The 272385-nt window shown below is 40.9% G+C and overlaps 1 protein-coding gene across 3 annotated transcripts; it reads left to right on the plus strand.

The window, feature by feature from the left end:
* The first annotated feature begins 21413 nt into the window (after positions 1–21413).
* RB1CC1 (RB1 inducible coiled-coil 1) lies at positions 21414–200531 on the plus strand. 3 transcript variants are annotated; one of them, XM_045005840.1, is made up of 24 exons: positions 21414–21567; positions 42899–43020; positions 47987–48116; positions 54061–54187; positions 54540–54710; positions 81028–81230; positions 81562–81997; positions 92315–92485; positions 105680–105864; positions 106754–106940; positions 107031–107112; positions 108042–108103; positions 110105–110208; positions 112767–112893; positions 129020–130923; positions 149117–149276; positions 151878–151986; positions 152122–152362; positions 164486–164540; positions 166061–166108; positions 187964–188022; positions 193163–193299; positions 198800–198870; positions 199554–200531. In XM_045005840.1, exons 3-24 carry the CDS (start codon positions 48046–48048, stop codon positions 199629–199631), a joined length of 4788 nt encoding a protein of 1595 aa, XP_044861775.1. In that variant the 5' UTR covers positions 21414–21567; positions 42899–43020; positions 47987–48045; the 3' UTR covers positions 199632–200531. The 3 variants fall into 3 exon arrangements, with proteins under 3 accessions (XP_044861775.1, XP_044861776.1, XP_044861777.1); XM_045005841.1 differs by having other exon boundaries at positions 193163–193290; XM_045005842.1 differs by lacking the exons at positions 42899–43020; positions 47987–48116; positions 54061–54187; ... (1 more) ...; positions 81028–81230; positions 81562–81997.
* The last annotated feature ends 71854 nt before the right edge of the window (positions 200532–272385 follow it).

Below are 272385 nucleotides of genomic sequence, written 5' to 3' on the forward strand. Positions count from 1 at the left end.
TAGTCATGCATATAAATGTGCTATTCTTAACAATTTTTCATTCTGATGTTTTTATTTTGTATTACATCATATATTATAATTAGACCTTGTTGGAAACTTTCAGTAAAACAATGTTGCTGGAAAATGCTGACTTGCTGAATTCAAAATGTTTCACAGAAGCAGCTCTTGTTCAATGAACTTTCAGTTAATCAAAGCAAATCCATGGGAAACCTATCAGCTCACTGAGCTGCAGGGGAGCCTGGTCTACCAAGGTTTTCAGTTTTGGGACAGCCCTGCCATGCTGACTGCTAGACTCCAAGGGCAGCTGAGATCCCAGACTCACAGACCTTGGAAGTGCCAGCAGCTGCTGAGAGTGAAAGTGACATTTTTTTTGTCATTTTCACTCAACAGCTGCCAGGTTTCCAGGGAGCAGATTTGGTTTCTCTAATACACCTTTTTTTTTTCTGGATTTCTGGTTCATGGAAATTTTGAAAATTTTGGATATGTTCTGATTCAGAACAAAAACAAATTTTGAAAACATAAAATTTCCCATGAAGTGGAAATCCTGTGTTTTGGACAGCTTTAATTATAACTTTTTATTTTTAGTCAAAATGTACTGTTTCTACTTTGTCAAAATGTTATATAATGTTATTCACTTTTAATTTTCTTTCACAGAGAACTTTGAAATTTTTGGATTCCTTTGATTCAGAACTAAGCCAAATTTTGAAAACTCAGTCTTTTGTGAAACAACATTTCCATCCTCTGTCTAGTTCTAGTCAGAACTTAAATCTTATTGGCTTCCCAAATGTCAAGTTTTCCCAGACCTCTAAATTCACCCTCCCCACCTTTGGAAAATTATGTATATTCATTGAGAATAGTAGTGCTGCTCTTGGGTCTATTTGTGTGTGTGTATATATATTATATATGTGTATATATATGTATGTAAGAGAGAACAGACAACTTAGAGATCCTTGACTGTAAAGGTAATTTGAAATGCAAGACCCATGACAGAGGACAATGAGGACACTACTCCCTGCAGGGGTGTGTGGGCATCACTGTAATATAAATAAATGTAAGAAATGTATTTATAAAGAATGGCCTCACCTTACCAAAAATGTCAGTTCTACACAGTAATTCACAATGTTTTACAAAAATGCCAGTATGATAAACTCATCCTTTCTAACTCAAAAAATTAGGAAAACAAATAGTACGAATGGTCTAGAGAGGATAAGGAATGGTCTAGAGAGGTCTAGACTGAAGAAAAGGAGTGAAATAGACCCCTTAAATATCCTTAAATGAACATTGCACATTGTCTGCTTGAAGATTTTTTCATTTAGACTTCACCATATCTGATAATTCATTTCTTTTCATCCAGACAAACATGTAACCACAACAAATAAACAAAATACCCCAGAGTTTTTAGTTTACATGAAAGGATACTGCAGTTTTCCTGTATAGCCTCACAACAAATTGCTTGATGTAATCTTGAAAGGGATTTGAAGTTCAAAATTCAAGTTACAGGTTTATAATGACCTCTAGTGTTGACTTTAAGAACTGCAATATGCAACTGATAAACCACAAAGACCAGCTATAAAATAGCGAGGAAATATGTTATAGATTATATGGCATACTATAAAATATGACACAACTAAGAGACAGACGAATAGTTCAGGCATTTAACTATAGAAAAAACAGACAGACAAAAAGTATGTGATTTCCACTGTTAACTTTAGTATCTAGCAGAAATAAATAGTGCTAGCAAAGCTCTTTAACACAAAGTAGTTTGGATGGTGTAGCTCCTACTTTACACTACATGGGGTCAATTTTCTGTTCTTCTGTTCTTGTTCTTGAGACAGGAACAAGGATTGTGGAAGAGGGGTCAAGGTTTCTTTAAGCCACTTTGCCCTCTTCATATTCTTGGAGCAGCCAGGGGGCTGTCACTTTGCCAGTGCAGGCAAAAATCAACTGTAAATAAAATAAAAGATTCACAAGGCTATGTTTTAAACTTTCACTGAAAATAGTATCAACTTGATTGATTTTGTGTGAATTTACTATCAAGAGTTACAAACATACTTTGGGATAAAATTGGTTAATACTATCAAACTGTCTGGAGTGCCTCATGACCATAAGTGCCAACTTCAGAGCTGAATGTTAAGAACCAGGGCGCAAACCCCCAAATGGCTGTATGTTCTATACCAGGGGTAGGCAACGTATGGCACGCATGCCGAAGGTGGCACGTGACCTGATTTTCAGTGGCACTCACACTGCCCGGGTCCTGGCCACTGGTCCGGGGGGCTCTGCATTTTAATTTAATTTTAAATGAAGCTTCTTAAGCATTTTAAAAACCTTATTTACCTTACATACAACAATAGCTTAGTTATATATTATAGACTTATAGAAAGAGACCATCTAAAAACGTTAAAATGTATTACTGGCACGCGAAACCTTAAATTAGAGTGAATAAATGAAGACTCGGCACACCACTTCTGAAAGATTGCTGACCTCTGTTCTACACTTAAATTTCACCAACCAAGTATCAAGGGTGAACTCCTCAAGACCTACTACAGCCTTAACATGGAGTCACAACAGTTCGCTTGGGTACTCTAGTCCAGTGCTTCTCAAGCTATCTGATGTGGGGGACTGGCAATTTTTTTTTCCAATGTGCCAGGGACCGGTGGCCTAGTCGACGCTCTTATGAGGAAACTCGCCGCGGACCACCACTTTGAGAAACACTGCTCTAGTCTATCTTTCCACCTAGGCAAGACTTGCTTTGATAGATGGTCCCTTACACCGAAAATCACAGCAATATATAGGTTACTCCCAATCCCAAAGGACCAGTCACTTATGCCAGGTCAATTGCACCTTAGATCTCTCACCAAAGACAGTGCTTGTAGCCAGTCCTATAGTACATTAACTAAAGATTTATTAACAGAGAAAAAGAAATTAGTTATTTACAAGGTTAAAGCAGGTAAACATATACAAATGAGTTAGTCTTAAGTTCCAAGAGGTAACAGAAGCTGCTGTAATATGCAAGCTCTATATATCCATTAGGGATAACTCAAGCTAAGGAGCTTGGGGATCCCTTGCTTAAGCATAGAAACATTTCTCTCTCCAAATTCCAAGCGTCATAGGGATACAGTTCCTTCTGGTCAGGCATTTTTATTTCCTTCCCCCAGAGTTCAAACTGATGGCATATGTGTCAGTCTCCTCTCCATGGGTGGGGTTACCGGGCAATCAACAAAGTCTTTGTCCTTTGATGTTTCACAATGACTCATTTGGTTTCAATGGGCCTTCTTGTGTGCAGGACCAGCACTTTACATTAATTAACCCTTCTTTCCTGTTTGAGTCACACAATTAGAGATTTACAATGCAAACACTTATAACTTTGTACCATGGGCTACAGATGTTATAAATGAGATCAATACATGCAGCATCCTACAAGCATTTTGTCAAGTCTAAACACATTTTTATAAACTTAGCATCTATCTTAACAATGCTAACACGCAGGTGAGTGTTTGTCATTTGTCAGTGCTCATTGAGGCCTAGGGGCCTTGGCATGTGGCTTGCTAGAGTCACAAATACATCAATTGAAATTTTAATAACATTTGTAAGAGAAAGTATGCAGTCTTTCAAAAACTAGTCTATCTAAAAGGTACTGATGACATTTATGATTATTTCCAGAAGCTGTGACCTAAGAGAGCAATCATTTGTATAAGCATCTACCTGTCTGACTAAACAGAATGAGTTCTTTTTTAATGCTTTCACCTGTGAGTCATGGAAAATGTCTGTACTACTGATGTGTATAATCTGAGTACATACAAGTAATAGTAAAGGGGATTAAGCTCCAACAGTATAGCCTCATAGTAGAAACTATATTCTCTATTTTAATACAGGACAGAAGCTTTATTTGGAAAAACATAATCAGGCTTCTTATGAAGTATGTGCTTAAACTATGAAGGTCAGGGTTTTTTAGAACGTAATACTGTTTAAAAGTTTTACATGTTAGGTACATTCAACAAAGTAAGTTTACTTTTCATTAAACATGTAATGCTTTGCTAGCTCATATTTTTCATTATTAACCTGATATCGACTCACAGTTTCTTAAATAAAAAACAGAAATAGAACACTAAGAAATATAAACACACTTTTACTGTATTAATCTCAAGCCACAATGCAGAAATGCAGGCATGTTCTCTGTGTCAGTGAGACATAATTTTCCCACTGGAAACAGGGAATCCATTGTGTGCTTTCAGATTTGTTTACTCCATGAGTGGAAGACCGTTTGCCAGGCTGTGCTGTAGTCATGTGAGTAACAGATTGATTTAAGCAACCATGACCACATTGTATACAATTTGCATGCCACTGATTTTAATAGTTGTTTTTTGTCTTCCACAGCAATTATGTGGAATCATAGAATTGTAGAACCGGAAGGGACCTCGAGAGGTCATCTAGTCCAGTTCTCTGCACTCATGGCAGGACTAAGTATTACTGAGATCATTCCTGACAGGTGTTTGTCTAACCTTCTCTTAAAAATCTCTAGTGATGGAGATTCTGCAATTTCCGTAGGCAATTTTTTCCAAGGCTTAACCACCCTGACAGTTAGGAAGTTTTTCCTCATGTCCAACCTAAACCGCCCTTGCTGCAATTTAAGCCCATTGCTTCTCGTCCTATCCTCAGAGGTTAAGGAGAATTTTTTTCTCCCTCCTCCTTGTAACAATCTTTTATGTACTTGAAAACTATTATCATGTCCTTAGTCTTCTCTTCTCCAGATTAAACAAACTCAATTTTTTCAATCTTCCCTCATAGGTCATATTTTCTAGACCTTTAATCATTTTTGTTGCTATTCTCTGGACTTTCTCTAGTTTGTCCACATCTTTCCTGAAATGTGGCATCCAGAACTGAACACAATATTCCAGTTGAGGCCTAATCAGCACAGAATAGAGCAAAAGAATTACTTCTTATCTCTTGCTTACACCATTCCTGCTAATACATCCCAGAATGATGTTTGCTTTTTTTTGCAACAGTGTTACACTGTTGACTCATATTTAGCTTGTGATCCACTATGATCCTCAGATCCCTTTCTGCAGTGCTGCTTTCTAGGCAGTCATTTCCCATTTTGTATGTGTGTAACTGATTAGCAGGGGAATGGACTAGATGACCTCCTGAGGTCTCTTCCAACCCTAATATTCATGATTCTATGATTGTTCCCTTTCTTACTGGAGTACTTTGCATTTGCCCTTATTGAATTTCATTCTATTTTCTTCAGACCATTTCTCCAGTTTGTCCAGATCATTTTGAATGTTAATCCTATTCTCCAAAGCACTTGCAACCCCTCCCAGCTTGCTATTGTCTGCAGACTTTATGAGTATACTCTTTATACTGTTATCTAAATAACTGATGAAGATATTGACCAGAATGAGACCCAGAACTGATCCCTGCAGGACCCCACTCGATGTGCCCTTCCAATTTGACTGTGAACCACTATTAATTACTTTCTGGGAATGGTTTTCCAACTAGTTATGCACCCACCTTATAGGTACTCCCTCTAGGTTGTATTTCCCTAGTTTATTTGAGGTCATGCGAGACAGTATCAAAAGCCTTACTAAAGTCCAGATATACCACATCTACCACTTCCCCCTACCCACAAGGCTTGTTACCCTGTCAAAGAAAGCTACTAGGTTGGTTTGACATGATTTGTTTTTGAAAAATCCATGGTGACTGTTACTTATCACCTTATTATCTCCTAGGTATTTGCAAACTGATTGCTTAATATTTGCTCCATTATCTTTCCATGTACTGAAGTTAAGATGACGGGTCTGTAATTCCCTGGGATGTCCTTGTGACCCAGAGTGCGTAGGGCAGGGGTTCTCAGAACACATTTTTCGGTAGCCTCAGAGCACAGCCGCCACCTTTTCACTCTGACAATTTTTCCTAAAATACTTAATTAACTTTAGGAAGAACAAATGAATATACATATCCAAATCATCGTTTATTGATGTAGAGGTTTTTTTGCAGATGCAATAATAAAAATAATGTACAATTGTATGTATTTTGTACTTGTTCTAAACAGACTAGAAACAGAAATAAGGTGCTTTGCACATTCTTGTCTTTTTGTTTCTTTTGCTTTTTTGGTTGCTTTTTCAAAAAAGACTTGCTATTTAGTAAGTCTGCTGCTGTGAAAAGTAATATTTGTTAATATCACTTTTCACAGCAGACTTACTAGTTAGTTGGGAGGCTGTGAAAAGTTATATTAACAAACATACAAATATCAATTTTCACAAGAGACTTACACAACCCTGGCAAGTCAGAGGACAAATTAAGCCCTGGATGGGGAGGTGGGTAGGGAGACAGCGGAGGCCGGGGGTGATGCAGGGGTGGTAGTGAGCCAAGGGCCAGCACCCGCTGCCATGTGGCTGGGGTCCAGGACTAGAGTCCAAAGCCCCTTGACTGAAGCCTGCCGCCTGCCACCCCAGGGCTGAAGCCCAAAGCTGGAGCATCACTGCCCCTGGAAAGGTGGGAACTCACTGGCTGCCTGTTCCTCCCATGTTTGTGGCTCCACAAAGGGTCCAACCCCTGCTGGTGGCTCTGGGGGAAGGTCCACTGCTCCCCTGCAGAAGGCTATGGCCACAAGAAAAGCTCCCGGTAGCCACATGCGGCCACGGTGGCTGCATTTGAGAAATGCTGACCTAGGGTAGCCCTCACTGAAAATGCCAAGGTCAGGACAGGCTGCAAAAGGGCAAGCAGATTCTCCCCAAACTGGGGGTTAAAACTGAAGTTAGATTTACCAATCAGTCGCAAACTGTGCTTCTGATCCCCCCCATACTGGTTATAAAGAAGCTAAAAGAGAAATCACACAGCCCCCTGTATTGCATTCCAGTTCTCTGGCTCCCAATCAGCACATAGGTCCAGTACATTGAGAAGTTATTTAGAAACTCTGCTCACTATAAAAAATGTTCTGACCCCAAAGGGCCAGGCACATTACCAGATCAATATTAGTCTGGATCTTACCCCAAATACCATGCTGCCAGCCAATCCCTTAGCATCTAAAACTAAAGGTTTATTAAGAAAGAACAAGAAGAGAGTTGTTAAATGGTCAAGCAATCAGATACATAGATAAGACTACAAAGTCCATGTATCAGGTTCTTAACAGGGTTGGTGAATTTGCTGGCTTGAAAGTCCCTCTGGAACACATACACAGCTTGTTCAGTGCTTCAGTTTGTAGAGAAGTTACTCCAGAGGTCGGAAGCACGAATGAAGACAAAATGGAGATGATGCAGCTGTCTTTTTATATCCTTTGCCATGTGGCTTGTACTTCCTTTGTCCCAAACACAAACTCATAGCACATGGCATGGAAAAACCTTGGCGTCCCCTGTCCATAGGCATGCCCCTGTAAGTCCTGCTGACTCAGAAGGTATAGCTCCTGGCTTCTTTCAATGGGTTCTTTGTACAGCTGATGATCCTGGATGGGCCATGGAACAGACTAGATAGTGCTGATACCAATCTGTCTGGGGGTGTCACCCAGAAACACAGCAGAAGTTTGGAAATATAGATATACAATCTATGTCTAAAACTCACCATACAAAGATGATACAAACATTTAAACACAATTATCATACTTGGCAAATTATAACATTTTCACAAATACATTACACAGCGTATCTGGTCAGATTCATTGCAATTTTATATTGGTATCAATAATATCACAAAGAGTTCCACATATTCCATACAGCATCACAGTCCTTATTTCCCTTTTTATAGATGGGCACTATATTTGCCCCTTCCCAGTCCTCTGGAACATGTCTTACCACAGGAGAGACTGGTATTAGATACCCCCTGCCAGTGTCTGTATTTGGATGTGCCTAAATTGACTATGTTAGTAATATGCAAACTGAGGTCATGCTTCCCTGGGGGGAAGTATGAGGGTGCAGGAGGTTCTCTGGGTGTGTGTGAAGAAACCCAGATCCTGCGGATCTCTCTGGGCCACTGCCATAATAATAAGATAAAAATAGAGTGGGTATTGCTGGGTGGGATAGAAGCAGGATCAGGGACAGTGCTACGGGGGACTTGCGGGGGGCTATGGCCACCCCAAAATTTGTCTTAGGCCCCCGTAGCCACCCTTTCCAGCACAAAGGTCTACCATTATGCAGAAGTAAGGAATGCATGGTATGCCATTGCCACCCTTACGTCTGTATTGCTGGTAGCAGCATTGTCTTCAGACCTGGGTGCCTGGCCAGCAGTCACCACTCTCCAGCTGCCCAGTTCTGAAGGCAGAGAGGAGAGCGCAGTGGCTGCTGGCTGAGCACCCAGTTCTGAAGGCAGTGTTGCTGCCAGCAGCAGCAGAGAAGTAAGAGTGGTTATATTATTGGTTCTATGTAGTGTTTTAATGAATATTATCAAGTATAGTTTAAAGAAGTGGATATGGAATATTAAATATGTTAAATGCTCTTTTGTTAATTGTTAATGTTTTTTATATATAACATGACGCTGGTAAATATTGTTAATCTGGGACCTGGATGTGCTGGTGTGAACATTCTGGCTTTTGCAGAATTTTAGGAAGGAGGAATGTAAGGGGACTGTTGGCCCCTTGTCGAGCACAGGGAAGGGATGGGGGCATGGAAATAACAAACAGGGGAGGGAGCATGCAGGGAGAGAGATGGGGAGAAGTTTGTATAAGGGAGGGGGATCACAGATGGGGATGAGAGGGATCACAGACTGGGGAAGGGGACCATCAATGAGGAGAGGGATCACTAATGGGGAAGGAGGAACATTCACAGGGGAGGGGGATCACAGAGGAGGGAGAAGCTACTGTTACCAGGAGAAGGAAGCAGAAGAATGAACCAACATGGGCACTCTAAGAAGAATGGTGTGCTGAGTAGAGTACTGGCTCGAGTGAAGAGACAGTGACTCCCTGGGCCCCACTGGGCAGACTGAAAATGTTAAAGTGAGCAGAAAGCCATGTTCTGGGGCATGTCTTGGTTTAATTATGACAAGCAGTTCAGATTGAGGGTGGCAACACAAACTGGGATACAGTGGGACATACCAAACCATTATGCTGTGGTTGGAGTGGATGATGCTATGGAGACTGGGAGCCCAAATGGAGAGTGGCCTGTTCATTTCACAGCAAGACTGGGAAGGGGTTGAGTCACAAAATATTTAACTGGGCATTTAATGACTGCAGTTATTTTCACAGCATCTGTAAATTAAGGCAAAACATGTTCTGAAACCCGTTCAGCCCATTCTTGGCAGAGAGGCAGAGAAAGGTCACAGGGGGGGAAACAGGATTGGGGGAGGGTCAAGTGCCAGCCACAGTTTTGGGAGACAGAACATGAGCAGGGGAGGGGGGTGAGCTGAAAGCAGTGCAACGGGCAAGGGCACCAAGGCCAGTTAAAATGGAGGTGTTAGAGACACTCTTGGGAGATTACCCTAACAAAGCAGATGGGTCATACTTGTGGGAGAGGTTTACTGTGAGATTTCAGATCCCCTTTACGGGGACTAGGAGTCACGTGACATCAAAAAAATTAAAGTTAGTGGCAGGGATGGGCAATATTGTACAGAAAAAAAGATTACACAGTAGTTAAATGAAGGTAGGATAGCAGGGCCATTCAAGCAATTACCTATGGAGAACTTGTGGGTTTCCTGCCTGAGCTTGGTCCCCAAGAAGGCTCCAGGAGAATATCAATTAATTCATCACCTTTCATACTCATGAGGTAGCTCCATTAACCATGAAGACTGGTGGTTCTGTGTTCCATGTGTTCCTCATCCATTGATGAAGCTGTGCGTCTGGTTAGGTCATGTGGCTCGGGGCACTAATGGCTAAGTGTGATATCAAGTCTGCTTTTCAACCTTTTGGGTTTTTCTTTTGAGGGACAATTTTATTTTGACACAGCAATGCCCAAGGGCTGTGCAGTATCCTGTTTAATATTTTAAAAAATTAGTACAATGTTGCACTGGACAGTGATGCAGGGAGCTGGTGTAGGTCAAATAGTGCATTATTTAAACCATTTTTTGTTTGCAGGACAGGCAAGGTTGGAAGATTATGTTTACTTGTTGAACACATTTCAGGCCTTAGCTAAACAGTTGGTGGTACCCCTATAGCAGGAAAAAAACAGAGGGCCCTTCCATGAAATTGACTTACCTAGGGATTGAGTTAGACACAAGGGCAAGCATATTGTGGCTCCCTCAGGATAAGTTTCAGATAGCTATAGGAGTCAAGAAACTCACGCTCCAAGAGCTGCAGTCTATTATGCGGCACCTTAACTTTGCTTGAAAGGTTGTTGCCCCTGTGCTCAGCTGGTGGCAGCCCACAGCACACATACCAAGGCTACACCATTTTATATGAGTTACTAGAGAGATGAAGGAAGACTTGAAGGTGTGGGAACAGTTTTTGAGCCAATTTAATGGGGTGTCTTTATGGAGGGAGGAAGGGGCATTAGAGGCTGGTTTGAAAATCCATTTGGATGCTTTGAGGGTAGGGGCTTTGGGCTGTTTTACTAGGACAGATGGTGTGCCCAGAAATGGCCTGCTCTCTGGATGCAAAACGGAGTAGTGAGTGACATGATTTACCTGGATTTTTTTCCAGTGTTGGTTGCAGTGGTTATTTGGGAACCGGAACTGGCTAATAAAAAGGTGTGTTTCCAGTGTGACAATAGCCAAACTTTCAGATCACACAGGATTATGAGGTTAGTGAAGGCATTTGTGCTATAATGTTTACATCTTAACATACGGTTTTCTTCCAAGCACGGGCCTGTGGTTGATAAATGGCATAGCAGATGCCTTGTCTGGTTTTCAGTGTGAGAAATGTTGAAAGCTTTAGCACCAGGAGCCAGCGAGGAACCTGAGCAAATGCTGCTAGCGCTATGGAGTCTTGGTGTCTAATGTTGGTCGTGCAGAGATCAGTGGCTCTGGGCACATGGCTGAACTATGAGTGCGGTTTTAATTATTTCTTGTAATTTCAAGAGCTAGAAAGCTGGTCACCAATATGGCCCATTAAAGAAGAGTGTGTGCTGCAGTACATGGTGTCATTGGCAACTGGCATCCTGAACGATCTTGGCATTGCATACGACAATGGAGTTATTTTGGGTGGATGGGGTTCACCTGTGAGACTTGGGAAGCAGACACATTGTTGGCCAATATAAAAGGGGGACAGCAGGAGCTATCTGGGAACCAGACTGGGTTGGGATGTGGGAGGGGTGAAAGGCACCCAAGCTAATTGCTGGCTCCTCTGTGTGCCTGATGTCCCATGCAGGTACTTTGTAGAGAAGGAGAGGCTTGGTAAAGGACTTAAAAGGGAGGTATTGATTAAAGAAACAGAATGGGGGGGGTGAGTGGGAGTGATGGCGTTTGGGGCGCCTGTGAATGGTCCAGTAGGGAGCTAACACCCTTTGCTTATAGCCCCTCGTACTAGGGGAGGGCGTGGTTGGTAAAGGCCCAGCAATGGGTTGGCTGGGGGACCTGGATTGGAAAAGATGGGGGGGCTGGCAAAAGCCCCCTTGGTAGTTCTTGACTGAACATGGAGTTACCTGTATTGAACACTTATCTGCTGGGTAGTCCCAGACATCTAATAATAAAGTTGTGGCCTGATTAAAACCAAAGCAAGTGTCTTCTGTCCTTTTGGTATAGAAGGACAAATTAACAGTATTGGCTGACTCTGCCTTGGACAGCATAGCACGATTACTTGTGAGGAAGCTATCTCCTATTTCCCAAGACCATAATCAGCACCACCACCACCACATGAGGGGGAGAACATTGTGGAGCAGGAGTCAATACTTCTTGAATGGTGTTAACACCAATCTAAACTGCTATTCTGATTCTGTGGGTTTCTGAGAGGAGCATGTTGATGTGTCTGGCTGCTTCTTTGGCCTGCCACTTGCCAACTTGGAGTCATAACTTTACAGGATTGGAGCAGAGGTTTCAGGTGGGAGGAGGCAACATGCGGCAGATCCACTTACTCCTCATATTCACACCTTCTTGCACAGGTCTCTGTTCCCCTTCACTAACGTTGAGGGGCGGGGAGCATCTAGATTTAATCCAGTGGTTCTCGACTAGGGGTATGCATACCCCTGAGGTTACACACAGGCCTTCCAGGGGGTACATCAACTCATCTACGTATTTGCCTAGTTTTACAATAGGCTACATAAAAAGCACTAGTGAAGTCAGTACAAATTCAAGTTTCATACAGTGACTTGTTTATACACTGTGCCTATACACTGAAATGTAAGTACAATGTTTATATTCCAATTGACTTTATATGGTAAAATGAGAAAGTAAGCACTTTTTTCAGTAACAGTGTTCTGTGACACTTTTGTATTTTTATTAGGGCTGTCAAGTTATTACAATATTAATCAGTTAATCATGAGATAAAAATAATAATCACATAGCACTGTTGTACCTGGTGTTGCAAGGTATTGATGTGTCATATACGCTAAACATTTGTATAACCCTTCATGCTTCACTCACCATTCCAGAGGACATGCTTCCATGATGACTGGTTCTGCTTGATAATGATCCAAAACAGTGCAGATTGACGCATATTCATTTTCATCGTCTGAGTCGGATGCCACCAGCAGAAGGTTAATTTTCTTTTTTGGTGGTTCAGGTTCTATAATTTCTGCATCAGAGTGTTGCTCTTTTAAGACTTATAACAGCATGTTCCATATCTTGTTCCTCTCAGATTTTGGAAGGCACTTCAGATTCTTAAACCTATCTTTAGAAATCGCACATTGGTACCTTCTTTGCGTTTTGTCAAATCTGCAATGAAAGCATTCTTAAATTGAACAACATATCTTGGGTTATCATCTGAGACTGCCATAACATAAAATATATGGCAGAATACAGGTAAAACCACAGAGCAGGAGACATACAATTCTCCCCCAAGGAGTTCAGTCACAAATTTAATTACGTAATTTTTTTTCAAATGAGTGTCATTAGCATAGAATCACGTCCTCTGGAATGGTGGCTGAAGCATGAAGGGGCATACATGCCAGATATGCTAAATATTTGTAAGTGAAGTTGCAACACCGGCTACAACAGTGCCATGTGAATGCCTGTTTTTACTTTCAGGTGACACTGTAAATAAGAAGCGGGCAGCATTATCTCCTGTAAATGTAAACAAACTTGTTTGTCTTAGTGATTGGCTGAACAAGAAGGACTGAGTGGACGTGTAGACTCTAAAGTTTTAAGTTGTTTTACTTTTGAATGCAGTTATGTAACAAAAAATCAACATCTGAAAGCTGCACTTTCATGATAGAGATTGCACTACAGTACTTGTATGAGGTGGATTGAAAAATACAATTTGTTTTGTTTATCTTTTCAACTGTGCAAATATTTGTAATAAAAATAATATACAGTGAGCACTGTGCACTTTGTACTGTGTTGTAACTGAAATTAATATATTTTAAAATGTAGAAAAACATCCAAAATATTTATAAATTTAAATTGGTATTCTATTATTGTTTAACAATTTGATTAAAACTGTGATTAATTGCAATTAATTTTTTTAATCAAGTTTAATTTATTTCAAGTTAATTGCTTGCGCTAACTGCCATTAATCGACAGCCCTAATTTTTATGCCTGATTTTGTAAGCAAGCAGTTTTTAAGTGAGGTGTAACGGGGGTGTGTGTGTGTGTGTGTGTGGATGTTTAGGCAAGACAAATCAGACTACTGTACCCCTTCAGGAGTCTGGAAAGACTGGGAGCCACTGGTTTAATTAATGATAAATTTAATATTAATATAGCATTACAAACTCTTTCCATAGCTGTAGGTGTCCCATACCTCCAATCTGTTGCATCCTGTTTTACAAATATGCCAATATAAATTAGTATAAATACCAGTAAGCATTGCCTTTAATACAAGAAGTGTTACAAGTTTACAACAAACTTTTTCAGACAGGATCTTAAAAGAAAATTTCTAATTAGATGCTTCCATGCCAACCAGTCATAAGCCACCACACCCTGAGCAAGATGAAGAAATGACCCAGGAATAAACCAGATAAAACATTGACAGCAAAGCAGGTTAATCATGAACTTTTTACAGAAGTATATTCTTTTTTTTCAGAATCTCATGATGCTTTTATCACAAGTTCCCATATATACAGTACATGCTTGATTAAATATTCATCATACTGTCTACCACGTTACAGTTCTATTAATGCCTCTTTTTCCCATCTTGACACGTGACACTATGGGCAGGACAGGAAGTTTCTAATGAGATAGATTTAATTTGTGAGAACAAGACAGACATTAATGAAATCTTCACTTTCAGGTTTTGGAATTGTCAGCATTTCTCAATGTTCAAGCACCATACTGACATGAGAATGTGAGTGTTTGCTACCTACAAAGGGCCATATGCTACCCTGTTTTCCATGGTGTGGAGGAGGAGCGAACAGAGTAAATGTGAAAAAATTGGATGGGGAGGGAAGCAGTTACCACAGCATGTTTTCCCATGAGTGTTTATTAGTTAGTAGTTTTCCATTTGTGCTTTTGTGAGAGGAAAGGTCTGATATGCTTTATAAAACTAAAAAACAGATGTCTTAATCGGCACTGAATCCAGCCATTTCTTACAGAGGCACCATATATCCAGGGTATCAGAGTTTCCAAAATATACTCATATTTATGTAGGCAGTCAGCTTTACAAAATTAGAGAACTGGGTAGCATTTACAGAGTTCTTTGATTCAGGTTCACTGAGCACTGGCTAAAAATATTGAGGAAGATGTTATACATCTACAGTAGGTATCATATTACTGACTTACTGTCTGGCATGATGTGTGTTGATGTAATACAGCAAAGATTAGTACAATTACTGAAAAAAAGTGGTTAGTCTGAGTTCTGTTCCGTCTTGGAAGCCAGATATCTGGAACTACAGCAGGCCCCAATCTTGCAAGCGACTCTAGGCAGGTGGACTCCTGTGAGCAGCGGCCAATGTAAACACTCTCTTTCTGCCTGCCAATGGATTACCCTGACAGGCCGCAGGTTGCCCACCACTGATTTAAAGGCTAGTTATTTTCAAAAAGGCTCTTAAGCACAACACTACAGGTGACTGAGTTGCAGTTCTCTCAGGAGAATATTTAAAACCAAACACCAAGAAAATTCCACATTTTAAAGTTGAGAAAAAAACCTGAGGTATATCAGGGCCACTGAAGGCAGGAAAGAAAAATAAACAGTCACAGGAGCTCTGGGCAGCTCCTCTTCCTCTTGAAAGAAAGTTGGAGGATCAAATCTAGTTCTTAATCCAGTAAAAATTTCTATTGCCATCAGTGCCTCCACTCAAATATTAACATGTGCTTAATAACTATGCACTTCATACTTAACTATCTGAGCCATCTTATCCAGGGATACACACTGGCTCCAGAACTACATTTTCTGGCATATTCTGAACAGTGCTGAGCACACAGAGCGTGCCCAGTGAATAATACATATAAGTACAATAATGATCGATTTTATGGACACACTGTAGATGAAATTTCTGTTCTTTGTTCTGGAATTGGCCTGGATCAGGGTGGATTTGATTTGAATCACTAGTCAGGAAGACTCGATTTAATCATGGTTTTCTACATAAAAGTGCATTCTTGTTGGTTGTTATAACCTTAATACATATTCTTCACATCTCAGAGATAGATGTAGGTTTCATTTTTAGAAGGTATAGACTATACATTTTTAAACAGTGATTTATTTTGAAAACTTTTCAGATTAATTTTACAGCTATATCAGAAAATGAATAATTGTTTGGTTATTTCATTTACCAAAGGTAACAGAAGCAGATATTTATGGAGTCATTGGGAGGTGAACTATCTCCAATATAACAGGTTAATCATTAATATTTGGAGGATTTTCTTGCCATGCTGTATTAGGAGAACATCACCAGACAGACATTTAAATTGTTTTATTTAACTAAACCAACAACATTAAGTATTCTGGATTTTCTTCAACAGCAACATATATTTTAATAAAACAAGCATATATCCCTCACTTCTCACATTGATCTCCAGACTTCTTGTCCAGATCTATTCCACCCCCAAAAATCTTCTATTCATTGAACTTTTTGAAACTTTTCACTTTTAGAGAGAGATAAGGGATTGACTCTGTGTACACAAATTTGCAGAGGGACAATAGAGTTGAGGTCTGTTATTTCTCACCTCTATATACACCTCTACCCCGATATATCGTGACCCGATATAACACAAATTCGAATATAACGTGGTAAAGCAGTGCTCCGGGGAGGGGAGAGGGGCCGCGCACTCTGGCAGATCAAAGCAAGTTCGATTAACACGGTTTCACTTATAACGCGGTAAGATTTTTTGGCTCCCGAGGACAGCATTATATCAGGGGAGAGGAGTATTTATTTATTTAAAAACATTTTTGCTGTTAACAAGCATGTTACCTATGGAGACACAAATCCACAGTTTGAGAACTGCAAAACTAAACATCTCTGATGGTATCTTCTAGACTGAGCACTGAGTCCCATTGGGTAGATAGAAAGATTAACTTAAATAGTCTTTACAGAAGCCTATGGAACCCCATAAAATTGGGTTCCTAATCCATGTACTATTGTAACTCATTTACAAAACTTTTCTTAAACGTTACATGAATATATTGTCTCATGCTATAGAATTAGAATTTATAATCTCTATTCCATGATGATATCTTTGAGCTATAATGTATCTTATTTAAAACTATCTTTAGATTACTTTTTGAGGAAAAAAGTATTTTATCAAAAAAATCCAATTTAAATAAACAAAATCTGATTTATTTTTTTTTAAATTGATTTTTATCCACCCTGGCCTGGATACAGCTGAAACCCTAAAACTTTGAGGCATGAACACATCTAGTACTTTTATGACATTTTCTGATTCCTCCCTTTTCTCAAACTCAGAACAAAAATGACGACAAAATGGTTTTCAGTTAAAATGTAAAACTGCACAGCAGCCATTGGTCTACAACCCAGCATGAGGGCAGAACCTACCACCCTTTGGAAGTTAAGTGATCTCCTCTCATCTGACTCATTCGCCATCCTTCCTGACCTCTGTGCTGCTTTTCATGCTGTCAGTCATGATATCCATCCCAACCTCCTTGAACCATTTGCTGGAGTTTCAGAGAACTGGCCGCCTTGGTTTTGCTCCCATCTATCAGAAGCCTCTTTTTTTGCAGCATGCAGGAGAGAGAAAGGCTGGTCTGCTGGGTAGAGAGCTAGCCCTGAGACACCTGGGTTCTACTCCCCACGTGGACTTCCTGTATGACCTCAGGCCAGTACCTTAAGGACACAATTTCAAAACCTTTTAGGCACCCAAATATGTAGCTAGGCATCTAATGGCATTTACAAAGCACCTAACCTTCTAGACCAGGGGCGGGCAAACTTTTTGGCCTGAGGGCTGCATCGGGTATCGGAAATTGTATGGAGGGTCATTAGGGGAGAACTCCCATCCCTGACTGCCCCCCGCTGTCCCATCCAACCCCTCCTTTCCTTCTTGACTGCCCCCTCCCCGGGACCCCTGCCCCATCCAACCATCCCTTCTCCCTGTCCCCCGACTGCCCCCCACCACCCCATCCAACCCCCCCATCCTTCCTGACTGCCCCCCCAGGACTCCTGTCTCCATTCAACCTCTGTTCCCTGCCCCCTGACTGTCCCAACCCCTATACACATCCCTGCCCCCTGACCACCCCTCCAAACTCCCCTGCCCTCTATCCAACCCCCCTGCTCCCTACCCCCTTACCGCGCTGGTGGTGCTACAGCCGTGCCGTCCAGCTGGAGCCAGCTGCACCACTGTGCAGCTCATAGCACTGGGTCAGGCCAGGCTCTGCAGCTGCACTGCCTCAGGAGCTCACAGCCCGGCCACCCAGAGCATTGCACTGGTGGTGCAGTTAGCTGATGCTGCTGGGGAGGGGGAACAGTAGGCAGGGGCCGAGGGCTAGCCTCCCGGACCAGGAGCTCAGGGGCAGGGCAGGAGGGTCCTGGGGGCCGATGTGGCCCGAGGGCCGTAGTTTGCCCACCTCTGTTCTAGGTGCTTTTGAAAATCCCACTAGGTGTCTAAATATCTTTGAAAAACTGGCCCTTAGTCTGTGTGTGCCTCAATGCCCCATCCGTGCAATGGGGATATCAGCACTGTTCTACCTCACATACAGCCCTCAGCTAAAACCTCTCCAGCACATCAACGACGAACTACAACTTATCCTGGAAAACGATCCCTCAGTCTCAGACCTTGGGAGGCAGGCCAGACCTTGCTTACAGACAGCCCCCCCAACCTGAAGAAAATACTCACCAGCAACTATGCACCACACCACAGAAACACTAACCTAGGAACCAATCCCTGTAACAAACCTCGCTGCTTACTCTGTCCCCATATCTACTCTAGCGACACCATCAGAGGATCCAACCACAGCAGCCACACCATCAGGGACTCATTCACCTGCACATCTACTAATGTTATATATGCCATCATGTGCCAGCAATGCCCCTCTGCCATGTACATTGGCCAAACCGGACAGTCTCTACATAAAAGAATAAATGGTCACAAATTGGACATCAGGAATGGTAACATACAAGCGCCAAGTATCACAGGGGTAGCCGTGTTAGTCTGGATCTGTAAAAGCAGCAAAGAGTCCTGTTACATCTGTTAGTCTATAAGGTGCCACAGGACTCTTTGCTGCTTATACAAAAGCCAGTAGGAGAACTCTTCATTTTCCTGGACATTCTATAACAGATTTAAAAATAGCCATACTTGAACAAAAAAACTTCAGAAACAGACTTCAAAGAGAAACTGCAGAACTAAAATACATTTGCAAATTTAACACCATTAATTTGGGCTTGAATAGGACTGGGAGTGACTGGCTCACTACAAAAGCAGCTTTGCTTCTCCTGGAATTGACACCTCCTCATCAATTATTGGGAGTGGACTACCTCCACCCTGACTGAATTGGCCCTGTCAACACTGGTTCTCCACTTGTGAGGTAACTCCCTTCTCTTCATGTGTCAATATAATAAGGCCTGCATCTGTAATTTTCACTCCATGCATATGAAGAAGTGGGGTTTTTACCCATGAAAGCTTATGCCCAAATAAATCTGTTAGTCTTTAAGGCACCACCGTACTCCTTGTTCTTTTTGTGGATACAGACTAACACGGCTACCCAATACCTACCTCACTGAGGGGCTGTGAAGAGAAATAGTTTAGACTTTGTGAGGCGCTTAGATACTATAGTGATGGGGATACATAAGTACCACAGGTAGAGTGGGAACTTCTCTTTACCACTGCTATCCCTTTCCTTGGTTTTGGCCCCTTCTTTTCATCTATACCCCCAAATCTCCCCCTTGTCTGAATGTAACCATGGCTCAGAGGGCTTGGTTGTATTTTTTTGGAGTCCCCTGTGTTCTCTCAAAAATACCCCCCCTCAGGGATTCCTGTTTTACAGGCTAGACTTCCAGACACTTAATTTAATCACCAGCCCTTTCTTATCTTAATCACCCTGCTTCTGTTTGTAAACAAAATACTCAAAAAGAACAGGAGTACTTGTGGCACCTTAGAGACGAACAAATTTATTTGAGCATAAGCTTTTGTGGGCTACAGACTAACACGGCTGCTACTCAAACAAAATACTGACTCCCTGCCCCACGGGCATATCTCCCCTGCAAAACTTACATTTCACACTAAAACAATAAGGAATCTGGACTCCATGCATCTGAAGAAGTGAGGATTTTTTTACCCATGAAAGCTTATGCCCAAATAAATCTGTTAGTCTTTAAGGTGCCACTGGACTCCTTGCTTCTTTAGTAGATACAGATTAACACGGCTACCCCCAATACTTGACTACATTTCACACTAATGCTGTGCTGTAGTTAAGAGCTCCACCTGGGAGCTCCCACACCTCCTGTAAGAAACTGGGGGGGGGTCTCCCGCCCCACCCCTCAAATGGTGCCCCTGGCACAGCAGGGGTAGAAGGGCTAGTGCTGAGTGGCAGTTTGGGCTAGCTGCCCTTATGATATACCCACCGGCTTCAGGCAGGTTACTTGCCATGGATAGCCTGTGAGGCCACTAGCTGCTGCCTGTGCCAGCTATTATTTATGTCTACACAAGCTGGGAATCACGTGCTCTGCTCCAACTGCAGACATACCACTTAGTCCCAGTCACATACCATAGCTATGGAGGCCAGTAGAAAAGGGAACTGGTGTCACATAAGGTAATTCTAACTGAACATGCAAAATGGGGTAGGAGTGGCTGGCGCTTGGCCCTCAGTCACACACCCACTCTTGTCTCTCCCCCTCCGCGCTTCACTCACATCCCAGCAGCCCCCTCACGGGGCCTCAGTCCCACACCTCAGAGCCGTCCCGCCCCCCTCACGGGGCCTCAGTCCCACACCCCAGAGCCGCCCCCCCCCTCACCGGGCCTCAGTCCCACACCCCAGAGCCGGCCCCCCGTCACCGGGCCTCAGTCCCACACCCCAGAGCCGGCCCCCCTCTCCCGGGGCCTCAGTCCCACACCCCAGAGCCGGCCCCCCCCCTCCTCCCGGGGCCTCAGTCCCACACCCCAGAGCCGGCCCCCCTTCACCGGGCCTCAGTCCCACACCCCAGAGCCGCCCCGCCCCCTCACGGGGCCTCAGTCCCACACCCCAGAGCCGCACCCCCCACGGGGCCTCAGTCCCACACCTCAGAGCCGCCCCGCCCCCTCACCGGGCCTCAGTCCCACACCTCAGAGCCGCCCCGCCCACGGGGCCTCAGTCCCACACCCCAGAGCCGCCCCGCCCCCCCACCGGGCCTCAGTCCCACACCCCAGAGCCGCCCCGCCACCCCACGGGGCCTCAGTCCCACACCCCAGAGCCGCCCACCCCCCGGGGCCTCAGTCCCACACCCCAGAGCCGCCCACCCCCCGGGGCCTCAGTCCCACACCCCAGAGCCGCCCCCCGCCCCATCACGGGGCCTCAGTCCCACACCTCAGAGCCCCCCCCCCCACCGGGCCTCAGTCCCACACCCCAGAGCCCCCCCCTCCACCGGGCCTCAGTCCCACACCCCAGAGCCACCCCTCCACCGGGCCTCAGTCCCACACCCCAGAGCCACCCCTCCACCGGGCCTCAGTCCCACACCCCAGAGCCCCCCCTCCACCGGGCCTCAGTCCCACAACCAGCCTCTTGCCACCGCCCCCAGGCCTCGCTCACACACCCGGCTCTCCCCTCCGCGTGGCGCTTCGTTGCGCGCGCATGCGCTCTCTCCCCTCAGCGTCTCCGAGCCCAGCCAGTTGCTCTTCAGCATCCCGCGAGGGCCCCCTCCCGTCAGCCTTCTCCTTCCTTCCGGGTCCGCTCTGTCCCGCGCTCGCCTCCTCTCTATGGTGCCCCTCCCGCTCCCGGCTGTCCCTTACCCAGCGTGCACTGCGCCGGAAGAGAGTGACGACAATAACAAACAGCAGCAGCGGCTGCGCCAGGAGGACGGTGGTGGGGCTCAAGCGGCGCCCGGAGTCCCCTAACCGCCCCCCCCCGGGTCCGGCGCTTTCCCAAGCTCCCGAGGGAGCCCCCGACCGCGCTCTGCTGGCTGCGGCCGGAGCCAGCCGCAGTGAGGAGCCGCTGTTGCCGGTCACCGCAGGATGGTGCGCGGGGCCGCCTCGCCGGTGTGGGTGAGTGTCGCCCGGGGCGGGCGGGCGGGAGCGGGACCACGGAGCCCCCTCCTGGCTGCTGAGGGGAGGGGGAGCCCCGCCCCCGGGGTGGGGGCGCCCCCTCCCCGCAGGCTGGTGGGGCGCGGGGGTGAGCGGCTCACTGGGCTGCGTGGGCCTGTCCCCGGCAGCGCGCCCGGCTGACACCCGCTGGGCGCCGCAGAGAAAGAGCGAGTGGGGGTAGAGGTGGGACCCCTCCCATGCCTCGGGGAACGGGGTCCCTGTGACGATGGAGCGGGGGGCTGCCCGCAGAGTGACCCGGGAGGCAGCGTCTCATTGGGGAGGGCTGGGGCCGCCCCGCTCCTTGACAGAGGCTGTTTGTAAACAGCGCGAGGGAGCGGGGCTGGCCGGGCGGGGCTGTGCTCTCTGTTCCCTTCCCACCACTATCGGGAAGGGGATTCGCCCTGAAGTTACTACAGGGAATGACTCAGCCTGTCCATGCTTCTGTGCCCGCCTTTGACAACAGTCAAACCCTGTAAGAAGTATTAGGTCTGTGAACGTGCTGTATCTTTAGCTTCTGGTGTGTTCCAGTTTCTAGGAATCACATGTTATCTACTACGCTTTTACATTGGATTCTCCTTGTCATTACTTCTTAAAAATACTTTCACGCTACACAGTGTAGACTCAAGTTGAATTTTATTTTTACCTTGTTTAGGGTTCATTTGCTGTGCTTTCTTGTGACTGTTACTACAAATGATTGGGAACTGATTTTGCAGAGTAATGTATTATGTGGTTAGTGAGTAGTTGAGCACATTTAAAGTTGAAAAGGAATAATAAGTCAAATGTATTTTTTTATATTGACAATTATAGAAATTTACGATATACCAATCTCCTAGAACTGGAAGGGACCTCGAAAGGTCATCGAGTCCAGTCCCCTGCCTTCACTAGCAGGACCAATTTTTGCCCCAGATCCCTAAGTGGCCTCCTCAAGGATTGAACTCACAACCCTGGGTTTATTTCAGACTATGTTAAAGTATTATATTTTGTAAGACAAATCTTTACATTAGACTTTCTCATAGCACCCAGCTGTAAACCCCTTGCTAAAGTGTAGGATACAGCCATTGCTTATTGCCAGTCAAGGCCCTAATCCTGTGAACACTTGTGTACACACTGAACTTTACTAGTAAAGTTAAGCACATGCTTAAGTAATTGCAGTATCAGGACAGACTGAACAGATTACTTTTTACACCAGCAATCTGCTCTTCTTTAATGTAATACTGTTGTTTTTATATTGTATTTTCATAGACATACTGATGTCTGACCTGAAAGCACCTTCTCTCCCTGCACTAGGCACTTATCAAATCCAGTGTATTATAAATTTCACCTTTTCATATTAATTTAAACATTTTTTATTTTTAAGTAAATTTTGCCTAACAGTTAACAACTTTTGAGACTTTTTAATGGGAGATTTGAATGAACTATGCTGAGGTCTGAACCCAATGAAGTGAATGCAGTTACAACATAGATCATTGATATATGTTAAGACTTAAAAATCTGCTTGCCAGTGACAGGTTAGGAAGTTTTCCTTGAGGAGTGTGGGTGCCTAATTAAGCTATTTTATGCGGAATGTAAGCATTCATTTAAAAAACTGTTTACAATCCTTGCTGCTAACCTTCCAAATATGAATCAATTATAAACTGATTTAGTGTGACTTTTGTCAGTCTGTAGACAAACTGTGCCAGTGCATTTCCTGCTTTTCATGTGCCTGCTTGGGAGAAGTAGAGCAGAATCCGGCCATGGAGCTCTTAATAAAGGAGGAGGAGGATCTATAGTAGGTAGCTGAGACGAGCAGAGTAACAGAAACACTTCCCTACCACTACACTTAAATGCACACACAGCAGCCAGGAAACTTTAAGAGAAGGAAGGGAGCAGTAAGGAGGCTGGAGAAGGGATAAAAATCTACTTCTTCCTTTCATTAGCTAGAAGTGGGTGGTGGAGCATAATATTTATCTTACAGTTGTCAGCCAGAAGCTGATATGAAAGAAGAATAGCACCCTGGTAGAAATTCCACTGCCCTCTTCTTTCCCACCAGCACAGGCATAGCAGATGGGCTACGCTTCTCATCAGGTTATTACGCTAGATCTTGCTGGTTCAGCCCACCTGCATGTATCAGGTAACAAACCCTGAAGATCGATTAAGAATAATATTTAATAAATATAGCTCCTTTCTCCCCATCTCACTGTGCATACTGTGTCTTTCTGTGTACATCTTCTAGATTATAAGCTTTCCAGGGTAGCGGCTGCTCTTGACAAACATATTATCTGCTCTTAAAATGCATAGAAGAGTTAGAGCATAAATCTTCTTCCAGTTTTCACTACTGTTCTGGAGGAGCTGCCTCTAGAGAGGAGGCTGTTCTCCATGTCCATTCAGTGTTTAGCTTGTCTGCTACAATTGCCATTAAATGGGTAAATTGAGATGTGAACACTTAAAAGTTAAATGAGTGGGTAGTGTTTGCTCATGTAAGTCTCTCCAAACAGCCATCATACACTCTTGGTTCCTACCAAATGGTGTTCAGATCTGTGATCTAGACGTAAAACTGTATTAATAAAACTCATCTGTTCAAATGAATTTGAAAATGGACAGGTTGAACTCAGTCTTCTTGGAAATGTGTATGTTTTTGTTATACCATTTTGGTGTTCACCTTAGATGATCGGGTGAGGCATTTTTCATTTTAAAACTTTCTTTGGTACATGTTAGACATTTTTTTACACTGCTAGTGTATCAATAAACTGGAATTGAAAACAGATTGCATTTTCACTAGAAAACAGTATGGGATAGAAATGGAGATTCTTTCCAAAGTTGTTAGATACTGTTCTTATTTGATTAATTGGATAGTTGAGATGTCTTCCATTATCTTGGAAAAATCAAAGTAAAAACATTTTTCCCACTGTGAAGCTACTAAGTTTTGATGAAATATCAGATGCTTTGAGCACTTTGTGCAAGTCTCCACTGTTGGTGAAGGCTTGTCATGTATTTAAGTTAGTGGTAATTACATATGCTAAAAAAGAATATGCAGTAATGAAACAGGAAGGAAATGAGACATTTAAAAGGAGGACAATGCATAGTTTTTCATCCAGTCACCATATTTGGCATAAATGGAAGGGTGCACTTATACTTAGTGTTCTACGTGCTGTCTATAGATTTCAAAACAGTTTATTATCCTAATATCAGGGATGTTGAAGGAAGTTGTGGCACAGGGGAGTTAAGTGACTTGTCCAAGAGAACATAGGAAGCCACTGGTGAAGCCAGGGTTAGGATGCCTTATCTCCAACATTTTGAAGTACATTACACATGTAGATAAGTGCAGTATCACACCATGAGCATATTACACTAGTCTGTGATCTGCACTGACTACCTGTTGAGTTGTGTGGGGAGTATGGTTCAATACCAGCAACTTTAGAAAGTCTTAAATGCCTGCGACCTACTTACTGAACTGGACTTTTTTGGTATTTAAAAGAAAAAGAAAATAAAGGGTGTGTTCTTGGAAAACATCTGGAATGGCGACACAAGTTGCCACTGTGCTATAAGTTTTTTTTGTTTTATCTTGTTTTGTTTTTTTAATATTATGGTGATCAGATTATCTGTCTTCCTTTTATGTATGTCTAGGAAGTTGCCTTTCTTTTGGGTGCAGTTACTGCAGCTGTCATCCACGCCTTTGTTAACTGAAGGGTAGGTTACTACAATCTATTCTATATGAAATATATTGGGAAACTTAAATTGCTGCAAAATGCAGTAGCCTCATTGTTAGTGGAGTTTCCTGCCATAGGCATGGGGTCTGGCTTTGTGATCTTCACTGACTCTGGATTCTGTGTAGAATGCAAGGTTTCTCGTATTGACCTATAAAGCTGTCAATGATCTCAGACCTACTTACATACAGGGAGAGGTGGTCTTAGATAATATTTCTACAGTTGTGATAAGTAGAGATGCATGAGCTGGTATAAAAAAATAAAACAAAGTGTGGGAGGGAAGAAGATTGGTTGGAGTGTTTGCTGAGGGCCCTTTGACTTTGGAACTAGCTTTTCACTCTTGTGGGGGTAGGGGTACCCCATGTGGGGGTGATGGGGTACCTCTTGTGGAGGTGAGTCCACTCCATGAATAAGTCCGTTGGACTGTTCTTGGCCTCAGGGCTCTACGGCCTAGCGGCCAGAGTCAATAGAGTTGCCCTGGATCTTAGGGCTGTCAGGCCTAGTGGCCTGTCACCTAGGATGATTTGGGCCCTCCCTAGTCCACTGCGTTTCGGCCCAGGGCCCTAGCAGTGGCAGAGTGTTTTACCACTGAACTAGCAGGGCTCTGACCTAAACACACTGGCTTCCCACAGGACTATAACTAGTCCTCCCTGGGCCACTTCTTACCATGTCTCTGGGAGTCTTCGTTGAGGCATCATTGGGGTCTCCGCGCTTCTCGGTGGGTGCAGTCCCCAGTGCTCACAGTCCCTCTCAGGTGTCTGCGTGCACTTGGTTTCGGCACCTCTTGCTTCCACAATCAGGGGTTCCAGCTGTTCCCGGGCTGGAGACAGCAGGGATCATCCTTCCTCCTCGGCAGTCAGCCCAGACTGAGCTGGGCTGCTCTCTCTTATAGAAGTGCTTCACCTTGAGCATGCCCAGTAGAGATGTGGGGGAGTGGCTTGCTCAGCTCATAGCGAGGATTTAACCCTTCCCTGTCCAGTGCCGTGTGAGTTCACTCCATCACATGTAATAATGCAAATGTGGTGATTTTTATGGTTTTGCAAAGCCATATCTCTTCCTTGGTTTATTGAAGGACACAGGGAAAAGTTATGACAAGGGCTGGTGATGGACAAAGAGTATTGTTTCCATCTTTAAACTGCTTCTGCCTTTTTTTTTCTTTTGCTGGTGTGGTCAGATGAAATTCACATTGTTATGAGGTGGGAATTTTTGTCATTGTGTTTTTAAAGGATCTAAAGCGTTCTTAGTATGAAGCAATAGGTACTGTCTTTTATATAAATTGAAATAAATACACCTCTACCTCGATATAACGCTGTCCTCGGGAGCCAAAAAATCTGACTGCATTATAGGTGAAACCATGTTATATCGAACTTGCTTTGATCCACCAGAGTGCGCAGCCCCGTCCCCCCAGAGCACTGCTTTACTGCGTTATATCCAATTTTGTGTTATATCGGGTCGTGTTATATCGAGGTAGAGGTGTACATCAAATCAAACTGAAGAAATACGTTTTAAGTAGCAATCAGCGAAGTTTGAAGAAGCAAATGAAACGAACATTTGATTTCCCAGTCCTTGACTAAAGTAAAGGCTTTTATAGTACAGCTAAAATACAAACTTAGCTCAGAATTGACGATACTGTATTCCGATAGTTTATCTCCACAAGGGTTTGAGGCAGTTATTCTAGAGTTCAGCATTTGAAATTGTACCTCAGTTCTACCATTATTTGCATAAAACTAACACTTTGTATGCTTACATAATTGGTTTGTTCATGTTATCCAGCACCTGTATAAGGTTTAATTTTGTTTTTCATAAACTATGTATGCACTCTATAGGAGTTTTCATCCACATGGGATGACTTACTCTTGGTATTGATTGTGAAGCATGTGTCACCTGTCTGCCAGTGGCCCTAAATATTAGGAGGTGGTTCAAGACGAAGTTTCTCCATATTATTCTTTGTGAACATAGTGTTAGTTCTTTCTCAACTCTTGATGTATCTGTTAAATTACGTGGATGCAAACTTGTTGATTTTTAGTGTAATTTAGGGACAACCAGAAAAGTAGCTCCTTTGTATACTTTGGGTAAGTGTCAATCTCTCTTGTGGGGTGGAGGGGGGAAGGAGGTGACAGGAAATGTGGCATACTAATATTAGTATCACCTTCACTCTTCTCCCGCAATGAACCTGATTTTTAAGCAACCTTTTGACTTCCTTCCTGTCTTATTAGAAGCAACGCAGCTCTCGCAGCAATGATATGGCCATGTGAAATTGAGTAGAATTTTTTTGTCATCATTGTCAATTCACTCTACAGCCAAAACACTTCTGCTCAGCTATGAAACTGTGTGGTTCCTGCTACTGTCTCTGTTCTGTTATAGTGTGCAGTCCGATGAGATATATTGATCATGCCATGGATAAATACTTGAGGTGTAGAACACTATATACCATCTTAAATTGCCATCCCTATTTATTTTGGTGAAAGAAAAGTATTTAGACAGTTCTCCTTTTCTGTCATGGCAACTATTTGGGATTAATGGAATTATTCATCTTGATGTTGTAGTGTACATTTTAAAAATAGATTTACAGTTAATAAAATCTTGTTTAGGTCTTTAAACACATTATATTTGTATATGTGTGAACATGAAAAACTACAGTAATTTATTGCAGTGCCTGTCAGTTGTCCTAACATAGGTTGACTTAATTGTGTGGTGTAGACTAGTGCTTCTCAAAGCTGGTCTGCCGCTTGTGCGGGGAAAGTCTCTGGCGGTCCAGGCCAGTTTATTTACCTGCTGTGTCTGCAGGTTCGGCCGATCGCAGCTCCCACTGGCTGCGGTTCGCTGCTCCAAGCCAATGGGGGCTGCAGAAAGTGGCGTGGGCCGAGGGATGTGCTGGCTGCCCTTCCGGCAGCCCCCTTTGGCCTGGAGCGGCGAACCGCGGCCAGTGGGAGCCGCGATCAGCCGAACCTGCGGACGCAGCAGGTAAACAAATGGGCCCGGACCACCAGGGGCTTTCCCTGCACAAGTGACGGAACGGCTTTATAATGCTTTACAAAAAAGACGGGTGCAGGTGAACATATTCCCAAAAATATTGATGCCTTTAATGAATTGGAGTACAGATTGCTATTGTGTGCAGAAGTCACAATTTCAGTTTTGTTTTACTTAATCTGTATGCCTCCCTTATTTTGTTATGTTTCAGAGTAGCAGCCGTGTTAGTCTGTATCCGCAAAGAAAACAGGAGTACTTGTGGCACCTTAAAGACTAACAAATTTATTGTAGCATGATTTATTGTAGCTCATGCTACAATAAATTTGTTAGTCTTTAAGGTGCCACAAGTACTCCTGTTTTCTTATTTTGTTATGTTCATTTTTATTATGTCACAATCTAATTTGCAAACTTCTCTTACATTTGTTATGCTTAATTGTCAATCTAATCACTATTCTGCTCATAAACTCAGATTTGTTTGGTTACTGTAATAGTAAATAGGGAAGTAAATGGCAATTTTGGTCAAAACAGGGACACTGTCAGCTAAAAATTCACATTCCAGCTTGAATTTTTTCACCTACTGATGTTCAGTTAACACAAGGTATAGTCTTAAAGGGAAGCTATCGGATTTTTTGTCATATTATTTACTTTTTTACTGAATTTGTAGTGTCATATACCAGGACCCCATTGTTCTAGGTGGTTTACAAACACAGAACAAAAATGGTTTACTTTCGCATTTGACATCACTTTTTATTACCACGTTCACTGTTTCCCTTGTATAGTTAGTTGCTTCTGATTTTGTGAGTCTTTCACACAGCAACTGTGAAGGAACATAACATTTTCTAAAAAAGGACAATATGACTATAAAACCAAACCAAAACATTTCTTGTGAAGAATTAGGGACAAGTGTAGTATCTGCAGCTGAAATTGACTAGATTTTTAGTTGACAGTGTCCCTGTAATGGATGTCAGTAGCTCCTTAGCTATTTTTAAGCTACCTTAATCTAGATGTACTTTAAAATAATAATAAAAAAAACTCAACACTTGTAAACTTGTGTGTGTTTTGAGGTCCAGTGAGGTTGAAGAAAACTAAATTCCTTCCATTTTTAGGTGTCTCCATAGATTGCTGCTACCATGCAAGCCAATATGTGTGATTGACTCTAGTGTGATAAACTTGAGGTATATGGTATGGAATAATGTACTTCTGTAAAGAGCTATGGGTGATGCTTAGCTTGATGTATATACTAAAGGTTCATGAGTCTCCATGGGATTTATACATACTGATAGTATTTTTAAATCTTGTTCCTTTACTTTCTCTGCCATCTGCAGTGCTTCCATTCTTGGGTAATCAAGTGAAATTTATTAAATATCATTCTTTGAAGTTTTCTAGTGCTTCAGGGCAAGTCTTTTAGTAAATTGTGCCTGATTGTCAGAATGCAGAAATGTAGCAGAGGAAGAAAACAGTCTTAAAAGTAACACTCCAAGCGACCCTGAATTCAAACCACATTTTAAGCAGCCCTTAATTATCAGGGGATCTTAGACTGTGAATTAGGTAGACACTGGAGATTTTAAAGAAAATTAACGTAAAGACTCCGTGCTATGGAGTTAACTGTCTGCCATGGTTATTCACTAGGATTTAAATGGTGCCATCTTTTGTCCCCTTCTAGTAATTTTCACCCACTTTCCTAGCTAGTCAAGATGTCAAAAAAAAAAAAAAAAAAGGGAGTTCAAGTGCATGTTCCTTGAAGAACCATTTGCAAACTTTTGGACCAGATTCTACAAGTTGTAATTCTTTTCCAAAGAGTTTGTTTCCACATGCAGTACCTCTCCATCAGTGGGTAATGAGTTAATTATTTCAACTAAGCCATCTGAAGCAACACATACTTGAATATACCACTCTTTACAGCAAGAAGTTAGGAACCTCAGTTTGTCATTGGAAAAAAAAAATGGATAGCTCAGTGGTTTGAGCATTGGCCTGCTAAACCCAGGGTTGTGAGTTCAATCCTTGAGGGGGCCATTTAGGGTGGTTTTTTTGGGGGGGGGGGGCTGGAGCACATGACTTATGAGGAGAGGCTGAGGGAACTGGGATTGTTTAGCCTGCAGAAGAGAAGAATGAGGGGGGATTTGATAGCTGCTTTCAACTATCTGAAAGGGGGTTCCAAAGAGGATGGATCTAGACTGTTCTCAGTGGTAGAAGATGATAGAACAAGGAGTAATGGTCTCAAGTTGCAGAGGGGGAGGTTTAGGCTGGATATTAGGAAAAAAATTTTCACTAGTAGGGTGGTGAAGAACTGGAATGGGTTACCTAGGGAGGTAGTGGAATCTCCTTCCTTAGAGGTTTTTAAGGTCAGGCTTGACAAAGCCCTGGCTGGGATGATTTAGTTGGGTTTGGTCCTGCTTTGAGCAGGGGGTTGGACTAGATGACCTCCTGAGGTCCCTTCCAACCCTGAGATTCTATGAGAAAAGGGTGTATTTTGGCAATGCTTCTGAGGTGATAAAAAAAAAAAAGTGTGGTTAAAAAAACAAAATGCTCCATCAGCCAGCTGTGAATCAAAGATCATACCCACACAGGAGAGGAAACTGCTTATTTCTATGATTAAAAAGGGTAAAGTAATTGAAGGAAAAGAACATAATTGGAGCAGGGAGTGTTTCTCAGTGATTAAAACAAATCAGAAATCCAACCTGGGTTTACTTCCTGACTAATGTGGAGTCACCTTTTAGTAACCATTTACTTCTGTGCCTGTTTCCTCAGTTAAGCAGTTTATCAGACAAAAGATGTGTATTAGAATTATTTCAGTGTCTAATTCTAAAAGACTAGCATCCACAAGCTCGCAAATGGGGTTGGCTCACATTCTTTTACCAAAGATAGATAATCTGTCTGATTTTAGTTTTGTCATCATATTTCTATAAAACTATGAATATTAAAAATACTGTCCAAAATAAGCATATGAAATGTTAACTAGAATGGTGGAGCATAAAACTCCAGGGATCACTTCAAAGAGTAGCTATACAGTCAAAAATAGAATGGCTACAGAGTGAAGATACAAGTAGGATATTTAAACTCTAGAACAATCAAGCTGTTCATCATCATCATCATTATGGCAAATCCCAAAGGACATGGCCCCCTTGCAAATTGAGTGATTGATCGCTGATAAGGTGCTTAAAGGTAGTCTGGTTGTATATTTGGTTTATATCCATCAATGGCAATCTTGATGCCCCCGTGATAGCCAACCACATATCAACATTTCTTGGTACACAGGTTTGGGATTCACTGGTCTTCCATTCGAATGATATGTTCATCCCAAGAAAGCTGCTGAAACTGAATCAATGCTGAAGGAAGTGATTCCTATGTTCGACTTCAAATATCCTAATAGCTGATCTTGTCCTGCCACTTGATATGAAGCATTTGATGAAGACAGTGGGACTCAAAAACATCAGTCCAGTATTCTTCAGCTTTCCTCAGTGCCCACATTTCACTTTTATGCACTGGAGTTGGTATAACTGTTGATTTATAGTGCCTCAGCTTTGTAGCAAATGTCATGTAATGACATTACCACAAAGGCTGGTGAAGGGCCCAAAATGTGACAGCTGCTGCTGCAATATGCATGTTCAGATCTTTTGAGCATCCTCAAGCTCCAGTGTCCATGACACTGCTCAAATACTTGAGAGCTGCCACATGTTTGATGTCCTATCCAGACAGATGAATACTGTGCTGGTTGTGATATGGAGCTGGAGCAGGGGTAGGCAACCTATGGCACGAGTGCTGAAGGCGGCACGCGAGCTGATTTTCAGTGGCACTCACACTGCCTGGATCCTGGCCACCGGTCCAGGGGGCTCTGCATTTTAATTTAATTTTAAATGAAGCTTCTTAAACATTTTAAAAACCTTATTTACTTTACATACAACAATAGTTTAGTTATACATTATTGTAAGCTGTTGGTCGGGGCTCAACTCTCCGGCTGGCGGGAGGGGAGCCACACCGACTCGCTTCTTTTCTTCTGCTGGTCTTTTAGGAGTCACAGGGAACAACGTTAGACCGCCAGGCCCTCTGGTACAGGGGCTGGCCAACAGCAGTTCAAATAGGCCCAGGCCCTCTGGAGCAGGGGCTGGGCAACAGTAGCACAGATAAGCCCTGGCCCCCTGGAGCAGGGCAGGGCAACAGCAGGTCGAGTAAGCCCTGGCCCCCTGGAGCAGGGCAGGGCAACAGCAGGTCGAGTAAGCCCTGGCCCTCTGGAGCAGGGCGGGGCAACAGCAGTTCAAATAAGCCCTGGCCCTCGGGAGCAGGGCAGGGCAACAGCAATCAGTCCCAATAAACCCAGGCCCTCTGGAACAGGGGGCTTGGGCAACAGCAATCAGTCCCAATAAACCCAGGCCCTCTGGAACAGGGGGGCTGGGTAACAGCAATCAGTCCCAATAAACCCAGGCCCTCTGGAACAGGGGGCTTGGGTAACAGCAATCAGTCCCAATAAACCCAGGCCCTCTGGAACAGGGGGGCTGGGCAACAGCGATCAGTCTCCATTAGAAGGTTCACAGGTTCAGACCCTCAGGCAGGGGCTGAACACAAGGCACCCAGTCAGTTAGTGGAAGCCCAGGCCCACAGTCAGGGCGGGGCAACAACACACAGAGGGCTCAGACCCTTTTACAGGGCTGAGCAGCAGTTCAGTTTATAGGCCCAGGCCCTAGCTCAGGGCGGGGCAGCAACCCACAGAGGGCTCAGACCCTTAGGCAGGGCTGAGCATAGTTCAGTTTATAAGCCCAGGCCCTAGCTCAGGGCGGGGCAGCAACACACAGAGGGCTCAGACCCTTAGGCAGGGCTGAGCAGCGGTTCAGGTAAGCCTAAGCCTGAGCGCTGGGGTGAGGGGGAGACTGCCACCCGTGCGTGGGGTGGCAGGGGGGACACAGGCCCACCCACTCCACTGTGTCCCAGCCCGGGGCCCTATTAGCGGCTAGCACGGCCGCTGGTCAGTGGGGTCCTGACCGAAACACACCGACATGGGCACCTCGGTGCCTATAGCCTGACAGGGGTCGGCTATCCCCGGGCTACAGTCCATCTCCCCCTCCGTGGGTACCTGCTCCTCGGTCGCCGGGAGGTCGGGCCAGTCCATCTGCATGGGCTCCTCGGGACCAGGGCTTGGGGGCAGGTCCGGCAACTCCTGCGGGAAGTCCGGCCCGGCTGCCTCTGACGGCTCCTCCGGGTAACAGCAGGGCGGAAGCGGCGGCGGCGGCTCCTCCTCGTACCGGGCGGGAGGAAGTCCTGGCGGCTGCTCCGGGTTCCAATCCCGGGGAAGTTCCGCAGGTTCCTCTTCGTACCGGGCGCGGGGCAGTGGGGGCCAGTCCGGATCGCCACCTCGGGTCCTGGAGGGTTCCCAGTCCGGAGCTCCCGCCGGCACGTCTGCTCGCGGCGGTGGCTGGCTCCTGACTGAGGTCTGGCGTTCTCCTTTTCTACTTCCTGTCCCGCCCCTTGACTTCCGGGGGGCGGGGACAGGAAGTGGTGGCTCAGCCCAGCTGGGCTTCTGGGAGGGGGCGCCCTCTGCTGGGCAGGAGGGGAGCCACACCGACTCGCTACAATTATAGACTTATAGAAACAGACCTTCTAAAACTGTTAAAATGTATGACTGGCACACAGAACCTTTAAATTAGAGTGGATAAATGAAGACTCAGCACACCACTTCTGAAAGGTTGCCGACCCCTGAGCTGGAGACTGCTTCATGGTAATGACATGACATTTTGTTTTATCTGGCTTAATAACCAGTCTAAGGCATGATGCTTTTACTCAACCAGAATGGCCAAAAGCTGCAGAAATATACTGAATTGAGCCAACAAGACAATGTCATTGGGGTATCAAGATATTGAAACAGAATGATGTTCACTTGAATGCTTCTGACAGCTTCCTCAAGTTTATCCATCAACTAATCAGTCCTGATGTTGAACAGTGATGTTAACAGAAACAGCTTTTACACACCACTGTAATACAAATGATACTTCAAATAATACAGCATACCTCTAGACAAAAACAATATTCAGTCAAGTGAAAAATCAGCGGACAGATACAAAAGAATTGAAAGAAACTGAAGAGAATGTTGTCATAGACTTCAGTGAAATCAGTTTTAGCACTATGCTAAGCTCTAAAACCTGTCACAGCTGTTCAGTTTTTATTTTTTAAATAAGTGACACTTTAATTTCTTTGACACCAGTACTTTAACAGAAATGGCAAATTGGAATTTAGCCATTTGGGGGGAGAGGGTGCATGCATTCAGCAGGTGGGGAGGGAACTTATTTTGAAAAGGAGGGAAATAACTGGCTGAAGGACCTAAAGGCCCCATCAATTTAATAGCAAAAGGGAAAGAAAAAAATAAACGTTCTTCTATGAAAGAAAACTACTTACAGATAAGCCAAGTTTCCAGCAGGTTAAACATACAGCAGAAAAATTCTTATAGTATATTCAGGTACCGGAAGTAGAGAAAGCTAGTGCAGTTTTGACTTTTGGAAGAGTCAAATGGCTAACTTTGACTGTTCCAGTATAATAGGCTGCCCTTTAGGCTTCCTGCCTTGGAGCATAGTAAAGGGAATGCAGTGAATAAAAGCTAAGCCTCAGAACTAAAATGTGTTATATACATTTCGAGTTATACACATATACATAATTACAGTGTGAAGCGACGCACAAAATCCTATTTGAAATTACTTTTTTTGCTAGAATTTTTGGTGTAGGTTTTGCCTAAGATTGTGGAGATTCCATATTTTTCTGTGCCACCAACAACTTAGAAATTACCCTTCCATGCACAGTACTTTCTCTGCTGTTCAAGCATAGTCATTTTCAATTTACTGCTGCTATACTGTTGATGTGGCCCAGTTGCTGCATACTTACAGTCACTATACTTTGATGCTTCTGCAGAGGTGAGAAGAAAAGTATGTTTTCATCTAGTCCTGTATTGCACTTACATTTATATTTACAGTTCTGGAGCAGGAGTAAAGGATCACATCATTGTCACTTTCTGCAGGTCTCTCTCATTGAATTATGGGGTGAAGCTTTAGAAACTTAAAACAGTGATTGCACTGGGAGCTTCAGCCAGTGTTCTCACAAAATAGGGTTCCCCTCCAAGTAAAGTGAAGGAAGATATATAGATCTCAAAAATTCTCACCAAAGGAGAGCCTAAAACTATGTAGAAGACTATACTTTCATGCACTGCCAGTATTTCCTGTTTCCCAGAGAGAGGATTGTCTTGGAACATTACTCTATAAAGGTAAGGGGGTTGGGTTTGTTTAAAGTCTGAATGGTGTATCCTGTGCCATTAAGGTGGCTTTTGTTAAGTAACACACACTTTGGTATTTTATAAAACTGCATATACTTCCATATATTTAGGCTTGGAAGGATTAGATTTTTGTTGATAAATGTTGATTTCATCTTCTGCACACACTGATGAAAAATATTTCCATTTATGGTAATCAATGTGTATGAATAGGCAAATTAAGAAAAATGGTGCTTTAGAAGTATTAGAGTCTAAAGATCTATACTTCTCATATTTTGACATGGGATGCTGACCACTTGTGTTTTAATGGTTGTAAAGCGTTAATGTTTTGAATCTCAACATATGCTGTCATTAAATAATTGTTTGACACTCCCTCAACAGTCAAAATTTAAATAGATAAAAACTGAAAAATAAACATTGATATTATCCATCAGCTTTATAAGGAAATAAAAATAGAATTCTGCCAAGCCTATATGTATATTAATATTAGTATATTGCACTGACGACGAACAATGGGCATGTTAATAAAAAGCTATTGACATGAAACAGGGCAGAACGATTTACCCAGGGTTGTGAGTTCAGTCTTTGAGGGGGCCACTTAGGGATCTGGGTCAAAATCAGTACTTGGTCCTGCTAGTGAAGGCAGGGGGCTGGACTCGGTAACCCTTCGGGGTCCCTTCCAGTTCTAGGAGATAGGTATATCTCCATTATTTATTTATTTATATAAATCAGCACACAGGAAACATTGATTAAATAACTAATTTAATCTTGTTTTGCATTTGTACTTTTTAGTTACTTTCCTTGAGAGAGTGGTTATCACTGGTTGTTTTAAAAATATGTTGTTGATTGACAACTAAATAAAGCCACTACACTAAATTTGTTGCTTCTTTTTGGTAACCAAGAGGATTCCCTTTTTTTTAAGCACTTAGGTAGCTTAACATACATTTATTAAAATTTTTTATATTTTACATTTTTTTATTATGTTGAAAGTGAAGAATGCTGCATTTTTTATTTACTGATGATTGACTTCTGGTTTGTGTCAAACTCTCTAAGATAACCTCTCCAAGTCCTTGAGAGAGATTTGGAGACAAGGTTGAAGTACAAGTTGGAGGAAAATATAGGAGAGGAGTAACATGGCTTTAGGAAGGGAGGGAGTACTAAAAAGATGCGATATTTGCAAGGAGACAGAAGTTTGAAAGAATGATAAATGGAGGGCATAAGTAGCATTTATTGATCTTGAGAAAACAAGACTTGCTATCATGGGAGCTGGTTTTTGGAGTATTGAGATTGATGGGGGAGGGAGATTTCAAGTGGAGATAATAGAGGAGCTGTTCTGAGGGTCAGCAGCTATGGTGATAACAGTATATGGAATTTCAGAGAGTCTTGAGGTGGTTGTGGATTTGAGATATGGTAGTGTGCTGAGTCCATTTCTCTTCATCCTACTTTAGGAGTTAATTAGTAAGAGAATGAAGCTTGTGGGGGAGAGAGAAAACTGATGTTTGCTGATAATCTGACCCTTTTGATTGACAGCAAAGAGGAATTGGTAATTATCAGAGTGGACATCTGTATTTGAAGACCATAGTTTGAAGATAACACACAGAAAAGGGAAGTTATGAAACTAGTAAAAGTGAAAGAAGAGCTGTTGATTGGCGTTTCTGGAGAGATGCTGAATCTGAAAAAAGAATGTGTACTTAGGAGGTACACTTAGTGCCATTGCAGAGAGATCTGGGAATTGAAAAGAAGAACCAGGTGTGCGTCAGCAGCTGTGAAAAAGGTGTCAGGAGTACTGTGGTGGAACCAGCAATTAAAATAACATACTGAAAGGAGAAGCTTATATTGAAGGGGTAGCCAAATTATTGGCCCTCCGAAGCACATAAGATAATCTTCAGAAGTTCGAGAGCCGGAGTACACTGCTGAGGGGATCTGGGGCTCAGGGCTTCAGTCCCACTCCTGCCGAAGCCCCACGCCTCGGCAGGTGCGCCCCACAGGGCTGAAGCCCCGAGACCCTCCTCCCCACTGGACAGAAGCTCCTACCCCACCACCCCACTGCAAGGCAGAGGTCCCAAGCTCCCTCCACCCCAGTCTGATAGTTGGAGAATGGGCTTGCGAGCCACACTTTAATAGTAAAAGAGCCACATGTGTTTCGTGAGCCAGAGTTTGGCCACCCTGTTATATTACGTTTTTGTCCCTGCCTGCTATGTGGCTTGTAAACAGTGGGTCTTATGGAGATGGAAGAAAAGATGCAGGTAGTAAAATATATACTGAGGAGAATGGCAGTCAAGTGGAGGGTAGACAGATTGCATGGAAGACATTACAAGGAAGGTGACCTTGGGGTTCTATGTGATTGATAGGCTGAAGAGCACATGTTTGAGGTGGGCTGGATGTGTAATAAGAGTGGGAGAAGAATGACCAGCAAAGAAAGCGTGGGAGGAAGAGGGTAGTAAGAGAAGATGTGGAAGCCCAAGGGTACAAAGACTCCATGAAGAAAAGATTGAAGAGAAGAGGAATTATCCACAAAAACTCCAAGATCTTTCTTGAGTTGTAAAAGCTAAATTAGATCCTATCAATTTGTATGTACAGTTGGAATTGTTTTCCAATGTACATTACTTTGCATTTATCAGCATTGAATTTCATCTGCCATTTTGTTGCCCAGTCACCTAGTTTAGTGAGATCCTTTAATCTTCACAGTGAACTTAACTATCTTGAGTAATTTTATACCACCTGAACATTTTGCACTGTACTGTTTATCCCTTTTTCCAGATCATTGATGAATATGTTGACCAGCACTAGACCTAGTACAGATCCATGGGGGATACCACCACGTTTTACCTATCTCCGTTCTGAAAACTGACCATTTATTCCTACCCTTGCCAGAAGATGTTGTGAAGGCCAAGACTATAACAGGATTCAAAAAAGAACTAGATAAGTTCATGGAGTTATAGGTTCATCAATGGCTATTAAACAGGATGGGCAGGGATGTTGTCCCTAGCCTCTGTTTGCCAGAAGCTGGGAATGGGCGACAGGGGATGGATCACTTGTTGATTACCTGTTCTTTTAATTCCTTTTGGGGCACCTGGCATTGACCACTGTCGGAAGACATGATACTGGGCTAGATGGACCTTTGATCTGACCCAGTATGGCCGTTCTTATGTTCTTATGTATCGTTTGTTTCCCATCTCTTACCATTCCTCTTATCCCATGATTGCTTGATTTGCTTAAGAGCCTTTGATGGGAGGCCTTGTCAAAGATTTTCTAAAAGTATGCTATATCCACGGGATATCCAAGCACCCTTGTCCACATGTTTGTTTACCCTTTCAAAGAATTCTAGTAGATTGACAATGCATGATTTCGTTTTACAAAAGCCGTGTAGACTCTTTTCCCCTACAAATCATGTTCATATATATGTCTGCTAATTCTGTTCTTTACAATAGTTTCAACCAATTTGCCTGATACTGAATTTAGGCTTACCAGCCTATAATACCTAGGATCGCCTCTGGAACCTTTTTTAAAAATTGGTGTCATGTCAGCTATCCTCCAGTCATCTGCTACAGAAGCTGATTTTAAGCAGTAGGTTACATACCACAGTTAGTAGTTCTGCAGTTTCATATTTAAGTTCCTTCAGAACTCTTGGGTGAATACCGTCTGGTCCTGGGGACTTATTACTGCTTAATTTATGTATTTTGTTCCAAAAGCTGTTCTATTGACACCTCAGTCTGAGACAGTTCCTCAGATTTGTCACCTAAAAAGAATAGCTCACGTATGGGAATCTCCCTCACATCCTCTGCACTGAACACCAAGGCCAGGAATTCATTTAACTTCTCTACAATGGCAGTATCTTTCTTAAGTGCTCCTTTATCATCCTGGTCCTCTACTGGCCCCACTGATTGGCAGGCTTTCTGCTTCCGATATACTTAAAAAAAATTTTGCTGTTAATTTTTGACGTTTTGGCTTGTTCCTCTTCAAATTCTTTTTTTGGCTTGCCTAATTATACCTTTACACTTGATTTGCCACAGTTTATGCTTCTATCTATTTTCCTTAGTAGGATTTTACTTCCAAAATTTAAAGATGCATTTTTGCTTCTAACCACTTCTTTTTACTTTGTTTAGCCATAGTGGCACTTTTTTGAGCTCTTACTATGTTTTTCATTTGGGGTATACATTTAATTTGAACCTCTGTTATGGTGTTTCTAAAAAGTTTCCATGCAGTTTGCAGGCATTTCACTGTAATGACTGTTTTGTTTAATTTCTGTTTAACTAGCTTCCTCGTTTTTGTGTAATACCCCTTTCTGAAGTTCACTTCTACTGTGTTGGGCTTCCTTGGTGTCATTCCCCCCACCCCCCATAAGGCTATTCAATTAAATTATAGTATGGTTACTATTACCAACCGGTTCAGCTATATTCCACTTCTTGCACCAGATCGTGTGTTCCTTTTAAAACTTGGCTGCAAACATGTACTGTTTAATATTTTATTAAATTAATTTAAATTATTGTAATAGATTACAGTAAATTTAGACAATAACCTAGATTGTCATCATTTAATATTTTAAAAGAGGTTTATTTTAAAAAACCCTGTATTTAAATTTAAATAAAAAATAAAATCTGTTTTTAATCAATTTTTATCCACCCTGAAATGCATAAGTACAAAAGCAGAGTTAAAGTTGCTATGGCAACATCTAACTTTAAGTTTAATGACACTTGTAAATTAAAATCTCAGCCTTAAAGGAGCCCTGACAACTTGTTTTAGCTTAAATATATTTTTAAAAAGCTCCTAAACACCCTAAAACTAATAATAATCTAGTGTAAATAGTTGTATTTAAACACGCTTATTCCTTACAGAATTTGAAACTCAAAATTTTGATGTACCAAGAGCCTCTAGCTTAGATAACAGAGTAAACAAAGCATAAAGTGACACACTGCATATCTGAATTTTCACTTTGCGTAAACCAGGGGTCGGCAACCTTTCAGAAGTGGTGTGCCGAGTCTTCATTCATTCACTCTAATTTAAGGTTTCGCATTCCAGTAATACATTTTAATGTTTTTAGAAGGTCTCTTTCTATAAGTCTATAATATATAGCTAAACTATTATTGTTTGTAAAGTAAATAAGGTTTTTAAAATGTTTAAGAAGCTTCATTTAAAATTGAATTAAAATGCAGAGCCCCCTGGACCAGTGGCCAGGACCTGGGCACTGTGAGTGCCACTGAAAATCTGCTCGCGTGCTGCAGGTTGTCTACCCCTGCAATAAACTAAGGTCTTAGCAACATAAAATTGTTAACTTTACATTTAATTTTCATGTTTATAATGTCGTTTAAACTGATTATAGTAATTGTTCTTTACCATTATTACATTGGCAGAGGAAAGGGAAGGAAGGTGGACCTAAGTATAGAATGTTTTGTTTGTTTTTTGTCACGCTTTGGTCTGCCCATTCACCTTTCCTGTCTGCAAAGAACCCTTTTGCAAATCAACAGGGGATCAGAAACACGATTTTGTTTTTAAAAAGGAAATTTGTACGTGCTTTTTTTAAATGTTGGGCTATAAAAAAACTTGAATTATTTGAAATGTATCAACTAAAGAAAAATCAAGTTGGCAGTGCGCCTTTAAAGCTGAACTGTGGGACTTCGTATTTGTTTCTCTCTCCATTATCCAGAAGGGCAGTAATCCAGTTTCAGCTCATGAGCCTGGCAATCATTTGTAGTCTGAAAGGATGGTTCAGGCAAAATGGAACATGGAGATTCTGCACATATAGCACAAATGCACCAAGAAGTTACTTCAGTACCATTTACATGATAAATCAAGCTTGGACTGCTATGAAAGCCATAGTTCTATAGAGTTGTTACAGAAAAGTTGGTATTGTATGCCTGTAAGGAGGCTTTTATATCGGCCAGTTTTTATGGATGCAAAAGAGGGTTTTGTTTGTTAGGTGCAGTGCTTAAATTTTTCCAGGACTGAGCCCTGGCACCTCTAGGCTTGGCAGTTCATATCCCTGGCACCTCTGGGCTTGCTGCATCAGTTATGAATGTTAAAAAAAAAATTGCTTGAGCCCCAGCACCTTTTTCATTACAAATTAAGCACTGGTTAGTTGGGTGGTTTTTGTTTTTGTTTTCAATAAGCAATTTTGAGCTAAGTCAATTAACTTTCCAATGAAATTAATAAGCTTTAAAGAACTCTGTGACAGTACAGTTAACTGCATCTCATTAATCATCTCCAAAATTGCCTCAGCTTTTCAGAGTTCCACTAAATGAAAAAATAATCTGCATCTTGTAATATTTTGAGAAGCTAAACAGATTTAATAATTGGACTTCGACTGCAAATTCACCACACAAAATAGTGAAAATGTTTTGCAGGAGATCAAAATATAACTTGTTTGGTTAATTTGTGTTTGACTGTTTTTTTTTCTTTTAGATGCTGTGTTCTTTTACTTGTACTGGTTTGGGTAGCTTTTTTATTTTTTTTTAATCCTTTTTTTTTATTCATGTTTTTCTATCTTCTGTCTGCTATAGCAAGTATTGTGTTTAAATTGTAGCTTGGCCAATAAGCTGAATGGCATGATTTATAACTATTGTATTTTGTCTGGTAATACAAATTCCCATCTTGTATCTTAAAGATCTCATTTATAGAACTCTCCTGATCACAAGTTAGGTCATGACTGTGCTGTGCCTTCGGTATCTGGTCATAGCCCCTGTTCTGTTTTTGTCTTTCCACTTTGTGTTTGTCCCTTCCCTTCTTTCTTTTCTATCTCTCCCTTCTCTCTGTCACACCTGTGATATCTCTTCTGCTCATAGGAGTGCTACTATAAAGGAAAAAGGTAAGCAATCAGCACTAATAGTAAAGGTGAATTCGATTTTTAAAAACACTGATTTTATTTTGTGTAGTGATATATTTTTAAGCCTGAGAGTGCCTATTTAAGTATTTTAGGATAATGTAGTAAAGCAGTACTACTAGAAGAAACACTTGCATATTTTATATTTAAAATTTAACCACTGGTTCTCAGTTTCTTTAGACTATTTCCCATTTCCTTACTTGTTGAAGAATCTCCTGGATATTGAGTTGTCTGCTCCTTCTGTATCTAAGCTATAATTTGGTGGTGGTTTTTGTCTCAAGTTTAATTAAGTAAGTGTAGCATATGTAACTAAATTTTTGGTTTTACATCAATTGACTAATCCTAAGTTAGTCTAACTCTTTTTGTAGTTACTGAAAAAGTTTGTTGAAAGTGCAATATTTAAAACAAATATTAAGCAAAATGTCACAAAATTAGAGTAATTAAATGTTCTTTATAACATAGATGCATCAGTTTACTCCTGTGAGGTGCAGTGCTGGCAATAAAAACTTCTTCATTGTTCAGTTTTAACCAAACGTTCTATGAATATTCCTAATTACATTCTGTATCTTTTGTTTTCAGGTCTTTTACTCTCACTTTGAACAGTCATGCCATTCTGTTGCCAAAATCAACTGAAGCAAATGTGCACCTTATTTATCCTGCCGTGTTTTAAAGAAGGTGGTAGCTCTGTATAGCTCCTGAAGGTAATCCTTCTTTTCCCTTGAAGTTGGTAAAATTTTTAAGTTAAGTCTTCTACATGGTGATGTGTGACAGTTATCCTATAGATTGGCATATTTTTGGTTTGATCTTGGCAATGATTTTGTTTTTTTGTTGTAAATATAAAAAATGGCTATACTAGCTTTATCATTAAGAATTATGAAATAATTCTGAGGATGAAATTAACCCCTGTGTACAGGGGGCAGCACAAAGTTTTTGGCCCACTTACAAGTGAGTGCCACTTAAATCTGCAAAATAGGACTTTTCTTCCACATAAGTGTTGAAGAAGCCTTGTACTAGCCCTCTGCATAGGGATGAATTTCATCCTAAGAGACTAGATGATGTTTAGCACCATTAGCTTTCTCCATACTGAAACATCAGAGGATAACAAATCATACTTAATTCCCGCTGGGCTTTGTTTGACTGTTTTGTCTAGCAAGTTTGTGTTTGTGTGATTTATAGAAACTGTTTTATATTCTCCATCATTGAGATTCAAATATAGTCACGGTGAAAACAACTTATTGTGATAACTTGTTTATGGGCACTGATTTATAATTAAGTTGTATTTTTAAGATTTGGAATTATAGCAATGATTGCTAGTCCATTCTTCAGATTCCACCAGATCATTTCACAGTCTAACAGTTTTGTTGAGACTGTCCTTCTCTCTCACCGGTGTAAATTAGCACTAAATTCAGTGTTTTACCTGGGATTAAATTAGTGGAAGTGAGAGGAGAATTGGGTGCTCTGTATATAACGTTGTGTTGCTTTCTACCTAAAAACAATGTTTTAGTCTCTGAACCTCCGAGGTGAAAATAGAGGTCTTGACTAGTTATAGGAAATACACAAATGTATATTTGAAAAGGTGGGGAGAGAGCACAGCTCCAGAATTTTAGAAGGGAAGATTTTTTTCTGAACTTTCCCAGAGCTAGCCTTTTGAGTTGGTAGATATTTTATTTGTTCGTTTGTCTCCTCCACCCTCCATTTCAATTTCTGTTAAGTCTGGTGCCTTTCTAACGCTTCCATTTTTGTTTGGCTCCTTCTGCTCCTTATATTTTATTTTCAGTGTCCGTATACAAAGGGAAGTGCATTTTGCTTTGGAATAACCTGAAGTTTGAATGTAAATCAATAGTTATATTGCCATATCCCCTCTGTTTGGACACACTTATTCTAGTATACTAGTGGCTTTTTTAGGTTTATTGTCACTTGGAAAGAAATTTTAAGCTAAACTGAAAAAAACAATTACTATGCTGCAATAAGTGTGTCCAGATGGGATTATATACTCTTATAACTAGTAAAATTCTTCCAGGTAGACAAGACCTAACTTTCTAAAATTCCTCCAGCAGCAGAAGAGCTTTTTTCAATGTGTTTTTTCAAACTGTTTACTGTTTACTAATTTGGAAGTGGTTGCTCTCAAGCTTTCAGTTTTGTCAAATTCTGCTTTTTCCAGGGCCAAACACAAGCATGCAACAGAAGACAGGAGAAGGAAGAGGGAAAGAGTGCTCATTTTTGTTCAGATAGTGGGGCAGTAGTGATTGTTTTTGGCTCTGACAAAATTTGTGTCTCCTTTCTCAAGCAGGGAGGATCTCTGATTTCCTCTGAGTGTATTTATGATAGCAAAATTCATACCCTTAATTCCTCACTAGTGCAAGATTGGATAACATGGTAGTAAAAATGACTGAGCCTTTTGTATACTAATGCCTCCATTTGCCTTAGTGGAAAATTACGGGCCTGAATTTTGGTAGTGTATCAGTGGACAAGAGTGAGGTCAGAAAGATGACATCAGAACACGAGGACCCCTTCTCAGATGGCCTAGACTTCACCTCTTTCCTCCTGTCAGATGTAGTAGGTACAGCATCTGATAAGCAGACTAGTGCACAGATCTGGGGCTATTAACCTGTATTATCAGATTTGAAAAATGCCATGTGCCATAGTCCAGTAGAATGGTAACACCTGTTAGAACCTAATTCAGAATGAGGGGGGAGGGGGTAAGGAATAGATGATCTTGAACTCATGAAATTAAATAACCAAGGTTCCTCTTCAGAATATTCTTAGGTTTTTATAATTGTTGAGTCTATGGAAAGACCCAGGATTCAATAGCAGTCACCTCTAGTAGTAGCTTTAACTCAAACATTCTTAGTTTTGTAAATAGAACAACCTTGAGACAGTTTAGGAAGATAACAAATCCAGCTTTCAAAAACAAAAGTTCCCTGCATGTATTTGGTTCTTGTTAATATTACTTTGGTTGTGTGTTTAAGCCTTTTTTCCAGTGTTGAAGGGAAGGATTTAATTGTCCATAGGATTTAAACACGTGAATCTCTTTTCTATAGGTAGGTCAGATCATATTGGCCACACTGTACCAGCTAAGTGCACTATTGTGCCTCATAAAGAACAGGTGATACCTTTTGCTCTGCATAGGGTGACAGTTCAGATATTTGGGGCTTTTTCTTATATAGGCTCCTATTACGCCTGTCCTGATTTGTCTGTCTGGTCACCCTAGCTCTGCATAAGGTAGACATTAAAGGATGCAAGAAACTACTTATTAGAACAAAACAAACCTCCATAAACTGCAGCTTTTCTGATGCATAGGGCCAGTACATGAGATGCTATGTTGGATTATGTGCCTGACTTAGTTTATCTGCCATAAAAGGAGAGTGTGATTGCAGTGTGGATATGCACACCCACTGATTTAGTACTCGGAGATGATGCTGTAGATTGAAATGTTTCCCTTCAGCTGAGTGTTCCTCATCCTGAAGAGTTGAGAGGAGACATGTTCCCTCCTTGTACAAGGCAGAGAAAAAGAAACAGTACGGAGGTTCAAGTGGCATAAATCCCTTGTGTTCTGTATCCATATTGCAAATGTGGTCTTCTGGCGTCACATAAAGTGGTATGCAGCCGTTCAAAAGCAAATTGCCTTTTTTTATTATTATTTGTATTACCGTAGTGCCTAAAAGCCCTCGTTGTGGACCAGGATCCTGTTGTGCTGGTGATTGTACAGACATAGAACAAAAAGATAGTCCCTCCCTCAAAGAGCTTGCCTTCTCTTACTGCTCTGTCAGTGACCCTAATGTGGCAGGAGTGGTAATGTATATGAGATAGTAGGTTGCTGCCTCTCCAACTTTAAGCATCTCGTTTTTCAATGGCTGTGTTTGTTTGGGGAAGGTTGAGTCTATGGAAAGACCCAGAATTCAATTGAAGTGGACATATTCCCACTCTAATACTCCTGGGGGAATTCTGTGCCACTTTGCGTGTGCATATTTTTAATTTTTTTGTGCAGAAAAAGCTTTTGCCGGAAAGTTGCTGCAGTTCCGCCTTTTGTGGGGGTGCTTGGACACATGGGGACAGGGGCAGATGTGCCGGACTGAATGGGAGAAGCTAGGGGTCAGCCAGAGTCTGCATGGGGGAAGCTCCCTAACAATCCCTCCCCACCCCACCCCCCAAAAAAGCTGTTCCATACCTTTCCCACCCATATCCAGCAAACTCTCCAAGTTCACACCCAGACTTCTTCCCAGCAATTACTTCCCTCTCCTTCAGCTCCATTACCCCTGACTCCCCCAAGCCTTTGCACTGCTTCTGAGGGGTGCGGGAAATATGGTTCTGTATTGTAGTTTATTATCTGAGTTATGTATTAATATGCCTAATAAGGAATCTATTTGTCAAATAACATTTCCTGAATCTTTTTTGTTGTCTGTATTGTTACAGACATACTTGCTGATAGGTATTTTGAAATAAATGACCAAAAATAATTGAAACTGGTGTGATTATAGCATGTTATTTTGACAAATAACATATTCAGAATTTTGCAGACTCTTAAAATATTGTGTGCATTATTTTTAATATTTTGTTGCAGAAATTTTTAAATTTTAGCACAGAATTCCCCCAGGAGTAACTCTAAGTAGCATTTAGCCTTCTAGTGGTTAGAGGAGTGAGAAGGGGGACCTGGTAAAACTAAACAAAAACAAAGATGCAAAGGTAAAACTAAACAAAACAAGAACAGACAATAGACCAGGAAGGAGAGGGGTCATGATAAAGGACAAAAGGTGTCACTATAGGTATGTCCACACAGCAAAAATTGTGCCGGGTTTAACCTACCCTCATACTAGATTGAATCTTGCTAGTATGGGTAACAGTAATAGTGAAGGCAGTATAGTGTGTGCTTCAGTGTAGGCTAATGAGCTGAGTACGTACTCAGTGTGTGTGTCAGGCTTGTATTACTCATACTTCATTACTGTTGTTACTGCTGTTACAGCTGGGTTCAAGCTAGCTCAGATAGGTAAGCTTGTGCTGTGTAGACATACCCTGTATCAGGTCATATTGCTGGGGTACTGCGGAGGGAACTTGGGGACACCAGTCAGCAAATCCACTTTAAGATGAGCACCAACAAAAATAACAAAAGTCGTAACTACTGCCGTAACCTTTCTATCCATATATTTAAAATGGATTTTAGACCAAACAAATTCTGACTGACAAAAACTGGGGACAAAGATAAAGCCCTTCAAAATGTTGGTAGCTAGTCCAAATTTGTTGTTCAGGATTTTGTGCGGTGAAAGAGGATATGAGTAAAACATATTATAGATGATAAACTACAAATATACATTCTAGAGATGTAAGCAAATATTGGTTTGTGTGATGTACTTTTATGTTCATTATACAATAACTGTATAGTTTTATTTCATACTACTGAAACAAATAGCCACAAAATAGTCCGAAATAATAAATGGCGATATCTGACAGTGCCTCATCATCTACTGGGGATGATTTGGAAGCAATTACATCAGTTCTGCCACAATGCAGGTGTACTGACTGGAATAACCCACCATGGGCCCTTCCAGTATGTTGTCAGTTGAAAGATTTAAGATCTAATAAGTTGCTTTTGTGGTTTAGCTACCTTCCTAGTTTTTTCTTTTAAAAGTGAGTTAACTGTAAATGATATGATGTGCTTGGGTTTCTTTGCAGTTTCTAAATGATACTACCAAAGTGGAAGGTGTAAACTTCAGGAACACACAGAAATCATCATGAAGTTATATGTATTTGTGGTCAACACTGGAACTACCCTCACCTTTGACACAGAACTTGCGGTACAGAAGTAAGAAAATGAGTGAACTGCTGTGGGTTTTTTCTTTAAAATAAAGCCTGTGTGTGTGTGTACGCTAGACAGAATACTGAAATTATCCTCCATGTGTGTAAGCAACAACATTACAGTCTCTGCAACTGGATGTTTCAACATAATTAGTACTCATTTTAATTATCCTCCACTACCAGAAAAATATACCTATACCTATAAATGTGGAGCCATGCAATTTTTAATATGAATATGCAGCTGTAGCCAAAATGTGCTATCCAGTGTAGTCCGTAACTGATATACTTTGCATTACTTTTATGCATAAAATAATGTCATTCTGTTGATCTGAAGCAGCCAAGAATTCACTAGTATTTAAAATGATAAAACAAAACTAAAATAAAATTTCTAACTTGCTCTGAAGTATTTTCTTAATCATTGAGGAAATGTGCCCCAGAAAGGGAGAAGGGAAACAGTGGAAGAAAGATGCCTGATGTCGTGGTAAGCAATAATATAAGGATTGTGGGCATAGATTAGCATCAGGAAGAAAAAATAAAAGGCTGCTGGAATGGTACATAACAGGTAACAGTGTCTTACTGACATAAAGCTTTTGTGTCTGGCCACATTTGGAATGTTGTCTTCAGTATGGATTGTCTAATGTGGTGTCATCTTGACATGTTCCAATGTAACATCATGATTTGACCGGATATTTCCTGCTGATGTTAAAATGGAATTTTATAAAGTGTTCTAGCATTTACTGGATGTATAATGGACCAGTCAATACTAGCTGATAAAAATACAGAAAACATTTAAAAAAAATCCTGTAGTTGAGACCCTCCTTCCAGATGTCATGGTATCCTCTTACAATGAGGCTATCCCTCCGGGGGAGGGGACCCCAGTTACTAAGAACAGACAGGTGATAGTAATAGGGTATTTAATTATTAGAAATGTATTTAGTTGGGTTTGTGTTGACCAGGAGAACCACATGGTAAATTCCCTTCTGGGTACAAAGGTTGTGGATCTCTTGAGACATCTAGACAGACTTACATGCAGTTCTGGGGAGAAGCCAGAGGGCCTGGTGGTTGTGGTAGATGTAGGTACTAGTGACATAGAGCAAGATAGGTGAGGGAGGCCAAATTTAGGCTGCTAGGTAGGGGATTAGAAGTCCAGAACTCCATGGTAGCATTCTCTGAAATGGTTCCAGTTCCTTATGCAGGACCAGGTAGACAGGCAGAACTGTAGGGTCTCAATGCATGGATGGTATAGGAAGGACTGTTTTATGTTTGTTAGGAAAGAATGAGCCTATACAGTAACTCCTCACTTAATGTCGTCCCAGTTAACATTGTTTCCTTGTTACGTTGCTGATCAATTAGAGAACATGCTCGTTTAACGTTGCACAGTGCTCCCTTACAACTGTTTGGCAGCTGCCTGCTTTGTCTACTGCTTGCAGAAAGAGCAGCCCGTTGGAGCTAGCTGGTGGGGGCTTGGAACTGGGATGGGCCGGCAGTCCCTCATCAGCTCTCCTAAATTCCCTGTGCTGCAGTCGCCCAGCAGGCTATCAATTGCCGGCAGTTCAGCTGTCCCTCCCCCCCACTGCCTTATGGGGCTCCTGCCCTCTGCCTGGGAGCCTCCTGCTTGCTGTGCAGAAGGGGTGGGGAGAAGAGGTGTGCTAATGTCAGGGTGTCTCCCTCCCCCTGCTCCTGTACCCTATCTCCACAGAGTTGGTGGGGGACACGACAGAGCTCAAGACAGAGGGCGCTTGCTGGCAGCAGCTGCTGTCTCAACTTGCTGATCTACTTAAAAAGGCAATGTACTTAGAGTGGGGTCAGTGTACTTAAAGGGGCAATGCGTATCTCTCTCACATACCAGGTGTGTGTGTCTGTCTCTCTCTCTCTCGCGCGCACACACACACACACTCCTACCTTCTGCCTTGCTGTGTCTCCTCCCTCCATTCCTGCTGCCTTGTAGAGCGTGAGGCTACATTAACAACGTGTTAACCCTTGAGGGCTCAGCCGAGTGCTAGTTCATTATTTAGCAGTAAGGCATTCTATGGGAAATATCCCACCCTCTGACTCCACCACCTCAACCAAGCTTCACAATCATCATTGTGTGTACAGTATTAAATTTTGTTTAAAACTTACACTGAGTGTGTGTGTGTGTGTGTATATATGTGTGTGTGTGTATATATATGTATTGTCTGGTGTAAAAAATTTACCTGGAACCTATCCCTTCCGCCCCCCATTTACATTAATTCTTATGGGGGAATTTGATTCGCTTAACATTGTTTCGCTTAAAGTAGCATTTTTCAGGAACATAACTACAACGTTAAATGAGGAGTTACTGTACAAGAAGGATGAGTTGTACCTAAACCAAATCAGAACCAGATTGCTGGCATGTAAAATTTAAAAATGTTGTAGAGGAATTTTTAAACTAAGGTCTGGGGGAAGCCAGCAGTTGCGGAGGATCTCACAGTTGGGACAGACACATCCCTTGAGGGGGAATCTGTTAATGAGTATTCTCTATACCCTAGTAAAGAGGTGAGGATAGAAGTTGATAAAGTACAGGGAGGAGCTGAAGAGAAACAATCAAATGAAAAAGTCATATTCATTTATTCTGTGTTAAGTCCCAAAAGTATGTGTAATTATCTTATATGTCTATCTGAAACAGCAGAGAGCCAGTCACATGAAGGAAGACAAATAATATTGACAAATTTTATAAGTGCTTCTATATAAATCGACAAAGTCTAAATATTAAGATGGATGAACTTCCGTGCCTGGTATTAAATGAGGATATTAATATAATAACCGTCACAGAAACTTGGTGCAATTATGATAATCAGTAGGACATAATACCAGAATACAAAATCTATAGGAATGACAAAGTAGGTCATGCTGGTGAGAGAATGTCACTATATGTGAAAGAAAGCATAGAATCAAATCTAATATTAAATCAATCAAATTGTACCATAGAGTCTTTATTGATAGAAATTCCATGCTTGAAGAATAAGGGTCTAACAGTAGGAATATATTACTGACCATCTGACCACTATGGTAATGGTGATTATGAAATGTTCAGGGAAATTAGAGGGGATATAAAAATAAGAAAACTCGATAGTAATGGGAGATTTCAACTATCCCCATATAGTCTGGGTATATGTCACGTCAGAATGGGATGCAGAAGTAAAATTTCTAGATAGCATTAATGACTGCTTCTTTGAGCAGCTGGTCCTGGAAGCCACAAGAGGAGAGGCAATTCTTGATTTAGTCTCAAGTGGCACACAGGATCTGGTCAAGAGATGATCACAGCTAAACACTTGGTAACAGTGACCATAATGTAATTTAATTTAACATCCTTGTTGGAGGGAAGGTACCAAAGAATCCCAGGACAATAGCATTTAACTTCAAAAAGGGGAACTGCACAAAATAGAGTAAATGGAAATTAAAAGGAACAGTCACAAGAGTGAAATACCAGCAAGCTGCATGGAAACTTTTTTAAAATACCATAATAGAGGCTCAAACTATATGTATATCCCAAATTAAAAAAAAAAAGAAACCAACACTGAAAGGACCAAAAAATGCCACCATGGCTAAACAGAGTAAAAGAGGCAATTTGAGATAAAAAGAATCCTTTAAAATTGGAAATCAGATCCTACTGAGGAAGATAGAAACGAGCATAAATTCTGGCAAGTCAAGTGTAAAAGTAAAATTAGGCAAGCCAAAAAAGTATTTGAAGAGCAACTAGCAAGAGACACAAAAACTAAGAGAATTTATTTTTAAGTACATCAGAAGCAGGAAGCCTGCCAAATCACCAATGGGGCCACTGGACAATAGAGGTTCTAACGGAGCAGTAAAGGAAGATAAGGTCATTGCGGAGAAGCTCAATTAATTCTTGCATCCATCTTTACAGTAGATTCATTCCCACACCTGAGCTTTTGTTTCTGGGTGACAAATCTGAGGAACTGTCCTAAACTGAGGTGTCAGTAGAGAAGATTTTTGGAACAAATTGATAAATTAAACAGCAGTAAGTCCCCAGGACTAGATGGTATTCTCCCAAAGTTCTGAAGGAACTCAAATATGAAACTGCAGAACTATTAACTGTGGTAATGTAACCTATCACTTAAATCAGCCTCTGAATCAGATGGCTGAAGGATAGCTAATGTGATACCAATTTTTTTTAAAAAGGCTCCAGAGTTGATTATGGCAATTGCAGACCAGTAAGCCTAATTTCAGTAACAAGAAATTGGTTGAACCTGTAGTAAAGAACAGAATTATCAGACACGTAGAGGCACACGATTTGTTGGTCAAGTCAAAATGGCTTTTGTGAAGGGAAATCATGCCTCACCAATCTACTAGAATTCTTTGAAAGTGTCAACAAATGTGGGAAAGAGTGATCCAGTTGATTTAGTGTACATGGACTTTTTGACAAGGTCCCTCACCAAAGGCTATTCAGCAAAGTAAGCAGATGTGATAAGAAGGATGGTCCTCTTATGGACTGCTTAAAAGACAGAAAACGAAGGGTAGGAATAAATGGTGAGTTTTTAGAATGAAGAGAGGTAAATAGCAGGGTCCCTCAAGGATCTGTACTGGGTCCAGTGTTCAGTATGTTCATAAATGATCTGGAAAAGGGGGTAAACAGTGAGGTGGCAAAGTTTGCACACGATACAAAATTACTCAAGATAGTAAAGTCTAAAGCAGATTGCCAGTAGTTACAAAAGGATTTCACAAACTGGATGGGCAACAAAATGGCAGATGAAATTCAACATTGCTAAATGCAAGTAATGCATATTAGAAAACAAAATCTCAACTATACATACAAAATGATGTGGTGTAAATTAGTTACTGCCTCTCAAGGAAGAGATCCTGTTGTCATTGTGAATAGTTCTCTGAAAACATCTGCTCAATGCTTAACGGCAATGAAAAAAGCTAGGAAAGGGTTAGCTAATAAGACAGAAAATACCATAAGCCCATGGTACACCCATACCTTGAATACTGCATGTAGTTCTGGTCAGTTCAGCTCAAAAAAAAATACGTTAGAATTGGAAAAAGTACATAGAAGGGCAACAAAGTGATTAAGGATATGGAACAAACTTCCATATGAGGAGAGATTAAAAAGACTGGGACGTTTCATCTTGGAAAAGAGGCAACTGGGGTGTGTGGAAGGGGGATATTGTAGAGGTCTACAAAATCATGGATGGTGTGTAGAAAGTGAATAAGGAAGTATTATTTACCCCTTCAAATAACAAGAACCAGGGCATGTTGTGAAGGCCAAAACTGTAACAGGGTTTAAAAAAGAATTAGATAAGTTCAGAGAGGATAGCTCCATCAATGGCTATTAGCAAAGATGGTCAGGGATGCAATCCTATCCTCTTAGTGTCCCTAGTTTCTTACTGCCAAAAGCTGGCAGTGTATGACATGGGATGGATCTCTCCATAATTGCTTTGTTCTGTTCATTCCTTCTGAATCATCTGATATTGGCCGCTCTTGGAAGTCAGGATACTGGGCTAGGTGGACCATTAGTCTGACCTAGTATGACGGTTCTTATGTTCTTATAACTTCTCCTAACATAATATTAGACTGTGGAAGATGAGAGTTAAACTAAGCCAGTAGTTGGCTCATGTTCAGAGTTTAATATAACTTTGACAGTAATTGCCAGAAATGCATGTTAATCTTGGACTCCAGCATTACAGTTGCAGATGTGCTTCTTGTGTAAATAGCTGAAATGTATCATTTTGTAAACACATTTCTCTGAGGAGGGTCATTTTTTGCTCTTAGTCTACGAATTGGGTAGCCAGAATACAACGGATTGTAGTATTTACACAACCATGCATTTTGCCCTTATTCACAATTAGTTTTTTTTTCTACTGCTGTTAGAGTTAAAAATTACTTTGTATATTACAGAAATATTTTGCATGAGAGAAGATCAGTTGCTTAAATAAGATATTGATACTAAAGTTCCTGTTTTTCCCTTTTAGTGTGTCCGACCTTAAACATGCAATCCAAACCAAGTATAAGATTGCCATTCAGCACCAGGTGCTGGTTGTCAATGGAGGGGAGTGTATGGCAGCAGACAGAAGAGTCTGTAGTTACAGTGCTGGAACAGTAAGTGTATGCTATAGTATCTCTCTTTGTCCCCTTACAAAACAAAGTGTTGAGAAGAAGCGAGAGTTATAGCTTTCTAGTGATGTGTGGGGTTTTTGGAGGGGGCGGGGTGAGGGTTATGTATTTTTTTTTTCTGGAGACTTTTTTTTGTTTGTTCTTGGCTTTTCATATCAGGAAACGAGTGGTTTTACATATAATTCTCTTGGATGCAATACTCATATAAGTAATTTGCCATGAATAGTTATGTAAGTTATGCTGTTTTCAGAACATGCTAGTGCAATTAGTTGATTGGATTATGTGCATGTTTTATTTTCTCAAAGTTCTTTATGAAGATATTTTTATTTTAATATAGGACACAAACCCAATTTTCCTGTTTAACAAAGAGATGATCTTATGTGAACGCCCACCAGCTATTCCCAAAACCACATTTTCAGCAGAGAATGAGATGGAATTAAAAGTTGAAGAATCTCTCATGATGCCTGCGGTATTTCACACAGTAGCTTCGCGGACACAGCTTGCTGTGGTAAGTTATATTTGAATCCTTGAGAATTTAGTGGATTTAATACTAATCAGAATAATTCCATGTCACATCAATAATAACTCCAGGCTAGTCGTCAATTTGAGTTGATTCAAAAAGCGGTATATGCATCATATTGGTGTTGGCAGTTTTTCGGATGCCTCAGTTTCGTGTTTGGATGTACTGAAGTGTGCTAAGGTCTTCTGTATCTTGATGTTGCTTGAAGAAACTTCAGAGCATCTCAGCATAAATTGTAATTGTAATGGCATCCCCAGGGTGCAACCTGGAACTGGGGTTCTGCTATACCCCCTTAACTCTTCTGCCTGGGCTATCTCTCACAATGCTTTGCTAGTGACAAGCAGCAAACCTCTCCAGGAGCTGCTGTCACTCAGCACAACAGCATGTGGAGTCCCACACCCAGCTACATTGCATGTATGCTCCCAAAGCCACTCACGAATCACATAGAGAGAGGCACCAGCCAGTTCTTCCCAGCTTCCCAGCCTTGCACCCCTGGACTGACCGCCTTTGGTCAGAAGTCTGAACAGTGTAAGTTTATTACTCTGCCTGCCCCTCTCCCTCAATATGGAGAGAACATGCACCAGCCTTTGTACCTGAGCTGAGATTTCCCACGCACTCAGAATCATAGAATCATAGACTTAAGGTCAGAAGGAACCATTATGATCATCTAGTCTGGCCTTCTGCACAACGCAGGCCACAGAATCTCACCAACCCACTCCTGTAACAAACCCCTAACCTATGTCTGAGCTATTGAAGTCCTCAAACTGTGGTTTAAAGACTTCAAGGTGCACAGAATCCTCCAGCAAGTGACCCGTGCCCCACGCTGCAGAGGAAGGCGAAAAAACCCCAGGGCCTCTGCCAATCTGCCCCGGAGGAAAATTCCTTCCTGACCCCAAATATGGCAATCAGCTAAACCTGAGCATGTAGGCAAGACTCATCAGCCAGACACCCAGGAAAGAATTCTCTTTAGTAACTCAGATCCCATCCCATCACAGGCCATTGGGCATATTTACCGCTAATAGTCAAAAATCAATTAATTGCCAAAATTAGGCTATCCCATCATACCATCCCCTCCATAAACTTATCAAGCTTATCTTGAAGCCAGATATGTCTTTTGCCTTCACTGCTCCCCTTGGAAGGCTGTTCCAGAACTTCACTCCTCTGATGGTTAGAAATCTTTGTCTAATTTCAAGTCTAAACTTCCTGATGGCCAGTTTATATCCATTTGTTCTTGTGTCCACATTGGTACTGAGCTTAAATAATTCCTCTCCCTCCCTGGTATTTATCTCTCTGATATATTTATAGAGAGCAATCATATCTCCCCTCAGCCTTCTTTTGGTTAGGCTAAACAAGCTGAGCTCTTTGAGTCTCCTTTCATAAGACAGGTTTTCCATTCCTTGGATCATCCTAGTAGCCCTTCTCTGTACCTGTTCCAGTTTGAATTCATCCTTCTTAAACATGGGAGACCAGAACTGCACACAGTATTCCAGATGTGGTCTCACCAGTGCCTTGAATAACGGTACTAACACCTCCTTGCCTGATGCATCCCAAGACCACATTAGCGGCTCATAGTCATCCTGTGATCAACCAATACTCCAAGGTCCTTCTCCTCCTCTGTTACTTCCAACTGACACGTCCCCAGCTTATAACAAAAATTCTTATTACTCCTTAAATGCATGACCTTGTGCTTTTCACTATTAAATTTCAAACAAATCACACAGTTTTTTAGATAAAATATAAAAAAGATTTATTACGGAAAGAGAGATTTTAAATAAGAAGTGGTAGGCATCAGAGGTCAGAGATAGTTACCAAAGAAAATAAAAGATAATCGCACAATCTAAACTTTAAACCTTATGACACTAGGTAGTATTTAGCAAGCAATTTTCTCACCCCACTGCATGTTACAGTTCTTAATATATGGGTCTCTCTTGAGCCTGGACCAGTTTCCTCAGTTGAAGTTTTTGTCTTCTCAGCATTCTTGTTGCTTCAAGCATTGGGGGGGCGGGGGCGGAGAAAGGCCAAGGCAAGATGCCACTGTTTCTTAAACCCTCAGTCCATGTGTCTAGAAGACACTTGCCCAGACATGTCCTGGCGGGCTTTGCTGAATCAATAGGTTGAGCAATCCTCCTGGTGTGGACTTGTGCAACTGAGTCATAGGGCTTGGCTACACTTGAGAGTTACAGCGCTGGTGGTGGCTTTACAGTGCTGTAACTTACTCCCCGTCCACACTGGCAAGGCACTTACAGCGCTGTATCTCCCTGGCTACAGTGCTGCATGTACTCCATCTCGATGAGAGGAATAAAGAGAACAGCGCTGGGGTGCCAGTGTAAACAGTGATTAATCTTATTACGCTGTAACTGACCTCCGGAACCTTCCCATAATGCTTTTAAGTAAAGATAACACTCTTTGTTGTGATGCCTCTCTTTGTTTTGTTGTGAACTCGGGGCTCCCGGAGCTGCTTATCTAAAAAAACAAACACAGCTCCTGTTTGCAGTGAATGAGCAGAGGCAGGGGGATCCCTTTGGAATGTCCACAGCTAGTATTTGCTTGAGAAGAGAAGCAGCATGGCGGGCGGGAGGGGGTGTGTCCGTTTCGGAGCAGCTGCTTATCTGGTCTGTGAGGAAGAAAACAAAGAAGGCTATTTGCATTTAGTGAATGAGAGAGGGGTGGGGAAAGGGGTCAGAACTTGCAAGGCAGGGAGCTGACACAGTGTCAGCTCCAAAAATCCACTCTCTCTGTCTCCCCCATGCTCCCTGTCACACTCCACCCCACCCCCCTCTTTTGAAAAGCATGTTGCAGCCACTTGAACGCCAGGATAGCTGCCCATAATGCACCATTCCCAACACCGCTGCAAATGCGGCAAATGTGGCCACACTGCAGCGCTGGTAGCAGTCAGTGTGGCCACACTGCAGCACTTTCCCTGCACAGCTGTACGAAGACAGCTTTAACTCCCAGCATTGTACAGCTGCAAGTGTAGCCAAACCCATAGAGTTAAGCAGTCCCCATTGTGTGGTGTTTGGGCAACTGTCATTTAATTGTAAATCCCTTGATTGCAGCTCCTCTGCTAATTAATGGTCATTGAACACCCTTCTGGATGGGAGTCCTTTGTATGTCTCTAGCAAACTTGCAGCATATTTCAGTAACAACCATACAGCAAAATCTCGTAACTTCATACTCATTAATGATATACATATTTGCACAGAACAGTGGGTTCAACAGATCATGACCTTTCATATGATATCTTACATGGCATGTTTAGTATAAAATATCACAACGATATATGAGTGATTAATAGGGGGGTTACAGGATGCCATTTTGCGGTGCATGTGTCACAGTAATAGAGCTTTCAGGAAACATTTTTGTGGTTTCATGGTATTTGCTAAATGTATTGTATGCTGCTGGTATGGACACTAAAACTTTCATGTGTCCTTAGAGGACAAATCTTTGATCTAATGGGCCCAAACTTATCTCTAACATTTTGGGGATGGAGAAGAGAATAAAGTGTTCTTACCCCCACATGCACATTACTTTCTCACTCTAAGTTTGGAGAGGAGATTTCCCATCTCCCTGGGGGAGGAAGGTGGTTTAATGCAGTGGTATTCCAACCTTTATTAAGCTCAACACCCCCTTGTAAACCTTGATAGGTGGCTGCGACCCAGAGACCACCCCCCAGAGAGGCCCCCTGACCCAATTTCCCACAGCCCTCCAGTGGCCCCTTGGGGTGGGAAGGACTCAGAACTAAGATTATAGATGCTCTGAACAGAGATGAATAGCTACGGAATGCCCCACTTGCAACTGGCAGAGGTGAGCCGACACAGACCACCAAAAAAAACCCCACAGCACCCCCCACAGTCCATGGGGCCCTGAGTGTGAGGGGTGGGATTTGGGGGGGATTGTAATGCAGAAGGATTTGAGAGTTTGAAAGTTTTGGGGAAGGATTTGCAGGGCAGAAGGGTCCAATGAGGGGTGGCAAGCCAATAGTCTCCACCCCCACCCCCCGCCAAACACAGACCCCATTCATGGCCTATGTGGGGCAGGATATAGTTGGATTTGGGGGTCTGTGGGGAATATATTGGGGGGAGAAGGAGCTGGGGGGTGCAGTGAGGGAAGATTTTTGGGGCTTGGGAGGTGAGATGGGGGGAATTCATGTCTGTGGGCTACGGGTACATGGGGGTCTGAGCTGGTGGGTCAAGGTAGGGTATGGAAGATGGGGTCATCTGGCTGTTGGGCGTAAGGGTACACGGTGGGGGTTACTTACTGGAGAATATGACACCAGCTGCTCCCTCACATCTCATATCCTGTATGACTGGTTGGGATTGGCTCCCTGCTCTGACCATTGCAACCTCTGGGGTCTCAGCACTGCTCAGGTGTGGCCTAGCCTAAGCACCATGTACGCATATGTGGCCCGGGGAGCTGGCTGGGCCAAATATATGTGCATGGTGTTGCAACCTGGTGCATATGGTCACAGGGCTATTGTCATAAACAGTTAGTTAAGGGTTAAGGTCTCTTTTACCTGTAAAGGGTTAACAAGCAGTACCTGATGAACACCTGACCAGAGGACCAATCAGGGACAAGATAATTTCAAATCTCTGTGGAGGGAAGTTGTTTTTTTTCTGTGTTCATTGTTTTGAGGTGAGTCTCTCTTTGGAGCTAAGAGAGTCCAGACATCTTAATCAAGTCCTCCCAGGTTTCTGCAGTATTTTTCATCTATTCAGTCTAGTGAGTATTAGAAAGGCGTACTAGTATTATAAGTTTATTTCTACATTTGCAATTGTGTGTTTGCTGGATAAATTCTTTATTCCTGTTTGCTGTTACTTTGATTATTCTGAGGAGGAGGGAGGGGGGTATAAGTCAGACCCTGTGATATTTTTCCATCCTGGTATTACAGAGATAGTGTACTTTCTTTTGTTCCTTTAATAAACTCTTTTCTTTTTAGGACTTGATTGATTCTTCTCTTGTTTGCATTTTCAAGGGAAGGGGAGGGGGAGGTGAGTCCCTCTTTGTGTTGAGTCAAGGATTTGACTCGGTGTGTAATCTCTCCGGAGCAGGCTGGAGAGAGGGAAGGATGGGGGAGGGGAACTGGCTGTTTCTCTCTCTCTGGTGAGATTCAAAGGGTTTGAATCTGTGTTCCCCAGGGGAAGTTTTTGGGGGAACAGGCAGTGTGTTACCCACTTTAAACTTAACTGGTGGCAGCGAGAACCAGATCTAAACTAGGATTTTAGTTTAGAGGAGTCCATGCAGGTCCCCATCTTGGAACCCAAAAGCTCCAAGTGGGGGAGAAGACCTATGACAGCTATTCACCCAGATTTACCCGTCTGCTACCGTCTCCTCCCTCCGCACCCTCCCATCATGATGGAGGGTCAGCTGAGCCAAACCTCAATGGTACTGTGACCCTATGCATCAGGTCTCAATGCCCAGAGCAGGGAGATGACATCAGTCAGCCCCGCAACTCTTTGATTCATTCTAGTGACCCAGAAACTCTAGTTTACTGGATAGGTCTCTAGACTAGGACAATGGTGGTTCTTTGGAGCAACATGGAGGGATTTGGAAAAAAGTTTGGAGAAAAGTGGGGATGTGACTATTAAGATGTGTATCCCAGTATCCCTGTGGGGGGAGGGTTATGGAATGATTGCACCTATGCTCCAGTCTGGGGGTCAGCAGCCTTTCGGAAGTGGTGTGCTGAGTCTTCATTTATTCACTCTAATTTAAGGTTTTGCGTGCCAGTAATACATTTTAATATTTTTAGAAAGTCTTTTTCTATAAGTCTATAAAATATAACTAAACTATTGTTGTATGTAAAGTAAATGAGGGTTTTAAAATGTTTAAGAAGCTTCATTTAAAATTAAACTAAAATGCAGAACCCCTCTGACCGCTGGCCAGGACCCGGGCAGTGTGAGTGCCACTGAAAATCAGTTTTCGTGCCGCCTTTGGCACGCGTTCCATAGGTTGCCTACCCCTGCTCCACATCCTGGGAGTAATGAGGATTCCTGGGTCAGCCACAAATTTCCAGTGTGACCATGGGCAACTCACTTAATCTACCCTGTACCTCAATTCCCCCATCCATAAGAAAGTAGATAATACTTCTGTACCTCACAGGGTTGTTGTGAGGATAAAATTTATGAATTGTAAGGTGCTCAAGTAATATAAGGGCTATATAACATACTTGAATATTTATGGAGACAACCAGACTGACATCCATATAGCTTTCTCCCTGACTTTGACTGGCACTGTGTAAGGTGGGTAATAAGGTCAAGGACTGTAGTAATTACGATGTCTTCATGTCCTTGCCTTACACAGGAGGGAACTGGATCCAGGATATGGAGCAGCAAGTGGAGAGCTGAGTTCCCCATCCCTCTTCTTCCAAGTTTCCTCCCCTCTATAAGCAGTTCTTTGAGTTCTAGTCTGGAGCTGTGCTTTCTGTTTTTTTAACTTTGATAATGGACCACACTACATAGTTAGTGTGTGTTGCTTAAGGCTCTATTTCTTCTGGACAGAGCCTTACATTGTGAGAGTCTGCTGGGTTGAGTATAGAAAATGAATGTGATTATAATTTTAATAAAAATCAGTCATTATTTTTTCTTTAATCTGAAGGAGATACTAACATCCTATGACAGTGTGTGCAATTTCTTATTTACTGCACTCCCTTATTTTTATCCATAAACACATGTAGATCCTATTCAGGACTGTTAGTTACTGTTGGCAAGTATTCTAACTTGTAGGAAATCACATATCTCAGAATGCCTCTTTTGGGTCCTGATCACCTATTTTAAGGATCCCAGAAGGATGAGCATATGCTGTGTGTGGTATGCCTTTTCATGGCAGTCTTCTGCCAGTCAGCAATGAAGGGGTAAAACGGTGTGGTTACTTATCTGATGCCATGTTGCTGCTTTGCTTTGCAAAAGAAGCATATCCGTAAAATGCAAGGAATTCTTCAAATTATTCCAGATTGAAAAAAAGTTTAGAATTTAAAGAGAGCATTGTGCTGGGACTTAGAATATGGGTCTTGTATTTCCAGCTCTGTCACTAGCCTTGTGGGTGACCTAGGGCAAGTCATTTCACTGCCCAGTGCCTCAGTTTCCCCATCTGTAATATGAAGATAATACCTTCTTTGTAAACTGCTTTGAGATCTAGGGATGAAAAGCACTGTATGAGAGCTAGGTGGTAGTATTATTAAAGGGGAAATTAATAAACTGTCATATCCCTTCTCCACAGTTAATTTTGTCCTATAGTTTGTCTTTGGATATTATAGGCTTGTGTATTGGACAGCTCATGAAACACATCAGCAAGATCTGTCTCTTGGGAAAATCCTGTAATTCACTCTGTGATTGGAAGATCATAAGTATAATAAAACCATGGTGACTGCTGCATGATAGTACAGCCCTCAGAGAGATTGTGAAGGAGGATTCTCTAACTTTGTACTCTTCAGAGTACTTTTTCATGGTGTCTGTTTTGAAGCAACATAAAGAGGAATTCAAGAACAAATGGGGGTGGGGCGTGGGGAGAGTGGAAATGTTACTAGTCACTGTATCTCAGCATCTTCTGTCTTTACATAATTGTCTGACCCCACTCGAGTCTGATTTGAATAACTTCCTGAACATGTGAAAATGTAAACAGATAAAAATAGAAAAATGCTTAAAAGTAAACACTGATATTATCTGCCGAAGTTATATGTATTCTACCAAGCTTAAATAAAAGGAAATACGTTGCCAAAATTTAAAAAGGCCAGTGGGAAACTGCCAAACGCATACTTTAGGGGTAGACCAAGCCCCTCAGTACAATGGGAAGAATAACAGTATGAAAAGTGTTACAAAATATCAGTTCACTGTTCTCTCCCCATTAAGAGGCAGTTCTCTTCACCTAAGAGATGCAGTGCAGGTCCTGAGGTTCCAAATGGTGAGGCATCCTGATCTTTACCCAAGAAGAGCCTTCCTATTCATTTAAGAAGTGTTCAGTGACTTTGCTCTCTCGAGAGGGTTTCTTTAACTAGAAGTCCTTTATGGACAATAACCTGGGATTTGAAAGCGTAAAGGTCCAAAATCCTCAAATATAAGCAGCCTTAAGAAAGAGAGTCCCTTCCTGAAGATCAAAGATGCCAAGAAGAAATCACCTCCACACCATAAGACTTCCTGGACAACTGAAGGGTGAGATAAATCCCACTTCGCTCTAAACCATAGGAAGATTTAAAAGTCAGAATTTGTTAAGATTCCAGAGAATTTCTGTGCTTCGAGGAAAGCTAGAATTTGGCCTTCAAGATTCTAGAAAGGCAGTATTTTTGCTCTTCAACTCCCTTGTAGTTGAGATTCTTGTTCTGTAAATCCAGACCATTGTTCTTGATTCTTTGAAATTCCAAATTAATAAACTGAAGATATCCTGATTCAAACTAAATACCAAGAAAGATTATTCTAGAAGTAGGAAAGAAATAAAGCCTTTAGCAGCCTTAATATTTGAAATCTTTTCCTAAGAATCATAAGTGGATGGAGTTACATGGCTTAAACCTAATGTATTGTAGCTTAGTACTTGTGCCTAAATTCAGTCATTTGTTCTTCATCTACAGAACATTGTAATCAGGAGGAAATAATATTTGCATTTTGTGTCTTAAGGATGATCTAACAGTTACCAGTTTACTAAAGCTTTTTGCTGTTGCTTAAAAAGCTGGTCTTGAGATCATAACTATACATTTAAAAATCTGGAACTATACTGTAAGATCTCTGTGAAAATTCAGTATTTGATGGTTAAACTTTGTTATGTTGTCTTGTTCCTATTGTTATGTTGTCTTTGACTCAGTTCCTAACGTCAAAGGCTACTGAAAACTAGCAACTTCCTTAAATCACTGTTCTGCTCTGCAAGGGTGTATTAAAAATCAATGATTTAAAAAAAAATCAGATTTTTTTTGTTTAAATAGAATTTTTAAATTTTAAATTAAATCTATTTCAAATTTAATTTGAAATTGACAACTTATGTTAAGGCCTAACTTGTTATCTGTTAAAATAATTTAAATTAAATACCAGATAAACAACAACAGTACATATTTGTTTCTAATTTTTAAGGAAAATCAAACCACTGAACTGCTGGAAGTCATTGGCTAAGCATCTGGAGCCAGAGTTCAAACGCTAATTTTTTTTTTTATTTTTTTTTTATTTTTTTTACAGCAATCACCTCTTTTGCAAGTGCAGAGAGAATATTTTCTTAATTTCAGTTTATTTAACTAGTTCATTTCAATGACTAGGTCACGTAAAGTGCAGAAACCCATTGGGAACTGAAAAACCAAGAAAGTTTGTCATCCCTGCCCCCCCACCCCCTTTAGGAAAAAACAAAAATTTACAAACACAAAACACAGTTAAAATCAGTTACACCTCTACCCCGATATAACGCGACCCGATATAACACAAATTCAGATATAACGTGGTAAAGCAGTGCTCCGGAGGGGGGCGGGGGGCTGTGCACTCCAGCGGATCAAAGCAAGTTCAATATAACGCAGTTTCACCTATAACACGGTAAGATTTTTTTTGGGCTCCCGAGGACAGAGTTATATCGGGGTAGAGGTGTATTTAAATCAAGGTTTCCTGCTTGCTGATTTAAATCATGATTGAAATCGGTGATTTAAATTACTTTGATTTAAACACACTGTTTTCTTCTCTATATCCTACACATTTACACCCCCCCCACTGTGATGTCTTTGTATGTGTGAGAATTACTTTCTCATGAGAGAAGCATGCTCAGATCTCTTTGTCTTGTAACATTACACTGTGAGTGAGTAATTTCGAAATCTCCCTTCTGCCCTTATTTGAGTGTTATAAACTTAAGAATATTTTTACACTAATTTTAATTGTGTTGTGTGTTTCTAACTAGAGTTACGTAGTGTGTTAATACTTTGCATGCCAAACTAGCCTTATCTCTATACTTCTTGTAGTAACTTAACAAGTTCCTGTTTTACCTTTTGTCTGTTTCAAATACCTAAAGCAATATATTTCTTGATATTTCTGTTACAGGGTTTACCCATTGGTGGATGTCATTACCTTCAATAATCTCTCAGATTACATCTACACTGCAAAAATAAATAAATATCAAACAAATAAAAAAGCCTTATGGCAGCGAATCACAGAGCTCAGGTCAACTAACTTGGGCTTTCAAGGCTCATGCTATGGGGCTAAAAATAGCTGTGTAGACATTGCTGCTTGAGTTGGAGCCAGGCTCTGAAGGGTGATCAGTTGGGTCTCAGAGCCTGGGCTGCAGCCCAAGTGGAACATCTACACTGCTGTTTTTATCCCCATAGCATGTGCCTGGGTCAATTGACCTGACCGCTGAGACTTGCTACTGTGATGTGTTGTTTGATTTTTTTTTTTTTTTTTTTTACAGTGTAGATGTGCCCTCAGAGAGCTCTCTTTCTTTTGTTAATTAACTCAAACACCAGTATCTCCCTGCTATACAGTGTCTGCATATCGATTCTCTAAAGACTGTTCCCCTAAGCCTGATTGATTCAACTTCAGAAAGTAATTTGATTAACCAATATGATAAAACTGAACTCTCACGGTTGTAAAATTGTCTAACTCCACCAAACCCAAAGCTAGTTTATTCACCCTGTATTATTGTAACAGTCACAATGTATGTGGTTATTATATCTTTGCTTTCCATGTTGTCATAGGACACATTCTTAGCTGAAGTATACTACCTGAATACTGCTTATTTTGGAGCTGTAGTGGTCATATGACTGTGGATTTGCCCTAACAATCATGTTTAGCCCTCAGAATACTATTTCCTTAAGACAGAAGTAAGAGACGTAGTAATGGTTTTGCTAAATTTTAAGTTGATGTTACTTACAATTACATTGTCATATACAACCTATCTAGTTTCATCCTAATTCATTTGTTAGTTTAAAAGTTTTGATGTCAAGTTGAATTCTAGTTGTTGTAAATTAATTAAACTGATGTTATACTTGGTTGTGTGATACTGTTTCTTTAAGTTTAGCTGTTGAATTATGTTAATAATGCTTAGCTGCTCATTAATCTTAATTAGGGTAAACAACCTTTTGATGCTGTTAGTGTCCTAAGGAATTAAGTGAAATCATTGTGGTTGATGCACATAGCTTTTTGAATTTTACACTCAATTTTTTGGTATAGTCAAGTCAATATAGTTAATCAACCTTGCTTTGTATTTTAGAATTTCATGTTTAGTTAAGATGTTGCTTTAAAATATTGCTACATTACATCACTCATTTTATGTACCTTTCTTTTTATATACTTTACTCATTTGCATAGTTCCTCTTGTCATTTTTAGTTGCTTAAACATTTTGTTTATTTCCAAGTCAAATTCAGTTGTTTGTTTTATGGGCATACCTTAATGTATAGGAAAAAAGAGTACTTGGTAAATTTTATGAGTGCATTTTCTGAGTGCATTTTCATTGATAACCATAATCAGTAATTCAATATTTTGATTTGGTTCTCCTGAACTAGTTTTGTGAAAATCAATTAATACATCCATCTAATTAACTCTTGCTCCCAATTATAAATTTTAATAATTGTTTTTCTTTTGGTAATGTTACTTTGAAAATTACCTGGTGTCCAACCCCTTGCTATACCACAATGCCTACGAATTTGTATCTGAGATTTTTATATGGAGGATTCCTAGCATTTCCTTTCCTTTTTCCATCCAATTCTCATTCTGCTTCACTAAAACCTGTTTACTGAGCTATCTGAAATAATTGTTCAAAATCAGAATGAGATATAAACAGATTAACCAAATAAACAGGAAGACTTCACCTGCAGAGCAGTACTATGTGACTGCTAACAGAGTCTGTTCAAGTGTGGCTGCTTGATCACCAATTTAATATAGAACCTTCTTAGTCTGTGCCAGGAGGACAGAAACATCTGGAAGAGCAAGGGAATATGTTTCTGTAAGGAATATGATATTACCACTATCATAGGAACTGCCATACTGGATCAAACTAATGTCTGATTTGGTATCCTGTCACCAACAGTAGTTAGAACCAGATGCTACAGAGATAGGTGCAAGAAAACCCTTCAGTTAGTTTTGGGGAAACTAAGAGAAGTTTTATCCTAAATGCCAATAGAGATTGTCTGTTGTCCTGAATAATGAGAGTTTTATGTCTCTTCTAAAACTTGGCTAATTTTTAAGTATTTACTATTTATCCTTTATAAAGGTCAAAATTTTGAATCCTCTAAGCTTTTAGCCTCATTGATATTGTGGCAATAAATTCCATAATATAGTTGTATATTCAAGGAAAAAGTTTCGCTTTATCTGTTTTGCATTTTCTATATTTGTATTTCATTGAATGTCTCCTTGTTTTTTTGTATTATGAGATCAAGTGAATAGAAATTTCCAGTTTTCCTTCTTTGGTGTACCAGTCATCATTTTGTATATCTCCATCATGGCCCTTCTTGTTTCTCTCTTCTTTATGGTACATACTTACATTCTCTCTTGATATGAGTGTCTTTCCATGCTCCATATCTTTCATATTCCCCATCTCTGAACCTTCTCTCTTCTACTATATCCTTTTTGAGATGGCGTGACCAGAACGGAATACCCCATACTAGATGAGTGTATACCATAGATTTATGACATATTTTTTAATGTTTTCCAGTTCATTCCTTGTGTCCTAACATTGACTGCGTTTTGACTACTGCCATACATTGAGCAGAGGTCTTCATTGAGTTAACTACAGTGATGCCCAGGTCTCTTTCCTGTTTGTGCAGTTAAATTAAAATTCAGTAAGGTACATGAGTAGTTCAAAATATTCCCTTTAATGTGCATTACTTTGCATTTATCAACACTGAATTTTATCTGTAATTGTTGCTCATTCGGCTAAGTTGCAACATGGATTAAATTTTGAGTCATCTGCAAATTTTTCCACCTTCCAGATAATTGATAAATGCATTTGAAAGACCAGTGTGGCACCTCACTGTTAACCTTTGGCCATGATGAAAACTGACGATTTATTCTTTCTTGGTCAGTCTTGTAGCCAGGCTCTGATTCATGACAATACCTTGCATTTCACACCATGACTATTTAGTTTCTTTTGAAGCATTTTGTCAAAGGCTTTTAAAAAGTCTAAATACCTTATGTCAACCAGTCTTCCCATTTTTTTTAAATATAACCCTCCTATTTACATTTCAGTGTCACTGCACTAATTTTTGTTACCTTTCTTTCCTCAAGCATATTAAGCTTAATTATATGCGAGTCATTGTCACTTTGTGGCTCAAATGTAATTACTTGAACCAACTCCAGCATGTTACTTTCGTAAATATCCTTTTTTCTGAACTGGAGGCCAGTAGTATAAGCCTACTAGAATATTTGTATTCTTATAATTTGTATTAATATGGATTCAACTGTTTGATCTTTGCTGCTTAGAATTTCTGTTTCAGTAGATTCTGTGGAATCTTTTAGTCTAGGTCTAGTACTGCTTTTCTACCCCTTTAACCCAAGTCCTACATGTATAGTTTATAGCCACATGTTCAGCATCCCATTGTTTTTTGTGATTACACAATGTTCAGTAATGTCTGTTATGTCAAGGTACTGTTTCATTGCTGGGCTTTAGTTTTTTACACTTCTCTGATTTGTATATACACTTTTTTTTTTTTTTAAACAGTGGGTCTCATAGAATCATAGGGTTAGAAAGGACCGCAAAGGTCATCTAGTCTAACCCCTACCAAGATGCAGGATTTGTTGTATCTAAACTATCCAATCTTATTAAACTCCTTAGCGTAACAATTTGCAAGTTTAACAGAAATTGCTTCTGTGAGCTTAACATGTCTCTATACCAGTTAAACTGTAATTTCTATCATATCTCTTACTGAGTACAGAGATATTTTTGTATTACTGACATTTCTAGCAGATATCTTTGTCCTTGACTTCTATCAGCTCTCATCCAACTTTTAGTCTAAACAGTCTTTTAAAACCTTATTCAGTTTGTGACAAAAGTCAGGTTCCCCTTTAATTAAAGTTCTGAGATGGGCTTACTCTACGATGACCCTATTTGCCAACTCTATAAGTAATTCTCTCTGCTCCAATTCAGCAGCTCTGGCTTCAAGGTTCAGTATGTGGCCTCTGAGGGACATAAACTGTTTGCACCAGTTGCACAAGGCAAGCAGTCATACACTGTGCAGTGAATGAGATATTGCTGACCCAGACTAATCTGCAACCCCCATACTTTAACTGGGGGTTAGCGCTCTGATTAGTAGATTACGCTAGGCATAGTCTTTGTTTAAAGTAAAGCTTTTACTGATTTTATTTAATTTGTTTTCAAGGATCAAATTAGTTTACTAAAACTAATTAAGTGATCTACTTCCACTCAGCCTAAACTCACCTGTGCTGTTGCCTCTCACCATTCAGTTTGGGGCTATTCTTTGCTTTTGGAAATTGCAAATGCGTTTGTGGAGACTAGAGGTAAGGCAGGCCTCTGATTGGATTCAGCCTTCCCTATCTGGGTTGAACAGATATACCACAAGTCCCAAGCCATTACCCAGGTTGTTCTTTTTACTCCAGTGAAGAAAGAATAATAAAGTCTGAATGTGCGGATCTACTTTTGAAACAAGAACCATGAACCCTTTTCACTCTCATGCTGGTAATCCTCCTCAGATATTGGAAATGATGAGGTTTAATCTTTGACTGAAGGGCCACCAGAAGATTCATACTACTCTGGACTGCTCAGATTTGCCTTTTGTATGCAAGATATTGCCACTATATCCAAAACAAGCTATCAGTTTAGGGCAACTTCCCCTTCTGAGGAAGAGAAATCAGGTGTTTCATTTGTCCACATAATGTCTGGGCAACCGAACTCATACCTAAAACTCACTAATGTTAAGACAATACTCAGGCTTCTAAAGTCGACATAGTAATCTCTGCTCTAGGAAACCCTCCCTTTCCAGTCACTAGAAAGCCACTCTTATACACCCCCTTGAAAAGACTATTTAAAAAAAAAAGACATTCTTAAAATCTTATAAATATTTGGCCGGCCAAGTTGCCATTACCATTCATTCTGTCTGTGGCTGAATTACTGGTTGAATTGCTGGATGAGCTCTTAGCTCTGTCTAAGAAAGTTGTGTCCAGACACATCCATAAATTGATGTTTATGCTTTGTGACTAGATCTGGGGCCCAATCCATAGTATGATTATTTGGCTACATTCCTAGTTTGGTGGGACAAGAGGAAGAGAACTTGTTCATTCACTTCAATCTGATGCTCCTCCTTTGTAGCTGGAAATGTATTTTGTGGAACTATTAGACCAGCCGCTAAAAGGCTTCACTGAAATGGCTTTGTAGCTTTCTCTTATACGCCATTATAATTGTAAATTGACTAGTAGGTGTTTTCTTTTCATACGTAAATTTACATACACAATGTCCAGTGTCAGGAATTTTTCAGTTGATGACTTCCTGCTTGGCATTCCTTCCCCCTGACAGTCCATTAGAGCCGGAGGCTAGTGAAGTTAAGGACATGATGCAAGGATCATTTAATTTTGTTACTGTTGAGTTCTGTGTTTTGACAACTGTAAGCGTCAGCTGGCATGGTATGTGCTAGATAAACTTGTTCTTACATGATATATGAATAGAATTAGCAAGGTTCACTATTCATACTTCGCTGTTTTCCTCAGCTGTGTAGCCTAGAAGGCAGAACCAGACCTGTCAGTCACTGAGATAAGGCTTGGTTCTTTGCATTTTAGAAATCAGCCAGTGAATACTTCCAAGCCTGTAATTTGAGAATGAAATCAATAACTTTCAAGGTTATACTAATGGTCCTTTGCTGCATATAGAAAACATCATTCAGAACATAATCACCCAAAGTAATTAAGATTAGTTGAGAAAAATGAATGTAACTATTCAAAAGAAGAGAAATTGCGAGATAAATTGAAATTTCTCATAGTTGCTTGCTTTATTTATTGTCTGGTTTAGAAACAGCAGTGAAATCTAAAGTAGTGATTGACAGAGCTGTGTAACACTGCTGAAATTTTAGACTGAGTTATGTGAATTAGGGATGCTACTGTTTGTAGTCTACTGAAAGCAACGTCCGAGCAAGCAAGAGAAGCAAGACAGCCTCTGTCCAATTTACTGTAACATATGGACTGAAGATGAAGTAGCCACCTTACATGTGTATGACTTCAATCATAAGATGAAGACGGACCTGGTTTGGTGGACTGAGATGGATTTAGGATGTTGAAATCTTTGAAGTCCTTTAAACAGAATTTCAGCCACCTGGCAATAGAGGACTTTGATGACTTGTTTCCTTTTACCGCAGGATGGTAGAGGACGAAAAGAGCCCTGGCTTTCCTGAAAACTTTTGTTCTTTTGAGGTAAGTTTGAGGAGCTCTCTACGCAAACAATGTGTGATATACTTTTTTCCTTCAGGTGGGATTAGTAGGGGCAATAGAATGGAAGGCCAATCGATTGAAAACTATGGAAAACAGTTAGTTTTAGCCGTGAATTTCAGTTTTTGGTAACACAACACCTTATACTGTCATCAGCTCCATTGACAGCATGTGAGGCTCTGATTTATTGAACTGAGATGATCACAATTAGGAAAGTCAGAGTGAGATTTTAAATAGAGGTTCTGTTAAAGCATTCAGCACTAGCTTGTGTTTCTGGAGAGCTTCTCTGAATTTCTGGAGGAATTAAGTGATGTTGTCTTCAATAATTGCTCAGCATGCAGAACATTAACCTGGGTTTGTCCATCCTCCTGTGCTAGGAATAGCAAACGTATTTTTGTACATGGTGTTCTTTTAAGTACAGTGAGAGGATATCTTGTAGGAAGTTGGGAATTTAAGAAATATTGGCATATTCTGAGTTTAATGTGCTTAGTTCTGCATCATAAACTGAAACTTTCAAATAGTCTGATATAATTTAGCTTTACAGACTTATTTTTGCTTCCAAAGAGGGCACAAAACTACTCTTTTCCAGACACACAAATCACGACATAGTGGACCTTTCTTAATCTTGGTTGAATGGATCTTCTCTGTTCTGTCTTTACCGAATCCTTTAATCTCCACTGCAGTGCAAAATATCAGATTGGAAAAAGTACAGATACTCTAACAGCACCCCTTTGGCCTCATAAGTTGTAGTGCTAGGTTCTTATTATGACCTCTTTTGCTTCTTCCACTTAAATACCCCCAGAAATGGAAAATTGCTTACCCTCCTATTCAGTTTTTGTGAAAATACTAGACTTCAGGATTCTCACTTCTGATTCTGAATTCCCTAGCATATGAGAGAGGAATATTCCAAGCTCTTTAAGGTTTTGTGGTCCAAAAGGGCGGCAGAAGTAGTGGAAGCGTGAGCCACTTCTGCTATGGTGTGTCTTAACTGCCAGCATTGGAACCTCCCAGTCAGTTCCTGAGTTTATCAGGATGCAAAGGCTCCACAGTAACCAATCTTAAAATAAGGGGGGGGGGGGGGAATGCCTCAAATTGGAACAAAGGAACATCAAAAGTGGAAGATAAAATACCACAGCGAAAGAAGCCTCTCCAGCCTCTCAAGGGAGTTGATGGCTAAGAAAGAATGCAAAAGAAAGTTGCTCTGTCATGGATTGAAATCTGATATGCTCTTCTAGCTTCAAGCTATGATCAGCAGAATAGACACAATCTTTCTATTGACATCATTACTTAAGGAATTGGTGTCAAATTAAATACAAAGTTGAAGGGACCTTCTTATGTTTTAGTATTATTTAAGTTAAACTCCAAAGACCTTGGAACATTGAGTGTAAAGAGAAGAGCTTAGAAAAAATGGAACACAGGAGTAGGGGGGAAATATTCAGAGGACAATAGTTTCATTTGAGGTGGTATTGCATCATAGCATCTTGGACAGGAATTTGAAGAGTTGTGGCATCACCTTATTCTTGCATAACTTGGTATAAAATGGATTGGTTACTAGAACTTGAAGTTAACTAACTCTCTGAGCTGTAATCACTATATCTAGGAAAACAACCTTCCGTGTAAGCAATTTGATCTCAGAGTTACCAAGTTGCTCGAAAGGAACTTTCATTGCCTGTGATAGAATCACGCTTATGACCCATGATATGTAGGGATTTTATTGGAGATTTTTTAAATTGTCAAGTCCCACATGAACCTGACAAAAAGGCGCTGCAGTGATCTTGGTCTGCCTTTAGACAGCGTGATCTAGGCTAAAGTGAACCCACTTGGAGTTGGTCTTCAAGTTACAGCCAAAAGGTGAAGAAAGTAGTAAATATTTTTTGTACTGGAGTCCAGGTGGACTTGATTGCATTACAGTCATACCTTTCTCACTTAATCATAAATTCTTCTGGTAAATGGTTTGCAAACGGTGAAGAGGTCTTGAGTCACCTTGCTTGGAAACAACATTTCTACAGAACTTTACTCTGCAAGTAGCCAGACTGTTAAGAAAGTTCCTAGTTTGTGATGTTGCAAGTGGTCATTTTGGGCTAGACTCCCAGACAGATGACATCAGCGTTAGCGAACTGCAGTAGAAGAACTAAGAACAAACGTTAGCCAGGCCATTCAAATTGCCTAGACATCAGAATATCAGACTATCTCCTCAGTTTCACCATGCTCTTTTGCTACCGGAAGTACTAGTAGAAAGGGATTCCAGGATTCTTTCTTCATAGGAGAAGGAAGAAGTGGCTTTTGCTAGCATGGTCTCTCCTCAGTCCCTTATTCATCAGTGGTCACAAGAAGACAGCCTGATGTTCTCCACTGGAAGAAAATATGAATTACCATTATCTGACCTCTTGACCACTTATAGTAATAATCTACAGGTAAATTCAGGGCCGCCCAGGGGCGGAGGGGGGGCAAGTGGGGCAATTTGCCCCGGGCCCCGCGGGGCCCCCACGAGAGTTTTTCGGGGCCCCTGGAGCGGGAAAGCCCCCCCCCGTTGCCAAATTACCACTGAAGCGGGACCCACCGCCGAAGTGCCGGGTCTTCGGCGGTAATTCGGCGGCGAGGGGCCCCTGCTGCGGGTCTTTGGGGCACTTCGGTGACGGGTCCCGGAGCAGAAGGACCCCCCTGCTGCCTAATTACTGCCGAAGTGGGGGCCCCACCGCCGCTGAAGACCCCAGCCCCCCTGAATCCTCTGGGCGGCCCTGGGTAAATTTAGTCTATGTGCAGACATCTTGTCTTCCTGCTAAGCTTGTGTTGACCAAAAATGTCTAGTCTTCTCTTACCTATTTGTATTTTTCTGTATACAATACAAAGGTTGTATTTGGAGAAACTGATCTGACAAATGTCACATCTTTTCAAACCAGCTGAGAATTTACGTTGAAACACTAACATCTTCATGTAAGAAAGGGATTAAATAATGTTGGTTTTGTAACTTGCATTTTTTCTTGCACACTTAGTAAATAAAATTAAGGGTTCAGCCTGACTGTTGTAAAGAACCCTAAAGTATAGGGGTTGGTTCTGAGGTGCAAAAGTAACATCTAAAATCCGTAATCCATGACAGCCTCTTGTAATTTACCATTGATATGAAAGCTGAATTTCCAAATAGAGCTTTTTCTTCTGCATTACCTCTGTATGTGGCATTAGTGAGATCACTACTGGGATACAGTGTCCAGTTTTGGGGTTCACACTTTAAAAAGGATGTTGACAATGTGGAAAGGTTTCAGAAAAGAGCTACAAGAATGATTTGATACCTAGAAAAATATGCCTTACACAGAGTGACTAAAGAAGCACCATCTATTTACTTTATCTAAGAAAAGGTTAAGAGCTAATTTGATCATGGTTTACAAGTATATATGCGGGGCAGAGATCTGATAGTAGATTTTTTTTTTAACATTGCTGAAAAAGGAATAATAAGATCCAATTTTTGGAAGTTAAAGCAAGACAAATTTAGATTAGAAAGAAGGAACACTTTTAACAGTCTGATTAACCACTGGAAACAATGTACCTGGGAATGTGTTGGATTCTCAATCACTTTCAGTCATTAAGTCAAGACTGGATATCTTTGTAAAAGATATTCTGTAGCTCAAACAGAAGTTTAGGGGCTTCATGAAGAAATTATTGGATGCTGCTCTTTTGTCTCCATTATGCAAGAGGTCCAATTAGATGATCACATTCCCTTCTGGCTTTAAAATCTGTTCATTTTCCTCTGAGGTAAGGAAGGGGCCCAAGGCAATGCAGGATGCCTGTCAATTGCTTTACCTTTGTAAAGAAACCTCCCATGTTCCCTGAAGAGGTACAGGGTAAATAATAAAGATTCTTCTGTGCCTCCTGGTTTCGCTGGGAGCCCTACACCCTGCACATGTCTATCTTCAAGGCAAAAGTTCTTACTATCTTGTGGTGTCAAAGATCACCCATAATGCTGACCAGGGCTGTGCATTTGTGCACTAGAATTTTCCTGTTAACTGTAGAGAGAGGACTTTATTAACGGAGAAAGGTTGTTTCACAGCTCTTTTGGCCGTGAAGGCCTGTACTCAGCCTTGGTCCTAAATGGTTTGAAATGGCACAAGGTGTTTCTTGATCAGCTGGACTTTCTTGAGCTTTGATTCCTCAGTCACCAGAGGGAGAGTGCTTTTCTGGTAACCAACCTGGCTTTAGGAAAAGCAACAGAACCTCCTGTGTGATGGCTGAATGTGACTGTGGAGACATGATTTTTCTGAGATCTGAAGGGAGAGTTCTGGGGGGATATTGGAGCAAATATGTATGGTCCCCATCTTTAGTTTTGACTTTGAATAATTTTTGAGCCTTTTTATGTCTAAAATTGCTGTGATGCCACTAGAATATTTCAGTATCAAGTAGAGGGTAAACTAAGCTCCCTTTCGCTTCTCTTCCTTTGGGACTAGTTTTGCCCCAATTTGTAGAGGATTCTTAGTGTACTAAAATAAGCACTATAAAAAAAACCCTCAAGATAAATGTTGAATATCTTCTTTCATTGGGGAACACTTGTGTGTGTTGGATGAGATGGCAGAATTGATTGCAAGGTGGCATATAAACGCAAAAGAAGTTTAAACACCTCCCCCAAAAGGGGGAGGGGAGACAATTTTAAGGCGCAGAAAGGACTCAAGGCAGATATAGAAAAGGTAATTTCTATGGCAGATTAGGAGATCTGAGGGGAAACTGATATCTGCAGACAAATGAATAGGACTGAGGATCACCTGAATTCTCGGAGGAAGAAGAAAAAAATCACTGGGTTCCAATCAGTATCCTAGTTACTGATTGAAGGGTCTTGCCTCTAGGTCTGCACAATAGAGGGCAATCCATAAAAGGAATAGTGGTAATGAGAGAGGAAGTAGTAAGTATATAAAGGTTATGTCATGTTTCCTAGTCAGGCATAAGCTATCCTGTTCTTTCCTTACCAGCATACTAAGCATTTGCTATTCTTTATTTTACTAAGACCTGGCAAGAATCATTTTTACACAAATCCACTATTTTAAGTTTTCCTCTCATTTGAGATACTCTGGGATAACTTTAATCAGCAGATGGAGTTAGTACTACTGTCTTGTATATCGTTCCACATGTTTCAGAGGTTTGCTTACTCTCACTTGAGCAGTTTCTGTCTTCAGCAGATAGAGTGGCTTGCTCACAAATGAGAGATGTAGGAGGCTTTCTAACTGAATGTGAGGCAGCATAAGCATCATGATATATCTGGTGATCATGCTGGCAGACCAGCAGACAACCAGTTTTAGCAGAACTTTTCTCCCTGACTTGTAAGAGATGCTCAGACAGATCTCTGAAGGAAACACATGCTAGGGGAAGCGTACCACAATCTCAGGACCTTCACTACAAAAAATAGGATGACTGCTTCTGAGAGAAGCGATTTTTGACTAGCCCTCCCTTCTTTCAAGGCTCTGCCTCATGCGTTTCTCTAGCCAATCAGTTGGCTAAGTCTAGGCCAAGTCTAGAGCCCTTTGCAGGAACCCTACAAAAATGTATTGCTCATGACCTGTGTAGAGGATATTCATTCTCAGGCTTTCCTGGAGCTCTCACTAGTGATTAATGCACGGAGCTGGAGATTGGGAGTCAGAGATTCTGTTCCTGTGCTCTACCACTGAATCTGTGGATTTCGGTTAGATGCTTCTCAGAACCTGTTTTGTATCTAAAATTGGGAAATACATATTAACGTCTACATGTCTTCTATTAGATAATTTCAAAGTACTTTAGTGCAATGTATTGTCCTCTCAGGGAGACACAGTAATACAATGCATGCTCCTTGCCTTCTCAAAATCTGTTGAAGGGTATTTCCATTGTGTCATGGGACTGTTTCTGGATCTTTTCCCTTTGTTTTCCGACACCTATACTTGTATCAAGAATCTCAAATTTTGTAAATCCTGTATGGGAGTGTGAGGTCCCTCTAAAGAGTTTTTTGAATTTACTTAAATCATCTTGAGTCTGGAATAGTTGTCAACAGAAATATAGATGCAAGATGGTGGGGCAAGATTATTCATTGACCACCTTGCATTCATCTCACCATACAGACGTGTAAACCATGGTCCCTGCGCTGAATGTCTTGCAATTTCTATGAAACGGTATATAGATAAAAAAGGGGTGGGGATTGGTATAAGACTCTGAAGACATCATGTAAATTGAGTTGTATCGGGTAGTTTTCTTGTCAGTTCTGTATGTTGGGATTAAAATTTTTTATTTTTCTTTACTTATCTGTTCTACTTTTTGTATACTAAATTGCTTTATCTCTAATGTCGAGTATGGGAGGGCTTGTACGAAAGAATTGAGGAGAAGATGAGGACAAGAATTTTTAATAGAGGAAAGATGGGGAAACGAAGCAGAGTTGGATGGTGAGTCAGGTGCAAGGAGGCACAGTCAATAGGAAATTTCAGTTCTTGGAGCAAAATATATTGAATAGTGAGGTGGAGTTTTGGATCAATTAATTTTCTATTTTCAGAGCCTTTCAGATAGTAATCCACTCCCAGGAAAGAAAGGCTTTCATGGAGAGCGAAGACCGTAATGTTTCCAGTGCACGGGCTCTGGAGAAGGTTAGAGCCAGCTGGGGAACAAAATGTCAGAAACTAACTCAGGGCACAGCCCCAACACATGACATAAAAAGATATTAGGTGCAGTAGATAATCCCTTTTTGACAGTCCAACAGTGCTAGAATAGTCTTTGATCTCTAGTGGTGTCTCATGGGATAAAAGAACTATCCACTATTGTTATAAACAGAGGAATATCTGAAGTACTGGAATGTGGGAGGCATCCAATCTTTTTTCCTGAATAGGGAGAAATCTTCTTGCTCAGATGGTCATCAAGATGATAGGGGAAACCCAATCGCTTTGCAAATAATCTAACTGATTTTAGACTTCTCAGCATGTATCTTCAGTGTACCATGCCATGGTGTTCAGTTGAAGGAATTGCTCTGTAAATCTGTTTGTGGATGTCAAATTCTCATTTTGCAGATGTTTTGTTTAGGCACCCTTGAAATGTTATGGATCTTTGTACATGCTCTGACTTTTCTTTATTAAACATCTTGATGGTATTTTTTTTGTGGTGAAAAGAGGAATATAACTGGGTGGTATCAGAAGGTAAATGCTTTCTTTATACATGCTTACCCTACAGTGAGGCATTTTGCTATCTTGGTAGCTTGTTTTTAGTCCTGTTACATTCTCTCATATATAAATACTCCTTGGGGCATTCAGCACCAAAAAAATCAAACTTATGCAAATGTAATTAGTCAAAATAACACCACATAATCACTCTAGTTTAAATTAATTTGATAATTTAAAAAAAAAATGTCTGTCAGCAAATATGTCTGTAACAATACAGACACACACAAAAATTCCCCCAGGAGTAGAAATTTAAAGAAACCCCTATGACAACCCAATTTCTGTTTATCTGCCCCCCTTCCATATCCCTCCCAAGCCCAGTCAGGGGGGCCAGACACCTGCAATCCCTTCCCCCCAGAGTGCTCCTGCGGAGCCCCTCCCAGCCAATACATCTGCACCCCATTCCTTCCCAGAGCCCAGACATCTGTTCTCCCCGCTTTCCCCTCCTCCCCCCAGAGCCTAGGGATCCAGAGGTAGAAACAGTCTGATGCTTGGTCCCAGGCTTCCATGGTATTTCCTGTCCCTCTTCTTCCCCCAGGGCATGTTGGAAACTGCAGCTGCCAGGAATCCTCTAGCTCCTTCTCCCTCCCCCCCAGCAGTGTCTTGTATGTGCAAGCTCGACTCTGCAGAGTCCAGTGGCACCTAGTGATGCCTAGCAGCACTGCAGCTCATTTCTGTGGGGGAAAGGAAATTCTGCACACACAATGTTAATTTCTGCAAGATTCTGCATTTTGCAGTGGTACAGAATTCCCCTAGGAGTAATGTACAGTATGGGGTAAACTATCCCCTCTTCTAGTGGCTTAGAATGACAACAGAGTAGCAGCAATTCCATCCTTCTGCCAGTCTGTTGGACAACTCCTAGAGTTTCTGGTGTACAGAAACAAATTTAAGAATGTATCCCAAAAGTTGATTTTTTGTTTTGTTTTATTTTGTTTTTTTAATCCGGTGATGTGTTTTCTTTTAAGTGTTTGCGAGACTTTACTGTGAAATTTTAAGGTTTTCCTGAAGACTGTATAAATACACAGCTTTATAAACACAGATGCTACCCAAGAATTCATTTTGCCAATAGTCTGGAAGATAGCACTGTTCAAAAGGTTGTTAACTTGGATGTAGTGGAATATTGTCATGTTGCTAGAGACTTGAAGCGGGATCTGAAAAGTTGCATGATGTTTTAAAGTCAATTCTAACATTTTTTTTGAGAGGCCTACATGTTTAAAAATGTTCAGGTGTTGCTGACTGATTTAGGGCCCTGTCTCATTTTCAAAAGGAATTTAGGCAGTTAGGAGCCAAAGTCTGATTGACCATCACTGAGAGTCAGGCTCCCTTTTGAAAATTAGATTAGGCTTCTAAAGCAGGTGTTACAGCACTGAGCGCAGCAATGCCCGAGTAACTTAAAATTTGGGAGCTAGATTATCTTCGTAGAATAAATTGCCTAACATTTTGGCCCAGAATTTAATGTACTTTCATCATCACACACTCAGTAGCAAATGTATTCTGACGAATGCTTATGTGTTTGGGTTTTAATATTGATCTCACCATATATGAATAACTTAAAAAAGAAAATCAATCTTATTCTAGCTTCCACACACAAAGCTGTACATGTGTACAGTTAACCGTGGATGATGTGCAGTCACCGCTTAGTTAAGTGTGGAATCTACAATAAGTATCACTGTTTTCTTTCCTTTCTTTTTTCATAGGTAGAGAGGTTGATATTAAAACCAAACACATAAGTATAATCAGGAGGACATTGCTTAACAGAATATGCAACTTCAAAGGTATGTAAAGATTGGGGTGTAAACCAAAAGACTTCTCTTTAGTTATCTTTCCTCCTTTAATGTAATTATCTTCCTAAATTTAAGTACCTTGTTCTTTTTAAACTGTTAGCTGTAAATTAGTACATTTCCTGTTTGTCATTACAATAGGAAAATTTGCAGTTTTTAAACTTGAAAAGCAAAACAAAACTAGTTGTAAAGGGGCAGTACTTCAGTACATTGTTAATAGGATGCAGAGTTTTTAATGTCCGATTCAGCTGTATCTTGGGTTGATGATAACAAAACTCTTGACTCTTGATGGCTGTTAAATGACATGTGAAATAAATTCGTGGTGGTCACCAGTTGCATTGTGGGCACTTTTCATTGCTACTCACGTTGCACCTGGTTTAAGAATTAATTTAAACCTTCCTTTGATTAATTTCCTCACCTCCTACATGTCTCCCAACCTGCCCTCCTACCATCTTTTTCTTGTGCTGTTTTCCAAGCTGCCTCTTTACATTTAGATTTCCTACCCTTTGTTATAAGCTAGATAACCACTTCTTCATCACAATGTTTTTCCTCCTGAGTTTGCCTCTTCTGCAAACCCCATACTCCAAAAAAAAAAAAAAAAAAAAAAAAAATTGATGATGTACACTGCTTTGATATTTGATCTGATTTCTTGTTGGAACAGTATTGGCTAATTTATGTTGTAGGTTTCTGGGGCCAGGACTGTCTTACTTTCTTTTGGATTAATATGACATTCAGTAAAAGGTCTTGAGTAAATTGAGTTTCTGTCATCTAATACAATTTTTGTTAAAAAATAAAAAAAAAAGTAAAGAAAGGTTGTATTACTTTCAGTAAATGTTTTTAGGGATGTTTTTAGGGCCAAACAACTGTACATATTTAAACACTTCCTTTTACACTTTCAGTGTTTAATTTTCTGTTAGGCGTCAGTCCATAGTTTTTTTGAAGTATGATAAACATTTGAGTACTGCACTGAATGCATTACTGCATTGAGTACAGGTTTAGACTGATAATTTAATTCTGTTAATTTACTTTTTCTTTCTTTCTTTTTTTTTTTTTTTGGCATAGGAAATGTATGAGGTTGCAAAGAAGCTTTGTTCCTTTTGTGAAGGTCTGGTCCATGATGAACATCTTCAGCACCAAGGCTGGGCTGCCATAATGGCCAATTTGGAAGATTGCACATATTCTTATCAAAAGCTGCTTTTCAAGTTTGAAAATGCATATTCAAACTATCTGCAGTCCATAGATGATATTAAGCTGAAACTCACACAGTAGGTTTGCTGTTAGACTCTTCAATAAGAAAGTGCCCCACACAATCACTGCATTTAAAAATGTTTTCATGATTTTATATTTCCACAGTTCTTAGTAAACCAGTAGAAGTTCTGAATTCTGTACATTTGTACTACTTTTGTTGTATTTGGTATCATACAGTAGGTAACTTCATATGTTAGAATATTCATTCCCTATAGCTTTCTTAAAAGCTTACTCCTGGGGGAATTCTGCACCAAAAAATTAAAAATTCTGCAACAAAAAATTGCCTACCTTAAACTTTTTGTAAGATTAGTTTCTTGATAGATGTTTTGTTTGTCCTTTATTTTAAAGCTTGGGGACAGCTGTTTCTATAATGTCCAAGATCCCGCTGCTGGAGTGCCTAACCAGACATAGTTACAGAGAGTGTTTAGGAAGATTGGATTCTTCTGTTGGGCATGGAGGGGCAGAAAGTGAAGAAACCGAAGATGAGAAGTCTGCTGAACTGGTGCTTTCTTCTGATATACCTAGAGTGCACAATAAATCACTTTTAGGCTCATTTTGCAAGTCTGTGGAACATTCAGCCCTGGACAGCACAGATCCTGGAAATGTCAAAGAAGATAGGGAATCCAATCAAAACACTACTGTTGAGGACAGTAAAACTTCAGTGGAGCTTAACGAGACTGATCTGCCTTCCTTCAATGTCTCTCTGTTGGATTGGATAAATGTTCAAGACAGACCTAATGATGTGGAATCATTAGTCAGAAAATGTTTTGATTCTATGAGCAGAGTAAGTTCACACTTAAAAAAGATGTCTTAATGAAATAATAGGAATTTCCCATTTAATCTTTGTTTGGTTTCCAGATGCTGCTGCTGTTGAAGTAAATGTTGATCTGACTTCAATTGTTTTAACTTTGTTCCTCCTGCAACTTTCTGCAACAAAGGAGAAAATGGAGAAGAAAAAATCAAAGGGCTGCTTAGTTTGAAAATTTGGCCATCCTGAGATTGGTTACAATTTCATGAGATTAGTTGTCCAAAATGTGGTTGGTGGTGGTTTTGTTTTTTGTTTTTTAATTAAAACGGCATTTATTTTTGTTTCAGAGTAGCAGCCGTGTTAGTCTGTATCCGCAAAAAAAACAGGAGTACTTGTGGCACCTTAAAGACTAACAAATTTATTGTAGCATGAGCTTTCGTGAGCTAAAGCTCACTTCTTCGGATGCATAGAATGGAACACACAGACAGGAGATATTTATACATACAGAGAACATGAAAAGGTGGAAGTATGCATACCAACAGGCAGAGTCTAATCAATTGAGATGAGCTATCATTAGCAGGAGGAAAAAAAACTTTTTGAAGTGATAATTAAGATGGCCCATAGAAGGTGTGAGGAGAACTTAACATAGGGAAATAGATTCAATTGGTGTAATGACCCAACCATTCCCAGTCTTTATTTAGACCACAGTTAATGGTATCTAGTTTGCATATTAATTCAAGTTCAGCAGTCTCTCTTTGGAGTCTGTTTTTGAAGTTTTTTTGTTGCAAAATTGCCACCTTCAAGTCTGTCACTGAGTGGTTAGGAAGGTTGAAGTGTTCTCCCACTGGTTTTTGAATGTTATGATTCCTGATGTCAGATTTGTGTCCATTTATTCTTTTGCGTAGAGACTGTCCGGTTTGGCCAATGTACATGGCAGAGGGGCATTGCTGGCACATGATGGCATATATCACGTTGGTAGATGTGCAGGTGTACGAGCCCCTGATGGTCTGTCTGATGTGATTAGGTCCTGTGATGGTGTCACTTGAATGGATATGTGGACAGAGCTGGCATCGGGCTTTATTGCAAGGATAGGTTCCTGGGTTAGTGTTTATGTTGTATGGTGTGCGGTTGCTGGTGAGTATTTGCTTCAGGTTGGGAGGCTGTCTATAAGCAAGGACTGGCCTGTCTCCCAAGATCTGTGAGAGTGAGGGATCATCTTTAAGGATAGGTTGTAAATCTTTGATGATGCGCTGGAGAGGTTTTAGTTGGGGGCTGTAGGTGATGGCTAGTGGTGTTCTGTTATTTTCTTTTTTAGGCCTGTCCTGTAGTAGGTGGCTTCTGGGTACTCTTCTGGCTCTGTCAATCTGTTTTTTCACTTCAGCAGGTGGGTATTGTAGGTTTAAGAATGCTTGATAGAGATCTTGTAGGTGTTTATCTCTGTCCGAGGGATTGGATCAAATAGGTTGTATCTTAGAGCTTGGCTGTAGACAATGGATCGTGTGGTGTGTCCGGGATGGAAGCTGGAGGCATGTAAGTAAGTATAGCGGTCAGTGGGTTTCCGGTATAGGGTGGTATTTATGTGACCATCGTTTATTAGCACAGTAGTGTCTAGGAAATGGACCGCTTGTGTGGATTGGTCTAGGCTGAGGTTGATGGTGGGATGGAAATTGTTAAAATCTCGGTGGAATTCCTCGAGGGCTTCTTTTCCATGAGTCCAGATGATGAAGATGTCATCAATGTAGCGCAAGTAGAGTAGGGGTGTTAGGGAACGAGAGTTAAGGAAGCGTTGTTCTAAGTCAGCCATAAAGATGTTGGCATACGGTGACGGAAGCAATCTATGTAGAAGTCTAGTCTGTTGTTCCGACCCTCTGGACTACATACTAACCCACAGAATCCTTCCTACCACCGCTATAATAAAAAGGATTCTGCATGGACTCCTCCAGAGGGTCGGAACAACAGACTAGACTTCTACATAGATTGCTTCCGTCACCGTGCACGGGCTGAAATTGTGGAAAAGCAACATCACTTGCCCCATAACCTAAGCCGTGCTGAACACAATGCCATCAACAGCCTCAAGAACAACTCTGACATCATAATCAAACAGGCTGACAAAGGAGGTGCTGTCGTCATCATGAATAGGTCGGAATATGAACAAGAGGCTGCCAGACAACTCTCTAACTCCACATTCTACAAGCCATTACCCTCTGATCCCACTGATGATTACCAAAAGAAACTACACCATCTGCTCAAAAAACTCCCTGAGAAAGCACAGGAACAGATCTATACAGACACATGCCTGGAACCCCGACCAGGTGTATTCTATTTGCTACCCAAGATCCATAAACCTGGAAATCCTGGACGCCCCATCATCTCAAGCATTGGTACTTTAACAGCAGGATTGTCTGGTTATGTGGACTCTCTCCTCAGGCCCTATGCTACCAGCACTCCCAGCTATCTTCGAGACACCACTGACTTCCTTAGCAAACTACAATCCATCAATGATCTTCCAGAAAACACCATTCTGGCCACTATGGATGTGGAAGCCCTCTACACTAACATTCCACACGAAGATGGACTACAAGCCATCAGGAACAGTATCCCCGATAATATCACGGCTAACCTGGTGGCTGAACTTTGTGACTTTGTCCTCACCCACAACTATTTCACATTTGGGGACAATATATATCTTCAAGTCAGTGGCACTGCTATGGGTACCCGCATGGCCCCTCAGTATGCCAACATCTTTATGGCTGACTTAGAACAACGCTTCCTTAACTCTCGTTCCCTAACACCCCTACTCTACTTGCGCTACATTGATGACATCTTCATCATCTGGACTCATGGAAAAGAAGCCCTCGAGGAATTCCACCGAGATTTTAACAATTTCCATCCCACCATCAACCTCAGCCTAGACCAATCCACACAAGCGGTCCATTTCCTAGACACTACTGTGCTAATAAACGATGGTCACATAAATACCACCCTATACCGGAAACCCACTGACCGCTATACTTACTTACATGCCTCCAGCTTCCATCCCGGACACACCACACGATCCATTGTCTACAGCCAAGCTCTAAGATACAACCGTATTTGCTCCAATCCCTCGGACAGAGATAAACACCTACAAGATCTCTATCAAGCATTCTTAAACCTACAATACCCACCTGCTGAAGTGAAAAAACAGATTGACAGAGCCAGAAGAGTACCCAGAAGCCACCTACTACAGGACAGGCCTAAAAAAGAAAATAACAGAACACCACTAGCCATCACCTACAGCCCCCAACTAAAACCTCTCCAGCGCATCATCAAAGATTTACAACCTATCCTTAAAGATGATCCCTCACTCTCACAGATCTTGGGAGACAGGCCAGTCCTTGCTTATAGACAGCCTCCCAACCTGAAGCAAATACTCACCAGCAACCGCACACCATACAACATAAACACTAACCCAGGAACCTATCCTTGCAATAAAGCCCGATGCCAGCTCTGTCCACATATCCATTCAAGTGACACCATCACAGGACCTAATCACATCAGACAGACCATCAGGGGCTCGTACACCTGCACATCTACCAACGTGATATATGCCATCATGTGCCAGCAATGCCCCTCTGCCATGTACATTGGCCAAACCGGACAGTCTCTACGCAAAAGAATAAATGGACACAAATCTGACATCAGGAATCATAACATTCAAAAACCAGTGGGAGAACACTTCAACCTTCCTAACCACTCAGTGACAGACTTGAAGGTGGCAATTTTGCAACAAAAAAACTTCAAAAACAGACTCCAAAGAGAGACTGCTGAACTTGAATTAATATGCAAACTAGATACCATTAACTGTGGTCTAAATAAAGACTGGGAATGGTTGGGTCATTACACCAATTGAATCTATTTCCCTATGTTAAGTTCTCCTCACACCTTCTATGGGCCATCTTAATTATCACTTCAAAAAGTTTTTTTTCCTCCTGCTAATGATAGCTCATCTCAATTGATTAGACTCTGCCTGTTGGTATGCATACTTCCACCTTTTCATGTTCTCTGTATGTATAAATATCTCCTGTCTGTGTGTTCCATTCTATGCATCCGAAGAAGTGAGCTTTAGCTCACGAAAGCTCATGCTACAATAAATTTGTTAGTCTTTAAGGTGCCACAAGTACTCCTATTTATTTTTGTGGCTAGCATGGCAACACTTTTTTTTTTCTTCGCTAACTTTGTGATGTTACGTACCCAACAAAATATACCCAAACCTGTGTGAAATCAAGGATGTTCCTGATCCCACGGATGTATAACACAATTTCTGTTAAACAAAAAAGATTAAATCCTCTATCATGTTAAAAACACAGGAAAAAAAATTGAGCCCATTAAATGGATTTTGACATTTGTACCAGCAGATGGATATAGATATGCTCTTAGAGTAGCTTATATCTAGCTGGGTGTTCCATTTCTGTCTCCAGTAGAGAAGCACCATGCTCTGAGTAATTTTTAGATGGTTGCTTGTTAGTGACTTTATTATCTTTTTCTTGATTTTTAACTATTGACCTTTGTAGCCTATTAAAAACCTCTTCCTCATGAATCCTTTCTCATTTCTTACTAGTTGTAATATGTAATTCTTAGTTTAAAACAAGTTTTTAAAAATTTTATATTTTATTTTGTGATCTTAGTTTTGCATTCATTATAGTTGTGCAACTCCAGTAAAATGCTCCCTGTAAACCAACACAACAAAAGTCTCTGGTGTCATGAGGAGGAGCGAGGGATACTCTATGAGTAGGTGTTCCTTTTGTGAGTTTGTGCAATTGATACTTGAGCCAGCTTCAAGGAGTACAGGCTAAAGACTCTCTAAATACAAGCTTATGTCCCAGGTGACTAAAACTAGTTTCATATAGTCTGGTCACTGCAAAGGAACCAGCTTTCTCCTGACCTGTAATTGCAGAGACCAACCCAGCTGCTAAATTACCCAATTTCCCCTTGACAACAACAATGCAGTTATGGAAGTGATGGTATGTAAGTGAAGATTTGACATTTTTTAGATTTAATTAGAATTCCTAAATTTTATTTGCAAAGAACTTAAGTTGTTGCACCCCTTCCTGTTTGTTTGTGTGTGTGTTTGGCTTTTTTAGAAAATCTGATACTTTTCAGAATGATTCTAAGGCTTCCGTAATCAGTATTAGCTTTGTGATTTGATCACACTTAAAGAGAGAATATGTGGCGACATATTACAATATGCTATTTAAAAAAAAAAAAGGTAAATTCTGCTTGTCATATGAAAAAGTTTCTGAGCAAAAAGTGGGAGTCTGCAATCAGTTCAGACATTTTCAATCTGTCCACCTTGTCTGGTAAATACAATTGGAAACAGGTTCCATTTTTGGTTCTGCACATGAAAGAAACATTCTTAATGCTGAAATCTGAGTGTCTTCTGCCCAACTCCCATTGTCGATCACATTTACTTACCAGGTTCTGTATGGGGATACCTCAGGGCATATTCCACCAAATTTAAATAGAGGTAATTGGAAACAGAAATTAAATTTTCAAGTGCAAAATGTATTACCTTTAATGCCGTCAATATTATCAGCAGTGTGAATGCAGCACTTGGAATGCTGAGTGACACAGAGGCAATAGGAGGAGTTTAAAGACAGCTATTTTGTTATAAATATATCGATGTAAAAGCGGTAAACCTGGAAAAGAACAACGTATAGGTTATATAATTCTAACCATTTCATATAGGTAACATTTTGTAACATTTGTAACAGTGTACTTTGACCCAACTTCCCTTTATTCTGTGTTTGTGCCCTTTGCCTTCATCTAGCCAAGAGACCAGCCAGAAACATTTGTCATTCAACTACTGCAATTATGTCTGACCTTTTATTACTTAACTATAATTGCCTTCTGTAAATATTCAAAAAGGTGAAAACTGAGATGATTCCTGTTAAAATAAAGTTGCTCTACTTCCAGTTATGAAAATAATTTTATATGTTAATTTATTTTGAAAGCTTTCAACCAGATTTTTGCATCTCTTCAGAGAGTAATGCTGTCCATAAGCAGAACAAATGTAGGTGCTTGATCGGTTTTGACCTATTTTTTCCCAGAATAAAAACATCAAAGCAGCATGAGAGTATTTAGTTGTAATTAGAACATTTTAATTTATGTTGTTTCAACAAGAATACAGACAACAAACAGCTGAGTGTTTGAACACCGTTGATTTAAAATTAAACTTTGAAATTGGAACTGAAAAAAAATATTTAATAGGGCTGTCAATTAATCACAGTTAACGCAAGTGATTAACTAAAAAAAGTAATCGCGATTAAAAACATTGATCAGTTTTAATTGCACTGTTAAACAATAGAATACCAATTAAAATTTATTAAATATTTTGGATGTTTTTCTACATTTTCATATATATTCTGTCTTGTAATTGAAATTAGTGTAAATTTTTTTATTACAAATATTTGCACGGTAAAATTGATAAATAGTATTTTTCAATTTACCACATACAAGTACTGTAGTGCAATCTCTTTGTCATGAAAGTGCAATTACAAATTTAGATTTTTTTATTATATATCTGCACTCAAAACAATGTAAAACTTCAGAGCCTACAAGTTCACTCAGTCCTACTTGTTCATCCAATCGCTAAGACAAACAAGTTTGTTTACATTTACAGGAGATAATGCACAGTGTCACCAGAAAGTGAGAACAGACATTTGCATGGCACTTTTGTAGCCAGCATTGCAAGGTATTTACATGCCAGATATGCTAAACATTCAGATGCCTCTTCATGCTTCGGCCACCATTCCAGAGGACATGCTTCCATGCTGATGATGCTTGATTTTAAAAAAATAAAAAGAAATTGTGACTGAACTGTTTTGGGGCAGAATAGTATGTCCCCTGCTCTGTTTTACCTGTGTTCTGCCATATATTTCATGTTATAGCAGTCTCTGATGATCTAGCACAAGTTGTTCATTTTAAGAACACTTTCACTGCAGATTTCACAAAATGCAAAAAAGGTACCAATGTGAGATAGTTACAGCACTCGACCAAAGGTTTGAGAATCTGAAGTGCCTTCCAAAATCTGAGAGGGATGAGGTGTGGAGCATGCCTTCAGAAGCCTTAAAAGAGCAAGACTGATGTAACTACAGAACCCGAACCACCAAAAAAGAAAATCAACCTTCTGCTGGTGGCATCAGACTCAAATAATAAAAATGAACATGCATCACTCTTCACTGCTTTGGATTGTTATCGAGCAGAACCCATCATCAGCATGGATGTATTTTCCTCTGGAATGGTGGTTGAAGGGACATATGAATCTTTAGCATATCTGTCATGTAAATATTTTGTGACACTGGCTACAACAGTGCCATGAGAGCGCCTGTTCTAACTTTCAGGTGACATTGTAAACAAGAAGCAGGCAGCATTATCTCCTGCAAATATAAACAAACTTGTTTGTCTGAGCAATCGGCTAAATAAGAAGTAGGACTGAGTGGCCATGCAGGCTCTAAAATTTTACGTTGTTTTATTTTTTAATGCAGTGTTTTTAACATAATTCTACATTTGTGAGTTCAAGTTTCATGATAAAGAGATTGCACTAAAGTACTTGTTTTAGGTTAATTGAAAAATACTATTTCTTTTGTATTTTGGGTTTTTTACAGTGCAAATACTTGTAATAAAAAATAAATATGAAGGAGCACTCTACACTTTGTATTGTAATTGAAATCAATATATTTAAAAATGTAGAAAACATCCAACGTATTTTAATAAATGGTATTCTATTATTGTTTAACAGTGGGATTAATCATGATTAATTTTTTAATTGTTTGACAGGCCTAATATCTAAATATATATCCTGTGGCAGAATGTTTATTTGGTATTATATTTATCCTGAGATGACATTTTGACATGTAAAACTGGAATAGGCTAGCATTAATTTATTGATTTTTTTTTTTCATTGCTATTTAGAAATATGAACCATGCAACTGATTTATGATGGCATTTCTTGCTAATCTCCTTTATGGAATTCTTCCTGTTTGAATTCTTTGTAGAGCGGTGGTTTCCAAGCTCTGGTCTATGACCATTGGTGGTCCAGGGTGAACTAGTATGTTCTGCATGGTGCTGGCTTCTTGCTTCTAACTGCTTCTATAGACATCCAGACATAGCTTCTTGTAAAAGCAGTTGGCAACAAGGAGCTAATGTAGTTGCTTCTGTTAGGGCTGCTGCTATGTAATCAGGAGGGGGCGGGAAAGAAACTACCATAGACAGAAGCTGCTATCTACCAATGAAGGAGGAGTCAGATCCTGCAAATGGGACTAGAGTAAAACGCAACAGGAGAGAGTGGGCAGAGAGGAGATCAGACAGCAGGGTAGTATGTGCAGAAGAGTGAAATGAGAGAAACCGAGATCCTTTTTGTTCCAAAAGGTCAAAACCACAAACTGCATTAGTTAAAAATAATGTAATTACCTAATACACCTCTACCTGGATATAACGCGACCCTATATAACATGAATTTGGATATAACGTGGTAAAGCAGCGTTCCGGGGGGGGCGGTGCTGCGCACTCCGGCGGATCAAAGCAAGTTTGATATTACGTGGTTTCACCTGTAACACAGTAAGATTTTTTGGCTCCCAAGGACAGCGTTCTATCGCGGTAGAGGTGTATTACTTTTCCATGTAAACAACTGTTGTAGTTGCGACAAAGACGATATATAGTCATGAATGGGATTGTAATTGGGAGGAGGATCCAGTTGATGACTCTGTTAAGAGTTCATCCAGTATTTGAAACTTTTTGAGAACCTTTAGTACAAATAGTTCATTTCAGTTTTAATACTGCCTTCCATGACATCTCAAAAAGGCTTAAAAAAATCCTGAAGTATTGTATCATTTGAGATGTCCTGTGGCTATTTAACTTCAGCTGTTTTCTTCTGGAAATTAAGGCTAATTCTAATTGTTTTTTTTCTTCCAAGTTCAATCACTTTCCAACTTGCTTTCTTTTTCCTACTTTCCTTATTATTATTATTATTATTATTTATTTTGGAGTAAATGGGGTTCTCTTTAACTCTAGTACCTCTTTATGTTGTAGTATCCCTCCTTCAAAGTTTCATGTTGCTACATCCCACAACATTTGCAGCAATACTGGCATTTGCTACAATATCTTAGGTCCTAGATTATGTACTCCTGGCTTTTATGTAGGCATTTTCTTCATGTAGGCATTCACTTATGTATATGGTATCGTAGACTTCAGAGTGAGAGTTCTCATGTGACTAAATGTTAGAGTAGTTCCCTAAAGATAATGTTTACTGAACTCTCTTGCAACACCAGGTTTGCAGTAGCTGTTGTAGATAACTTGTTATGCCACACTATCGAAGGGTGACATGCTCTATGCTCTTAATTAGTTTGTTCAGAACTGTGTTCCATTGAAACAGATTGCAATCTTCCCATTCTCTTATAACTGAAGAATTTATATTCAAAGGCTCTACTTTTTTTCACTAATTTTGAAGTTGAATTGGAGGAATCACTCCAAAGCCCTGTAGATATTATTCTTACTCTTTTAACATCTGTTGGTGGGCTTGTAAGGGTGGATGAGTCAAACTTTTCATCCAGCAAAAAATTAGTGACTACTTTTAAATTTAGTAAAAGTTTTAAACGTAATCAGAGGTGGTACAGCTCTGTAACATCCTCAGTTATTGGTTTATAGTGAATAGATGTGCCTATCTTATGGTGAATAGATGTGCCTATCTTATGAAGAGCTGTCACTTTAGTTTTCCATTTTTTTTAAATTAATCACTGTTTCATTTTCAAGGACCTGGATTGCATAGTCTAATAGTTCCCAAACTATTTCTAATTTTATGCCACAAGTAAGAACAAAGACTAAATTGTAAAATAACAATAACAACACCAAAACAGAATATGTGGGATACAGAAGAAACTCCCAGTGAAAAACTAAATCAAAAGTTAAGGAACTGTGGGTACATCTGCACAGTAAACAGCAGCCTGCTATAGTGAGTCTGAGTCTGGGTCTACAGACTCAGGCTCCTACGATGGTGCTAAAAATAGCCGTGTAGCTGTTGAGGCTCCCGCTGGAGCTTGGGCTCTGAAGCCCACCTCCTCTCTAGGCTTCAGTGTAGACATACCCTAAGAGAGCAAAATAATTTGGATGAATTTTGATATTTTGTTTTCTCTAACATATTCATTTCATTTTTTTTATTTATTTTATTTTTTTGCTCCTGCACTAATCATTCAACGTCAGTGTTGACATCATCTTTTTATTAATGAGTTGCAATCTGTTGTACACAGTGTGAAGTATTTTTTTAAAAGCCTCTAAATATATGTATAATTACAGTCTCTCTCTTCTTCCATCTTTTAGCTTGATCCAAAGATCATTCAGCCCTTTTTGGTAGAATGTCGACAAACTATTGCCAAACTAGATAATCAGAACATGAAGGCGATTAAAGGGCTTGAGGACAGGCTTTATGCATTGGACCAGATGATAGCTAGCTGCAGCAGACTGGTAAATGAACAAAAAGACCTTGCTCAGGTAAAAAAAAAAATTTCTTGGGGTGGGGGAAATAGATTAATGTAGCACAATATTCTAATAAAACAATTAAGCATATCTCTTTATGTGAAACAATTTCCAACACATTTAACTTTATATACAAGAATATTACAAAAACATGGTAGCTGTGGTTTTTTTAGGGTAGAAGGTGCATTTTCCTTATAATTCTTATTTTTTGGTTACTTCTCACGTTCTAGAATTAACCTTTGGGATGAAATGTCTTCTCCTTATTTTCAGTACATAAGGGCAAATTTGGTAATTTCATTTGTTAGTTTTAAGTTATCACAGATGTAGACATAGTACTGGGTCATTCATTCAAAAAATGTAAGGATTTTTGTTGTTTTAAAACATTGGCTGTGGTAGTTGCCAGTACAAAATCTTAAATATTGTACTTAAATAAGTGGACTTTTGTACACATTAACCCACTTCCCCCCTATCACTCTACAGAGTAAAACAAATGAAACTGTAAACCCTAGATATAAAACAGTGGTCAAATAAATGCACAGAGAAAATCCAAAATTACAGTTCTCACTGTAACTGTAGCTCTGACAAACTGCATAGTTTGTCAGAGCTACATATGGCAAAGTGGTCGCGTTAAAATTGCTGTGGGAACCATAATTCTGAAAGTCCTCACGTTTTTGTATTTAAATTTTCAACTATTTTGATTATAATTTTTTGCATCATACAATCCCAAATCCTGAGTAAATTACAAATATATTTAATGAAGTAGAGAATATTGTTCCCTCTGTTTCCATCAAGATTATTTTCCCGTTTGTATGTCTGAGCATTTTGGCATGAGTTGGATATATAAGATGCTAAACACAAAATCAACTCTGAGCATGAAAAAGTTAGTGTAAATTATTGAAGGGAAGCAAAGAGACACAAGGAGAAGGTGGCTATGGCCAGCAGAGATAAGGAAAATAAGCAGGAGGGTGTTTTTAAAAAAATATATTAGGAACAAAATGAATCCTGACAATGGTATTGGTTCATTACTAGATGGAAATGGCAGAATTAGCAATAGTAATGCAGAAAAGGCAGAAATGTTCAATAAATATTCTTTATTGGAGGGGGAAAACTAAATTATGTAGTCTCATTATATGGTGACGATAACACTCTTTTTTCCCATTCCGCTAGTATCTCTGTAAGATGTCAGACAGAAGCTACTAATGTTTTAGATGTTTTTAAAGCAGCAGATCCAGATGACTTGCATGCAAGAGTTTTAAAGAATTAGCTGAGGAGCTCACTGGACCATTTAATGTTGATTTTTAATAAGTCTTACTCATAGTCTTTAAGGTCAGAAGGGACCATTATGATCATCTAGTCTGACCTCCTGCACAATGCAGGCCACACAATCTCACCCATCCACTTCTATAACAAACCCGTTGAAGCACTGGGCAAGTTCCAGAAGACTGGAAGAAAGTTAATTTGCCAATTCTTAAAAAGGTAGATGCGATGGCCCAGATAATTATAGACCTGTCAGCCTGACATGGATCCTAGGCTAGATAATAGCTGATACAGAACTTATTTAGGAATGAAAGGAGGGTAATGTAATTTAATATAAATGAAAATGGGTTATAGAAAATAGTTCATGTGAAACTAACTTAATATCTCTCTTTTATGAGACTACATGTTGGTTGATAAAAGGCAATAATGTTGATGTAATAGACTTCTGTAAAATGTTTGACTTGGTATGGCATGGCATGTTGATTAAAAAACTAGAACAATATAAAATTAACATTGCTCATACATTAAATTGATTAAAAACTGGATACTGGATAGGTCTCTGTGCAAACCCCTGCTTCCATTCCCCCGACAGCGAAGCGGGTAGAGGGAAAATACTTTGTCACCTCTAAGAGGTACGAGTACTTGTTTACTCACCCTCAGCCCTGCTCGTTGGTGGTGGCCGCGGTGAATGAGAGAAGCAGGGGCACCAGGAACCGACCCCAAAAGATTCCAAAAAGCTGGACTTCTTCAGCTGGAAGGTCTGCTCAACTGGGGGGGCTCCAGCTCAGGATTGCCAACCAACAGGAAATCCTGAGAAGGTACAATTTCAACTCATGGAACACCATGTTGAAATTCAAAGAACTGGTACCTACTGAATCCAGGGCAGAGTTTGGGGACATAGTGGATAAGGGCAAGGCAGTGGCACAGACCTCTTTACAGGTCTCACTGGATATGCGGACTTGGCCGCGCATACCTTGTCTTTGGGCATAGCAATGAGGAGGAACTCATGGCTCCGAGCATCCGGGCTTCCCAGGGAGGTACAAAAAACAACTCAGAAAACATTTTAAGCTTCAGCCCACGCAACGCTTCTAACCCCACTGCACAGGCAGGACATCTCAAGAAAGCGTGGCAGGAATGGCAGGCGTTAGCCTTCCCAGCCTCCACCCAGCCAGGGCCAGGGCTTGGCGTGACCATCATCAGGCCCTAAGCAGGCCTTTTGAAGGTGCGCCCGAGGATGGCGGACCAGTCTACGTACCGGATCCTCATTCCTGTTTCCTGAACTGTCTGTCCCATTATTACTGTGCTTTGTCCCAGATAATATTAGACCAACTGGGTCCTTCACACAGTAGAAGTGGGATATTCTGCTCTTCCACTTCCTCTCACCCCCTTCCTCATCTCTCTTCAGGGATTCTTCTCACGAGCATCTCCGCATACAGGAGGTCCCAACACTCCTCACCGCAGAAGCAGTGGAGGAGGTTCTTCAGGAGCTTTGGGGCAAGGGATTCTATTCTCATTATTTCCTAATCCCCAAAGCCAATGGGGTGGGGGTGGCAGGGTGTCTCAGACCCATCCTCAACCTGCGAGGCCTCAACAGCTTCATGAAAAAGTTGAGGTTCTGCATGGTTTCCCTAAATGCAATTATTCACTCTCTGGATCTGGGAGACCTCAAGGACGTGTACTTTCACATCGTGATGATTCCTGCCCACAGACGATTCCGCAGGTTCGTGATCAACCACAGCCATTACCAATTCACAGTCTTCCCCTTTGGCCTGTCAGCGGCCCCACAAGTGTTTTCCAAGTGCATGTCAGTCGTGGCTGCCTTCCTAGGCCGGAGGCAGGTGCAGGTGTATCCATACCTCGATGACTGGCTGCTCAGGGACATTGCGGGGACCAAGTGGCGAGACAGATCAGCATCATAAGGTCCACCTTCGACAGGTTGGGTCTCCTACTCAACAAGCACAAATCAACCCTATGCCCAACACAGAGGATAGAGTTTACTGGAGCAGTCTTGGACTTTGGCCAGGCCAGGGCATCCCTGCTGGAGGCTTGCTTTTGGTCAATGATGGACATCATACAAAGCCTCAGACGGTACCCTGCTACCACGGCATGGGGCTGCTTGAGGTTCCTCAGCCACATGCTAGTATGTACGTATGTTGTACAGCACATGAGGCTGAGGCTCAGGCCTCTCCAAGCTTGGCTGACGCTGGCCTACCATCTGGGACGCAACAGCCTGGACACAGTGGTTACCCTGCTGGTGCAGGTTCTCAGATCTCTACACTGGTGGCTCAACCCACAGGAGGTATGTGGGGGAGCCCCTTCAAGAAGCCCCAGCCCTCTCTGTCCATGGTGACAGATGCATCAGCATTGGGTTGGGGCGCTCACCTGGGCGAACTACAGACCCAAGGTTTCTGGTTACAGGATGAGCTGTCTCTCCACATCAACGTCAAGGAGTTGAGAGTAGTCCAACAGGCATGTCAAACCTTCCAAGCCTGATTGCAAGGCAAGTATGTGGGGGTCATGGCGGACAACACAACTGAGACATTCTACATAAACAAGCAGGGTGGGGCTCTTTCCTCTCCCCTATGTTGGGAGGCCCTCAAGCTGTTGGACTTCAGCGTAGCCCACTCTATTCACCTGGAAGCGTCTTACCTCCCAGGTTCTCAGAACAAGTTGGCAGACTATCTCAGCCGATCCTTCCACAATCATGAATGGTCTATCCACCCAGACATAGTATGCAACATTTTCCAGAGGTGGAGAGTTCCCCAAATTGACCTGTTTGCCACGAAGAGCAACAGAAAATGCTCTCATTTCTGTTCCTTCCAGAATCATAGTCTGGGCTCTCTCGCGGATGCGTTTCTCCTCCCTTGGACAGACTATGTTTTGTACGCGTTCCCACCATTTCCGCTCATCCTCAAAGTCTGCAGGGAAAAGGCAGTGGTCATTCTGGTAGCACCAGCCTGTCTTCGCCAGCATTGGAACACCACATTGTTGGTAGACACACCAATCTCACTGTCCCGATCCCAGACCTGATCACCTAAAATCACGGTCACCTCCATTATCCCAACCTTGAGTCTCTTCACCTCACTGCTTAGAAGCTTCATGGCTAAACCCACTGGAGCTCATGTACTCTGAGTCTGTTAGGGAGGTCCTACTTGATAGCAGGAAACCCTCCTCCAGAGCTACCTCCCTGGTCAAGTGGAAAAGGTTTGCAATCTGGTATTCTCAGGGTCTTGCTCCTCCGATTTGTCTGAATTAGCTGGGGGTTCGTTCAATCTTGGTATTGAGTGAGGAAAAGACAGGCAGGACCAGGGTAACACTGAAAAGCCAAGTGGCTGCGTTTATTTAGGGATTTCTTTACACCTTGGGCCGGGGGAGGAGGCAATTTCCAACTGGGACTCAGATAAACAATGCAAGCAAATTCAAACCAATAACAATGTACTGTATACTGCTCGCCACACCACCAAATAGACAGGCACACCAATCTCTCAAGGTAGGAATTGGGTTCGTCAGGGCGATGCCCGGTGCAACACAGAAAAGAGACCCACGGGCCACTGCCTCAGCCACCCTTGCGTTCACACAGAGGATAAATCCAGAGTGTGGTGCGGCTGCACCTGGGCAGATTCCACTCACTCAGACCGCGGGGACTGGACCCCCTTGGTCAGCTACTCTCTAAGTAGAGGCAGCTCCCAAATTTAAACACACACACACTGGACACAGACAGAGCAGTGATTCATTCACATAAACAGTTTGCAATTAACAATTCAATAACAACTAGAACTATTATACAAGCTAGCTAAACAATTGTTCAATTCTGAGCAAGTTAGGGAGGGGAAAAATAAGAGGCTAAATAAGATAACTGTCAGATATCAAAAAGCAAATACCACACTCCAGGCGCAGCTGACCAGCAGAACAGACACCAGAAGCATGACGAGCTGACAGGGATCGGGTCCAAACGACAACGAATACAAACGATACGACACGAGCGCGCTTTACCGGGAGGAGACCCTGGCCAAAAGAGTGATCAGGTCCTTCAGCTAACACGCGGATGCTCCACACAAATTTTGGGGGGAAATCTAGTTTTATAGAAAGGTCTCACTCCCTCGTGTCAGCATCTGATTGGCTCCCTGGTCCCTCCTTCCTTCAGGCTTCGAGCTGTTGCCACCCCACGTCGGAAGGATTTGCACACGGCACACTGGAGTTGACAAGTAAACAAACTTGACCCTTAGATGACTGGGTCCAAAAAGAGCGGGAAAGTGAGTCTGTGGGCAGAATTAACCTGACCTCCAGACGACCGACCCAAAAAAAACAGGTTGCCGGGCAGAATCAGGCCTTCACACACACAGAACTAGCCTGACCTTTAGATGGCCCAGCAGGAGAGAGAAAAAACAAAAACCCAGGAGAGCATACACAGCCAGTGTTGCTGGGCAGGATTGAGTCTCTGCCCTCTCCTATACAACAAGAACTTGGTCCAAGATGGAGGCTGCCTTGCCCTTTTAACAGGACAAGATGGCCGTGGACCGACAATTGGCCATACATAGCCATAACTGTGCAACGGATTGCGACACGATTCAGGTGCCCATACCACTTATCCTGGACTACCTACTGCACTTAAAACAGTAGGGTCTCTTGGTATCATTTCTCAAGGTACACCTGTCAGCCATCTCTGCCTTCTACCCGGGAGCGGCTGGCCATTCTGTCTTTGCCAACCTGATGATCAATCGTTTCCTGAAAGGTCTGGACAGGCTATACTCGCAGATTAAACAACCGGTCCCAGCATGGGATCTCAACCTGGTCCTTTTCAAGCTAATGGGACCCCCATTTGAACCCCTGGCAGCTTGTTCGCTACTGTACTTATCATGGAAAGTGGCCTTCCTAGTCATCATTACTTCAGCAAGGAGAGTGTCAGAGCTTAAAGCCCTAATCTATTGACCTCCGTACACTGTCTTTTATAAGGACAAGGTGCAACTTAGGCCTCACCCGGCCTTTCTCCCAAAGGTTGTATCCCAATTCCACTCCAACCAGGACATTTTTCTACTTGTCTTTTACCCTAAACCTCATGCGGATGGTCTATAACAAAGGCTACATTCTCTAAACGCTAGACGAGTGCTGGCCTTTTACATTGAATGCACCAAGCCGTTCCGTAAGTTGAACCAGCTGTTCTTGCCAATTCCAGACAGGATGAAAGGACTCCCAGTTCCGTGGTAGAGGATTTAATCATGGGTCACGTCCTGTATCTGGGCATGCTATGATTTGGCAAAAGGTCCCTGCACTAATGGCACATTCCACAAGAGCATTGGCCTCCTCGGCCGCATTCCTGGCCCAGGTCCCAATCCAGGAGATCTGCAGGGCCGCAATGTGGTCCTTGGTTCACACTTCTATGTCTCATTACATGATTACCCAGCATGCCAGAGATGATGCAGCATTCAGCAGAGTGGTGCTCCAGTCAGTGATTCCATGAACTCCAACCCCACCTTCTAGTTAGGATTTGGGAGTCACCTAATTGGAATCGATATGAGCAAGCACTCGAAGAAGAAAAAACAGTTATTCACCTTCTCCTAACTGTTGTTCTTCGAGATGATTTGCTCATGTCTATTCCAAACCCACCCACCTTCCCCTCTGTCGGAGTAGCTGGCAAGAAAGAACTGAAGAGGCGGAGACCTACAGCAGATACCTATATTCACCGCCATGAAGGTGCCACTCCAGGGGCCTCCACAGCCGACCCGACGGGTGCTGCTATGGGAAAAACTTTCGACGACTGTGGCCGCAGCGCGCACACACCTAATTGCAATGGACTGGAGCAACACATCTCGAAGAACAACAGTTCCGAGGAGATGAGTAACCGTTTTTTACCTCACTCACCTTGTATCTCTCATAACCAGGAAAAAATGCAAATATGTATGTAGATTTCTTTCATTCGAATTAGGAGTCCTTGGAAAGAAAAAAACAATGTTTGAGAGAACTGAGTTCATGGAAAGCAAGGTCTCCCTCATTACTCTAGCAAATACAGCTCCTATTTCACTCCAGTTCTGTTCCCAAACTAATAGTGTCCATTGTACAATATATGGTATTTGAAATCTAACAGTCTTTCATTTTAACCAAAGGCCCTTTTGATTTGAGATGCAGAAGTAAAACAATTTCTTAAACTAAAATTGAAAGGTGAGACCATAAACTTGTATGTTATCTTGCTTCAACACTCATCTATTAAATTTTAAAAAGGGTGAGATTTACCGTAGAATGACAGAGCCACCAAAGCCTCCTCTATATCACTTAAAACCTGCATTCGATCTGTGCATGCATATAGGGAGTGCAAGCAGTGTCTGCATAGAGAGATAGGACATTTCTTGTATAGCCTCTAACCAGTTTTGCCATTGCTTGACTAACCCAGATGACATGTAGAGTGTTGTGTTGATGAGACGGTGTCTAGTCCCACAAGGGTTAAAGTGTTTTTAAAAAAAACAAAAACAAAAAAAACACCCTTATTTATTGTTAAAACATTAAACAAGTATGGTCTCAAATTTTGTGTCGAGTTATAACTGGCCTCTTCCCATTTGAACAACCACCTTTACAGATTTTCTTAATGCTTTATTAAATGCACAGAAAAAAGGACAGTGAAAGCATTTGAAATGGAAAAAAATCAGTAAGGCTACATGTTAACAATTTTGCCTGTTCGCTTTCTCTTCAGGTATATATGGTGGTCTTAACAGTCCTTTATTACTAAAGATTGTATTTGTTGTCTTTTTTGGAGGAAAACAGAAAGTTTGTTTAGATTGTCTTGAGCTGCTATTGTTCAGTTCTTTTTCTTTTGGGATACCAAAACAGACCAACAAAAAAAACTTACACAGTGTGGGGAAAAGTGCAGCTTCTGTCTCTGACACTTTCTCATTTGCAACCTAGTTGCTGTGAAATTGTAGGAAAAGCACATGGTCTTTGAAACTTGGCATCCTTTCATCAGCAGTGGACTGTCAAAGGCATTGCTTTCAGCTTGATGTTTTGGTTATAGTCTTCAGTATTGCCAAGGATGGATTTGTTTTGGCCAGTTAAGTTAATAAAATTCTTATTACACAGAAGGCAAAAAGAGGAAAGTGAGAATGGAGTAATATCAGAAGGGTAACCGTGTTAGTCTGTATCCACAAAAACAACGAGGTGGCACCTTGAAAACTAACCGATTTTATTTGGGCATAAGCTTTCATAGGTTAAAAAAAAAAACCACTTCTTCAGATGCATGAGTGAAAATTAAACTGTTGAGCTACAATCATTTGCAAACTTAACACCATCAATTTGGGCTTGAATAAGGACCCGGGAGTGGCTGGCTCACTACAAAAGCAATTTTCCCTCTCTTGGTATTGACACCTCCTCATCAGTTATTGGGAGTGGACTACATCCCCACCCTGACTGAATTGGCCTTCAGCGTTGGTTCTCCACTTGTAAGGTAATTCCCTTCTCTTCATGTGCCAATATATATTTATGCCTGTATCTGTATTTTCACTCCCTGCATCTGAAGAAGTGGGGGTTTTACCCACGAAAGCTTATGCCCAAATAAATCTGTTAACAGAGAAATAGGTAAAGGAAGGAAAAAATGACTCATATGAGAGAGGCAGAGATGGCAAGTAACTCATGTTCACATGACTGGTGGTATTAAAGATTCAGCTGAAGATGGCACGGCCATTGATATCAACTGGTTCCCTCTGGCTTGATTTGGGCAGGGCATCTTACAGGATCAAAATAACAGACGTAATGGTACTGTGGTAGATCACTGTTCCCTCGAGCCATTGCGAGTACCAGTGGCTGTGATGATTAAGCTTGCTTTTTCTGGTCTACTTTTTAGTGACCAGCAAATAAATAATATCCAAAAAGGGAAGGCAACCTAATCCCATTAAAATCTAACAATCAAAACATTATTTTGCTTCTCTTTGACTTTAAACATTTCCTTTCATTTCTGTATTTTTTCAGACCATGCCAACATGTAACTGTACTAAGAGTCTTGAAATCCTCTTATCACAGGATTTTTTTTTTAAACTTAGAAATAGTGCTACAAACTGGATTGTATACCTCTAAATTTGACTTACTTTTACAAACAATTATAATGTAACTGATTCAGTTGCATAAAATAAGATACAGGCTTCTTCTGCACAGTGATATGGAGCCAGGGAAACTGCTTGAAGAATGAACAGCTCATATGAATAAGCCTGTACTGGTGACTGTAAATGAGTCTCTGCTCACAAAACATTAGTCTAAAATACCAGGAGGATCAGACCAACAAGTAGGCTGAGGTCTGGGTATTGGGGAACACGGAGTAACAGGAATAAGAGGATATGGGCAATTATTAGCAAGTCAGAACCAGTAATCACAACTCTCTACTTATCTAGCCATTAACAGCACTTTTCTGTGTGCATTACAGAATAGGTGAGTTTTGAAAAAAGACTTGAAGGAGGATTTTGATTGGGAGCTTTTCCCACAGGTAAGGACTGGCATGGGAGAAGGTGTTGAATGTGTTTGGTAGTTTCATGCTTTTTTGGGTTATAGTCACAGGAGTGGGCTATGTTAGTGCCTGGACAGTGTGCACTTGCCAGTCATCAAAATGACCAGTGCATTTTTCCTCTATTGTGGGAGGCAGGGCATACAGTTGCCAAGGCCTCTGTTGTAAAGAGGTAATAGTTGCCTTTGCATAAGACAGAACACAGTGAAAGATGTGCCACTCAGTTGTAGCCTTTACTGATTATGGTATTGAATAATACTGCTGACCTCTTTAAACTCTAATATTAGACAAAAGTCCAGTGGGACTGGAACAGTTTTTGGAGTGGGGGTGCTGAGCTGCACCCTCCCCTGTCCACATCCCTTAACACCCCTTAGAGCTAGGACCGGCGACCAGGACCCTGGGGTTGGCAGCAGAGCCCCCGGGGCCAGCGGCCGAGCAGGACCCCAGAACAGCAGTGGAGCCCCTGGGTGCGGGGCTGGCAGCTGAGCGGGACTGCAGGGGCGCGGGACCAGCGGCTGGGCTGCTAGATGCAAAACCTGGGGATGCTGTAGCACCACCTGCACCCCTACTTCCCACGCCTATGCAAAAGTCTGATCTCCATGGCTGGCTCCTGTTGAGGGAGAGGAAGAGATGACCTATAGCCATCAGCCTGACACCATTTACAATAAGTTACTCATACACCTACCAAAGCTTATTAATATACATTAGGGTTGAACTCCTGCCCATCTTTGCAGTGTTACCTTGATATTATCCAGCGGCTTTTCATCTGATAGGCCAATTGGCTAGTTCTTCTTTTAACTCATTAGCATTTACATCACCTTATCACCATAGTAACATGCAGTTAACTTAAGGAAGTCTTTAACATTTCTCCCCAGCTACTAACAGTCAACTTCTTTGGTGTCTACTGATCTGATGAGAAAATGTAGAATGTGTATATTAGAGCTAATTAATATCAAGAAGTAAAAGGACACAGTTCATTTATTAAGGATAATGTATTAAGCTTCAAAATATGAAACAATGCCTTTATTAATATATGAAGACACCTAACTGCTCTATGAAATACTGTTTTTAGAAATTACTCTAATTAGCTTTTATACCTAAAGGAAAAAAACCCTACCCTTTGCTTAAAACTTTTTACATTGCTAAAATTGACTTTTCCCCATTTGTGCCAGTTGTTTAGTTTTTCTCTTCACTATGTTCAGATTTTGAAACTAGACTAGTGAGTTTCATGCTCTTGCGCAATGTATTCATGTTTGGGTTGAAAATGCCATAAAGGGAATGATAAAATCTAAAAGATCTTTTATTGAAATTTCTGAAATCTATTAATATTAGGCCCTGGGAATGCATTTTTTCTCAAACGTTTACCAACCAATAATGGAAGAGGAAAAGAGCGTAGTGATGTTGCTGTTTACTACTGCACTCTTCCAAGAGCAGCGAATAACCATGGTAAAATACCAGGGCAATTGAACAAGTCTTTAACATTTTGCAAACTATCTATTTTTAGTACATTATGTCTTTTAGAAGTTACAAAATTGATGAAAGAGTACTAACTTGGCACAATTGTTATGACTTATAGGAAACTTCAGTAATAAGTTCACTGTTGTCACCTTCCGAGACAGTAACTTTTTAGCCATTTTGGTGGAGATTTTCAAAGAGCCAAATGTCAGGTAACTCCTACTGAAAGTCAGTATATCTCTGTCATTTGTGCCTTTGAAAATCTCCACCTTTGTTCTGTTCCTCCTGTAGTCCTTCCCGCTCCAACACACGGTTTTGGAAACGGTAGGGATAATGACACAAAAGGTGTTTCTGTGTATTATGCCTTTGAATTGTTTGAGTTGAGTTTAAATGATTGCCTGATTTGCAGTTGCCCGCCTGTTTCATGGTGTGAACCTCAGGAAGCATATTACACCAATTCTGCAGAGAATTAATGGGCTCTCTTTTTGGTTTGGGTGCAGTTCAATGTGTTAACTTAGATTACTGCAGCTGTGCCTGGTTTGTGTCCTGACTACCTGAGAAAATACCTCACTCCCTATGTGGCACCATGGCGATTAATCTTATCTGGTTTATTCAAACTAGTAGTATATAGATATAAATATAAAGACGCTGGTGGAAAAGTTGTAATACTGTTCAGTTCCCAAGACAGTGATGGGCACTCCTATGTATTTTTATATATAGTAGTATGTTTCACTACTATATATATATAGTAGTGAAACATAATGTAAATACTTTTTTCATGCAACATTAAGACTAACTTCTAGCTTTATTTATATATATGTGTGTGTGTGTGTGTGTGTGTGTGTGTGTGTATGTATATATATATATATATATATATATATATATATGTATGAAGTAAATGACATGCCAGGTGCCTTAGCAACAAATACAGGTAATACATGAAATGAAGCCAAAATGTTAGTTGAAGGTCAAAATGTTATTAGACAAGAACTTGTCTTGGTTGCACTTTGATTCAAAGGTGGAAAATATTTTAATTATTTTCCATGTAGGAATCACGTAATACAAGTATTCAAGCACAAGACAAAAGTAAACATTATTCCCTGGGTTAATATAAGTTTAAAGAACATTTTCGAGCTTTGAAAGCTGGGAATTATTATCTTTGCATGTATAGTTATGGTCAATAGGGGGCATTACATAATAAGAATATAAGAGTGTTTTTACAGAAACATCAAAGCTAACTCTGTTGTGCAGGATCATTGAAATAAATCCATCTATGCGTAGCTATTATTTTATTTCTCATTTATTGTTTTTGTCAAACTGAGCATTATTTTTTTTTACTATTTGAATTTTTAAAATGTGAATTATTGGCAGTATATTTTAAAAATATTTCCATTATGTCAAATAGGGATGGAGGTCCATGTTACTGAGAGTGAGAGGAGTGTTCCACAAGATGCTCAGTTATGATGCAGGCGGTAATAAGAAAAAGTTGCCTGATTAAGGCAACTAGATAACTGGAATGATTTTAGCCTATAAAAATAGTTTCGTTGCAAGACTTGACAAAACAGTTTAAAATTTGAAAAGTACTAAAGGGACAGTTCTCCTCTTGATGTGTGAGAATATTCCATCTGCACTTCATTATATGACTATAGTTCTAAGGAGAAAAACTGCCCTATATGCTGCTTTGCTTGCTGTGGGATGTTAAATTAGCCCATTTACAAAATAGCACCGGTCTTTGTTAATATTTAAATATACAGTGGTTCTTTTTTCTTTATTTGTTGATAGTAATTAATAGAATTTTATTTAAGGAATAAAACCCTGGAAAAACAATACCATCTTGTTCAGTGATCACATCATATCTCAGAGTGAGGCCAGGTAAGTATGTTAAAGCTGTTTCACATCCTTACAGATGGAATGTGCTATGTAAATAAGTAAACAATGACACTGATATAGAACCAACTAAGGGGCGAACGTTCTTCATTTTGTCACACAAATCCGCTTAACAAGCATTTCTCTTTTTATAGGGATTTTTGGCTAATCAGAAGAGAGCTGAGAACTTGAAAGATCCTTCTGTGCTACCTGATTTATGTTTGAGTCATGCAAATCAGCTGATGATTATGTTAACTAATCACAGGAAACTGTTGGATATTAAGCAGAAATGTACCACTGCCAAACAAGAGCTTGCAAATAATCTACAAGTCAGACTAAAGTAAGTGATGTCAGTTTTCTTTAAAGCTTTTTGCCATATGAATAAATCTTAAATACAGTATTTACTGGATTAATTTTTTTTCTGGATTAATACATATAGATTTTTGGGACAGGGGGAGGAAATGTGATGAAGGTTGAAATTACGCATATTATATGATGTCTGTGATGTAAGTCAGGCACAGTAATATGGCATAGTATGTGTTTTTTTGTACAATAGCTAAATCTGTTTTTCCTGTACTTAATACAATCCAAATTGGTGAAAATGTTTCAATGGACAAAATGTCTTATGTGACCTATGATAAGCAATTACGTAGATTTTTGGCACTTTAAAAGCGGAGTAATGCTTTCAGAATACATGTTTTAAACAGAATACTTTTCCGCAGTTTGTGATGAGATAGAATAAGTTAAACTAGTTAGTAATTTGTCATTTATTTACAGTATGTTAACATAAAGATTTCATGCAATGACAGCCTAGTAAAATGAAAGCATTGTCTAACATTTGCGGTATGAGACAGATGCTGTCCAGAACTAAATGGTGATTAGTGTAATCACATTCAGCCTTGCTCAATGGAAAATTAAGTGTCTTTCTCACTCTGCAGCTGTCCTGTATGCTTCAGGGCATTGTCAGTATGAAAAACATGAATAAAAACCGTGTTTGGGAAGGATTGTTAGTGTCTTTTTCAGGAAATAGATGTATTGTCCACAACATAAACAAAATAAATAGGTGACTGATCAACAGCTATCTTTTTAAAAGCAAAACGAGACTCTAAGGAAAAAATAATCCAGGGTGTGAACTTAATTTTGATAAATGTGCATCGGTATAACATCCTTGAAACCTTGATTTTAAAAATCTGATGATCTTGAAGCTACTGGTATATTTTACTCCATAGATGGTGTTGCTTTGTGATGCTTCATGCAGACCAAGATGGAGAGAAACTGCAAGCCTTGTTTCGCCTTGTAACAGAGCTGCTAGAAAGAGTCAAGATTGTAGAGGCTCTCAGTACCGTTCCTCAAATGTACTGTTTAGCTGTTGTTGAGGTTGTAAGGAGAAAAATGTTCATAAAACACTACAGGGAGGTAAGCAAGTTAAATAATTTCAATAATTACCTTTGTGTGATCATAGGAACTGACTTACCATGCTAACTGTATGTGTTTTCCCTTTTGTAGTGGGCTGGTGCTTTAATAAAAGATGGGAAACATCTATATGAAGCTGAAAAGGAAAAAAGGGAATCTTTTGGGAAATTGTTTAGTAAGTGTTTTCCTCTTCTGTAACTTAAATCACAACTACCATTTTAGTGCATTTCTGTAGTTTTCAAACAACGAACACTGCGTAGTTGAGCTGTCTTAACAGCATAGTTTGGAGCACCCAGAATAATGATATGTTGTATAAGTGATGTTCATGTGAATAGAAATAACTTTAAATTTGATATGTACAAAATATATACAAATACAAAATATATTAAAAATTGAGTTACTTTTCTAAAGTGTGCCAACAAATTAGTAAACCTTGCCATATATTTAATTCAAAATATTGTTAAAAATTCTCAGTTAATTTAAAATCTTTGTTAAAAAAATTATTTAACTTTTTTTATAATTTAATGCAATAACTACTTTAAACTGATGTATACAAACTTCTATATTCATCTTATTAAAGTAACTTTTTTGATGTTGCTGCTTAATATTTGTTCAGTGGCAGAACTTGTGCTCTGCTTTACAGAAACAACAAAAAATCCTTTCTTGAAGACCATTTGGGCAAACACTTGAAATAATAGGCAAAAGAAGTAGAGAAAGGCAGGACAAAGTTAAAAACAAAAAAAAATGTGATTAATCTTACTCTTTCCTATGAAGCTGGGCTGGCCTTACAGGTGGGCAGTGTGGGCGACCACCCAGGGTGCCATGGTCAGGGGCGGCTATGTAGTCAAGAGACAAGGAGTGGGGCATGCCTGGGGTGAAAAAAGAAAAAGGCTTGAATGGGGGACAGAATTCTGACATGCTTTTTGGTCTGAAATCCTGCGGAAATTTGACTTTATCATCTGTCGAAGAATGCAAATGTGTAGTGAGCTGCCAGACTTAGTGCAACACTTACATGTACAATAGATTGTTGTGTTCCATCTTTGTGGTGTGTTTGAATGTTGTGTGCATGACTGCTAAATAACCAAAGTTTGTTTCTTTGTACAGGGAAGTCTTTTTTAAGGAATCGTTTGTTTAGGGGACTTGACTCTTGGCCTCCATCCTTTTGTGTATGTATTCTGTGCTATATCTTCTACTACAGTCAGAAATTTGAGGCTTTTAAATGTATTTGTATAATCATAGTTTCTGTAGGAAAATCCAATATCTGAATATTCACACATTAGCGTAGGCAAAGTTACTTTGCAAGTCTAGCAGTTAATTGGCTGCCTGGATTGGAACACTCTTGCAAAGTTAAACCAAAAAGAATCAATTTTCAGATGTTTTAAACCAGGGGTGGGCAAACTTTTTGGCCTGAGGGCTACATCTGTGTGGGGAGATGCTTGCAGGGCCACGAATGTAGCACTGGGGCAGGGGGTTATGGTGCAGGAGAGAGTATGGAGTGTGGGAGGGGGTGCGGTGTGCAGGAAGGGGCTAATGGCAAGGGGTTGTGGCAAAGGAGGCGTGTGGGGTGTATGAGGGGTCTCAGGGAAGGGGTTGGGGTGCAGGCAGGGTGTGGCAGGGGGCTCAGGGCAAGGAGTTGAGGTGCAGGGTGCAGGAGGGGTTCAGGCTTTGGCCCGGTGCTGTTTACCTGGAGCGGTTCCGGGGTGGCAGTGGCGCACACCGGGGCCCCCGCGCCGCTCCGGGAAGCGGCTGGCACCACGTCCCTGCAGCCCCTGGGGAAGAGGGAGCAGAGTTGCCTGTTGGGACCTCCCCTGAAGCCCCAATGGGCCCAAATTTGAGGCTTTTAAATGTATTTGTATAATCATAGTATAATCCAATGGGAGCTTCAGGGGAGATACTGACAGGGAAGTGCAGCGTGCAGAGCTCTCTGCCCACCTTCCCCCAGAGGCTGCAGGGACGTGGCGCCGGCCGCTTCTGGGAGCGGCACGGGGCCCGCGGCGCCATGGGGGTGGCAATCCCACAGTCCAGATCCAGAGCCCTGAAGGGACGGATCTGGCCAGCAGACCATAGTTTGCCCACCCCTGTTTTAAACTAAGTAATACCAATCTCTCAAATTAGGGAGGTTGGTTGATAGTACTTCTGAATTTTTGTTGTTGAGTAGCACATTTTAAACCAGAGTTGCACTGAGCCATGAGTTCAGAATACCTGTACTGTCTCTCTTGCTATGAAGAGAGATGATAAATTAGGGATATAAGCTGCGTAATGACACTTCGATTCAGAAATGTTCATGGATGGCAATATGATACGGGGGGAAGTGTCAACTTGGTACTCTTCTTTTTAAAGCCAAGTTAAATTTTTGTGGGATTATCAATACAGATATTTTCAGTGAGCAAAAAAAAAAAAAAAGATTTAAGATTTTGAAGCCAGGAGAGATCAGTATGATCTACTCTGACCGGCATAATACTGCCATAGAATTTATTAGGTGATAAAAGCAAGCAGAAGGTTCCCATATTTTTCACACATTCATTGGATGGTGGAATGGGATATATTCACCATCCTAAATTGTCTGAAGTGGCTAGCAAATATAACATGATTGTGAGTTGGACAGGTTTCTGCTTTGATTTGATTCAACTTGGTTGACTCTAACGATGGCATGTCTCCATGTTTCTGATCATTATGAAATGTTGCTCCTGTCATTATATTTCTGACTTTCTGTCCCATAAAGTGCTTTTTCAATATTTTACTCCTTGGCATTTTATAATAGTACCATACATGGTCAAAAAGAATGCCCCCTGTTTTATTATTGTAACTCCTCATTTAAATTAATATTTAGCTGTTTGTTTAGCAGCAAACTAATTTTCAAGCCTCTGCTCTCCCTTCTCTTTCCCCCACATCACGTTTATGATTAAAAAATTTGATAAGAAGGAGGAATAACTGCTACTCACAACATCATAGAGAATGTTAATAAATATATGTGCACGTAGACTTTTTAAAAAAAAATGAGACTAGAGCCTTCTGTAAGAAGAATAAAAACTTTTGAGATACTACAGATTTTTAAAAAATCAGTTCTCTATTAATATGTTGTTCACTATTTTCCTTCTTAATCTTACCTTAGTCATCTTGACTATACTCATCATTTCATCATTGTGTAAATTTTCTCTTTTATACAGACACGAAAGCCTCGCAGGTTTGACAGTGAACTTCCAGATATCTCATTAACTGACTTGCAGTTTCTGCAGTCTTTTTGTCCTTCAGAAGTGCAACCATTACTCAGGTAAGTGGCTTAGTGCATGGAAATTACAGAACACAAAACCAAACACACACAAAGAAACGTCCATTTTGAAAAAGTAAAACAAAGATAAAAGTTTTTTAGTAGCATTGTCTGGCTATGCCAGAAGATGGACAGGAGATGCTGGATTTCATTTAAGTAGGGTGCAGCTTTATTCCTAAATCTGAGAGAGTACCTGACAGATAAAAGGGTACAGTGCAGTTCATCATTGTTTTCTGTATATAATGGTTGTGAAACGGTCTGTTTAAAGAGGTTTGTATTTATATTTTTTCTCCCCTTAATTCACATAATATTAACAGGACTTCTGTGTATGTTGTATCAAAGAAAGACTAGACCCTTTAATACGTAGACAGTGTACAAAATGTATAAAAACACTGGGCCAATAGCTTGAAATTGGGGTGATGGTGAGCTGCTTGACAAGGTTATCTTGATCAAAGGAAAAGGTCTTTTTTTTCTCTGCAATTAGCATTTGGCTTTTGTGGTTGAAAAGGACAAATCAGGCCTGTGGGGCCTCTCCTCTCACAACTCTAGCTCCCTTATGGAACAATCACAAGGATTGTTCAACAATGGATTACATGACTCCTTCACAAATCTTTTCTGCCTGACTGATTTTGGTCAGACAGGAATAAACAGCTCCCTCCCATGCAGGACAATAGGAAATGTGTTAAACATGATCATCGGATCCCCCAGCCACATTTTTCAGGGCCTGATTGTCATTGACGACAGTCAGTCTAAGGCCCCCCCACTTTACCAGTAATGGAAACTGTCCATTACCACCACCACCACAACCCATTATTGCACAGTTTGCTCAGCAGTGAAACTTTGGCAGAGCTGGAGGCAGAACTGTGGCTGGGGACAGAACAGAGCTGCAGCTTGAGGCAGAGCGGGGCTGGGTGGCACTCCCTCCATGCACTCCCCTCCCCCCCCCAGGGGGGGCTGGCCCAGGCCCTGCTGCACACCCCTGTCCCCTGAACATTCCTCCATGCCCCCACCATGGGGGCTCACCACACAGTTTGGGGGCCACTGGTCTAGGGGTTAAGTTTAGGTGGCCGGTTGAGGCTGAAATTGGCTCTACATGTTTGTATCCCAGGGCTCGTCTACACTTAAAATGCTACAATGAGCAGAGCTGCCATGCTGCAGCTGTGCTTCTCTAGTGCTTGAATGTAGACACTACCTATGTCAACAGGAGGGGTTCTGTTGGCATATGTAATCCACCTCCCTGAGAGGTGGTAGCTAGGATGAGAGAAAAAATCTTTTCAGTCTGCCTCTGTCTACCTCTGACTGAGGATGGCTTATACATGTTGCTCGGGAGTGTGGATTTTTTACACCCCTGAGCGGCATGGCTGTGTCAATCTCATTTTCTAGTATAGACCAGCCTTCAGTGGGAAGAGAGTACATCCTTAAAATTGGAAGCAGTGTTTTGATCAAGATTGAGTGAATAAATTAATTAGTTAGGACAGTTTCAGTGCATTCACTGTAGATGGTAGGTTAGACATTCTTAAAAGTTTCCATGATTTATAACAAGGCATCTGCTCACAGAATTCTCTTTAAAATATCTTTTCTAATAGGGTCCATCAAAATTTTTGTCAATATTTTTCCTTTGAGATCACCATTTGTTACTACAGTAAATTACTTATATAAGAATACCAGACAACGAGGTGTCGAATTGTTAAATTAAATAATGTTTTCACCTTACATTTATTGTAAATCTAAAATCAGTGAAAATGTTTAACATATGATATTTTGCACACACAAACCTTGTTTAATGCTTATCTATTTTTTTAATATAAACCGCATCCCTTTTTGTTATATTCATAGTTCAGCTTTAATCATATTAGTATTAATGTTGCTTTTCCTGTTCATATGTAATTTAAAGGGATTGAAGTTTTGAAGCAGGGAAGTATTGAGGCTTGGCACGAGACACTTGCATCATGATCACAACAAACTCATCATCCTGTTTTTTTATATACACAGCATTGAGAGTTCTGCTGTTAAGAATTAATATCTTTTCCCAAAGTCTTACTGTAATATTTTTGGGGGAAATGTTTATGGGTTAGCAATGTTGTGTTAAATTCTTTCAACTTTTATAGTGTATCTTAATATATAGTAAATCTTTCCAATTTGTTTCTTTTTAAAAACATCTGAGAAATCAGTTGCAATTTGATCTCCTTTAGTTATAGTGTTCATCACTTCTTAGAGTTATTGTAACTCTAGGTATTACTCATAAACATCTCCTCTGAGGGTGGGGGAGAGGCAGAACATAACCTGGAGTTAACCTAAAACTTCTTAGAAATGTTACTTCAAATCTAAATTTGTTTCTTTTGTCATTTGAAAGAACACTGTCACTGAAACTACTTAGAGTTGCTAATGTAAAGAACGTGCAACAAAGTTGTTGCCGTAGTTTATTCCCTGCAAAGTTGGTGAAATAAAAAAAAGAATAAACGAGGATTAGATTGTTTACTGTATCTATAAATTTTAAATTGAATTTGTGATATTGTAGTACTGAAGAAATGAAAATTTAAAAATAACTTCTGTTTTTAAAGGGTTCCCATACTTTGTGACTTTGAACCTCTTCACCAGCATGTACTTGCTCTACATAACCTGGTAAAAACAGTACAAAGTTTGGATGAAATGTCTCAGACCATTACAGACCTGCTGAATGAGCAAAAGGTATTTTGTTTTTCTTTGGTAAGGTTTTAAGAAAAAAATAGAATATTTTCATTTTTTTTTTTAGTAGGTTGCTCACTAAATAATCGTCTTTTCTCCAAAATCCAAAGATTAATGTTTTGGGCATATATGTTTTTTGCATAGGCCTAAAGAGAAATTCTCATCATGTGCTACCAAAGATTTTGGGAGTCTAAATTCTTCAGTGAGAGTAAAATGGTCTCATTTTGAAAAAATCCAGGAAGCATAACATCCCAAAGTTTATATTAGGATCATTCTGGTAATATTTCCTAATTTTTGGTCAAATTTGCTATGGGCTAATGTGCACATTTTTGCTTTTTGCCTTTATGTCCATATTTAGATAACTGAATTGTAAATTTAATTTAAAATTATTTTATTTTTTGTTTTAAATATCTTTATTTTCCTCTCTGTTATTTTTTTTATTGTTGCCTCTTCGAAGCTTTGATGAGTTGTTTCCATTAGGATAAATTGATTGCACAAGTATGGTGTTTCGTTCGTGCAATCCTGTTTATTCACAAAGAGTGTATGTACACAAAGTCTTGTTTCCCTTAATCACTAGAAACAAACAGCAGGTAATTTCCCTGCTTAATTTCCAAGACTGCCTTTCCAGTGAGTTCAAGGAGCTCTGTCCTTCTGCTCCCTCTCAAAGCACTATCATGACTACTCTCATTTTCTGCCTCTAATGCACTCTCTTTACCAAGGAATCCTTAGCTCCTGTGTTTGCAACTAATTTCAGAGAAACCTCTCAGACAACTTGGTTTAGCCCTGCTGAGGCTTTGCTCATCATCCCAATGCAGTTTAAAACATTGATGTCCCGAAAGACTTGTCCCAAATAGAAAGAAAAGAAATACTTTAAACAAATTTAAAAATACATATAAGTTTAAGTTTAACTATTTGCTTTTTGTATAGTATTTTTCCGTGAGAATATTTTTACATCACCAACCAAATCAATTTTACTTCTATTCAAATCTTCTTGGAGTTACCTTTTTCCTACCTGGTTTCCTTTTAGCCATCCAGGAAGGGGCTGCTTTCAGTGGGTTCCTGAAGACAGTCCATTGTTTCTGTGGATTCTGCTGGCTGAGATACTATACTTCTGTTCTAATGGGAATCTGTGATTGTTGCAACTCTTCCAGCCTTAGCTTCCACAGCTACATTCTCAGTTTCTCAGAGTAGTCAAGCTGAGATTCTGTCCCCTTGATAATGTCTCATATAGTCCTTTATGCATGACTTTGGATTTTGTTCTGGGACCCTATTGTATCCTGTTATACACAACTTCATTTATGTGTCTCAGTAAGCATAGTCCCTCCCGAGGTTCATCCATTTTAGGGCTCTTACCCTTCCAAACCAAACCAGGTCTCCCTTTTTAAAAGTTTCACCATTTAACTATGATGTAAAACTTATCATTTTATCAGAGGCTTTCCTGAGATTTTCCCTAAGAAGGGTGTGAGCTTTTTCAATATTAGATTTTAGAGTTTCTACATAGTTCAAATCTCTTTGTTCCTCTTCAGGAACACCATACGAGAAGACTGCTGGGTTCCTTAACTTATACCAAAACATGAGGCGTGCTAGCATACTTTGAGATTCTATAAACTATCAAAAGGAAAGGGCTATGCTGGTCCTAGTCCCTTTTGGTGCTGTTTTACAGAGGTCTAATGGAATCTTTTCTGCCATCCCATCACATTTGTTGTGATGGTGTAAGTTTTGTAGGCCCTGAGAGTCTGTCAGCAGGTGAGATTCAAGAGTTAGTTTCTCCCTTGATCTGTGTGCATCACCCAGACACCAATTCTGGCGAAGAATTATTTTACCAGAACCTCTGCAACCATCATGATCTCTTGTTTTCTTATTGAGTAAACCTCAGGCCACTCTGTAAAGTAGTCCAGGATTACCATCAAATATTGATTACCAGCCTCTGTCACAGGCAAAGGCCCAACCTCATCAACAGCAATGCACTCCATTGGTACCCCCATGAGATACTGCTGCACTTGGGCTCTCCCTGTCTTAGGGGGATCTTTCGCAGTGCAAACACCATGGTTCCTGCACCAAATTTCTACATTCTCCCTGAATTCCAGTAGAAATTCTCTTAGCTTGGTCAAGGCTTTTGTAAATCCAAAATATTCAGCAGTCTTAAAATCACACCATAATCTCAGTACCTCCTTTTTCAAGATATCTGGTATAATCAGTTGAAACCTGCCTCCATTATTTACTGTTTTTTTTCCCATCTCCAGTACAGTATTTAATCTTCAAATTCCAAGTTTTCTCATGGTGACCAGAGAGCTTTTACTTTGGTATTCTGAGGAGATAATAGATTCCAGGATGTCTGCATTTACCATTTGATTTTTTCCAGTTTCTCATTATTTTCATATTATGATCCTTTCTTTGGGAGGCCTTTAACTGCTCAGCAGTCTATTCTTGCAGCCCACTTCCATTGTTCCAGTGCATGTACCAGCAATTTAATCTGTCTTTATGAGCACAGTCATTTCCTTGAGCAACCAATTCCTTGCTCTCTTGTTTATGGTCTTCCCCTCCCAACAAGGCCATCTGGACAGGGCATCACGGTTACCATGCTTGTGCCTCCTCTTGTATATGACTGTGAAATAATAACACTGCCGTTTTTCCAATCACTGAACAAGCTGTTGCTCCTTATTCCTGAATAAAAAAATAAAAAAAAATGCAGGGATTTCTGATCTGTCCTGGCCCCAAACTTTTTTTTCCGTACAGATTCTATAGATTTAATCATTGCAAGCAGTTCCTTTTGACTTGTGTCTTAATTTCTCTTCAGAGAAATTTTTGAAGAGAAATTAAGACTTTTGCTGTAGTAAGCCAACACCCAGTCAAGCAATTTGTATGCTTACAGCAATATTGCCTTCAGTCCATTAACACTAACATCTGTTGAATATTAAAGAGGTTTGAAATACAAGTAGGCTAATACATGAAGCATTTTCAACTCTAAAAATGCTAAATTACAGTCTGTTGTCCACTTGATGGTTTTGCAATATTGGCAAATCCACACATAAGTCTTCTATAATAGGAGCAGAGCCCTACAAAACTATATGTATGGGAGTGTCTGGGGAGTTTGCAAGTTCTGCACAGCCTCAATTTTTTTGTTGGGAAATTCCAAGAGAAGTTACTTCTTTTTGGAACAACTGACATTTCTTACGGTTCAATTTCAGATTGGCAATCTTAAGGTCATCACAAACCACTTGTAAATGTATCTGTTTCTGTTTTAAAGGTTTTATTGTTCAGTAGGATATGGATGTACAGTACATGAGTTGAAAACCATCAATTTACTTTCAGAGCAGGACAATGACTGTGGCAATTTAGTCTTTTTCCTGTCTTCTGGACCCGCTACCACTTGCCAGTAACCACTTTTAAGATCCAGTGTAGAAAATCAGAATGAACCTCCTTCACATTGTATTTGATAAGAAAATCCAGTAAAATAACTTAATTTAATTTTCTGTAGTCCACACACAGAATTTAAAGCTGTCATCTTTTTCTATCTGGACCTGTAGCTGACGCCTATTAGGAAAGTTCAATTACACTTTCCTAATAGATTTCCTCAATGGCCTATAAAGCCTCTTGGCAACTGGTAGTGGTGAGGTCGCTGTTTAATGGGCTGATTTCCCCTGTATCAATCTTGTGCAGGACTATTGCAGCACAACCAATATCTCTTTTTGAATTGCGAGACGTCTTAGGCTGCTTGCGTCTCATTTAAATGTACAGCACTGTGCTGGAACAAGTCCAGTAGAAACTCTGTCAACTCACTTTCATTAATTTCTCCCTTACAGTTTTAATCTGTACCATAATTTATTGTATCCACTGGTTAACATTTTTGCTACTTGGTCCCTTCTTTATTATTGCTGTTTGTCAGAAACATTCAGCAAATGAACAGGAATCTGTTCCTGTTTCAGATCCATAAGACATTTGGTAACTAAAATTCCACCGAGACCCCGCATCTCAAAGTAGATCTTAACCATTCCTCATCTTTCCCCTGCTGGAAAACTACCAGAGTAGGTTTCTGCTTTTGGATGAAGGACAACTTCCTTACTGCAAACTAATTGTCTACAAATATTTTTTTTTCCATCTGGCCACACCTTTAAAGGAAATTTCCACAGACTATATTTATAACACACCTTTCCTGGCATTTATTACAGTTATTAACCATAATGAAACTCAGACCAGTTAACTCATCTGCCATATTGGCTATCTAGACTTGGTTGAATTCCAGAGGTCCAGCTTTGAAACCCAGTTTTCCCCATTTCAGGAATCATCACTTAGGTGATTCAGTTTTGGAACTCCTCTTTAACAATGTTAGAATGTCTGGTCTAATAACTTATGTATAAGTCAGTCCAGTACTTTTAGCAAGATTCTATTATATAGTCAATAATCAAACTCCCATTATTTTTGTTTAACTACCTAGAGCTAAACAAAAACTATGGGGCTAATTCTTGTACCTCCCAGTAGAGCCCCTTAAACTTGGTGTCCTCTTATTTCCCAAAGTGGGTAAGAGACTTTCAGCAGGCTCTTGTGATATTGTGTCCTGGTTTGCCTTAAATTAATCACTGGTCCTACTTCTTTGGCCAATTTATTCACAAAACCAGCATTTAACTGAACCTCTTCCCTTAATTTTTGCATTATTGCCATTATTTTTTCTATTTTACAAACTAAAGTGAACTCTTTATAATTATTCAAAAATGTCATGAGGTGTTATGAACCAGTGTAAAATTTCCATGCATATTAGATACATATTTATACTTAGAGAGCTCATGGTTAGCTGCTTCCTCATTATGGTCAGTTTCCTCTTCTGGGGGCTCCTGCAAAGATTCAAGTTCCATGGTAAATTCCATGGCCTCTGAAAGTGTCTTTGGCATTCTTTCTCTGATCTTAATCTGCAAGTCCTGCTGTGTGTCTGTAAACTAGTCCATTGCCAATTTATCCTGGAAGTCCTCAGTAGTATCTGGATATGTCAGGAACACAAGTCTCCTCAGGTCCTCTCCAGTTCAGGAAGTGTTGCTGTCTTTCCCTCTCCTTCTAGCATTTATCTGTTTCTTGGCCAGATGAGAGTAATTGCTGGCTCTGAACCACATATCAAGGGTTTGCTTTGGATCTAAATAACCTAATCTCATTTTGGGGGGTAAATTCTGCAGCAGCATCAGAGATGGACCTCTCAAGTTGACTTCTAGAAGCCCCCCCTCGATTAATCTCCCCAACCGTTCATTTGGGCTATGATGTTGCACTGAGCAAAATAAGCCTCCAAGGAAGTTTTTTCCTCCATTACAGTGGGCTTTTGTATTACTTGTGCTCTAACACTCCAGTCTCTTCCCTCTGGGCTTCTGTGGGTTCACATGCGGTAGGAAAATGTTGTAAATATCCCGTCTTACTCAAGTTTTCTGTCTGGGATGATTCCTCATCAAAGTGGATGACATCCACTGTGATTTGCTACCCTTTCAGTTCCTTTTCAAGATAATTATTTTTAGCTGCCCAAGTCCTTAATGCAGCTCTTATCTGTTTCAAGTTATCCAAAGATTTCCTGATCTTCCCTATTTCCTGGAAAACTTTTGGTTCATGACAGTGAGTGAGATTGCTGATCACCTCATCAATCTGTCTTGCCTTTCAAGACTGGGTGTTTTGTAGTTGTCCTTCTTCCAAATATGCCCAAACACTTTGTAGCTGCTGCCTCAACAAGGATTTAATTTTCACCACATCATGTCTCAGTTCTTTCTGGGAAACCTTCAGATATTGCTTTATTTCCTTTTGTGAAGTCTCCAGTTCAAGTGTCCTCTGCATATTCCCATTCTTGGGATGTGCTGATGAGGTGCAGCAGAACAGTGGAACCTTGTAGTAGCAGTGTCTATTAGAAGCACTTTGCCCTTTCTCCCCTCTCCTGCCCACAGCGTTTGAGCACACTCTGGTGGCGTGGCCATAAGAGGGGCTTTGGCTCCATTGCTGCTTCGGTTCTTTCCAACCGCCACAGTGTTAGGGTGTGAAAGATCTGTTCTTCTTTAATAGTGTCCCTGTGGATGCCCCACTTTAGATGCGCATGTGCCCCGTGCCTTTGATCGGAGATTTTTGGTGGCAGTGCCTGTTCAGCCCATGCATGCGGCCTACCTTCTCTGTGCCCTACACCCAGGGTATAGAGGGCCGTGCAGGCGAACCACCCGCAGTTCCTTCTCAACAGTCTTTGGCCAGAGACTGATCCTGGCATGTGCCTGCTTGTTGTGTGCCTGTTTCCTCTTGTATTAGTGTTTTAGCTTTTATAGTTCTCAGTAATACTAGTTTTAGTACCTTTATAGTTGTTGGAATGTTTGTTCCCCCTTCTTATTTTTTGCCTCTGTCTTCACGAACAAGGTCAGCTCCCAGATTTCTGCACTGGGCAGCAGAGTGTGGGGAGAAGGTGACCAGCCCTATGTGGAGAAAGAAGTGGTTTAGAAAAGCTGGATGAGCACCAATCCATGGGGACAGATACACTGCATCTAAGGGTGCTAAAAGAGTTGGCGGATGTGATTGCACAACCATTGGCCATTATCTTTGAAAACTCATGACGATCGGGGGAGGTCCCGGATGACTGGAAAAAGGCTAATGTAGTGCTCATCTTTATAAAAGGGAAGAAAGAGGATCCGGGGAACTACAGGCCAGTCACCCTCACCTCAATCCCTGAAAAAATCAACGAGCAGGTCCCCAAGGAATCAATTTTGAAGCACTTAGAGGGGAGGAAAGTGATCAGGAACAGTCAGCATGGATTCACCAAGGGCAAGTCATGCCTGACTAACCTAATTGCCTTCTATGATGAGATAACTGGCTCTGTGGATGAGGGGAAAGTAGTCGATGTGTTATTCCTTGACTTTAGCAAAGCTTTTGATAAGGTCTCCCACAGTATTCTTGCCAGCAAGTTAAAGAAGTATGGGCTGGATGAATGAACTATATGGTGGATAGAAAGCTGGCTAAATCATCGGGCTCAACGGGTAGTGATCAATGGCTCCATGTCTAGTTGGCAGCCGGTATCAAGCGGAGTGCCCCAAGGGTCAGTCCTGGGGCCGGTTTTGTTCAATATCTTCATTAATGATCTGGAGGATGGTGTGGATTGCACTCTCAGCAAGTTTGCAGATGACACTAAACTGGGAGGAGTGATAGATACGCTGGAAGATAGGGATAGGATACAGAGGGACCTAACCAAATTAGAGGATTGGGCCAAAAGAAACCTGATGAGGTTCAACAAGGATAAGTGCAGAGTCCTGCACTTAGAACTGAAGAATCCCATTCACTGTTACAGACTAGGGACCGAATGGCTAGGCAGCATTTCTGCAGAAAAGGACCTAGGGGTTACAGTGCACGAGAAGCTGGATATGAGTCAACAGTGTGCCCTTGTTGCCAAGAAGGCTAACGGCATTTTGGGCTGTATAAGTTACCAGCAGATTGAGGGATGTGATCACTCCCTTCTATTCGACATTGGTGAGGTCTCATCTGGAGTACTGTGTCCAGTTTTGGGCCCCACACTACAAGAAGGGTGTGGAAAAATTGGAAAGAGTCCAGCGGAGGTCAACAAAAATGATTAGGGGGCTGGAGCACATGACTTATGAGGAGAGGCTGAGGGAACTGGGATTGTTTACTATATTTTTTTTGTTGGGAAGAAGAGAAGAATGAGGGGGGATTTGATAGCTGCTTTCAACTACCTGAAAGGGGGTTCCGAAGAGGATGGATCTAGACTGTTCTCAGTGGTAGCAGATGACAGAACAAGGAGTAATGGTCTCAAGTTGCAGCGGGAGAGGTTTAGGTTGGATATTAGGAAAAACGTTTTCACTAGGAGGGTGATGAAGCACTGGAATGGGTTACCTAGGGAGGTGGTGGAATCTCCTTCTTTAGAGTTTTTTAAGGTCCGGCTTGAGAAAACCCTGGCTGGGATGATTTAATTGGGGATTGGTCCTGCTTTGAGCAGGGGGTTGGATTAGATGACATCCTGAGGTCCCTTCCAACCCTGATATTCTATGATTCACTCTGCAGTGAAGCAATACATCTTTGGAACTGGTGCATAGTCACATAATCATCTTGGCTTCTTACTTCCTGAGTATACAAAACACCAGAACATACGATCTCCGCACACACTTCTCCCTAAATGATGAACGGGAGTTGGACTCTCAAGTCCTCAACAAAATATTCCTACCAGAAGTCCACCTCTTTGCCACAGCAGCGAACTCAGAGGGCAGGAAATTCTCTTCCTGTGAGGGACTTGATCCCCAATCTTTAGAACACACTTACCTCATTATATGGACAAAAGGTCTTTTTTATGCATATCTTACAACTCCAGTGCTCTTAAAGGTCCTTATCAAGATCGGACAGGACCAAGCCAAAGTCATTTTGTTTGCACCAACTTGGCTAGGACAAGTTTGGTTTCCTTACATGATCAAACTCACCTCTCTCCTTCTGTGACAGCTCCCAATCACACATTGATTGTTGTCTCAGGATTCAGGTCAGGCACTTCAACCCATATGAACTATCTCCAATTGCAAGTTCGGGCCCTCAGTGGTTCTCAGGACTAGAGGCTGCCTGTTCATCGGAAATACCAAATATACCTTTAAATAGCAGAAAGGAATCTACGAGACATACTTAATTTCAGAAATAGAGAAGATATAATCTTTGGTGTAACCAGTGGCAATTTTCTCCTATCCAGTCACCTCTTCCTTCAATTTTGTATTACCTGTTGGAATTGAAAAAAATCAAGCTTTTCTATCAAGATTCATTTAGCATCAATTACAGCTTTCCATGTGCCAGTAGAAGTTTTCTCTGTATTTGCTCATCCAACCACAGCGAGAGTTCTAAAACATGTCAATCTTTTTCTGCAGATTAGAGCCCCCACACCACTTTGGGATCTCAATCTGCTGCTTTAAACCACTAGCTGCATACTCACTGGTATGTCTGTCTATGAAGACATATCTTTTTGGCGGCCATCACTTTTGCTAAAGAATTGGGGAGATGGGTCTGCTGTTAGATCCCCATCCTTTTATTTTCCTCTCTAAGGAGAAAGTATCTTTATGACACAATCCAAAGTTTTTATCTAAGGTGTCTTCTGAATTTCACATCAACCAAACTGTTAACCTTCCTTCCCCCTCGCCCCCCAAGCCACATCAGCCTACACAGGAGTCTGCCTTTCGTACACTAGATTTTAAGAGGGCATTAGTCTTTGACTTGGACAGAAATAGGTCATTCAGGAAGACCCCTAGACTCTTTGTTTCTATTGCAGATAGGCGAAGGGGAGTGCCTGTCTCCGATCAGAGGCTTTCTGAATGGATTATTGCCTTTTATGGTTTCACTAAGATTACACATCCTCTAAGAGTATCTGTACGCTCTACTAGATTACAGTCTACGTGTGTAGTCCTACTCGAGGACGTACAGGTTCCTGAAATTTGCAGGGCTGTAATACAGTCCTCAGTGCACACGTGTTCTGATGACTGTGCCTTAGTTCACACTGCAAGATCAAATGCCACAGTAGGCAACACCATTCTTTCTTCAGTGATGGACTCTGTTTTGAAATTCCCACTTCCTTAAAGGGTTACTGCTAGGGAGTCACCTAAAGTCGAGCACCCACGGGGACACTACTTGAAGAAGATATTACTCACCAGTGCAGAAACTGGAGTTCTTAGAGTGGGTGTTCTGCTATCCTCCCTCCTCCCCTCTGCTTCAAAGTTGCCTCTATGGGCTTTGGAATAAAGGAGGACTCGATGTCCGTTTACTCATTTAGCCCCATATAGCCTTGATACAGGGCACGAGCGTGCGTGGGGCACATGTGCAGTGTGAATGGGCATTGCTACCAAAAATCTCCAATCAAAGGCGCAGGAGAGCATGTGCACCTAAAATGGAGCACTGACAGAGGGACACACATCTCAAAAAACCTCCAGTTACTGCACAAGGTGAGTAACCTCTCCGTCTGTAAGAACTGTAGTAGTAAAGTGCCTATCCCCGAAGAGTACACCGGGAATCTGACATTACCTTGAGCATGAACACTTTGCTTGGGAAAAGGCTGTCTCATTGGCATAATCATGGTTTGCTGCTCTTGAACTGAGAGGCATATTTCCATATCCCTATAAGGATATCTCAGCATAAAGACCACGGCTGTATTATCTTTCAATCTCTCCACTACTCCCAAGGTTTTTACCTTGTGATTCTTGTGATTCATTGCGTGTGGGGACAGCAGTCCATCTACACTCAATGAATTGTAGGATCAAAGCCAAAATTGTCAGGACAAATTGTAGAAAAAAGGAAAGGGCCCATTTATACCCAAACTGCATAAATAACTTCAAATACTGTTCCAAATGCAGTGGATAAATGTCCTGATCGGACTTCTGTTTTATTCTTTTAACACATTTTTAACAATATATTATTGGCATGATGTACAAGTTTAAATAATCCTGGAAACTTCTACAGTAGCATAGGTTGTGCTATTTACTTAAGGATACTGGTGTTCTTCAAACTTGTTTGAAGATGTTGATCATTTTCTGAAGATCCTCAGAGCCCATTATTTCACCTTTTAAACTCTTAATTTCCTGACAATATTAAGTAATATCCATTTTTTTACATACTTTTTCCTTCATTGTAGGGTGTGTCCTGTTTTTCATGCTGCATTGAAGTATTAACGAACACTGACGTTTTGTCACACTCTATTTTTATTTTGTGAACTTCTTCTTTGGAACTTCCCTCCAACACTTTCTTGTTAGTCTAAATTATTTTGTGTGCTTATCACAAAATGATTGTCATGCCTTCTCAACTCACTGTATAAACAAAGATAAGCCTGGTTACTATTTGAGTGAGAGATGTCCAAAGAGAACTTAGGGAGTGATTTTGATCATGAAGTGACATTATTCTCTCTGAATAATCACTCTGCCAGTGTGATGTTAAAAATTACTGTACAGTAGAACCTCAAAGTTAGGAACACCTTGGGAATGGAGGTTGTTTGTAACTGAAATGTTTGTAACACTGAACAAAGCCTTATAGTTCTTTCAAAAGTTTACAATTGAATATTGACTAAATACAGCTTTGAAACTTTACTATGCAAAGAAAAATGTTGCTTTTACCAATGTTAATTTAAATGAAACAAGCCCAGAAACAGTTTCCTTACTTTGTTAAATCTTTTTTTTTTATTTTTAAATGTTCCCTTCATTTTCCCTTTTTAATCTCTTCTGCTGCATGATTGCATACTTCTGGTTCCAAATGAGATGTGTTCACTGGTCAGTTTGTAACTCTGGTGTTCGTAACTCTGAGGTTCTTCTGTATTGTAAGCAGGCTTGCTCTCAGATGGGATGGATATGTGTAATGCTTTGATACCTTTTAAGTAAAGAGCCTTTTTTGTGTTATTTTTGTGAGAATAGAGGTGTTACCCTTGTGTCCTGGTCAGCTTCAAACCACACTATTCCATAATCTTCAAACAAATTTCTTTTGCAGTGAAATAAAACTTTTAAAAAAATAGCATGACTAACATGAAGCACACTATTATTCAAGCAACCTTGTAAACTTATTGTGTATTCTTTTCTCCCTCCCGCATTCTCTCCTGCTTTTCCTCCTCTCCTGCTGTTTCCCCTAGTTCCCCTCTGTTCTTTTGATCAATTTGGAAAAGGGGCCATGCATCTATTCATTGTACAATGTCGTGTATGTCTGGAATGTGCCATATGAATTTTTAATAATAATCATTCGCCTTTGAATTGAGCTAATCTTTAAGGGATGATTTCAGTCTTTCCTGAAATATGGTGTTAAGACTGCTGCATTCTTTAAATTTTGAATTTCTGAAATCCCCGGGACCTCCGAACCTTACATTGTCTTTGAAGTGATATTTACTATGCTCACCCTGACATCAGTACTGGCTCATGTTCATCAAAACATGTTTCTAGTTTGGCCAATATTAAACATATTTAAGTGTTGCTGATATATATATTTTTAAAGCATCTGTTGTGAATCCAGATGCTTGTCACTACAGCAGGGGTCCTGCAACTTTTTTTTACAGGTTTTACTGAAAAAAATTACGTACATTGAAATTTAACCCCAAAGGAAAAAAATGTTTGATAGTAGTAGCAAACATGGGACAATCCCTTTAAGAAAAATAGTGTCTCTTCTTGGAGACTTTTTCCCCTTTTTTAATATTTAAATCACCTCATTTTTTCAGAGCTAAAAAGGCCATATTGATTACGAACACAGGAAATGCCTGCTGACACAGACAAGTGCATCATCAGTTTTTTAGACAGTGGCTAGTTGTAGAAGAGAAGCATGAAAACTCTTTAATATACCTAATTGCATTAATGTTTCTAATTTCCACTTGGAATTGTACCATGCTCCCTGAAGCTCTGAGGCTTGACAACCTGGTAATTTTATGTTTGGTGCTAGTGAATTTACAAATGATATTGCTGTTATCCATATAAGTCAAGGCTGTCATATGCCCAGCCTATGTTTGACAATTAAGAGCGCTCATATCATTATACCATTCTGCAGAGCGCAGGATTATCATTAGTTTCTAGCATTTATAGTTGAAGGTAATTTTTTGAAAGTGAACCAGTGGAGGGCAGAAAATAGCAATAGAGGAATTTTAACTGCCCTGCTTCATTTTTCTACTGAACAATTCTGCAGGCAGTGGTAACTTTACTAAGGCCCTAATCCTTATCCGCAGAGATATCTGTGTAGGCATAAGTATCCCTCTTCATGAAACTCTTTGCAGAATTGAGGCCTAAAAAATTAGTGACAACATAAGAGCAACAGTCTCTGAAATATTTCTACTTTGTCATGGGATGCCTGTTGTACATTAAAGGTACAGTATCCAGCATGTTGGGGGAATAGGGGGTGCCAGTGAGTCAAAAATTCCAGTTAACTAAGAAGGAGGGAGTATGGGTGCAGGAGGGGCTTGGGGCAGAGGCTTGGGGCATGAGAGGGGGTGCCGGATCCGGGTGGCGCTCACCTTGGGCAGCTCCCCAGAAGCGGCAACATGTCCCTACTGCTCCTAGATGGAGATGCGGCTAGGCAGCTCTGCGCACTGCCTCTGCTCACAGGCGCTGCCCCCGCAGCTCCCATTGGCCACAGTGGAACCAGTGCTCGGGGTGGGGCGGGGACAGCACACAGATTTCCCAGTTGGCCTTCAGCAATGACACTAAATATTGTAAATATGCCTTTAATTAAATTCATTTTGGTTTCTACATGTGTATTTCCCTGGGATATACACATTTCAGTTATACTTCTGCTCTTTAGCAAATCTGGAGGATCGGTGTGAATATGAATAACTTACTCAGGTTTGTCTTTTTAATGGCTGTGTATCAACTCACTGGGATTACAGCAGAATATCCAGCAGAATTTGAAGTGCTTTGCAATTCTGCACTAACGAAGAAGATTCTTTGTGATGAGATTCCTATATTAACTATAAGATACACATCGTAAAGTAGGGTTTTAACCTCTGTTCCAGAATGTTGAGGTAGAAATAAAACCATATATTAACCATAATATAAATTCAGACTCAATATAGAGTAAAATCATCTATATTTTTGTCTTGATTTTATGCTTGTTTAAATGAACATTTTAAGTTTTATTTGTGTTCTGAGGTTCAAACTTTGCCTGCTTGAAAATTGTACCACTCTTTCTGTTGGTAATGTTTCGGAAATAAAAGGTGTATTCCAGAAAATTATTTTGGAATATACATAGACTGATAAGTAACATAGCCCTTGGAGTAACAGCACTGGAAAACCTCTAAATAATCAAGTAAATCACATGTGTGAATTTAGTATTTGACAGTTACTAGTCCTGGAGAATAAAGTACTCTAGGTATCCACAAAAGAAAAAACCTACTCTCTACGATTGTGGCTCAGCCTTGACCTCAGGGGAGCTAACTTAGTCTCTGTTCATTCAGTCCTTGCCTGCTTTGCTGAGACAAAAAAAGCTTACCAGTTATAGCTAATTGTTATTATTTCAGCTGGGCAAAATGACTCAGATGAATAGCTTCTCTGAAAAATTTAATTTTTGGTTGACCCAAACCTGTTCACAAATTAGACATGAATCTGCCAAATAAAAACATACTCTTTTGGCCTTGAGTAGCAGGAGGAGGTGGAGGAAGCCTTCCTTATAACTTTAAGCCCAGTGATTAGAACACTCACCTGGCATGTGAGAGACCCAGTTTTGATTTCCCCTTCTGCTTTATGTGGAGAAAGGATTTGAACTTGGGTCATCCACATTACAACAGTTGACCCTAGTCACTGGGCTTTGGGATATTATGATGTGAGTCTCTCTCAGGCTGTTCCATTGTGGATACTTAGTCATTGGACCAGGAACTTGAACTTGGTCTCCCACATCCTAGGAGAATACCAGGCTGTAGTGTCATTTTCACACTCACTCTCTGGCCCAATGAAAGCAACAAAGAGTCCTGTGGCACCTTATAGACTAACAGACGTACTGGAGCATGAGCTTTCGTGGGTGAATACCCACTTGGTCAGATGCATGAATGAAATGGGTATTCACCCACGAAAGCTCATGCTCCAGTACGTCTGTTAGTCTATAAGGTGCCACAGGACTCTTGGCTGCTTTTACAGATCCAGACTAACACAGCTACCCCTCTGATACTTGGCCCAATGACTTCATTTTCATTCACATTAACAGTTCATAGTCGTTCTCCACATCAGGCAGAGGGAGGAACTGAACTCTGGTCTCCCACATCACAGGTAGTAGGGGAAATAAAACACAGATTTTTTGAATTCACTGAATTTTTATTGGATTTTTTTTATTTGGTTCAACCTGACCCAGTTTTTCAGAATTGCTAGTGAACAAAAAATTCAGTTATTCATTCAGCTCTAGTAGTGATGGGGATTTTGTGATTCAGATGCTTAAAACTGCACTGAGACATACAAATTTATTTACATTAGTATCAGAAATTACTTTATATTACATAACCTAGATAATCCTAGCCCATGAACCCTTGCTTTATTAGAGAAAGAGATTCAAGACTTGGTGGCTTATCCTACCCCACTGGGATAAGATTCACTTTTTCATTCAAGAAACTGTCCGGTGCTTGAGACTTAAAATGAGACTGCCCTTGGATTCTCTGGAGTAAATAAAAATTTGCCAAGACCCCTTGGTTCAGTTCACTTCACTTCACAAGGGAAAGTTCCAGGAAGTTGGGTGAGCCAGCTTTGTCTGCTTTGTACTATTCTGGCAGCAGAAAATGAATCTAATGGGCTGGTTAATCTGGCCCTCAGTGTTTTAATGAAGGGGTATGGCCAAGTTCTGGCACTCCATAGCCAAGTCTGAACTTTCTCCAGTATTTGTAGGAAGAGAGGTCCAAATGGGGGAAGGTTAGTTTGAGAAAGAAAATCATCAGGTAGGCTATATTTCGTTCTTCTTTGCCCTTCTCTGTACTATCTATTGAAGGCCCCTGTTGCATCTTTCTGCGTCTCTGAAAAAGAGGAGAAACCCGATTTGCTTTTGATGTCTGTATTACTATGGATGAGTCTTACTGCATCAAGAATTTTTTATAAATATGTTGTGAATCTTATATTTTTGTTGAAATACTAAAAATGTATTTGATTATAAAAGTTTTAACAGTTGATTAAAAAGAAGGGGAGTTGTGTGCAGAGAGAAGCCTTCATTAGATATATTTTTGTCTTCATCTAGATCTTAATTTTGCATCCTATTATTCATATTGTTATAGTGTAAATCATGTCAACTTTTTTCATTAAATAATACTTTTTCAAAAAAGTAAGTTGACAGTATTAGAAAACAAAGCACAATAGCAAAGATAATTAATTTTCATATCAAATATGTGATGGTTTTCTTTAATTTCCTGGCTCCTAGCATTTTTTGGCAACTGCTATCACTTCCACAGGTTTGTACAATTTTAATATACATATAGTTAATATTGCACACACAGCACACTTGCTAACTAAAGATTTCAAGGAAGATGCTGAAATTGTCAAAACCATTTGAGTTTACATTTCCTTAACTTTTTAATGTCCGTTTTTGAAAAGTTATATGTGTAATGATTCTGACACTTTCTAGTGCTCGGGTTACTTTATTTGCTATAATATTGCCAATTTTAGCTAAATCTTAAAATTAATATATTTATCATTCAGTTTGTAAAGCTTTGGTTTAAATTTTATATTTGCAGGTCTCCAATAGTCAAGCATCACCACAATCTGCTACTACACCAAGGATGGAAAGTGCTAAAGGAATCACAATTGCTACCTCTTCTAGAACTCCTCCATCACTCAGTCTTCAGGGTCCCTTGTGTCCTCCTGTGTGTCCCCCAGCTCCATTAGATGAACTGTCTCCAGACAGCATTGATGCTCATACATTTGATTTTGAAACAATCGCTCATCCAAACTTAGAGCAAGCCCTTAAGCCAGGGTCTTTAGACTTGGATTCACTAGCAGAAAGTCCAGAGTTGGACTTTATGTCGGCAGTGAATGAGTTTGTAATAGAGGAAAATCCATCATCTCCTAATATAGTAAGTGATCCGCAAAGTCCAGAAATGATGGTGGAGTCCCTCTATTCTTCAGTTATCAATGCAATAGACAATAGACGTATGCAAGACACAAATGTTTGTGTAAAGGAGGATTCTCTAAATGCTCGCATGGAGAAGTGTAGAGTTGTTGCCCAGGAATCACAGTTTAATTTAAGAAACATAAAAGAAGATCTTTGTCACTTTAGAACATTTGTACAAAAAGAACAGTGTGACTTTTCAAATTCTTTAAAATGTACATCAGTAGAAATAAGGAATATTATACAAACAGTAAAACTTTCACTTGAAAAAGCACTGAAAGATAAACATCAAAAAGAATTGCAATCTTTGAAAAGTGAGTATGAAACTAGAATTGATACATTACTAAAAGATGCTGAAGAAAACAAAAAAAAGATTAAAAAGTTAACAGGAGACTTAATAGGTCTTGAAGAAGTTTTGCAAAATAAAGATAATGAATTTGCGATAGTGAAGAATGAAAAAGAAGCTGTTGTTTGTCTGCAGAATGAGAAAGATCGGAAATTACTTACATTGGAAGGCCAAATGAAAGATCAGAATTGGGAAATTAAAGAACTGAGACAGTCACGTGAGATGGTATTGGAAGATTTGAAAAAGCTTCATATTGAAAATGATGAAAAAATTCAGCTTTTGAGGGCAGAGCTTCAGAGTTTGGAACAAAGTCATCTTAAAGAATTGGAAAACAATCTACAAATCAGGCATACGCAGGAATTTGAGAAACTAATAGCTGAGCACAAGGATTGTTTAGATAAGTTAAAAAAAGAAAACCAGCAGAGAGTCGAACAAATGCAGGAATCTCATGCAGCAGTTGTCCAAGAGAAGGAGCAACAGATAGAGAAGTTAAAACTCAAAGTTTCTGATCTGTTTGACGTGAGGTGCAAATTAGAAGTTGAACTTGCACTGAAGGAAGGAGAAACTGATGAAATGAAGATTTTGTTGGAAGAAAGCAGAACTCAGCAACAGGAGATCCTAAAGTCCCTTCTTGATAAGGAAACTGAAAATTTAAGAAAGGAGTTAGATAACTTAAACCATAAGATACAAGTTAATAATGATGAATATCAAGTGGGCCTAGTAGAGCTAAGAAATTTAATCACAATTGAGAAAGATCTGTGCATTTCAGAATTAGTGGATAGACATGAAGAAGAAACAAATGTTCTTAAAATTGAATTAAACAAAGTAACCTCTTTACATCAAAAAGCTTTTGAAGTAGAAAAAAGTCTCAAAGAACAAATAATAGAACTACAGAGTAAGTTAGAAGTGGAAGCAAATGCCCTAGAAAAGCAAAAAAAAGAGGAAAAATTGGCTGTGTGTGAACAGAAGGACAAATTTGAAGCTGTTATCCATAATCTTGAGGAGGAAAAAGAACTGTTAATAACTAACCAAGAACAGGAAAGAAAACTACTTGTTCAAAGGCTCAATAGTGAAAAAGAGGATGCAATACGAATAACCCTTAAGGAGTTTGAATTACAGAGGGAAGCTATTGAAAAAGAACTCTTGGAAAAAATACAACTACTTGAGATGCAAGTAAATCAGAGGTACTGTAAGAATTAAGTTGTACTTTGTTAGTGATCTAAAAATAAGATAATTCAACAATTTATGGTGTACTGCATTTACAAGGTAGTCTACAATACACCACCTCAGTTCCTAGACATTTATGATGCAGTTTAACTATTTTGACTTAGATTTTCAAACTGTTAAGACTCATAGATAACATTTTTTTGCATCAGTGGACTCTTAACTCAAGATATTTTGTAGAGCTAAGTTAAATTACTGTTCCTTAACATTCTGGAAAGAACTTCAAAATGAGTAGTGGATTTAAAACCATATTTAATCCAAGCTTTTAAAAAAAAAAGTCAGCATCTGTAATTATATTTAAGGTTTGAAACATTTTAAAATGTTTTCAAAAAAATAGGGCTTTTGAATTTCAACTTCATAAACTACTGAAAACTGTCACACAGATCCTAAGCACAAGCAGAGTTTGATAGATTCATTATTTTAACATCACAACTTTTTATCCTTGCATTTGGAGTGTGCAATATTATCTTCTCGCCATCTTGTCCAAAAAAAGGACAGCTATTTAAAAAAAATTGGAGTAACTCAGGGTTGGTTCTATGCAAATTGTACATCATCCACATTAGTTCACACAATCAGCAAAGATCTAGTTATGGTGCTGGTCCACGGTGCAATGGAAATTTTAGAAACAAGTATATTGTTATCTGGTACCTGAAAACTCCTTTAAGAAACAATATTCCCTTTTTGGCAACCAACCACTCATTTGCTGGCAGCAGATAAACCTGCCACTTGCTAGCTGTTCCATGATAACTTACCTGAAATATATCATCTTATGCCTCTGAAAGGAAGTGTGAGTGTGGCAACCAGAAATTCATTAGGTTTACAGAAAAAAGAGATCAAATGTTGTTTTTGTTTATGTGCTGTGCAAACTTCATTTACTTTCATAGTCACATAAATATAACAGAGGGCAGTATTTTGTTATTTATATTGTTAGCACTTAGTAACCCCAATAAAAAAATCTCATTGTGCTGGGTATAGTACAGATGAGTAAGAGAAGCAGTCTCTGAGTTTTCAGTCTAGATTTGATGATGTGGTAGGTAGACAAAACAGACAAATGGGCTTGGAGAGTAAGTTGAGAATATGAAATACCAATGAAATAGAGCTCAGCAGAAAAGCAAAGTGGCCCAAGATTTGGATACATATTTAAATTAGATCTTCCTTTTCTTTTTAAATGTCAGTGAGTGTGACAGAGTTCTAAAATTACTGCTTCTCTAAATGTAGAATTCAAAAATATTATATATTTGCATATGATTTGTTTGCAGTACAAAATTTTAAAAAGGTGAAATTTGATTTAAATACTAGTCTTATCCACATCAGTTTGATTTTGACACTGTCATTTGTATAGTGAAATCTCTAACTATTGTCAGTACTACATATAACAAATTTACAATAAAGGTTAAGTTTAGAAAGACAAGTACTCCTTAATTCAATGCAGCTTTAATTCAGCCCGTTTATACACTGTGGTAGTCTTTAATTACATGATCACATACTATTTTTTCCATAGCTCCCCTGCCTCATTCAGTGCTCAGGATAGGTGATGTTTACTGAAGGGGTAACAATCCTTTACTACAGTGGTTCTCACACAGGGGTATGCGTAACTCTGAGGGTACACAGAAGTCTTCCAGAGGATACATGAGTTTATCTAGATATTTGCCTAGTTTTACAACAAGCTGCATAAAAAGCACTAGCGAAGTCAGTACAAATTAAAATTTCATACAATGACTTGACTGTTCTACTCTATAGTCTATACACTAAAATATAAGTGAAATATTTATATTCCAATTGATTGATTTTATAGTTATATGGTAAAATGAGAAAGTAAGCAATTTTTTTTCAGTAATAGTGTGCTGTGACACTTCCGTATTTTTATGTCTGATTTTGTAAGCAAGTAGTTTTTAAGTGAGGTATAACTTTGGAGTACGCAAGACAAATCAGACTCCCAAAAGGGGTACTGTAGTCAGGAAAGGTTGAGAGCCACTGCTCTACTGAGTATTAAGTGACCAGCAGTTTTTCAGAGGCTTATAACATTGCCAAATTTGGGTGCATTTTCATGAGGGTGGCAAAAGAAACATCCTTCATATTAGTGTGACACCCTGCCAAATATCATATTCTTGCTCCCAAGGCCAGGAGGTGGTAGAGCTTCTCAATGAAATAGTTGTAGGAATTAATATAAGCAAAAGAGTGTCATCCCTAATTTCACTTGGGCATGGCTGAACTAGGAGAACTGCAACTTTCCAAAAAAATATTCAACCTGAGGCAGACACTCAGCATAGAAAAATTCAGGCCAGACAGTTAGTTGGGCGAAGATATAATTAATTAAAAACAGGATCTTTATAATAGAAATTATTTGGCAAACTTTACTGTAAGCTATCTATATTAGACAAGTTTCCTTGAAAAAGCTATTAACCAGTGACTAATAGGAAGCTTTCCATGGCAGTTGTGGGGGATGTGTACACCTGCTCATATCACCAATAAAATTGCTATGATGGGAGATTTCCCAGAAGTGTTAGGGCTTGTCTACATGGATAAATTAGTGAGCAGCAAGATAAGATATAAATTTACAGTGCACTAGCTATTTCACACTAACTCCCCATGTGGACATTCTTACTGTGCACTAAAAGTGCCTTTGTGTGCTTTAGCTGAATACTCTTTAAAGTGTACTAAGCTAAACCGCCCAAGGCACTTTTAGTGCACAGTGTGCCCACATAGGAACTTAATGTAGACTAGCAAGTGTATAGTAAATTCTACCTTAATTTGCTGTTCACTAACTTCTTGTGTAGACACGCCCTTAATGTAGTCAGAAACACAGATGCGAGCTCTTTTACTGGATTCGTCTGTGTGACGGGATGACTCAGGAGATTAATAGGATATGGAGAATTTCATTAGAAGATCACTAGTTCATTTCTGGACTATGGGGTAATGACAAATAGAAGCAACTAATGTCTGGACAGAAGCCCATATGTACAATGATTCTGTCCCATTCCAGTTCTTATTGGATAGGGTTTTTTCTCCACACAAGAAAAATTGCCCTCCAAAATTTAACTGTAATTTGCACCCTTGTTGGCCATCTTAGAAAGGTGAAAGATAATTCAGTCTTCATACCAAGACTAACTTCAAATGTCTATTGGTAGTCTCTGTAGAACATCATTGAAGCACATTAACAGGCAGTATGGTAAAGCTTTCCCTTTCTGTGTTTTCTTAGTCCATGAATAAACAAGCAACACATAGTGTAGAGAATGCTACAGAAATGTCCAGGATGGGGAAAGTTTTGCAAATAGAGCAGTTCTCCCACCCATTATGAATCATGTAATGGAATCTTTTGTGTTCATGTAAAACAGAAAGGTCCTTATTTGTAAGGTCTCATCCCAAATATGCCCACGCTGTATACTGCACTTTAATAAATAAATTCCCTTCACAAATGAAGAGTTGAGTTGATTGCATGATTTAAACTTGTTCAAGGAAGTCTAGATATTTCAAATCAGGTTCCTAGCTCATTAATCCATCCATTCTGCATAGGTGTGCAAGGGGAGGAAAACGGGAAAGCAACACTTATCCAAACTTCTGCATGTACAGAAAGCAGTGTGTGCAATATTTGCTATGATATTATACATTCATTGTTTTGTTTGTGTACAGCCTAAGGTGCTGTGTTTTTTTAATAATCTAGCTCTGCAAATAGTGCATAGTTAAATGTTGTTGATCTGAGCACCATATATTCAAAGAATGATGTACAATTTTTAAAGATATATTACTTTTTTAGATTAAAGGAGTTATGTGCTTTCACATGTCTTAAGTATGTTCAACTTTAGGCCCAGTTCCGCTCCCATTAAAATCAATGGCAAAACTGCAATAAGTAATGGTGGCTTGCTTCATCTTTCAGACACAGAAATGTACTCAGTGGGTAAACAGTTTTATACTTTTTTTTTTTGTTTTGAAGCCTTTTAGTGGAAAGTTCTTTTAGCATGAGTAAAGTACAAGAACAAAAGTAAAGAGTGAACAAATTTACAAGTTAGTATTCTGTAAAGTCTGAAACTTTGAATCTCTGTTGGTAAATTATGGGGAGTGCGTAAAGAAGTTTCGGTTATTTGCATTGGCACTCCCACCCCACTTAGCATACCGCAAAGCAGCATGGGATGATTATTTTCACAGCTGTGGGACCCCCAATTTCGTTGTTATTGGGGCAGGAGCAATGAAATGGTGTCACCCTGATTGGGTAAATGGGGAACTACAAAATTGTCTTGTGATGGGGGGTTTCATTGTCAGCAGGATAGCGCTTGCTAGACGGGGGACATGGGTTCCAAAACCCATTGGGGAGAGAGGCTGGGGACAGGTATCTGTACTTGGTGGTGCAGGCTCCTTGTGTGAGCCAGAAGCACCAGTTCCACCTATGCTTCTCTCCACTGTGGAATGTCAGAGTTAATTTTTGATTCCTTTAAGAATCTAGATGCAGGTTACTGAGCTGAACTCACTGGTACTGGGGCTCCCCTACTATGAGCTGGAATCACTGAAGAGCTGGACTTGCTGAGCTGAGAGCACTGTGCTAATGAGTGGAGCTGAAATCACTGAAGAGCTGGACTTGCTGAGCTGAGAGCACTGTGCTGATGAGTGGGGGAGCCTGAAGCAATACTGGCAGAGCGGAGTGGAGCAGTTTGTGCAGCCACTGGGTGAGTGGAGCTGAGCAGCTCGTGAGGACGGCTGGAGCGGATCACAGGACAGCTGGTGGACCAGAGCAGCTGGCAGAGTGGAGCAGCCCACAGAGTAAGCGGAGCTGAGCTGTTTGCGGGGACGACTAGTGGAAGCAGAGCCCCACGAAGAGGCAGGGCAGTTGGCCCCGAACCACGTAAGGTGCCCCTTTCTACCCAGGCTGGGGAGGGGGACCTCTGCAAAGAGACTCTTGAACTCTGGGCTGCCTGACCCGGGACAGAGACTTTTGAATTGTGGGACTTTTGGGACTGTGGGTGATTTGGGGGGTTGCTGGACTCAAGGGCCCAGAGACAAGGACACGGCCCAAGTTGCTGGGGTGGGTCTTTGCTCACGGTTTGACCTATGAACTCCAGTTGAGGTATTTTCCAAATTTCATGCTTGTTGTTGTTTATCTTATGTAATTAAACCTTTTCTGCTACACCAAGAGTCTGTGCTTGCGAGAGGGGAAGTATTGCCTCCTCGAGGCGCCCAGGGGTGTGTGTAAGATTTTCCCAGGTCACTGGGTGGGGGCTCGAGCTGGTTTGCATTACGTTGTGGGGAAGGGACCCCTAGGTATTGAACCTGGCCCTTGCTGCTATCGTTTCAGCCTGGCAGAGGGGTTACATTTTTGGGGGCTCGTCCGGGATCCTGGGTCAGTACCCCTCGCAAGCACATCTTGAGTGATCCATTGAATTGGGAAAACTGCAAATTACCTTGTTGTTTTGACCTGTTGTATTTGGAACAGATTAGAGTTTGTATAATGGCCCTACTCTTGTTAGAGGACTGGTGCAAGGGGATGAATATTGACCCCAGGAACAGTCTTCTGGTAACGGGGGTGCTGGAGGCAGTTGATGAGGGCTCAATAGAACCTACCTTAAGGTCATCCACTGAGTACCTGCGTAAGTGCAAAATGCGTGGGCGCATGTTTGTGAGGGAGGAGGGGGCTTTTGCTGTACTGTGTGAGCTGCCCTCGGCTGTGGACCCTCTACAGGTTCCAGGCTCGATAGCAGTGGAAGATGGTGAGTGGAAGGTAATAACCACTGGGAGCCAGCCCTCACCAGCCCCTACCCCTGATGTAGAGTTTTTAAAGAAAATGTCGGCCTTTTTGGGGAAAGAGGGAAAAACTTTGGCTGATATGGCGGGTCTGTTGGGCCTTAAGCCGGAAGCCCCACAACAGGAGCCTGCTCCTTCACCTGATGAGTGGGTGAAGGCTTTGGGGCGAGCATTAGAGAAAGTTATGCCACCCCACCCTTGAGTCCAGCAACCCCCCAAATCACCCACAGTCCCAAAAGTCCCACAATTCAAAAGTCTCTGTCCCGGGTCAGGCAGCCCAGAGTTCAAGAGTCTCTTTGCAGAGGTCCCCCTCCCCAGCCTAGGTAGAAAGGGGCACCTTACGTGGTTCGGGGCCAACTGCCCTGCCTCTTCGTGGGGCTCTGCTTCCACTAGTCGTCCCCGCAAACAGCTCAGCTCCGCTTACTCTGTGGGCTGCTCCACTCTGCCAGCTGCTCTGGTCCACCAGCTGTCCTGTGATCCGCTCCAGCCGTCCTCACGAGCTGCTCAGCTCCACTCACCCAGTGGCTGCACAAACTGCTCCACTCCGCTCTGCCAGTATTGCTTCAGGCTCCCCCACTCATCAGCACAGTGCTCTCAGCTCAGCAAGTCCAGCTCTTCAGTGATTTCAGCTCCACTCATTAGCACAGTGCTCTCAGCTCAGCAAGTCCAGCTCTTCAGTGATTCCAGCTCATAGTAGGGGAGCCCCAGTACCAGTGAGTTCAGCTCAGTAACCTGCATCTAGATTCTTAAAGGAATCAAAAATTAACTCTGACATTCCACAGTGGAGAGAAGCATAGGTGGAACTGGTGCTTCTGGCTCACACAAGGAGCCTGCACCACCAAGTACAGATACCTGTCCCCAGCCTCTCTCCCCAATGGGTTTTGGAACCCATGTCCCCCGTCTAGCAAGCGCTATCCTGCTGACAATGAAACCCCCCATCACAAGACAATTTTGTAGTTCCCCATTTACCCAATCAGGGTGACACCATTTCATTGCTCCTGCCCCAATAACAACGAAATTGGGGGTCCCACAGCTGTGAAAATAATCATCCCATGCTGCTTTGCGGTATGCTAAGTGGGGTGGGAGTGCCAATGCAAATAACCGAAACTTCTTTACGCACTCCCCATAATTTACCACCAGATGTCAGGGTGGGGCTCATCCTGACTCTGCTTACATCTGTACAAAAGTTGCAATGATTTTTAAAAGTGCATATTGTCTGTTTTATATAAAGGGATGGGAATTTTGATGATTTAAATAAAGGTAATCAAATCTAGGTTTTTCTTTTTTCTCTCAAGCTGCATTAGTTTTAGACTTGTTACACTTAGAGTCTCAGATTTATTTGAAATACCATTATAGTTGATAATGAATGAGGTCACATAGGTCTGTAAGGAAAGGAGGAGGAAAGGGGGAAATGAATTCAGTGGTTCCTTTTATCAGTTGCTTAAATATAGGTTATAAATCTAAAAGAGCTCTCTTGGTGATTCCAGCATTAGTAACTGAGAAATGCAGCTAATCAGTTTCTTCTGCTCATAGGCAGCTATTGCTTTGGTTGCAAAGAAAATAACACAAGTGCAGTTTGAGAATGAGAAATATGCATTAAAAATATGCTAGGCACAGAGATGGGAGTGGAAGAAATGCTTGGGAGAGATGCACAGAAACTGAGCATCATGACTAGCATGGCAGGGTATGTAATAGGAGACAAGTTTCAGTAATTATTTTACCTTGATGCAGGAAGATTTTGAAAGGTCTAGAGGTGTGAGGAGAATGACTCCAGATTGTGAACTTTGGCAATGGAGGGTAGAATTGCCAGCAGTAATAGAGAATTGAGGAGGGGAAGAGTGTTTAGGAAGAAAGATGACTAAACCCAAATTCTTTATTGATATTAAGGCTAGAGCTGATGACGTACCTTCCATTGATATGTTTCAGACACGATGATATGTAGGGCTGGACAGAAAGAGGGAGGCCAAGAGTAAAGCACATTTGGAAGTGGTCAGCACAGAGATAATAGTTAAATCTGTGTCTGTGCACTGTAAATAGGAATAAGATGCACAAAGAACAGGTATCAACTTACGACAGAGGCTTGTTGGACCCCATCAGGAAGGGGCAAAGGGAATATGAGGGACTGCTAGGGGAGATGCTTAGCGGTAGTCAGATAAGTAGGAGAACAAGAACAGTGCCATGAAAGCCAAACTACTAAATTATGAAGATACTTAAGAATATGGAGGGGGAGGAAGAGGAGGAGAATGAACCATAAGCCCCATGACTTAACCAAAGAGAAATTGCGGATAATACATACTTAAAATAAAACCCAGTCACTTTACAAAACACAACAGTCTGAAATATCAATATCAGAAGCACTCATCATCATCAATAAAATGTAACAATATTTGAAAATAGCTTTTTAATTACGATGCATGCTTCTGCCAGTGCTAGCAGGAATAGACATGTCTCTGAAGAGTGGATGTCAGAATTTATGACATTACAGATGATAGAATTGAAGTCTCTGAGATAGAACTGTGGAAGCCTACAGTAATATCCCTGAGAAGCCCTTTTTCTGAAGGAAACTTTTTTTAATGACTGGCACACATCATCTTAGTTCATTGATGTGTTACCAGAGCTGATGGCTGTACTTCACATTTAAATTTTTGAGAGATTTGGGACTTAATTATTAGGAATCAGTGTTATATATAGTTATGGATGGAGCAGAACTCCTCAGATTTTATTAATCAAAAGTATAAATCTACTTTTCTATCCTGTCCACATTCAGCAGTCTTCATACTGGATTTTCATCTACTTCCAGAGGTGGAGACAGAGACCAGACATTTTTCATCAGTTATATTCCCAGGTTTAGGACTGTCCACTAGGAAAGCTTGCCAAAATTCTTTGCTTTCACATGCTGATACAAGGAAGCCTGGAATCTGCCTGGAACAGTCTTTAATATGTAGAACATTTTAATTCCATTAAGACTTTTTAAAGAAGTAAATAAGCTTCTTTTTGGCAATTTTAAAATTTTAGTGCAAATCAATTATAGATTATACTCGGGGCAATTCTGTGCCAAAAAAATTAAAAATTCTGCACATAAGTGTTTTAAAATTCTGCATATCTTATTTGTCAAAATAACAGAGTATAATCTTACCAATTTCAATTATTTTGATAATGTATTTCAAAATAAATGTCAGCAAGCGTGTCTGTAACAATACAGAAAATAATTTAAACTACAGTACAGAATCTTATTTACCACACCCCTCAGAAGCAGTGCAAAGGTTTGAGGGAGTCAGGGATAATGGAGAAGCTGAGGGACAGGGAAGTAATTGCTGAGGAGTAGTCTGGGATTGAACCTGGAGGGATGTTGGGTGTGTGGAGGGAAGTATGGAACAGGGTTGTTTGTTTTGGTTTGGTTTTTTTTTGGGGGGGGGGTGTTAGGGATTGGGGAGCCTCCTCCATGCCAGACCCTGGCTGACCCCAGCCTCTCCCAGTCAGTCAGGCCCATCTGCCTCTTTCCATGTGTCCCTGGACCCCCACTTAGCCACCCCTTCTTACCCTGTCCTCATGTGTCCCTGCAGCTGCACTCAGGCACCACTCCCATTCAGCTTCACTGCAATCCGTCCCCCGCACTAGCCCTTCTGAACTCCAGTCCATGTGACCCTAGCAGCCCTGTGTTCCCCACGCTGTCTCTCTCCCCGCCATATCCCGTCCTCCTCATCTGGCCCTGCAGGCAGGGCACAGTGAGGAATGCAGCTTTGCTCCCTATCCATGGCGGGCTGCTCCAGCCGGTGAGCCAGCTACCCTCTGTTCAGGTGCCACAGCAGCCCGTGGTAGGCGAAAGGCATAGTTGCAGTCCTCTCCAGCAGAGTCTTTTCTGCAGAGGAAGAAAAACGTCTGCAGGGAACATGAATTCTTCTTGGAGTGCTTGCTCATGTCAATTCCATTCTAGATATGTGTGCGCCCATATGCACAGTCGTCAGAAATTTTTGCCTTAGCAGTATCTGTAGGGTTGACTGTAGCACCTCTTGAGTACTGCCCTCATGCGTTGGTATATTAGGCGCTGCCGACCCTGTGCCCTCTCATTTCCTTCTTACCGCCTGTGATGGTCGGAGTACCTTGTCTTGCATTGCAAGAGCATTAGCAGTTCTTCACAGCCGATTGTCTGTCTTCTTTGTATATAGTTTGTAGGTACTTGGTTAGCCATTAAGTTAAGTGATAGGTTAGTTTGGTAGTTAGAGCCCCAGCTGGACTTCACCCTGGAGCGGGGCATGCTGTGCTCTCCTGGCTTCAAACCATGCTCATCATGCAACAGGCTGATGCCTGAGTGTTCCCACAACAGTTGTTTGAAGTGCTTGGAGGAGTCCCATTATAAAGGACAAGTGCAGAATCTATAAGAATTTTAACCCTAGAACCCAGAAAGAGCAGGATATCTGCTTGAGGGCCCTCCTCATGGAGGCTGCACTTCACTCCCACTTGGATCCCACCCTGAGCACCTCGGAATCGGTGCAGAGCACACTGCCAGCACCAGGCTCTGCCCGGCACCATTCTCCCTCACCCATGCCGAAAAGAAGAAGATGCCCCCCGGCACCAGAAGTGATGGGGGCCTTGGGGCAAATTATGTATGTCAGGTCATGTGCCCGACTCGGGGCTTCCCCAGTGGCCAAGAACAAGCAGGCCGACTGACACTACAGACACTGCGCCAGGCACCAGACACTGCTAAGGCCCCAACACCTAAGTGCAAGCCGATCATGGGACCGCCCCATAGGGCAGTAGAGCACCCTCAGTCCCCAGACCGCAGACGTACATCCCTATCTCTGTGGCCTAGGACTCCGGTATCTCATCTCCGGTCAGAAAACCCAGGTCCCTGATGCCCCACTCTCCCCCTACAAGACATGGGACACTGGAATCGAGGCACTGGTCCCCTGTGCCACCGGTACCGGTGAGTGTGACTCCCATATGGCTTTATGGAAATATGCATATGAATGTATGTATATAACATAACTAGAATGTGTTTTATACTACATATGCCATGTAACATATCTCTGTAAAGGTTATGAGCTATTGAATCTATTAATCCTATTTGTATGCATATATCATTTTTTTATTTAAATTTATGAATATTGGCTGCATACTTGTTTGAGTCTAAGTAGGCTGTAGTGAAGCAGTTGGTCAGCTCCCTGAGAAGACTATTCTCAGTAAGTGCCCAATCCCAAAACACTTAAGCCAACAATGAACTTGGAGACACCAATACACATCTGGGCTTTCCCAGGAATGTGGCTGGGCTGGTGAGAAACTCAGTCATGCATGGACATGTGACTTGCCCAGGTGGCTCCAAAACTCCCTTTTGGAGCTGGACTTTGCATAGGAGAGGGGAGGGGGTCTCCACCCACAAAAAGAGAGTCTATTTAAGCCCATGGGAGACCCCTCCATTTCTTCTTCAGCTGGCTAAAGAGAGAGCCTCTGCACCCCCCAGGATACTTGAAAGAATCTGGAACAAAGGACAGTGTGCAAGACCCATTTTGGACCTGCATCGTCTCAAGAAGTCTCTCAAAAAGTTGAAGTTTCGCATGGTCTCCCTGGCCTCGATCATCCCCTCCCTGATTCCAGGAGACTGGTACCCCACCCTCGACTTGAAGGTCACGTATTTCCATTTTATCAGGGCACAGGTGCTTCCTTATTTTACACTGGGCCAGCACCATTTCCAGTTCACGGCATTGCCATTCAGTCTCTCGTCAGCCCCCAAGAGCATTAACAAAGTGCATAGCACCAGTGTTGTTCAAATTTACCCGTTCCTCAACGACTGGCTATTAAAGGGTTGATCCCAGGATCAGGTGCAGCAGCATCTTGATCTAGTTTGTTCCACCTGTTGCGACCTGGGGCTGTTAATAAATGAGAAAAAGTTGACCTTAATCCCAGTACAATTCATAGAGTTCATTGGAGCGGTCCTCAACTCTGCTCAGGCCAGAGTCTTCCTCCCCAAGGCTCAGTTCCAAGCCATGGTAGACCTCATCTTGTGCATGCAAACCCACCCTCTTCCCACCACTCACATGTGCCTGCACTTGTTGGGCCACATGGCAGTCTGCACTTATGTGGTCCAGCATGCACGGCTCCACCACAGGAGATGCAGGCATGGCTGGCATCGGTCTACATCTCCCAACAAACACAGTATAGACTGTGTGGTCAGGGTCCTGGATCATGTACTGTCATCACTCACCTGATGGCAGAGTCCTGCATTGATGTAGGAGGGAGGCCAAGAGTAAAGTCCTCCACCCCCGTGTCTCCGATGCCTTGGACCTAGGGTACGGAGCCCATCTGGGCAATCTCAGCATGGAAGGTTGTTGGTCGAGTTATGATTGCTCCCTACGCATCGTCAGAGCTCAGAGCAGTTCGCCTGGCCTGACAAGCCTTCCTTAAAAACAGGGTGGTCCAGGTCCTGCCGGACAATACAGTGGCTATGTTCTATATCAACAAGCAGGGCAAAGCCAGATCATCTGCCCTTTGCCAGGAAACCCTCAGGCTCTGGAACTACTGTATACATACCACATGGCACCCATCTCGTAGCGCTCCCCCCCCCCCAGGGCCTGGAATGCTTTGGCAGATAACCTCAGCAGGATCTTCTCATCTCGCCATGAGTGGTCCCTCCACCTGGAAGTGATCAGCTTCATCTCCAGAGGTGGGGAATCCCCAGGTGCATCTGTTCGCGTCCAGGCAGAACAGGAAATTACATGTTTTCTGCTCGATTCAGGGGATCGACAGACTCCCTGTTGGATGCTTTTCTACTCCCGTGGTTGGGGGCTTTGTTGTACACCTTCCCTTCAGTACCGCTGATTAGAGTCCTCATAAAAGTCAAGCAGGACAGGGCAAAGGTGATTCTCATAGCGCTAGCTTGGCCGTGCCAGCATTGGTTAGGCATGTTGCAGTCCTCTGCATCTGAAAATGGCGGCACTGCACCTGATGGTTTGGCTGCTGCATGGTTAAATGTGGAGGAGCAAGAATGGTCGGCTGCTGTTCAGCAGGTCCTGTTGGGCAGCAGAAAGCCTTCCACCAAAGCAAGCTACCTGGCCAAATGGAAGTGGTTCACTTGTTGGACCTCAGATAAAGGTATTCGGCCCAAGCAGACTTCGCTGCAGTTGATCCTGGACTAGCTTCTGCATCTCAAGCTCCAAGGCCTATCTCTTTCATCTATCACGGTCCACTCGGCCCCTATCTTGGCCTTCCATCCACCGCTTGACGGTAGGTTGGGTTTCGCCCAGGACATGACTGCCAGGCTCCTAAAGGGCCTCAAGCACCTCTACCCGCACATCAGGGATCCTGTTCTGTCATAGAACCTGAATCTTGTGCTGTCATGGCTCACAGGAGCCCCCCCTTCGAGCCTTTGGCTTCCTGCTCTCTCCTTCTCCTGTCCTGGAAGTTTGCATTTCTAGTTGCGATAACATCCACCAACCGGGTCTCTGAGATTAGGGCGCTTACCTTGGAACCCCTCTATACAGTCTTCTACAAGGTCCAGCTATGACTGCACCCGGCTTTCCTGCCCAAGGTGGTCTCACAGTTTCATACAGGCCAAGACATTTACTTATCTGACTTTTTTTTTTTCAAAGCCACATAAATAGGAGGAGGAGGAGCATAGATTGCATTTCCTAGACATCAGGACGGCACTTCTGCATTGAAAGGACCAAGCCATTCTGCAAGTCGGCGCAATTGTTCGTTGTGTCGGCTCAAATAATTTCTTCTTGGATCACTTCCTGCATTGGCTGCTGCTACGATCAGGCAAAGATGCTACCTCCAGCAATCGTAACCACCCATTCAACCAGACCGCAAGCTTCCTCGGCAGTTTTCCTAGCCCAGCTGCCTATCCAGAACATCAGTAGGGCTGCCACCTGATCGTCCGTCCACACGTTCACGTCCCATTACACAATCGCTCAGCAGGCCCGGGATGATGCTGGTTTGGTAGAGCAGTACTGCAAGCCGCTAGACTGTTGATCATAGGGCATGTATTTGCTACCTGATTGTTCTTTCGTATTTCAGAATTATTGGACAGGTGCTTTGGCTTTTGGTTCCCTAAAAGTCCCAGCTTGGGTGTTTAATCGCAGTACATGAGTTGTAATTTTCTGTATCACCCTCTGTTTATTGCTCACTAGCAATTTGTTTATGATGGTGTAAAACAAACTATGCACAGCATGTGTCCATCTGCTGGCCAGCTAAATGTTTTTCTCAACATGAAAAATAATCAGTGTTATGGAGACATTAGTAGTGACTCAATAGTGAAATTTTGAGTTGAATTTTGCAATGGAAGCAGGGATTCAACCTCTTGGTGACATATGAAACACAAAAATATTCTCTCCAAAATTACAACACTTAGAAAATGAATTTTCTGATAATTTATGAAAATAACTTACTTTAGGATCAATGGTCACCTTTTCCTGTTCTTCATAACTGAAAGTTTTCTCCTTCAGTGGAAACCATAATTGTCCTGTAGTGGCACAATACAAAGCTTTCACTAATTTTTCCCCTATAGTTACTTGCATCTTCTTGTCAACTGTTTTAAATGGGCCATTCTGATTATCACTACAATTTTTTTCCTCCTGCTGATAATAGCCCACCTTAATTGATTAGTTTCGTTAGAATTGGTATGGCAACCCCCATTTTTTTCATTGTGTGAGTGTATATAATATACATATATATATATATACACACACACATACACATCTTCCTACTGTATCTTCCACTGCATTTGATGAAGTGGGTTTTAGCCCACAAAAGCTTATGCCCAAATAAATATGATAGTCTCTAAGGTGCCACAAGTATTGCTTGTTTTTTTTTACTTTTGATGAAGGCATTTTAGTGTTTGTGGACTCATACTGATTAAACTGATATTTAAAGACTCATTAGATTACATGTTATTACTTGTATTCAGGTTTAAAAAGTTGATGACCACTTTCATTATGGAATGTAGCAAAATCTTTTTTCTTAATTTCCAGCCTTTCTTCCCCAGAAAATACACTATTTCGCAATCTTCCAAGAGTGGAAATTTAGAGAGAGCCCTGAATCCAGAAGAGGGGAAAGTTTAAATAGCATCTTAAAATTTTTCGAGAGAAGTGTAATTTTTTTTGCTTACTATTTATAGAAGGAGAACCTAGAATAAGTAAGGCCAGGTCTACACTACAGATTTATATCGGTATAACGACGTAGCTCAGGTGTGACAAATCCACTCCCCTGAGCGACATAGTGATACTGACCTAAACCCCTGTGTAGACAGTGCTATGTCAACAGGAAAACATCTTGCATAGAGAATCTACTAGTTTCTGCAAATGCTCACTTTTCTGAAATTCAGTGGAGTTTCTTTGAGGAAAGTCCAAAAGGAGTAGATTATCAAGCTACCTATTAGAGGCAGGTAAATATACTCTTACCATTTAACACTGATTTACAGTTTTAACTTTCCTCTCCCATAATGATATTAGAAATAGTACAGGGAAGTAAAAAAAAAAAAGTTTTATAAATGTGTATATTTTAGTACGTCAGAGTAAATAAGAAATCAGTGTTACAGTTTCATGATAACTATACTTGTGGTTCCCCCTCTGTTGTCTCCCGAGGGCACCCATTTAAGGGTTTCTAATTCCCAGCCATTGCCTCTCTTGGGCAGAGACCTGTATCTTTCTCACTCCTGACTGGGGTTTTAAGGCTGCACAGCTCCCTGATTTTACACTGAGATATCCCCAGCAAGCCAGACTGCCTAAACAGGCAAGTTCCTACATTTTGCTCTCTCTCCGAAGGCTATATGACCAGTCTATTGCCCGCAGCTATAAATTACCACACAGCTTCTTTATTCTTAAGATAAAAGCATTACAGAGAAAACATAAAAGCTGTAAAAGAACCTACACATATTTTAAAAGCTTACCAGAGGTCACCCATCAATTTTATGGGGCCCCAGTGGGTCAAGTCACTCCAACACTCAAGGATTTTCTCTCTTCCCTCCCACCCCTCTTGGACAGAAGGTCCTGTCCATTTGCTGGATCAGAGAGAAAGCTCTGAGTCAGTTTAAACATAGGCTATTTATTTATTTTTGTCGGTCTCTGGAGAATCCAAGTTGAACTATTTTATGCATGCCCCCACAGGAGGTGGTAACTCTGTCAGGCTTATAAGCTTGCTTATTTGCCGTAATCACCACTAACTGTTTTAATTCCTGGAGAAGCTTCCCCACAAAGTAGAATACAATCACATATAAGCCACTCTTTTAAAACAAAGGGCCCCCCAAAAGTTGCTCTGTCTGTCACAATTAAGTTGTATTTGTATATATAAATTCTAAACTTGTCTGAACATTGACAAGTTTAGAATTTATATATAAGGCCCTACTTAATTTGTGATATTGCAAATCCCGCAATATTAGACTTCCATCGCAGTTTTGATTTTAATTAGCTTACTTCGCACAGTCCACAATTTAGCATATATTTTGAGGTATGCAACACACACTTTTTCCCCATTATTAAAGTAGAACCCCATTTATCTGAGCTGACAGTGGCTGAGGCTTGGGCTGTCAGCCCTGCGAATTAATGACTGGAATATAGTTGCAGCAAAATGTCTCGTTATTTAAAAAAAAAATAGCAGGCATAATATTTGAGTGCTTATATTGTTCGAGCAATTTTTTCTTAAACAAATAGGTCTTCCCTGGCTTTTCCAAATTACTGCAATTAATAAAGGTCCATTATTACTTTTCTGCAATTTTCCATGTCTTGTCCACAACTCAGCTACAATTATTTGACAATCATCCCGTGATTCAAATAGGGCTTTAATTGTATAACAGTGAGGAAGAATATTCAGTTGTGTCGCACAGGGAAAACCAAATAACTTTCAGTGTGATACAGTGGGTCAAAAACAATGAGTTAAACAGTCTGTCTGCCTAGGAACCTAAATCAGTAAGATTAAGAAAAATCAGCCAGATTGTAAAACATTTATAATTTAATGTAGGTTAATTCCTCCATGAGTAGCATCTCCCATGCTTTGCATGAATAATTGCTAAAAGTGGGACTAGAGAGGCTCCACTAGCATGCTGTAACAACCACTTTTATAGTAGTCATGATTGACAGATCAACCTTTCGCAGTAGCTGGATGGTATTCATACCAATTTCCATACATTTAAAAGTGCCAGTTGTTAAGTTACAATGCCAAATGACATTTATATTAATGTTCTTTGTTTTAAGAAGTCTTTAAAAAGAATAAATTCTGCAAAACTTATCCCTATAGTGTGAGTTCTTCTGTTCAGGCTTAAATTACTATTACCTCATCCCAATCATAATTGTTACTATTCTATTTTTTTTGCTCCTACAGTTACGTGGTTGGCTTGAAATCTAAAAATAGAGTTTAATAAATGAACCCTTTATTTAGGAGTGGCAGGAAATTTTGAATTGCATCCCTGGCTTGTACCATTTGAGGGAAAGTTTAACTTAGATGTTTTAACATGTTTGTGTACATTTCTAACAGCATTGTTAAGCAACACAAACACTGAAAAAGTATGTAAAAATATTCTGTGAAACTTGTGCAAGAGACCATCACCCTGACTAGAAAACCTGTTGTAAGAGATTGCCTCAATCTCCCCATTTTGAATAAATTTCGACTCCTTTTTATGTTAGAAGACTGTCTTCATTGAGAAATCAGTTTTTGTTGGTTCTTTCAAATGGCTTTTTAAGACAGGTGTCACTGTATAATGGAAGTTAGATTTTAAAAAAGGTACATTCTATGATTGCAGCGGGAAAGGCATGTATCTCTAAAGATATAGTCCACCAGGATTCTCATTCCTGAATTTCAGTTTCTCAGGACTTCCCTAGCTTCTGGAGTTTTTTCACCCCTAAGGACAACAGTAATCATACGGAATGTAAACCAGACTGCTTACTGGCAGTTACCCACAATCCTCAAAGCTGAATTTCTGCCCTTGGAACCTTTTAGTCAGTTCCTTTTGAGCACCATCAAATGAAACATGCTCAGGAGCTGTCTCTTTTATGTCCCAGTCTTCTAGCCAGTCTGTTATTAATAAATAAGAGCTCACTTCAGCACTTTAATGACTTTCAGTGACTATCCTTAGTCTCTTGAGACTTATTTCTCAATGCTTTGCTGCTTGTTTTGACACCTAATTCCTATACTTCAAAGCTTGCTTTGCAATTTAGTGTTACTTTTCAGCAATATAATGCCTATTTTTAGCACTTTCATGCTTACAGACCTAAACACTTAGCTTTGATGCCCATGTTTCAGTGCTGTTGCTTCATATTTCATGGCTTCAGGCCATGTCCATGTAGCCGAACAATGACTGTAATGGACAAGCATATCCACTGCTCTATCTTCCGAGTAAGGAAGGAGCAGGGACTCATCAGGTTTTTCTTTGCTTGTGTTTCTGTTCTTGAACTGTATTTCTGTAATGCATATTTAAATTCTAAAAATTTTCTTTTAAAGTCCTTCCACTGAATTATCTGCTGCATCAAGCTTGGTTATTGAGCTTCAAGAAAAACTTGAGGAAGAGAAAATAAAATTTTTGGAGCAACTTGAAGAGCAAGAGAAAAGAAAGAATGAAGAAATGCAAAACTTTAGAATGTCTCTGACTGCAGAACAGCAGGTAAAGGAGTCATCAAATTTGATATGTTCTTTCTGGGATTTTAGAGATTTTTTATTTTTGCCATCTCTAGTTTGCCATCTGGTACTTCCTAAATTCACATTGTCATCTGACAACATATTATATAAAATTATATTAAATTTCATGGTTCAGAAATGTATTGGACTTTTAAAAGCATGTTCTCTGGGACTTGGGTGAAAGGAGCCCAGTTTAGGGGAAGTGTTACTATGTCATTGTTTTTTCTATAAGTTTGTGTTACCATAACTCTTCTCCAGCCAAGAGGGCAAAATTTGAGCTCCAAGGTAAACTCCATTAAACATAACTTTGGATTAACTGCAAAGTATCTCTGAGCAATATTAAACTCACTCTTTCCAACACCAAGCAGTTCATTGTCACATGACTGTTCCCAAACAGCCAGCTCAGGTAGAAACTGAGTTTTAGAATCAGTTTGAACCTCCAACTTTGTATTTCACTGTAGATTTATAAAAATCTCTCTAGGCACCAATCCTATGCTAATGAGTGTCTAGTCAATAAATTAAAATACAAAACCACCAAAATAAGATTGGTCTCATAAAAAATATCCTCCAACTCATACCATCCCCAAAAGTATTTTAAAACCATTGATTTTGCAGCATGGTTAGAAATTGAACAAATGTGGGCTCTGGTGGACCAAGGGTGAAAGCGAGGGTTACAAAGTCAAGAACTCTTTGTGGAGCATGCCCTGTCTTGCAGCTTCATCTCGTTAATAGATTGAAAAGGGAGCTCCACTTGAGCACCTCTTCCGGCTTCAGCAACATCAGTATGGGACAAGGACTGAGGCACAGCACTATTTCTAGTCATTTGAGCCATCCAACTTTTTGGATTATAGCCATCAATTGCTAGGGGCAGAGATAGGAGAAGTGGGTAGAATCTTCATGGACAAATGAAAATTTTCTAAAAATGTGGGTCTGCAAATATACTGAAACCAGAGCAGATCTTACACAGTAAATAATCTGAGCAATAACGGATATAGAAGTGTTTGACATCTACATTCATTTTCAGTATTGTAGGCTGTGAATGGAGTGCAGAATGCCGCTGCCCATCCTTATGTCCTTTTTTAGAGGATTTTAATTAAGATTTCATGGTCACAGAACAGATGACAATTAATAATGTTCTGTACAATAAGTTGACTTTTTAATAAGATTTCTCTCACCTTAATGTGTCAATACATAACATGCCATTTTCCCCATCAGCAGCAGAGCATTTGAGGAAAGATTTCCCTTATGGCATTCTGTTAAAATCTCCACTCTTCTTTTTTTCAGGGCAGTTTGTTTTCACATGCTGCAAATCCCACAAAATGTAGCATCATTCCACTTGTTTAAAATGTATCATAGCAGTAAAAAATGCAGGAAGTGTATCTGATTGGCATAGCAATCACTGAACCTTTTAGGCAGTTTTCATTCATCCGTGTTCAGTATCTTAGAAAATTACTTGTTGGTTTAGTTTTTAGTGAACTATATAAAGTTTGCTTTATTATATCTATAGTAGACCCAAAATGTGCTATATACTGTACAGATAAAGGGAAGACAAATTCCTTGCCCCAAAGAGCTTACAGCTTTAAGGTATGCAGATAGATGATGACTAGTGAGAGAAAGGGATACAGCTTACTAAACAAGTCAAGGTGATGACTGGCACACATCTGTCTAGTTTAATTTCTTAATTTTTTTAATTATGTAATTATTACCTCCAGTTGCCCCTCTACTAGGTTATTAGTTGGTGATGTTCTTTTGTGTATTGCAGCAGAAGTAGATCTTAAAAAGGGATTTGAATGGGAAGCTGTAAGGTGAAGACAAGAGGTTTGAACTTGATACAGTGCAGAAAGGGAAAGCCAATGAAGTGATTTATGGAGGAGGGTGACGTGGGCAAATAATTGCATGAGACTGACTAGCAGTTGTTTTGTTAAAAGTTGTTAGTTTGTGCTAATGAGCCAGGACTCTTACTAATTTGTGCTAATTAGTCTGAACACCTGCTTGGCATTGGGAAATACTGCCTTCCAAAACTTCATGCAGTGCCCTGAAATCTATTTCAAGTTCATTCAAAGTATTAATATTTTAATGTGGTAATATGAATACCACTTTATGCTTATCTCTAATTGCAAATAACTTGGTTTAGTACAAGATCCTACAACATCCACTCTAGTCTTAAAGAATAACTGGTTCTGAGAACAGTGTGTTACTGGGTTTGTAAAGAACCAGAAATGTACAGATTCAGTGTTTTAATTTAATTGTATTTGTGTATACAAAGGGCCTTATTCACACCTGATATATTTCTTGTGATTATTTTATTAGGGCTACAAATGTACACCACACCTCACAAAACAAAATTAGAACCAGTCCTAACCCAGAAGTCCTCGTAATTGAACTCGAATTAAAACAAGAAGGGAAACATTTCCAGTATATGTATCGCTTTATCAAAAATGTACTTAAGCTGATTTCCTTGCCTTTCAGCTTAGTTTGGGAAACTGCAAATGGCAATACCGTGGGTTCTTCCTTGTTTTCTGTCTTGCATGTGTTGTTTTCATTTACAGTGTACTACTTCTGCCTAATGCTATTTCTGATTTTTCAGACCAATTTTAACACCGTGCTGACAAGAGAAAAAATGAAGAAAGAAAACATAATAAATGATCTTAGTGACAAATTAAAAACAATAACCCAACAGCAAGAAAGGGATAAGGGTAAGTAAATATTCTGTCAACACTGATAGATTTTGAAATAGTCTGTATTCAGTTTCAGTCCAAATAATTGTTATAATATTCTGAGCTGCTTTTTTTTTAAAATAAAATTTTTTACATGTTTCTATTGTCATCTAGATTTGATTGAAACACTTTCTGAAGATCGTGCTCGATTACTGGAAGAGAAGAAAAAACTTGAAGAAGAAGTGAATAAGATGAGAAGCAGTAATTTTATTCCATCAGCATATTTACCTACAGCTTCAGAATCTTGTGGAGCCTGTGCACCTGATCTCCCAGCTGAAACAGAAAGAGTGGCTTCAGAGATTACAGATGAAGGAAGGCTGGATTCAGCAATGGAAACTAGCATGATGGCTGTACAGTAAGCATATAAGAGGCATTATATTAAAATATGTAGACTATATTTAGATCAATACACCAGTGTATAGTTGAATATTTCAGTGTACCAATGAGCTGTTCAATGAACTTCTTTTTACTCATCTGATATTCTTGCTCAAAATGCCTTTTTTGAGATGCATGTATAAAATGTTAAAATGTCACCAGCTATCAGAAATGCATGTTTTTTAGTGATTTAGCAGAGAGAGAAGTTAGAGCAGTGGTTCTCAACCCATGGCCCAATCAGCACACAGCTGCGGTCCACGTGACATCCTCAGGGCTGTAACTAGGGTGCGGTGGGAGGGGCATTTGCCCCAGGCACAGAACCAGCTGGGAGTGGGGTGGAGTACAAATGGGGTACACAGGATCGGACTCAGCATCAGCTCCCCAGCAGGATCAGGCCCAGCGATATCAGCCATGTCCCCAAGCCCCCACCGCTGGGTAGGATCAGGCCCAGTCACACAACCAGCAGCAGTGTGGAAGTGAGGGTGGCAGTACACCATGCCATGCCACTCTTACAGTAAATGATGAATTTTTGACTTATTTTACTAATTTAAAATTCTCTTGGTATATATTTGCCAGTGTTGAAATGAAAGGTGCTGTATCGATTTGAATTGTATTGCTGTCATATAACAAATACTAATTTTTTTTTATAGTTGTATGGGTAGTATATATATTGTGTGGATGCAGCTCACGTAACACATAGAAAGCTGCATATATGGCCCACAATGGTAAATAGGAAGAGAACCACTGAGTTAAAGGCTAAAAAATGGTAAAGTGAAGACAAAATAGGCTTCAGTGAGTAGATGAATGTTTTAAAACTGAGCAGTAGAAAAGCAGTAATATACACTTTGTCCCACACACTCAGAAAGAAGGCAGACCAGATGCAAGGGATGTGATTGAATTAGGCTGCAACTCTTGCTATCTTCAATTCATCTGGGAACTATTTGGCAGTAACTCTTACGGGCAGGTCATCACTCCTTTCTTAATTATTTCCACCTGGTTGGAGGGCTGTTGTCATCCCCCACTCCTCCACACTTAGTAGCATGGTTTTAATTGGTTTTTGCAAGGTAGTGGAGGTGTGTCTCCTCTAGCTGGAAATTACACCTCCAGCTCCAGTATAGACCTAGTCCAGTGTAGACATAGTCTTAAGTCCACTTATAATTCTGGTTTATAAGGGAACTGGACCCCTTATGGAGCAAGTATCTGCACTGGACACCTGCCACCTGTTAAGTTGCAATATCTTGATTTTTACATTCTGACTTAACCTGTTGGATCCCTGAACTGCTCTGAGAAAGGGAAAAAAACATGCCCTGTACCAATAACTCTAACAGTGAAGGAAAAATTCCTTCCTGATCCCAAATAAAACAATGTGCATAGCAAACTGAAAAACATGGTCCTACCTTAATCCCAGGAGTGGGATCTACTAAACTGGATGCAAGAGGGGGCTCCAACCAGAGTAACAGGGCTCATATACCCTTCACCAGACGCACAGGAGCCAATGTCTTACCTGAGCCCCATCATTTAGGTGTTTCTCCCCCATCTCTTAGCCCTGAATGGGGGGCAAGATCATGAAAGGAGCCATTACCCCTTTTTCCTGCCAGTCCAGACAAAAATCCCAGCAGATGCATTCTGGTGCTCTATGGAGGACTGGCTGAGTATATGGTGCTGGCTCCTTGTTTGCAACTGCTAAATAACATTAAAAGAATGTAAAACACAAATATGTTGCTCATATTACTTTTCCATGGTCTGGTCTACACTACGGGGGGCGGGGGTCAAACTAAGGTACGCGACGCTGAAGTCGAACTACCTTAGTTCGAATTTCCTACCTGTCCAGACGCCGCGGGATCGAACTCCGCGGCTCCCCCGTCGACTCCGCCACCGCCGTTCGCGGTGGTGGAGTTCCAGAGTCGATGGGAGCGCGTTCGGAGTTCGAACTGTCGCGTCTAGATTAGACGCGATAGTTCGAACTCCGAGAAGTCGAACTCTCCGAGTCGACCCGGTGGGTAAGTATGGACCTACCCCATGTAAACAATTGCTGTAGTTGTCATAGGAAAGCTATTGAATCACCATTGCTAGGTGAGATGGTCATGCATGTTGGGTGTTGAGGAGAGATGATGAAGCCAGGCAATAGCAAATGGGTGAAGGAGCCTGGTCAAGACACTTCTTCTTAAGATTTATGCCCATTATTGCAAAAAAAAAATAAAAAAAAAAATTCAGGAACCTGGAATTGTAGCAGTTTTCCCTTTTTTAATCCTTTCAATCCGGTCATTTTTCTATTTATAGTAGTCTTACAAAAGATACTCAAAATTTGATAGTTCTTAACCATTTATAGCAAATGTTCATTATGCAGAAGCCACATAAAATGGAGACCACAACCTTTCTGAAATAGTATCTGCAAACTTTAAAATTTATTGTTTTACATTGTTATGAGTTGCTATGGCCTCCCCTGTTAAAATGTGCTTTGAAAGAAAAATCTCTTAAGTGCAGCTTATTTCACAGTTAACTGAAGAAATGCTAAATATAGAGGCGTTAGTCTATATCAGTAAATGACTAAAATTCTCAGCTCTCATTCATTTCCATGACTAATTATTCTTTTTTAATTTTTATTTTCTTTATTAAAAATTGCAGTTGTAGTGGTTTCCTCTGAGGCCCTAGCATCAGTGGGGTGATTCTTTCAGCACAGAGTCAATTAGGGTTACTGTTTCAGCCTTGAATCTGGATCCTGCATCTTCCTCATTTTGACAAGAAATACTGTTTGTTCTGAATTTTATAATTATTTCTAATATTCTTTCCTGAACACTTTCTATATAGTTAATCAGTTTCCTATATACGTCATTAAAATCAAAGTAATCTATTTTTATATACAATACTGGAAAAAGGACTAGTTTGTTTTTGTTAGTAATTAAAATAAGTTGCTTTTACTGGTGGGGAAAAAAATGTGTTCATCACTAACTAGTTTTCCTCTGAATTATCTAAACATTACAATTTAGCATTAAGAGAGTAGTAATTTAAAAAAAGTTCAAAACACCACAGTTTTTATTATGTAGATCTTTGACACTGTCAACATATGATTTCCTTTAATTATCTTTTACTGACCGAGGCTACAGTTGACAAATTATTATTGGAGAGCATATTCTCATGTTAGATATGAAATGAAATATAGTGTCCAAAATTTGGGTCCAAATTTGGTGAAAAATGTACTATTATTTCTCCAAAAAAGCACTAATTTTAAGCAGTCAGTAGTTTTGTTTTTTGTTTAAAGTCTAATGCAAAGTTTGGGGGGAGTGCATACAGGGAGGGAAACTACTATGAAGTTGAAAAGGGAGGTAATTGTGTTTCTACCCATATTTCTTCTTTTCTCCCTCTCCCGCCTCTGCTAAAATAATCTTTCTTAACCATTCTTCCAACTGTCACCCTCTACTTTTTAAATGCTTTCTGTGATTCTCCCTTTTCCATCATGTCTAATTCTTGTTCTCACCTATTAAGGCGCTTCACACCTCTACCTCTACCTGCTTATCTTTGCTTGTATTTTATCAAGTTGCCTATTCCTCCTCACTTCACCAGTGATATCAGACTTGGCCACCTACTTGTTCACTCCTCCCATAAGCATCTTTGTACATTCTTCATCTTCTAATAGATGGAATGCTTTCCTCAAGCTAATTTATAAAGTCACTAGACTCGCCTATTCCTTTTCAGTATCCTTTTTACCACCAGGTTTACAGGAAATTGGAATCTAAACTCCAAGAAAATTTGTGGCGACCTTGGGAATGATTTTGAGTCTTACTTTCTCGTAGTTTTAGTAGTGTTTTTTCCTTATTTTTCTCTTAAAACAAATTCTCTTTTGCAAGATAAATGAACAAAGTACTTTATCGTTGCTTTTGTGTTTAGTGACTGTGTTAAGTAGTGTGCAGAATTCAGTCATTTCCAGTGGAATTCCCAGTATTTATTGCAAAATATTGAAACTGTACTCTCATATGCAATATATGAATTAATCTATATTATTGTCCAATGTGCAATGGATAAAATTTGCAATTTGACTCCATCATGATTACATTTTTTCTTTGCACTGCTAAAGCGAATGTGACCTTTACTCTGAAACTGCCCTGTGTTCATAAGCAGGCATTCTCAACCTTTTTCTTTCAGAGGACCGCATCACCAACATACTATAAAACTTCATGGCCCAGTGGGAAGAGCATCCAGGCTTCAGCCATGGGGAGGGCTTCTGCCCCATAGGTATAGGGGGGACACCTCTGGAGCCCCGTGGGGTTGTTGGGGTTTGGGGCTTCTGCCCTGTGGTGTGGGGGCTCGGGGCTTCTGCCCCGTGAGAAGGGGAGAACGGGGTGGCTGCAGTGGGGCTCAGAGCTTTTGCTGTGGCTCAGGACTCCAAGCTTCAGTCTCCAGGCTGACCAGCCCTGCCTCCTTTTTGGGAACAGAAAGAACATAGACCACCCGGAGCCATACATTTACAAAGCAGAGATCTCCGCTGGCCCATTCACAGAATAAATCGCTCAAACACATACACACCACAGAAATGAGGATCTCTCAAAGTATCCTGGGTCTCATTTTTTTTCCCTCCTCACCCCCACCAGTCCCTTAGTGGCTTCTAGCCCCTCATATTAATCTCATGAGGGTTATTTTGGTGTTTTCGGGTGAGTAAAAACAATTCCTGTAGGGCTTCATGGCCCAAATGTTAAATTGGAGAGAGAGAATCCCCATGGCCCAAGCAAATTTCTAGGACAGCAGAAGACACAAGAGGTTCTCTTTTTGCTGTGCCAATAATTCAGTCAAGAATCTGAGACCAACAGGCTGAAAAGGAAAAGAGAATATAAGTCAACATTGATCCTCTTTTCCCTGATTCCAATCTAGCCATGAATGGTCATCAAAGGAAATTAGGAAACATTTTTTTTCTTGACAATTTGCGACAGTATTTTACAATGTGATAGTCACAACTGACAGAGTTAAAAAAGGAGGAAACAACAAAAGTACCCTACTGCTTAAATAATTCCTTTCAAAATGTAAATGAGACAGGGCCTTTCATTCAAGGACGTTATTCAAGAGGAGTGGAATAACCCCCCTAACAATGGGAAACCCTTAGCAAAAGGACCATAACATTTTACAAGTTAGAGAACTCAACACTTTTACCCAAGGTTGGAGTGATGGTAGCTGCCTTTGCAGGAGAGATGGTGATCCCGATCAAGCTGGGCTTGCTTTCAAAAGACTCCATCAACACAAAATTAGTCAGTGTCCACAAGACATCCCACCCTCGGTGAAGCTCTATATAAGAGACCTACAGATATTTTATTGAGCATTTGGAACCACTCACCAGGCATGGCATGATGTCAAGATTCATCCCTCAAGTAATCCTCCATTAGAATGATGGGCAGGGATGTAGAATGTATTGACAGACTCCTCATTTCGGCAATGGAATCCTCGAGTACTGTGCTGGTACAAGTTTCTGAATTGAAGGCATGCCCACATCATCTTACAGTCTAAAGTAGTAAGACTTTTTTCAAAACAGCAAGATTGGTTTTCCAAAGATGGGATTAGCCTCTTGTTTTACACGCTGTCACAACAGCACCTTTTGAAGCATAATCTCTGTCTATAAGTACCTGTTAATTAGTCTCTATCATCTTTTATAGTCTTAGGCCTTGTCTACACTACAAGACTATTTCGAATCTACTTAAGTCGAATTTGTGGATTCGACCTTATGAAGTCGAATTTGTGTATCCACACTAAATACACTAATTCGAACTTCTGAGTCCACATTAACGGGGCCGGCGTCGACTTTCGAAGCGGTGCACTGTGGGAAGCTATCCCACAGTTCCCGCAGTCCCCGCTGCCCATTGGAATGCTGGGTAGAGCTCGCAATGCCTGCTGGGGGAAAAAATGTGTTGAGGGCGGTTTTGGGATACTGTCGTCATTGAACCGTCAATCACGCCCTCCCTCCCTGAAAGCGCCGGCGGGAAATCTGATCGCGCCCTTCTCTGGTCGGTTACAGCGCGGACGCCACAGCACTGCGAGCATGGAGCCCGCTGCAATCATCGCTGCACTTATGGCCGTTGTCAACTCCTCGCACCATATCGTCCACCTCTTCCACAGTCAGCTGCTGAGAAATCGGGCGAGGAGGCTCCGGCAGCGCGGTGAGGAGAGTGGCGCAGGCCTCTCACAAAGCAGGGTACGCCGCGCCGTGGAGATCATGGTGGCAATGGGTCACATTCATGGTGTGGAACGGCGATTCTGGGCCCGGGAAACAAGCACGGACTGGTGGGACTGCATAGTGCTGCAGGTCTGGGATGAAACAGAGTGGCTGCGAAACTTCAGGATGCGTAAGGGCACTTTCCTTGAACTGTGTGACTTGCTGTCCCCTGCCCTGAAGCGCCAGGACACACGGATGCGAGCAGCCCTGAGTGTGCAGAAGCGAGTGGCCATAGCCCTCTGGAAACTTGCCACGCCAGACAGCTACCGGTCAGTAGCGAACCACTTTGGCGTGGGCAAATCTACCATGGGGGTTGCTGTGATTCAAGTAGCCCACGCAATTGTTGAGCAACTGCTCTCAAAGGTAGTGACTCTCGGAAACGTCCAGGTAGTCATAGATGGCTTCGCCGCGATGGGATTCCCAAACTGCGGTGGGGCTATAGATGGGACTCACATCCCTATCCTGGCACCAGCCCACCAGGCCAGCGAGTACATTAACCGAAAGGGCTACTTTTCAATGGTGCTGCAGGCACTGGTGGACCATAGGGGACGTTTTACCAACATCTTCGTCGGGTGGGCGGGCAAGGTTCATGACGCGCGTGTGTTCAGGAACTCTGGTCTCTTCAAACGCCTCCAGGCAGGTACTTTCTTCCCGGACCACAAAATAACGGTTGGGGATGTGCAGATGCCTACAGTGATCCTCGGGGACCCGGCCTACCCGCTAATGCCCTGGCTCATGAAGCCCTATACAGGCGCCTTGGACAGTGAGAAGGAACTCTTCAACTACCGGCTGAGCAAGTGCAGAATGGTCGTGGAGTGTGCTTTCGGACGTCTCAAGGGGAGATGGCGGAGCTTACTGACTCGCTCGGACATCAGCGAAAAGAATATCCCCGTAGTTATTGCTGCTTGCTGTGTGCTCCACAATCTCTGTGAGAGCAAGGGCGAGACCTTTTTTGCCGGATGGGAGGTTGAGGCAAATCGCCTGGCTGCTGTTTACGATCAGCCAGACACCCGTGCCGAGAGAATATCCCAGCGGGAAGCGCTGTGCATCCGGGAGGCTTTGAAAGCTAGTTTCCTCGCAGAGCAGGGTAACCTGTTTCTGTCCACTTGATTTTAAGAGAGCCTGATCATGGGCCTGTGTCTGTATGTGTCCAGTTAGATCTGAGCTCACAAACCCAGTTCTCCAAGTTTCCCCCACTTCCAAAGCACGTTTTAAAACTAATGAAATGTAACAGTAATTAATAATAAATCTTTCGTTGACTTTGCATTTCTGTTCCTGGGTTGAAACATGGAAGCATACTGTGCTGGGTTCGGTGTGCACTGATGTACAGACCGCTTGTCCAATACAGGACGGACAGCCTCCTGCTCCTACATAGGTCTGTGGGGTGGGGGACGGTTTACAGTGGTTGTGCATGTAGGGGTGGGTTTGCAGGAATGGGTGGGTTTGCAGGAAGGGGCGAGGGGTGCCGTCTTTGGATAGGGGTTTGCATGACGGCTGTGGGCTGTGGGTTTGGGCGTTGGAAGGGGTGAGGGGTGTGGGGGAAGGGTGAGTATCTGTCCCTGGATGAGGGCTCTTTTTGGGGCTCAGGGCAGCGGAGAGGCTCGTGGCTACGGTCGAAGTGCATCGTAAGGGAAGCCTGCCTTTACATTCGGGGATGGCAGGCGCCAGGACCCTGGACAAGCATACACATCAACGAATCACCCGGGGCAGCATACACCACACAGACTGACCCTGGTGACTAGTGACTGCAGTCTGTGTGTGCCCTGCAGTTGACCCTGCCCCCAAGTCTGTACCCTGGTAATGTGGGCTATGCACTGCAATTAAAAATCCCCCCCCCTACACACAAAGTCTTCTGACACGAGAAACGTGACGGAAACAGTGAGTAACAGCAAACCGCTTTTAATAATGTTATACACAGTGGGGGGTTGAAACTTGGATTTGGGACTGGGTGATCCTGTAAGGGAAGAACTTCTACAAATTTAGAGCGCGAGAGGTGTCTTGTACATTAGCGCTCTGCTGCGGTGCAGTGACAGTTCTCACGGCCCCTACCGCCCCTCCTTCTTGTAACTTTGGGTGAGGGGGGGACAGGACTTCTTGGCGTTGGAGGGCGGTTGCAGATGCAGTGCAGGGGGGCTCTCTCCTCCTGCCTGCGGTCCTGCAGAACATCTACAAGGCGCCGGAGCGTGTCCGTTTGCTCCCTCATTAGACCAAGCAGCGTTTGAGTCGCCTGCTGGTCTTCCTGCCGCCACCTATCCTCCCGTTCGATGTGTGTGCGATGCTGCTGACACAGGGTCTCCCTCCACTGTCTCTGCTCTGCCGCCTCTGCTCTGGAGCAGGCCATCAGTTCCTGGAACATCTCGTCCCTAGTCTTTTTCTTTCGCCGTCTAATCTGAGCCAGCCTCTGCGAGGGGGATGCCGGGGCAGTCCGGGAAAGAGCCGAAGCTGTGTGATGCAAAAAAGTAAGTGATTTCCTTGAACAAATACAGGTTTGCGGACAGTGAACACAGTCAAGTCAGTTTAAGAGAGCAAGACTATACAGGGCACCAAGTCTCGCGAGATCTCAGAACTAGTTCGAGATTTCGGAGTACGCTCTCATTGGCGGCGCCATTGCACAGGAGAGCGGACAAGCGGGGAGAGACAGCTGAATCCGTCTTGCAGACAGTCCTGGTAAGCCTTACAGTAGATAATGCTTATCAGTTAGTGGATAGCTGTGCTCTCCTGCTAAAGGCAATGTGGAAAGCATAAAAGATGAGCCTTTTGCAGCCCCTCCCGCCAGTGCACGGGAAAGATCAATGTATGCTTGTTCTCTGTGGCCTTTAGCACGTGGCTGTTAGGCGAGGGTCATTGTTATGCAACCTAATTTTAAACCATTAACAATAGTAACAATACACTAATTGCCCTACTTAGATGCAGTATTTCCAGAACGAGATCACCCTGAGGTGGGTCACCCGTGCCCAGAAAGAGAGAATGCTAAGGGAAGCGCTGCACCGACCAGGACCATATGCAGCAATGCTCGTGGAGGCGATGATCCCTCTGTATATTCGGATGTCCTGGCAAGGAAGAGTTTGCTTCAACGGAGCGCCCAACAAGGCACCTCTCCCAAGAAACCTCCTGCGGAGGCTTTTCGAGGAACTGTATGACACCTTCGTTGAATTGTCGCTAGAGGATTTTTCTTCAATCCCTCTTTGTGTGGACCTACTTTTCATATAGTTTAATATTTACAATTTTTTATATAGTGTTTCTATTTTTTATATACATATTTTATAAAAAATAAATGTTTACACGTCTATAGCACTTACCGCCTGATCCTTCCCCTGATTCTGAGTCCGGGTTAACGGCAGGGGAGGGTTGGTAGGGGATCTCTGTGAGGGTGATGAAGAGATCCTGGCTGTCAGGGAAAGCGGGAGTGGGTTCGCTGTCGCCTGCGCCGTCCTCCAAAGACCATTTCTCATCTTCCCCATTGGCGAACATCGAGGAGGAACTGTCCCGGTACACTATTCCGTCCTCGGAGTCCACCGTCACTGGTGGGGCAGTGGTGGCAGACCCACCTAGAATGGCATGCAGTGCCTCGTAGAAGCGGCATGTCTGGGGCTTGGCTCCGGAGCGTCCGTTTGCCGCTCTGACTTTTTGATACCCTTGTCTTAGGTCCTTGACTTTCACGCGGCACTGCATCGCATCCCGGCTGTATCCTTTGTCTTTCATGGCTTTCGAGACCTTCTTGAAGGTCTTTGCATTCCGCTTGCTGGAGCGCAGCTCCGAGAGCACAGACTCCTCGCCCCACACAGCGATCAGATCCATGACTTCCCTGTCAGTCCATGCTGGGGACCTCTTTCTATTCTGGGATTGCCCGGACTCCTGCTGGAGAGCTCTGCATCGTTGCAGGTGCTGCGGAGCTCGCCCCGATGTCCAACCAGGACGTCAGATTCAAAGTGCCCAGACAGGAAAATGAATTCAAATTTTCGCGGGTCATTTCCTGTGTGGCTGGCCAGAGAATCCAAGCTCGGACTGCTGTCCAGAGCGTCAACAGAGTGGTGCAGTGTGGGATAGCTCCCGGAGCTACTAAGTTCGATTAGCATCCACACCAAGCCTAATTCGAGCTAGCCATGTCGAATTTAGCGCTACTCCACCTGCCGGGGTGGAGTACCAAATTCGAACTAAAGAGCCCTCTAGTTCGAATTAAATGGCTTCCTGGTGTGGACGGTTGAGCGGTTAGTTCGAAATAACGCTGCTAAATTCGACTTAAAGTCCAAGTGTAGACCAGGCCTTAGTCTCAAACTGGTGATTCTCTGAATTCTGGGATGCTGTTGTGTTTGCTTGATGGAAAAATGATGATCAGGATGCCAGAATAATTCCTAACACCGTTGGACTCTACTTTCCATATTTCTCAGGAAATTCTTTTCCTCCACCTACTCAAACACTCAACATTCCACAGAATACAGGCTTTAACATAAATTTAGATGTGTTGGCAGCATTCCGAAGTATATTCCAAGAACATGCAATCAATCTTAAAGTCAACATCTATAGTCTTTTTGCCAGATGCACCCAGCCCTCTGAGCATCTAAAGCTACTCTGGACAGGTAGAAAAAAAATTATATAGTTGAATCATGTAAACCATCTGACATGCTAGTTGCTGAGGGATTAGAGTTCATTCCACATCTTCTATATCATCTTGGGGAGAAAAATGTCTTTGCAGGTCTTTATTAAGATCTTTATCAAAGACTTCAAAATGGACTACTTGGTACCTTTTGGTAGGAAGATGCTGCCAGAACCAGTTCCCAATGCATTTATAGATCAAGGTACTTCTAATCTGTATTAACTCTTTTTTTCTCTCTCTCTTCTTGCTGCTGTGTTTTATTGCTCATTACTTTCCCCACCTTGGGTTGTTACGATTCAGAATCTTAAAATTTAGTGTCTGATAATTCCAGAAAGAAAGTTAACACCTCACACAATCTGACCTGCCCATATTGTCTTCATATTGGGAGCCAGGAAGTGATTTTATTTAGCAAGCCTCTCTCCTTATGGGTGAAAATGTTAGTTTTAATTATAATTGGTTTTATTTCTTACTAATTTGTATTAAGTATTTCTACAGCTCTGGAAGAGTTCTAGCACATAGAAATTAGGTGCTTTGCTTTGTGCTGGACTTCTCTAGAATCCCTTAGGCTACGTTTACACTTACCGCGCGGGTCGACACGGTGAGTTCGACTTTTCGGAGTTCGAACTATCGCGTCTGATCTAGACGCGATAGTTCGAACTCCGGAAGCGCCGCGGTCGACTCCGGTACTCCACCTCGGCAGAAGGAGTTGGCGGAGTCGACCTTGGAGCCGCGGAGTTCGGTTCCGCCGCGTCTGGACGGGTGAGTTTTTCGAATTAGGGTAGTTCGAATTCAGCTACGCTATTCACGTAGCTGAATTTGCGTACCCTAATTCGACCCCCGCCCGTAGTGTAGACCTGGCCTTAGAAGCCTTTGAGATCCACATAGACCAAGACACAACACTACCCATTAGTGACTGACAGATGTTAAACCCAGAAAGGAAATTCCTGGGTACTAAATTTTCCATTTAACTTGAACACACCATAATAAAGGAAAACTAAGAAATGGTAATGCTGGTGCATATACCAAGAAAAAACAGCAAGGTAGCCATATTGATTCTTGCATCATAAGAAGGACAGCAGCATGTGCTATTTGCCATCAAAATTGACAATTTTGCATTCAAATACTGTATATTTTAATATTTCAAACAATAACCTCAAATTTTATATTATTATTCTATATTTCTTTTAAATAGCACAAATACAACAGGAGATACAGCCATAAAACAGTAACTTTCAATAGATAAACATTTTGGAAAAGGGAAAACTGCATTATTTCTTATTTTCTTAACCTCTCAAATGTTTTTCTTTTTTCCTTAGTGAAAACATCCATATGTTGTCTGAAGAAAAACAGAGGATAATGTTGTTAGAAAGAGTAAGTAGATTCTCTTCTATTATATTAATTCAGCAACTTAATTGTGTGTAAAGTGATTTGAAAATGACTAGTACATGCGTAAAGTTATGATGCAATAAATTATTTTTAAATTCTGGTGCACATGAGTATTTGCAAAGGAAAGTGCCTTTTCCAAGGAATAATAGGATTGATTTTCATTTACATTAAGACTAATTCACACCATTCTCTTAGTGTACAGGATCTGAGAGTGAGTATATAATTTACTCCATCTTTAAGGGCCACTTACACTTTATGATGTGTAAAGCAGGCTTTGTATGAATGAGAATCGGAGCTAGTATTTTCATTTTAAGTAGTTGTAACACATTCTTGATTTGTTCACTGTATTGTTTGATATTTTTATAGCAGAAAATTAATCAAGGAGTTAACCAGTGCAAACATCTGGGTTTCCTAGAGAATAATGGATATTTACAGTAATATTAAAGGAAATAATTCCACAAAGTGATCAGAGATTAAATAAATTCCATGCAAGTGGTTGCAGACCAATTTTTCTTTTCACATATTAATCTAAGACGTGTTTACTCTTTTCAAAACAAGACAATTAAAACACTGAGACAGAAAGTATGAGAAATGCTTGAAACTAATTTCAGAAGGATTTCATCCACTTCTCTGGCACTGTGTTAATTTATATCATCTTAATTAAAAATCTAATGTACTATAACCGTGGATGGACAATTCTTTAAAAAAAAACAAAAAAACCCTGACATTAGAACAGTAATGCAGTCCAATTATGTTGTGTGTGTGTGTGTGGTTTTTTTTTTTTTTTTAGATGCAATGTTTTAGTCTAAAATTTCAGTTCACAAATCAGGAAATTAGATTATTTCCCCTTTGTAAGTCATTCTTCTGTGTGTTGTATTTTGTATTCGAGTACTGCTTTGGATAGAGTTTCTGACTGATTGGACCGTGTCGGTGAAGTCACAGCTGTATAGCTACTCCCACTTGTGCAACGACTGGGAATATCATCAAAAATATCTGCTGTTTTTAATTGATTAGACTTTTTTTCTTTGAAGTACAAGACTGAAAGATTTAACAACCCACTTCTCATTTCCTTTTTTATCTCCAATCCCATTCCTGCCTTCCTTTCTCTTCTTCAGAGTTAGGCTTAGTTTTACTTCACTTAAAATTCTATTTTGAGCTTCACACCAGCTCCTAGTTCAGTATAATCAATCAGATTATCTCTGTTTCATGGTTAAGCTGTAGTAAGAGCAGGGAGATGACACTTCCCCCAGTGGCTTGACAGCAGGCTCAGCGGCACCATGGTGGTTGCCAGGTTTTCTCTAACTTTAAATGTCTGTACCTTTTTGCTGGTGAGGAAATTATAAACGTTTTCCTAAAATTCTGAAAGCTACAACAAAAAGCAGTTTGTGCATGGACAGTGCAGTGTTCATCTGTTCAAAACTATTTGGTATTTATTACAGGTTTATGCTATATAATGAACATAAATATTAAACTGGTTATTCATTTTAGATTGCTGTCTCTTACAGACATTACAACTTAAAGAAGAGGAAAATAAGCGATTAAATCAAAGATTGGTAAGTACATTAAACATTTGTGCACTTGTCTGTTCATAAAATACTTTTTTCAAAGATAATAATTTTAAAAATGTAAATTCTAATAATTCTCTGCACACCTTAGAGGTTAATATGCGAAGTAGAACAAAGTAAGGAAAAGAAAAAAATGGCAATGAGGAGTAATCTAATTCCATATAAGATGTTTTTTCATTGTTGGGGCTAGAGGAGTTTTCCATAGAAGAAAACTTGGCGGCAGCAGGGTGGGGTGGAAGCAAAGGAAGACTTTTACTCTCACAAAGCATATAAACCAAACCAGTCTTTTGAAAAGATAGGCAAAAGCATTAACTCCAAGGGTCACATTTTTAATAAGGTAAACTTGCAAAAATGCATGCACATGTGCACATCAGGCATTTGTGCAACTAATGGCCATTTTGTAGCTACCTTTCGGAAAAAATGATTCAGATGGTTTATGGACTATATTAGCTTTTTTAAAAAAAAAAAAATTACTCAAAAGGGAGATTAGACCCATGTGAGGGGATGGAAATGAGACAGGAGACATAACAGCTTGCCATATAATTAAGATGTGGGTAAGTCAGACTGCAACCCACATGAATTTTATGGGGGTTAAGGTGACCAGATAGCAAGGGTGAAAAATCGGGACTGTGGGTGAGGGGGTAATAGGCACCTATATAAAACAAAGCCCCAAATGTCAGGATTGTCCCAATTTTACAGGGACATCTGGTCACCCTAATGGGGGCATGCAATTCAAACTACTGCTCAGATTTCAGTTTAGGAGAATAGGTGAAAAAAAGTGCTGAAGTTGGGGTAAGTATTGCAAGAAGATGGGAGGCTGGTCTTGGGTGCTTGAAAAGGTTTGAGAATATTGGCCTAAAGAAGCAAGATGGATTGTAAGTATGTGACTTCTCGTGGAGGAAGGTTGTCTCTTTCTGAATTTCCTGGATACTATCTGGCAACAAAATAAAGTGCAAATTAAGACACATCTTCTTAATTTTGGAGATTGCAGAATATATATTTAAATCTGCTTCATATCAAGCATTCAGAGTCCATTGTGTGATTTCCCCTTCCCAAGCAGAATGAGGATCTGCCTGTACTTACATCTTTCATTTCCTGGCTACTAGAAAGGGAAAGACAGCCCCCAGGGGGCCATGCTCAGATATCCATAGCAAAGCTGAAGCTTAAATTGAGGTTTCTTAAATTATTTTATTTTAGTTGTAGGGGGGAGAGAGGAGAATTTGGTCGGATAACTTGAATTCTTTAATTCTGGTGAGCTTACTCAAGTTCACGAGTTCTTCAACAACAACAAAAAAGTCCCAGTCTGTACTTGATGATGTATTTGTTTCTATATGAATTAAATTTCTCTTGTATAATGATATGTAAACTTTTTTGTTGCAAGCTATTGCATAATACACCTCGTTCTTTTCCTTGTAAGTGCAATTGATATTAATTATAGCATATGGCAAGAACTAGAAACAAAGTATAGGAAAAAAATCTACATTAAAAAGGCAGCTGTGTTACAGCTGGTTAATAAAATAATGGATATCTTCAATTTCTTTCTAATTTACTTTGTCCAGTTATTTACTTTTTCTTTCCTTAAGGCCAAAGAGATTAATGTATAATTTATTTTGAAGTCTGGATAAATGTGTATCATTGGAGCTAGATTACAGCTGGTCCTGCATAGGTGCATCAGATAGGGGACAGGTAGAACTGTGACTGAATAGTGGCGCCATTGCTCTTTGCTAATGCCATCAGTGGAACTAGCTTTCTTAGTGAGACAAAGAGGTGCAGAGTAAGGACACAGCTGGCTGGGCTAGAAAGGAGTACATGCTGCACTTCTTTGAAAAGATAGTGATGCTGTTGCTCCATTGTAAAACAGCCTCTCCACCTCCTGCCAGTGCAGGACTGTCGTTTAAAGACACAATCCAGCCATCAAGATTGGGAATATTTTCCACAGATTATGTATGAACTGAAATACATTACTCTGGGGTTTGTGAAGTACTATGCACCTTTGTGGTCTGATGTAACCAATTGTTGGTATGGTATACTTTGCAGATCAAATTCCTCATATGTTGTAGACAGTATTTTTATTTTCTAATTTTTGCCCCCTTTTTAAAAAAAAATCTTGATTACATGTCCTAATGTGTATGGCCTGTTGTGTTACTGAAACACTAAAATTGACTTGTTGGGATAGCAATGATGGTTCTTCAGGGGTCTCTGTACATTCTTGCTGTATACTAATGGGATTAGGCACGTCTGGAGCTGACTGCAGAACTGTATAGAAAAGCAATGCCTACTGGAAGGGTGCAGGAGCAATCTACTCTGTTACTATCTGTTACTAGCCTCTCTTTAAAGGAAACAGTGGGTTTTCCACAGGCTCAAGCATCCAGGGAGCATATCCTAATGAGCCCTCTTCCTGCTTCCGCAGGCTTGTGGGCTTCTGTCTCTTTTTATAGTTTTGTTTGCCCCTCATGACCAAACAGGAGACGGAAGTACAGGACCCTAAATCTGTGCTGGCAACTTAGTTATTGCATCATGCGGACACATTGGGAGATCAAAGTTCATATGCTCGAGCTCCCAGAACACTGTCATTTGTTGTCTTCAGTACTTTGAGAACTGAACCTTCTTAACACTTTTTTGTAACAGTCTGGTAAAGGCTGGATTTAAAAGTTATGCCTACTTATGTGACAATTAAATTACCATTTCCATCTGAATAGTTTGTTTTAATTAATGCTAGGAACACTCTGGTAAACAAAATCTCAAATAGTCTTCTCATCTGCTAATGTTCATTTTGGCATAAAATAAATAGCAGATGTAAGACTCTTTCACAAGTGCAGAGAACCTCAGGTAAGAAATAGAAAGCTTACTGTGAAATAGACAGTTAATAAAACTTTGGTATGACTTTAGGTATGTCTACACTACGAGATTATTCCGATTTTACAGAAACTGGTATTTGGAAACAGATTGTATAAAGTCGAGTGCACACGGCCACACTAAGCACATTAATTCGGCAGAGTGCGTCCATGTACCGAGGCTAGCGTCGATTTCCGGAGCATTGCACTGTGGGTAGCTATCCCATAGCCATCCCATAGTTCCTGCAGTCTCCCCTGCCCATTGGAATTCTGGGTTGAGATCACAATGCATGATAGGGCAAAAACAGTGTCATGGGTGATTCTGGGTAAATGTTGTCAGTCAATCCTCCCTCCGTGAAAGCAACAGCAGACAATCATTTTGTGCCCTTTTCCCTGGATTGCCCTGGCAGACGCCATAACACGGCAACCATGGACCCCATTCAGCCTTTTTTCACTATCACCATATGTCTGCTGGATGCTGCTGACAGACGCGATACTGCAGTGCTACACAGCAGTATCCCCTTGCCTTTGCGAGTTAGCAGAGACGGTTACCAGTTCTCTTGTACCGTCTACTGCTTTGCAAGTTGGCAATGACGGTTACCAGTCATATTGTACTGTCTGCTGCTGTCATGGGTGCTCCTGGCTGGCCTTGGTGAGGTCGGCCGGGGGCACATGGACAAAAATGGGAATGACTCCCCAGGTCATTCCCTTCTTTATGTTTTGTCTAAAGGTAGAGTCAGTCCTGCCTAGAATATCAGGCAAGTCTACTAAAGAACCAGAGATGCAAACAGCCGCTCCGGGTCAGAGCTCCAGACATCCCGCAGAAATGACGAGCTGCATGCCATTCTAGGGAATGCCCCTGCAACAACACCACCTGTTGCTTCCCTCCTCCCCACCCCTCTTGGGCTACCGTGGTAGTTATCCTCCCATTTGTGTGATGAAGTAATAAAGAATGCATGAATAAGAAACAACGCTGACTTTATTGAGATAAAACTGGGGGGAGGCAGCCTCCAGCTGCTATGATATTCCAGGCAGGACTGAATTGCCATTAGACAAAGCTTAAAGAAGGGAATGATCGGGAGTCATTCCCATTTTTGCCCAGGTGCCCCCGGCCGACCTCACCGAGGCGAACCAGGAGCACTCATGGGATGATGATGACGGATACCAGTCCTATTGTACCGTCTGCCATCCGCAAGGCAAGGCAAGGGGACGCTGCCGTGTAGCGCTGCAGCACCGCGTTTGCCAGCAGCATCCAGTAGACATATGGTGACATTGAAAAAAGCCGAGAAACGATTTTTTCCCTTTTCTTTCATGGGGGGGAATTGACGACATATACCCTGAACCACCCACAACAATGTTTTTGACCCTTCAGGCATTGGGAGCTCAGCCAACAATGCAAATGGTTTTCGGAGACTGCAGGAACTGTGGGATAGCTAGAGTCCTTAGTCCCCCCTCCCTCCCTCCGTGAGCGTCCATTTGATTCTTTGGCTTTCCGTTACGCTTGTCATGCAGCACTGTGTTGAGTCCCTGCTGTGGCCTCTGTCTATCATAGCCTTGGAGATTTTTTCAAATGCTTTGGCATTTTGTCTTTTGGAACGGAGCTCTGATAGAACAGATTTGTCTCCCCATACAGCTATCAGATCCAGTATCTCCCATACGGTCCATGCTGGAGCTCTTTTTTGATTCTGGGACTGCATGGTCACCTTTGCTGATTGGCGCTCCATGCTGGGCAAACAGGAAATGAAATTCAAAAGTTTGCGGGGATTTTCCTGTCTACCTGGCCAGTGCATCCGAGTTCAGATTGCTGTCCAGAGCGGTCACAATGGTGCACTGTGGGATAGCTCCCAGAGGCCAATACCGTCAAATTGTGGCCACACTAACCCTAATCCGAAATAGCAATACCGATTTCAGCACTACTCCCCTCATCAGGGAGGGGTACAGATATCAGTATTAAGAGCCCTTTATATCAATATAAAGGGCTTCGTTGTGTGGACGGGTGCAGGGTTAATTCGGTTTAACGCTGCTAAATTTGATATAAACTCGTAGTGTAGACCAGGCCTTAGCTAATGTAGAACACCTGTGTGTGCATGTGTGTGTGTGCGTTTGAGTGTTGGGGGCAGGAAGGAAAGATAAAAAACAATGTACTTCTATATTGACTGTTTTGTACAGGTGAATCTCTTCAATTTATTAGTTGTTCCCATAATTTCTTTTAAAAAATCCATAATTAGATAATGAAATCTGTTTTCTTCAGAGGAAATTCTCATTTGTCAGTCATTCTAAGGATCCCCTCCCCCCCCCAAAAAAAACACTCTTCATAAGTGGTTACTGACTAATGACTGATAGGATCACTGATTAGGCAAAACTTAGTCATGCCAGTGTCACATCAAGAAGTGGTAGTTCATTAATTCTTGTTAGGGCTGTACATAAGTTAAAGCCTTGGTTCCTGACCCCATTGCTTCTCGGCTTACTTCTCTAAAAATTCTCCTTAGCAGCGTGCTTCAACACTGAGCTGGAGAGAATTCCTCTGAACATGAGAAGGGATAATTTTCTTCATGACCTATTCATTTCTTGGCCTTACTGTTGAGATTGCCAATCTTAGTGCCAATTTAGAAGCTTTTTATGTGGACAGTTGTTTTCTAGGAATTAATGAGACTACAGTAGAACCTCAGAGTAGAATGGAGGTAGTTTGTAACTCTGAACAAAACATTATGGTTGTTTTTTCAAAAGTTTACAACTGAACATTGGCTTAATACAGCTTTAAAACTTCACTATGCAGAAAAATATTTTGCTTTTAACCATCTTAATTTAAATGAAACAAGCAGAGAAACAGTTTCCTTACCTTGTCAAAAAAAATTCTTTCCCTTTGTTTTTTTAGTAGTTTACATTTAACACAGTTGTGACGGCATGGCTAGAAAGGGTTAAACATCCTGCAAAATAAGTAACCCTCAAAAGACATGTGGGGAGATAATGTTTGTGTTTTTGTGTATTTACATACCTATGAGTAGGGTGGACAATGTAATCAACAGTCCCTGTATATGCTGTATTCTGATAATTCAGACATCAAAAGAACATCCTATCATTTAAATGAATTGTAAACACGGGATATCTCTGTATTCATCTCTTTGAAATTTATAGCAAATAATCTGTGAATGGTGGAGGAACAAACAAATTGCCTTATGTTAATTCTGTAGCTAAGGTACTGGTGATGGACCTCCTTCATAGTCATGGTCATTACCTTTTCAATTCCCTACTTGTCAAAAGACATGAAATTGTATAAAGATCCTTGGGTCCTGATTCTGTCATCTTGGATCTGCTTTAGCTTCATCTGGGGAAGTTTGAGTCGCAAGACTGAGGTCCCAGATACGCTGGTACATCTTGAATATGATATTTGGACATTGGACTGTAACCTGTGAACTATTTCTGAAAGAACTCTTTGCAACTACAAAGCCCACCATCTCTGCTATGACTCTGCATCTCAATGAATTAAACTCATGTCTGTATGTATATTGATCTTTTAACCATACTTTCTTTTGTTTTTTAATACATTTTAGTTTAATAAGAATTGGCTGTAAGCGTGTATTTGGGTAAGATCTGGAATATTTAGTAACCTGGGAGGTAATGTGTCCAATCCTTTGGGATTGGTAGAACCTTTTCTTTTATATGATCAAATAAGATTTTCAGAAGTCATCATATTTGACTTAGGTACCTGGATGGAAACCTGAGGCTGGATTACTTTAAGGGAACTGTGTTGTTTGGACTTCTGAGTAACCAATAAGGTAATAAATAAGCTATTTTATGCTGGTTTGGTAAATCTAGGTATTGGAATATCCACCAGTTTTTTGGGGATTGTCTGCCCCATTCTTTGCAGTTCACCCTAATTGAGTGACCACAGTTGGCTCCCCACTAGGACCCTGGTCACAGTGGCGTAGTCGGCAGGATACACATTACCACAAGTTAATTGGTTTTTTGGATCAGAACCCCACGCTAGTCAAAAAATTACTTTTGATACTGGAGAGTTTAAGGGTTAAAAATCAGTTACAGTGAGTGGCCCATGATCAAGATCCTGACAGAAAAAGCCTGGAAGAATTGTGCTCACAGAGGGGGTTGTCTTTTAAGAAAAAAGCCCCAGAGCAGGAACTGAAAAATCTATTAATTGTCGGTGATAAGGAAGCAGACCCAGCGAAAATGCTTGCAGTGAAAAACCAGCAGTTTGAATACAAACAAAAAACAGCTGATGTGGAAAGAGAAGCTGCTGAAAAAGAACGCCTGTGTTTTGAACATATTCGATTGCAGGAACTAGAAGCTAAGGCAAAAGTGGACAGACTTAAGCTCCAGCTCAAAAGAATGAAGGAACCACAGGAATTGTATCATCCTGGAAAGCCAGCTCCTCTCAACAACAAAGGTGGAGATGGAATCTGTCCAGTTTATAACAATGTTGGTATGTTGTATTTAGGGATTGTCAATTAATCACGATTAACTGAAAAAAATTAATCGTGATTTTAAAAAAAATCGTGATTAGTCACAGTTTTAATCACACTGTTAAACAATAGAACACCAACTAAAATTTATTAAATATTTTGGATGTTTTCCTACAATTTCGTATATATTGTATTCTGATACACTTTGATTCCAATTACAGATATTGTATATTATTTTTCATTACAAATATTTGCACTGTAAAAATGATAAAAGAAATAGTATTTTTCAGTTCACCCCATACAAGTACTATAGTGCAATCTCTTTGTTGTGAAAGTGCAACTTACAAATGTAGATTTTTTTTTGTTACATAACTGCACTCAAAAACAAAACAATGTAAAACTTTAGAGCCTACAAGTCCACTCAGTCCTACTTCTTGTTCAGCCAATCACTAAGAGAAAAAAGTTTGTTTACATTTGTAAGAGATAATGCTGCCCTCTTCTTATTTACAATGTCACCAGAAAGTGAGAACAGGCATTTGCATGGCACTTTTGTAGCTGGCATTGCAAGGTGTTTACATGCCAGATATGCTAAATATTCGTAAGCCCTTTCATGCTTTGGCTACCATTCCGGAGGACATGCTTCCATGCTGATGACATTCATTTAAAAAAATAATGCATTAATTAAATTTGTGACTGAACTCCTTGGGGGAGAATTGTATGTCCCCTGCTCTGTTTTACCTGCATTCTGCCATGTATTTCATGTTATAGCAGTCTCTGATGATGACCCAGCACATGGTGTTCATTTTAATAACATTTTCGCTACAAATTTGACAAAACTCAAAGAAGGTACCACTTTGAGATTTCTAAAGATAGCTATGGCACTCGACCCAAGATTTAAGAATCTGAAGTGTCTTCCAAAATCTGAGAGGGATGAGGTGTGGAGCATGCTTTCAGAAGTCTTAAAAGAACAACTCTCCAATGTATAAACTACAGAACCCGAACCACCAAAAAAGAAAAAAATCAGCCTTCTGCTGTTGGCATCTGACTCAGATAATGAAAATGAACATGCATCAGTCCACACTGCTTTGGATTGCCATCAGCATGGACTCATGTCCCCTGGAATGGTGGTTGAAGCAGGAATATCCACCAGCTTTTTGGGGTTTGACTGCCCCATTCTTTGCAGTTCACCCTAATTGAGTGACCATAGGTGGCTCCTCACCAGGACCCCGGTCACAACAGTACTATACTGGGTTGGGGTTTTTTGGGGGGTGGGAGGATCTCTGCTGCTGCCTGATTGCATACTTCTAGTTCCAAATGAGGTATGTCGTTGACTGGTCAGTTCATAACTTTGGTGTTTGTAACTCTGAGGTTCTACTGTATTAGTTATATTTCACACGGGTCACTGAACAGCCATCAGAGTGTAATAATTTTTGGTAACCTCTAAGTTGAACCAGATTTGGAACCTACAGCCTCGTGAAAGGCCTCATATCCTATTACAAATCCCTTAAGACAATCCATACCCCATTGAATTTATTCCTGTTACTTGTGGGTTAGAACTCTAGAGCTAGTTGACAAGATGACTTTCAGTCCTATATCCAGATTTGAGCACCATTTCAATGAAAAATTATTACACAAGGGCCTGAATCAGCACTGCATAAATCTAATTTTACACCAGTGCATCAATAAAGTTAAAAATATCTGTCTGGGATAGGGAAAGGTGACCAAACACTTGGAGCTAGCAGAGTTTTATTGGAAAAAAAATCCACTTGGCTTAAGGAACCGGTAGCAGTAAAACAGAAGAGTGCTGGAAGAGACTAAGCACTAATATCTGTTAGGTACAAAAATAGGAATATTTTGTTGCATTTAGCTACTTTTCCAGATAAATAAAACTTGCATATTTACCTGGCCTTTCTAGCTAGAGTGTTGTAAGGATGAAGTATGCTTGTGAGGTCGAAAAGTCCAGAAGTTACTTGGTGATTTAGGTATATCTGTGGATATAAATAAATTCAGATGAATAAAAGTTTATTGTAGGAGAACGTGTCATAAATATTGACCCACAGTTTGCTGAGAAATCATCTCATTTATGGAAGTCTAAATTTCACTTTATAACCTGTCCGCGATAGCCCTGCAACTGGTAAGGCTGAGATAAAAGGCTGGGCAAGCTATGAAGTATGTTTTGTAACAAGGATTCATTTATAGCTTTACTCAATTATTGAGTAAATCCTATGAGGTTCAATTCAGCCTTGTTGATGAAACAGCTGAAGAGACAGTTTCCTTTTCTAGGGAACAAACTAGTGGTCCAATCTAACAAATATGAAATAGGCTGACCAAAAAAAGCAAAATATAAATATATAATTCTCTTTTACTAATTGTATGCTGCAAGGGGCTTGCCTGAACTAAATCAGGAGTGATTAAAAATAGATTGACAAATACTTGCTATTGTACAAGACGTCTACAAACCTCCTATTCTCACTGCCAAAGCCAGGGCTGGTTCATCCATGGAACAGTTGCAACTCATTTCACACCCAAGAGAAGTCATTTAATGGTTTACCATTTCACACTTAATACAATCTGGAGGAATTGTAAGATTTGGAAGGTTTGGGTGAGATTCTCACACCTGTTTCTGCCGCTGTATGCCAGGCAAAAAAGCCCACAGGGCATTAGTTCCAGCCCCAAAGGAGAATTCCCCCAGTACAGGAACTGAAGCTATGTCTACACTATGGCATCATAACTACAGTGCTGCAGCTGTGCCTCAGGAGCACTGTAGCTGTAGATGTTTCCTGCATCGATGAAAGGAGCTTTTCCATTGATGTAGTTAATCCACTTCTCTGAGAAATGGTAACTAGGTCAACGGAAGATTTCAGTTGCTGTAGCCACATCTACACCAGAGGTTAGGTCAACCTAACTATTGCGCTCAGGGCACAACATTTTTCACAGCCAAAAGCAACATAACTAGGTTAATCTAATTTTTAAGGGTAGACCAGGCTTGAGTAATACAGCCAAAGAGTGTTCTCTGAAGGCCTCCTTGCAAATCCTGGTATAGGGAGACTTGCTGAGGTGGGTTTCTGGGAGTGGAAGGGCATGTCAGGACAGGGCTATAGCATATAGAACTGCAGAGATTGTGGGCAGTGCTGCTGTTCATAGTAAATGATGTCACAGGCCACTCTGGCCCCTGGAGCAGCCCAGAATCAGAAAAGGGGACAGAGATGTCTTATAGAAGCCCAGCACAGAATTTCAGCCATGACTTGCAGTGCAGACATGTTTTTTAACCTGAGAGTATCATCAATAGCCAACAATTACTCTGATCAAAACTTCTGTAGGGCAAAGGAGCCAGAAATCTAGCATTATGGTGAAATGGTCGCTTTTTCATGTTAGGTTTGCAACAGGGGCATATAAGCAGGTCAGGGGAGGGGGAGCTCCTGCTGTGGCTGGGGCAGGGGAAAGAGCGAGCTTCTTTCAGGGCTGGGGCGGTGGGGAGCAGTGAACTCTTCCTGAGGCTGGGTGCAGTGAGCTCTTCCTGAGGCCAAGTGCAGAGGGGGGAGAGCAAGCTCCTGGAGTGGGGGACGACAGAATATGTCCCTCCAAAAGGGGTCAGATTTTAATGTCTGCACACACCACTGGTTTGCAACCACCTTTCCATTATAAAACCCTGGTTTATCTCACTATAACCTTGTCTTGGAAAATTGGTTCGATTTGAAAATAGTAAGATTCATTCTGAGGACAAAGGAGAGTTACAAATGTTCTGTACTTTGCAAACTTGTTTTATTACAGAATAATTTTTTAAGTTAACTTCAGATCAGACTAATTTTTTTACTTTGTCTTGCATTTTATCTTCCTCTGCAGCACTACCCATGCATACTTGATGTACTGTTAAATGTCCTTTAACTTGTTTGCTCAACCACATTTGGAAAAAAAGAGATGGTGATTAAGAAAAGCTAATGACTATTTTTATTTATTTATTCATTTGTAATGCGGTAGTAGCTAGACGCTCCGTGGCAGAGAGCCTGGAACCTCTGGCATGGCGGGGTTGTCCCAGAGCCATGAACCCTGGAAGGGTAGGGACCCCGGCCGCAGAGTGCTCTGCAGCAGAGGAGTCTCTGGGAAGTCAGAGCACCTGGGGCTTCATCAGCCTTCTGGAAAGCTTCTGTCAATTTTACTTTGCAGAAAGTGAAATTGACAAAAGCCTTCCAGGCAGGCAACTGTTACTTCGATTTTCCTGATGGAAAATCAACATTTTTCAGCAAAGCTGAAATTTTTTCACAGAAGATTTTAATTTTATGAAGGACATTTTTGTCAGAAAATCATTCAGACGGAATTTTTTTCAACTAGTTGTATTACTGGTACACCACTTCAGAAATTTCTCTGTAGAAACTCTACAGCTCCCTAACCTTTATGCCAGCTGTCAAAAACATGAGCTCTGCATATTAATGGTAACTTAGTAGTAAACCTGGGTTAATGCATGTAAGCACAAGTATCAATTTATAGACAAAAATTATCCTACTGGGATAACCTGAAAAAAATATAAAGATATTGAAAAAGGATATGTTGATTTATTTAAGAGTTGAGTTATTTTAGGAAATCATGCTGGCTGTTATGTTGTTACTTGTCTTCATAATAGTACAGAAACTGGGGAGCCTATATAATGCTATGCCAGAGTTGATAGTTTGAAATGTAAGCATGTTGCCACCAAGTTTCTTACAAAATAATTACTTCAGTGTTCGCCTTCCATTATTCTTCTCTGCCTGAATTGCAACAGGCACAAACCTGGAAAGTATATTTTTTTCTTATGTGTTTGTAAAACCTGAGTTTGCATTCATGTTTTAATGCTACTCTTTGCTTGGATGCTATCATATTAAGATAGAGAATTCATATATTTAAGGTATTACGTGTAATAGACAATGTACACACTAAATTGGTCACTTTAGATAAAAGTTAATGTGTGGGTCTCCCCTAGCAGCAGCAAAATAAATACCTGAAGGTTCTCCTTTTAAGAAATTGTACTACTGTATTTTTAATTATTTTGCACATTAACAATAAAGGCAAAAGAGAATAGTCGGGTTATTTTTGGAAACACTGGGCAATAGGAAACTTCTATTTTTTTCTATGGAAAGGTTGTCAGACTGTCTAGATTTGTGAGATTCACAAGGATATATTAGAAGTGCTATTGTAACCCATGCCTGCTGGGTGTGATACTCTGTCCCTCTCTAGTGGCACCTAGACCACTTAGGCTGTAGCAGACTCATTAATCTCTAAGATAAACATGGAATATAAACTCATGCACTAAGCTTCAGAGGTCCCAGATTCAATCCCACCTGCCGATGACCAGGGTCTGTCAGCATTACACTATGTTAAGGAGTTTTAAAACAAAAATTAAGTAATTATCTAAACAGGGTTAAAATTGTCTGTCTGAAAACTGTTAAAATGTGAAAATAAAATGTTAAAACTGAAACAGGAACAAAATGTTACTTATATAAAAGACCAAAAAATGTAAGGCTTTGGCTTTACAAATCAGAAGATAACTAGATAACTTTCTCAAGTATTGCAAATTCTGCAAGATATTTCAAGTTTGGCAAACTGGGAAGAACAATTTAAACTGCTTTTACACATTTGATAGGTTCCAAATTTAGATGTGAACTTTCAGGGGGAAAAAAAGACTTATTTGTACTTTGAGGATGATTCAAAGGTGACATTGTCTCCCATGTATAGCAGTACTCAAAATTAATCTGATTTTAGACTGAATAAGAGAATGATACCGGAAATGTCATTATTAAAAGTTCAGTGCTTCCTTGCGTATTTTGCACTGCTTTCAGCTTTGGTCTCTTCATCTTAAAGTAAGAGCAGAAATAGAAAGTTTGGAAAAGAGTGATTAATGCGAAATTAGTCATGAAGGGACTTCCATACTTGCAAAGAGTACTGATACTATTTTTTGTTTTGTTTTTGGTTTTGTTTTTTTGAAGAGGAGGATGTCGCTAGGATACATCATACTTGTATACTGACTAATGAGTTAGGTTTTTATCATGCGAATACTTACACAACATCTGAGTAGTACTGTTAAACACAGTGGGACTGCTTGAATGTGTAAGTGTTTGCAGGATAGAGGCCATTAAAGATCCTCTACACCAGTGGTGGGCAACCTGCGGCCCATCAGGGTAATCTGCTGGTGGGCCGCCAGACAATTTGTTTACATTTGCACAGCCACCTGCAGCTCCCATTGGTGAACCACGGCCACTGGGAGCTGCAGGCGGCCATGTAAATGTAAACAAACGGTCTGTCGGCCCACCAGTGGATTACCCTGATGGGCCGCAGGTTGCCACCACTGCTCTAGATATTATTTTGTACCTTTAACAAGGTCGCCTGGTCAAATTAAGACACATTTTAAATTTTAATAATAATATGTTAATAATAAAATAAATAAAAAATTTACACAACAATATAAGCAAGACCATGTTTTACTCTGTGGCAAGCTGGACTCTAATTTTGCTGGAAGGTGTCTAATTGTAGTTACTGCAGTAAACTGGGGATTCTGTGACTACATTGAATACATTAAAAAGGCAGTCGAAAGGTAATTAATTATGCAACTATCTAATGTAATAAGTGTTTTTAATTTATTTTACCTTATTGTATTCTGTCACCAAATTTTCAACATGCCATATATATTTGAATTAGAATGCATAACTGCATTGTAAAAGTGGTTTTCGCAAATAAGGAGACACTAGTTGTTTTAACACCTACGCAGGCATAGGGAGCAATTCTGGGTGCCATCCAGAAGGTGGTTGAGCCCTAGGGGAAGGAGTTAGTTATTTAGGACAACCTTACCAGAACACAGCTATTTAAAATTTTTTAAAAAGGAAGTCTTTTGTTATGGTTCCCCAGTGTATATGGCACAGACCTCTAGTACCATTGCAATTAAAGAAATAACTGGTAGCAGTAATAGATGATGTCACAAACTTTGCGAGTGGTTTGAACAACTTTCCGAAGCGGCATTGTACTGTTGGGTTTCGATATTCCAAAATTCTATTTCTGGCTCAGTAAAGGAAGTGTTCAGTAGTGGTTAAAGTGTTACTTTTAAGGCAAGAAGGGAACACAAACCATAGGATTTCTCTGAATTAATTCCTATTTGAATTAGAGCATATATTTTAGAAAAACATCCAATCTTAATTGAAAAGTTTCTAGTGAAGGAGAAGTCATCGCAGCTATTGATAAAGCCTTCCAGTGGTTAATTACCTTCACAGTTAAAAATGTGCATCTTGTTTCTAGCCTGAATTTGTCTAGCTTCAATCTCCAATCGTTGGATCTTGTTATGCCTTTGTCTGCTAGACTGAAGAGCCCATTATCAGATAACTGCACACCATATAGATACTTCCAGACTATGATGAAGTTACTCCTTTACTCTTCTCTTTGTTAAACAAAACAGATTGAGTGCCTTGGGTCTTTCACTATGTAAGGAGTATTTTAATCATTCTCTTAGCTCTTCTCTGAACCCTGTCCAATTTATCAACAACCTCTTGAATTGTGGACATCAGAACTGGACACAGTATTCCAGTAGTAGTCAGACCAGTGACAAAAACAGAAGTAAAGTAACCTCCCTACTTCCATTTGAGATTTCCTGGTTTATAAGAATTGCATTAGCTCTTTTGACCACAGCCTCACATTGGGAGCTCATGTTCAACTGATTATCTACCATATTTCCCTCCCCCAAGTCTTTTTCAGAGTCACTGCTTCCCATCTTGTGGCCTGCATTCTTTGTCCCTAGATGTAGAAAGTTAAATTTGGCTGTATTAAAAGGCATATTGTTCTCTTGCACCCCACTTACCAAGTGTTTCAGATCTCTCTCTTATCAGTGACCTGTCCTCTTCATTATCTATTACTCATCTGTAAACTTCATCAGTGATGATTTTAAGTAATACAAATATAACACAAAGGCAGTTTGGCTAAGTTGATTTGACTTGGGCATGCCCTATGAAAGATCTGGGTCCTATTCCCACCTCTGCCAGAAAAGACGTAAGACTTTGTTACCTCATATGCAAAATGCAGACACTAATACTAGGTTGTGGCCTAGCATAGATATAAGGCTTTGTTCAGGAAGTGTTAAGAAGGATACAGAAATACCAATTGGTGGAAGAAGTTCACTACCAGCCAAAGCAGCAAAGAATCCTGTGGCACCTTACAGACTAACAGACGTTTTGGAGCATGAGCTTTCGTGGGTGAATACCCACTTCGTCGGATGCAAGACTTGCATCCGATGAAGTGGGTATTCACCCATGAAATCTCATGCTCCAAAACGTCTGTTAGTCTATAAGGTGCCACAGGATTCTTTGCTGCTTTTACAGATCCAGGCTAACACGGCTACCCCTCTAATACTTGACTACCAGCCAAGTTTACTTCCTAGGCCAAAAGGCTGTTCTGAGGTGAGGGACTGGTAGTGTGACTGGAAAATTTAGAGACAAGTGTAAAAGAGGTTCTTTTGCATATGTGCAAATGGCAATTTTCTGTAACTTTTAGAACTTGGCCAAATCTGGATGACTTTTTTGAGAGGAACAAGAAAATACATCTCTTTGACCCTAGGAATTTCAGATTTTAGGTTCCTTCTCCAAACTACAGAGCTTCTACAGTTCTAAAATAGTTGGAGAAAAACTTTAACATTGGTAAAAGTACTTATTTTTCCCATACCTGCTTCCTTGAGATTGGTTGAAATGTTTTTGCTGTGAATGTTTTCACAGGGGGGTACTAATAAAATAATTGGGAGTTCCCTGGCCAATCAGTGTTTAAGAGCTATGATCCAAAGCATTAAGAATTTGGGGCATTTTTTGGCAATTTGGCAAACTGACTTATCTGTCATTTGACAAATGGCTTGGCCTCTCCTTCCACATTCACCCCAGGCTGTCTGAAGAAAGTTTCTTCTGAGAAGGAAATTTCAGAAACTTACTGTGAATTGGTTTCGTTTTGGTAAACTTTGAGTCAAAATCAGGCATATAATGGAAAATTATTCACGTAGCTTTAACTGTGAAGCGGTTATCACCTTTCTTCAGTAATGGGAACAAGTTAAATAATTTTATTTTTCTGGCCATATGTAGCACTATGAACTACAAACATTGTATTATATTTAGTGCAGCTATTATAACATATATCTTGACATATGAAAAACATAAAGTAGAGAGAAGGAACCTGTACTGCTTCGAAGGTCAATAAAACGTGGGTTCTGCAATCTAGAGAGAAGCTGAAAAGTGCTTCGTAGAGCTGATAGTTATGGTATTTTTCTTAGTGTGAAATAATAAAAATGTTTAAATATTTAGTATTTCAGTCTGTTTTCTTGTTGGAAATGAAAAGACGTGTCTTGAAGCAAGTGAAAATCCAGTGTCCTAAGAGCTTTGTCATGGGATGTTTGTGGACTGTCCTGTGAAGAATAAGTTTGAGGCTTCCTTAAAAATCCTACCTGTGTTTTGTGCAGCTGGAGATCTTGTATGCAGCATTTACAACCAAGCAGGCTTTGTGAAGCACCTGCCAGTTGCAGAGAAATAACTCCCTTTTGTCATTGGCAGGTGTGTGGGTAAAGCTTGTTGGGTTAGCTAACCAATTGGAAGTGGAAAATATAAATAGTATTTGTGTTGAACCAGGTCAATGTAATTTGAGGTGGTTTTATCACTGAGGAGAGTGAATGTGGGGAAAAAATAGAGATAGAAGTCCTTAACTGCAGACTGATCTCAGTGAGAGAAGCTTCCCCTGAGGGACCTGTGTGATTCCCCCATGAAAACGTCTGTAGAGTAAAAAGCCAGTTCCTCTCTTCGTTTGTTTTTTATTCAAGAGTCTTTTTCTGTGAGTCTTTCCCTTATCTTTCCCTTTGGATTCTCATCTCTGTTTTTGTCATTTCTGAGTTTCCGAAAGAGATTGAAATCATCAGTGAAGAAGGGGGACTCCTTGGGTGCATGAAGAGATAGTATTATTAAAAATAGTCTTAAGTCATCCGTTGCTTGTATGCTTCAGTAGAATCTGTAGAGGGTAATAATTTCCACCAGAGGCAGGAAGATCACTCCATTCCTCATATATGCAGACAGACATTATTTACAATTTACTAAATGTCATTCAACTTTACATTAAATATTTTTAATATAACTTACATTGACTTTTTTCTTCCTCCCTATTCTTTTCCCTTCAATCACTTTCTTTTCATTTTAAGTATTTTGGTGCATCTCTTTCTATTTCCTATATTCCCCCCCATCATGTTCTCGCAACTTCCCCCCATCATGTTCTTCACTCATTCATTTGGTTATATTTCACATTCCCAAAGATGTATGCTTCTTCCCCATCCCTCAAATCACCTTTTTGTGGTCAATACTACTAAGTCTTTCTAGTCACCTATCACACAAGCATTCATCAATAAACCATGAAGGTAGGAGAACATTATGGGGTTGATTGCTTGGTACCAGTACTCTTGATTGCAAAGGGAGCATACCTATGGGAGTCTTCTCATACTAGCAGATTCTACTATCCTCAGGGGTTCTTGGCACCCTTTTCTTTACCCTCTCAGCTTAAAGTATTGGTGCACAGGAAAGCCTTAAAGCGTTGATTGCCACCATCCTGCCCCACATAGGTTCTAGGGGTGGAAATTTCCATGGTTCAAGTTCAAGGCTACGGGAAGAGCCCCTTCTTGAAGTTTCTCCTTCCCGCTCCCCATGGATGCAGTTGCGTAGGGGATGGTGAGAAAATGTCTCATCAGTTGACTCTAAAGGTGGAGTGAGAGAAAATTAGAAATGCTATTCTAGCAGAGGAAATGGGGAATATCTACTGTCTTCAAGAATGCAGACGATTATGATCGTTACAAAAATAGACTTTTTATGGATCATGTTTTTTATGAAATATATTTTCTTTTAGACCAAAATGAGTCTAGATAAAAGTGTAAACTTGCTATTTGAGTTCTATGTGCATCCTATAATAGACTTTTTCATCTCCTATTTATTATGAAATATCATTCAAAGTTACTTAGTGGAAAAGAAAAACAACCTAACATTAGCCTGTTACTGTCTTATTAAGGTATTGCAGTATCTTATGTAATGATACTATCAGACAGATTCTACAATATATACTTACATGTTTTCTTCATTCTCAAATATCTGAGAATCTGTAGGGTATTTCCATTTGCTTTCATGTTAAATGTAAAATACACAAAGCAAGAGAAATATATTAAAGCAACTCCGCCATAATCAGTGCTTACTTTGGGTTGACTCTGAAAGGAACTATTATTAACCTAAGCAATATGGAACTTAAAGTATTGATTAAAATATTTCATTTCTCATAGTATTGAGTGTGGCTCAGTATTCAGAAGTCTGTTCTTCTTTAGTTTTCTAAAATAAGCCTACAACCAGTTACTTAGCTGTACAAGACAGTTTGTGTATTAAATAGTATAGAAAAGCACAAGTAAGAATTAACTACTGTGGTTCTCAGGTAAACTGCAGTAATGATTTTCCAATTACATTTCACCTTAATTAAGTTTTAGAACATCTCCGTGTCATAGGGAACTATTACATCTGGTCAAGGCTGCCCAGAGGATTCAGGGGGCCTGGGGTCGCCGCCGCCGAAGACCTGGCACTTCGGCGGCGAGTCCCAGAGTGGAAGGACCTCCCGCCACCGAATTGCCGCCGAAGACCCGCAGCGAAAGAAGCTCCGGGGGCCTGGGCCCCGCGAGAGTTTTCTGGGGCCCCCGGAGCGAGTGAAGGACCCAGCTCCAGGGGCCCCGAACTGCAGGGCCTGAGGCAAATTGCCTCACTTGCCCTCCCCCCCTCTCTGGGCAGCCCTGCATCCGGTCTCAGTTCTCTGTGTCTAGCCATTTGACAACACTCCCCAAGGTATTGAATTTAGCTGTCATTTGAGGCTGGACAAATGGGAGGGACACAAGGGAGTTAGGCAGCCAGCTCCCATTGAATATTAGTGGGAACTGAGAGCCTTAAACCTTTAGGCACCTTTGAAAATTGTATCTTAAATGTAGTGTGCAAGTGCCTGCATCAACAAGGCAGTTACACAACTTTCTAAGACAAATTGTTTTTAAAGTACATAGATCGGTGCTTTTCATTATGTACATTTGAAGATGGTTTCTTCTAAGGCGTTCTTTTTGTTTTGATTGTTTCTCTCTGAAATTTACTTCTTTGGCAGAAAGGCTTTTCTTTATTTTCAGGGTGGGAGTGAGGAAAGAAAGAATAAGCAGCTGGGAAGGAAGTCATTCACAATGCAACATTATTTAAATCATCTGATTGTGCATTAAAAAAACCCTTAGGTTACTATGATCTGAAAATGTTTCACTGAACTGTCCTAGAAGTTTTCCAAAATATAGGATGAGAAAAGAGGAAGCAACCTCTTTGTTTGGCACTTGTGCTAATGAACCAAGACACAAGTCTGCAGCACAGAAGTAATCTCTCAGAGAATAAATACACTAATAAAAACCTGTTAATTTTTGAGGAGATTAATCCCTTTTCCCCTCAATGGGGTATGTAGCTACTAAGGATTCCTTCTCACCAAAGTAACCTAGTCCTAGGATTGTTGTCAAAAGTAGGTGATTATTGGATTTGACTTAAAATGTATATGCCTGTTGCATAAAATTATAGATAGCCATGTTTAAATCTGGCCTTCAGTATCTGTCAAATTTCTTTCCTTTTTAAGTATTTTCATATCTTCAATGTTTTAGTTAATCAGTTTGAAAATGTATGTAGCTCTATCTTCAGGGCCGGTGCAACCATTTAGGCGACCTAGGCGGTCGCCTAGGCCGCTGGCATTTGGGGGGCGCCATTTTCTTCGGCAGCAACCGCCAGCATTTAGGCGGAGGGAGCTGGGGCAGGGGAGCGCAGGGAGGACCACCTGCAGCAAGTAAAGGGGGGGGCCGCATGCAGAGGAACTCCCCGCCCCAGCTCACCCCTGCCCCGCCTCCTCCCTGAGCACGCCGTGGCTTCTTCACTTCTCCCGCCTCCTAGGCTTGCGGCACCTAAGCTGATTGGCGCCGCAAGCCTGGGAGGCGAGAGAAGTGAAGCAGCCACGGCGTGCTCGGGGAGGAGGCGGGGCAGGGGTGCGCTGCTTCACTTCTCCCGCCTCCTAGGCTTGCGGCGCCTAAGCTGATTGGCGCCACAAGCTTGGGAGGCGGGAGAAGTGAAGCGGCCACGGGTCGGGGAGGAGGCAGGGCAGGGGTGAGCTGCTTCACGTCGGCATGCTTGTGCTCGTGTGCGGAGCAGGGGTGAGCTGGGGCGGGGGGATGCCTCAGGCCGGAGGGAGGGAGCTGCCGCGGGGTGGGGGGGGCGCACCTCAGGGCTGGGTTGTGGGGGGGGGGGCACAAGGTGGGAGTTTCGCCTAGGGCGCGAAACATCCTTGCACTGGCCCGGTCTATCTTATTGAAAAATGTTTTTATGCACTTGAATACTTTCAACACATGGCATTTAAAAGTACATCATCTACTGCACAGTTAAACAGTGGAGCAACAATACATGAGGTGTGGCCATTCAGGTAAAAAAAATGCATTTTCAAAAGAGGAGCTAAAATTCATTGAAGATGAAGGATTTATATATATTTTAAAAAATATTGAAAAGCACTGCAATGAATTGCCCTTAATTTCTTGTAGGTAAAATTGTGATACTATGAGGTACTTTTTGGTATACTCCTTTGGGCAAGAGGAGTTATCCTGAAAAACAAAACCTCATATAATTTCTCAAATGAGGTATCTGCCTCCACTGTCCACAGGACTGAGTATAAATTCTTGAACCTGAACTTTTTCATCTCCTTTGTTTGCTAATATGCCTTCCACCTCCTCTGCAACATTGCTGCATCACTTCCACCTCTGCTGAAACTTTCATCCTTGTCTTCAACTCCTTTCAGCCTGCTCTCCACAAGTCTTATCCTACCTGCACCAGCATGTGTTAAATGCTTCCGCCCACTTTCTCACACATACAGGTAGTTTGATTTATATTGTGCCCAATCATTAAACACTTCATTTGCTCACTAATTATTGCAGGTTCTACTCCAAAATTGTCCTGATTGTTTTTAAAACCATCCATAAACTTTATCCTCTTCCTCGCTCCTTTCTCTTGTCCAGCTTTGTCAAGTTCTCTGACCCTTCACACAGTCCCACCACGGTTAGTGTAAAAGTAAATGTCTGTTCAACTGCCTACCATCTGCAGCAGTTTTCTTATGCCTTAGTGATGCTCTGCTTATTTTTATCTCATCTAAAAAATCTTCTTTTTCTACCTCTTAAGTTTTCTTTCACTCTAATATTAACTCTTTAAAGTGTTTTGGGCTATAGTTTGAGGCCATACAAAATAAAATTTCATTTATTGTAATTATTATTCTTTCCATAATTTTTATATTATGGAAGTACCTGAAATGTGCTGTGTTTCAATCCCTGTCCTAAAAAGCTTACGTTTTAAAATGACGAAAGCAAAATACAAGAGAAGGGAAAGTATATACACAAGCAAAATGGTCAAGATGGTAATAAGAACACGTGTTAGTTTTCATATTTTTGTCATGGTTCATATATAAATCCAAACAATCTTAATTGCCCCCTATCTACAATGTATACTGCCAGTATTTTATAGTTGTTTGCTTTTTCATTATTTTTCTAGATGTCCCAAAGCATGTCTTCAGTGTCTTCAAGACATTCTGAAAAAATAGCTATCAGAGAGTAAGTATATTTTTATTCTCACATTTTGTTCTTGATATGGCTCAATAAATTTTATGTCTTCGGTAACAAATGTACAGGTAAAGTATGTGGAAGTAATGTGTAGTAATTCTTTTCAGCATCATAATCTCAAATTCATGTCTGAGACTACAGTGAATTTCCTTAGTAATAAATCTTTATTAAATTTGATTCTTTATATTCTATTACAATCAAGCTTTCAATACACGGTCCATGAGGCTACAAATGTATTTTTAAATGATTTGTATACCTTCATCACCATAATTTGGATTCATTCTCATTTTATGGCTTTTCTATAATGACAAATCTAGTTGGGGATTTCAGCTATGATTTTATGCCCAAGAAATAATTACTCCATTCAGAATAACTGTGCAGTGCTAAAAATGTGACCATATGAAATCCCAAGATTACTTCTGAAGATGCCTTTTTTTCAGAGATGTCTATCATGATAACTGGCTAGGTGCTATTAAAAATTGCTAGGGGCAAATCCAGGACGCACAGATATCAGTGGGCTTTTTGCTATTAACTTCAGATTTCACTGTTGGTGTTTACAGCAAGGTCATCCTTTTCTTTCAGGTATCTTATTTTATGCGTTAGTAGCCACTTCTGATCATCTGAGTTCGTATTGTTACTTAAAATAATGTGAGGTAGAAAGGGGTGTTTCAAGCTGAGTGCCAAGTAATTTTATCATGATTAAGAACAAGCAAGATAATTGCAATTAACTATATTATTATTTATTATTATTATTAAGCAAAGGAAGGTCTGAGAGATGTTGGATCTGAACTGGGAAGTTGTTTTGTGATGTAGCTCTGTGGCTGTCTTAGAGACATTGAGCAGAGATGAGAGGCTACATTGAGAGTGTTGCATGGAGTTGAAAGATGGGAGTGCTGCTAGTTTGCTTCCTCAATTCATAGAAGCTTTATCCCGCTCTTTCCTCTGATCCCTTGGAAGGAGGAAAACACTTCTTTCAGGCTTGGCTGGATTCAGATCTGCCGTTGTCCTTTCACTGGCTCATGGGTTGGTCTTAGTAATATCTTCAGTTCATGACATGTAGTCTGTTAATTCATATGCAGTGTACATTTAATTGTCCTGTGACAGGAAATTTTTAGCATCTTTAGAGTTTTAACTTTCTTTTTTTATTTAGTCCATTTTCTTAAATATCATTTGAGTTCCATCAGAGCTTAATAGGAGTTGAAATTTTGTTTCAGATGGGCATCAGAGATAAAAGTTTCCCAGTTCTTAAAATAGTCTTTTAAAACTTAGCCATCCAAAAAGGCATTGGCTGCTCTTCTTAATAGTCCATGCAAAGTCATTTTCTTTCTGAGTTTGGAAAGGAAATTGCTTAACTAAATAACTTAATTCACCAATTAATATAAATATTCTGTATTCATTGCTGTGCAGTTATAGTAATGTCATTGAGTTCCGTAGTGGTATATAAAACATCTTGCCTTTAACATAGCAACGACATTAGGAAGTTTTTATATTAGAAGATGCTTGCATTTGGATGTAAAACATTTGCAAATGCACATCTCAGAAGAAGTCCATACAGTCTTTTAGCATCTAAGGAAAAGCATTACACAGAGTTTTCACTTTTAAGCAGGAACATGAATTTAAAAGTGCCTGGTATTAAATGAGTATATTGATATAACAGGCGTCACAGAAACTTGGTAGGAAGATGCTAATCAAAGGGACACAGTAATACCAGGGTACGAAATACATAGGAATGATAGAGTAGGTCGTGCTGATGGAGGAATGGCATTATATGTGAAACAAAGCATAGAGTCAAATATAGTGAAAATCTTAAATGACTCAAACAGTACCATTGAATCTCTATGGATAGAAATTCCATGCTTCAAGAATAAAAGTATAGCAATAGGAATATACTACTGACCACCTGACTAGGATCATGATGGTGATTGTGAAATGTTCAGGGAGATTAGAAAGACTGTAAAAATAAAAAACCCAATAATAATGGGTGATGTGATATCTGCCTCCAGATTTATTGGGTACATGTCATCTCAGGACCAAATGCAGAGATAAAATTTCTAGACACCATTAATGACTGCTTCTTGAAAAAGCTTAGTCCTAGATCCCACAAAGGCGGGGAGGCAATTCTTTATTTAATCCTCAGGTGTGCTCAGTATTTGGTCCAAGAGGTGAATATAGCTGAACCATTCGGTAATAGCAACCATAATGTAATGAAATTTAACATTCTCGTAGGGGGAAAGATATCAGAGAAACCTACCACAGTAGCATTTAAATTTCGAAAAGGGGGACTTCACAAAAATGAGTAGATTAGTTAAATGGAAATTAAAAGCAAGATGCATTGAAACTTTTTAAAAACACCATAATAGAGGCTCATAATATTAGTTGTGCTATAAGCACAAAAGGGGGGAATGTGGAAGCAGAATTAAAGCAGGGTACATGTTTTAGTCAGGTTTAAGGATAGAGTGAAATGTAACCCTAACAACACAAAAATTGTAAGAGATGCTGCTTCACGCCTCACTTTTCTGCATGCTTTAGTTGATAAGAATGGAATGCTGATTTAAGCAGAAACCTTGAGGTAAGGTAGTGCCTGGAGGGAGTTTGTATAAACAAAGGATAACCAATAGCCGTTGGTGCATGTAATGGGAAGGTATAAATACTTGTCTTATGCTGCTTGTAGGGGGAAGGTCTGCCTAAAGTCAGGGGCCCTTCCTATCTGACCGCAGTCTTCCCTTGCAATTGCTCGTAATAAAAGTGCCTCTGACTTGTTGCTAACAAACGTAGAGTGAGGACTTGTTTTCTTCCACAGCCCCAATTTAAAAAAAAAATAGTGAAAGGACAAGGGTGATGGAGTGGATATAGTGTACTTGGACTTACAGAAAACTTTGACAAGGTCCCTCACCAAAGGCTCTTAAGCAAAAGGAGTCATGAGATAGGAGGGAGGGTCCTCTCATGGATCAGTATCTCATTAAAAGATAGATAAAAAAGAATTGGAATAAGTGGTCAGTTTTCACAGTGGAAAGAAGTTAATATTGGGGTCCCCCAAGGATCTGTACTGGGACCCGTGCTGCTCAACATATACATAAATCATCTGGAAATGGGAGTAAACAGTGAAGTGGCAAAGCTTACAGATGATACAAAATTGCTCAAGATAGTTAAGTCCAAAGCAGACTGCAAAGAGTTACGAACGGATCTTTTAATAAAAAAAAAAAAAAAAAAAGTGTCTGGGCAACAAAATGGCAGTTGAAATTCAGTGTTGATAAATGCAAAGTAATGCACATTGGAAAATATAATCCCAACTACACATACAAAACTATGAGGTCTAAATTAGCTTTAGGGGGGAGGGATAGCTCAGTGGTTTGAGCATTGGCCTGCTAAACCCAGGGTTGTGAGTTCAATCCTTGAGGAGGCCACTTAGGGATCTGGGGCAAAAATTGGTCCTGCTGGTGAAGGCAGGGGGCTGGACTCAATGACCTTTCAAGGTCCCTTCCAGTTCTAGGAGATTGGTATATCTCCAATTATTACCTTTATTACCTTAGCTGTTACCACTCAGAGATATTTTCCCCACACACCTTCCTATGTATTGGTGTGACCCAAGACCTCTTGATGCCAACTGGCAGAGGGCACGGGGCTACATAGGGGTACAAGTGTCCCCTCGGTTCACCAAAAGAATGTCATGTAAGGTTTCTAATCAACACCTGTGTTACACTAGGCATCATAATCATTGTATGGAAAATATGTGAGGAATTATGTGTATATGCTGAAAATTATGTTATCTAAATCTTGTAGTTAAAGGCAGGCCACTCATATGTAGTGCTCCTTGAGCCGAACTTCTCCAGACAAGAGGTAGGAGATACTTATCTCCCTGGTGGACCATTGTATACTGTGTGTCCTACAGCCGAAGTTTATTAACATACTGAGGCCTGATCAATACTAGGAAATTAGGTTGGTATTGCTACATCACATAGGAATGTGAAAAATCCACACTTCTGAGCGACATAATTAAACTGACCCCCATGGTAGAATTCTCCTGTTGGCCTAGCTACCGTTTCTCAGGGAGGTGGAATACCTATACCGACAGGAGAACCTCTCCCATCAGTTTAGTTAGTGTCTTCATTAAAGCACTACAGTGGTGCAGCTTCATTTTAGGTGTGAAAAAGCACTGAATCAGCTGCTAATGAAGCGCTTTTGGAGATTTCAGAAGTAATTCACAGGAAGAGGTAAACAGCAGGAAGGTGGAACACCCTGGTTTCAGGTGAATATCAAAGGTCTGCTCTGATATATCTGAAGGGGGATATCAGTCATCCTGGTTGAAAAAACTGGGAAAAGGGCTTGAGATAAACTATCCTGTAGGTCTTGTGAGTTAAGTTTAAGCTCTAGAAAGCGTGCTAAATTTTTGTTTATATGTAATCATTTTTCCAATGTTCTTTCTTACTGTCATTTGAGAATAAGCTTATTCTTGCCTTCACTATAATATATCTAAATGCTGTGTGTTAAGCAAAGTAGTGATCCTGAGTTGAATTGTGTAAGCTGGTTTGTGTTATTCCTTTGTGAGTAGAGGATGACCTGAGAGTTCAGTGCATGGTCAGTGGAACAGGGGCTGATCTCTCCAGAGGGATGGTCAAAGGTTGGTTTGTGCCTATTGCTAACCTATAGAGAAAGAATGAGGCCTGCAGAGGCCTGGAAACTAGTGCTTGGGTTGCCAGAGAGTGGTGGAGTTGAGGAGCTGATCCACAGCAGGCACAGATAAGACTCCCTCATGCTTCTAGCAGGTGGTGACAAGGTGCCTCACAACCCTGGGTAGCCCCTGGCACATCCCAGTTGCTTATGTGTAACTTCTTGCAGAAAAATTTGTTTGAAGCACATTGTGAGGAGAAAAAAAAAAATATATATATATATATATATATATGTGTGTGTGTGTGTATATTTAATGGTGAAGAATTGACACTGTCCTCATAGGAAACCTAATACTCAATTAACTGGCATTACAAAATGTACAGATATGCATAAATTCTAAAATGTGTTTCAAATAGTGATAAGTAGGTCTGTGTAATGCTTTTAAAAAGTGCTTTAGTAATCTGTGTAAATATTCAATACTATATTTTTATATTTTGCTGTTAAGTATTCTTATTTTATCCAGTTTTCAGGTTGGCGATTTGGTTCTCATTATCTTGGACGAACGCCATGACAACTATGTATTATTCACTGTCAGTCCAACATTGTATTTCTTACATTCAGAGTCTCTTGCTGCGCTGGATCTGAAGCCAGGTGAGTGTGGTAAGTGTCAGATAACTCTGTGGCATCATGTTAAGTGCCTCAGAACATTATCTTATACCCTTATTCTTCTAACAGCTGTTTAATAATTATGTAAATAGGTGTATGTTTTAGCTAGATACATAATGTATATGTGTAGCAAAAGTTGTAGTTAATCTGACATTGAGATTTTCGTTATAGCCTCATTCAGTAATTTTCTGAAAGGTTTTTTTTAGGCAGAACTTTTCCATATTACATATTGTCCCAGAAGTGAATACTTCGGACAGTTAGAGCAAAATGCATTCATCCTTTTTTGATGTATGCTGCAAAACACATTTAAGACTATATTTCTGCATACATACATGCACATTTGATATGTGTACCATAAGAAATTACCATTAGGCTTAGTCATATTACTATTTATGGTACTAAAATAACTACAACGTTTTGATGATGGCTGTGTAGGTCTGTTTTTGTGCTGCTATTTACAAAATTTGGGTCTGAGTCAATTGCAGAGGCTTGAACGTCCACCTGTGCTGTAGAAGGAATTGACTTTTTTTTAAAAAGAAAACAAGGACTCAGTTTTATTTAAAGGTATTTTCCCTTCAGGCAAAGAAATCCCCTGGAGCATGGATGGAATTTTATGGATCTGTATGTTCAGTGTGAGAGAATTAAGAGAGAACCATAACTTTTTGTTTCCCGATTTTTAAATGCCTACATTTGCTGCTGTTTCTCAACCCTACATAAATGAAGTTCAGCAGTGCTCAAATTCTTTCAGGAAGATGTGTGCTTTAGATCAAGGGTTCCCAAACTTTTTTTGCCAGCATGACCCCTTTTCGTGAATTATTTCCTTGTGGGCCCCAGACAGCATGGAAGCCATCATTTTGAAGAGCACAGCATGCCTTGTACATATGGTACATGAGGTCACGCTGTGCGGAGAATGCCATTTTGTAGAGCAAAATGGTGTTCTCCATATATTATGACCTCACACACACCATACATGTGAAGTCATACTGTGCAGAACAAAATGACATATTCTGCACACTGGGAATCTCCTCAACCCCATGTGGGGACGCAGTCCGCAGCCAGGGAACTGCTGCTTTAGATATTGTTAATCCTTTGTGCTCAAGTTTATCAAAGCAGCGTTTTTCTGTGGTTTTTCTGTGTTTCAAGGTTTTTGTGGGGTACTTATTTCAGTTGTCCCTCAAGTAAGCTTAGGAAACTGCAACTTCCTTTCTGTTTGCTATTTATGTTTATTCACTTCAGTGTTCTTAGTGTTTTGTTTGCTATTATGATATGCAGTGTATGAAATAAGTGTTTAAAAGTAAACTTTTAAAGTAGCTAGTTCATTGAAAATCTTCTCTGCAACACAAAGGCCATGGCCTCTCAAAATCTGTTCCCTGTGCCCCCAGTTTTGGATGCAATGAACATTATTGAGGGCATGTATCAAAAGATAGTTTTATGTTCCTCTCTTAATCTGTTCATGAAGGCTTCCACAGGTATCAGAAGGAAAACTGCCACCATAGAACATTTTCTCCATTAGCAAACCATGGCATAGTGTTATGATGAATAACACTAGTAACTTTTTGTTAGTTAGCAAAGTAATTACATAGTTTCCAATAGTCCACCAAACTCTTACAGAATACAGAGACTGCGCTGAAAATTTGGGACTGATACACTGCATTTCCTATAAAACAGGTTGAACTCCCACATTAAATACAAAACAGAATGCATCCTTAACAATGGCATCACAGTGGCACAGCTATAACTATGAAATATAAAATAAGGCTAATAGAACCTAGGTATCCAAACCAACATGTTTTTCTCTCCCAATTCATTTTGCTAGCCATTGGTTTACAGGTATGAGGTTACATGAACATCCTCAGCAAAGAGAACGTTAAGGAGTATATAATTATAAGCACAGACTTAGGGTTTATTTTTTCAAAATCAAAGATACTTTATTTGTGTAATTATAGGGTATGTACAAGTTCCCCATTCTCAATAATGTTACTTGTTTAAATTGTGGAGAGACAGTACTCCCCCTTCATGATTAAGGTTGCTAGACACTTTCCAAAAAAACTACCCTATTGAGCCAATCAGACTTCTGCCATGCTTTTATAAACCAGGAATTTAGTGTTTCCCAGCACTGGAAGTGGTTCCCCTTGGGGCATATGTGAGTAGCCCAGTACGACTAGGGCAGGAGAGAGGAGCAGTGAGGCAAGGCAAGCTGTGTCACCCACACAACAAACACAGCCAATGTAAAGTGGTATGCAGCTCCTTCAGTCCTGCCCATCTTCCCCACGTTTTCCCTCAGCAGTCTTCAGTGCGTCTGGGCAAAGTAGTATCTTATGTATACGGGACAATGAAATCAAGCAGCCCACCAACCCTGACTTCACTAAAAGAGTTTTTTTTTTTTTCAGAAGAGCAAGCAAAAAAAAAGTTGTTGAAAAGGAGGAGGAAACAGAAAAGGGAGGTGTGGGAGAGAATGGTTGGAAAAAAGGAAAGGAGGGTAAACAGGCTATACTTGGGCTTGGTGCAAGAGACACAGTGATGGCGAAAGGCGTGTCCATCCCCAGCTAAACGCAAGGAGGGCTCCAACAAAAAAATAAATTTGATGCATACACAAATGTCCTTTAACTTTCCACATATAGCTTCTCAATTTGAAATTTGTTACGGGTTTTCTCAGGCTAGAGATAATTTTTAAGGTCTGGATGAAACACATGACGTACAGGATATTGAGACTTTATTAAAAGTAGTTTTGGGAAATTGATCTCTCTGTGTGAATCTGGCAAATAAAGATGGCAAGCTAAAAGTACTGTGACTTAAAAAGTGGAGAGGAGGATGTGCATAGAACCACTTTTTTAGAGTTTAGTTTTAAGTTATTAGTCATAAATTTAATAACTGCTGGGAATGCTGTGAAGATTGGTGACAGGCACAGTAATAGACATAAAGCATCTCACAAAGAAAATAAATGGAGTATGGTTCTTGTAGATATTACTGATCTAGAGAGGCACACTGCAACTGCTTCACACTTACAGTAATCTCTTAAAATCATTGCTGTGTTCCTTGCACACATTTTAACATCAGCCAGTGAGGTCACCCCTTGTAATTTACATTCCCATTTCATTGCCCCCTTTCTACCTCCAACGCAACTTAGTTTTCAGCACCTCTTACAGATCTTGCTACTTGGGCACCTGCAAAGCCTGTGTTTTGGGGCCCCAAAATTTGGAAGAACTAGAAATATAAAGTAGAATTTCAGCTTTCCTTTTCCTAAATGTTTCCAACCCATTTCCTTACAAAAGACATCTTTGGTAATGTAAACTGAGTGCTACCATTGTGTCCTTGAGTTGAAAGAAATATAAACTTGAATGCTAGGGTTGAAAGAAACAAGCACTTGGGCTCCCCTTGTGCAGCAGAAGGCAGGGGAAAGGAGAGATCACTCATTCACCTCCTCATGAAACAAGTGAAGTTTGGGATAAATTCCAAAGAACCATATCACTATTCTTCTCCCATGTTCTCAGATCAGCCATGAGCACAGTGGTATGGCTGTGGTGGACACTAGTCATGATGTACCCAAGTACAGGAAGTTACCATTTTAGTACTCCCCAAAACGGGGTGTCTGGATCTGCCCTTTGACACCCAGGCATGCACATCTACTTCTCACAGTAATATTAATCCCTCACGCACCACCTATTACGCCGAACATTATTTATTCAATCTTGCATTAATCTGCCTCTGCTTGTTTTGAGAGATGGGATTAGGTAAACTCTGAAACTGGTTGCAGAGTTGCCAATTTCTGCAATATTATTACAAATCTCAGTTTTTAGATGTTGTAAGCTGTTCGTGTCAGGGAATGCTAGGGCTTTCTCACTATTTTTGTCTTTACTAATAAAGACCATTTCCAGTTTTTTTCCCAATGGAACCAAAACCTGGCTGCCCTCAGCAAAGATGGTACACCACTATTCATGTTTGGGCCAGATAAGTGACAATGAGGGGTCATGGGAACACGGAGGGGAGTAAGGAATGTGTGCCTTGATGAGGGCTTTGGATTATGGGCAGCAGGCAGCATGAAGAGATGAAAGTGTTGCTAAAAAACACTTGTCAGGTGGTCCAAAAAATTTGTAATGGAAGTTAAGGTTTTGCAAACCTGTAATATTAAGTACCAAGTGTGTTTTATTTTTATTTGAAATATCAATGAAATATTCCTCTATAAAGTGCACAGCCCAGACATGGATGCACTGAGCTAGTTCTTGAAAACTCAGTTTAGTTAATTAAAATAGACTCACTCACTTCTGAGAGAAACGCAAAAAATAAAACAGCATAAATGCTGAAAAATAAATGTGATTTTTTTTAAACTCTTCCAGTTGTATTAGTCTCAGGTGGTGGTAATAATATACAGTAAATTCCTGAGCAATGATTTAGTATCTGTATCTCATTGCACTACTTAGTTTCTTTGTTTTATATGTAAAGGAAAACTATAATTTATACATGTAACTACTGCATGTATAAAAATAAATGCTGCTTCTAGTTTTAAGAGCTATAATATACTATCTAAGGTATTATTTAATATGATTACTAAAGACGTACAGATTCACAGTCTTCCTTGTACGCTGTGGTTTTGCTGATGGTTCTGGAGTCCTGCATTCTAGTCCTAACCCAAGAGGGCAAAACCAAAGCCAGGGATTGACACAGTGTAGAGCTATCCCATCTATATACCCCTTACAGTAGTAGCATGGAGGAGTAGGGGGGTAAGAGATTCTACACACCATAGAGTGAGTCTCATGGTGACTGTTTCAGGGCTGTATATGCTCTCAGTACAGCCAGAATTAGCCAGCGGCATGGCTCAAAGCACATGCAATGGAGTACCTGGCCAAATGAATTTAAATGACTTCCCCGAGGCTGCATAATGAATCATTTGCAGACATTACATTAAAAATCAGTGATTCCTGGCTTCTAGTCTAATGTTTCAAACACGCTGTTTCTCATTAATATGCCAGTTTGAAAATTTATCATATGCATAGTGTGTATATTACATGATCCTTTGCTTTCACACCTGTTTTAAGATTTTCCTTCACACTGATGACTGACAATTTGAAAAGAGTAAAATAAATAACACTTAGCATTTTTGTAATGAGATTGCAACATAAGCATGTGTTCCCTAGCTGCTGTGGTAATATAGATGTACCAGTACCTAAATTGTCTTCATGAAGAGTTTTGTTACTAATTTGTCCCAGTACAGTTGTTCTAATTTCTAGTTATCCTGTTGTTTCTAAAGCTGTTTTAGTTTTCATTTTAATATTTGTATATGTTCATCATTGCAGCTAACTATTACTAGTTATGAAATTTAAGGTACTTCAGTGTAAAAGATTATAGCCAAAATTTTCAGACATGTAAGTGCATGGTCCCTGTGAAAATCAAGCCAGCTTGATGTAGGAGGTTAGTTTGCAGCACCCATGTTTGAAAATGCTGGCCTATCTCTTTGAGGACAGTAATATATCATGTGTAATGCTTTGATTCTGTTTAGCTTCAGGTGCATCTAGAAGACCTTGGGTGCTAGGAAAAGTAATGGAAAAGGAATATTGCCAGGCAAAAAAGGTACGGGAATACTACTGATAAATATGTAATTATTAAAATCAGTATACAAGGAAAATGGGTCCAGATTCTGCTACTCTTAACCATGTTCATTACCACCTTCTCCTTAAGTAGCACCACTGAAATGTATGAGACTGCTTGTGGAGTAAATATGGCAGAATCTACCCAGTAGTTATTACTGGTGATTGGAAATATTCACTCTGCTAGATTCTTAGTTGAGGGTGTTTTATGCTTGCCTTGATGAATTAGTTGGAAATGGCCTGTGCACATCAGAAGATGAATTTGGGGAAGTAGTTTATCTGTAATTTTGCCATCCTACCTGGCATTTGTATGAGCTATTTTGGAGAGACTGCGTAAATCAGGAGGAAAATACTAATTTTTAAAAGGCTTTAACCTCTGAGCTATCGCTGCATCACAGGGCCAGAGGACTAACCCCTGGAGCAACATAGAGCAGTCAATAGTGCTACTAGCCAATTGGCACATCTCCCTGTTAATGGTAAGCTATCACTGGCTGGTCTCAGCTGTCAGTTCAGACAAATAGGGTTTTCTAGACAGTCTAGTCAGTTTTTAAAGTGCTGGGGGTGCAAATAACTTCCTGCTCTGAAAAATCTTAGTGAAAGCAGAATAAAATAGAACAACATTTTTGGTATGTAATTTGAAATAATGTTGTTTGTTTTTTTCCTTAGGCACAAAACAGATTTAAAGTTCCTTTAGGTACAAAATTCTACAGAGTGAAAGCAGTGCCGTGGAACAAAAAAGTATAACACAGTGGAAACCCTGTTTATTCTGTCTCATTCTTTTCTGGATTGTCCTTCAGTGCTCATTCATCGCTCCAAGTAGCAGGCCATCTTTTTATACTGAGGTCATGTGACAATATGCTTCACAGATATACTACTTTTAATTTTTAATGGGTTACATTTTAGAAACCAGAATTTCATTCAAATCCCTGGCCCTATAACTGTTCCAGTTTTTTTACCCCGATAACTTTAGGAGTGTGGACCAAAGGAGTTCATTTTCGCAAAGGGCAAACCTTGTGCATCATGGCTTATTATTAGCCATGTTAATTGCCTGTTAAATATACATTAGCTTGTATTTAGATGTTAAATGTTAGTTACCATTATTACCAGCATATGTCCTTTTGTGAAATCATTTAAGTACTTGCACTCTTTAACAGATTCTTTATAATATGTATAAATTCATCAACTATTTAAAGAGGAGTGTTCATTGCATGCCAATAATCATAATTTTTCTTCAACATGAGTTTGCCTCAGTAGATGAATAAAGATAACTATTGCATCTTCTTTCATTACATTAAAATGCCCTTTAATGTTTAAAAAACCAACCTTGTAATTTGATGGGCTGATCTGAAAATCAGTCCCAGGTAAATCTACAATCTTCAAAAGCACTTTTGACAGATTGATCACATAGATTCTGAAGGGAAGAATCCCTGTGCTGTTAGATTTAAAGTGAAGCACTTGAACCTTCCCAACAACACAGAAGTCTTGTATTAATCTATTTAGAAAAATCATATTGATGAAAATTGTATTTCATGGTTGAGTTTCAGGAAAAAACTCATTGTACATTAACCATACAAGAGTCATTTAAGTAACAAATTATTGTAATTGTAAAAGACATGTAGACTTTTAAAACAATAAAGATTTGAACCTGAAAATGTCTGAATAGTGTGTGCCTTTTTAAATATCCGCTTCATATAATACCATTCTGTAATTTTCAGTGTATAGATGGGGCTCCTCTTGTAACAACAAATAGGATTTAATTAAATGGCAATCCATATTTTGTCAGCAGATCCGATGAGCAGACATATTATTCAAATGAATTACTGTGGTCAAGGAAGGTAATTTGTATACTGTTCTAACTAAATCGTAATGAACAAATGACACTGTGTTCTGAAGGTAATTCCTTCTTAACGTTTTGTGGTTCCAAAACATTCACTTTTGTGAACACTGGGAAGTTTGAGGTCTGGATTTAGCAAGTAAGTGGGGTTTGCCCCTTAGAGTTCAGCCTGGGGTTTCTACACAGAGGTGGGCTGTAGGTAAGAAAAGAAACACACACAAAGGTAAGAGACTCTATCAACGTAATCGCAAAGACATTTTTCAATCCAGCTGATCCACGTTGCTTTTAATAAGCTCCTGGACATGTTTTTTTATTTATCTAAAATGTTCTGATATCAAACACCAATTGAGTATTAGAAGTAGGTTTTTAAATCACAGCCTGGAAGACTTTTGAAGGGCCTGCATCTAGTTTGCTTCTCATCTTCCATCTGCCAAACTGCAATAAATACCATTGAGTACGGTAAATTAAAACTGTGACAGCTTCAAGGCACACTTTTTGCTGGATGTCAAATTTGTGTTACTTATGTATATACTGATCCAGCTGATGAGTCATATGACTTCTGAGTGGAAGCATAGTTTCTTCTTCAGCAAAAATATTTCAGTAGTTTTGAATACTTGCAAAAGTGAGATAGGTGTTGATTGCTAGTTAAATGGGTGGTCTTTCTTTTTGAGTTTCTAAAATGGTACTTTTCTATAGCCCAATGACTCTTTTGCCTACAAATTAGTAGGATTCCAGGTCTGAAAGATTTACCCAATAGCATTTTTTAGTCAGCTTAGTTAGTTCGGTCACACATAGTGTTGGCACATACCTGGATACCACAATTCTTCCTTTTAGCATAGAGAGCGTTAAAAAGGCCTGGCACCTACTAGTCTTTTTTCTAAACTTATGCCATGATTTAATAGCTTAACCATTACTTCTGCATGCCTGTTTATACAGTTGTCACTTGAAGTGAAATTAAGGGTTTTGGTTTTTTTTAACTAATGAATTATTCTCATTTAATTTCTTGGCACATAGCAGGAAGTCATCTGACAAACCCTGAAAAGTCGCTAAATATAGTTGTTTAAGCATTCAAAAGGAGTCAAAAATTTCACCAAACAAAATTTCCAGAGAATTCAACAGAGAAATACACACGCGTGCGCGCGCACACACACACACACACGTATCGTCACAAAATCATTTTTAAGCAGCTCAATAGTGTTAATAAAACCCATTCCATGCTCTTCTTACTACATTCTGTTGCACCTGAGAAGCAACTACAACAGTACTCTGTCATCATCAGAAGGGTGCCCTCTGCTCATTGGGAAGGAAACTGCAGCCCTCTGCTCATTGGGAAGGGTGCTTTGTACACCGCAGCCCAGGTTGGCTGGGGTTGGTTAATTTCAGCTGAGCATCCCTTTCTTTCCAGCCTGGATTTGAGCTGACAGGTTAGTGAAAGGGCAAGCCCAGAGCCAGGGGGAAGAGGGCATTCAGCTGACCTGAGGTCAGCGCTGCAGGGAGCCCAGTAGATTTAAAAACAAAAATCTTCTAGCCAGACCCCTTCCCCACATTTCTAGGGTTTCATTTCTGAAAACAGCTGGGCAGCTATCCCCAGGCCAAGTCAGGGGAACTGAAATCAAGCTAGCTCCACCTTTGATCCTGTAATAAGGGCTTCATTCCTGGAGGCACGGTGCCCCCTGTCCATTAGGGCACAGAGCCCAGTCTCATCCCATCCCACCTTCCATCTGTGAAGCTCTCCTCATTGGCTAACCTGCCTCCCCCGCCCAGCCTGCTTCATTAGCCATCATTCCCTGGATCACAGGGTGCACTACGTACTACAGAGCAGTGAGAAAACACATTTGGGTAAAAACAAGCCCTGAGTAATGTGCTGTTCTCTCCAAAGTGTGCCTGGCTTTAGCAAAGTATTTAATTAGCCTTCACCAACTTCTTTTCCTCTTATAGTGACCTCAGCCCAAGAAGCCCTGAAATGTCATTCCTTCCGAGGACATGCTCAATTGAGACAATGACAATGACTTGGTGTGCAACAGAATGCAGTAAGAAGAGCATGGAATGAATTTTATTAACACTATTGAGATGCTTGTGAATGATTTTGTGACTACATATTGGTGACTTTTTTTTCTCTGAATGTCACTGTAATTGGCAGCGAAAGTTGCTAGATTTGTCACTGGTCACTTTGACACTTATTTTCTCGCTAAGGACACCAAAAAGTCACTAAATCGAGTAATAAAGTATCTAAGTTGCCAACACCCTTATCCGCAAGCTCACTGGGCATGGAACCTGAGCAAGGTTCAATACCCACAGAGTTTTTGCATTTCTGGGAGGGAAAGGGCCCCCAACAGCAGCAAGCCTGGAGCTGCTCTACTAGTCTCTTCCAAATGTGGAATCAGATTCCTCCACCTCCATTGCTTTATAACCCCGGTGGAATGCAGACAAGTAAAAGTTCCCCCAGTGGTTCCTCTGGAAGGGGAAGGAACTCTGACTGGAGAGCTCTTTCAGGGAAAGGACAGGACACCCGAGTGACTCCCAGCCTCTGAGACACAGAGGAACACTAACAGTTCTGAAACAAAGCTCTCATTGACTCAAAAACACCTGCTTTCCAGGCTAATGGGTGGTGGAGGGGGTAGCATGGCCCATAGGGTGACAGGACAGTCCCAATATTTGGGGCTTTTTCTTATCTAGCCTCCTATTACCCCCTACCTTCTGTCTCGATTTTTCACACTTGCTACGTGGTCACCCTAACGGCCCATGAGACCACCTCCTTATCCTATCTTGACCAAGCAACTTATCTTGGTGTTCTAAACTCCTTGAATACCTGGCCCTTCTATCACTTCCACACAGGTTACTTCATGAGGGTTACTGCAGCCTTAACACTTCTCCCATTTGGGGGCTCACAAAACTCAGCCACTGAGTGGCTGCTCAGATACCTAAAACCAGATTCCATGCCAGATTCAGGATTAGTCTCAGGATTAGCACTCCCCTGTGTAGGAAGAAGTCTGTTCCTTTTAATCTTCTGTTATTAACTAAGCAGCTAGTCTCTTAACTGTAAATATTCCCACAGGTCATTGACTCAATAGTTTGATAAAATCTGCTAAAGCCAGGTCATCTTACATGTGGAAAGTGAGGGAGAAACCGAGAACATATGATATTGTCAAAGTTGCCTTTTGATTTCTTTGAGTTAGCGTCTATTAATATTTAGAGATATAAATCATGTCTCTTCTTCCCACTCAAGGCACATGGTAATAGTTGAACAGTATAAGAGTAATAGCTATCACACCTGTGATAATTCTTCAAGCTTGGGACCAGAAATCATTCAGAGTGTGAAAAGTAAATATATACATCACCTAAAGAAATAAAGCACTGGAATTATTAATCATAAATGCAGACTGTGAAAAGGAAAAGTCCTTCTTTGCTTATATTCACCATTAAAAAGAATGTCAGGATATGGACAATTATTGTTTCATGAAGTCATACTTCTAGACTATAAACAACCAGCAATAGCTTGAATATTTTAGGAATATTTGTCATGTGTTTCATTTTATAATATGTATGTATATTTAAAATGGAAATTCTGTCAAACAAAACCCTAGCATGTTTGGTAATGACTCTGAACAGTCATTTAAAAATATTTAGTTTACATACTTTTTAGATGGTGCAGCCTTACTAATTCCTGGAACTATGAATGATATGTACCACCTTTATGTTTCATCTTGCCCCACAATAATAAAACCTGGTCTATATCTTTCTATATGTAGAGGAGGGACTAGATTTTCTTATAGGTACTTTCCATTGCTGATTTCTGTGATTCTGTATACATGTGCATCATTGCAAGTCACTGGGGATTTTTTTGTTTTTGTTTTTTTTTAAGACAAATTATCATGCTGCTGCTTGAACAAATTTTAATCAGCCAGTCTGGCCTTTGAATTAGTGGTGGATCTGTTTTGAAATGAGTGGCAAACTAAAAAGGAATGAAGAGCCTTGAGTTACAAAACACGAAAATGATAGAAAGTTTTAATTCTATGTACTTTATCACAAATGGGGGCTATTTCTGTGTTCTTGAAAAGGCTACATCCAGAAGAAGACTTGTATGCTATTAAACAAGGAACAGGTATTTTATCTCTTTCAGCTTAACCAAGACTAAAAGTTAAGCAAAATAAAGGATTTGGGGGTTAGTAGCACTTTGTTTTAAGCCACTTTTATGCCCTTCCCCCAATCAAAGGAGGTGATAGGAACCATTTGAAGGAGTTTTACAGTGGTTTTAATGCTTGCCCTCTTGAGCCATTATGTCAAAGGCGAAACTCCTTACACCAAGTAGGCCAGACTAAGGTGATCACAAGAGCCATCCGTCTACTTTATGCCAATAAAGGATTTTTCCATGCTGGGGGAATACTCAACTGCCCATTTAGAGCAGGTTTAAGGTTCTTTGCACCACTTTGGTTCAACCAGTGTAGCAGAAGGCAGGATATGGCAGTATTTACGATTCAGTTATGGCTCCTATGGTTGTAAGATGGCATGGGGGTGGAACCACCTGAGCAGAAGTGTGTTTACTTATGAAAAGTGTAGTGCAGGGGTCGGCAACCTTTCAGAAGTGTTGTGCCGAGTCTTCATTTATTCACTCTAATTTAAGATTTCGCGTGCCAGTAATACATTTTAACGTTTTTAGAGGGTCTCTTTCTATAAGTCTATAATATATAACTAAACTATTGTTGTATGTAAAGTAAATAAGGTTTTTAAAATGTTTAAGAAGCTTCATTTAAAATTAAATTAAAATGCAGAGCCCCCTGGACCGGTGGCCAGGACCTGGGCAGTGAGTGCCACTGAAAATCAGCTTGTGTGCCACCTTCGGGACGCATGCCATAGGTTGCCTACCCTGGTGTAGTGATTTCTGAGGGCAGAGTATGGGAGACTTCATATGTGCAGCCAGTGTAGTTAGCTTTCCCTCAAACACAGCCATCCTTGTGCACATGGGTAGGAAGCAGGACCAAGGGTCTTTGTTTCACCCAGCAATACCCCTTCGGTGGCTGCTAGCTGTGTTGGTAACTGACTGCACCTTGTCCCCTAATCTTCTTCAGAATGTGTCTGTTCCTTCCAGGGTGGTAAGTGCTCCAGGTGTCCCTCTTCCCATGCAGGTGGAGACATTGTTGGGAAAGAGTGGTTAAATATTGGAGTATTAGTTACAATAGAATAATCATTCTGAGCCCTCATGTTCTGTGTAGTGCTCATCCATTTAAAATTAAGTGCTAAAAAGAGGCATTTTTAATTATTCCCAGCTCTTACACTGAAATGTTTAATTTTGGTAACAAGGGAGTTTATCACATTAAGTTTGGATATTAAACTTCAATGACATTTCTATATGCCATATTAGCATTCATTGAAGCTCTTATATGCTTTTCCAAGCAGTCTGCAAATACCAGTGTAATAACGATAAATTACAGTAAGTGGCAAATGATTATGAATACTTTTAGCATCCATTGTAATAAAATTATTAATGTATTTTAATAGAGCTGGTCAGGATTTTTTTGACAACATTTTTTTTAATCAGAAAATGCCAATTCATCCAAACCGAAACTTTTCATGCAAATGTATTGGTTTTGACTAAACTTTGACAGGAAAGGTTTCTCAGGTCCTGGAAGGAATTTCTGGTCAGAGAGACAGAAACCCACCCCAATATAGCCAAAAGACCAGTGGCTAGAGCACACACTTGGAGTGTGGGAGACCCAGACTCAAGTCCCTGCTCTGAATCAGGCAGATCAGGTATTCAAACCTTGGTTTCCCACATCCCAGGTGAGTGCCCCAACTGCCAGGCTATTGACTAGTGTTGAGTCAGAGTTTATTTTTTTTTTCCACAGAAAATTTGGAAAGGTCTTGGTTTCATTCTCTTGAGAAACAGAATTCTTGTTTTCCAGCCATATTAATAAACATCTATATGGAACCACCTATGAACTCTTGTAATTTAGCATAAATGAATGTTCATTCCGAGTATTTTAATTCAGGTTGAACCTGCTTAATAGTTAAACTTGCTAACATACTAGCATTGTTGAACAGTATCATATTTGGGTATTGTAAAATTTAAGTAATTCTGTTGCAAATTTTGAATTTTGGAGCAGCAGGTTAAAAGTGGTGGGTACAGAAAATGTTTACATTGTATAATTTTTCCCAAAACCACATCATTGCATTTGATTAATGTTAGGTGTTAGCATGTTTTCATCATCAAATTGGTTTTGAACTTCAAACACAATGAATCATTATGATTAGCTGCCGGAGGAGATGTCATTACCATATTTATTCCCAGAAAAAAACTGAGTTCATTTTCATTATTTGCACACACTGACAAATTCCATTTCATAGTAGCACCAGAACCCTCTGGCATTGCATTTATGGAAGATTATTATGCTACTTTGTGGTTGGTCAACAATTTTTGTCTTGTGCTTTATGACAATAACCAAGGCAGCCTGGCTGTAATTCCCCAGCAGCTGCTTGTCTCGTTGCTTAAGTTGCCTTTTACCTATTTATCTCAAAATGCTTTTCTCAGTAGATGTCACTCCCTGTGATTCAAGTTTAATCTGGATTTGTCCCAAAATTCTTGCATAAGAAAGCCAAAATACATCTTCTCTTGTTAAATTCTGCAAAAGTCTCAGCTGCGTGTGCGGATGCATGCACACAGTAATTGGTAGCTCCACACGCAAAGGATTGCAAGGCTTTTCATCTCCAGATCTTGTCTCCAAAGCAGACTGCCTTTCTTGTCACTTAATCCTCTGATTCTCACCCTATCTTTAAGGGTGAGGATTTACTCCCCTTTATACTGTGTTCTGATAGCTGTGAATGCAAAGTGTTCTGTATGTTTGGAGCAGGGACTGTCATCACTGTGCAGTATCTAGCACAAAAGGGGCAGTAACTACTCTAGACACTACTGAAATACAAAAGTTAATAAGTATTATATTTTCTTGATACGATTCTTTTAAACATTTGCTTATTTTTTTAATTGATGAGCCCCTTTTGAGGAATTGCAGAGGTAAGGTTCATGCTGATTTTATAAACCCTTTCATTGCCTTTGAGGTTGTTGACTAATCTGTGGGATCTGGTGGGGGCACCTTGGATCAATGTATAGTCTGTTCGTTTGTTTTGGGGAAAACCCTTGTGTCAGCTGTTCCTCCACACGGAATGTTCAGATTCAGGTTGTTTAATCTGCCTTGTTGACTTGGGTCAGTAGTTGGATGGACATCTGTCAGTGAGGACAGAGTGGGAATATTCTGTTTTGTAGATATTGGTTAAAATTTTATATTCATTGGTTTGATTTTTCATATATACTCCAAAATAGTGTCACGATAAAAGTTATATAAATTAAATTAAAATAGGAAATTCACACTGCCTATAGTAATCAGTGCTCTGTTTGAAACCCATAGATCAGCCGCTTCCTGCAGCTCCCATTGGCCAGGAACGGCGAACCACCGCCACTGGGAGCTGCGGGTGGTCATGCCTGCAGATGGTCAATGTAAACACTGTCTCGTGGCCCGCCAGCGGATTATCCTGATGGGTAACAGGTTGCCCAACACTGCCATAGATAACAAAGCCACTGTAGGCAATTTCTTTTGTGCAAATGATTTATTCATCAAAAAAAAATACAGATTCAGGTTGACTAAAACAATTCATGCATTCACGTTGACGTCAGTGAATTGTTTTGGTAGGGGGGGAAAAGTTCTTAAATGTCTAGGTGGTTTGTTTTGGTATTTTTGAAATGAAATGTTTTGACTTTTCATTTTGGAAAGAGGTTTCATTTTGGAATTTACCTCAGTTTTATAAAGGGCGGGGTGGATGTTTAGTTTCCAAGGCTTAAAAAAACCTAAGTATTTAGTTTGACTCAAAATGATTTTTTTTTTCATTTAGCCAAATAAAAAAAATACTTTTGGTTTGACTGGTTTGACACTATTCAAAGTCCTTAGCAGGCAAAGGACTTTGAACTGTTTAAAATAACAGCGCTGACCTGGCAGGAGAGAGTGACCATCCAAGAACTGAGAGGTGTGATACTGTGACCAACATAAACAGACCCTGAGGACAGAGTTGAAGTATTTTAGACTTATCACAGTCTCTGTGTGAAAGGAACTACCACTTGAAAATCCAAGCTCATTATCAGAAGCAAGCTCCCCACAGACCAGGACACACCAGCACAATGCGGCACCAGACCCTGCCAGAACAACAGATGCAAAACCCGCAGATATAGCTCCACTGCTACAATGATCAACCCCTCCAGAACATACTTTTCAAGATCCATGGATCCTACACATGCCTATCACAACATGTGATGTATCTTATCAAATACACTAAATGCCCCAACAACAACAATGTGGATGAAACCAGGCATCCACTACACTCTGAAATGAATTCACACAGGAAAATGATAAAAGACAAAAACATCCTATCACCTGTGGACCTGTGAACATTTTTCACAAAGCAATCACTCTGTCTGACCTATCAGTCCTCATCCTGAAAGGAAACTGGCACAATACTTTCAAAAGATGAGCCTAGGAGGAGCTAGGGCAAGAATATTAAGAAAATAAAGTCATTTCCCTGAACTGGAAATCACCTATTGAACCACTATCCACATACTAAAGTAACCAAAGGATTTCTGTACGCAGCAAAATTTTATTGAGCTCTCCAATGCAATATCCACTGCATCAAAGACCTCAAACAAGTAAGAAATAATTTTTTTAAAAAGTGTTTAGAAAGTCTTTTTATTTATAAGTATGTAACATTTACATTTCTCATAAAAACTAAAGATGAGAGTTTCCTAACTATAAAGGACAGTTAGCATTAAATGGACGTGAATAATCTAAGGCTGAATATCTGTTTCTCATGGTACTTCTACCCCAAAATTAATTAGAAAAATTGAATGTGTTCTGTGGCTATTATTAGAAGGATTTAATATATTCAGAAGTGTGGCTGAACAGAATATAAGAATTTAATTTCACAAAAATATCTGAGGTTTTGGAATTTGTTTCCATTCCACATTGGAAGGAGATCACCTGGATCTTTTTGTGAAAAAGAGAGAGACCCTAGAATAGCCAGTAATCCAGTGGTTGGGACACTCATATGGTAAACCCAGGTTTCAAGTCCCTAGACTATCGAATTCAAAGTAGGGACTTAAACCTGGGTCTCCCTCATCCAATGTGAGTTTTCTAGTCCCTGAGCTATTCTGGACTCTGATTTTGACCAGAAATTCCATCCTAGATTAGAGACCTTCCTGACAAATTGGCATTTTCTGCTTTAAAAACATTTTGTCAAAAAAATCCTGTTGAAACCGCAATCAGAAAATAGTGTTTAGTATGCAGATTACTGTGACATTCTTTAGGAATACCACATCTCTTGCACATGGATGGAATTCATGTTCAGAACATAAGTGGAATGTGTTTCCATTATAAGCTTGTTTTCTATCAAATTGCACAAGAAAAACTTTCTGATACTGTTTTAGAAAATGTTATCACAGTTTTTTTCAAAAATTCAAGAGGGATTATCTTCTGTAGACAATCTATGCATTCTACTCAAAACTCAAAAGACAATTAAATATTAGTGTAAATCAGAACAAATTTCACTGAAATACAGAATCAGTTCTATCTACTTTAATGAGATTCCAGGTTGACAGTCTATCCGTCAGAGCATACATCAGTCCTTTATATTTTGGATTCGGTTTAGTTAATTAGTTTTTGTCAAACGTTCTTTATACAGAGTGAATTAGAGTTTGTGAATGAGAACAGTATGCAGCTGTAAAGGCAATCAATCAACATAATGCTTAAGCACTAAAATACTTTTGTTTAATGTCAGTTCTTTAAATTTTCATTGTATTACTAATTCTTACGTTTATTGTTATCTCTGAGTAACCTCTTGTACTCAGACTTGAAGATTTACGAGAAATATGATGCATACATTGAATACTTTCCACTGAGCTTTGACAAATAATAGCCAGGAAGCTTTTAAAGCTTTCCAAATTAAGTAAAATGTATATTGAACATTTAAATAGTGACGTTAATGTAGAAGAACTCCCAGGCCCTTTACAAACTAGAAACAGTAGGTCAGTGGGCATATGTTACATTCCAATTATGTTAAAATATTCAAATTAAAATGATATATTAATCGTATTTAATATTGCAGCATTTCTAGTATTTTTATATATAATTAAAGACATAGCCTGAGTCTTGCAAGCATAATGAAATTGTCTTTGCTACTCTTTTAAAAGAGGCTTGGAACAGAGGTTGGTCATCCAGAAACTGAGGGGCAGCCTCTAGGTAGCAAGCTGTCCGTGAATGCTGGGTCCCCCACATAGCTGGCGAATATGCTGGGAAACTGTTCAAACGCAATATGTAACTTGAATTAGAAAAGCAATTTTATCTAATATAGAAGTATAATGGCTGAAGTTGTGTATTTATGTTTCTTTTCTATGTAACTTGCATTAGTTTGCTCTCCCTTGCTATTTCATCTTTGGATCTGTGGTTTTTCTATTAAATAATTTTTCAGATTACTGTAGATACTTGTTCATTAGCCCGTTCGTTTATAAGCCGACCCCCCCACCCCCCCAAGATGGTTAGGTAAAAATAGCAAGAACTGTATGACCCTTTCATAAGCCGACCCTATATTTCAGGGGTTGGGAAATTTTGGCTCCTGGCCCGTTAGGGTAAGCCGCTAGTGGGCCTGAACGTTTTGTTTACCTGGAGCGTTCACAGGCACGGAGCCCCTCAGCTCGCAGTGTCTGCGGTTTGCTGTTCTCAGCCAATGAGAGCTGCGGGAAGTGGCGCACCACTTCCCACAGCTCCCATTGGCTGGGAACGGCAAACCGCGAATAGTGGGAGTTGAGGGGCTTCATGCCTGCAGATGCTCCAGGTAAACAAAATGACAATGTATTAGATATTCAATCATTTCATAGAGTTTAAAATCATCAAATTTTGGTGTAGACTCGTTTATAAGCTGACCGCTGCTCTTTGATGTGTCACTTTTTTACCAAAAATATGTGGCTTATGAACAAGTATATATGGTATTTTTATCCCAAGCAGGTGTCTGTTGGGCAAACTGTGTGGAGCATGTGTGCCAAAGTAAGCTGGTGTCTCGGTTCACACCTTCAGGGGGTGATGAACCAGAAGGGATTGGCCCGAGTGTCAGCTAGTTAAGAACTCGGGAAGGATGGATTTGGGAAGGCCCAGGGCTGGAAATATGTTGGTGTCACCCTGCAAGGAGTAAGTAGGCTGGTGAGAGCCAGGGTGAGACTTTATGCTTGTGGGCAGGCTACCCATGTCGGTCTGAACCACAGCTGCACAGCACCCGGACATCCAAGGTTACAGGGTAGGCAGTGACAGAGTCCCTTTCTGGTCTGGGTGGTCCCCAAAATGTCACAGTCACTTAATCATGGTCTTTAAGTAACTACATGGGGAGAAGATTTCTAATAAATCTCTGGTCTGGCAGACAGGATAAGAGTCAATGGCTGGAAGTTGAAGCTTGACAAATTCAAACTGGAAATAAGATTCAAATGTTTAACAGTGAGGATACTGATGTGTTCAGTAGTTTGAAACTTTTCTCCATTTACTCATTTTGTGTTTTTTCATCTGGCGAAAACTCTTTTTACATAGAGCTGAAACTAGCATGGCTGTTACTGTTAAACAACAAACGTACATAACATTTTATCCTGGAGACACATCTTGGAGTGACCTCATCTAATGTCAGCATATTACAGTGAAACCCCGCTATAACGCGATGTTTGGGGTCCAAAAAATTCCGTCGCGGTAAATGGGGGGTCATGGTATAGCGGGGTTTCAAACCGGTCAGTTTAAGTCAATGGTCCCCAACGCAGTGCATTGATGTGTGCCGCCTAGTGCCCAGGAGGGGAGAGAAGCTGCGGCCCCGTGCCTGCCGGGGACAGAGAACTCCAGGGCTGTGGGCGCTGGTGCTCTCTGTCCCCGGCAGGCGCGGGGCTGCGGCTTCTCTCCGGCTGCAGGCGCTGGTGCTCTCTGTCGCTGGCAGGCCCCGCGCCTGCTGTGGGGACACTGGCGCCTGCAGCCCTCGAGTTCTCTGTCCCCAGCAGCTTCTCTCCCCTGCTAGGCACTAGGCAGAGGCACATCAATGTCCTGGCGGGCCCATGGTGTTGGGGACCATTGGTATTAGGCCTTAAAGGGGAGCCAACTTATGATCGCGTTATGGCGGGGTGGATTATTGTGAGGTTTGACTGTAATTATTAATTTAATTAATGGAGATATCCTATCTCCTAGAACTAGAAGGGATCTTGAAAGGTCATTGAGTCCAGCCCTCTGCCTTCACTAGCAGGAGCAAGTACTGATTTTGCCCCAGATCCCTAAGTGGCCCCCTCAAAGATTGAACTCACAACCCTGGGTTTAGCAGGCCAATGCTCAAATCACTGAGCTATCCCTCCCCTCCCATTGAGTTATCCCTCCCCTCTAGAAGATGCTGCTTGTCACTTCACTGCTGCTGCATAGCTAAATAGGCAGAGGGTGGGGGGAGCAGAAAATGCAGTTTTTATAATTGTGCATGTGTGTAGGACATTTCCTATTAAATCACCTTTTTAGAGCCCATTCTAGCAAATCTCTGAGTGCTCTCAACTCCTTTTGATGGTACAGGAGGTTAAAATTTAGATCTAAAATCTACAGACCCTTTCCTACAGCCTTGCACTTTCAATTAAACAATATGTATCTGGATAATGAGGACATCCAGAGTTACATGAGATAAGATTATTTTTTAAAAATAAAAGGTTTGCAAGAGAGAGAAACTATTATGTTTTAGGACAAAAACCAACCTGTAATTCAGTGGGGTAGGGAAAAACTTGCACTATGGCCAAGCTATTCCACAAATGCCCATTTGAGGATCTTGCATCTTCCTTGGAAGACATGCATTACTGGCCACTATCAGCACCAGGATAATAGATTGGTCCGATCTGCTTTGTTAGCTGTGTTCCTGAGTCTGATTATATTGACCAGCATAATAGAAAGCCCTTTAATGTTCTGGGGTCAGATGTGATGCTTGCCATTTTGGCCAACATGAGGGATTGAACTGAAGCCCTCCAGAATTAAAAGCATGAATCTTGACAATTTATGCTAAAGAACTAGACTTGTTGCTTGAGAGCTAATAGAGTCTCATCCTTTGAGAAGCTGGCGCAGAGGGGACACAACACATACTGTCCAATGGGTTAGAGTTGTAAAACCGAATTTTAAACACGTTCTTATCATTGCACTACTGGGCAATCAAAAAGAGATCAGTATTAAAAAGGACATTATGTTTGTTCTTCTGTTTTTCACAGCAACTGTCTGCATTAGTATTAAATACGGTAACCATTTTGTTTTTATGCCCCAAATTTGTCAAAATAAGAAACTAGCATTTGTGTGCAGCTTCCGTTGTTTACCTGGTTGTTGCAAAATGCAAGTCAGACAATTATATTTTGGGCCCAATCCCGTTTCTGCTGATTTGAATGGCAGAGTTCCACTAGACTTCAATGGCAAAGCCCCTTTAAAACACAGTTGATTTTTGCCAACACATTGCTGAAATTGCTTGCGTCAAAATCAGCTGGTAGCACAGTTCAGCTAGAGACCAAACACGCTAGTTGGGGTCCAAATTGTAACAGAAGTGTTAGCATAATAATCACAACTTTCTTTCTGCTCCAGATTGGGTTATAGAGTGTTCTTTGGTTGGCCGTGTTTTGTCAGTGGCATACATTCCATAACAGTGATGCACACATGCGTTTTATGACCAGAGTTCTGCTGCATTGGTCATTTGTTTGATATGTTTTGGCTACTGATCATTAGTAGCACACTGAGGTTTTCTGTTTCACACTAAGATAATTATCTACCCAATTACATCATTCCCCATATGGTCCTTCACCAGTAAAAGCCCACTCCTAAAATAGGCAGGGCAGCTGCTGCTTCCTCACTTCCCCTGGAATTCAGTTGGTCTCTGTGTGTTGTGAGCACTAGATATTGGATGATTTTTAGGGTTTCAATTATACAGTGAAAAGGAGCGTGATGAAGTGCAGAAGGGCTGTGTCTGCTGGAGATCTGAATCTCTGGTTAAGCAACAGCTGGGACCGTAGTGATGTAAGTACTTTGGATGTAGATTTGCTCCATGCCCATGTTTGCACTGAACCACCCTGTTGCACTGATGTCTGGGTGTCTATCCCACAGTTCCTGGCACAGCTTCTAGAAGCAATGGCTTGTGGGATATTTAGAAAGTCCTTCTGGGAGCACCCTTAACTCTTTGTAACACTTCCATAAGTCCCCAGAAACAAGTGCTATTTCCAAATCCTTTCTCAAAATAGAGGCCAGGCTGAATGCTCAGCTTTTGCTACGGGCTCAGCAAAATGAAAAAAAAGCTTCTACTGGAGCTTTTGAAAAATGGCCCTGAGCGGAGGTTGTGGATGGTGCTGTGCGGTACCTGAACAATGCTAGAGGCAGAGACCAACAGTGCACAGAGTAGTTGCTGCAACAGTTGCACACCTACCATTCCTGGAGAAATTAAAATCCATGCATGACCTGAGAATGGGGTCCTCTCCCACAAGGTGTGTTGCTGTCAAGGCTACAGTCCTTATGTTGCATAAGGAACACCCGGTAACCACTGACAGAGATTAATGAATGTAATATGACATACATGTGTACACACACACAGACAAATCTAACCTATTACTCCATCACTTTCACAAGCAAATTCACAATCCCCTTTCCCAAGCAATTCAGACTTCACATGTATAATTCTTGTCTTTAATACAACCAGTAAATTATGCCTCCCCTTCCCCCCCAAAAAATAAAAATATAGTCTTCCGTTTGGCTAATACTATTCAATAAATCTGAGCCACCATCACCACATACTAACCTTTGGTTACTAATGTGAAAACATTTTCCGAAATCCCCAACAACAGGTATCTGACACATGGAAAAACAATAGCGGCACATTTGGTTTTGCATGTTTAATTTTATATATTACAGAAAAGTCATGTCACTTTTTTGTGGGTTTTTATTTTGGGGGGGGGGGTTTAGTGGACACATTTGGCTGCATGTTCATATTTGCTTATAAGAAGACTCAAATATATGTGAAAATAATGTGCTGAAATTCTGATGCAAAGGAGGGTTATTACTCAAGTTGCAAAGGAACTATATAAATCATATGGCTGTTTATAAGCTGCTCCTTCAGTAGTATAACAGCTAAAAAATGTAAAGAGCCTGGAAGGAATCTTTTATAACATCACAAAGGAATTTCTTTGCTTATTTTACTGAAAAGAACAAAACTAAATATTAATCACGTAAATGTTTGATTTTATATGCAACACCTTTCACTATGTTTAATGTTTTTATTTTATAAAGGACAAGGGGCTTCCTTCTCAAATTGAGCTGTTGGGTTTTGATATGTATTGTATAATTATAGAGTAAGTTCTATTAGAAGCCAATTGGTTTAGGTGTTTTTTCACAGCTGACGACAACTCTTGCGTAGGATTATTAGACTACATTGGAATTATGAAACTAGATACAGACATAAGTTTTAGAAAAGTGGACAAAGAACAAAACGCTAGTAACTAAAACCTACATTAAGTCATTTGAATCTTTTGCCACATTATAATCTACAACTAAATGATCATAACTGAATGGTGGTAAACCTGCAAAAGGACTAGAAAATATATTTTAGAAGCACGGCACAGTGCAGATGTGTATATGTATTTGTTATATAGGTTATGGTATGGGAGTCACTAGGCAAATCAGACAGTGTAACATTAATATGCAGATAACTATAACTATGCAGATATTTCTGAGTCTGATCTGAGTACTCCTGTAATTAATGAGTTGCATGAGCCTTCTCCTTAGCCAAACTGCCTCCTGAGAGCTTATTAACCATTACATGATGTTAGAAGTGACATCAAATCCTAGATGGTATAAGTACTTCCTACAATGGGGAGCAGATTAAGGAAGATGCAGTGGCATTGGAACAATTTGTATAGTGGGGATGCTGAAAGCCTTTGAACCAAACCATAAACCCTGTATATGATGGAAACCACTTCAAGCCACAGGGTGCCGCAGCATCCCCCAGCACCCCTAGTTCCAGCACCTGTGGAAAGATGTCCATCACGGCCTCTCTTTCTACTGACATCCCCTACAATAGGGTTAGTATTAGGATTTTTAGGATGTTAGATTTGTATTGATTAGTTCATTTCCTAAGACATCATCCTGCAAATGAATTAGTGCGTTTGGAATCTTTGTGTCTATGTGGAATCCCATTCTTGTGGTGGGACTTTGCGCATGGCTAAGGGTTTGTCAGTGTGGACCTAGTTGCAGGATCAGGGGTTTAGTACATTTTTCTTGTTGTTTTTAGGCCTCACCATAGATCCTGTCTGTTGTTGTGAAAAAGTTGGTGTGTTGTGTTTTTTTTAAGAAAAAAAAGATGATAAAAGTATTTTATTTTATAGTTTATTTGGGAGAAGGGACAGACAAAGCAGTGGTAGGGGACCAGGTTTCTCCATGGCTTTGATTTTTCAGGTTTTTGTACTTCGATGTCACCCCCAAGTATTTCCGTGAACACAACGTACATAGGGCGCCTTTTAAATACTAGCAATGTAGAGTTCTAATTTTAATCTGTGGATGAAAGCTTTCTCCATTACTATAGTGGTGTGGCAGTCCCACTGATAGTTAAGGGTGCACCATGGCTTTTGTTTAAAGGTTGACCTTTCTAAGTCCTCTAAACTAGACATGCTTAGTCAGAGCCTGTTGAAATTTGTTGTGCCTCAGTAGGGTGTGGGATAGGGATACTGGGATATTTGGGGTTACTCGAGCTTGGGGTTGCAGTGATATAAAATCTGAGTTCAAATAGGCTAGAGATCAAACTACTGATGTGATGTGGGTCAAAATGGTCTTAGTCTGTCACGTTTTTTCTAAAGCACTGCATGTCGCCCACTAAATCTTTGCAGAACCCAGACTGAGAATGATAGTTAAGAAAATGTACATTTTTAGATGGTTTCCATTCCCACCATTTCATATGATTTAAAGCTTGACTCTTGTAAATCTTCTGTTATCCCATTACTTGGATAGTTTTGAAATGTGGTGTGCCTGCCTGCAGTGGCTGGGAGCTGCAGAGACCTCATTTCCCAGCAGCTGGGAGGGGTGCCCCTGCGGGGCTGGGAGCTGCGGGGGAGTCCCTCACCACCTGTGGTGGCAGGAGAGCTGCAGGGGACCCCCTGCCTGCGCTGAGCAGTTCTGGAGTCCTCTGCCACTGCCAGCTGGGACCTGCAGGGGGTGGGGGTGACAGCTGCTCGCAGTGGCTGAGCAGCTGCAGGGGGGCCCCCTGCCAGTGGTAGTGGCTGGGAAGTTCAGGGGTCGCCTCTGTGCAACTGCAGGAGGGTCGACTGCCGCCTGCGGAGGCTGGTCAGCTGCGGGGCCCCCACTGTAATGAAGGTCACTGGAAGTCACGGATTCCATGACCTCCGTGACATAATCTTAGCCTTAGTGATGAGCCTGTATTTTGTGACTAGTGTAATTTTGCCCTCTCTTAAATCTATTCAAGGATATGCAGACATTGTGGTGATTCACTTGTGTGGAAATGATCTGGGCCTTATTCCTAGTGTAGGCCTCATAAAATATATGAGCGCAGATTTGGCCAACCTCAGTTATTTGTCTCCAGGAGCTGTGATAGTTTCTCCTGATTTGGCTGAGGGTACGTCTACACTACGGGATTATTCCAAATTTACATAAACCGGTTTAGCAAAACAGATTGTATAAAATCGAGTGCGCGCGGCCACACTAAACACATTAAATCGGTGGTGTGCGTCCACGGTCCGAGACTAGCGTCGACTTCTGGAGCGTTGCACTGTGGGTAGCTATTCCGTAGCTATTCCATAGTTCCCGCAGCCTCCCCTGCCCCTTGGAATTTCCGGGTTGAGATCCCAGTGCCTGATGGGGCAAAAATCATTGTCGCGGGTGATTCTGGGTAAATGTCGTCAGTCACTCCTTCCTCTGGGAAAGCAACGGCAGACAAGCATTTCGCGGCTTTTTTCCCTGGATTGCCCTGGAAGATGCCATAGCATGGCAATCATGGAGCCTGTTTTGCCTTTTGTGACTGTCACCGTATGTGTACTAGATGCCGCTGACAGAGGAGATTCAGCAGCGCTACACAGCAGCATGCTTTTGCTTTTGCATGACAGCAGAGATGGTTACCAGCCATACTATACCATCTACCATACCATAAATTGGTAATAAGATGATCATGGTTACCAGTCCTTTTGCACTGCACCATTTGCTGCTGTCATAAGTGCCCCTGGCTGAGATCAGCCATGGGTGCAAAAGCCAAAATTGGGAATGACTCCCTGAGTCAATCCCTCCTTTTTGGTATCTAAAAACAGAATCAGTTCTACCTAGAATATGGGCAAGTGTACTAGAGAACCAGTGTATCATAGAACCAGAGAGCACAGCTGCTCTGTGTCAGATCCTGCAGAAATTATGAGCTGTATGCTATTCACAGGGGGTGCTCCTGCAACAACCCCACCTGTTGAATCCGTTCTTCCCCCAGCCTTCCTGGTCTACCGTAGCATTGTCCCCCCACTTGTGTGATGAAGTAATAAAGAATGCAGGAATAAGACACAGTGACTTGTTAGTGAGAAATGAGTGGAAGGCAGCCTCCAGCTGCTATGATAGTCCAGACAGGACATTAAGCAGTGTGGAGGAGAGGAGCCCAGCATCCTGCTGCTAGTCCAGGGGCAATTGAATCTTTTCTTTACACATGAAGGGCAGGGGCTGATGGAGCTCAGCCCCCTGTTGCTATGATGAAGACGGTTATCAACCATACTGCACCATCTACCAGGAAAAATTAGGAGCAGGCACCCTTGATTGATCTCACTGATGCTAGTCAGCATGGTTACCAGCCCTTTTGCACTGCACCATAAGGCTGATGATGACGATGGATATCAGCCATATTGCATCATCAGCCCCCCATGGTGGGGGGGTGGGAGCGAGGATGTTGGTGTTGACTGCTGCAGCATCGCGTCTATCTGCAGCATTCAGTAAAGATAGGGTGACATGTAAAAGAGTCAAGAGAGGATTGTTTTCCCTTTCACTTCTGGGGGTGGGTGGGGGGGTGCGTAAATTGCCGAGCTATGCCCTGACCCACCGCGGACACTGTGTTTGACCCTAGAAGCATTTGGAGCTCAGCCAAGAATGCAAATGCTTTTCTGAGACTGCAGGAACTGTGGGATAGCTTGAGTCCTCCAGTCCATGAGCGTCCATTTGATTCTTTGGCTTTCCGTTACGCTTGTCACGCAGCAGTGCGCTGAGTCCCTGCTAAGGCGTCTGTCTGGAGATTTTTTTAAAATGATTTTGAATTTCGTCTTCTGTAATGGAGCGCTGATAGAACAGATTTGCCTGCCCTTACAGCAATCACATCCGCATGGTCCATGCAGAAGCTCTTTCTTTATTTTGATTTTTAACTGCATCGCCACACGTGCTGATCGGAGCTCCACGCTGGGCAAACATTGAACGTTGAAATATTCAAACGTTCGCGGGGCTTTTCCTGTCTACCTGGCCACTGCATCTGAGTTCAGATTGCTGTCCAGAGCGGTCAGTGGTGCACTGTGGGATACCACCTGGAGGCCAATACCGTCGATCTGCGGCCACACTAACCCTAATCCGATATGGTAATTCCGATATTAGCGCTACTCCTCTCGTTAGGGAGGAGTACAGAAATCGATTTAAAGAGCCCTTTATATCGATATAAAGGGCCTCTCAGTGTGGACGGGTGTGGCGTTAAATCAGTTTTACGCTCCTAAAACCGGTTTAAACGCTTAGTGTAGACCAGGCCTGAGTGTCTGAAAATTGCTACAATTGAGACAATATGAAAGCTATTAATAAGTGTTGGAAGACCATCAGTAGTAAATTGGAGGGTTTCTGGCTGACCAGAAAATGGGTGCTGTATGGCATAGATAGAAACATTACAAGATCTAACACTCACTGTTTCTCGGAGATGGGGTACATCTATTAGACAAGGATCAGAGGATCTTTTTCTCAAAGAAAACTGTCAGCATTTTGGAACAGAGATGCTGTCTGTGATTTCTCTCGCTGGCCCTGCCAGAAACTCCTCCCTAGAACCATTCTGAAACATGATCAGGAACACAATTCCACTGTTACACAATTGTCCTATGCTCCAGGTACTGCAAGTGAGTCAGATTATTCAGGGCAGAGTGTAGGGGAATTAATGGCAGTAGAAACATTGGTATACCAGGGAGTGAAAAATTCAGGGAGACATGTTCTATGCTTGGAGTGGGAGGGAGGGAAGACATGTTAGAGAGGGGAATGCAGTGAATGAGCTGAGGTGTAGCTTAGGAGGTGTACTGAAGCAGGGCTAATGGGGCCAAGCTGATAGGGATGGGGACTGACTGGCTTGGTATGCAAATTGCAGAACACATGTGCAACTGCCTAAATGACTCTTATCAACAACATATCATTTTCTGTTAAAAAAAAAACTAAAAAATTCAATGAGAAAAATGACATTCATGCAGAGTTTGAATTGTTTGGTGGTATGTTGCAAAACACTGAGTTGAGCAAAACTTACTTTTGAAAACCAAGTAATGCACAGTTAAGATTGCCCATACAACTGTAACTGTATCTTTTCACCAATACCCCAAAATGCCCTGTTAACAGACACACCTTTACTCTGCCAGCTCCATGGTTGCTGACATGTATAAGCTCTTCACCATTTTTTACAGCCCATTCACCTCACCCACAGAATTCCATATAACATTATTGAAGGAAAAACATGGGGGGGAAATGTTGCCCATGCCTCCTTCTATCTGTTCCTTTGGAACTGGCAGTAATCAATGGGAATTATTTGCATGCACTTCAGATGCAGTCAGTATGTGAGGTGAGATGTACCTACACTAAAAGGTGGGCCTACTTGGTATATGTGATATGAGACAGAGCTCCTTGAGCGCACAGCTAGCTGGAGTAGCAGACTAGGGGATTTCTAAGCAAGGAAACGGTCTGCTGTTGTTTATTTCCACTGTGTTCAGGGAAACAAGAGTCAGACTCCCTGCATATTTTTTGTGCATAAAAGAGACTATTCCAAAAATACAGCTGACTTCTCTCGCTGATTTCTCATCCAAACAGAAAGAACCATGCAAGGCTCCACATTTTAGTTATCTGGATAGGCTCAAGGGGCAACAACACCGTGAAAGAGTCTTCTCAGCATGCCTCTTTCTTAGGGTATGGCTACACTGGCGATTTGCAGCGCTGGAAAGCCTCCACCAGCGCTGCAATTAGTAAGTGGCCACACCTGCAGGGCACTTCCAGCGCTGCAACTCCCTGGCTGCAGCGCTGGCCGTACACCTCACTCGGCATGGGGAATAAGGATTCCAGCGCTGGTGCTGCAGCGCTGGTCATCAAGTGTGGCCACACACCAGCGCTGTGATTGGCCTCCAGGGAATAAGGTGTATCCCAGAATGCTTTTATAAATTACTCTCTTTGTTTTGTTATGCAGCCTCTCTTTGTTTTGTTGTGAACGAGCTCCGATCGGAGCTCCGTTCTGTACCTGGCTGTAAACAATCAAATGAGAGTCAGGCAGGGAGAGTGAATGAAACAGAACAGAGCCGATCGGAGCTCCGTTTGAACTGCTTATCTATAAAAACAAACACTGATCACAGCAAACAGGAGCTATCTGTACCTGGCTGTGAACGATCAAATGAGAGGCAGGGGAAACAGTGTTGGATGCAGGCTGTTAGGGTTCGCAAATATTTTGTGATTTTTCCAATCTCTCTCTTCCCCGCCCCCTGTCACAGTACACCACAGGGAGTGAGTGAAACAGGGGGGAGTCCGTGTTGGAGGCAGGCTGTTTGCAATTAGAGTTAAGACTAAGGGCTCATGAACATTTTGTGATTTTTCCAATCCAGGAAGCTAACACACAGTGTTGGCTCCAAAAATCCATTCTCTCTATCTTCCCCGCTCCCTGTCACAGTACACCACCCTCCACCCCCCTCTTTTGAAAAGCACGTTGGTGCACTTGAATGCTGGGATAGCTGCCCATAATGCAGCACTCCCAACAGCGCTGCAAATGCTCCAAATGTGGCCACACACCAGCGCTGGTAGCTGTGAGTGTGGCCACACACCAGCGCTGCTCCTACACAGCTGGATGACCAGCGCTGCAAACTACCAGCGCTGCAAACTGTAAGTGTAGCCATACCCTTAAAGAGTGCTTGTTCATCTTCCTGCTGGAGAATACCCAATACCTTGTACAAGGCTGAAACACTGAACAATGAGAGAACAGAGATATGTTACAGACAATGTTTTTGAAAGAAAAAGAAATCAACCAGTGACTACTGCACCTACCAGAGTAAAGGTGAAGTACTAGGAAAAAGCCTAAGGGATAGCCAGGCTAATCACAAACATTTCCATGTCATAGTCTTGAAAAAGCCCCTTTCCTTGAATTAGAAAATGACCTATGGCAAAGGGCACAATCCAAAAGACAAGTTAATGAAATAACTTTTGACTCTTCCAGTGAAAATACAATGATACATGGTGAGCAGTCTGTCTTCAGTTATTTTATTTTAGATATATAATTTTGATGGACAAGTATTCATTTATTTGGAATGCAAATGGAATCCATGGAATTCTGAAGAGTCCAATGAAAATAAATTGGATTGTTTCTTATCTTTTAAAAATAAAATTCCTCAATAACCAATCCCCGCAACTGCGTGACTTGCTTTCTAAAAGGAAAGGAAATCTAATTTAAACCCAATATAATTCTTCAGTGATTATATTCATGCCAAGTATCCTTAAAAACTGACTGAAGTTTGTGATGTCTGTAGAAAGCTGCTTTTGTTTTATAAAAAAGGCAGTCGAATCTAAAAGAAATGTAAAAATTAAAAACAAATTGGAAATTGGCTTTATTTTACTTGGGTGTGTGTGTGTGTAATTATTTACTTTTAAGACCTACAGTTATTGTACTCAGAGGCCAAACACACACACACACACACACACACCGTTATTTACAAGGGGCTAAAGCCTGCAGATCTTTTTCCAAGCACAGTTAGTACTGAAATCAGTAGGAGTTTTGAGTTCAAGGAAGGATGGCAGGATCTGGTTCTTTGCAAGAGTGTTCTGCTACAAGGTTAGCTCATCTACAGCACTTTGCAGAAATAGTCACTGACCCCAATAACTCTGAATTTAAAGTCCCAAGTGCATTATTACTGGAATTCATGTGATGGAAAAAGGACTACTCTTAACCTCAGTTGAGGAATGATTTGTTTCACATAATTCAGTGTGGAGTCCTTGGGGCATTTTAGAGACTAACAAGTTTATTTGGGCATAAGCTTTCCTGGGCTATAACCCACTTCAGCAGATGCATGGAGTGAAAAAAAGTAGGCAGTTATAAATATACAGCACATGATAAGATGGGAGTTGCCTTACCAAGTGGCGGGTTAGTGCTAACGAGGCCAATTCAATTAGGGTGGATGTGGCCCATTTCCAATAGTTGACAAGAAGGTGAGAGTATGAGAGGGAAAATTATTTCTTTGTAGTGACCCAGCTACTCCCAGTCTTTATTCAGGCCTAATTTGATGGTGTTGAGTTTGCAAATTAATTCCAGTTCTGCAGTTTCTCGTTGAAGTCTGTTTTTGAAGTTTTTTGTTGAAGAATAGCCACTTTTTAAGTCTATTATTGAGTGTCCAGGGAGACTGAAGTGTTCTCCTGGTTTTTGAATGTTACAATTCTTGATGTCTGATTTGTGTCCATTTATTCTTTTGTGTAGAGACTGTCTGGTTTGGCCAATGTACATGGTAGAGGGGCATGTGTCAGCAATGTACAGCCTCAGCCATGGTGGTGCAATCTAGAGGTTGTCAGAAGAGTCATGGTTAGAGCACAGCTGGACTGCAGAACCAGAGTTGTGGTTGTGAGACAAGCCAATGGTCAGAGTCAGGAGTCAGGGTGGTCAGAGGAAGGTAGAGATTGGGGCTGAAGTGGGAACAGGCTGGAGCAAGGACCAGTACACGAAGCAAGTCTGGCACAGCTGTAGGCATGGAATGCATTGAACAACTGCTGTGCTGCTACTGCTACAAGGCTTAAATGATGATCTGTTGGCTTTTCTGTCCAATCTTGGAGCACAGTCACTTAGTGAGCTTATGGGCTCAGTTGAGCTCATGGAGTTGCCAGATGACCATTCCCAGAGCGGTCTAAGTGCCTGACAGAGAGAAGATGTACGTTTCCTTATGTGTTAATTTATTAATTTTTCCATTGAAGAACGGTGTCCCTGAAGAACTGCTACTATTTGTGAGTGTCTTGATATGACTGATATTCCTTGCACAAGCATAAGTGATTGCAAGGTGCCAGGCAGTGGAGAACCAGGACCCTACATCTTTTATTTTAGCTTGTTATCTATTCATCTCATGTGTTTCTAAAACCTCGATCATGTTGTTATACTCCCAGAAATTACAGTCTGGTGGTCGAAAATTATGGTAACCCATAGTTTACTAAATACCCCACTCACCCTCCCCTGCAAAAAAATCCAAACCATCGTGCAATTTCCTTGTTAATAATTAAAACCATATTTACTGTTTTATATCCCATTTATATATTTTTCATGCTTCCAGATTTACATAATTTTTGGTTGGGTATATTTTGAAGAATTATGTTTTGGATTACAGAGCACAACAACTTTTCACCACAGTAACTTCATTCTTCCTTTGGGAAGAGAGCTCAACTACTGAGACAAAAACAACCTTGAGCCAGACATGCAAGGGCTCAGAAGCACCAAGCTATTAAACTAGCAATTGTGAAAGGCCCACCGCATTGACATGAAAGAATATGCATGTTTCTGTTTAATTAATGTATTATTATTTCCATTAAAGGGCAGTGTCCCAATAAAACTGTCACTATTTGTGAGTGTCTCAGCATGGAAATTGGTATCCCTTCAAAGAACAAAATGTCACCATTTCCAATTAGTAAATTTAAGATAATTTTCCTAGCTTGCCACTTAGACTATATAAAATTTGACCCTCTCAGAATTTCTTGACTGACTCTCCATCGTCCACTTCAAGATTTAGCTTCTTGTTCTCATTTTCAAGGCCCTTCACAATTCTACTAGTCCTCACTGTTCTCTTCATCATGTTCCCATCCTCTCTTCACCGCCAAAAAAAACAGCGTTGTCCTTCCTTTCTTCAGCAAACATCTTCCCGATTCTTCAAGTAGTGTCCCTAAGGGTGATCTACTGTAGGTGTGCTTGCATCCCTGAGCTGCTGACTGGAGAACTTCGGTAGCAATCTGTTAGGCTCACACATGCATTGTCTCTCCTCATGGTATGCCATAAGGCTGTTCAGCATGTGTGGGCTAACCCCGCTCAGTTCCTTCTCAACTGCCTCTGTCTGGAGACAGAGCCATTAGCAGTCCGTTATAACTATGCAAAAAACAAGAGAACAATAGTTTCAGTTAGTCTTAGTTATAGTTCTATCTGCAGTTTTTTCTTTCTTCCTTTCTTATTAAACCCTTAAAATAAAAAAAGAAAAAAAGAAGAGGAGAAAGATGCTTAATATTCTTCCCACTCTTTTCCCCACACCAGGAATCCTTCTCCTCCACAGGTTGTGCCCAGTTCATTGGGCTTCAGGAAGTGCCACACCTGTAAACTGTCGATCCCAGTTGCGGATATGCACTGAGAGTGCATTCGCTGCCTCGGGGAAGGTCACATAAGTGTGTGGTCTTTGCCAACAACTCTGGCCAAGATCTTGCAAAAACAGAGAGCTCTGCCAGAAGATCACCTTCATGGAGGCAGCTCTCCAGCCCCAGTCGTCTAGTAGACATGAGTCTTCCCCACAACCCTCTACATATAAGGGATGTGGGTTGAGGAAACGCTGCAAACCCTTCTCACAAATTGTCTAAGAAGAGAGTGGAAAGCCCTGAGATACCCATAAGCAATCACCATCTCACTCAGTATCTCCAGCACTGCCAGCACTGAGACCACCTCAGTGTGGCACCCATGCCTCGTGAAGACTAACGGCTACTGGTACTGCTGACAGGCTCACAGACACGATGGGCCTGGGCACCAAGTCATCTGTACTGAAGGACAAGAGTAAACACACTGAAAAGATGCTTCTAGTACATGAATCCACTATCTCACCACAGTGACAGTTTGCCCATACGTGAGAGACCAGTGAGGACAAAGTCTCCATCCCCACTGGCACAGCTACTGACACCAGGACAATTGGTACCTGCAGAATCCCACTATTCCAGAGACCTCTGCATGCTGGATGCACCCGAGTCCCCATCTCTTGGTACTGAGACCTCTGTACTAAGCATGGAAAATATCGCCACTGCCATGCCATGCCCCTCCATTCTCTAGCAAGGATTCAGACAGTGAGCCAGAGGAGATAGTGTCACAGTACTCCTTCCAAGCTCCATATAGTGCTCACTACTAGCAAGGCCCAAGGATGTACCCACAGATGGCCCCACCACCATCACCATCTTGGTATGGTCACCCACTGGTGCCACAACCGGGCTATATGCCACACCACTAGCCATACTGGGACCCTTGGGAGGCACACCGACAGCATACCTCTCAAGCTTGGAGCCTTGCCCTAGAATCCTCCAGGCACAGGATCCAGGGTTTGGAACTGCCTAAAGACATAAAGGAACAGGAAGCTGATACTGAGGAGGAAGTGACACCAAGGACCATATCCTCCTCTTCTCCAGATAAGTCATCATGCCTCCCCCACCATCTTTGGTAGAAACTTTCATCTTTTCATGGAGCTGGCGAAAAAGGTGACAGACACCCTCCAGATACCATTGGAGAATGTCAAAGATGCCCACCAGCAGCTTCTTGATATCCTCCACATTTTGTTCTCGAAGATAGCTATCTCAATTAATGAGGGCATTTTAGACTTGGCAAAGACTGTGTGGCAAACCCCACTATCAGTGGTGCCAACCTGCAAGTGAGTGGACCAGAAATACTGCGTCCTTGCCAAGGAATCTGAATTCTTATTTTCCCAGCTGCCACCCAGTTCTATCATGGTGGATGCTGTCAACTCCTGCAGCCGACAACACCAGTCAAGGGCTACTCCCTATGACAGGGATTGGAAGTGTCTTGAACTTTTCGGCAGAAAAGCATACTCCTTGGCCACTCTACAATTCTGAATCACCAACCACCAAGCCCTCATGGCAAAATACAACTATATAAATTACTGTAAAATGAATGACTTTGTTGAAAAGTTGCCCGAGGCACATCGTGACTCCTTTAAGGCCATTATCCAGGATAGCTAATTAGTGGCAAAGACATTGCTACAATCTGCCCTTGATGTGCCTGACACGGCACCTACATCCATCACCACAGCCATGGTGATGTGACAAGCATCATGACTTCATTTGTCGGGACTCCCAAAAGAGATGCAGTCCACAGCTGAGGATCTTCCCTTTGAGGGTATGAAGCTTTTTGCCAAGAAGACTGATGCCCCCTTTCACACCCTGAAGGACTCCAGAGATACCCAGTCACAGAAGGGTGTGATTTAATCCCCATTTCCTGCACAAAACACATGCATCTCAGTACCAACCTCAACAACTCTACAAGCCACAAAGAAAGAAAGAAAGAAAGGAAATTCCCCAATCGCAAACCATCTGGCCTAAAATCATTGTCCCAGCCCTCTACATCTAAATGCCACTTTTGATGGGCAGGTAGAGGTGCTGTTTGACCACTCCCCCGACTGACACAGCCAACCATTATTCCACACTGTGCCTGGGAATGCATAACATCAAACCTAGAGATCGTCCGAATTGGGTACTCCATTCATTTTACCTGCCTACCCACTCCACAACACCCATCCCCATCCCTCTTCAGTGACCCTTCTCATGAGTGCAAGAGATAGATCACCTCCTCCAGCTAGGAGCCATAGAACCAGTACCTCAACACATAGGAGGCAAGGTGGTCTACTCTCGTTATTTTCTAATACCCAAAAGGAAGAGAGGTTGGAGACCCATGCTACATCTCAGTGCTTTCAACAAGTTTGACAAGACTCAAAAGTTCAGGATGGTGACCTTATTGACGATTATTCCAGAACTGGAACAGGGAGACTGGTGTTCAGCCCTCCAGGATGCCTACTTTCATGTCTCAATACTACTAGCTGACAGACGATTTCTGAGATTCACTCTGAGACATGACCACTACCAATAGAGGATGCTCCCTTTCAGGCTATTGTCAGCCCTGAGAATATTTTCGAAGGTTCTCTCAGTGGTAGCTGCTCATTTAAGCTCTCAAGGGATAATGATTTTCCCTTACCTGGATGATTGTCTCCTTAGAGCCCAATCTCTCCAGGAGGCTCAACAAGTCACTGACACTACGATACACTGTTTACAGAATTGGATCTACAGATAAATACCCAGAAGTCAACTCTCACTCATAAGCTCCTCAAGGCAAGGACTATGTCTTCCAGTGGTTATACAGTACATGCCACACCAGGGCCTTTGAGTACCATGCCCATATGACTAATTTACATATCTGTAAATAATGACATTTCACTTTTGTCCCCCCGCCCCACACTGTCTCCTCCTTTCCCTGTCTCTTTTGGCTCCCAAGGTAGGAAGGTAGTGGTCCAGGGGGGCCTTTTCCCCCCCACCATTTAAAACAAAAAGTGTCTCTTTCTTTTCAGGGAAACAGGCAGGAACTGAATCCTGATAGTTTCCCCCAGTTTTCCCTCAGTTCCAAGAAGAAGAAGATGACATTTTTTTTATTTGAATGAGCAAAAACATCCCACATTTCCATAACACTATGAAAGGGTTTTTTTTTCCTGGTTCTGCTAACGACTAGACCTTTTTCTCAAAGTCCTCATAAGTAGGGACACTGGAAGCATGACATCTGAGCTAACTCTGTATTGCCAAGCACCCCATACTAAGAAGATCAATTAAAAATAAACAAAATAGGCTTCTTACATCAAATAAACAAAAATCATGTCATGTTTGGCATTATAAAATTAAAATTATGTGGCAGCAACCATCATTGTTATGAAGATAAATGAGGGAATTCTGGTCCCATTAACATCAGTAGGAATTTTACCAGTGACTTCAAAGGAGTCAGGATTTCACCCAAAGATTTTGACTGGCTGTGATGTGGGATTGGCATTCTCAGGTGTTACAAAACTCTTCAGAGTGACTCAGCTGAGGAGAAATATTGCTTATGGTGACCAAGAACTTATAGAGCAGAATAAGTGACCGGTGAATATCTGAAATGGTTCAGTTCAGACCACCAGGAGTCAGCTGTTTCCCTGCTCATGATGTGATTCTCATGTCATACAGGCCACGCAGAAAGAAAGGATCAATTGATTTCAAGAGTATGGCAGTCCACAGAGCAGAAGCAGTCAAGACCCATCTGCATCTGGCTAGAAGGCTCCAATCTTTCCTTTCATCTGCAGACCTTGTCACAGAAATGGCACAAATTTCCAGGGTCATAGTTAGCTAGCCAATGGTGAGGAGATTGTTAGTAATTTTGGAAAGGCAAAAAAAAGGGTTCTTGAAATTTGCCCTCTGAAAATTTGAAATACAAGGAGCCCTGTATGGCATTTGAGAAGATTTTTAATTATTTCTGAATTAAAGAGTTTAATCCCACCAGAGCTGTGATTCAAATCTGGATTTCTAACTCCCAGATGAGCACCCTAATTATGGGAGGCAAAGGGGGGCACCTCCTTTCTGGTGGTTTTGTGAACGGTGCCTAAATCCTCTTGCAAATCTAGTTTGCAAAATCAAAATGGCTCATTTTGATAATGTCAAAAAAAAGTGTCAACACTTGTTTTTTTTTTCTTTTATTGTTTTCACTGAAACAACTTTCAGAAATTGACACAAATTCATTCAATGTTCTGGGTGACCTGAAACTGCATTTTTCTGTGAAAAATAGTTTAGTCCAAAAAAGCTGGCCAATAGGAATAACCTAGCTATTTATTTGGGGTGATTAATTATGGCACCATTGTTCATGTAGAGAAAGCACAGTGCAGTAATTGTTATCACAACTTCATTTTGGTCCAAAGTACACACCAGATGTTCATCAAAGAGCAGGCACACTTGCATGAATCTGACCTGGATGTATAACTGTGGGAAAAATGCAATTGTGAGGGGATTTTTATGCAAAAATGTGCACACATTTAAACTGCAAAATTGCTTGACAAATTCAGGCTTTTGTGTTTCAGTAAATAAATCATTTTTGTAACTTCTGCTTATTCTTTTTGAAAACTGTTCAATGAAATATACGATGCACTAGTTTACAGCACAATTCTGGCCCATCCCTTGCTTATGTGGGCTGTATTTACAAGAGAAATCTACATAAAGGAGTTGAGCATCTTAGCAGCTTCTGTTAAGTAAGACTGCTGGTGTAGTCATGGAGGTCAGCGGTCAGACTCCATTTTGGAAGACAGGGCTCTGTACTGCAGGGAGCTGCAGACTACAGTCAATTTTAAAATAAAGTACCGGTAAGCTTTCAGTATCTTAAGAAGAAGAATAATGTACCAGGAAACGAAATTAAAAATTAATGCAAGGACCGCTCCTTGATTGGGATGCTTGTTTGTGCTCATTTAAGAATATACGCTGCCATTTCTGGTATTTTAATGCTTGGTAAAAGACATCTACTAATGCTGGCTCAGCAAACCAAAACATCTTTTGTGTCCTTCTTCCAGAACCTGTCAAATATTATTTAGCCTTAACTATTCAAGCTACATGTCTTCTTGAGCCATGGTGGCCTATGTGTTTCAAATGCATATCAGCTCAATTGGGGGGGAAGGGAGGAAATCACTTTTCACCTTTTTCACTGATTGTGAACAGTACAGTGAGGCAAGAGGTTTGATGGGAAACATGCACCAACTTATAGTGGTTATTTCAGGTGCAAATGACGTCCTTTGCTAGCCAAAGATGAAAGCGTGGCCCCACTGAAGTCAATGGCAAAGCTTCCATTAACTTTAATGAGGTAAGGATTTCATCTTAAACATATTGCTAAAATAGGATGAAAGACCAACAACTGGGATGATGTCATTAAGTAGACCACTGCACTTCTTTCATGTGCACACCAGCACCAATTAAACAATCAAATGCCAGATGTGATGAGACTTGCATGCAGTTTAGGTTTACATCCTCTTAGAAGCAAGCCCTGTAGTAGGTTTTACGCTTCCAGCGCAGTTCTGCTTTATATGCTAATCTCCAAATGTCCCCCAGGGTACATAAACGCTAATAAACGTGTGTGTTAAAAAAAGAACAGAGACATTAATCTGTCCGGAGGACATTGCACTCCAGGTAGAATCAGCCTTATTTAGCAAAGTATAAACTTCCCTTTTTTCCTAAACATCCCAGACAGTATGGAATTTGCAACGGAGACAGATGAGTACTATAGCTAACACAAACTGTTTGAAGAACTGCATTACAGATGTACAGAGTAATAACTAATAAAAAGGTAGGACAAAACATTCCGTCCAGGCAGCCTGTGTGTATGTGTGCGTGTGTGAGAGAGAAATAGGAGTCCTGTAGTGAATTCAACAAGTGAAAAAATCCTTTCCACTTGATAAAGGCATATTGGTGCAATGGGTAGTAATCAGTGACATCTACTGCCTATCAGCACATCTCTGGAATGCCTGAATGGCTCACCAGTGAATCTAACAGCAAATTTCACTGGTATAAGCACACCTAGCTTAACTAAACATTCTTTCCCCTCCCCCATTCAATGTCAATTCCAACCATACCATCTCAACAACAAAACCTCCTGACAGGAATTTTCTGAAATTCTACAATGTGAATAATACCAGGGTGAAAAATGATCTCAAACATCATCAGCTTTAATGACAGTCTGAACAACTATAGTGATGTAATAGTGGGATGATGTAATACCTTCAATGGTAACTAAGGTTTATAGAGTGACATTTGAGTGTATCTTTCCAGGTAAGAATAGCTGAATTGCCCTCACTGATATTGTCTGGCCATGCCGCAAGAAAGACAGGAAGCAATGGATGTGATTTAATTAGGCTGAAACTTTTTATTCACTTAAAATATCTGGGAGTACCCAGCAACCAATAGTATAGTCCCAGTCATCATGCATTCCTTAATCATTTCCAAATAATCCCCAACCACGACCCAGCTTGCATGAGGTGAAAGGGGACTATAAAAGGAGGAGGGCAGATCTAGCAGCCCTAAACCCCCTTCCTCAACTTCCTTGAAGATGGCTAGGAAAAGGAGGGCCATAGGCTTCATGCTGTACAAGTCCTAGGAGTCTCCCCCCTCAGCTCCCTTAAGGATGCTTTCTTTCAAAGCCTTTTCCAATCTATTTTATCTGATAACTGTAACCTTTCCACATAGAGTACCTGCACTGGATAGCTGCCAAAAGGAGCTCTTAAAGGGGCAGTGCTGCTTTTCTTCTAGGTAAAAGACCCCGTTGCGTGAAGGTTGTGGTGGGTACATTGTTTTTGTAATGCAGAGAAGGACAAAAGCAAATGTGGAAACTTTAAAAGGGCTTCAGTGAGTGACAACAACCAATCATCTTGGAAAGCTACATATACCACCTTCAACTCTTGTTAACCAATAGATACTCTACATAAAAATTAATAAGATAGTTACTGTAATATCCTGTAAAACGTATGTAAATATTAAACCGTTCAGATTTAGTGCTATGATACACATCATTGCTTTGTTTTATGTCACATAAAGTCTGAATACCTGGAAGAACAATATTACATAAGTGATAAATATTTACAGTAGCAATCATTTATTGGCCTTCAGAAAAAAGCATGCACATTGGTGATTTCAATGGATCAGATATATCATATCCTGTAATTCCTCTGAGGAATAGTTGTACTTCACTAATAACATTAACTGGAAGAAAATTAGACAATAAGATCTGCACACAAAACAATAAACATATTCATGCAGTAACTTAAAAAACTATAATTAAAAATGGAATGCCTAATTTTTATAGGTTTGTTCCTTAAAAGGATATCCAAACTCTGTATTTGTTATTGTGACGGTCTGTACTCCTACATTCACCCCTTTCATAATTACTTGATGATTACCTGTTCTGTGCATTCCCTCTGGGGCACCTGGCATTGGCCATTGTCGGAAAACAAGATACTGGGCTAGATGGATCATTGGCCTGACCCAGTATGGCCGTTCTTATGTTCATAGAATTATGATACATTTTGTACAAATTATGTATCATCTGAATATTCATGAACATTACTCCTGAATACTGCTGATCATTATTGTAATGGTAAAAGATTCTATTGTATGACATTACTGGGCTATGCTCCAACATGTTCTGGAGGGCAGTCACAAACTAGTTTCCCAGGGACAATGGCTCAGCAAGGTGTTAACAAGATCAAATGGCCCATCACTTGATTAAGTGACCACTCTTCTCCAGGAGAGAGGATGTGGGCAAAAAAAATAAATCTATATTTTGACAAAGAAGTAGATTAAGGTTGCTATCCACAGAGTTTTCTGTCTCCTGAATATCAACTGGAGATGATTCTTGCTCAAGAGAAAAGGCTATAAAAGGACAGAACAAGGGCCTCAAATCATCTCTCCCTTTCTTTCTACCAACAGCATCAACAACACTTGAAGAAGAAAGAAAGCCGTATTGGAGTGGTGGGAGATCCTGACTGAAGGATTCAGCCAGTAAGACTGTTGGAACATGTGGTGAGAGAGACATTTGCTTTGAACTCATTTAGCTTCTTAAGTTAGGTATTAGTTGCATTTTGCCTTTTATTTCTGTGCAATTCTGACTTCTATGCCTCATTCCTTGTAATCACTTAAAATCTTTCTGTAATTAATAAACTTGTTTTATTGTTTTATCTAAACCTGTGTATTTGGATTGAAGTGCTTGGGAAACTTCATTTGAGATAAGAGGATTTGGCCATATCATTTTCTATTAATAAAATGATGGGCATTATATGAGCTTGTATTGTACAGGAGGATGCTGGGCAGTACACAACACAGATTTCTGGGGGAAAGTCTGGAACTGGGGGTTGCTGGTATTGCCCTGCAGTGTAATACATGAGTGGCCAGCAATAGCACTCATACAGTATAGCTGGGAGTGATTTACATACTGGAGGCTGTGTCCGAGCAGACTGAGTGGTGGTTTTCACAGTGAAGCAGTGTAAAAGGCACCCCAGGTTGGAGAGTTGAGAGAACACAGCTTCCATCAGTCTAGATTGTACTCTGGATAATGTCACAGTTATGCTCAAATCAGCCTTAGGGTGAATACACCTAAAACAAGCTCTGGTTAAAGTCACATTGTACATGTGTAGTAAGCCTGAGAAATTTTATCCCCATGGTTAAAAAGTTATAAGCAACTATGGTTGCTCCAAATAATAGCATCGGATAAAGGTACAGTTGAATATTTACAGAGAATCGAATACGTGTGTGCCACTAGTTCTATGAAAGGCATCAGGGAAAATGTGACTAACATTCAAGACCAAAGATTATTTTACTTGTCAGTTCATGATCAAGATACAGATGGAATTTCCATCCATAAAAACAGCATGACAAAGAGTACATGAATATTTTTACCAGTAGCTAATGTTTCCATTCACAGAGGAGAGCTCTAAACCCACAAATAAAGAGCTGTTATGCTTACGATTCAGGAAAATGTCAGCATGCGTATGTCACAAAATATAAACCATGTCTACAAAAAACCATTCACCTTCGATACTTTCGTCATGTTAGAGACAACTGCGTAACTGCTGTGTGTTCATACCCATATTAAACAGGCTTAGTCTGAGCATTGCCTACTGTACTGCAACCTTTATACTGCACTCAAGTCAGGCTCATAACTTCCACTGATGTCAATGGGAGTTAGCTGTGTGAATTGAGGGCAATGTTTGCATTGAATATATAACTGTGGTAAGAAGTACAATATCGCATCCAGCTGACTTCACATACTTTGGGGCACATTTTCAAAGTACTGCCCAGAGAATTAGGCATGCATCTACTTTGAGCCCTTTGGGATTGGTAGGGCTGGCATTTTATATGCTTTAGTAAGCAAGCTCTGTGTCTAATGAGGTATATAGATACGGGGAATGTGGAAACGACTTCTTCATTTGAGGCCTGATCCTGCACCCAGTGGAGTGAAAGACAAAACTCTCACTGAATTCAGTGAAACAAAATCAGACCTTATTGCTCACACTCCCCCAAACATTCCTTCTGCTGCAATGTTCTCCCTTCTGAAACACTTTCCTGGCCACTCGCCATTCCTTTCTTTCCTCCCTGCAATAAAGACGTGGGTCACAGACATGCTGGTAAACTACTGTTCTTTATTTCCTGGCTCTGTGACTTGACAAGTTTATCCCCTGTCACATAGCAGGGCTCACTATCCAGTGGCTCCTGTTACACACCTCAATAAGAAAGCTGTTCTGGTTTTATCCACCACTTTGTCACTTTTTTTGTCTAAGGGTGCCTAATTAATGACGACAACTCTGCTGCTCCCAATATCTTCTCCTCCTCTCTGGACTTTGAGACCATTCACTCTCTTAAGAAAAGCATTTTGACTGGCTTTTCTCCCCTGTGATTGGATCCATTCTCCTCACCTGGTGCCCTGTAAGGATAGGTATAAAGTTGTTACTATGGTAGTGACTAATGCCTATGTTAAACATCTGCATGGCCAATGCCTTCTACCCTCCAAAAATCTGTCCACTACTTTTCTTAACCTCCCCTCCGGCCTTCTTTCTCAGCAAAGAACTGTGCCTGAGACAAGAACCTGTATTTTATTATAACAGATGATGGTGTATCTATCAGTAGATTTCCCTCTGAGAGGAAGGAAGGTCCAGTGCTTGGGAGGCAGGCTAGGACTTGGGAGACCTGATGCTGAAATCTCTGCTCTGCCACAGACTTCCTGTATGACCTTGGACAAGTCATTTAGCCTGTTTTTTATCTCCATTCCCCATCTGTAAAATGGGGATACCAGTACTTCCCTACTTTGTTGAGAGGCTAAATACATGGAAGATTGTGAGGTGCTCAGATAATACAGTAGTGGGGCCATGTAAATAATTGAGAGATAAGTTTCCAACTTTTCCTCAAAGCTTGTTCTCTCAGCACTCCTTAAATCATAGACCTTCTGTTATTCTGGCAAAGATTATTGAAGTAGTATAACTGGCTGAATACTTCCAATAAATTTTCACAGCTATTCGCTTTTTTATGTAATGATTTCATTTGGACTATGGCCTCCTGGTGGTCATTTTTCATGCTTAACCTAACAAGTTTACAGTCAGGAATGTTTGCTGAAACAGCAAATTTAAAATGAATATTTGAAGAAAGTGAATTTTGAATTTTGTAATAGGTATACGTGTGTGCACGCGCATACATTCCCTCACCCCCCCAGGAATAAGCAAACCCTGAGTTATATTGCTCTAGTAGGGGAAGGAAAACATATACACATGCTTAATCCAAACCGCTCAAATATTTGCAATGAACCACTCATGATCATGCTACAGCCTAAATTATTCAGTGTATAATTGTAATCAATGAATACAATCTGTTCATGGGCCGTTTGCAAACAGACAAGAGGAAAAAAATTAATTACATTACCAGCCCCACTAATTGTCTATATTATACTGTAGTATAAGAACATAAGAACGGCCGTACCGGGTCAGATCAAAGGTCCATCTAGCCCAGTATCTGTCTACCGACAGTGGCCAATGCCAGGTGCCCCAGAGGGAGTGAACCTAACAGGCAATGATCAAGTGATCTCTCTCCTGCCATCCATCTCCATCCTCTGACAAACAGAAGCTAGGGACACCATTCCTTACCCATCCTGGTTAATAGCCATTTATGGACTTCACCACCATGAATTTATCCAGTTCTCTTTTAAACGCTGTTATAGTCCTAGCCTTCACAACCTCCTCAGGTAAGGAGTTCCACAAGTTGACTGTGCACTGCGTGAAGAACTTCCTTTTATTTGTTTTAAACCTGCTGCCTATTAGTTTCATTTGGTGACCCCTAGTTCTTGTATTGTGGGAATAAGTAAATAACTTTTCCTTATCCACTTTCTCCACATCACTCGTGATTTTATATATCTCTATCACATCCCCCCTTAGTCTCCTCTTTTCCAAGCTGAAGAGTCCTATCCTCTTCACTCTTTCCTCATATGGGACCCTCTCCAAACCCCTAATCATTTTAGTTGCCCTTTTCTGAACCTTTTCTAAGTGCCAGTATCAGTGTATGTATGTAATTTTAACATGGTTGTGGCAGTGAAAGAGAAATTGAAATAAACAGCTATTGAAAGCAAATTATGGTTTAAATTACTTTATTTCTGTATGATGTGGGACTCACCCCTGCGGCACCTCCTGTTGTTTGTCTCTGGGAATTAGCTCATCCAGCCTCTGGAGCGCCCTCTGCAGGCCAGAGTCCGACTGCCGCTTGGCCCCTGTGTCCGTCCTGGACCCAGTGCCTCGTTTTCTGGGGTGCTGCCCCTTGGCAGCAACCCCTTTCTCCCCGGAGAACACTGACCCCCTATCCCTACCTCACACCAACTAGCCCCCGCGCCCTAGAGCAGACTGCAGTATAAGCCACTCATCACAGGCAAGGGGGTTTTGGTCCTGCTGCCTCTCTCTGCAACCCAGTTCCTCTATAGGGCCTTGGACAAGGCCCTGAAGCCTGGGGAGTTGCCAGCCTGGTGCTCGCCAGCCCCTCTGGCCTTTCCCTCTGCCTCACTCTAGGTACCCTGAGCTTCCCAGCAGCCAGGTCCTTCTCTCTCTGAAAGCAGAGAGAGACTGTTAGCTCCTGGCTCCCAGCCTCTTATATAGGGCCAGCTGAGGCCTGACTGGGGCGTGGCCCAGCTGCGGCTGCTTCCCCAATCAGCCTAGTAGCTGCTTTCCCCTGCAACAGCCCTCCCCAGACTACTTTTAACTCCTCCCGGGCAGGAGTGGGTGATCACCCACTACACTTTCATAGAATATATATTTTAGTTCTGATAAGTGAACATATGTAATTTTGTAAAATGCTGTGTAACTTTATGGCATTATATAAATAATCCATACCCCAAACCTGTACTAAAAATATTAAGATTGCAAAATCAAGCAGTCAAAACCAAGTGGAGTTATGCCAGAATTAAGGTTGCCCATTTTTCTACTTCCCTCCTTGGTAAGTCTACTCACCGAACCTTGGCATCCGCCTTATACGTTCGTTTGTGCATAGAGAACTATGTGTTGTTCTTCGAGTGCTTGCTCATGTCGATTCCATGTTAGGTGGGTGCTTGCCCAGGTGCATGCGCTCCAGAGATTTTTCCCTTCGTGATATCCGTAAGGCCAACTGTGATGCCCCTGGAGCCCCTCGCTCATGTGCTGGTATATGGGGTGCCACTGGCCCTGCGCCCTCTCAGTTCCTTCTTACTGCCTGTGATGGTTGCAGGAATGCTCATTGCATTTGCAAGTTCCCTAGTGGTTCACCTTTGGTTCTTCGACTGTTTTAGACTTTCTCTAAAACCCGGTCCCTGGGTTTTAAGCTGTGTGCTGCCTGTCACAAACCTATGCCTGTGAGTGATCCGTACAAGAGCTGCCTAAGTGCCTCGGGGAGGCACATGTTAAAGAGAAGTGCAACATCTGCAAGAGCTTCAGGCCATGCCCTCTCAAGGACAAGGACATTTGGCTGAAAGCCCTGCTGATGGAAGCCACCCTCCGCCCAGCTTCAGAACTGTGCCACTCCAAGTTGGCACAGAGCATGTCTGCCTCGGTGCAGAATGCTCCACCAGCACCGGGCCCTTCCCAGCACCACTCCCCTTCCCCTGTGCCCAAGAAGAGGCACGAGAAGCTACGGATTGACAGGGGATGCTCTCTAGTACCATGGACAGTCATGCGGGAGTCTCCAAACGAGCTGAGACCCATGCCAGGACACTCATCCTCCCCAGAACTGGGATTGGCGATGGTGAGGACACCTAGGGCACCGAGCTCGGTTTGAGACCTGCCACGGAATCCTAGGAGCAGTCAGGGCCCGTTGCATCTACCAGCCATCTTTACAGTGGAAGGCTTTCAGGCGGCAAGGGACCTGATGTCTCTCCAAGTGTAGCCCGTGCCTCGAGACTTGGGCCCAGCTCTGGGGGCAGTCTTCGAAGGCAGGCCACTCGGGGGAAAACTATGAGGCCACCTTGTTGGCCTTTGATGTGGCAAATATTGCTGTTGTGGCTTTCCCACTCGATGTTCCCCATTGCCGCTGCATCATTTGCCTGGCACTGATCTCTAGCACTGCCTCAAGTGTCTCCAACATCGAGGCACTGGTCACCAAACATGCATCACGGCTTCCCAGTGTGGCACTACTGTCTGGCTCACCATAGCTGCCAGCAAGTGGCAGAGACAGCTCCTCCTTGGGATCCGAGGGAGGTGTCCTCCTCGGAGTCTGAGAGTGAACCCAGTCGTCCTCCAAGACGGCACTGACACAAATCTTATGGGCCCAATTTTGCTGCAGGTCTGTCATCAGCTCAGTGGCTGGCCCAATAGCCTTATTGGAACTGTTGGGGGTTCCCTCCCATCCTGTGACCATATTCCCAGCAGGCATCCTCAGTAATTTCTGAAGGATGGGCCCTGCCTTTGACACGATCAGCACTGGAGACTGACTCAGAACCAGGCCCTGGTACTGAAACCCGGCGGTTCTGCCACAATCAACACCAGCAGTGGAGTAAAAGCCAGCCACGCTGGCAGTGACAGTCTCCTCCTCGTCTTCCCCCAATGAGGCAGTTGCGGCACCTGCCAACCTGCTGCCACCAGACGATTTTAGGGCCCACCAGGAACTCCTCAAGTGAGTTGCCTTGAACTTGGGATTAGAGGTGGAGGAGCTCAAGGAGCCTACCAACAACATTTTTGACACTCTAGCTGAAGTGGCTCCCTCCAAGTTGGCCCTACCGGTGCATGATGGAGTTTTAAAACTTGTCAAAACAATGAGGCAAACCCCATCTTTTCTGCTCCCAACATCTAAAAGGGCAGAGAAAACGTAATACATCCCTGCCCAGGGCTTCAAGTACATTTACTCTCACCCACCTCCAGGGTCACTGGTGGTCTCAGCCACCAATGAAAAGGACAGACTGGGCAATCTAGCACAACTCCTAAAAAATAAAGATGCTAAGAAACTCGATCTTTTCAGTAGGAAGGTGTGTCTGCCAGCCTAGAGCTGCGTACTGCCAATCAGCAAGCATTGTTGTGGCAATACAATTACAATACATGGGACTTGATGGCTAAGTTCAAGGACTCACTGCCCCAGGAGTCAAGGTAGGAATTCTTGGCCATCATGGAAGAGGCCAAGGCAGTGGCCAGGGCTTCTCTTCAGACAGTATTGGATGTGGCTGATTCTGTGGTGTGGTCGATGGTGTTGGCTGTTTCTCTGGGGAGCAGTTCATGGCTGCAGTCCTTGGGGCTCTCTCATAAGGTCCAGCAATCCATCCAGGATCTCCCCTTCGAGGGCAACGCTCTGTTTTTGGAGCAGATAGACACCAGGCTGCGCGGCCTGAAAGACTCCAGGGCCACCCTATGCTCTGTCAGGCTATATACACCACTGACCTTGTGGAGACACTACCACAGCCACCCAGATTCTTGGGCCTGCCTCAGCAGGGATCCTATAGGACAAATGATGGAGACTTTAAATGCCCCACCCTTCTCAACCCCCCACTCACCACTTTGGGGCCCACAGCACACATTTTGAGGGTGCACCTGAGGATGGTGTACCAGATTTACCTCAGGATCCACCCCCCTTTTTATTTTTGGACAGTTTGTCCCCCTTTCTTACTGCCTGGGTCCAGGTTATCTTGGACTGTTGGGTGCTCCACACCATAACAGCTAGTTATACTTTGCAGTTTTCCTCCACCCATCCCTCACCTGTCTCTATTCAGGGACTCTTCTCATGAGCAGCTCCTCATCCAGGAGGTGGAATCCCTTCTATGTGTGGGAGCTGTGAAGGAAGTTCCTCAAGAGCTGAGAGGGAAGGGTTTCTATACCTGGTGTTTCTTAATCCTGAAGTCCAAAGGGGGCCTCAGGCCTATCTTAGACATGCGTCACCTCAACAAATATCTCAAGAAGTTGAAGTTTTGCACGGTCTCCCTGGCCTCCACCATTCCCTCTCTGGATCCAGGAGACTGGTATGCCACCCTCGACTTGAAAGACCCCCTACTTCCATATTTCTATTTTCCACAGAAACAGGAGATTCTTCCGATTTGTGGTAGGCCAGAGCCATTATCAGCTTATCTGAGACGTTGAGGCGTGTACAGATCTATCCATGTCTCAATAACTGGCTTATCAGAGGCAGGTGTCAAGCCCAGGTGCAACACAACCTCAATTTGGTACAAGCCACTTGTCAGGAGCTGGGCCTGCTTATAAACTAACAGAAATCTACTCTGAACCCCATTCAGAGAATAGAGTTTATAGGCATAATGCTCAATGCTACCCAGGCCAGAGCCTACCTACCGGAGACTTGATTCCGAGCTATGTTGGAGCAAGCTGGTGGTCCTCCATTGCACCTACGGAGCTACCATTGTCCATTAACATTCCTTTTCAATGAATGGAATGTTAGGCCATATGTGTTATATTCACATGTGGCAGCACAGCATGTGTGTTCTCTCCAGATACATCTGCTGGATGCAGCACTAACTTGGTTAAATAACCTATCTCTGTTTTCTCCTTGAAATATGTTGTCACAAAGTTGTGGAACGTATTAGTTACAAGACGCAAATTAAAAACAAGACATAAGAGTGTACAAGTCCAGTTATGTGACTTGTATTAATGGCATGTCCCAAACCCAGGCAAGGGGGATTCCTAAGTCTCAACCAGCCATCTGGGTAAAGGTAAATGATCACTGGGAATCCTAAACCACAGCTCCATTGCATGCACCACCCGAAAAGATGCTTCCCCTTTTTACCTTAGTCAGTGTTTACAATCCAGATCCACACCAATGCATCCTGCTTGATGAGCCGCAAGTATATACATTGCAAACACAGAAAGTAATACACATAGTTTAAACATCTGTGGCAAAAGAAACAACACTCTAGTTAATGTTCTTCACCTTTTATCTTTTTCTGTCCCAAACATAAATGTGTTCTGGTTTGGAGCCCTGAGCCCACTATTTTAGTTAAATGACAACAGCTGTTCCCCATGGTGCCTCTGGAAAGGCAAAGGAGTGAGAACCCCTAGCAATCAGGAAATCACAAAAATGCAGAGTGGCTAGACTTCAGTAGTGACCAAGATAGCAGGGGGAATGGAAGGAGCCAATGAAACGGATCATTCCTTTTCCTCCTGTCTTTTTGGAATGATCTTTGGGAATTTGTCTCCAGTCTCTTTGAAGGCCATGTATCTAACCTTGCTGACTTCTCTCTCTAAGTGCCAAAAATAGCATAGATTAGTATGGACAAGTCTTTTACAGGCAAAGCAACAAAGCCTGGCCTTTCAGGGCATGTGTGTTCATGAACGGTCTTTTAAAAATTGGCGTCACTTAATATTATCACCTGGAAGAGGGAAATGGATAGGTAGTATTGAAGAGGCTGAGTAGGAGAATTGTGATTCGGTTGGGGAGATGATTGGACACTGAAGCTTGAACAAAATGCCAGTTTCAGTACAATCAATCAGAACACCCCAGGAACCTGGAACAGTCCAAAAAAACCCTAGACTTTTAGTCATCTTACCCATGCACTAGAGGTTGATACCATATGTGCTTGCAAGTAAGGGTGAGAGAAGGCAGAGTGTGCAATTTTTTTTTATTCAGCACAATACAATAATATCCCTGAAAGGGGAAGTTAAAGTGCTCTGTGAATCTGTTCATGACTTGAAAAACTAGGATAGTTCAGCTTATTTACATTCATCCTTTATAATGGAGCTGGTCACCTTTTCATTTCATTTCCTTTCAAACTTTTACCTGCTTATCCAAATCGAGACTCTTGAGCTTGTCATCAGGTAAGGTGTTGGTTTGGTTGAAGATCGTCTTATAACAACTCAGGATGAAATCCTGATCCCATTGACGTCAATGGGAGTTTTGCCACTGGCTTCAATGAGGCCAGGATTTTACTCTGGGTCTTGATCTTTTTAGAGTTTGATCAGTAAAGAATAGAATGAGGGGGAAAATAGGCATTTCTGAGTGTTCAGGTAGTGTCATTGATGGCCAGTGTTGCAAATTCTCATCATTCTATGGCAAATCTCATGCTCTTTGGCATTTTGCTTAAACCCCAGTTGCTAGAATTAATATGTTCCTATAAACACCTTAACTTTCTTTATATATTTATTTATATTTAAAGAAAGCAAGTGTCTAGCTCTCATGGTTGGGGGTGGGGGAAAGTTTGAAAAATGTGGCCTGAGAGTACCCACATGAATCATAAGGGTCATGTACCATAAGACCCCCCCACACTCCAGCAAAAAAAACAAAAACAACCCTTTAAAATGTATTATTTTTTAAAAAACTCCCATTTTTAAGTCATGATTTTGAGGGGCAAGTGGAGTGAGATGATTCATGATGTTTGAATGCTTGGGTTTGCCAATACTAGGTATCTCAGTAGTTCCTCACAGGCTGGTGAATTTCATGATATCGAAAATCATATGAAAAATCCAAACTTTTGTGTTTGCAGAACTTGGCTAGAAATCTCACAAAGAGTATTATTTCAAAAGTGTTTTTGCACTTTCACTCTGAGCCCTGCATAGAACTGGAAAAAGCAGAGTTGAGAAACAATGTTAAAAAGGGAGACAAAACAGTTCATTTTTGAATTCCTAAAAAAGTTTGGTTCAATTCTATATTTTTCCTGCACCACCTTGTCCATTCTTTAGTTCTTGTCAGCATCATAGAAAATAGGGATCTTTGGCTAGTGTTTTTATACTTAATGAGAAGAGCTCATTCCCTGACTCTTTTATGAAGAAGGATTATTTGTGTAATTTGTAACCATGGATGTCAATGATTTGCAAATTAAGACAGATGCATGGAGAGAATGGAGAACATTTGTGTGCCAGAGATGCACAGCTGGTGGGCGTTCTGTTGAAAATGTGATGATGGCAGCACATGCCATTTGCTTTATTTATGGTGAGTTGGAAGTGGAGCCTACAGGCTGCAGCTAGAACAGGACAGGAACATAGTCACTGTTGTACTGGATGAGACCCAAAGTCCCTCTAATCCATTATCCTGTCTCTGAGAGTGGCCAATATCAGATGCTTCAGAGGAAAGTGTAAGCACCCCAAAATAGTCAGCTATGATATAATCTGCTCCAAATATTAGGTGTCATTCTGATCTCTAGTTATTAGTAATTGGTTTAAACTAGGACTGTCAAATGAGTAAAAAAAAATTAATCATGATTAATTGCAGTTTTAATCACGCTGTTAATAGAATACCATTGATTTAAATATTTTTGAATGTTTTCTACATTTTCAAATATATTGCTTTCAATTGCAACACAGAATACAAAGTGTACAGTGCTCACTTTATATTATTTTTTATTTCATATATTTGCCTGTAAAAAAGAAACAAAAGAAATAGTAGTTTTCATTTCACCTCAAACAAGTACTGTAGTGCAATCTCTTAATCATGAAAGTGCAACTTACAAATGTAGAATTATAATTTTTTTTACATAGCTGCACTCAAAAATAAAACAATGTAAAACTTTAGAGCCTACAAGTCCACTTAGTCCTACTTCTTGTTCAGCCAGTCACTAAGACCAACAAGTTTGTTTACATTTACGGGAGATAATGCCTCCGACTTCTTACTTACAGTATCACCTGAAAGTGAGAAGAGGTGTTCATGTGGCACTGTTGTAGCCAGTGTTGCAAAGTATTTATGTGCCAGATATGATAAACATCTGTATGCCTCTTCCTGCTTCGACCACCATTCCAGAGGACATGCTTCAATGTTGATCACAGATTCTGCTCAATAACGATCCAAAGCAGTGCTGACCGATGCACATTGATTTTCATCACCTGAGTCAGATGCCACCAACAAAAGGTTGATTTTCATTTTTGGTAGTTTGGGTTCTGTAGTTTCTGAGTCGGAGGGTTGCTCTTTTAAGACTTCTGAAAGCATATTCCACACCTTGTCCCTCTCAGACTTTGGAGGCACCTGAGATTCTTAAATGTTGTTGATACGCTGGAGGGTAGGGATAGGATACAGAGGGACCTAGACAAATTAGAGTATTGGGCCAAAAGAAATATGATGAGGTTCAACAAGGACAAGTGCAGAGTCCTGCACTTAGAACGGAAGAATCCCATGCACTGCTACAGACTAGGGACCGAATGGCTGGGCAGCAGTTCTGCAGAAAAGGACCTAGGGGTTACGGTGGACGAAAAGCTGAATATGAGTCAACAGTGTGCCCTTGTTGCCAAGAAGGCTAATGGCATTTTGGGTTGTATAAGTAGGGGCATTTCCAGCAGATCGAGGGACGTGATCATTCCCCTCTATTCAGCACTGGTGAGGCCTCATTTGGAGTACTGTGTCCAGTTTTGGGCCCCACACTACAAGAAGGATGTAGATAAATTGGAGAGAGTCCAGCGGAGGGCAACAAAAATGATTAGGGGGCTGGAGCACATGACTTATGAGGCGAGGCTGAGGGAACTGAGATTGTTTAGTCTGCAGAAGAGAAGAATGAGGGGGGATTTGATAGCTGCTTTCAACTACCTGAAAGGGGGTTCCAAAGAGGATGGATCTAGACTGTTCTCAGTGGTAGAAGATGACAGAACAAGGAGTAATGGTCTCAAGTTGCAGAGGGGGAGGTTTAGGTTGGACATTAGGGAAAACTTTTTCACTAGTAGGGTGGTGAAGAACTGGAATGGGTTACCTAGGGAGGTGGTGGAATCTCCTTCCTTAGAGACTTTTAAGGTCAGGCTTGACAAAGCGCTGGCTGGGATGATTTAGTTGGGTTTGGTCCTGCTTTGGCCAGGGGGTTGGACTAGATGACCTCCTGAGGTCCCTTCCAACCCTGAGATTCTATGATTCTATGAAATCTTGGGTCGGGTGTTGTAGCTACTTTTAGAAATCTCACATTGGTACCTTCTATGCGTTTTGTCAAATCTTCAGTGAAAGTGTTCTTAAATCGAACAACATATGCTGAGTCATCTTCCCAGACTGCCAGAACATGAAATATATGGCGGAATGCGGGGAAAACCACAGAGCAAGAGACATACAATTCTCCCCCAAGGAGTTAAATCAAAAACTTAATTAATGCATTATTTTTTTAACGCGCGTCATCAATGTGTTGAAGAATGTCCTCTGGAATGGTGGCTGAAATATGAAGGGGCATACAAATGTTTGGCATATCCGGCATGTAAAAAACTTGCAACGTTGGCTACAAAAGTGCCATGTGAACGCCTTTTCTCACTTTCAAGTCACATTCTAAATAAGAAATGGGCAGCATTATCTCCTGTAAATATAAACAAACTTGTTTGTCTTAGCAGTTGGCTGAACAAGAAATAGGGCTGAGTGGACATGTGGGCTCTAAAGTTTTATATTGTTTTATTTTTGAGGCAGTTATGTTAAAAAAATATAATTCTACATTTGTAAGTTGCACTTTCATGATTAAGAGATTGCACTACCGTACTTGTCTGAGGTGAATTGAAAACTATTATTTCTTTTATCTTTTTACAGTGCAAATATTTGTAATAAAAATAATATAAAGTGAGCACTGTACACTTTGTATTCTGTGTTATAGCTGAAACCAATATGTTTGAAAATGTAGAAAAACATCCAGAATATTTATAATAAATTTAAATAGGTATTCTATTATTGTTTAACAGTGCTTTTAAAACTGTGATTAATCACAACTAATTTTTTAAATTAAGTTAATTTGTTCTGTGTTAATTGCTTGAGTTAACTGCAATTAATTGACAGTTTATTTATTTATTTATTTATTTTGTCGACATACAAATTTCTTGACCAAGGTATGGTCAAGGTCCAGACTCTAGAGCAAAAACTAAAAAAAAATAACAATATTTATAAGTAAATAAAAAGATTTCAGGGTCTGATCAAAAGTGTCTAGTAGTCCATATTTGGCCCACAGTCTGCTTATTGACTACCTCTGCCCATCAGCATGAGATTTAATATCCCTTATGCTAAATTTACTATTCATTCTGACAACTCTGGATATTCTTGATATCCATCTAAATGTCCAATCTTGTTAATATCTTGTCCTTAGTGACTTCCTGAGGCCATGAGTTTTCCACATTTAATAACATGTTGTGTGAAAGCACATTCCCTTTTATCAGTTTTGAATTCCCACCTTTTAATTTCATTGAATGCTTCCATGTGCTGGTATTATCAGACCGTAAGAAAAGAAGTTACTGAGCTTTTTGCCATGTCCCCTCTTATTCATCTCTTCTAATATAAACAATCCCAATCTTTTGAATCTCTCTTCCTATGAGAATTTTTCCAGGCCCTTGGTCATTTTCACTGCACTTCAGACCTCCCCTCTAATTCTGCAGTATCTTTTTTGAGAGGGGGTGACCAGGACTGCACACAGTATTACAGATGATGCCACACCATTGATCTGTATAAAGATGTAATATGTTTGTGTTATTCACCATCCTGGTCCTTATGCATCCTATCATCTTGTTAGCATTTTTGACTATAGATACACATTCAATCAGTAAAGAGCAATCAAGAAGTGTTCTTATTTATGGTTTCTTTTTGATCTAGAGATTATACTGAATCTAATTTCCATCTGGGCCTTAATTGTAAATATCTTTGCATGGATCCCAGCAGGGAAGGCCTGGTTCTTGTATTCCTTTGCAAGTGAGAGATGAAGCAGCTACATTTGGGTCTGATCCAAAGCCCATTGAAAGACTCCCACTAAGGCAATGGGCTTTAGATCAGGGTGTGTGAACATACATTGCCTAAATATACACTTAGGTGCTAAACTGTGGAGATGGCGTAGCCCTCTGGCTCTCCTCCCCACTGAGCTGACCCAAATCTCAGGCTTCTAGTGCATTGGGTCTCTTACCCTCAAAAACACAGGATGCAAAATGTGATGATTGCATAATAGGCAAGTCTCACTGATCACGGGGCTTAATTCTGATCCTCAGTATGCAAATATCAGAGTGTCGACTGACATATTTATAAATTTTGCTACTTTACATCCAGATTCCAAGGAATTTCAAAGTGGGAAACAGAATGTAATTTCTGAAAATGGCCATGAGATGTGTGGTGTTAGATAACAACTGAACCGGTACATTAACATCAGTTGTAGGAAAATTATTAGTAAAGCACAATACGGGCTTCACAAATTTGAACATTAGAAAAGCATAACTTGATTAAAACAGTTGACATGGTGATATGAGTGTGAGATCACACTTACTTAACTTGCTGGTGTGTTTTGAAGACATCCCATTAATGAAACCATAAACAGACAAAATACATGTGGAGTTTCAGTAAACAATTTTCAAAGTTTCATGTCAGATACTGTCGTCATTGACTAGGGTACTTAGTGGTGTATGAAAGAGCTTGTTGGATGAAAAACTGCCTCAAACAGTAAGCAGTAATTAAATGGAAGCATGAAGAGGTCAAGAGTGTCTGGAACATCACAAGAAACAGTCCTGGGGTTGTTTGGGTTCATAAGAACACAAATGTCTTAGATTTCAGTTGCAAATGTAGCAATCTAAATGGTTGACACAAGATATAAGCCTGAGAAGCATGAGGTCATAGTTGCTGGGGTAAGCATCAGAGACAGCTTTTTCAGCTGTAGAACAAAGTGATGTGTATATTCACACACTTCAGTTTTAGTTTGGTTTTATTGTTTGATTGTAAACCAATGTGCTCTGGGCACCTTTACAAAATTGAAGCTCCACAAAGTCATCAATAATAAAATTCTATAATCTGCCCAACACCACCAGCGCTGGTTGGTAACAAAATAATCACTGTCATCATACTCTCCTTCTTTGTTTCATCTACCACCACTGACAATTTTAGGGATGAGAGGAAAACAAGCGTACACATATAAGACCTCTCATCAGGGATCTGAATTAATGTCCCATCCTCATTGCCTGTTTGCTTTTATGTATCAGCCTGACTCGAGTGCATAAATGTATGTCTTGAAGTCCTGGATTATATCTACCACTGTTTTCTGCTAACTGGCTGGCCTCATTGAATCTTGCTTGTGGGCTAAAATCAGGATGGCTGGCCAGCTTGCTTTGGTTAAATGAGGTCCTACTGCATTGTTTTCCTTAATTGCCAACTCTGCTGGTGACTTTATATGGGTGGTGAATGTAGCTATTGGATTTTTTTTGTTATGAAGATGTGACGGTAGGTGGCACTGGAAAGTCTATGAGAGTGCATAAAATTCATCACATATCGAAGCATCTAAACAGTCTTCATGGTGTATTGGATTTTTAACTTGCACTTCCTGAGATTTTTGTGAATTTAAATGTGCAGCAGGGTAACCAGGCAAAAAGACAATTTACTGAGGAATGTGATGGACTCACTCACCATCACTTGCGATCTTTAAGGTATTTTATAGCTCAGACATATTTTGGGCTTGATGCAGAAATGACTGGGTGGGGTTCTTTGGCTTTTGCTATGCAGGGAGTGAGACTTAATTATCGTAATTAAAACATATGAATCTAGGTTTTGTGTGTGGATAACAGAAAGTTTCCATTGCTAGGCCTTCTTTACTGCCTTATGTAGAAAATTTAAGATTAGCTATTCTACTGTTTTAAATTGTTCTTTTAGTGCAAGCAGCCTTCTTTGAATGTCATCTCCTTGGTCCAAATGGGTCCTTGGGGCAGATTTTCCAACTGCAGGAAGTAAAAGAACAAAAAACCAAAATACACACCCTGCAATTTCTCTTTGAAAACTGTGGTGGAAAGATCATGTGTGTCAAGAACTAAATCCCTGTAAGAATATAGCACTTTACTTCTTGCTGTGCTACTATTGAGACCCTCCTCAAGGCTACTGGAAGAGAAACCTAACCCTTGGATGAGAAAGCAGCACCTTTAATAAATCTCCTATGGCTGCAATGGCTTTCAAAGTCTGTGCATTTTAAAATGATAGAGACAGCAGTTGGCAATTAAAAGGAATTGCTATTACTATTCTTATTTATTATTTCTCAGGCACCCAGTCATGTGTTAGGAATCTCTTAGGAACAAATATAATATAGAGCACATCAAAGATTAAAATGATTTTTTTCTTTGATGTCCGTTTTAAAAAAAGAGCCAGCTAAATTGCTTTAAACTAAATCTACTCCAGACATTTAAGCTATTCTGAGCTGCTGCTATTCATGAGGTTTTCAAATTGTCTTCCATGGGATAAGTCGCATGTGTTGCTGCCACATATTACACTTCCCAGGCAGTCTTGGGGCAGTCTGAGCAGCAGTATAACATACAGAACAATGTTGTAGGTTTTCTTTAAAAGGAACACTGAGTTTGTGAGCCTACAAGGTGCTGGATGCTTCTGTGTGGGGCTGAGCTCCTCACTGCTCCCACTGAGGTTGGTGGAAGTTGGGAGTTCTCAGAACCTTGATGGATGGAGCCATGTATTCCTGTTGCACATGACCATTCTGCTAGAATCTTCAAAGAGAGCTAACCGTTCTTGACGTTCTGTAATTGGGGAAACTGCCCCTAAGGCTCAGTCATGCAAGGAAATTTAACGATATATTAAAAGAACTGTACGTAGTAGGCAAAGCATCTTATTGAGGTAGGACTTTGAGTTATAACATGAAAACTCTTTGAAATCACTCTCATATATCCCAACCAAGAATCTGATCCTTGTTATACACAGATGCCTTTTAAATACCTTAGAAAGATTTATACATTATAAATACACTACATTGAGGTGTTACTCTTTACAAATAAATCATCTAACAAAGGTAGCCCTTTTTCTGTCTGTGAATCATTTGAAAATGTTGTTCTGATTTCTGTGAATGTATTCCCCAAATGCTAGATTATCTGAACAGAATTTTGATTCTGGAATGTTTGCAAACTGTTCGCTTTGGCTATTCATTGTATACTATTAGTAATTCACCACTCACTTGTGGCTTCCTGATTCAGAGTGATACATAGGAGGGAATTTATTTGGCCATGAAAGCATGGAGCTAAGGAGCAGCTACTCCACATGGTGTTCTCCCTTCAAACATAGAGGTTATCTTTGCCTGAAAAGCCAATAAGAGTTAATGCTGTTGAGAGAAGCATTAATTTGGGCTCAGTGACAGCAGTTTCCCTTCTAAATGCAGAAAAAGTTAAGGCATAGGTGTCACTGAAGGACCCGACTGCAGCCTGGCAGCTGAAGGAAGCATGATGCTGGGAGGAGGGGCAAAGGAGGTACCAGCTTGAAAGGGTAAATCCATCTGTGTGGCGGCCCTAGGGGTTTGCAGGGCTGGAGTTCACTTTTCCTCCAGAAACTTGAGTTCTGAAGGCCCCTTGTCCACCATGTGTGACTAACATGAGTGGAACTTGTGGCAGGGGGGAAGAAAAGCCTAATGAAGTTTTATGAGTTCTATCTTTTTCTCCTGCAGGCTTTATTTGTCTCATAGTATTTTAAAACAGGATCTGCCACTAAAACATGAATCTTTGTGCAGAAATTCCTCTTCTGTGGGTCAAAACTAACTGTCATGTTTAAGTCATGGAACAAATTTAATTAACCTCAACTAAACCAACCTGAACTTAGTTATTTCTGCCTGGCTGCTAATACTCATGTTCCCATTTGGTTTAATGTGGGTCATTTTAGGAGTAAGGTTGCCAATTTTGGTTGGACATATTCCTGAAGATTTAATCACATGTCATGTTTAAATAAAGATTAATCTTTAATTCCTGGAGGGTTGGCAATCCTATCTAGGAGCCTGGGAGGGCTGGGGCAAACAGGAACAACCTAGTCTTTAACTATTACATGGAGATGTTCCTCAAACCTGTGGTTTAACATTTAAACTGAAATGTTGCTCACCCTATTCAGTAGTCCTGCAGGCCTGTAAACTTAAATATGACTTGGGGGCTGGTTAGTTAAATATTATTCTAATTTGGGCTTCAAGCATTTAGGTGGGCAATTGATGTAATTTTAAGCTTTAGGTAAGTGTTTGGTAAGTTAGTTATGGCTTTGATAAATTCTACAGAGACTCCATCTGGACCTGGGGATTAATTACAGAGATGCATTTTAAAGTGATTTTCCATTTCCCCAACAGGGATAGTCCTGACTAGATTTTGTAGGCTAATTTACATGCAGTATAAAAGCTCCACATTTGTTAGGAGATTGTTTGTGGATTGAAGGTCATCAATGCCTTGGAAGCTGTATAGATTTTTATAGAAACTCTCAGTCTCTTGTACTATGGTTACAATATTGGAAACCCATTGCCTGGAGCCAATTTTAGAAAAGAATTAATAGGCTCCAGCAACCTTGTCTGCTTTGCTGCCTGCTTTCTCAGAAAAAAAATGTGCCTAATTATTCTTAGCCCATGATGCATTCTATTAATTAGGTGTTTAATTTCCATCTATCATTTATTGGTTACCTATGTACACCTGGTGATGTTGTGTTTTGCTGGAGTCTGTTTAAGCTGTTTCATTGATCTAGTAGTTTCTGTTTGTTGGGCTTCATCTTTTTACAAGTGTACTGAAGAAAGAGTAATTAGATGGCCTTTAATTACTATTTTAAGAGCTTCCCAGCTGGTATTTACGAACCTTTCTGATGTTTCATTCAACTTTGTATAGACAATGATTTTAAATATATATACATACATGTGGTAAATTATATGGCTAGACTAGAATTATACCTCTATTTGCTAGTTCTGATTGAGATACTCTTTAGTTTTAATAGTGTTAGAGTGAAAAAGTTAAAATTCAATTGTGTTTCTCTCATCGTTGCCAATAAAAGCACGGAAGTCAAGAAAAATTATTGCTAGTATAAATTTTCCAGTGGAATAAGTTAAATTGTATGCAATCTCAGGCATTAAATTAAAAAGATATGCAGATATAAAAATAAGCTTTATTTGTTTATATATTTTGTTTGTTTGTTTCTTTAATATAGTCTGATCTGAGATTAATTTTTACTGATGATAAACTTGATCTGTCCTTTCCCACATTTTGAAATAATGCTAGCATTTCCACTATTGTGTTGTTATATATTAGATATTTAAAAGAATTTTGAGAACAGATTAACTAATAGGCATTCAGGGTATATAAATGTTTTAGTGTAATATGAGTTCCCTTCATGAGACTACTGACTATTACAGATTTCTGGGTGTCTCTTTTAATCTCTGTCACTTTTAGAGATGTGTGTTTTCTTATCAGCTTTATTTTAAAGTTTCCTAACACTGACCAATTACACAGAGTTATTGTAAGACATATGTATCTGCTCTTCTTTTATTTAGAAGCAACCAGTAGAAACAAGTTTATAAACAGCAAATCATCCCATACACACTTGATTTTTTTTTTAAGAGAATGAGTGGATAAAGAGAATTAGTAGGAGTGACTCCAGCAGATTTCTGTACACCACATTTATACCCTAATCAGGAGATCTGGGTTTTTTTGGGAGAAACGTCAACATTTCAATTCCCTTATTTCCTTTGTAGGTCATAACAAGCTAAGTAGGACTTATTTCATTTCATGCTCCTGCTTGGGATCAGACTTCTGTATAGAACTCCTAATTACCATGACTGTACTGTGCCTTGTTAATTGCAACAATTGTGGCTTGTTGATGAATTGATTAAATCCACTTGTAGAAAGTAATTAACCTCAGGTCCCTGAACAAGAGATATTAAATCATTTATTATCAGAGTATCTCACAATTAGATCCTTCTGAAACTTTTATTTGGAGAGCTGGAATAAGTGAAGTGGTAAGAGGTGTGGGAAGTGAACCATTTATTTCTGTTACAGGATCAATTTCTGCCATATGAATTTAAAAAAAAGAGAGGAGGTGGAATCTTTAATTGTATTTCTATGCTTTTAATGCAATTAGACTGGAAACTACTCAAGTTTGTTATGGTATACATCTGAGTCTTGACTTATAATATTGTTAGAAAACACTGAGTTTTCTGTCAAATTTCTGTATTTGCCACTTTATCAAGGAATTATTTTGGCTCGGGGAATAACAATAATCCCTTTATTTTATTTTATTTTTTAAAAAGTCAATTTTTTTTAAAGAACATCCATGCTGATGTAATTAGCTTGGGAATGACTGTGTTTAGAGCTTGCAAATCAGAGGGAGATGCATAGAGTTCAAAGAATGTGTGCAATAGGAAAATGAGAAGCATTCATAGTCAAACTCTCATGTTAAGTTCTTCCAGTGTTGACTTTTGCAGATTCTTCCCATATCTGACCTGACTGCCACCAGATAGACTAGTAGGATGCCTTAACTGATGTCTTCTGAGAAACTGCTTAGAAGTATCTGATCTTTTCTTAACAGCTGTAGATAGGGCAGTAGGTAACAAAATGTCTGAACTACTCACATGCAGCCAAATCAGTCCTATGTCCACCTGTTTCTAAATACTTCCAAAATGGGTCAACTGATTACTATTTTTTTAATGAATTTTTAGACCTGATGGAGGATAACAACTTGGCAGCTCTGATGACTAGAATCTTCTGTTTATCTACAGAAAAAGTATAACATGGGCAGAATTACTGCAAACTTCTCCCACACAACCAGTGATATGCCTCAAGCCTATCTTAGAGCTATGTGCTCTAGGAAAGAGAGAACTGTGGAGTCTCCATGTCCTGTTGAGCCTCTCGGAAACTACAGTTAGTGCCAATTGTACCATTTTCTCAGATGTGTCTCTTGGAATGGTGTGAGACCACCAAGTCATTTGATATTCCATTAAGTCACCAAAAAGGCAGCATAATTTCTCAGATCATAATGGTTTTTAATCAATACTGATCTGGACTGGATTTGAACCAGTGGTCTGGAACTCATTCCTTATTTTTTAAGCTTATACTAACTCAGTGATTAACTGTATACATTTGATGTCACTTAAAAAATAAAAAAAACTATCGTGATTAAAAAAGTGTAGTCTAATTAAACAGATATTTTGTTTTTGAAGACCCCCTCTGGTAAAAGACTTTAATATGTGCTTAACTGTAAGCGTAGGAGTAGTTCCATTAAAGTCAATGGGGACCGCTCATGTGCTTCAAGTTAAGCATGAGCTTAAGTGTTTTGCAGATCAGGGCCTAAATGTTGTGCTGGCACAAACCCATAAGGTAAATGTATCTAACCTTAAAAATGTTATGGGTAGATCAGGCAAACTTTTTCAGTCAAGTAGCACATTCGCTGAAAAATGCAGTTTTGCCTAAATAAAAAAATAAGGATTTTTTTAAAAAGTTTAAACTTTTTTCCTCCCAACCTTCTGGAGACATACCATTTCCACATTTTGATTAGCAATGAACCATTTCATTTTGATATGGTATTTGAATCAACATTTCATTTTGTTTTGAAATGTCATTTCAAAGTGACATTCAAAAAGTTTTGTTTGACCTGAACACATTTTTGAGGGGCAGCGTTTGTTTTGGTGAAAAAAAGCAAAAACAAATAGTTTTGGTTCAAAGTGACCAATTGTTTTTTTGCTTCAGAGCCACCAAACCAAAAAATATCAGCTCTAGTTGTGGGTCTAAGGAAGAAATTGGCTAGCAAAGTGACAAAAATGTAGTTTTTTTGAGTCTTTAGTCTTCTTTCCCTATTTTGATACTGTGTGTACATCCCTTCCACCCAACCCCCACCTTGTTTCCAAAATGTTGCCTGATAGCAGAGTAGTTAGCAGATCTGGGTCATTCAAGCATCATCATTTGTTCCCTGGCAGGCAGATAACGATTAACTGGTCTCCATTCGCTGGAATTTTATGGATTTACTTTCTAAATGAGTCTGGTTGGCAAACAATGTATTGATGCAGATGGAAATATAACATCACATTGTATCACATTACATGACAGTGATTTTTGATTACTACAGCTAAGGCAAAGTAGCTAAAATGTTCAAGTCCATTGCATATTGCCCACCATACATCAATGCTGGCTAAAACTGTGAAAATTAAATGACACCATTCAGAACCTGAACCAATTATTTTTATTTTAAACAAAAGGAAACACACATAGAGTCTGTCAAAAAGGTGAAAAGTTGGGGGTCATCTCAACTTCCACAATAAAGAGCATGGTCTGAATGTCTGCTGAGATAGATAGCTAATAGCCAGGAACTTACACAGTTCTTTATTTTAAAGTCTTTACTATTATTTATATGAGGGCATTTATATTAAAGCTTCCCAGCTGCTATATGAGGGTATTTGAACATACAAAAACCAGAATGGTCCAAGAAAACACCATTCTTCATTGAAAAAAATACCCCTAGTGATCTCTCACATCCAGTAAAATGAGTCTCTGGACTGAGATAATGTTGTAATGTAGCAGGATCACCCAGTGGAGAACTTTGAGTTTCATGTTGCAAAATTGGTTTTGAGTAGGTTGTTGTTGCCTGTTCTGCCTCCTAAAGGTTTTTCTGTGAATGTAGATTGCCAACCATCCTGAAGAGAAGTGGAGCAGATGGGGAACCCTGAAGAAGCTCAACCAGTCTGTGATTAGCTGGGCACACCTTTTGGTGCCTCTTACAGACAGGTTACAGATCTTTTGATGCATTGTCTGGTTTGGTAGGGCCTGCTCATTAAGACACCACTAGATTAGGGTGTGTTTGGGGTATGGGGTGCTGTGTATTCATGCAACAAATTACTTGCTAGGAATTGTGATGAGTGTGATATGGTGATGAGTTGACACACGAACTATAGAGGAAAAGTTGTCTGATGTCTCATACATGGCGACATCATGTAGATTTTTCTAATGCTTGATGACAACAAATGAGTTTGTATTTAGATGTCATTGAATGTTACATGTATGTAACGATGCTACTGATCATCTATGGGTATCTCAGAATAGGCCAGTATACCCGCTGTTCCATTTTATCATGGAAGGTTAATATGGGCAAGTAAGTTTGCCAGAAATTGCCTGGTAAGAGAGACTAGTGGTAATCTGTGTTAAGACCAGTCATGAAAATGTTTTTGCAGAGATTCACTTGGTTCCTGGAAGTGCTTGACTCATAGCAAGAATATAATCACATTTTAGTCACTTTGTGATTCAGCCCATGAAAAAGGCAATCTGCCTGGCCAGTGTTCCTAATGAATTTATAGCAGTTAACTAATCCTCATGTGATGACTGCAAGCTTTTATTTTCATTCCACACGTATTAAAATAACTCAGGGAGAGGATTGTTAATTCAATACAAAGTCTTGTATCTTAGTGTTTCTCATTTAAATTCAGCCCAGGTAGGTAGTAATGAAAACTCCTGTCACAAACAGGACAAGTCCAGGCAGACCTAGTGGAGAGAACAGGAGTTGGGAGTCAGGCCAAGTCAGGTACCAGGAGGTCAGAGTCTGAGACAGGTAACAAGATTCAGGCATCAAGAGATAGGCAGGGTCAGGTTACCAGGAGATCAGGGTCAGGCATCAGGTTACAGACAGCAATTGAAGAGCAAAGCTGAGGACAAACCAGGGTCAGAAGCCAGATTCTAGGGACATTCACAAGCAGGGTGTGGAGCAGATACAGGCAGGCAATCTGAATTGTTGGTCAGACAGCCTCTCATCATGGCTTCCTGGTTTAAGTACTGGTACCAGCCAATGAGTGCTCTGTGAGAGGTCGCCACATGCAGGCCCTGCTGCATGGTACTTGCTGCCAGACCCAGCCTCACAGGGTCCTCCCATGGGAGCTCAGCCTATGCCTTCAGTGGTGATGTGGTAGCATCAGCACCAAAGACACCCCTCCTTCCCTGAGGTTCTAGCCACCTAATCAGTGGTTTCAGTACAGTTCTCAGCAGCCAGCCTCCATACTATAAAAATCATCTCCACAACTACTATCAACTGGCAAACAAAAACTCTCAACAGAGGCCAAGAAATGAATGGAGAATGTATATTACTGTGTGGCTTCCAAAGGTGGTCCCTCCAGCAGTGAGACAGTGTGAAGAATATTGTACTGCTGCAACTCATTCTTTATTCATTGATTTAAAAGGAGGGCATTTTTTTCCAGTTCCTTTTCTCCTCCTTTGTTCCCAGACAACAAATGTCAATGCCCAGGTTCCATAAGCAGAGGATGGCCTCCATGTCAAGGGGCACTATGAGTTGTCAGGTTGGTCACTCTCCACTGCAAGTTATTGTCTGTAATGCTTCTTTACAATCACAGCATGGGAAAGAAACCAGGCTAAGATGGTGCATAGTTGAGGCAAATCAGGACAAGCAATAGAGTAGCCTGTTAAGCCTTATCCATGCTGACCATCAGTGTATGGTAAAGAGTCAGTGGTGCTCTTGTCCAAGAGTATGTGAGCTGTTGCAGCTGTCAAAAGATCAGCCATGGTGTCACACCTTGGTCTGCAGTAGTGGGTTTCCTCTCTGCATATGACCAGACCTTTGAGTTAGCACTACATGTTGTTTCCTGTCTGAGAATGGGGCTTCAGTCAAACAAAGATATAGTAGATTGGTTTCATCTGTCACAGTTCTCCAGGCAGACTTATCAGTAATGACATCTCATTGAAGGTCTGGTGGAGCTGTGTGAACTAGCACATATGGTCTGGAGACTGGTGTATAACTCAACCAGCCACTAATAATATGAGTGGCCAAATTCATATTCATGTTGACAAGCTGAATATGGAATCTGTCCCCCAGACTTCAGAGCAGTAATGCTGTCAGTATGGCACTCTTCACAAGAACTAAAAATTTACCCTGTTGGAAAACGTCATGCCCTAGTACAATAGCCACCAGGGTTCAAAAAACAATGCCTGTAGTGCACAAATGCACAGATCTGTCAATTAATGGTAAGTCTTTCAGAAAGCCTTTGATAAGATCCCACACCAAAGGCTCTTAAGCAAAGTAAGCCTTCATGGAATAAGAGGGATGGTCCTTTCATGGATCAGTAAACTGATAAAAAAGATTGAAAACCAAGGATAGGAATAAATGGTCAGTTTTCTCAGTGGAGAGACATAAATAGTGGATCCCCTAAGGATCTGTACTGGGACAAGTGCTGTTCAACATATTCATAAATAATCTGGAAAAGAGGATAAACAATGAGGTGGAAAATTTTGCAGTTGATACAAAATTACACAAGAAGTTAAGACCAAAGCTGACTGCAAAGAGTTGTGATCTTTTAAAACTGGGTGGCTGGGCAACAAAATGGCAGATGAAATTCAATGTTGATAAAGCAAAGTAATACATGTTGGAAAACATAATCACAACTATATGTACAAAATTATGGATCTAATTAGTGGTTACCTCTCAAGGTCGGTGAGGTAATATCTTTTATTGAATCAACTTCTGTTGGTGAGAGAGGCTTGAAAGCTTGTCTCTCCCACCAACAGAGGTTGGTCAAATAAAACAGTGGTTCTCAAAGCTGGTCCGGTGCTTGTTCAGAGAAAGCCCCTGGTGGGCCGGGCTGGTTTGTTTACCTGTCGCGTCCGCAGGTTCGGCCAATCGCGGCTCCCGCTGGCTGCGGTTCACCGCTCCAGGCCAATGGGGGCTGTGGGAAGCAGCGCAGGCCGAGGGATGTGCTGGCAGATGGGATATGGCTGTAAAATCTTCTGATGGGGCTATAGAGGACCTGTGTTGCTAAATTTGGGTCTTGCTGGGATTCTGAACACCCTGAAATTTGAAGACATTCAGATCTAGGACTTTGTTTTGGGAGATTTCCATTCTTTGTGGTTTAGTGATTATGACCTAAATGATGTACACCTGTGACTGGGAATGGTGGTTGTATTTGGGAAGCATAAAAATGATCAGTTTTGGATTAGTTATGGATGTACCTATATACGGACATCAAAATTGCCAAGTAACTACGTACATGTGGAGTAGGGAATAATTCTGTAGACCTTATGCACCAGAAACCAGGTCTCTTCTCCTCGAGTTAATAGAGAATCTCTGCTAGCTGTAATTACTATGATAAAAGGGTGCATGTTCTCTTTTCAGGTCAGTCAGCTACAAACCAATACACTAGTACAGAACTGAAATATTCTATCCAGTAAGATAAAAGTTCACACATACATACCCAGATATTGTAATAAGTACTGGGCTTGGGTTTTTGGTCCCTGAGGAGGCTGGGATCGTAGTTCTATCCAGTCCAGGAAGACTAAGTATGAGTATGTCTACACGCCAATAAAAGACTTGTGGCACAGCCACAGCTAGTTCAGATCAGCTGACTCACGCTTGTGGGGCTTGGGCTCTGAGGCTAAAAATTGCAGGGTAGACATTCAGGTTCAGGCTGGAGTCTCGGCTCTGAAACCCTGTGAGATGGGTAGATCTCAGAGCCTGGGCTCCAGCCTGAATCTTGCAGCCCAAGCCCTATGAACCTGAATCAATTGACCCAGGCTTTGAGATTCGGTGCTGTGAGGTTTTTTATTGCAGCGCAGATATACCCTTTAAGGCTAACAGCTTCAAAAGGGAGCTATCAGCTGGGAATGGAGTGGTACCCAACTGGGTGAGGATTCCTCCTGCTCCTATCCAAATGGAGACAAGGAGGAGGACATAGTTAAGCCCTTCCCTCAGCTATTTACTATTTCAATCCAAGGGCATGTTGGCTTGATCACCTCAGCTGTTCTGGACTGTTGTGAAACCACATGCAGAGTGATGCGGTAGCTAATCTACTGTGACCTAAATCTTTTAGCACAATAAACTGCATCTAGGAATCAACAGATAGGTAGCAAAACAAAGATGTGATGAGCTTACCTAACATGTGAACAGCCAGTCTGTCCTGGACAATATACCAAGAGAAAAGAGGAACATCATAAATGAGACTGTGCTATTATGTAATTGACATCAATGTTAATACTTTCAATTTTTTAAAACTTATTTTTATTGTAATTTGGTTTACTTTATTTGATTCTATGTATAACTCTGACACGGTAGCCGCATGTTGCTGACAGAACCAAGTGAGTTTATCTTTGATGGAATTATTAAAATGAGTCACCGCCAATCAAATCTGCTCCTAGGCAATACAATTGAATTTTCAATAACTGGGTTACACCCTTCTGGCTGTCATATTTAAGTGTTCCATTACAACTCAAGCTGCAATCTTAGTTGTAATTTCAAGCGCTGATGAGTAAGTCTCTTTAATTGAATATACTAGTTAGAAACAGAAGGCAGAATCTCTAGCAATAAACTGGAACAGCCCCCTGCATGAAAGGGAGGAAAAGTTTGTTTTGAACAAAATCTTATAATGTGCTGAATCTTTGGGCAGAAATTTTCGTTATATCAGTTTTGCCTATAAAACCAATAAATATTAAGGGATGCATTCCAGATTTGACCTTCATGCACAGATGAGCATATTAAAATGAAATTTTTCATTCACGTCAAATATAGATGTTTGATTAATTTTTGTAAGAAAATATTATTGTGATTACAGTAGTACCTAGAGGCATCTACAGAGATTGAGAGCCCATTGCGCTAGGCACTGTATGAGCACCTAGTGAGACAGTCACGGCTCAGAAGGACTTGAAATCTAAATAGACTAGACAGACAAAGGGTGGCATTATTATTGATTTTGCACTGGATTTTTATATGTTAAAGAGAATAATGTTCAGAAAATGTTCCAGAACTGCGTGTAAATGAGGTAACTTCACTCACCTTGAGGAAAATGGTGAGTTTATCTCTACAGCCAACAAAAGTGAGCTCATGAGTACTCTTATAGGTAGACATTTGCATATTTGGGCATCAGAATAAATGCCCTGACTTTTTCAGTTGTGCTGAGCACACACAACTGCCATTGACTTCACTTCTAATGCCAAAATTTGCTTTTCGCTAACTTTAGGCACCTAACTTTGAAAACTTTAGCCTAAATATTTCAATTTCAACTAAAAAAATTGCAAAGTGATGGTTTAGAAATATCCGGTAAAGACTTATGGACATGGGACTACTCCCGTGCTTAAAGTTAAATACATGAGTACGTCTTTCCAAGATCAGGCCTTAGGCAGATGAGATAGAAAGGGACATTTGATATGATTACTCATCCTCTTTGCTTTGTAGTTGCACCTTTCCAATTGTTGGGGCACTTAAATGGCCAGATAAGTTTTGTCATAGGATTTGAAAAGAATGACTCAGACTCAGACACTGCACGGAGAGCCTTCAGATAATCAAGCTTTATGATTATACTAATTTTCAGTTCGTACTCAACTGATGAGAGAACTCCAGTTATCCGTGACAGCCAGAATATTTTGCAAAAAGGGTTGCATAATCCAATTAACACAGATATGGAAGTTGTTTTGAGATCTGGAAACACTTGAATAATTTAAGAAATTTCTAACAAAAATTCCTAGTGCTTGAGCCTTATGCTCATTTTTGCCTCTCTGAATCCAGAGAACTGTACAACTGAATTGTTTAAACAAACTAAATTTGTGAGGAAGTTTACTGGATTTGTTAAAAATATAATCCTGTTTCCTGAATATTGGTTTATATTATGCTCTTTGTCATTTATTTATAATACTTCTATATTTTGCTTTTCTTTAGTTGCTTGTGTGAAAGTTTCCATTGATATGGGCAAATAAACAATGTGAAATTTCTAATTCTTCAGTCTAAGGTATATCAAAAAGGACACTGGGTGGTAATACATAATTTTAATTCAATTCACAGAGCTAGTAACAACACCAATTCTTGTTAAAAGGGTAAATAAATATTTCCACTGCACCAGGCTGAAATCCTTTTTACATCTAACAATGGAATTATTAGTGGGGTTTTCCATAAAGGAGCAAAATGAAACACATTCTTTACTCTTTTTGTATTGATACAGATTATCTCTTTTTCCAGAATTTGTAGTGGAGTGTCAATTCTAGTTACCAAAGGGTTTGGCAGAAGCTTTCTGTTTTGGTTTCCAAAACAAAAATTGATTGACCAAGGTTATGATAAAAATGAAATCTCTGTCACTGGCTTATTTTGAACTCATATATTTTGCCTGCCCCATGTAGCAATTACCCCTGTCAGAATGTTGTTCTGCTCCTGAAGTATATGTAAAGTTAGTTAAAACTTATACCTCCTCAGTGATGAAGTTATTGGGTCACTCTGTCTTGAATGGTGCCTTAGAATATGTGCTAGCTATTTATGCTAACCAATCTGTTCCATCTTGCATTTAGCTGTGATGCTCGGAGTGTACCTTTCCCAGAACTTAGGAAGAGCTCTGTGTGGCTCGAAAGCTTGTCTTTCTCTCACCAACAGAAGTTAGTCCAATAAAAGATATTACTTCACCCACCTGGTCTCTCTAACCTCCTTGGTGATTCACTCAAGAGGAAGGAGAAGGGACGTATTGCAGGATCAATTCACATACTGGTTATTGTGCAAAGAAGGCACCACAGGTTGAATAATTAGCATCACAAAGCTCTACAACACTCCCTAGAGAGGCTTAGTATTAAATAATCATGTTAATCAGCCTCAGAAAAGAGAGGAGTAAGAAGCTTAGTGGATCAATATGTTATTGTTAAACCTTTAAGGGTCTGAATTAATTCATGTACCCTTTGAGAGGATGTAGGAGAAAAGTTACTGCCATTTTTTCCCTGAGTGGGCTTAAGAAGTTCATTGAGGCATGAAAGTCCTTGTAGGCTTTCCTACAAGTTATCCGGCTCAAATTTATACGATGCACCAAAAAGCCATTTCTACACAGATTACAAGAGTTCATTCAGTAACTCTACTTGATTATTTGTCAATTCACAGCAAACGTACCAATGAGGAGCTAGCTTTTCTTATGTGATAAATTACTATTTTTAAAGTGAGCTTTAATTCACAGATACAAAATCTGAGTCAAATGACCACAATATGTATTATTGTGATCATGCATTTATTCTATGTTGATTTCTAACTATTCAGGCAGAGAAAAAGAGAGACAATCCATTTCACATACATCACATACATTTGCCCTGCCCTAGATTAGTGCTCAGTCTGTGTGCAGGATTTTGTTGGGAGTGAGGATTTGGGAATTCCTATCTTAAAAAAATGAGCTCAGTTCTCAGTGCACCAGGTTTGTCAGCCTAGAATGAGATTGCTCTAAATCATCCAAGAACAAACTCCTTGAAAATACTGGTTCTACTTTCACACTAAACTAAAGTTCCCCAATTTTTTTCTTACTTTTGCTACCAAGATATTGCAATCAAATATATCACTCTTACAAATAACACTTAAAAGTGCTGTTTTGCAGCTCAAGCCATTACCCAATCTTATCTTTCTCTTGCAAATTTAAAATAAAAATAAAAATCAGGTGCAGCCTCTGTCATAAGAACATAAGAATGGCCGTTCTGGGTCAGACCAAAGGTCCATTCTCCGACAGGGGCCAATGCCAAGTGTTTCAGAGGGAGTGAACAAAACAGGTAATTATCAAGTGATCCATCCCCTGTCGCCCATTCCTAGCTTCTGGCAAACAGAGGCTAGGGACACCATCTCTGCCCAAGTTCAGGTTTGTCACTCCTCAGTATTTCCCGAGCAAAAAAAATTGTCTTGTGATCCTAAAGTGTCTGAATGTTTCAGCAGATCTATTGATGATCAAGGTGATTTAATGTACTAATGAATGAAATGGGTGATTTCAGGCTTATGATGAAGATCTAAACCAGCAATTCTTAATTTTTTCATACAGGGGATTGCAGTTTAAGGGCGAGGTCTTTTTTTGTTGACTACTTCTTCTCCCATTCCTGATCCCTCTTGTTCCTTATGAAAGCTATAGGGCTTTATCATATCAAAGACAAAGACTGGTGTTACGGATATAAAATGTGATTGGGTGAAGCTTTTAGGGTATGCCTCTCTGTTTTTTAATTGTGCTGTTTACTTTCTTTTCCCAGAGTGTGGGAATTTACTTTTATTACTACTGAATTTACCTGCATTGCTTTTGCTTCCACTGCTCTGAATCCTCCCAGATTTATTGTGTAGCTTGGTTCTGTGTTTCTGAGTGTTTGCTATTCCTCCAATTTTGATGTTATCCACAAATTTGATTGTAATTTAATTTGCAAAAGGACACCCATGTCAACACTGAAACAGCCATGCAGAGTGCACAGGTGAATCTGTATGTCTAGTCTGTTGGTCTTTGCCTCTGGCATCCCAAAGATCCTAGGACAGAGCAGCAACTGGCAGTAGACTGTTACTGCCGACTAGTAAATGCTTCATCACTGAGTTAGAAGCGGCATTATGGAGCACCTGGAACTGAAAGTGCTCTGTACGCCATCAATAGTTCACACATTGAGAACTACTTATCTAAACTGATAGCTCCGTGCCAAACCTTGAAGGGCTTGTGCAACACATAGGCCTCTTGGTCCCCTGTTCTTTGCAAACAACTTTTGTCTCAACTTTTGCCTGACAAACTCACTACATCAAATACTTTACTTACAGAGTATTTGTCCATAAAGTAATATGTAAGGTCCACTGAAAGTTTGCAACTGATTGATTCTCATAATCATAGTGTGATATGTGCACAGGGTAATATTTAAGGAATAATGTAACTATACTGATGTTTATGTTCTTATGGTCAAAAGGAGTCATCAGAGAGTAATATTAGTCGGTGATGGTCTATTCATGCAGGAGGGAGTTGCCACTCTCTCTGGTTAGATGGTGATGTAATGCAAGGCTCATAGGATAGCATTGCCACATTGCAGAACACTCAATGGAAAACCATCAAAGACAACTGCAAACAACAGGAGATCACTCTGTCTATGAATAAAGACAAAAGACTGTTTCAATTTAACAGAGGGGAGAGAGGCACTTTGGATCCAGTAACTGAGGAGACAACTTGTGGAGCAGAGGGTGTTTTTAATGAAAGTTTGGATCCTGGTTTCTGTGAAGCCATCCAGCTCCGCAATATACTGAACTTTGAGGGGAAACCCAACTTTATTAGATCAAAATGGTTACTATTAATGAGTGTAAAACCTAGTTTGCACTTGATGAGTGTGTTCATAGTGAAACTGTGTTTCTGTCACACTCTCTTGTTTGTAGTGGAATTGCTATGTTTCTAAAATCCTTCTTTTGTTTCATTAGAAGCTCTGTGTGTTATATAGGAGTGGCGGTCTAAGGTAAAATTGATAAACTGGGGCACTGTAAACAGGTCGGACTCACCCCCGTGGCGCCTCCTGCTGGTGACTCTGGGGAATTAGCTCTTTTCCAGCGCTGGAGCACCCTCTGCAGGCTGGTGATCCACCTGTCCTCTGGCCCCTGTGTCCCTCCCTGGACCCAGTGCCCTTTTACATGGGGTGCTGCTCCCTAGCAGTAACCCCGTTCTCTCTGGATCTCCCCTCCTTGGGGAACCCCCACCCTCTATCCCCACCTTGCCTCAGTATTGGCTACTGCCAGTCATTGTCTAGCCCCACACTCTGGGGCAGACTTCAGTATCAGCCTACTCATCACAGGCAAAGGGGTTTGGACCTGCTGCCTTGGCCTACCCCTGGCCTCCCTCTGCAACCCCCAGCACCAGTTGGCCTCGTGCTAGGCCGCAGCCTGGGGCTTTCCTGGCTAGAGCTCCTCAGCTCCTCAGCCTTTCCCCAGCCCTGCTTCACCCTAGGTACTTATCTCAGCTCCTAAGCAGCCAGGCCCATCTCCCTCTGAAGGCAGAGAGAGACTCTGAGCTTCTGGCTTCCCTGGCCTTTTATAGGGGCCAGCTGTCGCTCAGTTTGGGGCATGGCCTCACCTGCAGTCACTTCCTTAATCAGCCCAGCCTTGAGAGCAGCAGCTCTCAAGCCCTGCCAGGCCACTTTTAAACCCCTCAGGGCAGGAGCAGGGTCCACCCTGCTATAGGCACACAGGCAGAAGACCTGGGATTGTTGTGAGTCGCCTGTGTCAAGGGCTGGATATCACAAGGGAATGACTGAAGGGGGGCTGGAGTGTACCTTTTGCTAACCTGAAAGGCAGAGACAGGACTAGTATAGACTGGAGGAGAGTGCTCAAATGGCTAAAAGGTTGGTGGTGTTAAGAACATAAGAACGGCCGTACCGGGTCAGACCAAAGGTCCATCTAGCCCAGTATCTGTCTACCGACAGTGGCCAATGCCAGGTGCCCCAGAGGGAGTGAACCTAACAGGCAATGATCAAGTGATCTCTCTCCTGCCATCCATCTCCATCCTCTGACGAACAGAGGATAGGGACACCATTCCTTACCCATCCTGACTAATAGCCATTTATGGACTTCACCACCATGAATTTATCCAGTTCTCTTTTAAACGCTGTTATAGTCCTAGCCTTCACAACCTCCTCAGGTAAGGAGTTCCACAAGTTGACTGTGCACTGCGTGAAGAAGAACTTCCTTTTATTTGTTTTAAACCTGCTGCCTATTAGTTTCATTTGGTGACCCCTAGGTCTTGTATTGTGGGAATAAGTAAATAACTTTTCCTTATCCACTTTCTCCACACATCACTCATGATTTTATATACCTCTATCATATCCCCTCTTAGTCTCCTCTTTTCCAAGCTGAAGAGTCCTAGCCTCTTTAATCTTTCCTCATATGGAACCCTCTCCAAACCCCTAATCATTTTAGTTGCCCTTTTCTGAACCTTTTCTAGTGCCAGTATATCTTTTTTGAGGTGAGGAGACCACATCTGTACACAGTATTCGAGATGTGGGCATACCATGGATTTATATAAGGGCAATAATATATTCTCAGTCTTATTCTCTATCCCCTTTTTAATGATTCCTAACATCCTGTTTGCTTTTTTGACTGCCTCTGCACACTGCGTGGACATCTTCAGAGAACTGTCCACGATGACTCCAAGATCTTTTTCCTGACTCGTTGTAGCTAAATTAGCCCCCATCATATTGTATGTATAGTAGGGGTTATTTTTTCCAATGTACATTACTTTACATTTATCCACATTAAATGTCATTTGCCATTTTGTTGCCCAATCACTTAGTTTTGTGAGATCTTTTTGAAGTTCTTCACAGTCTGCTTTGGTCTTAACTATCTTGAGCAGTTTAGTATCATCTGCAAACTTTGCCACTTCACTGTTTACCCCTTTCTCCAGATCATTTATGAATAAATTGAATAGGATTGGTCTTAGGACTGACCCTTGGGGAACACCACTAGTTACCCCTCTCCATTCTGAGAATTTACCATTAATTCCTACCCTTTGTTCCCTGTCTTTTAACCAGTTCTCAGTCCATGAAAGGACCTTCCCTTTTATCCCATGACAGTTTAATTTACATAACAGCCTTTGGTGAGGGACCTTGTCAAAGGCTTTCTGGAAATCTAAGTACCGGTATACTATGTTCACTGAATCCCCCTTGTCCACATGTTTGTTGACCCCTTCAAAGAACTCTAATAGATTAGTAAGACACAATTTCCCTTTACGGAAACCATGTTGACTATTGCTCAACAGTTTGTTTTTCTATGTGTCTGACAATTTTATTCTTAACTATTGTTTCGACTAATTTGCCCGGTACCGACGTTAGACTTACCGGTCTGTAATTGCTGGGATCACCTCTAGAGCCCTTTTTAAATATTGGCGTTACATTAGCTAACTTCCAGTCATTGGGTACCGAAGCCGATTTAAAGGACAGATTACAAATCTTAGTTAATAGTTCCGCAACTTCACATTTGAGTTCTTTCAGAACTCTTGGGTGAATGCCATCTGGTCCCGGTGACTTGTTAATGTTGAGTTTATCAATTAATTCCAAAACCTCCTTTAGTAACACTTTAATCTGTGACATTTCCTCAGATTTGTCACCTACAAAAGCCAGCTCAGGTTTGAGAATCTCCCTAACATCCTCAGCTGTGAAGACTGAAGCAAAGAATCCATTTAGTTTCTCCGCAATGACTTTATCATCTTTAAGCGCTCCTTTTGTATCTCGATCATCAAGGGGCCCCACTGGTTGTTTAGCAGGCTTCCTGCTTCTGATGTACTTAAAAAACATTTTGTTATTACCTTTTGGAGTTTTTGGCTAGCCGTTCTTCAAACTCCTCTTTGGTTTCTCTTATTATACTCTTGCACTTAATTTGGCAGTGTTATGCTCCTTTCTATTTGCCTCACTAGGATTTGACTTCCACTTTTTAAAGGAAGTCTTTTCATCTCTCACTGCTTCTTTTACATGGTTGTTAAGCCACAGTGGCTCTTTTCTAGTTCTTTTACTGTGTTTCTTAATTTGGGGTATACATTGAAGTTGGGCCTCTTTTATGGTGTCTTTAAAAAGCGCCCATGCAGCTTGCAGAGATTTCACTTTAGTCACTTATCAGAGGGGTAGCCGTGTTAGTCTGGTTCTGTAGAAGCAGCAAAGAATCCTGAGGCACCTTATAGACTAAGGCACCTTATAGCAAAACGTCTGTTAGTCTATAAGATGCCACAGGATTCTTTGCTGCTACTTTAGTCACTGTACCTTTTAACTTCTCTTTAACTAATCCCCTCATTTTTGCATAGTTCCCCATTTTGAAATTAAATGCCATGGTGTTGGGCTGTTGAGATGTTCTTCCCAACACAGGGATGTTGAATGCTATTGTATTATGATCACTATTTCCAAGCGGTCCTGCTATAGTTACCTCTTGGACCAGCTCCTGTGCTCCACTCAGGATTAAATCTAGAGTTGCCTCTACTCTTGTGGGTTCCCATACCAGCTGCTCCATAAACTCCCTCATGCTGGAGGCAAGGGGTGAAAAGGTGGCTCTTAGTCCTGGGTACCCTGAGAACTGTCAGAACTTGTTTACCAGATCATGAATCTCCAACAAGTTGTAACAGCACAAATTAGCTCAACAATGAAAAACCATTCAATAAATGGATGGTGACAAAGACTCAAAAGAGAGATAGCATCCACATTGCTTCTCTAAGGCTAATATGTTGTCAGTCTAGACAGTGCTCTCATGTATGTCTGCCTAGATAATGCTCTGATTTATGCCTGACATAAAGTAAAATCTTTTTTATCAAGAGGAAAATTATTATTTTAGAAGCTTTTGTATTCAAAGGAAATCATATTTGTCCCACTGGCTCTAAAAAACATTTTTTCTATATATCTTTGGCACAATATAAAGGGGGAAAGTATCTACATTCAAGACATTGCAGCAGATCACCTCATTGTCCAAATCATGAGGTCCCCATTAGGGAGCTGTAATCAGGTCCTGCCTTCCTAGATAGAGGGTTATTTGGTTATTTCTGGCATTGGTGGCTTCTAAGACTGAGTAATAAGTAGTCCTTCCCAAACAGACAATCCAGAGCAAATTTAATAAGGCAAACTGTTTACATGCAAACACTTTAAACAGATATAATAACACTGCTGCTAAAAGAAACAGGAACCGTTTCAATGCCATACACAGACAAATCAGCAAATTAGTGGTGAGTGATGCACCATGACATATCAGAAGAGTGTTATCTGAATGGGTAACAATAATTACAATCTCTAGCTTACTTTCAATTATTATAATAATAATGTCAAAATTGGTAAATAATCAACAAGTGGAGAATGCATAGTTACAATTGTGTATCTAATATTGTAAGTTGATATAACAAAGCTTCTTTTCAATGAGTTAATGTTCTTAAGGAGCATTTTAATAGTATCCCACGTATATTTATGGTATCAAGAATTGTAATATTTGGGAGTATAGCAATGAGTTAATAGATTTAGGAATATTCTGTAAGCAGAACACAAGAAATGTATTTACATAGTAACCAAACTATTACACTCAAATATACATATAATTTCCATTAGTCACATGTCTGTTAGGGTACGTCTATACTTACCGTCCGGGTCGGCGGCTAGCGTTCGACTTCTCGGAGTTTGATATATCGCGTCTAATCTAGAGTCGGAGTCAACGGGAGAGCCGCGGACTTCGATCCCGTGGCGTCTGGACGGGTGAGTACTTCGAACTAAGGTAGTTCGAGTTCAGCTACGCTATTCGCGTAGCTGAACTTGCATACCTTAGTTCGACCCTCCCCCCTTAGTGTAGACCAGGCCTTAGACATTAAAAGGTTGTAGGTAAAGGCAAGCTTTAAATTATAATTTTGATGGTTGGTTATCCCAGATTAGAAGTCATGGGACTGCAGTCAGTCATAGAGGGTAGGTAATGTCTGTTGGGTGACAGGATTAAATTTACTTATTTCTTTCCTAATATCTATCTTACACCCTAGATGCTTGCTATTTATTTTTATTTGCTCACTATCTTTTCCCATTCCCTATCTTTACTCTGACTCATTTTTTTCTGTTCTCTGTTGGCTTACTTTCATGTGATGGCAGATTTCTCTTATATGTATCAGTCTGAATCCTCAGTTCTGTCAAAGTCACTCTTGGCACAGCTGGGGAGGGTTAAGGAAAGTGAAAATAGCTGTGCACCACCTTTACATCGTATTCATCCTGGGACTAGCTGCAAGTTGGTTTGATACCTGGCTCAGTTTATGGCAACCTTCTCTAATTTGTGCTGCCTGGTGGTGGCTCTGAAGGCCACAGGCACTGAATTTTATTTTTCCTGGTGGGTGCTTCACCCCCATTCTACCCCTTCCCCCAAGACCCCACCCTTGCTCCACCTCTTCCAGCCCTGTCCCATCCCCTTCCCTGAGGCCCCCCCACCTGCTGCTCGCTGCCCTTCACCCTTCCCTGAGCACCTCCAGCCAGCCACTGAACAGCTGATTGCGGCCCTTTGGCTGGTGAGTGCTGAACAACTCTTTTTTTTTCCCCCACAGATGCTTGAGCCCTGGAGCACCCATGGAATCAGTGCCTATGCTGAAGTCACTGTTGTGTCAAGTGGGACTGTCATAGCATAGCTGTATTCCAGCCACAGGTCGTTTCCCTGGTTACCCCTTCAAACATCACTGTGGCAGGGCCAGGAATGAGGGTGGCATGGCTCTGTGCCACTTTGGTATCCATTACAGTGGGTGTCCAGTGCTTGTGTGTCCTCACTGAAATTT

The sequence above is a fragment of the Mauremys mutica genome, chromosome 2 (assembly GCF_020497125.1).
Source record: "Mauremys mutica isolate MM-2020 ecotype Southern chromosome 2, ASM2049712v1, whole genome shotgun sequence".
NCBI lineage: Eukaryota > Metazoa > Chordata > Testudines > Geoemydidae > Mauremys > Mauremys mutica.

Bases quoted from the DNA above. Each gene is read 5' to 3' on its own strand.
- RB1CC1 (XM_045005840.1), top strand. From the start codon at position 48,046: ATGAAGTTATATGTATTTGTGGTCAACACTGGAACTACCCTCACCTTT. The intron at 81,231-81,561 runs GTAGGTTTGCTG...TTTATTTTAAAG, and splicing joins ATTAAGCTGAAACTCACACA to CTTGGGGACAGCTGTTTCTA. The intron at 108,104-110,104 runs GTATGTATTCTG...TCTTTTATACAG, and splicing joins CTTGGCCTCCATCCTTTTGT to ACACGAAAGCCTCGCAGGTT.